The sequence below is a fragment of the Mesoplodon bidens genome (genome assembly GCF_964165515.1).
Source record: "Mesoplodon bidens genome assembly, chromosome: 1".
Classification (NCBI taxonomy): domain Eukaryota; kingdom Metazoa; phylum Chordata; class Mammalia; order Artiodactyla; family Ziphiidae; genus Mesoplodon; species Mesoplodon bidens.
Genome location: NC_138176.1, coordinates 12,526,622 through 12,795,332, shown reverse-complemented (window position 1 = coordinate 12,795,332; position 268,711 = coordinate 12,526,622). Strand labels below are relative to the sequence as shown.

At 50.8% G+C, this 268,711-nt stretch overlaps 2 protein-coding genes across 4 annotated transcripts in view; one reads left to right on the top strand and one right to left on the bottom strand.

Annotated features, from left to right (window-relative positions):
• The window catches only part of PRDX3 (peroxiredoxin 3), a 9,168-nt gene extending 903 nt beyond the window's left edge, over positions 1–8,265 (bottom strand). Inside the window, exons 1-6 of the mRNA XM_081234194.1 lie at positions 8,185–8,265; positions 6,664–6,799; positions 4,760–4,901; positions 3,676–3,811; positions 2,741–2,844; positions 438–603 (exon numbers count right to left, since the gene is read on the bottom strand). Of these exons, the coding sequence (XP_081090320.1) occupies positions 438–603; positions 2,741–2,844; positions 3,676–3,811; positions 4,760–4,901; positions 6,664–6,799; positions 8,185–8,220 (720 nt within the window). The 5' untranslated portion in view covers positions 8,221–8,265. The remainder of the gene's footprint in view (positions 1–437; positions 604–2,740; positions 2,845–3,675; positions 3,812–4,759; positions 4,902–6,663; positions 6,800–8,184) is intronic.
• A 17,185-nt stretch (positions 8,266–25,450) lies between these two features.
• Positions 25,451–253,474, top strand: GRK5 (G protein-coupled receptor kinase 5). Of its 3 annotated transcripts, XM_081231335.1 has the most exons (16): positions 25,451–25,715; positions 135,831–135,926; positions 187,693–187,805; positions 200,007–200,084; positions 223,413–223,513; positions 225,244–225,336; positions 230,950–231,013; positions 232,124–232,264; positions 233,832–234,022; positions 236,754–236,791; positions 238,519–238,608; positions 240,214–240,422; positions 244,846–244,983; positions 245,809–245,946; positions 246,557–246,688; positions 248,947–253,474. In XM_081231335.1, the coding sequence occupies exons 1-16, from the start codon at positions 25,664–25,666 to the stop codon at positions 249,043–249,045; spliced, it is 1,773 nt and encodes a 590-aa protein (XP_081087461.1). In that variant the 5' UTR covers positions 25,451–25,663; the 3' UTR covers positions 249,046–253,474. The 3 variants fall into 3 exon arrangements, with proteins under 3 accessions (XP_081087461.1, XP_081087462.1, XP_081087463.1); XM_081231336.1 differs by lacking the exons at positions 25,451–25,715; positions 135,831–135,926; positions 187,693–187,805; positions 200,007–200,084 and adding an exon at positions 212,720–216,010; XM_081231337.1 differs by lacking the exons at positions 25,451–25,715; positions 135,831–135,926; positions 187,693–187,805; positions 200,007–200,084 and having other exon boundaries at positions 223,484–223,513; positions 225,240–225,336.
• Positions 253,475–268,711: the final 15,237 nt, after the last annotated feature.

The following is a 268,711-nucleotide window of genomic DNA, read 5'->3' as shown; positions in this document are numbered from 1 at the left end:
CACCATCTACACCCTTGCTCCAAGGGTGGGCTTCTTCCGTGGATATTCCAGGCCAGCAGCCCTTGAGGTAGTGAGGACCCGGGACCCTCTGCTGGGGTCCCATTGCTTTTTTTTTATTTATTTATTTATTTATTTATTTATTTATGGCTGTGTTGGGTCTTTGTTTCTGTGCGAGGGCTTTCTCAAGTTGTGGCAAGCGGGGGCCACTCTTCATCGCGGTGCGCGGGCCTCCCACTATCGCGCCCTTTCTTGTTGGGGAGCACAGGCTCCAGACGTGCAGGCTCAGTAATTGTGGCTCACGGGCCCAGTTGCCCCGCGGCATGTGGGATCTTCCCAGACCAGGGCTCAAACCCGTGTCCCCTGCATTGGCAGGCAGATTCTCAACCACTGCGCCACCAGGGAAGCCCGGTCCCATTGCTTTTGGAAAAGAAACCTACTGTAGGAGAATCTGGTGTCCAGTTGGCTGGGCAGACTTCTCCATGGGCTTCTACAAACTGGAATGCCTTCACCAAGCGGAGGGTCTCTTCCACACTTCGGCCCACTGGGAGATCATTGACGCTCAAATGCTTGATGACTCCATTGGGGTCAATTATGAAGAGACCTCTGCATCAGAATTTATCATCATCAGTATTTCAACGTTACCAGAGCTAGAAAGACTCTAACTTCTACCCTTTTTGTCTTTAATTATCCTTGATAGAGCATTTATTAATAAACTCTATCATATGCTTAAAAATGGGGTTTTCCTTGCTATACAAACAGCTTATCATCTCTTATTGATGACAGATGCTTTAACAAAGACAGGACTGGACAAGACCACCATGGCAAACAGGCAGTATGGTCACATTTACAAATGTGACCTATATGTCGCAGAATCTGTAAGTCACTGAACTACAGAGAGCAAAGACTTCTTATCAGTGACGTAGTAAAGCATTCTTTGGGCTGCTGCATCAAATCTGCGCAAGAAACCATAGGCAACTGGGAAGGGACAGAGATGTATTTTATCTGTATTCAGTAAGTACTTATGAAATGAGTGAATTCTTGTGTGTGTGTGTGTGGGGGGGGGGGAAATCCCATGGGACAATTCACTGGCCTTGAGGCTATGCAGAGCAGAAATCTAAAGGAAAAACCAAGCCCATCACTTTTGTTTATTTTGGTTACCCTGAGGTACAGTTTGTACAGGAAAGACAGAATGAGTGCTTAGTACTATTCCATTATTAATAGTTTTCAAAATAATGAATTGGTTCCCTGAAACTCTTCAAATCATCAATTTAAATATATCTGATGTGTTTCAGTCACTTCTAGTTGTTATTTTTATTGTCAGATTGTCCAAGCCCATCACTCTTTATCACTTGTCAGCAATGTAATGAGGTGACCCACCCTGGGCTCTGTGCTCATCTTCCATATGTGTGTTGGTGTTACTATGACATATGCAGATGTCATAAAACTCCTAGGTTTTTAACAGTCCATCTTTAAAAGGGTGTGGCATTCCAAGTGTTAATCACTCAGGAAAAAGGCAAGTTAGAGAAAACTCAGAAGATAAAAAGGTGGTTCTACTTCCCTGGGCCTGGCCTTTGGGGGTCTAGGCTTTGAGGCTAAGGGGTCCTGGTGCATGCCCCAGCAGGGTGGAGCCAAGGTGGAGTCCACTGTTTAGATGCAGACACAGAGCTAGGATAGATCAGGGCCCACAGACTCCAGAAGGAAAGCCTTATCTTACAAGTCAGACTCGACTCCTCTCCCTTTGTCAATCCTGATAGTGAAACCAGTAGGGAGGTAACTGCAAAATTAGCACGACTCTACACGGGGGCGGGGGGGGGGATCCTGGGAGGACAATGCCAGCACTCTTCTCCTTCCCTTGCCACCTCTGTCAAAGCTAGGCTTTAGTTTATTAAAGGAAGACCGTAATCCCCTTGGAGTCAAAAAGGCCCAAGCTCCAAGGTGGCTCCCGGAGCTAAAATTTCAGGTGTAACCCAAGCAGGCCAGACGTCAGCTACGAGAGCAAGCAGGTGAGCGGGTTCAAGCCAGCCCCCAGCAAAGCTGTGAGGCGCATCAAAGTGGGGTTCCCGCTTCCTTCCTGGACGTAAAGTTTTGCCCAATCCCTCCTTCATTCAGCAGCCATCAAGACGCCAGTTCTAAGGCCTAAGTTCTCATCCCTCCCGGCAAGGTTGACAGGCTGGGACAGGTACTAGAACCTGTGCCAAAAACTGTAGCTGCCTCACCTTATTTAATCCTCACAACCAACCTGGGAGGTACATTCTCATTGTAGTTACAGGAAAGATGGGACTCAAAGAGGTTAAATATCTTGCTCAAAGTCATACAGCTATTAAGTAGCTGAGTTTAAATAAATTCAAACTCTGGTCCGGTTCCAGTGCTTGTACAAGATCCTAACCATTCCAGAAAACTGACTCCTACCCTTGCTGGCCGCTCCCCATCTCCGAACAGTCTGATGGCTTCACCACCAGGAGTGGCTCCCAGACAGTCAGGGAGAGTGGAGCAGTATGACCATCAAGACATGATATCCTTCTTCAGAAACAGGCCCAGGGTGATGCAGGGGGCACACATGTCTCAGCATTTCTGAAAGGCTGCCAACCCTTGCAGGAGGCATCCATCAGTGCTTATTAAAAGACAAATTAAGGATTTGGGGTTCTAAAAATTCCCTACCAAGGTGTCTATAAATCCCCTCTGAAGCAGGATGATGCTAAACATGAAAACCAATTTTAAGTTCATAAGAAACGGATCTTACCGTAGCGCAAGGCCGGGACCTTCTAACAGCACACCGTAGTCTCGGGCAATCTGTTTAGTCAAGTCTGACAAGAGTGTGATGTGCATGTGGCCCAAACCGCCATTCTAATAAAAATGCAAACAGGGCTGGTTGTTATACTGTGGCTCCCACAGCATCCTCAGCCAGGCCACACGATGTCTGACTGACAGTGGCAACGGCCAGCAGGAACTGAGCACCAACAATGGGCCGAGCGCGGCTCTAAGCTCTTTCTGTTGTCTCACTTCCTCCTCTGAGCATCCTGCAGTAGCTACTATCATCACCACCACTGTAGAGATGAGGAAACTGAGACACACAAAGGTTAAGTAACTTGCTCCAGGTCGCAGCTAGAAAGGGGCAGAGGCAGGATTTAAACCCAGCCGATACTACAGACCTTTCTTTTTCTAATTCTTATAGTATCCTTCTGGTTGAAGATTAATTTCTGAAGCATAAAAATGGAACAGTTTAAAAAAAAAAAGAATACTTTGAATAATTTGATAGATAGTCCAGCAGCATAGCTAGAAATTATGATTCTCCCAAGCAAGTTTCTAGGCAAGAATACTGATCGTGGAGAGCAGTGCAATCAGAAAACTTAATCACTGTCCCACATGGCTCGCAGGGTCCCGGGGACCTACAGGGTACCGGTGAGAGGGGAATGGACCCCAGCTGTTCCCTTGCCCTGCAGAGTCTGTTCTCTGCTACTGTTTGTACTCTGGAAAATACAAGTGTAGTGGGGGGTAAATACATGCAATGTTAAAGGAGATATGGGTGGAGTTTAACAGAATTTGCCAGTAGGCTAGGCCTGACAAATAGCCCATTTCAGACTAGTCATGCTTTAACAACTTCTACGTTGGTCTTTAATGGGATCATTTGAGTTTTTAAGATCACAAGTGCAGACACAGCGTGAATGATGTTTATACCTTCCTTGGTGTGTTTATCCAGGCCAGGTGGGTGAAGTGGGAATCCACTGACGCTGCAACGACTTCACAGTTCACATCGTGAAATTCATTGGCTTTGTCACTGAAAGCAATAATTTCTGTAGGGCACACAAAGGTGCTAGGGGAAAAAGGGTAGACATTTTCATCAGAGAATTGAAAAACAAGGCTTTAAAATCTGAACAATAGGTGTCTAAAAACTAGTTCAGGGACTTCCCTGGTGGCACAGTGGTTAAGAATCCGCCTGCCAATGCAGGGGACACGGGTTCGAGCCCTGGGCCAGGAAGATCCCATATGCCACAGAGCAACTAAGCCCATGCGCCGCAACTACTGAGCCTGTGCTCTAGAGCCCATGAGCCACAACTACTGAGTCTGTGTGCTGCAACTACTGAAGCCCACGAGCCTAGAGCCCGTGCTCCACAACGAGAAGCCACCGCAGTGAGAAGCCCGCTCGCCGCAACCAGGAAAGCCCGCGCGCAGCTATGAAGATCCAACGCAGCCAAAAATAAAGTAAATAAATGATTAATTTAAAAAAACGAGTTCAGTTTGCTTAAAGGTGAGAAAGGCAAAATGGTTAACCATCCTCACTGGACTCCTGGTCACAGTGATACTCCAGTTAAAAAAAAAAAAGATTTATCACCTTTCTATTTAAGAATCATATTAGAAAAATGGGGGTAGGTGAGGCATATTCCAAGAAGACAAAATTTTATCTAAATAAAGTAGCTTCATGAGAAAATTCATTTTATCCTTACTTTTCTCATTTTCCCCCGAACCAGTGAAAACTTCCTCACAGACTGGCTTACAGGAACCACTACTCCAGGGTCTGTACATAAAACAGAGCCACATTAAACCCCTGCCCCATTAAGAGGAATGCCACTTCACCCCCTATATTTATCACTTGTAAATTAGCTACAGATGGAAACCGTATCAACAAGGCCATCAGTGATGAAGGGTCAGCAGCAACCCTCCCCTTGACAAGAGTAACTAGAGACAGGCAATGTCAGCGGGGAGGCAGGGGTCTCTGCCTGCTCTCAGAATGACATTAAAGCATCACAGAAAATACACTTACAAATCCAAAGGATAGAAGAAGAGTACTAAATATTTCCCCTTAAAGTCATCAAGGCTTATTTCTTTGAACTCTCCGTTGACAACAGCTGTACCCTTGAAATAGGGCGCATGCTGGGTGACGGCAGGGGCATGGCAGGAGGAACCTGAAAACAAAACATAACACACACATACATAGTTCATGTGTTAAGCCAAGCACTTATTTGATTTTATTTAATCCTCTCAGTAATTAATTCATAGTATAATTAAAAGTTCAGTTCAATTGTACATCTTAGGTAATTTTTTCTCTTTTCATAGTTCTAGACTGTACACAAATTCAAAGTGCTGTGGAAACTAAAAAGACAGGAGATAGTAGGGATGGAATGAACATAGAATTAAGGACAACATGAGCCTGGAGGTGGATCCTAAGTATGGTTCGGATTTTGCCAAGACCAGGGCTAATGGCACAAAAGAAAGAACAGGGCAGGTGTGGGGAACAGCCCGTGGCAGAGCTTGATGTAGAGAGCAGGTGTGCATGGAGGGAAGACGTGAGGGAGACAAAGCGAGGCTGGTGAAGGCCATGCTGCAAGGGCGCTTATACATCAGGCCGATGAATCTGTTCTTAAAAGAAGAGCTACAGGAATCACTGGAGGCTTTCGCGTAGGAGACGGATGATGCGTCAGCTGTTCTCGGGAAGATCAGTCTGCAGGGGACAGTGAGAGGAACAGGGATGGGGGAGCCTGATGTTAGGAGGTGACTGCAGGCATCTAAGTGAGAGGTGTGGAGGGAAAGGGTACAGCAGAAGGAACAGAAAGAAAGGAAAGGATGTAAGAGCTGTGCCAGAACTGGAGAGGACACGCTTCTACCTGGGAAGGCAGGACAAAGGAGGCCAAGGGTCAAGATGTCTGGCTTCAGAAACAGGAGGAGCTGTTGGCAGGGGGGTTTGGGACAGGTGACAAGGAAAGTTTTAAACCTGTGGCATCAAATCGCTACCAGAAATTTCTTAAAGCTCCGAGGAAGTAAAATTGTAAAATTTTTCAGAACATTTCACCCACAAACAAAGGGTTTGCTAAACTATATCCCCCCAAACCATTACATGTTAAATACACTCTTTTTTTTTTTTTTCTTGTGGTACGCGGGCCTCTCACTGTTGTGGCCTCTCCCGTTGTGGAGCACAGGCTCCGGACGCGCAGGCTCAGCGGCCATGGCTCACGGGCCCAGCCGCTCCACAGCATGTGGGATCTTCCCGGACCAGGGCACGAACCCGTGTCCCCTGCATGGGCAGGCGGACTCTCAACCACTGCGCCACCAGGGAAGCCCTAAATACACTCTTTTTAAAAGGTGCGATAGATCTAAAGGAGGCATTTTCAAATATCTGAGGCTGTACTTAGCAAACCTCATATTCTAGAGAATGGAGTGTAAATCTCAAGAAATAGCTGTGCGTCACTCAGATCATGGAGCAGTCCATTAGACTGCTAGCCTCCCCCTAGCATGGCCAAGTGGAGCCAGCCCCCAAGTTTGAATCCAAAAGCCTTTAGAGGAGCTGCACTCTCAGTCCCCAGTCAGCTCACAGCCCTTCACACACAGCAGGCCCAGAGGCCTCTGAGTGTTCTCACCCCACTTCAAGTTCCTCAACACGGGATTAAAACCTCTGGAACCAACAAGGAAATGTGACACAAGGGCAGATTGCCTCAGTGATTCTCAGCCCTTGGCTGCACATCAGAATCACTTGGTGAGCTTTTAAAAAATACTGATGTTCTGGTCTCACCCCAGAGACTGACTCATTTCGTTTGGGGTGGGACTGGGGCAGTGGTATGTTTGCAAAAACTCCCCAGGTGAGTCTAATATACCGCCAGGGTTCAGAGCCCCTGTTCAGAGATGACAAATGTTGCCATTTTCTGGTTCAAACCAAAGAATAACAACACTTACTGGTGCTAAAGGCGAATTTTGCTTGAGCGGAACCAGACCACAGTGCATTTGTCAAGCACGTTCTTCGAGAAGCAGCAGGCCTAAGGGCTGCAGAGGCAGAAATGCCCCAAGGAATGGCACTCACGTGTCGGACAAGCTAAAAAGAGAAACACTTTAAATTAGGAAGTATTCCCAGAATGGTGGCTGAATCCCTGCTGAGCAGGCATCAGGCCAGTAGTGGCCTCGGCTGTCCTTATTCCTGTGAACAAAAATACCACACTCCAAACTCTAAGAGCGTGGATTGAGTCTCCATGTTCTTAAAATTCCCTTCTGCTTCCTCATCCTTCAAGACTGTAAAGGGGGTTGGGGAGGAGGAAAGGGAGATGTTGGTCAAAGGGTACAAAGTTGCAGTTATGTAGGATAAGTCTTGAGATCTAATGTACAAGCATATTGACTATACTTAATAATACTGTATTGAAGCTGGCAATATGTTAAGAGTAGATTTCAGGTGTACTCATCACACACAAAAAAGTAACTATGTGAAGAGATATGTCAATTGGTTTGACTGTAGTCATCATTTCATTACGTGTATCAAATCATGATGCACACCTCAAATATATAATTTTTGTTAAAAAAATATATAAATTAATGAATGGGGGAAAAAAAAAGACTGCAAGGCAGAGGAGAATTATAAGAACATAAAGACTCCATGCTTTTAAGAGCAACCCAGAGGATTCAGAAACCGGGAAACTTGGCCAGGCCCTGTGTATTAAGCCCTTTACCAGCAGATCTGCTGAGCATGTTCTACTATGGTCAAGGTTTTCCCTAGGAAAGACAAGGGCCTTCCAGCTCCACAGAGAAGCAAACAGAGCAAAGTTCAGCCTCTGGGAAAGTTTGGACAGGGCTCAAGGGAAACGTTTGCTCAATTTCAGGGTCCAGCATGACTCAGCAAGAAGAAAGAGCCTGAGCTGAACCCCACCACGAGAAAGGGAGGGCGGCTAGCAAGAGGGTACTAGGCTCTGCCTGGAGAAAACAGCAGGGACCGCCCTGGGCGGGGAGGAGAAAAGCGCCTTTTGCACGTAAGCACTTTGGTTACTTTGGCATTTTGGTTTTCATCCAGCATTTAAGTGGCTGCTCACGGAAACATCTTTCTTTGTTAAGGTGAGGAAAGTTAACCGAGGTTCGGAAAGGAGAAGTCACTTGTCCAAGGTCACAGAGTCGGTTACAGAACCGGGACCAGGGGCCAGGTCGCCTGCATCGAGAGCCAGATGCTTAGGTGGAGAGGGGACCGGGGACCCACGACCTGGAGCGCAAGGGACTTGGGCACGGGACCACAAGAGGGCTGGGGTGGGGGAAGGGCGGCTCTGCGCAGGCGCAGGGAGCCTTCCGTAGAGGAGCAGGCCTCTGGCCCGTTACCCTCCGATATCCTCCAAGAAGGGTGAAAGGCCCCAAGGCCGCAGGGAAGCGGGATCCCATCAGGGAAGCACGTTCTCGGAGCCACCACAGTGTCTCCGCGCCTGTGCCCCGCCGCCAGCCACTCACCGAAGCCCGGAGCAACCTTCCCGCCACGGCCGCCATCTTCAGGGTACACGGCACCCACGGGGCAGACGGAGAAGCAGAGAAGGCGGGGTCTATATGGAGGGCGGGGCCAGGGGCGGGGTCTCGGTAGGCGGGGGCGGGGCCCGGCCGGAGCCGCGGCTGGGAAGAGCTGCATCCTCCTAACCTTCTGGGGATCCTCCGCGTGTAAACGTCACAGTGGTCGGGTCCCTTGACCCAGATTCATACGGAGCTAATTTCTGTTAAAGCTTCTAAGTAGCTGCATGCTTGGGAAAGCGACACTTTATTTCTATTTGTCGCCCCAACCTAAAAAGGTCTAATCCAGGTGGGAAGATAGATATTTCCGTATTTGCTACTTTTTGTGAACCTGTGGATTACTGTTTCTGTAAAAGAATCCCTTTCCTGTTTCAGCCAGAGGTGTAGCCTTGTGGCTTCTGGATGAAATGGAATTAATTATTAATGCAGGGACTTCCCTGGCGGTCCAGTGGTTAAGACTCTGAGCTCCCAATGCAAGGGGCGCAGGTTGTGATCCCTGGTCGGAGAACTAACATCTAGCATGCTGCATGGCGTGGCCAAAAAAAAAAAAAAATTACGAATGCAATTTTAGTCCGTTAATAAGATGAGTGGGTCAGACACATAAAGGTTTGTGTTGTCCTCAAAACCTTTAGGATGATGCATGGGCTTCCATTTTGGCTTCTTTTGCCAAAATTGGGAGAATTAGGACATATCTAAAATTTGTTTTCTGTTGATTAGTAAAGCCAATTTCTCAGTGGTGAGCAGCGTACTTTGAAGCAAATTCATCAAACATGATAAAAATCATACAGCGGCCCTACAGTAAGGGTGACAATGTAGATTCTAAGGGAGTATTTTTCAAACACCAGGCCTGTTACCTGAAAAACCAGGTTCGCCTCTTGTTGGGTGTGGAGCCAAAAGACACAACCCAGGCAAAGATACGGAGGAGGAAGGATTTATTACTTGCAGCAAGTAAGGAGAACACCAGGCATCTTTCCCAAAGCAGTATCTCCTCAAACAGGAAAACTGGGGAAGTTTTAAGCTAAGGGTACATGCATATTCACGAAGGGGCTTGGGCGGTAGAAAGAGTCTAAACTTTTTTTTTAAAAATTATTTATTAATTTATTTTTTTAAATATTTATTTTTGGCTGTGTTGGGTCTTTGTTGCTGCACGCAGGCTTTTCTCTAGTTGAGGCGAGCAGGGGCTACTCTTCATTGCGGTGCACAGGCTTCTCATTGCAGTGGCTTCTCTTGTTGAAGAGCATGGGCTCTAAGCATGCAGGCTTCAGTAGTTGTGGCACACGGGCTCAGTAGTTGTGGCTCGCGGGCTCTGGAGCACAGGCTCAGTAGTTGAGGCACATGGGCTTAGGTGCTCTGCGGCATGTGGGATCTTCCTGGACCAAGGATCAAACCTGTGTCTCCTGCATTGGCAGGTGGATTCTTAACCACTGCGCCACCAGGGAAGTCCCCAAGTCCAAGCTTTAGGTTCCAGTTGATCTGGTGGTTGAATGCTTCAGGCCAATCTTAAACATTGAAACAGACCTGGAAGTCTTTACAACTGATGTTTTATCTTTGCTATAGTTTCTTCTCTTGCCTGATAAAGTAATTTGTTTCCGCATTCTTCTGTTCCCTTTAGATCATTAATTACTGAGACCTGTTCAAGGGCAAGTTCTGTGACCAGGCTTAGATCACAAAATAGCTTAGGCCAAAAATGGCTTCTGTTAGGTCAAGAAAGCTATGCCTGGTTCTCTTTCTCCAGGGACCCCCCACCTTATCTGCTTACAGGCCCAAGACAGCAGCCCAATTCCCATATCTTTTGGCCATTGGAGAGGACGTTTCACTGCTTATCACTTCTTTTCTAAACAGAAAGCTGAAGCAATTGCCTGTGGTTCAACAGCTTGCCTCAAGTCACACAGGGATTCATTGGCGAGGGGACAATTAGAACTGAGAACTCTTCATTGGACACATTGGTCTGCTGATATCTGTCTAAAGCTTATCTCCCTTGTCCTAAAAGGAATGAAATAACCTAGAATCTCAGGCCCAGAGGCCCAGGAGGAATTTCATACTAGAGCCTTTCAAGCCTGTTCAGAATTGCAAAGTGAGTGGCCTTCAGCTAAATCTCAGGCTACAGCCAAGAACTTCCCCTGGGAGGATAAGCAGAGTCCTCCACTTGTTCATTCCAAGAAAAGATAATCTTAATGAGTATTGGTGTTTGAGCACTGTTCTGCTAAGCCTTCCCTGACTACCTCCCCCATGGGTCTGGTTAGAGAAACCTTGCAGGTACCTAGAAAGCTTTTCTCATTCTCATTTCTCATGTTTTTCTCATTCTCATTGCTCTTGCCACATCACATGGGAATTTTCTATAGTCTTCTCTAGACCTTAACCATACTGTGAACTTCATGAGGGTAGAGCTCATGTCTTACTCAGCTCCGTGGTCCCCATGGCTAGGCTAGCGCCTGGCTCATAGCAACTGCTCAGAAAAATTTGTCACATGAATGAATAAGCGGTGGCTGACATGGTGGCCAAAACGTTCTTTCCACATTCATTCTGGAAAAGACATCTCTTTATTCAGTTTTCTCTAGCTGCCACAACAAGGACACAGATTGTTCCCCTGAAGGAAAAAGACAAACTGAACTTGTCCTCATTACCGAAAGGGTAGAAAATAACTGAAATTCTTGCTTTTGAGTTTGGGAGAAGAATTTTTGGACCTAGTCGAGGGAAAGGCAAATGAAAAGATATATGCTAATTTTTATGATGATTAGGAAAATACCTCCCTGGAACCACAAGTTAATATTCTGGTAACTAGGGCTACAATTAGAGATGGCAAACATTACTCTGGGTTTTGCTGAGTTCTTCCTCTTTCCACGGCAAAAAGCATTCATTTTTTTTCCCTTCTCTTCCCATTGACGAGGGCCCCTGGGTTCAGGGAAGATGCAGTCTCAACACTGAGCCATGTCTGCTGGCAAAGGCCTCTCTTGAGAACATTGTCCCCCGGATTCCCACTGCATGGCCTCGTGCAGCTCCACGGTGAGCTCCTCAAGGGCAGACAGCGGAGCAGTGGCTGGAGTTAACTTGTCCTCCATTCAAAACCCCATGGGGAATTCCCTGGCGGTCCAGTGGTTAGGACTCTGTGGGTTCGATCCCTGGTCGGGGAACTAAGATCCTGCAAGCCACGTGGTGTAGCCAAAAAAAAAACAAACAAAAAAAAAACCCACGGACCCACAGATTGTTTCACCTTCCCAAGGCTGAGAGTCTCCATGCAGGAACACTCACCTCACAGGCTTCTTGTGAAGCTTCTTGTGAGGCTGGGTTGGGAGGGCCTGCCCACTGTAGGTCCCTGGTCATTTCGTGTTCACTCACAGGGCAGCTCCCTTCCTGCCACCCCGACACACCTCGGCTTCCTTCTGAGCCTTTCCCCTCCTGTCTTTATTGCCTATTCCCCGCCTATTCCCTCTCCCCCGACTCTTTATTCAGCAGGCCATATTTTTTAGAGCAGTTGCAGGTTCACAGCAAAATTGAGTGAAAGTACAGAAGACTTCCCGTTTCCTCCCTGTCCCCAGTGCTGCACGGCCGCTCCCATATCTACATCCCACACCAACGTGGTGCATTTGTTACAATCCATGAACCTACATTGATAATGTCATTGTCACCCTTAGTTTACATTAGGGTTCACTCTGGTGTTGTACATCCTACGAGTCTGGACAAATGTGGTGACAGGTATCCACTACTAGAGCATCATACAGAATAGTCCACTGCCCTAAAGATCCTCTGTGCCCGCCCAGTCATCCCTCCCTCCCCATGCCCTCGGCCACCTGTCCCCTTTTTAGAGCTCTGTCTCCTGTCCAGCCTGCCAACATCTCCACTCAGGTAGCTCTTACTCAGCCCAGACTTACCGAACACAAGACCGAACTCTTGCTTTCTCTCCTCAAACCTGTGCCTCACGGCGCCCCCCGCACCACCATCCCAGCCGACCAGCACCCAAAGGATACACGGTCTTCTCTCCACCTCCACTGCCACCACCTCAGCCCAGGCCACCATCATTTCTCCCCTGGAATTTTCACAGCTTCTTAGGGCCTCTTGGTGATCAAAAAGGCTTAGGTCACTTCCATGATGTGAGGTCTATTTTAAAAGGGAAAGAAAACCCAACACAAAGTCCACACAATTCTGTCCCATGTCTCTGTGTCCCTCCGGCTCTGCAACTTCTTTGGACTCCGGAGATTCCCTACTGCCCTTACCTGCATCTCTGTGTTGAGGCCTTTCAGAACTGGGGAAGGCCGGACCACCCATCCCTGTGGAAAGACAGAAATTTAGGAGAATTCACCCCTGCCCAGCAGCCCTCGCAGTGGCCAGGTGGAGAGAGTTGGTGTAAAAATAGCCCAGCTCCCCTGCTCCTGGGTAGACAAGCTGAGGTGCGTTCCCAGAGCTTCCACAGGGATTAAGCTGGTCACTCATGGAGGTTTCTTAACACACCTTTACTGGCTGCTTTCCTTTATGACTTCCCCCACCTCTCCTGCACTTCCGGCACCTCCCAGACAAGCTCCTTGCATTGAATCCTAGTCTCAAGGTCTAGGAGAACCCAAAGTCAGACACGGCACTACAAAAACTGTAATACAGAATGCTATCCACAGGCTGATTACAGGATTTAGGTAGAAATATTTATTCGTAATTCACTCCATGCTGGGAGAGCTGGTCTTGGGAACCAGGTTGTCAGGTAGAGGATGAATGCCACCCTTCTCAGTCCTGTCAGCCTCTCTGTAGTGGCCCGTAGAACTCTATCTGGAGACGTTGCGAAAGTCCCGGCACGAGGCCCACCCCTTTACCCCTGGTCTGCCTGCTTCCCTCCCCCTCCTGTGATGGGCCCTGCAGCTTCCTACCCAGTCTCTCTGCTTTCTCCTCCTCCTTCTAATTCATCCTCAGCAGCAGCCGTGGCTCTTCTTCAAACCCCAACCAGGTCATTTCATCTCCTACATAAAACTCCTCAATGGCTTCCTGTTTCATTAGAGTAAAACCCCAATTCATAGAGGGCCCTAGACAGTCTGTGCCCCTGCCTCCTCCCAGACCACTCATCTGGGGCCCATCCCACCCGGTTCCTGCTCCAGCCACGCTGGTTTACTGCTCCTTCCCCAACACTCAGCCTGCACCTTGGCACCTGCCGTGCTCTTTGACTGGACGGCTCTCCGCTCAGGTCTGGCTACCTCCTCCTGCTTACTTAGGTCATGGCTTAGCTGTGGTCCTCACCAAGAGGACTTCCCTAATGACCTTGTCTGTTATTACCTGCTTGGCCCTCGTTTGTTTCCTTTGATTGGAAATTACAATTACGTTGTCTGCTTACCGGGTATTTGTTGGGTTCCCTCCCAAGATAAAAGCCCCAATAGGGCAAGGACCATGCCCATCTTGCTCACTGTTACATGCCCAGACCCTAGCACCGTGCCTGGCACATGACAGGCTCCTGGCAAATTTAGATGAATCTGGTGAAGATCTAGCTAAAAACTCACCATATGCAGCCACTTCTGATTACACATCCCCCCATCCCAGCTGACACCTCCTTTCCCTGAATGCCTTTGACAGTTATCATCAACATAATTCGCTTGGCGATCAATCCTCTGTGTTTTATCACAAACCTTCTACTGTTACCTTGAACTGTTACTTGACTAATGTTTCCTCTCTTAATCATTTCTGGTGGCTCTCCTGGTTTTCAGCTTGAATAACTGGCTAATTCACTTTTTAAAAGCCCCTCAAGGGCTTCCCTGGTGGCGCAGTGGTTAAGAATCCGCCTGCCAATGCAGGGGACAGGGGTTCGAGCCCTGGTCCGGGAAGATCCCACATGCCGTGGAGCAACTAAGCCCATGTGCCACAACTACTGAGCCCGTGTGCTGCAACTATTGAAGCCCATGCTCCTAGAGCCCATGCTCCACAGCAAGAGAAGACATCGCAATCAGAAGCCTGCGCACCGCAACAAAGAGTAGCCCCTGCTCGCCGCAACTAGAGAAAGCCCGCGCACAGCAATGAAGACCCAACACAGCCAAAATAAATAAATAAATACAATTAATAAAGAGAAAAAAATTTTTGAAAAAATAAGATAAATAAATAAAAGCCCCTCAATACTTGAGGGTATATTTTCTAATAATAAGGACATTCTCTTATACAATAACCATATTACAACGATCAAACTCAGAGGTGTTGGGCTTCCCTGGTAGAGCAGTTGTTGAGAATCTGCCTGCCGGTGTGGGGGACACGGGTTCGAGCCCTGGTCTGGGGAGATCCCACATGCTGCAGAGCATCTAGGCTCATGCGCCACAACTACTGAGCCTGTGCTCTAGAGCCCGCGAGCCACAACTACTGAGCCCACGTGCCACAACTACTGAAGCCCACTTGCCTAGAGCCCGTGCTCTGCAACGGAAGAGGCCACTGCAATGAGAAGCCCGCACACTGCAATGAGGAGTAACCCCGCTTGCCGCAACTACAGAAGGCCGCGTGCAGCAACGAAGACCCAGAGCAGCCAGAAGTAAAAAAAGAAAAAAAAATCAGGGGTGTTAACATTGACCCACTATTATTGAATCCACTGTCCATATTCAAATGTCATCAACTGTCCCAACAGTGTTCTTTACATCAAGAGCTAGCCCCCCTCACCCCTCCATGACCCAATCCAGAATCACTCATCACATCACAGTTAGTTGTCTTGTTTTTTTAGCCTCCTTTAGGCTGGAATAGTTCCTCAGTCTTTCTTGATCTTCCTTGACCTTCACCGTTTTAAGAGACACTGGCTAGCTCTTTTGTAGAATGTCCCTCAGTTCACTTGTTTGCTATTTCCTCATCACTCAAGTCAGGTTAAACATTTTTGACAGGAAGAAGTGTTGATCCATAATTTACTTAACCAAACTGATATTGTTGGAGATTTGTGTTGTTTCAAAATTTTCTTCATATTATAACTAATACTGTGATCTTTATATATCATCGTAGCCAAATCTTGGCACACATTCTTACTTATTTCTTTAGGGTGTATTTCTGGAAGTGGAACTGCTTTAAGGGTCGTGTGTGTGTTTATAATTTTTGTTACGTGTTGCCAAATTGCCTTCTAGAGGGGCTGTGCCAGTTTACACTCCCTCCACAATGAGTGAAAGTGGCAGTTTCTAGGACGTTTTGCCAACACCGAATCCAAACAGTTTAAAGCGTCCTTTCTGCAGCAGTCTGTACTTCTCACTTTGATCTATCTTCCACTCCAGTTTCTTGCATATGACTGGCTGGTACAAAGCACCTAGAAGCTGTTTAAAGGTAGGACTTGTGTGCCTTACTCATCTTTGTGGTCTTGCTCATCCCATGGTGACTAACTTTGCTTCCTACTTAACAGTGGATCAATAAATGTCAAAGGAAGGAAGTAACAAATGATAATTTTGACACCTTATATGATTGTTAGATTCTGCTCTGACATGTTGGGTTACTAAAAATGTCATTGACATTAGCATCTCAAAGTCCAACAACCAGAGTCCCTACTAGCCTAGATTAGAAAGCAGTCCAGCTTTTTACCAGTCCCTATTCCCAGGACCTCTTGGGGGTCCCAAAGGATCTTTACATCTTGTCCATTTTGATCCCAGGCATGCTCTTCACATCATGTACCAGCACTGCAACAACTGCTCCGGGTTTCTCAGCTCCCCTCTTGCCCTTGCTCCAGAAGCTTCTCTGGGCTGCTGCCGGGCTTCCTGTATATACTTCTGGGTCCCAGGGTGGTCACATGCCTTTTTCTCAATTCCTGGATGCCAGCAGAGATGAGCGATCATTTTAAATTGAAGGCTTGGGGATAGCAGACGGAAATGACAATGCAGACAAGGCAAATATAAAGCAGGGTGTGAGCTATCCTGTTCATACACTCTGTCACCTTCCCCGCTCCACAGGCACTCCTGAGGGACGATCTTCTCCTTTGCAATACCCCTTCTTCCCCCATGTTTCAGGGATCTGTTCACTTGGGAGAATATCGTATGGGGCACCCTTGATCTTGCCTCTTTTTTCACCCCAGCCCTCCCCCACCCTCACCTTGGCTTCTCCCAGAAAGAATCCCCAGTGATCAGCCTCCCCAGATGAAGACATCTTTTTAGAGAATATGCAGCACAGTTCAACTCCTCTGTATTCCCATTCCAGAGTGGGAAGTGGCTTGATTTTCAAAATAACTAAAAGCCGCTGAAAGTGTTTTCCCAAAATAAAAGAGCCTTCTTCCGTTTCAGATGAATTTTCCCTCCACCTCTACCACAACCACAACAAAACACTGTTCACCTAAATAGTCTGTGACTGCCTTTTGTCATTATCATTTCAGAAATATTGGTGCCTCGTCATGAAGCATGGAACATTTACACTCAACCTCACCGGTTTCAAAGCATTATTATGGCCTCCAATTCCCTGCTCTGTTACGGCTACTTAGGGGAGGGGCCCCAAGTCTTGTGCAAGGAGAAGCTGCTTTTAATTTCCCCAAGGGTTTGGGATGCTGGGGGCCGGAGGGGGAGAGGTTGAGTAGAGGTGGGACAAGAGGTTGTGCTGAAAATAAAGATGCTTTTGTTTTCGTCTCGTCTCTGGTCCTTCCCAAATGGGAAACTGACGTCTCAGAGAGGAGGGAGGATGAGAGGGGTAGTGGAGGGGAGCAGGGGGGCAGCCCCTCCAGGCCAGCAGGGCAGTGAAGCTCCTAATCTGCAGTTTCCTAACCGGGAGTGCTTATCATGGCTCAAAGCCTCTTTCCTTCAGAGGAGTCACACTCCACCCCGACGCGAGACAGCCTTCCTGTTGCCCACCACCCCCTTGTAATTTTGTTCAGCACGCCAATGCTCCGGTCCTCTATTTGTGAATTTCTTCCTCCTCTCCTCTGCCGCTCCCTCTGTCCAGTCAACTATTCTCTGGACTCTAGGTCTCCTGCCAATATTCTCTCTTTCCTGCAAGATCAGTGCACATGGTAAAAATGCTGCAACTTTCCTATCATTCTAGAAGATCATGCAGTAGAATGGAAACAACGCTGCACGTAGAACCAGGGACTGGTCTTGGAGTCCCAATCCTACAGCTTTCTGGTTATGCATCCTTTATTTCTCCAGCCTGTTATATCTCTTTAATTTCCTTGTTTATAAAATTGGAATTATAGGGCTTCCCTGGTGGCGCAGTGGTTGAGAGTCCGCCAGCCAATGCAGGGGACACGGGTTCATGCCCTGGTCCGGGAAGATCCCACATGCTGTGGAGCGGCTGGGCCCGTGAGCCATGGCCGCTGAGCCTGTGCGTCCGGAGCCTGTGCTCCGCAATGGGAGAGGCCACAACAGTGAGAGGCCCGCATACTGCAAAAAAAAAAAAAAAAAAAGAAATTATAATACCTACCTACTCGTTAGGTAGGTGAAAGCACTTTGTAAACTGTAATTTGTTGTTTAGCATATTAATATTATTAATCACTAGGTCTAATCCAAGTATTCCTCAACTATTACTTGAATTTAAAAATTATATTTTTATTGAGGTAAAATTAACACAACATAAAATTAACCATTTTAAAGGGAATGGGTCAGTGACATTTAGTACATTCACAGTGTTGGGGAACTACTGCCTTTAGTTCCAGAACATTTTCATCACCCCCAAAATAAACCCCCAGACCCATTAAGCAGTTCCTCCCCCATTCACCCTATCCCAGCCCTTGATAACCAATCTGTGTTCTTGTGTCTATGAATTATGGATATTTCATATAAATGGAATCACAAAACATTTGTCCTTTTATGTCTGGCTCCTTTCACTTAGCAAAATGTTTTCAAGGTTCATCTACTTTGTAACATGTATCAATATTTCATTCCTTTTTGGGGCTGAATAATATTCCATTGTACGGATACACCGCAATTTGCTTATCCATTAATCTGTTGATGGACATCTGAATTGTTTCCACCTTTTTTTTGACTGTGAGGCATGCGAGATCTTAGTTCCCTGACAAGGGGTTGAACCCGTGCCCCCTGCAGTGGAGGCACAGAGTCTTAATCACTGGACTGCCAGGGAAGTCCTCTGTTTCCACCTTTTGACTGTTGTGATAGTGTTGTTATGAATGTTTGTGTACAAGTTTTCAGTTCCTAGGGTATATACCTATGAGTGGAATTGCTGGATCATGTGTTAATTCTGTTTAACTTTTTTAGGAACTCAGTTTTTTTTTTTTAGGAAAGAAAAAAAGAACGTTAAAAAAATCAGGAGTGGGGCTTCCCTGGTGGCGCAGTGGTTGAGAATCCACCTGCCAATGCAGGGGACACGGGTTCGATCCCTGGTCCGGGAAGATCCCACATGCCGCGGAGCAACTGAGCCTGTGTGCCACAACTGCTGAGCCTGTGCTCTAGAGCCCATGAGCCGCAACTACTGAGCCCGCGTGCTGCAACTACTGAAGCCCGTGCGCCTAGAGCCCGTGCTCCACAAGGAGAGGAGCTACCGCAATGAGAAGCCCGCGCACTGCAATGAAGAGTAGCCTCCGCTTGCCGCAACTAGAGAAAGCCCGCGCACAGCAACGAAGACCCAACACAGCCAAAAATAAATAAATAAAATAAATAATAAAAAAATAAATAAAGTTAATCTATGTAATTATGTATGTACCAGTACTTTACTCCTTTAAAAAAAAATCAGGAGTGATGGAAATGTTCTATATTTTGGCTGTGTTGGTGTTACACAAGTATATGCATTTGTCTAAATTCATAGAACTAAACACCAAAAAGAGTGAATTTTATTTTACTGTATGTAAATTTAAAAGGTAGATGACAAAAGGAAAAAAGATACTCATCAACTTTAAAAAAAAATCATCTCCTTGTTATGGCAAAAGATTGGTAATAATAAAAAATGTTCATCAGTGAACAACTAGTTAAAGGAGTTACGGTCCAGCCATTTAACGGAATGAATATCCTGAGTCCTTAATAAAAATAAGCGAACCGTCCCCCCCCCGCCCTGCCCCCCCAAAACACAGAGAGGCCAGATTCAGCCTGGACAGGAGGGAATTCTTTGGAGTCCCAGTTGGATCCTGGAGCACATGAGGGTTGTGGAGCTTGAGATACAAGTAATAGGAACGTTCTATGACCCAATAACCACTTCATGAGCAGAATTCCCTTTGCAGCACGTGGGGACTGTTTGCGTTGCATTGAGTGGCCTAGCACACTCATGGCCTCACTTTAGCCCATAAATGTGGAACCTGAGGCTTACTTTTTCCATGTGGGGGCTGGTTGCAGCTCTCCAGAGTTCATGCTAGATGGCATCCTCTCTCTATGGAGGAGTCGATGACAGCTAAGCGGAATGAGTGCTCCAACCTGTCAGGTTCCCGCACAAGCTCATTTCTATGGCAGGGAACCCACGCCTTTGCTCCTACAGAAGGGGATTAAGCTGCTCCAAATTAGGTACTATATTCTATTTTATGTAATTGTCAAAAAAGTGATCTGGGGACCTCCCTGGTGGTCCAGTGGTTAAGACTCCATGCTCCCAATGCAGGGGGCCTGAGTTCAATCTCTAGTTAGAGAACTAAGATCCCACCTACCGCAACTAAGCCCTCGCACTGCAACTAGAGAAGCCCACTTGCTGCAATGAAGAGCCCGCAACGAAGACTCAATGCAGCCAAAATAATTATTTTTAAAAAGTATATATTAAAAAAAAGAGATCTGCGCAAAGCATTACTTTTTTTTTTTTGTGGTACGCGGGCCTCTCACTGTTGTGGCCTCTCCCATTGTGGAGCACAGGCTCCAGACGCGCAGGCTCAGCGGCCATGGCTCACGGGCCCAGCCGCTCCGCGGCATGTGGGATCTTCCCAGACCGGGGCACGAACCCGTGTCTCCGGCATCAGCAGGCGGACTCTCCACCACTGCGCCACTAGGGAAGCCCGCATTACATTTTTTAAACTTCGAGTGTTTGTTAGATTCCATTTAGCATACAACTGACTAGTTAAGACTTCAAGGAAGGAGCAAGTATGCCCTCCTTTTATTGGGTCAATTAAATATTCACCTACCCACAGTGGCCTATCTTAGGACAGTAAAAGCTTCATATTAAGGTCTCAAAGATAATTAGGCTCAGGGTCTCTGGAGCCAGAGAAAGTTTGTTATTGCAGCATTAATGTCGAAATTGCTGGAGCCCTCTCACCTGTGAGTCATCTTGTTTTAAAGGCTCCTAACATCGCACTTAACTCAGCTCACCTCCTTTTTCTCTTTAAGAAGCAATTCTACCTTTGTTGTCAAGATTTTATCCACATTTTCATTGTAGGCTACCATGCTCAAACAAATGAACCTGGCTTCGGTCATGTAATTGCCTGATAGATGCTAGTCATATGAAGACCATCAGTGATGGCTTGGATTCTTTCATTATCCATATTAACAGAAAATCATTGGCTTTTAAGTAGATTACTAGAAAAGAGTCTGTTTTTCCTCCTCTCACTCTGAATTAATTTTTATGCTTTTGTTGTGTAATTTCCTTACCAATTTGAGCATTTTTCCGCCATCTAAATCTATCTGATTGCTCGGCACTGAACCAAACAAAAATACCCAGCTCTCTATCTGCCATTTTGGGGGTAAATAGCTTGTGTTTTATTCAAGTCTGAAAAGTGAGTTGAAATTTGTCTGCTTAGTTTTCCTTAAAATTGTGTGATTGGCTTAACTACTGGGTTGATTGCAGGAGACAGCTGGATTTGAGGATGGAGGTACAGTCAGACGGATGGAATCATTCCAGGGACTGAGTGTCATGGCTTTCTAAGATGTTGACCTCTGATACCGGGAGGCCAGTCTCCCCTACTTTTCCCTTTTAATCTCTGATCTGGCAGTGATGTAGGAATTTTGATAGTTAACTAGTACAGAATAACTAGCACCCCAGAGGACTAGGTGGGACTGTGTCATGGCATACGTGCTCTGAGTCAGCAAACATTGCCAAATACCGTGCATAAGGTACTTACTAGGTTCTACAGAGAATGGAATCAAAAGATGAAAAAGACACATTTCAGGCCTTTGAGTAGGGAAGGCAGACACCTAAAAAACTAGCCTTGCCATCCACTTATCAACTGACCTAATTCTCCCAGGCTCAGTTTCCTTTCCATGCAGTGGAGGCAACAACTTCGTAACAACTCAGGGCCCAAGTAAATCTACTGTGGGGACCCTCCTAACAGAACGTAGCACCAGGAAAGAGGCCTTTCCTTCTCACTAAAGAAGATCATGTTAAACTGCTATAGTGTCAGGAGCACAGAGGTCACGTGCGGCTGGAATCTTTTTTTCTGAACTTGCAGTTGAGACCCCCGCTGATGACCCTGTAAAGTCTTGTTACCAAGCTGGGCGTTTAGATGTCTATAGATCATAATTATCTGGGTGAAGACTCCCAGCAGTCTTATTACGATCAGCCAGTTTATCTTGAAACCAAAGGCTGCTATGGTCCCATGAGTTGCTTGGAGGTTAGTTTTTTCCAAAGTGTGATATTTCTACTACTACTCACATTTCAAAAATGTTTTGGGTTAGGATAATAAAAAAAATTTTTTTTAAAGCAACTTGACTTTAAAGAAAAATATTAAGTAAAGAGAAGAAGAGTAGGTGGTCTACAGCATTGCAAAGTTTTTAATGTCAAATTTGGTCACCACTGGGTCCATGGATGAAGGGACTTCTCAGACGGGAGGGAACATAACAGGAAACCCCGTGCCTCCAATCCCACTGTCAGCTCTCATTTCTCCTCTCCTAGAATCTTCCTAGGTGCCTGAAATCACTTCCTCTCTGTTTCCAAAGTCCTCTGTGTCTGTGTCCACAGTGGCTCTTATTCCATTTTATCTCAGTGCTTTTCCTCCCAGTTTGCTTGCTTTCCTAGTGTGAGCTCTCCTGGGAAATCAGCTTTGTATTCCCTGCCGTGCTTGGTACATAAAGGTGAACTTTGAAGATGGAGAGAAGAAGTGGGAGAATGAAAGCACTGTCTCTCCGGCTGTTTCCTGATGATTAGAAAGCTGTGAGGCAAGGAAAAGGATGGAAACTCCAGCTCCAGCACTATTGAAAAAGCCAGTTTGATTATTCAAGCAAAGCAATCCATATTTGGGGATAAAGATAGGTTTGTGACTTTCAGAATAGTTGATTTCTATTTACAAGAACTCTGACAGAGCAGCTTTATCCATGCAATACAGGTGCTGACAGAAGAACAAGAAGATACCCTGTTTCTTTGGCATTTCCAGCTCAGCTGGCACTGAGCGGATTGGGAAGTCAGCATTAGTCTATGGCATACTCCCATCCCTCTCAAACTCACCCACCCTCCAATTGGATTTCTCTTCTTCCTCTCAGCCAGCAAGATTCCCAGCTTACCTATTGATATTTAAACTCTTCCTGAATCAAATCCGTTTTTCAAGAGGACTGTGAGTCATTAGTGCAGTTCATGGAAAGGAATGAAGCAATAATGGTGGTGTTATGGACTGGAATGGACCCCCCCCCCACCACCACCAAGTCTTAATCATTTCACCAACTGCTTGCTTTGCCTCTTACAGTACAATTTAAATTCACTCTGGCAGCCAAACAGAACAATTGCAACCCAGCTCTGCCAGCCAGCCTGCTAGCCAGAAATTAAGTGCATAGACTCTGAGTCCGACTGCTAGGTTCAAATCTTAGGTCTTCTGCTTATCAGTTGTGTGACCCTAGGCAAGTTATAAAACCTCTCCTAAGCTGGTGACTTTATTTATAAAATGGAGCTGTGTTCTCTACCTCATCTGGATGTTGTGTTTACTGAAATTAATCATAAAGCACTTAGCACAGCACCTGACCCACAGCTGGTATCCAGTAAAGCTAGTCATTATCGTTTCATTTTTGCATTGGAATGTCCTAATTTCTCCATAGAGGCACAGGTACTTGAAGTACAGCTATTTATTTTGTAGGCAGGACATATTGCCTTGTAGCAGAGAGAGAAGTAGATAGACTTTCACTTGCTGAATGACCATGCTGAACCCACTTAATCTCTAAGGGTGTGTTTTGCAACTGTAAAGTGAGCAGGGGGGAAGGAAAGGCAGGAATTTTCCAGGATTGCAAACTCAGTAGTCTGTAGAGGCCAGATAGGTAAAATCAGTGGTGACTTGGGCTGAGTATAAGACAATAAAGAATGGTGGGGATAACGGTTAATTGTAGAGTTTAGTTACTCAAACTGTGGTCCACGGACCAGCAGGACTGACAGAGCCTTGGAGTTGGTTAGAAATAGCTGACTCGCAGGATCCTCCTCAGCCCAAGCAAAACAGAACCTGTATTTTAACAAGATCCCTTAGGTGATCTGTGTGCACATGAAAGCTTGAGAAGGCTGTTGTGGAGCACAAGCCATCTAAAGGCGTTCAATTTTAGTTAGTTTTTTTTGTTTTTGTCAGTCAAATAAGTAAACTTCGGGCTGCATCAGACCTTAGGCTGCCAGCAAGTGCCAAGGGCCCACCATAGTTGGTGAGCTCTGAGATGCTGCCAGCTCTAGGATTCTCCATCTCTCTAGACTCTTTCATTGTAAGTTAGGGCTCTGGGCAGTTGGATATGCAGCCCAAACCAAGACCGGGATGCTTAGAATAGTAATTCCTGGAGTGGAAGATGCCTAAGAAATCATCTGCTCAGCTCTCTGCCTTCTGACAGGTAAATTGTTATTGTCCTTCTCCACTTTGCAGACAAGATAAGTGAGGCACAGGGAGACCCACTGATCCAAATCCAGACACTAGAAGTGGTGGTGATGGATATACTCCATCAGAAAACGACAGTCCTGTGCTGTTAGAATCGGTGACCATCCTGGTTTCCAAGGCCTGGAAAGTCTATTCATTTCTTTATATTCTCCAATGCATGATAATTGTTCTCCGTTTCTCTCGGCACCTCCCTGCCACTTCCTGGCAGCCCTAGGGATGGAAGGTTTCCTCCTTTCGGGCAGAGAAGGCCCAGAGCCGGCTTCTGAACGGATATCCGGCAAGCAAGATGCCCATGAGGCAAAGGCCTCATTGTTCCTTGGGGTCAGCCCTCTCCTCCCCCAGATCGGAGGACACTTGTCGCAGACCCTGTGTGTCCCAGGGCCCATTTCCCAGGAGTGGAGCCTTCAGAGGAAGCAAGGAAGCAACGCTGAGTGCAGATCTGGGGTCTGATGTTCTGAGGGTACAGTGGGTAGGCACTAAGAGCTTCAAGATAAATAATCCCGGAATTTGAAAACGAATTTCCAACACTGACTGGGTGCTGTTACTTATTAACGTTCCTGACTCCGGCGATTCCGTCTGCATTTTTATTAATCTGAATGAGTTTGGTGGTAATGAGGATCGTTGATTTGCGGGCCCCGCGTGCCCGAAGGCAGGTTATGTGCAAAACCAACCGCTTCCCACGCCCGGATCCCTCGAGTCGCAGCCGGGCGTCCCGGGCGCAGAGAGGGTGGGGGAGTGGGGCCGTCGTCCTCGTGGACCCGCCGCCGCGCCTCCACCCCGCGGCCGCCGGGGGGCGCTCGGACTGCGCGGCCACCGACGCGGCCGCCAGCGCCGGGTCACCGCCGACTGGCAGACCCCTTCGCGCCCTCGGAGGAAACAAAGTACACCTTTGTCAGCCACCGAGCGCGTGTGCGTGTGCTACGGCGCACAGTGGCCGGCCGCCGCGTGCGGGGCCCGCGGGCGCGCCTCGCCGCCTCTGGGCGGCAGCCCCTGCGTGGGCCCGGCGTGCCCCAGAGGAAGCGGGCTGCGGCGCGCGGTCGGGCCGGCCTGACCTCCCACCCCGAGCAGGCCACGAGGGGAGGCCAGAACCCGCACCGACTCCTGCCCGGCCGCGGCGCTTCGCCCGCCGCCGCCGTGGCCTGTGCACTTCGCTTTCTGGGTTTTCGGCAGGGCGGGAAGCGGGCGAGCGGGAGCCCCAGGCGTGGACGTGCGAGTCCGGGCCCCAGGGTTGGAGGCCTCGGCTCAGCCGGGCCGCCTTTGATTTCCCCGCCGCCCCTAGCAGCCCTGGGGCACCCCCGCCTTCACTCCGAGGGCACGTCCCTGGGCGGCTCTTGGACTCTGGTAGCCGCGCGCCAAGCCGGCCCCAGCGCAGGGCGCTGGGAGTACTACAAGTCCCAGCAGGCTCCGCGCCGCGAGCGCCGAAGCGGGAGGCGCGGCCCGGCCTGACGCCTGCGCAGTGCGGTCGCCCGAGCCTGCTAGTACCACACCCCCGGGAGGGACCGAGGGGAGGCAGAAGCATCCGAGGCATTAAAGCATCCGAGGGAGCCCGAGGGGAGGAGAATGGAGTGACAGAGAAACACGGAGGGTGGGGGGTGGGGGGGAGACTGTTGAGGGAGGGGGGAGGGGGGACACAGAGGGAGGAAGAAGCGGCGGCGGCGGCTCCTCTTTGCAGAGGTGGAAACTCCGAGGGATAAGAGCAGGAATAATGCGGTAGGCTAGGCGGGCTGCTCGCTCCCGGCTCCGGCAGCAGCGGCAGCAGCCCGAGCAGCGGCAGCAGCAGCGGCAGCACCTCAGACGCTGACAGCCCCGCCGGCCGGCTCCCTCGCTGACCGCCGACTGTCAATGGAGCTGGAAAACATCGTGGCCAACACGGTCTTGCTGAAAGCCAGGGAAGGTAAGAGGCAGGGCTGGTGCGAGCCTGGCGCATTCGCCGCGGGCCAGGGTGCCGGTGTCGGGCGGCGTGTGGGCTGGGGCTGTGCGTGTGCAGGATGCCCGCAGTGAGTTGGTCGGGAGCAGGACACCTCGGAGAGCTGCTCTGCAAACGTTTCAGGGTTCCTGCCCTTGTGCTCAGGGAATCTGGACTTGGGCAGAGAAGGAGAAACGTCGAGGTTGCAGGGATTAGGATGCTAAAATATCCCCTAGTTTCCAGCCAGCTCTAACCTTACAGATCGTGCCGTCTCGGCAGCTGTTGAAAGGTCAGTTGGAAAGGCTTTCATTCAGGAAGAGATGGGCAAACATGCAAATAAAATAGCTTTTCCGAGTCGGCCCGGGATGGTTCTGTGAGTGAATTCGGGGGGGGGGGCGGGGGATAGGGGGGAATTATTAGAAGCCAGTCTTTGCTTGCGCAGGCTGAGTTGATATAGGCTATTGCTGGAAACCATCCGCTGGGAATGTTTCTTAGGGAAATCCCGTCGTGTGGAAGGAAGCCTTTTAAAGGCAAAGTAAGATGTTGAGGAATTAGCCTGTTCATAGAGTAACGAGAGGATGGCTGTACAACTCATCTAGAAAATAATTCAGGATTTCAGGGGTGGGTCCCCTCCGCTTTGGGGAGGAGGAGAGGTAAGTGAATTTTTTGGCTTTGGGCTCAAGGAAAGAAAGGTAAGTGTGCCAAGTGTTAAGATGCGTTTTGGATGGAAATCATTAGATTTTTCTGCATTAGGCTATCAGGAAATATCGTCTAAATGGAGTGGGTAAGAACCTAAGTCGAGACTATAAACACACTTTCTGACTTTTCCTTGAGATGAAAAAAAAAAAAAAAGAGAAAAGAAAAAGAGAGAGTGTCCCAGAAACTTACATGCTTCCTAAAATGATTGTGTGCGTGTAAACATACATATTTAGGAACACCTGGAATTTATGTAACATCTCTTTTGCCAGGATTTGAGCTCTGGGTGCAGCCTTTTTATGAAAGGGGAAGTGGTTTTCCCTTTCGTGGGAGGAGGCTTTATTTGACACCCAAGGTAGTAGGCAGTCTACGTAAGGTCTTGACTTCAGAAGGGTACTCGGGGAGCAGCCCACAAAAACGCCTTATTTACTTCTTAATATTTTCATTCACCCACTTTAATGAATGAAGGAAGACTTTCTGGCCAACAATAAAATGATTCATGTTTATCCAGACGGTTCCATCACCTTGTGGCACTGTACACGCTGTGTGAGTAGGTGATACACAGCTCAGCAACTCACGTCGTAATTTCGGTGTCACTTGTCTCTAAAGCAGCAGCCTGGAAGATTTGCTTTGAAAACTCCAGCAGAGTTGAAAATGTGCAGGTCTGTCCCTCCCATTGCTCAGCTTTGGTGTGAACAGACTTTTAAGAGAGGCTGTTACTTGGTGACTTCAGGTTCTAAAGCATGAATGTTTTCTGTCTTCCTAACGGGACATTTTAGCAAATTGGATCAAGGTGGGGGGCTGGTGGGCTCTCTCCTGAACGAGGCAGTGAGTCCTGTAGGGGGAAAAGCGGACAAAACAGACCCCCTCCCCCGCTCCCAGCCTTAGCAGCCGCCACCTAGTGGTGGAATATGGTTGTACATCTCAGGGCTCAGGGGCTGGGAAAGTTTTCACCCTCTCTCCATTCTGAAATTTCTTCCTGGGAAATCATTGGATATGATGGTGCTGGAGGCTTCGCAAGTTTCACTGGTTTCTCCTGTTGCCTGGGGAATTGTGCTGCCTAGATTTGCTGCTGTACACATTCGTTTGCCTGGAGCTTGCTTTTTTCTTCTCTCAGCATTTGGTTGCTTCTTTTAAAATGTTTTGCTTGGAGTGGGCAAAGTATTATCAATTTTCTCCCCCAGTTTGGTCTCCCCATTTTTTTTGTTTGTTTGTTTGTTTCACCAAAATGAATTCACCACTTGATAATTTTGTCTGTCAGGTTAACAAATTGGTTTTTTCAGAACCTTAGGAAAGAGGGCTACAGTCTGGAGGCTTATATGGAATGACCGAATTACAGTGATTAAAAGTTCCCAAGAATGTGCCTTTCACTTCCTTTTCCTTTTAAAGTCTTTTCAATTTCTCTTTGAGAGTTTGGTAGTCATCTCATGGTGAGAAAATAGGCTCTCGATGACGCCTTTGAAACGGAGGGAGCCTTGCCTCTAAGGATACGGAGAAACTGACACGTGAATGAGAAAAATTAATCACTTACATGGAAACTTCATTTTGAAATTTGCGTTTCTCCACCTCTTTCTCTCTTGTCTAAAGAGAAACCATGATTTTTTTGCGGTACGCGGGCCTGTCATTGTTGTAGCTTCTCCCGTTGTGGAGCACAGGCTCCGGACGCGCAGGCTCAGCGGCCATGGCTCACGGGCCCAGCCGCTCCGCGGCATGTGGGATCTTCCCGGACCGGGGTCCGAACCCTTGTCCCCTGCATTGGCAGGCAGACTCTCAACCACTGCGCCACCAGGGAAGCCCAAGAATCCATGCTTTTAAGTGCTTCCACTTTCTTCTTGCTGGGTCTTCATTAAAGATTTGAGAAGCTTTTAGAAATAAAAGCAATTTATTTTTCTCTTCTCGATTCTCATGTAGTTGAAGTCATTCTTTTCAATTAAGTAATTTTCCTAATAATCGTATTACCCAAATATTCAGAAATGAAAGTTCTAGTCAGTTTAGAGAAAGATCTAACATACAATTTAGAGTATCTTTAAAAATCTGAGTTGCTTGGAATGTTTAAAATCACTTCCTGAAGATTCTTGTGAATGGTTATAGATGAGAAATATGATTGGTAAATACGAAATTTAATTTAGTTCACTTAACAAAATACACTGTAAACAATTTAAAATGTGGCTTTCAAGTAAAAGTCACATTTGTCCCAAACAATAGAGAAACAGGCCTTGAAGAAAGACAGACATACTTTGCAAATGCTATAAAGGAATTTGTAGTTGTCCATGTTGGTGGGTAATTTTGGGGCCTATCTTTTGTTATTGTTACGCATTCTTAAAGGCAGATGTCTTCTAAATTCATTGTAAGTTCAGATTCTTACCATAATAATACATGTATAAAGTGGAAAAATGAAAATAGCAATAAGATAGAAAATCTATAAGTGAACTAGAGTAAAAATGATTCATCGTTAGTAATTAGAAAACATAGGAAGGCAGATTGCACCTTTGTGACAGTTGTTTTGAAATAAGATGGAGATCTGGGTTCAAAATTTTAAACCGCCCAAATGTATTTCGTTCTGGTCTCATGAGGAAACATCAACTTGATCAGTCTTAGGAACTTCAGCTTATTCTCCTAAAAAGTGGGTGGTTAGGGAAAAAAAGAAAGAAGTTGAGACTGAATTCATGCCAATTTATGGAAATGAGCTAAGTGATTAAGCATTTAATGAAAAGAGACCCAGACTAACTTTATCTGTCTATCTATTTACATTTCAGAATCTCAGAAAATTGGCAAGCGTGCTAGTGCTGAAATAATAGTAGTGAGAAAGAGTGTTTGCAGAGGGCCTTTTGTGTGTTTCCTTTTGGTTTTATTGTTGCAGTAAAGGTTTTTGTGTTTTTGTCATATTCTAGATCTGTTGCCTCACTCCTGAGTGAACGGTGTGGAGCAGAAATTTTGTAAAGGCCTACTTTCCTTTCTTCCCAGGCCAGCAGTAGCCATAGTTGATCAATAAAGATGACAGAGAGGGGGTATTGATCACATTTTCCTGAGCGGTGATACTAGCAGGCACTGAGTACAGGAACTGAGAAGTCAAAAACATAATGACTTTGCCCCTGGTCAGGATGTCAAAAACCAGAATATGCTAGAGCCTTTGACTCAGATATCTCTGTAAATTTGTTGGCCCGGATCCTCCTGATGATTAAGATTGGGGACCTGGGGAAAGGTGATAGCAGAGGCTGGGGAGGGCTGGAGAGGGCTGGAGAGGAGAGGGGACCCGCATGCAGCCGGCGAGGGGCAGGCTCTGCCCAGACAGACTCAGCATTCCACAGCGGGGCTGAAAGCCCTTGTTGCCCCTCTTCCCTCTTCCCCTTGCACCCTAGTTCACGATGACCAAACCGAAACATCAGTGTATTCCGTTATTAGAACATTGGGATGTCTCTGAAGCCCGCAGCCCTCCTACTGCTATGGGCAGGCGTACTTAATCCACCCCGTGGCTTCTCACTTCAATCTTCCCGCACAGAAGAGCGGCAGCTGTGCATCCTGGGTGCAGGCTGCTCAGCGCGTGTAAAAGCTGCTGGGCCTATTAAGTACAAAGCTGTCATTAAATGAAGCTGCCTTTTACTTTTTCTGAGTTTCTTTTCCGTACTGACAACTTGGAGGTGGAGAAACCAAAAGCAATTGTTTTCAGAGAGGCCTTGCTTTCCTACAGAAAGATTTCCACTGATGATTTTACTTAATCTAGCTGCCTGTTTTTAAAACCATCAGATAATGCCCACAAGACTCTCGTCTTTCGGTAGCTTAGCCGCTTCTTGTCAGATTCTACACTCCAAAACGCTTGATTCTTCCAGTCCTCAAACTAATCCTTGTTTAAATTATGTCTTCAGCAGCCATAATTCTTTTTTTGCGGTACGCGGGCCTCTCACTGTTGTGGCCTCTCCCGCTGTGGAGCGCCGGCTCCGGACGCACAGGCTCAGCGGCCATGGCTCACGGGCCCAGCCGCTGCGCAGCAAGTGGGATCCTCCCGGACCGGGGCACGAACCCGTGTCCCCTGCATCGGCAGGTGGACTCTCAACCACTGCACCACCAGGGAAGCCCAGCCGTAATTCTTGTAGTGGCTTGCCAAATGATACCCTTTGGGTGTGGGCCGGAGACTTCGGTAACATCCAAGTGAATTTTAGGAAAGAGCTCAATATAGGACCAAATTCACCTTTACCAAGGGCCATTCAACCCAGACCTGGGAATTTACAGTGTTCTAATGAAATGGTTCCAGGACTGCAGGTAATATTTAACGTTAATATTTGTTGCCAGTATATTTGTAGCTCAAGGTAAAGTATTATAGTATCTAGTCATTTTTGAAGTAAAAAAGGCTTATGGTTACAAAAAGATTTTGCTGCAGTAGATCATGCAATTCAGAGGTGAAATTTGAGAAAACAGTAAAAAGTGACTAAAAACAGGTGACACATAGAAAAGGAAGTCAGGAATTTCTTCAGTCTTACAACGCCTAGCCCCTACACCTCACTTCAAAATAGAATAGTGAAGATAAAGGGTTTTAAGATGTGATTTAAAATGATTTAAATAGATTATGTGGGCTTAAATAATAGGAGTGATTTCTACTTTGAAACACATCCTATTACATTTCAGTGAAAATTTTTATTTAAAAATATCCTAAACATTGAAAAGATTTTAATCCATAAGTAAAACTTAAAATTTTATCTTTTGCGGGTAAAGACAGTATTGTTCCATCTGGTACGATTCAGACACTGGAGGAAGCACCCCATTTGGTATAAGTTGTGCTGCCTTTTAAAGAGAAAGCAGTTACGTCCTGACTAGACCTTGCCCCCTCCCCCAGTTTCTCATTTTGGGTTAACCATTCTTAAATTGTCTTCTGAAGTTCTTACAAGGGTAAAAATCATTCATTCATTCATTCATCCAGCATTTGATTGTTGAAGGATCCTGTTGGAGGTGACATTTTGGATGTTCAGCCTTGATGAGATGCAGCTGGAGGTGGGTGAAGAGATGGATTGGGCATCATCATTATCTTCTTAGGCTTTTAAACTGATAAATCAGATCTGAGTAGAACCCGATTTTCCCCCCAAAGAGCTGAAGCTGTCTGTGGTGTGACCCGCTTAGCTGGGAACTCTCTGTTGACTCTGCTGTGCCTAGAACTTGGACACTAGCCTGAGGGACCAAAACACTATTTAAGGATAACTCAGAGGTCATACTTGAGGGACAAGCCCAAATCTGGAAGACAACTGCTAATTTTCCAAGATACTGTGTTTTTATGACGGTCAGTTCCTACACACGGAAACCACTCAAAACAATAGCACGAGGACCCTTTGGTTGAGGAATGAGAAGATCCAGGAGGAAAGTGGTGTGTAGAGGTGCCTTCCAGGTGGAACCTTGGTGGTCTTCCTGGGACAGCAGCCTGGGCAGGGCTGATGGGCTGCAGTTCAGGGGTAAAGATGGTGGAGGCCGCCTTCCTTTCTGGCTTTTTCTTGGAATTGGTTTGAGCATGTCCTCTGGTGGAGCCTGGAATGACCTGAAAGTGTTAAAGGCGTCTGTCTAGTCCTCTAAAGATGTGCTGTCCAACGTGGTAGCTACTAGCTGCATGGGGCTATTCACATTTAAATTAATTAAAGTGAAACACTCCATTCCGCAAGCGTGCCAACCACGTTTCAAGTGCTCAGCAGTCACATGTGGCTAGTGGCTCCCCTGTTGGATGGTACAGATGTAGAACGTTCCCAGCACTGCAGAAAGTTCACTTGGACAGAGCTTCTCTAGAGTTCTACACCTTGAATTAAATGCATGTGATAACCCCATAACTTCTGACATGAAAACTGGGAGAAGGTTAGTGGGGGGAGAAGTGGGAAATGGGGCCAGAGGAGAAGGAGAGAGGGAGGGGAAGGAGGGGGAGAAAAAGGAGGGGCTGGGGGGCTGGGGGATCAGGGATTAGGACTGAGTCACTTCAGAGAAAAATGCAGTTCAAGGACAATCAGAGATGTTGGTGGTGATAGTAAGCTACCCATATTCCTCCCCCCTCCTTTTTTTTCATATCTTGTTGAGAAATTTGCCTAGATTGAGCAACTGACTGTCCTGATTTAATTTTTTTTTTTTTGCGGTACGCGGGCCCCTCACTGTTGTGGCCTCTCCCGTTGCGGAGCACAGGCTCCGGATGTGCAGGCTCAGCAGCCATGGCTCACGGGCCCAGCCGCTCCGTGGCACGTGGGATCCTCCTGGACCGGGGCACGAACCCGCGTCCCCTGCATCGGCAGGTGGACTCTCAACCACTGCGCCACCAGGGAAGCCCCATGGTTTAAATTAAGTGCATGTTATAGATGCGCACAGGGCCCCATGTTCCTTCTTGAGACTCCTGAGGTGAGGATATTTTAAAACCATCATTTTATTAATAAAAACAAAAAGTCGTGTGTACATTAAATCCACAGAAAGAAGGAAAAGAAAAACCCTCTTTCTCTGGATTTCAAAAAGGCGGTCTAAAATGAGCGGGAAAATAGGTAAAACAATTTTAAGGGTTTCCGTTTTCTTTTGAACACGCCAGATTGAAAGAAGATCATGGAGAAAGATGTCAAGAACACACTATTCCTGCACCCGGTTTAAAATGATTTCTCTTTAAAAACTGTTTCCTGTGAGATTTGAAACCTTTTAACGATAACCCAGTTAGAACACACTTAGAAAGCAACATGATTATTTGAAACAATGAAACAGTGCGCTGCTGTTCTTTGGGGTCGGAAGCACAGAACTCTGTCTGAAGTTGTGCCAGGGAGTCGACTGGTAACCTCCTCCTGGCAGAAGTCAGCAATAAATTAGGCTTATTTCCATAGGGCCTGTTTTGTCTCTAGGAATTTGTGGTCGGTGGAGTATCAGTATTTTTTTAAAAGGCAATGATGAAATAAACCTTAAAGGAGAACTTCTGGGGCCTGTGCAGAAAGTAAAAGAAATGGAGATAAACAGATAAGAACATTCCTAGGTTGAGAAGCGGCAGAGGTCCACGGGCCAGCCAGGGCCTGGGCTGCCCCAAGGCTTCTCAGTGGGTCTACTGATCTGTTCTCCACTTTCCAGAATAGAGGTCACCCCTGCTTTTCAGATGAGGAAAAGCGAGAGGAAAGAAAGGAGTCACTTGTCCAAGGTTACTTGAATTGCAGACTTTTCTGGAGAAGCCCTCCAAAATCCTTTAACGTTCCAAAAGAAATCTTTCCCCTCCCCTGTAATAACATAAGCCCCAAACTCCCACAAAAACCGAAACCCAAAAAACCAAACCCATTTCTCTGGGCGGTATGGTTTCTAAATGTAAATGGCCTGAGGTTGCACTTGTGGAAGAGAAAGAGGGTCTCTGACAGATTTCCTGGGGAAAAGGGGCAAAATGGGAATCTAATTGCCCTCCAGACCCTGACTTCAGCTAAATGCCAGTTTGAGAGCGGTTGGATAAAGTAATTCCTACTAGGCTGTGAATGACTACCACAAGGTGAGTCCTCACAGTGGGTGTTTCCATTTTAAAAGTAGAACTGTTTATCAGCTCGACTGAATCTGTGATTGACGAGGGGGAGACATATACAAACGTGCCTGCACCTGTGCATGTGTGCACACATGGCTGCGATCTGTTCTGAAGCCCCATCACCTGTGTGCTCCTACCTGCGTTCTGCCCTCCCTTACGCATTCCAGCACAGCCAAAGAGCAAGGTCAGCCTCTTGGCATTCTTCTTCTTCCTGGCAGGGCTTGGGGAGAATCTTGTGTAGCCAAAGAATTGCCCCTGAGGGACAGGGGATTAAACAAGATGGGCGGTGGTAGGGACATGTCAGCGGTGGCAGCCCTGCTCCCTTTCCTTGGCAGGGCCAAGACATGGGCACTGGACAGGCCAGTTCCTGCTGATGTTGGCTTGCCACGTGCAGGTCACGTCTGCCCGAGCTCCCCTTCCTTGGGTGCTTGCTACCCCTTGGGAGATCCTTGCCCCCGTGCACCTCTGCCCGATGCACCTTAGGTATGTCTCTGCAGCTTTCTTTTTTTTTTTTGCGGTACGCAGGCCTCTCACTGGTGTGGCCTCTCCCGTTGTGGAGCACAGCCTCCGGACGCGCAGGCTCAGCGGCCATGGCTCACGGGCCCAGCCACTCCGCGGCATGTGGGATCTTCCTGGACCGGGGCATGAACCCGTGTCCCCTGCATCGGCAGGCGGACTCTCAACCACTGCGCCACCAGGGAAGCCCTCTGCAGCTTTCTTTACTAATAAAAAAGTAGGGGGCTGGGATGGGGGATACCTACTGGAGTGGTTTCTGGGCCACATCGCAGGGCACACCCCCTCTTCCTCCCAAAGAGAATGTGTGAAGCAGCCTTTTTCCCCAGAAAAGCTCTCTCAGAGTTAACCCTTTCCATGTCGCAAGGGTATTTGCATTTAGAAACCAGACCATGCATGCATGGGTGCACTTTGCATTAACTGAGCAACTTTACTTTTCAAGGGTCTTTGGGAGCTGAGAGTCTCTTCCTTGGGGGTTGCTGTCAAACTTGAGACATCCTGCTGGAGAGGAGGCAGCAGGAATGAGGGGACAGGGAGTCAAGCCTTTGATCTGCTCCTGCACAGAAGGTGAAGCTCCCAACTTAACTGCTTCAGGAAGGGAAGTGGGGGGTGAAGGATAGAACGACCCGCTACAGGGTGGAGAGAACCCAGCCAGTGTAATTGGTCTGCGTATCTGATAAAAGGTCTTATGAAACCTCATTTGAAAATGGAATTCCATCTTGGCACGGGTCTTAGCACCACTTGTGAAATGGAAACAAGCTGGAGGAGGGTCAACAAATGGGCCATGAAAAACGGCTTTCTGATGGCTGGTGCAGGAATGCACTCTGCTCCGTCCTAACGGTGTCTGGGCGCTCAGGAACAGCTTGTTAGAATGCTTAGATAACATCCCCCGAGAAGGAACCCCAAGCTCTAGGACAAATAGGGGGGTGGGATGGGGACAAAGAATTGGGCTGCAGGCTTGAATGGCAAAGATGTCTCAGAATCCCACTTTTCTCAAGCCGAGTGCTGTTGTGGGTTGATGCCACTAAGCCTACAGTCACAGATTAGGGAGGCTGTCAGTCAGACGCGTGTGTGCCTGGAACGTAGTAGGTGTTCAGCAAACCTGGATTTGGGAATGATTGACTGAAGTATATCTAAGTTTTGTGGAGGAGGGGGAGAACCAAGAAACCAAGGTCTTCAAGAAGTGGCCTCGATGTCGCAGTAGATGGTAAATTAGGAGATGATTCAACACGGTTAAGAAAGACTAACTAAGGGTATAGGGCAAATTGGAAAATGTTTTCCAAATGTTTGTCTTAACTGTGAAAAACGTCTGGCAGACTTCCCACCCCGACCCCCAAATTGGAAGTGGTTTGTTTTTACTTGTTTTGGAAGAAATAAATATTTGCATTAGTCCAAACATTCGGGGCAAACAGTTCTCCCCGATTCTGAGGCTCTGTGCGGGTCGGAGATGTTTCATGCTGATAACACTCATACCTTTTTTGGCTAAATCGAAGGTAGCTTAGGACACAGTCTTCACATGCTTTTCACATCACTGCTAGAACGAGGCTGAGCAAATGGAAAGAAAATAGGAAGCCAAACACGGATCCTTCCAGATCCAGCAATGGCTGATGACCTGGCATTTGAAGGATAGAATCTTTATAGAAAAATTGCCTGCTTGCTCGTGGGCAAAGAGGCTGGATCCAATTAAGACAAGGAAAACGTATGTTAACTCAGAGAAAAAATTTCTAAACAGTCACTCCTGTAATCCTCTCTGAAGAGGAAGGGGTCGACATGATGGGGCTTTGTGGATGATGCCAAGCCCTGTGCTATAGAATAATTAGTAACCACTGTTATTGTGCCTCACACTCATTCCCCAAACCACTAACCATCGCTTGCGGTGGAATGCACCAGGCCTAGATATTTGCCCCAGATGTCTTCCCATGGATAGTATCCAATTAGAGGGCTTTTGAGAATTAAAGCTTAATTCTCTTATAACATAGCAGGATGCAAATTAAAGAAGAACAAACCTGATTTCCTCAAGGGTTCAATGGGTGACTAAGGTGAGGGTTGGTCTTCAGGTTCCCTTCAAGGACACGTCTCAGTTTACGTTTTGGTAACTATCGGGTGGCTAATTGTTTTACGTCCTGGTGCCTGGTGCTTCCGCTAGTCTTTTGGGGCAGCTTACAAACATTTCAGGAGTGCCTGTGAGGGGATCGAGGATTTGAGAGGCCTGTTCAGAGAAGTGGACGTATGTCTGCTTATAATTTCATTCTTCCGCGGTGGGCCTCTGCATTCTAAATGTCTTCCTAAAATATAGAGCTTTGGGGATCCCTGCAAGCAGAATTCCGAGGGCGATAGCCCTAGATTGGCTTCTGCAACTTCCCTAGGGTCGTAAATCCAGTATTTAGTTACGTCTTCTTATGTGCTAGCCACCACGCTAGGCTCTGAATGGAGGACAGGAAGCAATGGAGCTTCCCTTCTCCTTTCTTTTCTTTAATAAAGATATTTTGATTTTTACTTATTTGGCCACGCCTCTCGGCTTGTGGGACTAGCTCCCCGACTAGAGATTGAACCCATGCCCTTGTCATTGAAAGCTCAGTCTTAACCACTGGACCGCCAGGGAATTCCCGCCTTCTTCCTTTTAACAGAATTGTTTAGGAATTATAGAGTCCTTGGTGCCCATGGTTTCATTTGTTCTTTACAGTCCTGTGAGGTATGTTTTGTTCTTCCCCATTTTATAGATGAAGAATCGAAGGCTCTGAGAGGTATTGGGTTGGCCAAAAGGTTCGTTCGGGCTTTTCTGTAACTTCTTACAGAAAAACCAGAACGAACCTTTTGGCCAACCCAATAAATGCCTTGCCCTGGAGCATCCTGCTAGTTCCACAGCCCAGACCCAGTGCCAAGCCCAGTCTCTACTCTGACATTCTTTCTGCTCCATCACAGCTGCTGCTCTCAATAATCTTACCAGCTAGTGGGAACATCAATACTAACGTGCATGAGACATTTACAAAAGAATCAAGTGTGGGCTTCCCTGGTGGCGCAGTGGTTGAGAGGCCACCTGCTGATGCAGGGTACTCAGGTTCATGCCCCGGTCCGGGAGGATCCCACATGCTGCAGAGCGGCTGGGCCCGTGAGCCATGGCCACTGAGCCTGCGCGTCCGGAGCCTGTGCTCCGCAATGGGAGAGGCCACAGCAGTGAGAGGCCCGCGTACCCCGCTCCAAAAAAAAAAAAAAAAAAAGAATCAAGTGTGCCGCTGTGACTCACAATTCAATAGGAGTCATTCTATCTAAACTTGAAGGTTTTCAAACATTTGCACAGACAATACTTGCTTGCTAAAGAAAATGCAAACAACAGCGCACAACATCAAAAAGAAAGTTAAAATGTCCCTCCTCCCATGCCCCTGCTACCCGTTCCATCCCTCAGAGATAGTTACTGTCAGCATTTAGATGGACCTTTTCCCAGATCTCTATGTATATGCACTCGTGAACATACAGATACATTTGACACAAATGGGATCCTAGTATCCACGTACTTCTGCAGCTGTTTTCAGTCCACAGTAAGTTGTAGTGCCTTCCCATATCTCTGTTTATAGTTTCCCATGAAACGAAGGTGTGTTAGGAAAAATTGTGAAAGACTTTGGAAATGGAGCGTTGTTGCAGTGGAATGCTGGGTGTTTTCTAGCAGACCCTGAAGGGCTATCGGGCTGTAAACGGGTCTGTGTCTTTGATTGTTTTGGAGTAGCTACATTATTAATGTATTTAACCAAGCCCCTATAGTGGGCCATTTAGGCTTTCCAGTTTTTAAGTATATTGTAAGCAGTGTGGGAATTGTCTACCCATCCTATAACATCTTTATACACTTATTTAAAGACTTAGTCCCGACTCCCCATGATGGTATCTGCCTAATAGATACCATCCCTCACTCCCCACTTTGGGAAGAAGAGTGATGATTTCTGAAATGGAGTTAAGTGATCCTAGGGATGTACAAAGTACGTTTTCTTATGAGAAAGAAGCATGATACACGTGAGGACATGTGATACGATATTTTTGAAACCTTTGGGGTTTAACACCCACACCTCTGAGTGTTCAGTCATCTTTTCTATGCTATTCAAACCTTGGATTGGGGAAATCAAGTCCAGTCAAAGACTTTCCTTGGCGATGACTTTATAATTGCCCCTGAGTTTTGCATGTGTGAATCTGGCAGGGAGCACAGGCTCAGATAGCAGCCCATATTTCTCTCTCTCTGTCTCTCTCTCTGTTTTGTTTTGTTTTTTTGGCTGCACTGTGTGGCTTGCGGGATCTTAGTTCCCGACCAGGGGTCGAACACACATGCCCCCTGCAGTGGAAGTGTGGAGCCCTAACCACTGGACCACCAGGGAGGTCCCATATATTTCTCTCTTTTGATCATCACCACAAGCCAGACTTGGAAACTATTATTATTGTTATTTCAATTTGAGAAAAAAAAATCAAGCTCAGAGAGGTGATGTGATTTTCCAAGGTCACACAGCAAGGACCCACTTCTCCCCCTTCCTCCTCTGGTGCTAACTCACTGCATCTTTTCCCATCTCTAAGGACTTCCACATTTGTTTGTATGTTGCGTAACTCTAGGGAGGCATCTGAACCTGGAGTTCGGAGTTCATTGTTCAGAGGGAGAAGAGTTATAAATGTATCTTGGGGAAGGGGCACCCTTTCCGAATTCTTTCAAAGGTGCCACGTGTGCTGCTGTTGGTTCCACATAGTGTCCTTTGCCTCCTGTCTCTGAGCTGGTATAGCTTTCTCCTCTGTGGAATTCTGGGGGTTTTTCCATGGGTAACTGCTTTGACTGCAGGTTTGCATGTGATTACCTGGGTGAGGGTTCTGTGAGTCCCACCTTGAGAATCCAGAGCTCAGGTAGAAACAGTACAAAACAAAAAAAACCCTGGCCCTGCCTCCGCACTCTATATCCCTTTGAGATAAGCTTGGCTCCAGGGCATAGTCCAAGGTCCTGGGTCTCCAATATTTTTGTAACAGTTGGAGAAGAGAGTGGCATTTTCTTCCTGTAAGCATTTGTGGGTTATTGGCTCGCCCGGTTGAGACTCACTGTGCCTGGAAGCGCAGGGAAGGAGAAAGGCTGCCCCTTAATTGGATGATGAGTCCGCACACGGCTGTGGGCTCACTGTCACCTCCGAGTGCAGGAAGGAGCTCCACCAACCAGAGCCTGCGCCTTCCTTCCCCAGAAGAGGGGTCTCAGGACCGAAGGAAGCCCACTTGTGCGTGGAGTGCAGGGCCAGAGCAGAAGCAGCCTCCAAAGTAGGACCGGCCCCCCTCTGAGGCAGTTCTGCTCTAATACTGATTCCCAGGCTGCATTAGTGCCCTAGGGCCACTTAGGGCTACAAAGTACCACAAAATGGGCGGCTTAGAACCACAAAAATTTATTGTCTCACAGTTCTGGAGGCCAAAATCAAGTTGTGGGCAGGCCACGCTCCCTCTGAAGGTGCTAGGGGAAGGATCTTTTCCAGACCTCTCTCCTAGCTTCTGGTAGCCTCAGGCGTTCCTTGGCTTGTAGATGGTTGTCTTCTCTTTATTATGTCTGTTCATGTGGTTTTCCCTCTGTATCTGTCTGTCTCAGGGTCCAAACTTCCCCCTTTTTTTTTTTTTTTTTTTTTGCGGTACGCGGGCCTCTCACTGTTGTGGCCTCTCCCGCTGCGGAGCACAGGCTCCGGACGCGCAGGCTCAGCGGCCATGGCTCACGGGCCCAGCCGCTCCGCGGCATGTGGGATCTTCCCGGACCGGGGCACGAACCCGTGTCCCCTGCATCGGCAGGCGGACTCTCAACCGCTGCGCCACCAGGGAAGCCCCAAACTTCCTCCTTTTATAAGGACACCAGTCATATTAGATTGAGGCCCACCCTAGCGACCTCGTTTTAACTTAATTACGTCTATAAAGACCCTGTTTCCAAATAGGTCACATTCTGAGGGTTATGGCTTCAACATCTTTTTTTTTTGGTGGGGCAGGGCACAGTGCAACCTGTAACACAAAGCCCTGCCCCTGAGGTTCTAAATCAGAAGCTCCTGGGGAGCACCTGAGCATTTGTATTTTAAAAACTCCCCAGGCTCAGCCAGGTTGGGGAACCACTGCTCTAAGAGGTTTCTCACTCTCTTCTGAGGTGATCTTGGAGATTCAACTCCAACCTGGCTCCCCAAGCAGTACCCTCTGCAACTTCCCTAGCAGTAGGCTTCTGCCCCCTGCTCCAATCTTTCTAGTGTCGAGGAACTCACAGAGGAACTCATATATATATGAATGATAGGCTTTTTGCTTTACCCACTAAACAGTAAACCCCCCTGAGGGCGGGGACTAGGTTTTTTCTTTCCTGTATCTCCCTGGGCCTCACCAAATGCTAATGGTAAACCCAAGTCTGCAGTCAAGGCCAGGTGTGCCTGGTGCAGTGCTAACCCACCAGGTCCTGGTTCTGCTCTTTAGAGGCATCCAGAATCAATGCACCACCCTTTGCTGAGGAGGCCCTTCTGATGTTAGAAGACAGCTGTGACGCCCACTGTAGAACTGGCGCCAGAACCCCAGCCTCTAGATTCCCAGGTCTGTGCTTTCATTGTACATCACGTTCGAATAACAGACACATTCAACCAAGGGTCAGAATCTGCTAGCAGATGGGGTGTTGCTTACACCTGGCACAGCTCAAGGAAAAGCTGCTTAATAAATTCCTAGAGGCGGGGTCGAGACACCCACTTTTTTGCTTTTCAAGGTAATATGGTGTCTTCTCTTGCTGTTAAGTACACCAAGCCAAGATGCGCAGTTTCCGTTGAAAGCGCTATTAATGCCTCTAGTGGAAAGGCTGAAGGGAAGGGAGAATGTGCCGCCGACACCCTGGCTGTGTGAGCTTAGACACATTGCTTGACCTCTCTGAGCCTTTCCTCAGCTGTGTAAATGTGTACCTCGGCCCAGGTGATTTCCAGAGCTCTTCTTACCCTTTGGATCTTGAGAATTTGCTGGTGTATATTTCACTGATAGGCATTCATCTGTGGGTACTTCATGATAAGATTCGATGTTAATTTCAAGAGCAGGCATTACATATTAAAATGAAAATTACCCCAAGGAGAGAATTGGAGCTGGGAGGGGTTGTGTGTATAATAGAAACAAACAGAAAAAACAAAAAACCCATCACTGCTAATTTAACTGAAGCCTGCAATCTAAGAAAGGCAAATGCATGATTCTAGTATTTTCTTTAGTGGATTATAGAAAGGCAAATTAAATCAAAAGTAAAAGATAAACAGTTTGATTGTTCTGCACTGTATTATCTTAATAAACAGTCTTCCTGGAAAGTTCAAAAAGACACAGTGCTCTGTCTGGCCAAAAAAAACAATAAGTAAATAGTGTTGAGAAAATAAGAATTTTCCATCTAGACATGAGTGATGGAAACATTTTCATGTGGACTTGGTGACATCCCGCAAGGAGTCAGAGATTGATAGGCATTACCTACTTTCCAGGGCTGTGGTTGGGGACATTGTTGTCACCTGCAGGGAAAGAGGTCAGAGGCTCAGATGGGAATGGGCCCTGCCAAGCACTCTTGTGGGTTCCTGGCAAATCCTGACTCACTTCTTCATTCCCCTGCAACGTGCAGTCTAGACGTCTGCCTTATCTCAACTGGTGACACAGATTTCATAGACTAGGGTGATGCTGAGAGGGTTGGTGGTCCTCTTCTGTGTAAGGTTTCTACAGCTGGAATTGGTACAAGGTGGAGACTGGTAATTTGGGTTCTGTCCTTGCTTTGTTGTTAAGTTGTCTGACTACGTCACAAAGCTAGTAACTTAGCCTTTCTGTATCTTTATCATTACATAATGCCCTAATGATTACAGAGACCAAAGAAAGGATATAAATAAAATACAAAGTTCAGATACAGACTCAAGTATATGCAAACATTTAGTATATAATAAAGGAAGCATTCGAATCAATGGGTAAAGAACAGCTTACTCAGGAAACGATGTTGAGGTAACTAGCTCGCTAGTCATTGGGGAAGGCATGTTAGATTCCAGCGAGACTGGTATTTCCCTCCCCAATTCTGATTCAAAAAATCCTAAGGAATGACTCCCATTGGCCTGCCTTCTGTTAGTGGATCACTCTGGAACAATTAACATAGATCTCAGGCATCAATTCTTAGACTCTTAGCTTGCAGGCCATTGGGGTGAAGTTGTAAGACCATGGTAGCTCTGGTTGCAGCCAGAGAGGATGGGTGTTTTAAGTGGGGAGGTCATTTCTAGGGGGGGAAAAGAAAGAGGGTCATGGTCAGGCAGTATGTAGGGATTTGCTATACAAGAAAATATCCTCAATCTCACTAGTAAGCAGAATCTTAAATATATGCATAATCTTACATTGGCAAAAATTTTAAACATTGATAATGCCTCTTTAAGGAAGTGTGGGTAAATAAGTTCTTTCAAACATTGTACTTCCACTGCTGATAGGAGTGTAAATTAATAAGTCTTTCTTAAGGACAGCTTGGCTATATATATATATATATATGTCTCAAAAGGCTTAAAATTGTGTAACCCTTGGTCTTGAAATTCTATTTCTAAAATATTTTTTTAGGAAAAAGGAAAAATCAGTGAATAAGTGCTATGCAGGAGGTTGTTGAGTAGAGGGTGTTTATAATAGAGAGAAATTGGAAACAATTTCAGTGACCTTCAGTAGAGGCTTGATAAAATGAATTTTGGCGTATTCAAAAAATGGACACATATGTAGCCATGAAGAATTATGGAGATCAATTCTTATTGACATGGAGAGATGATCATAACGTAGTGGGTGGAAGTCAGGAAAACCTGGATTTTGTACAGTGAGTGTTCATTATACTTAGAAAAACAAAGACATTTCCATTTGGAGAGGGGGGATGACAATTTGTGCCTTGTAAGGCACAATTTATGTTCTTTGATGGGAACATAAAGAAATAAAATCCATAAAAAACAAAACAAGACTTCCGGGTAAGATGGCGGAAGAGTAAGACGCGGAGATCACCTTCCTCCCCACGGATACACCAGAAATACAGCTACACGTGGAACAACTCCTACAGAACACCTACTGAATGCTGGCAGAAGACCCCAGACCTCCCAAAAGGCAAGAAACTCCCCACATACCTGGGTAGGGCAAAGCGGAGAGATTCCCGCACAGAAGATCGGTGCCGAGCGGCACTCACCCGCCCGAGAGGCTTGTCTGCTCGCCCGCCAGGGCGGGCGGCGCTGGAAGCTGAGGCTCGGGCTTGGGTCAGAGCGCAGGGAAAGGACTGGGGCTGGCGGCGAGAACTCAGCCTGAAGGGGGTTAATGTGCCACAGCTAGCCGGCAGGGAGTCCGGGGAAACTCTGGAGCTGCCGAAGAGGCAAGAGACTTTTTCTTCCCTCTTGGTTTCCTGGTGCGCGAGGAGAGGGGATTAAGAGCGCTGCTTAAAGGGGCTCCACAGACGGGCGCGAGTCACGACTGAAAGCGCGGAGCCCAGTGACGGGCGTGGGACGCTGGGGCTGCTGCTGCCGCCGCCAAGAAGCCTGTGTGCGAGCGCAGGTCACTGTCCACACCGCCCTTCCGGGAGCCTGTGCAGCCCGCCACTGCCGGGGTCCCGGGATCCAGGGGCGGCTTCCCTGGGAGAACGCACGGCGCGCCTCGGGCTGGTACAACGTCACGCCGACCTCTGCCGCTGCAGGCTCGCCCCGCACTCCGTGCCCCTCCCTCCCGCCCGGCCTGAGTGAGCCAGAGTCCCCGAAGAGGCTGCACCTTTAACCCTGTCCTGTCTGAGCGAAAAACAGACGCCCTCCGGCGACCTACACGCAGAGGCGGGGCCAAATCCAAAGCTGAGACCCAGGAGCTGTGAGAACAAAGAAGAGAAAGGGAAACCTCTCCCAGCAGCCTCAGAAGCAGCGGATTAAAGCTCCACAATCAACTTGATGTACCCTGCATCTGTGGAATACATGAATAGACAACACATCATCCCAAATTGAGGAGCCCCGAGTCAGTGCTGTGCCTCTGAGGTGGGAGAGCCAACTTCAGGACACTGGTCCACAAGAGACCTCCCAGCTCCACATAATATCAAACGGCAAAAATCTTCCAGAGATCTCCATCTCAACACCAGCACCCAGCTTCACTCAACGACCAGCAAGCTACAGTGCTGGACACCCTAAGCCAAACAACTAGCAAGACAGGAACACCACCCCACCCATTAGCAGAGAGGTGGCCTAAAATCATAAAAAGTCTGCAGACACCCCAAAACACACCACCAGACGTGGACCTGCCCACCAGAAAGACAAGATCCAGCCTCATCCACCAGAACACAGGCACTAGTCCCCTCCACCAGGAAGCCTACACAACCCACTAAACCAACCTTAGCCACTGGGGACAGACACCAAAAACAACGGGAACTACGAACCTGCAGCCTGCAAAAAGGAGACCCCAAACACAGTAACATAAGCAAAATGAGAAGACAGAAAAACACACAGCAGGAGAAGGAACAAGATAAAAACCCACCAGACATAACAAATGAAGACGTAATAGGCAGTCTACCTGAAAAAGAATTCAGAATAATGATGGTAAAGATGATCCAAGATTCTATTTCCCAGATCCAAAATCTTGGAAATAGAATAGACAAAATGCAAGAAACAGTTAACAAGGACCTAGAAGAACTAAAGATGAATCAAGCATCGATTAAAAACACAATACATGAAATAAAAAATACTCTAGATGGGATCAATAGTAGAATAACTGAGGCAGAAGAACGGATAAGTGAGGTGGAAGATAAAATAGTGGAAATAACTGCTGCAGAGCAAAATAAAGAAAAAAGAATGAAAAGAACAGAGGACAGTCTCAGAGACCTCTGGGACAACATTAAACGCACCAACATTCGAATTATAGGGGTTCCAGAAGAAGAAGAGAAAAAGAAAGGGACTGAGAAAATATTTGAAGAGATTATAGTTGAAAACTTCCCTAATATGGGAAAGGAAATAGTTAATCAAGTCCAGGAAGCACAGAGAGTCCCATACAGAATAAATCCAAGGAGAAATACGCCAAGACACATATTAATCAAACTGTCAAAAATTAAACACAAAGAAATCATATTAAAAGCAGCAAGGGAAAAACAACAAATAACACACAAGGGAATCCCCATCAGGATAACAGCTGATCTATCAGCAGAAACTCTACAAGCCAGAAGGGAGTGGCAGAACATAATTAAAGTGATGAAGGAGAAAAACCTGCAACCAAGATTACTCTACCCAGCAAGGATCTCATTCAGATTTGATGGAGAAATTAAAACGTTTACAGACAAGCAAAAGCTGAGAGAGTTCACCACCAAACCAGCTTTACAACAAATGCTAAAGGAACTTCTCTAGGCAAGAAACACAACAGAAGGAAAAGACCTACAAAAACGAACCCAAAACAATTAAGAAAATGGGAATAGGAACATACATATCGATAATTACCTTAAATGTAAATGGACTAAATGCTCCCACCAAAAGACACAGATTGGCTGAATGGATACAAAAACAAGACCCATATATATGCTGTCTACAAGAGACCCACTTCAGACCTAGAGACACATACAGACTGAAAGTAAGGGGATGGAAAAAGATATTCCATGCAAATGGAAACCAAAAGAAAGCTGGAGTAGCAATTCTCATATCAGACAAAATAGACTTTAAAATAAAGACTACTAGAAGAGACAAAGAAGGACACTACATAATGATCAAGGGATCAATCCAAGAAGAAGATATAACAATTGTAAATATTTATGCACCAAACATAGGAGCACCTCAATACATAAGGCAAATACTAACAGCCATAAAAGGAGAAATCGACAGTAACACAATCATAGTAGGGGACTTTAACACCCCACTTTCACCAATGGACAGATCTTCCAAAATGAAAATAAATAAGGAAACACAAGCTTTAAATGATACATTAAACAAGATGGACTTAATTGATATTTATAGGACATTCCATCCAAAAACAACAGAATACACATTTTTCTCAAGTGCTCATGGAACATTCTCCAGGATAGATCATATCTTGGGTCACAAATCAAGCCTTGGTAAATTTAAGAAAATTGAAATTCTATCAAGTGTCTTTTCTGACCACAATGCTATGAGACTAGATATCAATTACAGGAAAAGAGCTGTAAAAAATACAAACACATGGAGGCTAAACAATACACTACTCAATAACGAAGTGATCACTGAAGAAATCAAAGAGGAAATTAAAAAATACCTAGAAACAAATGACAATGGAGACACGACGACCCAAAACCTATGGGATGCAGCAAAAGCAGTTCTAAGAGGGAAGTTTATAGCAATACAATCCCACCTTAAGAAACAGGAAACATCTCGAATAAACAACCTAACCTTGCACCTAAAGCAATTAGAGAAAGAAGAACAAAAACACCCCAAAGTTAGCAGAAGGAAAGAAATCATAAAAATCAGATCAGAAATAAATGAAAAAGAAATGAAGGAAACGATAGCAAAGATCAATAAAACTAAAAGCTGGTTCTTTGAGAAGATAAACAAAATTGATAAACCATTAGCCAGACTCATCAAGAAAAGAAGGGAGAAGACTCAAATCAATAGAATTAGAAATGAAAAAGGAGAAGTAACAACTGACACTGCAGAAATACAAAAGATCATGAGAGATTACTACAAGCAACTCTATGCCCATAAAATGGACAACCTGGAACAGATGGACAAATTCTTAGAAATGCACAACCTGCCAAGACTGACTCAGGAAGAAATAGAAAATATGAATAGACCAATCACAAGCACTGAAATTGAAACTGTGATTAAAAATCTTCCATCAAACAAAAGCCCAGGACCAGATGGCTTCACAGGCGAATTCTATCAAACATTTAGAGAAGAGCTAACACCCATCCTTCTCAAACTCTTCCAAACAATATCAGAGGAAGGAACACTCCCAAAGTCATTCTACGAGGCCACCATCACCTTGATACCAAAACCAGGCAAGGATGTCACAAAGAAAGAAAACTACAGGCCAATATCACTGATGAACATAGATGCAAAAATCCTCAACAAAATACTAGCAAACAGAATCCAACAGCACATTAAAAGGATCATACACCATGATCAAGTGGGGTTTATTCCAGGAATGCAAGGATTCTTCAATATACGCAAATCAATCAATGTGATACACCATATTAACAAGTTGAAGGAGAAAAACCATATGATCATCTCAATAGATGCAGAGAAAGCTTTCGACAAAATTCAACACCCATTTATGATAAAAACCCTGCAGAAAGTAGGCATAGAGGGAACTTTCCTCAACATCATAAAGGCCATATATGACAAACCCACAGCCAACATTGTCCTCAATGGTGAAAAACTGAAACCATTTCCACTAAGATCAGGAACAAGACAAGGCTGCCCACTCTCACCACTCTTATTCAACATAGTTTTGGAAGTTTTAGCCACAGCAATCAGAGAAGAAAAGGAAATAAAAGGAATCCAAATTGGAAAAGAAGAAGTAAAGCTGTCACTGTTTGCAGATGACATGATACTATACATAGAGAATCCTAAAGATGCTACCGAAAAACTACTAGAACTAATCAATGAATTTGGTAAAGTAGCAGGATACAAAATTAATGTACAGAAATCTCTGGCATTCCTGTACACTAATGATGAAAAATCTGAAAATGAAATCAAGAAAACACTCCCATTTACCATTGCAACAAAAAGAATAAAATATCTAGGTATAAACCTACCTAAGGAGACAAAAGACCTGTATGCAGAAAACTATAAGACACTAATGAAAGAAATTAAAGATGATACAAATAGATGGAGAGATATACCATGCTCCTGGATTGGAAGAATCAATATTGTGAAAATGACTCTACTACCCAAAGCAATCTACAGATTCAATGCAATCCCTATCAAACTACCACTGGCATTTTTCACAGAACTAGAACAAAAAATTTCAAAATTTGTTTGGAAAAACAAAAGACCCCGAATAGCCAAAGCAATCTTGAGAACGAAAAACGGAGCTGGAGGAATCAGGCTCCCTGACTTCAGACTATACTACAAAGCTACAGTAATTAAGGCAGTCTGGTACTGGCATAAAAACAGAAAGATAGATCAGTGGATCAGGATAGAAAGCCCAGAGATAAACCCACGCACATATGGCCAACTTATCTTTGATAAAGGAGGCAGGAATGTACAGTGGAGAAAGGACAGCCTCTTCAATAAGTGGTGCTGGGAAAACTGGACAGGGACATGTAAAAGTTTGAGATTAGATCATTCCCTAACACCATACACAAAAATAAGCTCAAAATGGATTAAAGACTTAAATGTAAGGCCAGAAACTATCCAACTCTTAGAGGAAAACATAGGTAGAACACTCTATGACATAAATCACAGCAAGATCCTTTTGGACCCACCTCCTAGAGAAATGGAAATAAAAACAAAGATAAACAAATGGGACCTAATGAAACTTCAAAGCTTTTGCACAGCAAAGGAAACCATAAAGAAGACCAAAAGACAACCCTCAGAATGGGAGAAAATATTTGCAAATGAAGCAACTGACAAAGGATTAATCTCCAAAATTTATAAACAGCTCATGCAGCTCAATAGCAAAAAAACAAACAACCCAATCCAAAAATGGGCAGAAGACTTAAATAGGCATTTCTCCAAAGAAGATATACAGACTGCCAACAAACACATGAAAGAATGCTCAACATCATTAATCATTAGAGAAATGCAAATCAAAACTACAATGAGATATCATCTCACACCAGTCAGAATGGCCATCATCAAGAAATCTAGAAACAATAAATGCTGGAGAGGGTGTGGAAAAAAGGGAACACTCTTGCACTGCTGGTGGGAATGTGAATTGGTACAGCCACTATGGAGAACAGTATGGAGGTTCCTTAAAAAACTAAAAATAGAACTACCATATGACCCAGCAATCCCACTACTAGGCATATACCCTGAGAAAACCATAATTCCAAAAGAGACATGTACCAAAATGTTCATTGCAGCTCTATTCACAATAGCCCGGAGCTGGAAACAACCGAAGTGTCCATCATCGGATGAATGGATAAAGAAGATGTGGCACATATATACAATGGAATATTACTCAGCCATAAAAAGAAACGAAACTGAGCTATTTGTAATGAGGTGGATAGACCTAGAGTCTGTCATACAGAGTGAAGTAAGTCAGAAAGAGAAAGACAAATACCGTATGCTAACACATATATACGGAATTTAAAAAAAAAAAAAAAGTCATGAAGGACCTAGGGGCAAAACGGGAATAAAGACACAGACCTACTTGAGAATGGACTTGAGGATATGGGGAGGGGGAAGGGTAAGCTGTGACAAAGCAAAAGAGAGACATGGACATATATACACTACCAAACGTAAGGTAGATAGATAGTGGGAAGCAGCCACAGAGCACAGGGAGATCAGCTCGGTGCTTTGTGACCGCCTGGAGGGGTGGGATGGGGAGGGTGGGAGGGAGGGAGATGCATGAGGGAAGGGATGTGGGAACAGATGTATATGTATGACTGATTCACTTTGTTATAAAGCAGAAACTAATTTAAAAAATTAAATAAATAAATAAATAAATAAATAAATAAATAAATAAATAAATAAATTAAAAAAAAAAAAAAAAAAAAAAAACTCCCTGCAAACAAAAGTCCAGGACTGAATGGTTTCACTGGGGAATTTCACAGTATATATAAAAAAAAAAAAAAAAAAAAAACCATGCCAGGCCCTCTGGGTCTCACCAGGGGTTGTCCTTCTTAGCATTTCACCATGGTAAGTCATAAGACTATTCCGGCCATCTTGCTCAATGATTCTAGAAATTTCCCCTTGGGCCCATCAGTTGACTGACTAGCTTGATTGAATCTGTGAATAAATGCCTTAGTGCATCTAGAACACTTTTTTGGGTGGGGAAGCATCTTTGTCTCGCAAATATGAATTTGATTTTTAGGAAAAGCTTACATTCTTACTGTTGGGTTTGGTGCATTAGGGCAAACGGCCCCTCTGGATGGCAATTTTGGAGGTGAGGAGTAGGGGGCAAGAGTGGAGAACGGGACTCTTCCCAGTACCCTGGGCAGGGTTGGGGTTTATCTAAGTCCCCCCCCAGGGTACTTGCTTTGTTAGGCTGGGTTCTTCTGGGTGTGCAGGCACTTTGTGTTTGCCTCAACAGTAAGGCAATTTGCTTATTTTATTGTCACCTGATGGTTGGTGGGAGGTGAGCACCTGAATTCTTGTGTGACAAGCTGGGGAATTGACAAAGAGACACTGTGACTGTCTGGAATCTTGTAACCAGGGATGTGCCCGGGGCACTGGCATCCTGTCAGCTCTTTCTAGTGAACCAATGCCCAGCTAATGAGCGGGAATACTTTGGTATGCACACAACTGGAGTCAGTTTCACTGCTATGATTCAAGCACCTCCCAGGTGTGAAAGGCCAGGTGAGGCGCTTTAGGAATGTCAAGATGAAAGAGACTGCTTTCATCTTCAGGATGTTCCAGTATAGTTGGGGAAGGACAGATACATGGCCAACTACATTACAAGGTAGACCATAAGTACAAAGGCGGTCTCGATGGGGGCGTTCAGTAAACACTTCACAGAGAGTTGGTGTTTGGCTGGACCATGGAGGCTGGTGGCTGATAGTGTGAAGCCACCATTCACAGAGCCCCTACCGGGTGCCAGGCTTTGTGAAGGGGGCTTTATAGAGATGTAGTTTTCAATCCAGTGCGTTAGGTGTCATTGTCATTTGCATATGACAAATCTGACAGAAAGGCTACTGTCCAAAGTCTTGCAGCCGGTAAGCATTATAGCTTGGATCTGACCCTAGAAGCAGTGTTGTGGGAAGAATTCCACCTCATGAGGTTACAGGGTGGAGACGGAGGTTCCTGGCAGTGGGGAGGGCATGGCCAAATGGTGGTGACCGGGGGGAGTAGCACCAGGTGGTTGTTTGCCTGGTGCCTGGACTAGTTGCAAGGTAGCAGGGGCAGGAAGGCTGGAAGAGTGGACAATCACATGGGGAATGAGGAGGTCTCTGAATGCCAGGCTAAGAGGTCTGGAGTTACATTTGGAGTTACTGAGTTTTTGAACAGTTGCACAGTTTTTGAACATTAGCATAGGCTAATGCTGGCTGAGCTGGAAGACCCTGGATCTGGCGGCAGAGGCTGTGAGGCCAAATGCCCAGTAGTTCTGAGAAGTATGTAGGGGCTGACCAGGCTCCTCCCCAAAAGAGGGCATGGGGTGGATAGGCATGGCCTTGAAGGCTGAATCTATAGAACTCGGCACCTGATGGGATATGGAGGTGTGTGGAAGGACAAAACTATTAAGTTTGAACCCAGGCGACATTGCAGAGCAGCTGGGAAGATGTTGCTGGTTCTGGGAAAAGATGCAGGTATGGTTCGGGCCTCACTGAGTGGAGGAATGGCCGGGACGGAGCCTTGAAGTTTGTAGGAGCCTCCAGGCCAGAGGTGAGGTTTGGCGAGGTGCCGGCAAGCAGCAGCTTTGAAGAGACATGGGAGCAGGTGGCTCTGTTGTTTTCCCCTGCCCAGCACCCATTCCCTCTTCTGGTAACTGCTCCTCCCTCATATTCAATTCATGAGGTTGGGTGGTAGTGACTTCTCATTGGCTCTGTTGGTGAGCATGTGACCCAACCCTGGCCAATCAGAGCACTGCTTCTCTCTCTACCTCAGGGACCAGAGATAAGGCTGTGATTCACGGTCCAGAAAGGGCTTCCCTTCTGTCGCTGGGGTTGCCGAGCTGGTGGAAGGGAAGCCTGAAGCTGCTGGTGGCTGTTACCACAGGCTGCTTGAGAATAAAGCCAACCTAAGAGGGAGAGAGAGAGATGGATTCCTCATCACATTTATCTGGTTGGTCTCCAGCCATCCTGGGAGCCAGATGTATACCCTAGGCTTCCTGTTTGGGTGACCCATGACTTGACACTAACAGTCAAAGGGTCCTGACTCACTCCGGGTTAGAAGCCATGTCTTTAGGGGATACCTAACCCTAGAAGGCGTGGCCAGAGGGATGGGGCATGGATCAGGAGGACCCTCTGCGTCAAGGAAGGCTGGGTGAACATTTGTCCCGGGCTTTGCCTGAGCCTAGGGGCAGGTGCAGTTGATGTTTGTCACAAACAATACAGTCTCCCACCTGACTGCCCTTATGGGACTCCAGTTGTAGAAAAAAAAATCAGGAAATAAGTAAACAAACATGCTGGTCACCATGGAAATGTGAACCCAAGGTGTTAGGAACAATAGCTGTGTGTGAGTCCGGAAGTGGATTTGTCTACACAGACATTGGTTTGATCCTAAATCTGTTTCCTTGTGGGAGCCTGGACATGTCCATAAACTCATTATATAGCCAGCTCTTCCCTGGAGAGGGTAACATCTCCGATAAGCCTTTGTTTTATCATCATTAAAATAGGTATAAACTTAATACAGTGCTTATGCCTGCCAGGGCCCTCCCTGGCAACTGCCTTTTGAGGTAGATACTCTTTTTAATCCCAGTTCCACAGGTGTGGCTCACAGAGATTCCTCAACTTGTCCAAGGTCACAGCTATTAATGGAAAAGTTGGGATTTAAACCCAGGTCCCAGGGCCTATTCCCTTTCAATCACCATGTTCCACTATCCCACCTTGGTTTTGAAAAAAATATTAATAAAAGTAGTTAATACTTACTTTGCATGTCTTATTTCCTTGAGTCCCTATCACAAATCTATGAGGTAGGTACTGCTGGTTAATCCCATTTTTTAATGAGGAAACTGAGGCACAGACCATTTAGGAATCCTAGCCAAGTCCCACAGTCAGTAGGAGGCAGAAATATATTTTGAGGTTGATTTTTTCAGATGGATTTGAAATGCTAGTATGCCTTAAATTTAATTTGGAAGCCCAGGATGGGTGATAACTATTTCCTAAATGTGGCTTTCATCGATTGTGATGTTCTTCATTTATTTAAAGAAATAAATCAGGAGAATGAACATTGTGGACAGAAAATAATAGTGACTTGATTTGTCTCTTATCGTTGGAAAACCATATCCTGGGATTCACTAATATGTAACTAGTTGGAAAATGTTAAAGCAAAAGGGTAAGGTTTAAAAACAAAATCACACCATTAAGTCTATGTAAATTAGTTCCTCGGTGAAGAAAAAACCCAATGTACTACTGTTTGTGGGCCAGCTAGACGTGTTACAAATGCTGTGGAGTTTGAATATGTGACCATTTTTTTTTTCACTGAGGGCCCATAAGAAGACACACTTGGGCTGCTTAAACTCCCCCAAACTCGTGAATTGGTTCAATAACAAAATGTATGAATCATTTTAATATGAAGGTGCAAGGACATATGCTTGGGTAATTTCTGACACTTTTTTTTTCTTTTTGAAAATGTGTTATATTTAGGATTTACTGTTAGAAATAAAAGTGGATTTGGGGAGACCAGGGCCTGTGCCTATTTATTGCTCTTTGTTGTATACCGGTATACAGAAGGTACTCAATAAATACTTTGGGGATGAATTATGAACCCAGGAGCGCCAGGAAGCTCCTGAGGCTGGCTGTTGGCCAAAGGCTGATGAGCAGTTTCGGTCCTTCCAGGGCTCCTATTAGGATTGTGCTGTTGTTACCTCCATCTCACAGATGAGGATATTGAGGCTTAAGGAGGATAAATAACTTCCTAGCATCCTGTGTCTTCTCAGTTGTTTAAACCAAGCAAGCAAAGCTGATTCTTACACGTACTTTTCTGCTCTGTTGGGTCTAGGGCCCACTCCCCTGCTTTGAGTTTGGGAAGGAAGGTATAGGCCTTTGTTTTGTAGGACTATTTATTTGAGTTACTGGTTTCTGCTCCATCACAGGGGCCTGCAAGCTAGTTAAGAGCTTTATTCTCAGTGTATCTTGCATATTTTTATTGAGAAAAGGCCGCTGCCCATCATGTTTCTTATAGATCTGTTTCGGCAAAACTGGCTGTAAAGTGAATTTCTGTAGAGTGAACTTGAGTAAAGTGAATTACACAAGAATGAATCCTAGTTCCTGATTGTTTCCTTCCGAAAAAATAAGATCGTTCCCAGAAAGTGTCCCAGAAGGCCGAAGCCTCCAGAGGAGCTGGGCTTTGAGGAGTAGGGGTTTGGGATCTGCCTTTGGCCACATGCCCATCCCCGTGCCAGGCTCTCCTCTACTGTATAGGCCATGGGTGCCGCTCCCGGTATTGTGTTCTTTTGTGCAGATGGTCGCAATGCCCAACAGTGCTGGGGCCCAGGTTGTAGCAGGGGCTATTGATCATTTAGACCAGGGATTGCAAACTGTTCAGCCCCCACACTATTTTAAAAATCAGAATATTTCACAAAACATTCCTGACTTAAGACTTCTCTTAGAAAACTGGAAGTTCTGGCAATATGAAATAAGAGTTTTTACGTAGCAACATCTGTTGAGGGCCTCTTCTACTGGCAGAATTTAAAAGTTCTGTGTTGAGAAGCAAGAAGAACTACAATCCTGCAGCCTGTGGAACAACATTCACAGAAAGATAGACAAGATGAAAAGGCACAGGGCTATGTACCAGATGAAGGAACAAGATAAAACCCCAGAAAAACAGCTAAATGAAGTGGATATAGGCAACCTTCCAGAAAAAGAATTCAGAATAATGTTAGTGAAGATGATCCACGACCTCAGAAAAAGAATGGAGGCAAAGATGGAGAACATGCAAGAAATGTTTAACAAAGACCTAGAAGAATTAAAGAACAAACAAACGGAGATGAACAATACAATAACTGAAATGAAAACTACACTAGAAGGAATCAATAGCAGAATAACTGAGGCAGAAGAACGGATAAGTGACCTGGAAGACAGAATGGTGGAATTCACTGCTGCGGAACAGAATAAAGAAAAAAGAATGAAAAGAAATGAAGACAGCCTAAGAGACCTCTGGGACAACATTAAATGCAACAACATTTGCATGATAGGGGTCCCAGAAGCAGAAGAGAGAGAGAAAGGACCCGAGAAAATATTTGAAGAGATTATAGTGGAAAACTTCCCCAACATGGGAAAGGAAATAGCCACCCAAGTCCAGGAAGCTCAGAGAGTCCCATACAGGATAAACCCAAGGAAAAGCACGCCAAGACACATAGTAATCAAACTGGCAAAAATTAAAGACAGAAAAATTATTGAAAGCAGAAAGGGAAAAAGGACAAATAACATACAAGGGAACTCACATAAGGTAAACAGCTGATTTCTCAGCAGAAACTCTACAAGCCAGAAGGGAGTGGCATGATATACTTAAAGTGATGAAAGGGAAGAACCTACAACCAAGATTACTCTACCTGGCAAGGATCTCATCCAGATTCGATGGAGAAATCAAAAGCTTTACAGACGAGCAAAAGCTAAAAGAATTCAGCACCTCCAAACCAGCTCTACAAAAAATGCTGAAGGAACTTCTCTAAGTGGGAAACACTAGGGAAGAAAAGGACCTACAAAAAGAAACCCAAAACAATTAAGAAAATGGTCATAGGAACATACGTATCGATAATTACCTTAAATGTGAATGGATTAAATGCTCCAACCAAAAGACACAGGCTTGCAGAATGGATACAAAAGCGAGACCCATCTATATGCTCTCTACAAGAGACCCACTTCAGACTTAGGGACACATACAGACTGAAAGTGAGGAGATGGAAAAAGATATTCCATGCCAGTGGAAATCAAAAGAAAACTGGAGTAGCAATACTCATGTCAGATAAAATAGACTTTAAAATAAAGAATGTTACAAGAGATAAGGAAGGACATTACATAATGATCAAGGGATCAATCCAAGAAGAAGATATAACGATTATAAATATATATGCACCCAACATAGGAGCACCTCAATAGATAAGGCAACTGCTAACAGCTCTAAAAGAGGAAATCGACAGTAACACAGTCATAGTGGGGGACTTAAACACCTCACTTACACCCATGGACAGATCATCCAAAGTGAAAATAAATAAGGAGACAGAAGCTTTAAATGACACAATAAACCAGATAGATTTAATTGATATTTATAGGACATTCCACCAGAAACAGCAGACTACACTTTCTTCTCAAGTGCAAATGGAACATTCTCCAGGATAGATCAAATCTTGGGTCACAAATCAAGCCTCAGTAAATTTAAGAAAATTGAAATCATATCAAGCATCTTTTCTGACCACAGCGCTATGAGATTAGAAATGAATGACAGGGAAAGAAACGTAAAAAACACAGACACATGGAGGCTAAACAATACATTACTAAATAACCAAGAGATCACTGAAGAAATCAAAGAAGAAATCAAAAAATACCTAGAGACAAATGACAATGAAAACACGACAATCCAAAACCTATGGGAGGCAGGAAAAGCAGTTCTAAGAGGGAAGTTTATAGCTATACAAGCCTACCTCAAGAAACAAGAAAAATCTCAAATAAACAATCTAACCTTACACCTAAAGGAACTAGAGAAAGAAGAATAAACAAAACCCAAAGTTAGCAGAAGGAAAAAAATCATCAAGATCAGAGCAGAAATAAATGAAATAGAAACAAAGAAAACAGCAAGGATCAATAAAACTAAAAGCTGGTTCTTTGAGAAGATAAACAAAATTGATAAACCATTAGCCAGACTCATCAAGAAAAAGAGGGAGAGGACTCAAATCAATAAAATTAGAAATGAATAAGGAAAAGTTACAACAGACAATGCAAAAATACAAAGCGTCCTAAGAGACTACTTACTACAAGCAACTCTATGCCAATAAAATGGACAACCTGGAAGAAATGGACAAATTCTTAGAAAGGTATAACCTTCCAAGACTGAGCCAGGAAGAAATAGAAAATATGAACAGACCAATCACAAGTAAGGAAATTGAAACAGTGATTAAAAATCTTCCAACAAACAGAAGTCCAGGACCAGATGGCTTCACAGGTGAATTCTATCAAACATTTAGAGAAGAGCTAACACCCATCCTTCTCACACCTTTCCAAAAAATTGCAGAGGAAGGAACACTCCCAAACTCATTCTATGAGGCCACCGTCACCCTGATACCAAAACCGGACAAAGATACTACAAAAAAAGAAAATTACAGACCAATATCACTGATGAATATAGATGCAAAAATCCTCAACAGAATACTAGCAAACAGAATCCAGCAACACATTAGAAGGATCATACACCACGATCAAGTGGGATTTATCCCAGGGATGCAAGGATTCTTCAATATACCGTAAATCAGTCAATGTGATACACCATATTAACAAATTGAAGGATAACAACCATATGATCATCTCAATAGATGCAGAAAAAGCTTTTGACAAAATTCAACACCCATTTATGATAAAAACTCTCCAGAAAGTGGCCATAGAGGGAACCTACCTCAACATAATAAAGGCCATATACAACAAACCCACAGCAAACATCATTCTCAATGGTGAAAAACTGAAAGCATTTCCTCTAAGATCAGGAACAAGACAAGGATGTCCACTCTCACCACTGTTATTCAACATAGTTTTGGAAGTCCTAGCCACGGCAATCAGAGAAGAAAAAGAAATAAAAGGAATACAAATTGGAAAAGAAGAAGTAAAACTGTCACTGTTTGCAGATGACATGATACTATACGTAGAGAATCCTAAAGATGCCAGCAGAAAACTACTAGATCTAATCAATGAATTTGGTAAAGTTGCAGGATACAAAATTAATGCACAGAAATCTCTTGCATTCCTATACACTAATGATGAGAAATCTGAAAGAGAAACTAAGGAAACACTCCCATTTACCATTACAACAAAAAGAATAAAATACCTAGGAATAAACCTACCTAAGGAGACAAAAGACCTGTATGCAGAAAACTGTAAAACACTGATGAAAGAAATTAAAGATGATACCAACAGATGGAGAGATATGCCATATTCTTGGATTGGAAGAATCAATATTGTGCAAATGACTATACTACCCAAAGCAATCTACAGATTCAGCGCAATCCCTATCAAATTACCAATAGCATTTTTTACGGAACTAGAGCAAAAAATCTTAAAATTTGCATGGAGACACAAAAGACCCCGAATAGCCAAAGCAGTCTTGAGGGAAAAGAACGGAGCTGGAGGAATCAGCCTCCCTGACTTCAGACTATACTACAAAGCTACAGTAATCAAGACAATATGGTACTGGCACAAAAACATAAATATAGATCAATGGAACAAGATAGAAAGCCCAGAGATAAACCCACGCACCTATGGTCAACTTATCTATGACAAAGGAAGCAAGGATACGCAATGGAGAAAAGACAGTCTCTTCAATAAGTGGTGCTGGGAAAACTGGACAGCTACATGTAAAAGAATGAAATTAGAACACTCCCTAACACCATACACAAAAATAAACTCAAAATGGATTAGAGACCTAAGTGTAAGACCAGACAGTATAAAACTCTTAGAGGAAAACATAGGAAGAACACTCTTTGACATAAATCACAGCAAGATCTTTTTTGATCCACCTCCTAGAGTAATGGAGATAAAGACGAAAATAAACAAATGGGACCTAATGAAACTTCAAAGCTTTTGCACAGCAAAGGAAACCATAAACAAGACGAAAAGACAACCCTCAGAATGGGAGAAAATATTTGCAAATGAATCAACGGACAAAGGATTAATCTCCAAAATATATAAACAGCTCATGCAGCTCGATATTAAAAAAACAAACAACCCAATCCAAAAACGGGCAGAAGACCTAAATAGACATTTCTCCAAAGAAGACATACAGATGGCGAAGAAGCACATGAAAAGCTGCCCAGCATCACTAATGATTAGAGAAATGCAAATCAAAACTACAATGAGGGATCACCTCACACCAGTTAGAATGGGCATCATCAGAAAATCTACAAACAACAAATGCTGGAGAGGGTGTGGAGAAAAGGGAACCCTCTTGCACTGTTGGTGGGAGTGTAAATTGATACAGCCACTATGGTGAACAGTATGGAGGTTCCTTAAAAAACTAAAAATTGAATTACCATATGATCCAGCAATCCCACTACTGGGCATATACCCAGAGAAAACCATAATTCAAAAAGACACATGCACCCCAGTGTTCATTGCAGCACTATTTACAATAGCCAGGTCATGGAAACAACCTACATGCCCACCGACAGACGAATGGATAAAGAAGATGTGGTACGTATATACAATGGAATATTACTCAGCCATAAAAAGGAACGAAATTGGGTCATTTGTAGAGACGTGGATGCATCTGGAGACTGTCATACAGAGTGAAGTAAGTCAGAAGGAGAAAAACAAATATTGTATGTTAGCGCATACATGGGGAACCTAGAAAAATGGTACAGATGAACCATTTGCAGGGCAGAAATTGAGACACAGAAGTAGAGAACAAATGTATCGACGCCAAGCGGGGAAAGCTGTGGGTGGGTGGGGGTGGGGGTGTGATGAATTGGGCGATTGGGATTGACATGTATACACTGATGTGTATAAAATGGATGACTAATAAGGACCTGCTGTATAAAAAAATAAATAAAATTCAAAAATTAAAAAAAAAGAAAACTGGAAGATTTGGCAATATGAAATAAGAGTTTTTATGTAGCAACATCTGTCTACAGTTGCATATTGGTTGTCTATTTTGGGGCAAGGTTTCAGGCTCTACATTTCACCATAGACCCCACTCTTCCCTCTTGCCTCATACCAAGTCCCCTTTACTCAGTTATGTCACCTGACCAACCCCCAATTTGGGGCCCCTGTCATTTTCCATAGTATATTTGCCTTGAAAACTTTAAGTTATATAATAAAAACAAGTTCTCCTTTTTTTTTTGAAAAAAAAAAGCAGTTTTGCAGGCATAGGGTTCACTTAAAACATAATTTCAGCAGGCACAGATATTGTTCATTTAATGCTGAGAACTGGCGAGAACCCTGTATGAATACTTAGCAGTCAGAATGTGTTGGAGTGAAGGCCATGGCAGGCATTATCTGGAGTGTCCAGTATACTGAATGGAAGGGCTTCCTTCAAGGAAACAAAGAGTAACACACAAAGCTCAGTGACAGGAGCAGTGTTCAAGGGGAAGACCCTTAACCTTCGGGGATACTGAAGGAGGTGGGGAGCTGGGGAAGGCAGGGCGAGGGGGAGAGACCCTCCCATCGGCTTCTCCCACTCCCCATGGGAACATTCCACGACAAAGGAAGTGGAAGCAAGTGAGCTGGGAAATACCCAAGCTGAAGCTCCAAGGATGCTGTTTACAAGTTCTTACAGGAAAGACTATTATGGGCGAGCTCTTAATGGGTTGTCTGTCTGTCAAGGGAAGAGAGGCTGGGGTGGGGGAGGGCTGGAGTTAAGATGGAAATGGCTCAAGCACTGAATCTTACATTTCCTGTCTTTCCATTTGCAATCTGCCTGGGGATTAAAAGGCCAGGAGGGGAGCCTGCTGAGCTGGGGAGGAAGGGGGATGTGTGTGTGTGTGTGTGTGTGTGTCTGTGTGTGTGTGTGTGTGTGTGTGTGTGTGTGTGTGTGTGTTTCTTTTTCATGTCCTGAGTATTTTCTGGGTGCAGAGAGGGCTTTCTGGCCTGCAGAGGAGAGGATACCCCTTATAGTGGATGGAGGCTGCCCAGATGACAGGATGGAAGATCAGATGTTATTGCTTTCCTGGGTGGAGGGTGCAGTGGAAGGAGGGGTGCCTAGCCCTGAAGATCACAGTGAAAATTTGGACTAGCTCACCCTGGGGAGGTGGCACGATTTCCTCTGAAGTTTTAAAATAAAGGGCAGAGGTTCAATTCCATCTGGAACGATGGGTGTGGCCATGCCTGGCGGCTGGGATGGACACAGTGATCTTCCCAGCCCTCTTTGTTCTGGGACCAGACACCTCACTCCTCACCGCCTGAGAAAATTCGGGGACTACAAAGGTTTAGTCTCAGCACATTAGAATTACTGCTAGAAAATAAAGATCCTTAAAGCTGCATCCTTTGGCTTCTTGGGCAGCAAATAGAGACACACCTCCCTTCTGTTAGACACTCAAGCTCCAGTGTCATAGAGCAGAGTGAAGAGAATCTTCTTCTTTATTTAAAAGTGGACTGCATGGCTGTTGACTATTTCAGGGCCCGACATTAAATAACTGAATGCAGTTTGCTGTCTGGAAGTGGTTCGCCACATTCTCCTGGGCCCCGTCGAGAAGTGGTGACCCCCGCAAAGAAGGGTGATAATGTGGCCAGTGTTAGGATTCAGTGTCCCCTTTCATTCTTAAAAGGGTCCCTGTTTGGACAATAAGTTACATAGTCACTTTACTGTGAGAGAGCAGAAGACACTCAGTAGAAAACTTTGTTTTGGGAGGCGGTGTGGAAACCAAGCCATTTGAAAAACATGATTTTCCACTTAAAAATATATATAGGGCTTCCCTGATGGCGCAGTGGTTTAGAATCTGCCTGCCAGTGCAGGGGATATGGGTTCGAGCCCTGGTCCAGGAAGATCCCACATGCCGTGGAGCAACTCAGCCCATGCGCCACAGCTACTGAGCCTGCACTCTAGAGCCTGTGACCCACAACTACTGAGCCCATGTGCCTAGAGCCCATGCTCCGCAACAAGAGAAGCCACCCAATGAGAAGCCTGTGAACTGCAACGAAGAGTAGCCCCGCTCGCTGCAACTAGAGAGAGCCCGTGCCTAGCAACAAAGACCCAATGCGGCACCCCCCCCCAAAAAATATATATGTATGTTTCTTTTTTGTAATCTAAATGACGTCTGCAACCTTCAGAGCCTGACTTCTTGCTCAAAAGAGAGGAAGGAAGTTTTGTTATTGAGAAAGCTCATTGACTAAAACCAAACAGAAAAAGAAACAAACAAACAAAAAAAAACACAAAAAACCCCAAGGAGAATAAAGTAAAAGAACCCGGAGCTTCCTCATCAGAGGCCCGGACCATGCAGGGGCTGCGGGGGCTGAAAGGGGGCTTGTAGCAGCCTTCTGTCCACGTGGGCAGACCCCTCGGAAGCAGGGTTTTGAAAGGAAAGAGGATGCAGAGGTTCATGACTTGATGCTGGCCAGCTGGAACATCCAGGATGCAGATGCCCAGGCCACAGGGCCCTGAGGTCAGAGGGAGCAGGCTGGTGCCAGACTCTCAGTCCTTTGCTGGGCCACTGGTCCATCTGTGACCACGGTTGATTGCAAGAGTGTGGGTTAGAGGTTGAAAAACATCTGGGCTCTAGTCGCTTCTGTTAAAAGATAAACTGAGGGATATTAAAATTTTTAAGCGTTTATTGGAGCAAAAATCAGTTCCCATCGGGCAGTGCCAAACCAAAAGCAGTTAGGAGTGTTCCACTGACTGGGGGCTGGGGGGACTTATATAGAGAAACTGCAAAAGCAAAGAAAGGAAATTATTCAGTTGACTGAAGCTTAAAGCCCAGTTGGTTCTTTGTGATTGGTTGTCCTTAGCCTTTTAATTTCGTAACCTCGAGGCACTTACAGGCTTAGGTTTTGGTTGGTTTATGTAGGCTGCCTCAGCCTAACCACCTCCTTCTTTAATTAATGCAACACCAAAAAAGACAAAAAGGACTTCCCTGGCGGTCCAGTGGTTAGGACTCTGCACTTCGACTGCAGGGGGCACAGGTTCGATCCCTGGTCAGGGAAATAAGATCCTGCATGACGCGCAGCGCGGCTAAAAAAAATAATAATAATAATTAATGCAGCACTTCCTAGGTGGGGTGACCCATAGCAAGTCGTTCTCTTGGTTTCCTCACCTATAAACTAAGGATAGTACCACCACCTATTTCCTGGGCTTCTGTGAGAACAAATGGAGGAGGGCAAAGCTGGACTGGGCCATGCCAACGTGAGGGGTTGGCCTGTGGTCCGTTTGTGGTCACAAGGAGGGCTCTTTCCTGTGGGCAAAAGGGAGTAGTAACCCTCGAGCAACTTTGCGTTAGGGACACGTGACAGATGGCCTACAGTGCACTCTCTTCCCAGCCCTGTCAGCAGCTGACAGGTCCAGTGATTCTTCGCCAAAAGGTAGCTTTTCCTAACACGGGTCTTTCTTCAAATTCTGTCCTACACTGCTGACCACAAACTTCTCTGGGAATGTCTTTTGCCAGAATGAAGCTGGCGTAACTGTAGAAAGAGGCAGTGTTATATACATATGATTGTGAAAAATGGTGTAGTGACTGGCACTTAGGATATATTCATTCATTCATTTAATTTATCTACCAACAAACAGGCACTGAGCCCTGCTCTGGTCCCAGGCACTGGGGCGACTGGGGTAGCCTGGCAGACATGGTCTCTGCCTTGATCTGGAACTTGCCTCCTTGAGGGAAAAGCTTGCAAATAACACAAGTAACTCACACTCTGTTAAAGAAAAAAATAAAGACTAAGAGACCAAAGATTGAGCACTAAGTGGGAAAGTTTAACTGCTTAGTGGGGAATCCGACAGTGTGGAGTCTTGGATGTGGGGGACGAGGTCTAGGCAGGGGAAGGGTTGCTGTTGGGCTTTCATAGCTAAACACCCACAGGCCGTAACTCATTGACACTAGGAAGATAGTCTCGCTAGCATTGGTGCCCAGGCAATACCTGGGCTTGTTGCTTAGGTGAGCACCTGGCTGATTGGAGGTGGTCTCCTGCATGACAAGGGCTGCCCATGGCATCATGGTACTCTGCCGGTTGTGTCTTGTGCCGTGTGCAAGATTTGCCGAGTCTGGATTATGGCACCCAGTGGGGTCTGTGTTGTGGCAGTAGGCTGGGTAGCCAGGTCAGGTTTGTCCCATCTAATGGGTTATATTCCCATTAAAGGTGAAAATTATTAAGATAACGCAGAAACATGGAAAATAATCTGTGAACTCTTAACTGCAAGGAGTAGAACATGAAAAGATCACAACTGCAGTACTCAGAAATCCTTGGGTAGCAAGTGACAGAAATGCAAATCTAGCTGGCTTAAACAAAAATGAGAATTTGTGGCCTCCTGTGTCTGGGAATCTAGGGTATTGTTGGATTTCTGGGTCCAGGATTCAAACAATGTCCCTGGGGTTCTTTCTGTCCCTCGCAGCTCGGCTGGTCTCTCCTCCACTTAATTCTTGGCTGCTCAGGGGGTCCCATAGCAGCCCTCTTATCAACCCCAGTGCAAAGAGAGCATCTTTTCGGAAAACCAGCCGGAAAGTCCTGGAAAATACACTTTTTGGTAGCACGATATCTCTTGCCTGCCTGATGCCTGGAGTGGAGGGAAGGAATGATGGCAGGGGGTCAGGCTGTTGGAGGAGGGGAGGAAGGAGGGCCACAGATTGAAAACCACGACTGTCCACCCAACTGTGTAAGAATAGGCACCTCCTGCTGGTGCCAGAGACTCCTCCGTAACTTATAGTCCTGGGTGGTAGGAGCTTGGGTTTTAAAGTTGTTTCCAGTCACAAAAATCACAGTGTTTAAAGAGAACAGTCTGACTCAGAATTGTCCTTCCTGTTACATTATGATTGGGGCCAAAATAGACATTTGCGTTTAAGCCTTGATCCTGTATACCAGGGTTTAGCACACCTTTTCTGAAAAGGGCAGATAGTAAATAGTTTAGGCTTGTGGCCTGGGTGGCCTCTGTGGTACTACTGAACTTGACCATGGTAGCTTGAAAGCAGCCATAGCCTATACCTAAACAAATGGACGTGGGCCAGATTTGGCCCACAGGCATTATCTTGCTGACTCCTGATATAGATGTCTGAAGATCTTGTATTCAAATAGGTCATAAAACACTGCTCTGAAGTAAACTGTATGTTTGCAAACCACATATCTGATAAGGGATTAATATCCCCCCACAATAAGGGACTCCTAGAACTCAATAGCAAAAAACCAAATAACCCAATTAAAAAAAAGGCAAAGGACTTGAATAGACATTTCTCCAAAGAAGACATACAAATGGCTGACAAGTATATGAAAAGATACTCAACATCTCTAATCATCAGGGGAGTGCAAATCAGAGCCACAGTGAGATAATACTTCACACCCGTTAGGATGGCCGTTATCAAAAAACAAAAAATGAAAAGTGTTGGCAAGGATGTGGAGAAACTGGAACGCCTGTGCCCTGTTGATGGGAATGTAAAACGGTGCAGCTGCTGTGGGAAACAGTATGGAGGGTCCTCAAGAAGTTAAAAATAGAACTACCGTATGATAGCAATTCCACTTCTGGGTATTTATCAAAAAGAATTGAAATCAGGATCTCAAAGAGATGTTTGCACACCATGTTCATTGCAGCATTATTCACGATAGCGAACAGATGGAAACAACCTAAATGTCCTTTGACAGATGAATGGATTAAGAAAATGTGGTGCGTGCGCATGCATGCGCGCACACACACACGCACACACACACAATGGTATATTATTCAGCCTTAAAAAAGAAGGAAATCCTGCCACATGCGACAGACAACGTGGATGAATCTTGAGAACGTTATGCTAAGTGAAATAAGCTCTTCACAGAAGGACAAACACTGTATAATTCCACTTATATGAGGAAGCTGAAATAGTCAAACTGATAGAAGCAGAAAGTAGAATGGAGGGAGGAGGGCAATGCGGAGTTGCTGTTTAATAGGTATAGAGTTTCAGTTATGCAAGAAAAATAATTCTAGAGATCTGCTGTACACATCGTGCCTGTAGTTAACAATACTGTATCGCGCACTTAGAAGTGTAAGAGGGTAGGGACTTCCCTACTGGTCCAGTGGCTAAGACTCTGCGCTCCCTATGCAGGGGGCCCGGATTCGATCCCTGGTCAGGGAACTAGATCCCACATGTGGCAACTAAGAGTTCACATGCCGCAACTAAATATCCCGCACGTGACAACAAAGATCCTGTGTGCCGCGGCTAAGACCTGGCACAGCCAAATTAAAAAAAAAAAAAAAGTGCCACAATGAAGGTTGGGGTGAATGTGTCTTTAAAAAAAAAAGTGTAAGAGGGTAAACATCATAAAAAAAACAACTATATATCTAAAGTAGATTGTATAACAGTTTATTTTCTGTTCCTAATGTGGTGGGAGAACATTTGGAAAACATAAAATTGATCCCATCACAAAAGCAAGGAATTAGAATTGCCCCGTTCAAAGGGGCAAGTGATGATCCATCACAGATCAATGAGCTGAAGAAATCAGTCATGGCCACATCGGAAGAGATGACGTCTGAAGGCTGCAAGATGGCTGGCTGGGTTCAAATGCTGGCTAGGATAGCTTTGTCTTGCCAGTTTTAGCAATTCATACAGCTGTGTCACGGATTTGAGACTAGCATGGCATGCCTAGTTGAGGTTTAACACTCCCTCCTGGACCCTCCAAGCCAGGTGTTGCTCAGGATTAAATCATTCATTGTTTGGTCAACAGAAGGCCCTCACAGCTCTGATGAGAATGTCACCTGCGAAGGACTGGGCTCCTCCCAGGTTTGCATTTTAGCACCATCAGAGTCGGCTTCGGCAGCTGCTGTTTTAATGGGCACAGAGGGACTGGCTGAGGGCCTCATGGGGGTCTGTTCCAGATGAGAAAAGTCTGGAGACCTGGGGTCAGAGTGGGATCTTGGACCTTCTTACGTTCTGCAGACGTGATTGCATGGCACGCAGAGGCAACCTGGAGTGCAGAGTCCATGTGACCGTCCTGGGGTATCCACTCCACGCCTCCTACCCGGGCCAGTGAAAGGCGGAAACTCTGAGAACATTCCACTTGAATAAGATGCGTTTAATAAGAGCAATGGAAAATGGTAAACCTGGCTTGGGGAAAGGGAATGTGCTCTTTCATGTAAAACAAACAAAAAATGTGACTGTGGGAAGCATCCAAAAAATAAGATGACCTGGAGGCTGGATTTAAAAATTGGCACTGGGGGAAATCTCATTTCCCCAGTCGATGACTCCCCCTTTAGCTGTGCTCATGCCAGTGGAGCAAACCAAAATAACTTCATAAATTAAAGTTTATGCAGGGAAGAAAGCTAGGCCTGGACTATCACACACCAGATGAAAACCTTGACGGCTTTGTATACAACCGACATCCTTGGTTTGAAGGTTAATGGTGTCTAGAGAAGGTTAGGTTGTACACATGTGCAATTAAAAAAATCTCTATTGATAGAGAGAGACATAGCTGTGTTTACTTACTATAGTTTATGCCACCTTTGTTGGCTTGTTTGTTTTCCCTTCTGGAAAGAATCTCTTTGTCCTTCAGTAATTAATTATAACCAGCTTTTGTTTAGATTCAAGTACATGGAAACTGCTCAGAGAGCTCAAAGTATGTCAGTAGTAGTGCCTTGTAACTAGGACCTCAAATTTTTTTTTCCTTTTATTATACAAGAAATAGAAGGATGCATTTGGGATGTAAAAGGTTCAAATTATAGAGCAGCATACATTCACAGGAGAGCTCAAAACTCCCCTCACCGCCACCAACCTGCCGCCCTCACTGCCCATGAGGTTTCCTGTTCTTTCTAGACCTGTTTCTTTATGTTCACTGTTTATATGTCCACCAATAAGTGTGTATTTACGTATACATAATATACACGATTACTTTTATTTTTAATACACGTATGGGGTCATGATGTCTATACTGACGGACAACTTGCTTTTTTCACTTCACGTGTCCAGATCTGCTGCTGGGCAGTCCATGTGTGCATGACTTTTAATGCTGCAACACGTCTCATAATATGCATGCGTAACTTACCGAACCATTTCTATATCCTTCCTTTTGCTGTTAAATGAAGTAATGAAGGCATGACATCAGGACTGCCTTCTGGAGCTAGACTGCCTGGCTTTGAAATGGGACTTCACTTGAGGGGTCGGGGGACAGGGCTGTACGACCCAGGGCAGGGTTGGCAAACTGCAGCCCTCTGGCCAAATCTACCCTCCTCATGTTTTTGTATGGCCCATGAGGGAAGAATGATTTTCTTATTTTCAAATGGTTGAAAAAGAAAATCAAAAGATAAATGTTTCCTGATATATGAAAATTATATGAGATTCAAAATTCTGTGTCCATAAATAAAGTTTTGTTGGAACACAGCCACGCTCATCTGTTTACTGTTGTCTGGGGCTGCTCTCATGATGCAGCAGCAGAGTTGAATAGTTGTGACAGCGACCATCTGGTCCACCGAAAATATTTACCATCTGGCCTCTTACTGAAAACATCTGTTGACCCCCGACCTAGGGCAAATTACTAAGCTCTCCACGTCTCCACTTTCTATACCGTAAAGATAATAATAAAACCTACTTTGTTCAAATATAGTTAAAACAAAACAAAAAAAACAAAAAAACAACGAGACCTACTTTGTAGGGTGAAGTTACTTATCTATATCAAATAAATATCACATGTAGATTATACCACATTATAATGTGTCAAATGTATGTGTATAAATTACATGTGAAACATTTAGAACTCTTTAAATGCTTCATAAAGGTGAGCTACTATTATACCATCGTTATTATCATTATCATAACTCTGTGCACGTGTGCAGGGACATTGCAGACACCGGAAGTGGACTTGATGGTGGAGGGATGTTGGTGAGTGCTACCGAATTGCTTTCCAGAACAGCTCTACCACTTTTTGCTCCGAAGGAGTCCCTGCCGTCCCACATTTCTGACCAGCTGGATAGGGACTCACGGAGTAGATTAAAAAAAACCGAGTCCCTGAAGAGTTGGGTCCTTTTGGGCTCCAAACACACTCTTGAGAGGCAGAATTTCCCCTCTGAGTGCCGTGCCCAGATCTCTGGGTCGACCGTGCCTGGAAAGGTGTCCCCTCCAATCAGCATGAACTCACAGTTGTTGAGTGAGGGCCTCCTCTGTGCTGAGCCCTGGGCCTGTACATTCTCATTTTAAGTTTTCACAGCCACCTCTATTTTCCAGATGAAAACTGAGGGGCTCAGAGAAGTTAACTTGCACAAGGTCCACAAAACTTTTGATGCCACTCCCTTACTTCCAGGAAGGGATAAGGAGATGTCAGACTCTCCATCCTCTCCCCTCACTTTCCCAAATCAGCATCTTGATAACTGGGTACGAGCTACGTGGAAAACTGGCAGTGAGCTTCAAAGGGAGTGGCTTAGTCACGGCCGAGTTTATCTCCTCCCGTTCTAAGTAAAGAGAATTTGTCATAGCATACGTTACTATATTTTTCATGCCCCTGTGTCACACTTTGTGCTGCTCAGTCATGCTGGGAATGATGCAGTTCTAATGGATAACCCCCCTTTGGGTAAAATGTCTATTTTTAGGCGTCTCCCGGCGCTCCTGTCAGGGGCCTTTGCAATAGCATTTCTCATGTTCCATCAGCGGTCTGCAAAACGTGAAGCAAATTTACCCAGATATTGTTGACCTTGTACATGAGGGGAAGAATGTTTCTGGTTTTGTGTGTGTTTTCACTGACGAACATTTGCATTCTTTCCTTCTTCACTTTTTTTTTTTCTCACACTGACATTCAGAAACAACAAAACGCCACTTGCCCCACAATTTAAAACTTGGGATCTTAACCTGTACAGACAGTTGTTCTCTATAAGGAATGTGAAACATTTGACAGAATTTCCTGAAGGAATGAAGAGCCACAATCCCCTGATTAAAACCACGTTAAAACAAAAAGCAGGCCATATCCGAAAGCCCCTGTCAGAGGGCTGTTTATTTAATCAAATGAAAAAGGTAGCACAAGTTGGATGTTTATGGCGTCACCAAGGCCCTTCTGTGATGCTTAAACTTTTTAAGAACATACTGAGAACTTCCTCTTAAAGCTGTCTCTGCTCTGAGTTATTTTCGCAAAGGCTGGCCTTCCTTCCTGCATCCCAGTGACTGATAGTCATGGTAGTAGATGAAAAGCCCAAACTTCCATTCTGTGAACGTTTATCTGAAGTTGTAATTGTCAGGCTCCCGTGTTATTTTCTTGCTGTCTTATACAGCGATGATGAAAGGGGCCTGGGGAAAAGTAAAAGAGAAAGCCTTCCAGAAGGTATGTGCCTAAAGCAGGGTTTGTCAGCCTTATCAGGATTGACATTTGGGGCCAGATAATCCTTTATTGTGGGGTTGTCCTGTGCACTGGAGGGTGTTTTTTTTTTTTTTTTTTTAAGTTTAAAAAATATTTATTTATTTATTTTTGGCTGTGTTGGGTCTTCATTTCTGTGCGAGGGCTTTCTCTAGTTGTGGCAAGCGGGGGCCACTCTTCATCGCGGTACGCGGGCCTCTCACTGTCGCGGAGCACAAGCTCCAGACGCGCAGGCTCAGTAGTTGTGGCTCACGGGCCCAGTTGCTTCGCGGCATGTGGGATCTTCCCAGACCAGGGCTCGAACCCGTGTCCCCTGCATTGGCAGGCAGATTCTCAACCACTGCGCCACCAGGGAAGCCCTGGAGGGTGTTTAACAGCATCTCTAGATGCTAGTAACACCCCTGTAGTTACGACAGCCAAAAATGACTCCAGACACTGCCAGGTGTCCCAGTGTTGAGAGCCACTGGCCTTGATCTTGGTGGTTTTGAACTTGCATCCTGCTCCTTTGCCCTGTGCATCTCCCACTTGCAGCTCTCCCATGAACAGGAACCTGTTTTCTTCATCCTACCCTTACTGCCTTGAGATAGTGCTACATCTGGACAGGTGTGCCAAGCTTGCCCAGGCCCGGGAACCTGGAATAAGGCATTTCGCTTGAAGTGCTGCAGCCAGCACTCTCCCTGGCAGGTCCCTGTCGCTGCTTGTGCTGCAAGGTATGCTGTTGGGCGGGTGTGTCAGTAGTAAGAGCGTCTTGGAGACAGGTGTGTGGAAGGGAAACCATCTGGTCGGTGTGGGGTGGAGCCTGGCAGCCCCAGCTTCTGGTCCTGGTTGTGGGGCAACTGATGGATCACCACGCTCTGATCCCTGGCAGCCCAGGCCCGTGATAGACAGAGAGCTGCCCTGCTGTTTCCCCTTTTGGAATCTGAGGGCAGAGATGGTGAAACTCCTGGGAGAGGCTCAGCTGGATCCCAGTGAGCAGGAACACAGCCCTTTCCCAGGGCCGAGGGGTGGGAGGTTCTATGAGTGCCTCTCTCTGGGACATATGGCTCCACCGGCCCCCAGAGCACCCAGACACCTGGGTGCAGTGGCTACACTGGGGCGCTGGAGGAAGAGCACTGGTCCAGGAGTCACGTGGCCTGAGTCTGGTTTCCATTCTACCCCGAGTAGCAGTGTGACCTCAGGCAAATAGAGTCCTCCCTCTGTCCTCATGTTTCCCATCAAGCCACCTTCCTGTGTTCCTGTAGAACATTCTTCACTTCTGTTTGCTCCTGACTTACAGGCAAAATTGTGATTGTTAACAGGTGGAATTGTGGCCTTATTGAATTTGCTTTTGGTTGTGAGTTCCTGACTAGTGGGGTTCAGTGAGGGGCTTGGCGGGGGGGCTCATTCTTTGTTTTTTGCCTCATGTTTATGGGGTCTTAGAGGAGAGCCCAATAAGTAGCATTTCTCTTTCCTGAAGAAATTGAGAGATGAGACCCTGTTTGCAGGTTTGAACTTTGGAACTTGTCCAGATTTATTTATCGAGTAAGTCATCTTCTTCCTCTGGAGCCAGTAAATCAAGTGTCCCAAAGGCCAGGAGTTTTTAGGGAAGGTGATGGACACTGTAGGGCAAGGGTCATGGTCAGTGTGGACTGTGAAGGCCCTGTCCTATGCCCGGTAGGGGATGCTGGCCTGGCTGTCCTTGACCATCTCATTGCTCCAGGCTGGTTTCAGACCCTGGCTGTCCTGACCTGCTGGTGAGGGGCTACTGCTGCCATGTCCTTCCGAGCCTGGACACAGCTCAGTGGTGACAGCCCAGGGATGACGCAGTGGTGTCCACACCACCCAGTGCCCCTCTGAGCTCAGTGGTAGAGCTCAGTAGTGGAGTAGATTACGTTGGCCCTTGGTGGAATTCCCAAATTCCAAGGAAGAGCGTGGGGGATTGGGGCAACCATGAACTATCTCAGGTTCTGGGTTGCATCAGAAAACCTGCCACACCAGGTCGCTAATGTCTGCTTCTCTCGGCGTCATGGTCTCCACAGCCCCCTGGACCCTGCCTTTGGAGGCCTGTGGAAGAGCGGGACAAGCCTGCGCTCTGTGTTCCCCCTTTAACTGGAAGCCTGGAGTCCTCGATGCAGCTGCTCTGTTTTATGTGTCCCATTGACTGAGTCCAAGCTCTGCGTGAGCCTGGTCCCTGATGTGTGATGTGTGGCCTCTCCAAGGCTGGACCAGCATCCCGACTCCGTCCCTGGCACACACCCAGCTTGTTTGGAGGTCATATAGCTCACCATAAAAATGGTGTGAGTGGCCAGCTCTCTCTTCACTGTGGCTCTAGGCAGCCCAACCCAGCTTTAGGGTGGATGCGAGGCCTGAGAGTGAACTTCTTTGTGAATAATGACACAATTCCAGAAAAATGCAGCATCTCCCGGATACAGCTTCTGGAGCTTGGCCTGGGGAGGGGGGCCTGGAGGGTTTTTCGTGTTTGGGCTCTTGGCGGTTCTTTGCCCCAGGGGGGATGTGTGTGTGTGCTTGTGTGCATGCTTTTTCACAGGACACATTATTTTCAGATGCTTGTGTGGACAGTTTTTGGGAGTCCCCTGGGGAAAAGGAAAAAGTACAGAATGCTGTGACACCTGATGGAAAATATTATGCCTTAGTCAATGGAGCTGATGTGTCTCCTCTGACTCTTGCCTTTAGACTAAACCAAACCTCAGCCAGAAAGAATGAGGCACACATGGAGCCTTCTGGGCTGGTGACCGTCCCTCTGCAATGGCACTGTCTTAATTCTAAGCGCCTTGGAAAAATGCTTTCAGAATCATACAGTGCCTGAGTTTGGGGGAGGTGCTGAAAGGTCATCTTGGCCAAATAACTCTTTTTAAAGGAAGAGGAAACTGAAGGCCAGGGAAGACCTAAGACCCACCCAGTGTTGCACAACTAGAGCTTGAATCCTGTCTCTTGAAACCCAGAAGAAGGTTTTGTCTATCCTGTGCTACTTGAGTCTTCAGACATATATTGTGACAAGTTTTAGACAGGATTGTAATTTCCGCTCCGGTCTCATTTATTCAGTCACTCTGAGCATCACACATGCTCCAGGGACTGCGGACATAGAGGTGAGCAAGGCGGACCTGGTCCTTGTGCTCGGGGGGTTCCCAGTCTAACGGGGAAAACGGCTGTGAACAAGACACCACGCGTGGGATGCGAGCAGAAGCAGAGCCCCAGCTCCAGGAATCACCTGTCACCCCCCAGACCCCACCCTCCATCCTCCAGGCCCTCTCTGCTCTTTGCAGAAAGGCTCTCAGTATCAGAGAATTTAGGGAACTTACCTATGGTCGGCATGGCCGGGTCGAGGCCTGCGGGTCTGGGGAGGTGACACCAGGCCACAGCACACCCCTCTCCTCCCCACTCCCACCCCCCGACCTGTTCCCTAGCCTTCTGAGCCACTTTCCTTGGACTCTGGCCTAGTGGCTGGGTCTCTGGTAATGAGTGTTTGGCCTTTGAGCATATTTCTTTTCTTTCCTTTTTTAAAAAGATTGAGATATAATTCACATACCACAAAATTCACCATTTAAAGTGTACGTTTCAGTGAATTTCAGTGTATTCACAATGTTGTACAACCATCAACACTATCTCATTCCAAAACAGTTTCATCCCAAAAAGAAGCCCTACACCTGTGAGGAGTCACTCGCCATTTGCCCCTGTTGCAGCTCCTGGCAATCTGTGTCCTCTCTTGCTGGACATTTCACATAAATCGATCATACAATATGTGGCCTTTTGTGTTGGGCTTCTTTCACTTCGTCTGACATTTTCAAGGTTCATCCATGTGGTAGCAGGCGTCAGGACTGCATTCCTTTTGGTGGCCGAGTAATATTCCGTTGGGTGGATGTATCACATTTCGTTTATGTATCTGTTGATGCCCCTTTCATTTTAACTCTAATCACAGCTTCCGATGTCTGCTTGTGTTCTCTGGTGAGTGTTTGGAAGTTGTTTCTAATTTGTCTAATGGAAACTTTGGTCAGCATTCTCCCCTTGGTAGGCTGGCTGTACTGGCCTAAGGAGAAGCTAAAGTAGTGATTCTGAATTGGGAAGGGGAATGTCCTCTCCCCCAGCTCCCCAAATCTGACATGACTCCCCCGGGGACACTGTTACAGGTGGGAGTACGTCATATCTCGAGAGTGTTGGGGCAGAGTGGCTGAGTTCATGGATGAGGGGATGCTGTAGATGGACTGGGCTGCCTGACCGACTGGCCTGCAAGTCTTTATTTACATCTCACCTGAGCTGCCGTGACGGGTTATGGCACAACCAGTCCAAGAGCATGTTTGGGGCCCTTGCTTAGAGTATTGTCTTTATTATCTTTTATTTTCCCCATTTATTTCATTAAGATATAAAATTCACCTTTTAAAATCGCATGGTTCTGTACATTTTAACAAATACCTATAGTCATACAAGTACTACCGCAATCAACAACATTTTCATCACCCTCTGAAATTCCCCTAGATTCCTTTATAGTCATCTCCTCCCCAGCCCCAGCTTCTGGCAACCTCAGATTTATTTTCTGTCCCTGTCTTGTCGTTACAAGAATATCACAGATGGGGCTTCCTTGGTGGCACAGTGGTTGGGAGTCCGCCTGCCGATGCAGGGGACGCGGGTTCGTACCCCGTTCTGGGAAGATCCCACATGCCGCGGAGCAGTTGGGCCCGTGAGCCGTGGCCGCTGAGCCTGCGTGTCCGGAGCCTGTGCTCCGCAACGGGAGAGGCCGCAACGGGAGAGGCCACAACAGTGAGAGGCCCGCGTACTGTAAAAAGAAAAGAAAAAAAAAATATCACAAATGAAATCACACAGAATGTAGCCTTTTGAGTCAGGCTTCTTTCACTTTGCATAATGTATTTGGATTCACTGTGTTGCCATGTGTATAAGTTCCCTTTTGTTTCTGAGTAGTATTCCATCGTTTGTTTATCTGTTCCCCAGCTGAAGGACATTTGGGTTGTTTCCAATTTTTGGTGACTATGAATAAAGCCACTATAAACATTCATGAACAGCTTTTTGTGTGAACATAAGTTTTCATTTCCCTTGGGTAAATATCTAGGAGTGGGATTGCTGGGTCATATGGTAAGTGTATGTTTAACTTTATGAGAAACTTCCAAGCTGCTTCCCAAAGAGCTGTAGCATTTTGCATTCTCACCAGTGATGTATTAACGTTCATTGTCTTTTATTACATTCTAGTCTCCAAATTGATCAGAGCCAGTATATCCTTGGCTTTTTTCGTTGCAAGGTACAAAGACCTACTCTGTTTACCTTACCTGTTTTAGTTCACATTCTCCCAGAAGTAGCCTCTGAGGCAGTGATTCGAGTATAAGTGGTTTATTTGGGGGATGGTCCCAGGAAACACCAGCAGGGCAGTGGAGAGGTGAGAGGAAAACAAAGGAGTTTGTTTACCATTTGTGGCAGCTCATGCTGTATCCCACTAGGAACTCTGAGAACCAGTACAGAACACACGCCCACACGAGGGGCGAGACAGCTGGGTTCTGCAAACCATCTCCCATGTCACGGGCTGAAGGCTGCTGCTGGGGTCTTGTTCGTGGCACTTGCAGTTGCCCCGTGTGCAGGGACAGCTGGCTTTGGCAGACAGAGTCACAGGTGAAGGGTATTTGGAAGTCAGGCCAACCTGTGACAGTCAAGGTGTGCTCTCCTCAGATAGTAGACATTTTCTTCCAGCTGCTCCCAATCTCCCTCTCTCAGCATGGCTCTCTCCACTGGTGGCTCTCGCCACTGGTAGCTTCCCTCTCTGCTTTGTAATTCTGCTGTTGTGTCTCTTCTTATGTTCCCACTGCAACTCACTGACTCTGTTGAGTTCAGACTCCCCAAAGAGAGAAACTGGTTGGCGAGTTAGTCACTGCCTTTCTACTGGGCAAAGTCCTCAATTTAGATCATCCTATAGACCTTCTGGCCATCCTTCGACTGCCCTTGGGTTAGGTGGCCTGGTCCGGGCCACTCAGCTGTGACCAGGGAGGTGAGTCAGAGAGTTTGGAGAAGCGCTGTCCAATAGAACCTTCCGTGATGATGGAAATGTTCTGTATCTGTGCTACCCAATATGGTAGCCACTAGTCACAGAGGGCTGTTGAGCACTGGAAATGTGGCTGGTGCTACTGAGGAATTGAATTTTTAATTTAGCTTAATTTTAATTAATTAATATTCAACTTCAGATAGCGGCTAGTGTACTGGACAGCACAGTTCTAGACCATGGGCCACGAAGTGGCCTTGACCTTTTTCTCTAGCATATAATGTGATATGTGATATAACCTTTTCTAGAGGTCAGTTTTTTAAAAAGCTAATTAATATCTGATCCAGAATCTGTGTGATTCTGATTCTGAATCTTTTAAACTCTTTTTTCCCTCATCTGCTTCAAGAATGGGACGTACCATCATTTTAGGCAATGAAGTTAAAATTGACCCAGTGGTTTTTTGGGGGGTATGATTCTGTTATGAACCTCCTTTGATATATTTACATTTTATCCTCAGAAGTTCTCTTTAATTCTGTAACTCACTCTGACCTTTGTACTACCCCTATTTTGTGTTGTCAGATGTCTGCGTGTGAGTTACTGATTTCCCCCTTCACACATGGAGACACTTGGCAGGTGGTTGACCCACCAGGGAGTAGGGCTGAAGTTGTCTCTTGGAACTTGGAAGTACAAGTTGAGTTCCTGATGGCAGCTTAAGTGTGCATTTCTAAATCAGAACCAAATTAGGACAAGTGTTCCGTGAAACACCATTACAGGAAATGTTAATAGGTATATCCAAGAAAAAAGGTTCTATGGTCAAATATTTTGGGAAATATTGCTTACTATAGCTTTTTCTTGGATATTCTTTTTTTAAAAAATTCTTTTCCATTATGGTTTATCATAGGATAATGAATATAGTTCTCTGTGTTATACAGCAGGGCCTTGTTGTTTATCCATTATATATATTATAACTTACGCCTGCTAACCTCATCCACCCACTCCATCCCTCCCCCAACCGCCTCCCCCTTGGCAACTACAAGTCTGTTCTCTATGTCCATGAGTCTATTTCTGTTTTGTAGATAGGTTCATTTGTGTCATATTTTAGATTCCACATATAAGTGATATCATATGGTATCTGTCTTTCTCTTTCTGGCTTATTTCACTCAGTATGACAATCTCTAGTTGCACCCATGTTGCTGTAAATGGCATTATTTCGTTCTTTTTTATGGCTGAGTAGTATTCCATTGTATATATGTATCACATCTTCTTTATCCATTCATCTGTCGATGGACACTTACTTAGGTTGTTTCCATGTCTTGGCTACTGTGAATAGTGCTGCTATGAACATAGGGGTGCATGTATCTTTTTGGATTAGAGTTTTGTCTAGCTATATGCCCAGGAGTGGGACTGCTGGATCATATGGTAATTCTATTTTTAGTTTCCTGAGGAGCCTCCATACTGTTTTCCATAGTGGCTGTATCAATTTACATTCCCACCCACAGCGTAGGAGGGTTCCTTGGATATTCCTAATGCACATTCTTATATCAAAGGCTCTGAGAAGTCCTGCAGAGGAATAAAATATTTTTTTCACTGTATAAATCAGGTTTTCCAAAATTATTTGGACGTGGAACCCACCTTTTTTTTTTTTTTAATGGTCCATCTCTTTTTTGGCATTTCCTAGGATACTGGTCTATAGACCCCTTAGTTTAGGAGACAGGAATAGGCAATTCTTAAACTTTTCTAGCTTAAAAGTCTGAGCGCTTGGCTAAGAAGGAAATTCTCTTTTCCATTATGCTCTTAGCTTTTCCTCTACAATCTTTACTTCTTGTCTCCTTCTCTTCCCCTCTGTCCCCCAAGTATTGAAAACCTGATTGATTACTAATTGTGGGACTTTTTCTGTAACACACATTCTGAGAGAGATGGCCGGACACATCAGAGAATCACAGCGTTGCTTTTCTCAAATGCCACGTGCCCCGAGAGGCTCTATGTTTGTTATCAAAATGTGCTGCTCACGTGCTGCCTTGGGTGCTGTCATTGGCATTTTCAACTTGTTCCTGTGTCATTTTGCAGCCTGGTTCTTCTGAATTTCAGCAAAATGACTGTGATTAGGTATGTCTCTTTACATTTCAAGTGACAGAAGCTCAACTCCAACTAGCTTAAGTGAAACAAACAACAAACCAATCAATCCAAGGGAACTTAGTTTAGTTTGGTTTAATTCTGGGCGGGACTCAAATGATGTCATCTGGTGATGGTCCCTCTCTGTTTCCTGTCTCCCCGCCTTCCAAAGCTCTTGGCTGTGCTTCTCTTGATGTGTTGGCCTCTTTCTTTCCTGACACAGCTCATCTCTTTCGCCATCATGGGAAAGATGGCCAGCTGCTCTTTGTCCTTAAGATTTGCCATCCCCCCAAAGAAAGACTTCCTGTGCCAGCACCAATATATCAGATGTCATTAAAACATTCTGATCAGCCTTGCTTGGGTTTTGTGTCCACACTTGTGAACAGGGGTTGGGGTCCTATGAATCATATGCAGGTGGCAGGGCAGTGACTGGCAGCATAGCATAGTCAGTGGGGGCAGGACAATTTTTCAGCAGAGAGAGGGCTCTGGGTGGCCTGAGACGACAGTTATCCACTCACAGTGCCTACTCCCTTTTCCTGGTGGCCAGGGCTACCCTGAGTCGTCATGGTGTGATGTGTCTCTTTGATCTTCAGTTTTCACAGTTGGGTTTTGGAATTCAAAACCTGATCAGACAGAAAGAGCGATTTTAGGTTTGAGGCTACAACTTAAACGGAGGCCTCTTGAGGAAGAGGCCAGACAGAGCTCGACCACCTGTGTAGCTGTGAGGCCAGACGTGCTGGTAAACATTTAACAACCAACTCTTTGGAAAGAAGAATGTCGTGATTTGTAGCATTTGTGTTTCCATGGTGTGAATATTCTCTCCATAGCTGATTTCAAGCTGTCAACCTGACATCACTCAACAGGGAGATGGGAAAAGATGTTTGTAATTGGCATGTGCCCATGTAAGCCAGCTCCACAACATGGTGTGAGGTCTACCAGGAAGACTGGAAGGCTGGGAGAGGTTATCAGATTCATAGCTTGGGCTGTTGAGGGGAAAGAGAGAACAGGACCAAAGAGAGATGAAAACAGAACAATATGCCTTTGGCAGGCGGTTGAGTGGAGGTCAAGAGTGGAGGCTGGGGTCCTTTTTGGAGTCAAATGACCTGGGTTTGAATTTCCACCCACCACTTAAGAGCTGTCTGACCTTGAATAGTTCCCTTCACCACTATGTACTCAGTTTCCTCATCTGCAAAATGGGAAGAATATTGAGGCTCCATTGAGATGATGCATGGGATGTGTTGCACACAGGGCCTAGCCCCTACCAAGCACTTAAATATTAATTGTTGGGACTTCCCTGGTGGCGCAGTGGTTAAGAATCCGCCTGCCAGTGCAGGGGACACAGGTTCGAGCCCTGGTGTGGGAAGATCCCACATGCCGTGGAGCAACTAATAAGCCCGTGCTCCACAACTACTGAGCCTGCACTCTAGAGCCCACAAGCCACAACTACCGAGCCCGCGTGCCACAACTACTGAGGCCCGTGCGCCTAGAGCCCATGCGCCACAACAAGAGAAGCCACCGCAATGAGAAGCCCGCGCACCGCCACGAAGAGTAGCCTCCGCTCGCCGCAACTAAAGAAAGCCGGCGCACAGCGACGAAAACCCAACACAGCCAAAAATAAATAAAAAGATGTTTATTAAAAAAAATTAATTGTTGCTATTACTGACCACAAACAATAATTTGTATAGGATCTTAGGGTCCAAAGAGGAAGGTGCAGACCTGTCCTAGGGCGCTCAGTGTCTAGCTGGGAGGCAGACACCAAGATGCCTTCCATCCTTTTGTGCTACTCTGTGCTGGGCTAGTGGGGGCTCACAGCAACCTCTTGGGGCAAGTGGCAGCCTTTACCCATTTTACCCCCTCTGCTGGGAACCAGGAAGCCTTTCCTCTGTGAATCAAGCACATGTGTCCGGTCTCAAAGTACTCCCCTCCTGCCCATATTTTTTGGGGCCCTGCTCATATGTCGGGCTCTGTCCTCCCTGCTTTCTGTTCCTTAGTTTCCTTAATCTTCTTAACTCCTCTATGAGCCAGGCGTCACCAGCCTTGTTTTACAGATGAGGAAACTGGGGCCCAGGGTAGAGCAGGCCTTTGCCGAGGCTCCTGGGCAGGTGAGTGGAAGAGCAAGGATTTTAATTCCAAGTGGACTGAATGTTTGTGTCCTCCAGAATTCATATGTTGAAGCCCTAACTTCCAGTGCAGTGATATTTAGGAGGTGAGCCTTTGGGAGGGGATTAGCTTTAAATGAGGTCCTGAAGGACTTCCCCGGCGGTCCAGTGGTTAAGACTCCGCACTTCTACTGCAGAGGGTGCGGGTTCGATCCCTGGTCGGGAAGCTAAGATTCCGCATGCCTTGTGCGGGGCCAAAAAAATAAAATAAAAAATCCTGTTATTTGAAAAAAAGAAACAAACAACAAATAACTAAATAAGGTCCTGGGAGTGGGGCCCCATGATGAAACTGTGTCCTTAGCTGAGCCGGGGACCACCTGGAGACAGAGGGCCTTCCTGGCTTCTCCTAGGAGGATGTCCTGAGGTGGAACAGCTGTGCGCACCGTCTTAGGGAGGTTTATTTGAGGCTGCTGCGCGCCTGAGCAATCTGGATTCTTAACCTACTTTTAGAAACAATGCTGGTTGTTTTTACCCAGGAGAGCCCTTCCCAAGTGCTCAGCCACCATCCAATGAGCTTCTCTTTCCCTCTCATAACTTGTGTGTTTTTAAAGGTGAGGAAGTTTAAATGGTAAAGCCGTAGGGTCAGCCAAGGGAACACGCTGTCTAATCCCTGTGGCTGGGATAGGAAACAGGGAAAGTGGGTTCCACCTGGAGCCAAAGAGGCCTAGCTGCTTTTTCCTATTGGGTGGCTGGTTGAGAAACCAGAGGGCCTGTGCTGCTGCTTTCCCATGGGACCTGGATTTGGCCAGTTTGGCGGGGTTGGAGTAGGGAAGGGAGATGTGTTTTATTATCTGGTGCTGGTTTGGATGGCCTCTTCTGCCAGCTTACCAGTCTGGGGCCGGGGCGGGGAGGTTATGATTGTCCTGTAAGCTGGGCCTTGGGCTGCAAGCGTTCTCACCTTGGCCAGACAAGGGATTCCTAGGCTGAGCTGACTGTGTCCTGAGTTAGGAATTGAGGATGGTGGTAAGTTGAGAGGCAAAGTCTTAGACCAGGTGACCTTTGGGTGGCCTTTGTGCCCTCTCCTTGTAGCTGTGGTGTGAAAGAGCTAGGCTGTTCAGGGATCTTCCAGCTGCTGGTGGAGGTGGGGCATGGTGCCAGGTGGCAAAGAAGGAAGTGAGTTGGCTGAAGACTCAGCCCAGGGCCTGGGTGCCTTAGTGAGGAGGTGGGAGGGCTTTAGCACTAGGGAGCCATAGAAGGAGCTGATGCAGGAACAACTAGTGGTTTAGAAAGCTGACTGGTAGTCCCAGGTCATTTCATGGACCGCAAGGGGTTGGACCCACACGCTGCAAACCATGAGGCAGCCTTTTTCTTCCTTTTGGTGGCCTACTGCTCTGATTTCAGCATATCTCAAACTTTTCACCCCCTCTCTAGTACAGGTCTAGGTACAGTGATAGTGCTCCAGACCCTCTTGTTGGCGATTACTTCAGAAGGGGCTGTGCTTGGGATGTGACTCTGACGTACAGGGACTGCATGTGCTCTTTTCAACTTGCCTCTCTGATTTGCTCACTGCGTGGAACTCACCCATAGGTTTTTATGCACCGATGTGGGATAAGTGAGTTCTATTTAGGCTGGTTTGGTCTTAGGGAGAGAAGCCCCATAAAAGCCATTTCCAATAAAGGGGGGTTTATTGTACATACACAGCAGGCATCTCAAGACAGGCCCCATGAGGACTCGAAATGGACCGTAAAATAAGGAATGAAGGCTGTTCTTTCCATATTTCAGGAGCTGCTTGCTGACTTAGCACCGGACCCAACAGGGCAGCCTCATCCCCCAGGCTGTGTGATCTCATTGCTCTCATGTCCCCACAGCTGAATGCCCCAAGTTCTTGGGGGTCCCTGGGACAGAGAGCCCATCTGTCCTCTCCAGGCTACAGGAACCAGCCAGCCAAGGGATGGGAGTCTCTCGGGTCAGGCGTCCATTCCTGTCCAAGTAGGCACATGATTGGCACTTGTAACTGACAAATCAAGATGGGCAGGAGTGGAGGCGAGGGTAAGGCGGGATGGCTCAGGCGCCCCCCTTTCCCATCCAGGAGAAGCTGCTCGTGGCCGTTCAGCTGTTTGCTAGAACCACTTTGAACTCATCCTGCTGCTCTTAGAAGGTGCTTGTGGCAGTACAGGAAAAAAAAAGCCCTTGATCACTCCTGGATTCTACAGCAAGTAGCTCCAGTGCCTGCTGTGAACCTGAGTTTTGTCTTCCATGAAATGAAGGGGTCCAATTAGAGGCTTCTGGGAGTGTTTTCAAAGCTATGGGTTTGATGGAGCTTTGCCTCGGCTCAGCCACACAAACGGCGATGTGGGACTGGGAGGCTGCTCGGGCATCAGAAAATGCATCCTCCCCACTCCTCTGCCCAGCCACGTCCAAACCCCTAGGTGCTACCTCACAGGAAACAGGGTCCCCTGAGGATGGGAATAAAAGCCAGTGGAATTTCTGCAGACGTGAGGAAGAGGACAGGGTGCCCTTGTTTGTGCTGATCCCCAAATGAGTGTCCTTTCGAAAGCCCACCAGGTTTGGTACCTGCAGGGTGTGTCACCAGGTGGCAAAGGATAAGGTAGAAACAACTGGTACCAGTCCCACTCCTGTTCTGTGCACTTGCCTCACCCACACCCGCCTGTCTGCTCCCAGATGGAGAAATTCTTTGTATTTGTCATTTATCTCTTACCTGCTTCTGAAGCAGCAGATGGGAAAATGGAATTAGCAAAGTCAGCTTTGAAACAACCTTTGTGTTAATTAAGTAGAAATAATTAGATTATTTAAAAACAAGATCCAACGCAGCATATTTCTGATTGTTGGATGTACTGTTTTTCCGTGCAAAGAAGCCATTTTATAATTCTATAGGGGAAGTCCCAACGTAGCTTCCTTCCGTCTCTGGGCAGAGCCCGTGTGTGGGCATCAGCAGTTGGTCCTGATGTCTGAGGACCTGCCTCCATTAGTGCGGCCCCATCAATGAGCTAGACGCCCCTGGTGACTTTCGTTGCATACAGGGGGCGTGATTTCGAGGTTGGAATAAGTCGAGTGGCCTAGGCTTGAATCCTAGCTCTTCTACCAACTAGGATGCGACCTAATTTATTTAATTTCCCTGAACCTCTGTATTTTCATCTGTAAAACAGGGATAATAATAGTGTTGTTGACATTTAAATCCTTGACAAATGGCACATGATAAATGCCGTTGTCCTTGTCATCTTGGTCATCATCGTCCTCATCACCTCAGGACGTGGAGTAGGGTAGGGGATGGGTGGGGTGTACTGTCTCTGTAGTCCCTAGAGAATGCTGTCCTGGCCCTGTCTCCAGGCCTGGATGAAGGTGGGGTTCATCAGTCGTCTCCAGAGGCCTGGGCCCCAGCTGGCCTCACTCCTGGGTGATTTGGGAGTGGATGAGAGAGGGGGAGTCCTCACTTGGCAGCTGAGTCCCTGTGGGCCTGGAGGCCCCCTTCCAGAGGGGGAGGACGTTCTGGCCCCTCCTCAGGGTGTAGGTGGGGCTTTGGTCACAGGCGGATCATAACTACCTCATTCCACACTCTTCCGGGCAAGCTTCTGTGTGTTCTTGAATGGAAATGGTAGAAATGAGCCGGCATCGTTTCTAAACAAAGAGGGACTTTTCACAGGAAGCTTGCAGACCTGACACCTTCTTGCTTGCTGTGGCGCGTGGCCTCTTCACTGACAATTGGTGTATGACTTGCTTGAGAACAATAGACAATAGTCGTGGCTGCTTCCTGTGAGAAGCGAAGAATGGGCACAGGTGGGGGTCCGGAGGAAGGGATTTCCTGAGAGCATCCTGTAGCCCCTTAACATGTTGGCCCTGTAATGAGAGCCGTCAGGGCTGACATTACCGAGGGTGCCCGGAGGCGGGCCCTGTTCTGAGACCTCACACACTTGAATGAATGATCCAGAGGGGGGTGATCGGGGCTGACGGAGGTGCCGAATGCCGCTGTCCAGGCCTCTTCCCTGGAACCATCTTGGAAGGGGCTCGCCAGCTCCGTGCCAGGGATGTTGAGCTTCGGGAGAGAGGGGGCTTGGCTTGTCCTGCCCCGCCCGCCCTGCCGGTGGCCCCTCGCACCAATTTCCTTGTCTGGTCTACTTCTGCCGTTTGGCCTCCTGTTAGTTCCTTCAGTGGACCTTCCTGTGTGCCGGTCCCGCTGCCTGGAGCCTCTTCCCTCCTCTCCCTGCCCTTCACCCATTCGATTCTTCACTGACCTTCAGGGTTTGGCATAAACCTCACCTTCTCAGGGAGGCCTTCGTTTGCCGACCTGAGTAGCCGGGCTCCTTGGCGGACCACGCCATCCACGTTGCTCTCAACCACAGCCCCCTGTTCGTTTCTTCCTTTCCCAGTGCTCACCAAAATTTGTAATTGTGCATTGGTTGGTTTTCTTGTGTGTTGTCCCCTCCCCGACTGGACCGTGAGCTGCTTGGTGCAGGTTTGACTTACGCTGCCCACAGTGGAATCAAGTGAGTCCACAGCACGACCAGACCTCTCAGAGACCTTCAGACGCTGGGTGAAGGCAGGGCTTAGTGTGTGTGTGCTGGGGGATCTCGAGGAGATTTTCAGAGGTTTCTTCTGAGAGGTGTGAAAGAGAGAGTTAAGTACAGTTTTTGTAAGTAAGACAATAGGCATTTTCTCTCCAGCAGCACCAACTGCAGAGTACCTGGCATACTCGTTCAAAGGAAAAAAGAAAATCACTTAGTTCTTAAGAAGGCTCTGGAAATTTCATCTGCGTTTGGGCGAATTGGCACGCAAGGCCTCTGGAGCAATACAAATGTGGAATTTGAACTCTACCCTGCCTCAGAGAGCAAGGCTGGAGCGATAGGGCAAAATGCATGTAAATGTCACGCCTTATTATTAGTTGTAATCTTATCTTTGTTAATAATAATAACAGGACCCGCCTAGAAGTTGCTGAATAATAGCAGACAGGCGCTTTCCTAAGCTCACCGTCAGACAGAACTGTGGACTCTGGGGGGGCGGTGGCTCCGCTGACACCACTGGTGGAATGGCGATCTCAGCCGGAAGCTCCACCCTGGTCACAGGTGTTCTGCCACATCCGCCACGCCCTCTGGGGCTCTGGTCCTTCGGAGAGGCGCCGTGGAGGCCTGTGGCCTCTCAGACACTGGCCTTGCCTCTTAGAGGCTTTTCTACTCCCACCTCCCACCACCCCGAGCTACTGGCGCAAATTAGGGGGTCTGCAGGTCTGGGACGTGCAAGGCAGTTTCTCTCTGCAGAGATTCTGCTGTGGCCTTTCCCTTCTATTGTTTGCTGCCCCAGTGACTTGCCGAAACCATGTGTTTCCTACAGATTTTGTTTGACTGCGTTGACTTCTTTGTTTTGCTCTAGTAAACAGCCATTTAGCATATACAGATCTCTGCACTTGACAAAGAGAAACCTGGAGCCCTGGACCGGGTGGCTGCACTGAATCACTGAGTCTTTGAGTCTGAAGACCTTGGCTGGTCCAGAACTCGTAAATGACTCATACTGTCAACGCTGGCCTGTGTGCGGAGGTTCAGTTGCTGGCTGCGGTGGTGGAGGGCAGTATCAGGCCCCTGACTAGTTAGGAGGAAACCTATGTTTGAGAACTAGGTTAGTCAGGGTTGAGTCCCAGCTCCAGCACTTTCAGCAGCTGTGTGACTTTGGGGAAGTTGCTTGCCTGATCTGTGTGTTTCCTCATCTGTGAAAAGAGTACCTACCTTGGTGGGAGGCTTAAAGGAGGTAATATTTGGAAACCATCTGCTGCAGGGCCTGGGGCTAATACATGCTAGCTGCTCTTGTTATTTGTCTGTTGGGCCCCGTTACTGGACCTGCCCCAGAAATCCTGTTGGGAAAGGCTTTCCAGCGGACCCGCTTCACTTAGAAGTGGAATCGGGGCGTTTATCACTGTAGGTTGATGTGACCTCCTGGATGTGGTGGTGATGGTCTGTTCATCAAAAATGGTTCAGAATGTTCTGAACGTCTGCCTTGTACAGGATGCACAGATGCTGAATGGGGACAGCCCTGTGTTTGCACCCCGTGACTGCTCTTACTGCCGTGTGACCTTGGATGTGCTGTGTATCTTCTCTGAGCATTTCTCACCTGTGAAATTGAGCCTGTGAGATCCCTCTTTCAGAGGGCGGCCGTGAGCTTGAACTGCGCCTGTGTTTGTAAGGTGCTTAGGTGGCACAGAGCCAGCACACGGTGGGTCGGGGGTTTGCCCTGACTGACGAGCTGCATCCGAAAAGGCCAGCGTTCGGTGTCCTTAGAAAGGGCATTGGAAATACAAGAGAATCTTGAAGAAAGTGGAGTGGTGGGGAGTGGGGAGCGGAGGAGGTGATCACAGCCTTTAAACTTCTCAAGGCTTTACCCCATCAGATTGTCTGGGTCATTTGTGGCCCAGCTCATAGGACTGGAGTGACAGGAGGCAAGACCGTCGCGGAGGGACCTGAGCCGCCCCAGAGAGAGTGGATTCCCGTTCTCAGAGGGCTTCAGGCAGAAGCTGGATGGTGCCTGGGAGGGACAGGGATGTGGTGGTCCATCTTGATAGCTTTCAAAGTCCTTTCCACCCTGGATATTCTAGGATTCTTGCACAGAACCAGAGATAATGTTCCGCTTCAATACCACGCACATGTCATTCCCCCGCCTCAGAATATGAGGGCAACTAATGGATTAATGGGGGCACCTTTAACCAGTTTTAAAGGCCCAGTCAGAGAGGAGATTACACCAGGTCATGGTTAGACTGTGGATTTCCAGAAGGGGGCCTTGGCAGCTCCACTCCAAGCTCAAAGGAAGTGATTTTGAGATGCATCCACTGGCACCTGTTCTGAGGCCAGTAGTGTTGGAGGCCGTGCTGGACACCATTGGCATGAAGGGGACTTGGATGTGGTCTCTTCCAGGTGGAGCTCCATTGTGGGATTCCGCTGTCTGCCTTGGTACAGCAGGTTGTAAAGATCAGGAGTGGGTGACTTCAAGAGTGTACAGACTCCACATGACCATTTTAAAAAAGATTTTAAGTGTATTTATCCATGAGCAGTCCATGGTGGTCATTACTGGATGTCGGGGGCAGGGTGCCAGCCTCAACACCCTGGCCCCAGGCTTTCTCAAGCCCGTCCAGGGCGCCCTAGACATTGGTACCTCAGACCACAGGTGCAGGTGGACCACTGCTCTGACCCACAGGGCAGGACTTATTTCCCCAGGCTTTGTTCACATTGGCCACCGACTTTTTGACTGTGGTTTTGGGGTTTGTTTGATGGTGGGAAAGTGGCTGAGCCGTATACTTAATCTTTTTTAAAGATCTTATTTTTTTAGAACAGTTTTACCTTCACAACAAAATTAAAAGGAAACTACAGAGAACTCCCATATACCCCCTGCCCCCAAATATGCACAGCCTCCTCCTTTGTCAGCATCCCCCACCAAAGTGGTACCTTTGTGACAATTGATGAACCTACGTGACACCTCATAATTATACAAAGTCCATAGTTTACATTAGGGTTCACTTTTGGTGGTCTGCATTCTGTGGCTTTAGACAAATGTATCCACCACGATCATATCATATAGAAGAGTTTCATTGCCCTAAAAATCCTCCATGGTCTGCCTATTCATCTCTCCCTACCCCAAACCCTTGGCAACCACTGACCTTTTTAGTGTCTCAGTAGTTTTGCTTTTTCTAGAATGTCATATGGTTGGAATCATACAGTAGGTAGCCTTCTCAGGTTGGCCTTTTTCACTTAGTAATATACATTTAAGTTTCCTCCAAGTCTGTGCATGGCTTGGTAGCTCACTTCTTTTTAGCACTAATATTCCATTGTCTGAATGTACACCACAGTTTATATATCCGTTCACCTTCTGAAGGACGTCTTGGTTGCCTCCAAGTTTTGGCAATTATGAATAAAGCTGCTGTAAATATCTGTGTGCAGGTTTCTGTGTGGACAAAAGTTTTCACCTCCTCTGGGTCAATACCAAGGAGTGCAACTAGCTAGATCATACTATAAGTGTATGTTTAGTTTTATAAGAAACTGCCAAGCTGTCTTGCAAAGTGGCTGTACCATTTTGCATTCCCACCAGCAGTGGATGAGAGTTCCCACTGTGCCACATCCTCATCAGCATGTGGTGTTGGCAGTGTTCCAGGTCATGGCCATTCTAATAGGTATGTAGAGGTATCTTGTTGTTTTAATCTGCATTTTCCTAATGACTTAGAATCCGGAACATATTTTCATTGGCTTATTTGCCATCTGTATACCTTCTTTGACAAGGTAACTGTTAGGGTTTTGGGCCTATTTTCTAATCAGGTAGTTTGTTTTCTTACTGTTGAGTTTTAAGAGTTCTTTGTATAATTTTATTTTATTTTTAATTTTTATTTTGGCCTCGCAACATGTGGGATCCCAGTTCCCTGACTAGGTATTGAACCCGCGCCCCCAGCAGTGAAAGCGCAGAGTCTTAACCACTGGACCTCCAGGGAATTCCCAAGAGTTCTTTGTATATTTTAGATTACAGTCCTTCATAAGATGTCTTTTGCATATATTTTCTCCCAGTCCATGGCTTGTCTTCTCATTCTCTTGACATTGTCTTTCGCAGAGCAGAAGTTTTTAATTTTCATGAAGTCCAGTTTATCCTTTCTTTCTTGGATCAAGTCTTTGCTATTGTATCTAAAGTGTCATTGACAAACCTGAAGTCATCTAGATTCTCTCCTATGTTATCTTCTAATGCCTAGGACTTTTCAGTGCTGTCACTGTCATCTCTTGTTGAGATTTTTGGGTAGCCTTCCCTTGATCCTATGTGTTCTCTTTTTCTTTAGCTAGTTAGAGCTGGGTTTATGTCATGAATGAAAGAGCCCTGAGGTGCTTGGTTTATAGCAAAGCTTGGCTGGCCTTTGGCGTGTGATCGGGGACAGATTCCAACCCAGCCATCCCGTTGAGGAGCTGAGAAGCGGGACTGACTGGCCGACAGGAGATTATAACACTGACCCGGAGAGGCCGGGGGTTTCCCCTGGGGCACGGGAGCACACACTACACTTATCTTTGAGATGTCTGACCCTGACAAGGCTGGAAGAGATGAGGCAGCAAGTGGTCAAAGTTCTGGTTGGGGCCGCACACGATGTGGAAGGGAAAGCAGGAGAGCAGGAGACGTTCGGAGAGATCCCTGGGGTAACACTCATTGTGCGGCTTCCTCCTGCACTTACCCACCACGCTGACTTCAGAAGGTGATCAGCCCATGGATTCCGCGTGTCACCCTGGTGTTGTAAGCGGTGTCTGGTTGGTCGGAAACCTGGGAGACTCAGCACAGGTCTCTTTATGTGGCTGTTTTCGGTGGCTCTGTTTCCTTTGGTGTCTCCTAAAGCAAGGCTGGGTGTGTTCCTCTCCAGCCCGCTGTCTGCATCTGGAGACAGGGGGTTGCGTCTTGGCCTGTTGAAGGAAAGTTATAGTTTCGGTTTCTCCATCCCCTTGGCTGATTGTCCCTCGTACCCTTTAACAGAGCTGGTGCCCTCTGGGTGGGCTCTGAGGCCCGGGCTGCAGCCCCAAGAGCGCTGTCAGAAGGGAATCAGCACGCCAGGGTTCCTGCCTCGGATCCAGCTCCTCACTACGTGGCCATAGGCCAATCTCCTGGCTTCTGTGGGCTGCAGGTTCCTACTGTTACATGGGAGTTGCTGTGGAAATGCAAAGACCCCCCCCCTTTTTTTTTTTTTTTTTTCCTCTCCAGTACGCGGGCCTCTCACTGCTGAGGCCTCGCCCGTTGCGGAGCACAGGCTCCGGACGCGCAAGCTCAGCGGCCGTGGCTCACGGGCCCAGCCGCTCCGCGGCACGTGGGATCCTCCCGGACCGGGGCACGAACCCGTGTCCCCTGCATCGGCAGGCGGACTCTCAACCACTGCGCCACCAGGGAAGCCCATGCAAAGACCCTTTTAATGTAAAATTTCTCAGAGAGCAATATTGGAAAGTGGTTCAGAACCTGGGATTTGAATTATGGTTTGGCCACATGCTAGCTTCCTAAGGCTCTCAGTTGCCTCACCTGTAAAATGGGCTAATGATGGTCCCTATCTCGCTGCTTTTGGGGAAGATGAAATGAGATAGACACCGGAGTATAGTCACTGGTACGTTGGTAAGACTCAGTAGGCGGCAGCTAGTACTCCATATCACCGTCATCACGGGTGTGACCCTCACATAGGGTGGGGAGCAAGTTTCCTGACTCTTGCTGGGGTTACAGCCCAGATAAGCACCCAGAGTGAAGTGAGGAGGGCATCTTTGGTTTCTTTTCTCCAAGCAGTGACCTGGACCGGTTGTGTGACTGTGACCTGCACTTGACCTGTTAGACACAGATGAGGGCAACCTGAGGGAGCTTCCTTTACACTGGGCAGGATCGGATCTGTGACCACGGATCGTGTTACCACTTCCTGGAGACAGGCAGTCCTTTCAGTTTTATGTAAACTTTCCTGTGATGGAGACTTGATACAGAGGAAGAAAAACATACGGTGAACCCTTTATTTCCTGTGATAAATGATGACCTTTGGAACTGGGGTCAAGTCTGAATTCTCCAAGGCAGAATTATTTTTTGCTGCTGTGGTTTTATAGTCACGACATGCTGTGCTTTTGGCTGCTGCTGTTTCTGCCTGATGATCTGATCGAGATGCCAATAAATTCGATGGGTGCCTTTGGAAGGCATTCAGATATTACTCATTGGAGTGAAAAAGCAACATTTGTTCAGGGAGGGGGCCGAGCATTATAAAAATGGGCATTCGGTACTTAATATCAACATCAGACAAGAAAAGAAGGGCTGCAGGAGCTGGGGACCGTCTTGCTGGGCAATACTAAAGATGCAGACAGAGATGCAATTGTCCACAGCTGTCCTAGCACCGCAGTGGGTTTCGAGGATTCCCTGCTTGAGGTTTGAAGGAAGTCTGTGTCTTTCCTCCTCTATTTGCCGGATTAACGTTTCCACACATTTAGCCACAGAGGTGGGATATGCTGGGCTTTTGCTGGAGAGATGTGCAGCTGAGATTCTGCTGCAAAGGATGAGGTTTTGAGTGAAATCAGAGGGCGTTTCTGGCTTTCCTGAAGTCGCCTTTGACATTTTAGCAACACAGCTATAGCAGATCAGGGTAGGAGACTCCAATAGGATTTGAGATCCAACAGGATGTGGGAGGAGTCCTAGACCTCAAAGAGAGGAGGGACTTTGGGGAGGATGAAGTGCTCCTTTTACTTATGAGAAAAGGCCCAGAGAGGGTGAGTGGAAGGCCGAACCGCACACAGCTAGTTAGGGCCAAGGTGAGACCTGAACCCACGTTTTAACTTCTAATCTGGGGCTCCTCTATGGTTGGCCCATGCTTGTTGCAGTTCACAAGTCCTGTACAGTGGTCGATTGTGATGATGCTGTTTGTCACTTCTGTACCAATTTACTTTGGCAGATGAAGTTTATATTTTACGATGTGTTCTTTTTTAAAAAGTGATGTGATCATACTGTGGAAAAATTTCTCCAGGGAACAAAGTCCACCAACCATTAATGTTTTGGCATATTTCTTTCCTGTCTTCATTTGTGTCTGAGCATGTGAGTGAGGAGAGAAAGAAAAAGAAAGACCCACAAAGTAAATATACAAGCAGAAGTAATTGTAATAATGTCAGACTTATCATTTAGCCTGACTTTGAAGTTTATTAGAAATTGAGTTGGAGTCCCCTGATGGCCATATTTCCGTCACTTGTCCTTGTGACTTGGGAAAATTTATGGTTCCTTGGCCAAATCTCTGGGTAACATGACCAAGTTTTAGCCTCATCACCTGGGTGAGTAAATTTTTAACCTAAATGTTCTCAAGTGAAGAATTAGGTGGTGATAGTCCAGAAGGTAGCTTGTTTGGAATCCTCTTGCTAGACACTGAGCATGGGTTACTGACACCTGGATCAGTTCAGCCAGACCCACAAGAGAGCTCACAGACCGCCACGCTGGGGCGTAGAGACCACACAACTGGCTGACTATGTGCACTTTTCCCTTCCCAGTGGTTCTCCAAACTAGTTCTGGGGGCCATGAAGGGATTTCTAGATGTCAAAATAGAAATAATAATGTCCACACACTTTCCCTGGAGGGATCATTGATGCTGTTGAGACATGGTCCCTGTATATATCCTGTAAGTGGACAGCGGTGGCAAGTGGAAGATGGCAGCCTGGGGTCCCTGGGGCTGGTCCTCATCGCTCTGCTCTGGGGTGTCAGGGAAGGCCTGCACCATACTCCCTTTTCTCTTCTCTGTAACACCCCCTCCACGACACGGCCGGCCTTCACTCTCCAGACTGGCACCTAGGAACCTATATTCTTTTTAAAGCCACTTCATTGAGGTATAATTGACAGGCAGTAAACTATGTGTATTTATAATACGCACACCATTGGAAAAGTTTGGGCTTATCCCCACACCTGTGAACCCACTGCCACAAACAAGTTAGTGAGCCTGTCTGCCACCCCTGCCCGTTTCCAGATGCCCCTTTATAATCCCTCCCTCTCATCCCTCCCTGCCTTCCCCCCAACCCCAAGCAACCACTCATCCTGCCTTCTGTCACTATGGATGAGTGGACATTTTTTAGAGATTTCTATAAATGGAATCACATATAATTAGCACTCTCTTTTGTCTGGCTTCTTTCACACAGCGTAAGTATTTTGAGATTCATGCACACCGTTGTATGTATCAATAGTTCCTTCCTTGTTTATCTTCTCACCTGTTTGGGCATTTGGATTGTTTCCAGTTTTTTTTGCTATTACAAATAAAGCGGCTGGAAACACTGTGTGTAAGTCTTTCTATGGACATATATTTTTCCTTTTCTCTTGGGTCAACACCTAGAAGTCAACACCTAGCATGGCGTGGCTGGATATGGTGGGTATAGGGTTAACTTTTCTGGAAATTGACAAGCTGTCAGTTCCTAGTACCACCGTACTAGGAATCTATATTTTTAAATAAGCCTCCGCAACGATTCTCCCATAGCCTTTTCCTTCCTGCGATCACCTAATGGCCTGTGGTTGGTCCTGAGTGACAGGCCTCGTGAGCCAGTCACCTCCACTTGTTCTCTCATGGCCGGCTTGGGCTGGGCATCTCTCTGCAAGCCGCCCCTGGGGAGCAGCGGGGAAGCTCAGACTCTTTCCATGCATACATGCCTCCCACCCACCCAAGCCACAGCAGATGCACTGGCTTTCTCTAGGGTCGACAAGCCACGTGGCAAGGAACCGCCTTATCCAGTGCCACAGTGTTCCACCCAGAGGCCTTAAAGAGGTGGACGCTCCCGTGACCCCCTCGTGAATGCTTGGATGCCTCGGGGGTCACTTTGTCGGCTGACCCCTGGATTGACATGAGCCCACTGAAGAGACAGCCTGGAATCTGGCATGACTGAGCAGTGAATCAGAGCTCCTGCCCGCTTTCCCCCCAGCCCTTCTGCCCATCACCCGGCATTTACGGGCCCCCTTAGGTACCAAGCCATGAGCTAGGTGCCCATCACAGAAAGATGAACAGGGTAGTTCTGTCCCTGCTAGGCTCCGCATCCAGGAGAAAGGGCAGGAGGGGCAGATTTTCTGATGCCAGCAGGCCGGGGAGGGGGCAGGCTCACTGCTCCGGGGTGGGCAAGGGGCCGGGGCGTGGTTAAGCCAGACTTCACTCGGATGGCGACAGCAAGGGCCTCGTGTCCCTTCGCAGCACAGATGGCTCCTGAGGGCTCTTGGGGGGTGGGTGGCGATGGCCCGCAGCCCCCCTGGCATTCTGTGGCTAAGGCCTCCTCGAGCCCTGCGGGGTGAGGAGGAGACGAGGTGTTCCAGGCTGCGGGCCAGGGCCCAGGCTCATGCACGTCATAGCTGCTCGGTCGCAGCACGTGCTCTCGCTGGGGGCACTCACACCATTTTCTGGGGGGCAGTGAAGTGGAAGGGAAGCATGTGAAAAATAGAGCAACCTCGGGAGACTGTGAAGTCCTGGTCCTGCTCCTGGAGAGGCTGTGGTCAGTTCGCACACTCCTTGGGCTGGTGGTGAGGGAGGGGCACGAATCCCACCACCTGGCCACGCAGGCTGTTTTGATCCTGTGGCCTCCTTTTCACTTGGATTCCTGCTGTCCTGACCCCATAAGTCCCATGTTTGAGTTACACTGGGGCCAGGGTGGGAAAAGCCCTGAATGCAAGAGCAGTGTTGGGACTTTACCTGTAGGCAGTGGGACACCCCTGCGCTGTGCCCAGGGAGTTGGAGGCCTTAGCACCTTTGACTAGAGGCTTTGCCCTGTCTGTGCAGAGCAACTGTACTTCAGGTGAAGAAGAGTGACTTAAAAATATTGGTGCGGGAACAAGTTATGTTTGGTAATGAAATATCCCAAGTGTGCTTTGTCTGAGTGATGGTAACAGTTCATGCTAGGACGTACACGAAATCAATACTTCAAGCCTGTGGGCCAGCACACTCGTTGCCCCCAGCTTACAAATTTCTTCTTGTTGGCTTTGCTGCCCGCAGGGATGTGAATGTCAGGTTTCTGTGGCCTTGAGGCCGGTGCCCTCCCATCCACCCCTCTGTCATCGTTCAGAAGTGGTTCCAACGGCTCTGGTCTGCTCTCATCCGCCCTCCAGTGCCCTCTGCCTTTGTAGGTTGATACCCGTCTTATTCCTTGTCATTTTAGGGGTCTCAGGAAGGAGAGGGGTAAACGTGTTGTGTTCAGCTCCGCCATGCTTGCCCGGGAGTGAACCAGGTCTCTCCAGGTGTTGGACAAACACAAAGCATAGAATTTACCATTTTAACCATTTACAGGTGTGCAACTGAGTGGTCTTAGTTACAGTCACAATTTCGTGCAACCATTACAGGAACCATTTCCAGAACTCTTTCATCATCCCAAACAGAAACTCTGAACCCATTAAACAATAACTTCCCATTCCTTCTTCCCCGCAGCTCCTGGTCACCTTTGTTCTGCTTTCTCCCTCTATGGATTTGCCTACTCTAGGTGCCTCGTGTTAGTGGAATCATACGGTATTTGTCCTTTTGCATCTGGCTTATTTTACTTAGCATAATCTTTTTAAGGTTCATCCATATTGTGGCATGTATATAATATCCCATCGTACGGATATACCATATTTTGTTTAGCCATTCATCTGTCGATGGACACTTGGGTGGTTTTCACCTGTTGGCTACTGTGAATAGTGCTGCTGTGGACACTGGTGTACAAGCATCTGTCTGAGTCCCTGTTTTCAATTCTCTGGGGTATACACCTAGAAGTGGAATTGCCGGACGGTAACGAAATTCTGTGTTTAATGTTTTGAGGAGCTGCTAAGGCTACTTTCCTCGCAGAATGCTTTGGAGGCAATGATTCCCACTGCCTGCAGGATAAAGCCCAATGCCCGCCTCTTGCATTCAGGACTTTGATCATTCTGCCTCACTACAAGGATCTGCTCTGACCAGACTGATTTGCCGTCATGTCCTGTGTCCACGTCTGGGCTGGATCATTCCTTTCACCTAGGATACCCCTTCACCTCCCTCTCAGCTTTACTACAAATCCTGCCTTCAACACCTCCTTTGGAAAAAAATTCACCCCTCCCTGCTGCTCCCAAGGCAGTTCTTGTGGGTCTGACTCGGTGATCCAGGTCCCAGTTTACAAACTAATTCTGGGTTGGTAGTCTGTGCCCTGAGATTACTCTTTTGCCCCTTTCCTCTGGCTCCTTAGCTCCCGCTAGGTGTCAAGCACACCGAAGGCAACCACAGACTGTTCGTTGTGGCTCGGCCCATGCTTGTATGTCCGGCCTGTGACTGCCAGCCTGCGGGCAAGCTGGTGCTCTTCAACCAAGCTCCACGTGGCATATCCTCTCCACAGGGAGGGGTCTGGCTGGCCCCTGGCATGAGCGTGCTGAGCCCTCCATGCCGGCAGGCTGCCTCAGGTTTCCGGGGTGCTGCCTGGCTGCCTTCCCTCTCGGGTCCCTGCCCATGTGGAAGCATGCCCTCGAGTACTGCCATCCCTGAACCAGGCCATCAGGTCATCCGATCCCCCAGGGGGGCCAGGAAGCCTGGTGAACACTACGACTGTGAGTTAGTGACAGAGAAGCAAGCAGCCACTTACTGAATTTGGTGGGCGGATTTGGTGGAGCCTCTGATTTCTTAGGGGCCGTCTCGTTGCACAGACACACAGCCTGAGTGGCCTGTCACCCAAGCCAGAAACCCGGTGTGGACTCTCAAGCCCGCCCTACTTCTCATTAACTCTGGCGATTCTCCCTCTGAACTCTCTGTCCACGTCTCTGGCTTAGAGGACCGTCTCTGGCTTGGAGGATCGCTGTGGCTTCCCCCACTTCCGGTTTGTCCCGCACTCCAGTCTGCCTGTTTCTGCAGCGCAGCCTTCCTAGAGTTCAAATCGAGCTGCACCCGCCACCCTGGTGAGTGACCAACAGCCCCTCCCCGCATAGATTTCGGGCCCCTGCACTACTTTAGTTCCCTGGGTGTGCACAGGCCCTCCTTCTCACTGTCTTGTCTCACGTGTGCAGTTCCCTGGCCCTGGAGCATTCTCCCAGCTCTTTGCCAGGGCAGGTCCCACTCGTGCTTCAGGCTTCGGCCCTGACGTTGCTCCCTGGGAGGCACTCCTCTGACCCCAGCTCGATCGTCCCCACGGTTTGCACACCCTCTCCCCTCCTCCACCTGTGCTCACCAGCCTTAGCATGGTCTGGTCTCCTTACCTGTCCCCCTCACCAACTCAGCCAGTCTCATGCCTCTGTGTCCGCAGCTCCTTCGACCAGGGCCTGGGCACGGAGGCTGCTGGAGAAATGTGGGTCGTGGGGTAGGACAGACCCCCGGGAGGCTGGACTGAGGCCCTCGGGGGGTCCAGGTTTCTCACCTGGAGCAGAACGTTTGGCCCTGGGGTCTGGGACAGCTTCCTGCTGTCAACGTCCAGTGGTCGGGCCCAGACCTAACTGGAGTAGAGACAAGTGCTCCGGGAGTTGTCGGTAGGGTCCAGCGTTGGTGGAGGCCCTGGAGGCTTTGGGGAGGCTTTTCTAGAAGCAGTTGGGCTGCTGTCTCCTGAGCAAACAAGATTGAGTGTCTAATCTTCAAGGCAAGTTCTTTTAAGAAGGCAGGTCTGTGGGGCCAGGGAAGCCTGCAGTTACTCCACTTGGCAGGGTCTGGTGGGCATGAGCAGCCTGCTGACCGGGGTCCAATCCCTCCTCTAAGCCTGGACAGTCACAGGTGCCCATGGAGACTGGTCCTTCTGCAAAGGTGGATGCATCTCAGGGCCTCTCAAAGGTGGCAAGAGGCTTGGCCTGCTTCTGATTTTTTGTTTCGTTCTGAGGCTACGAGTTCATTAAAAAAAATTTTTTTTTAAAGAATTGGCTTTTTCGGGCTTCCCTGGTGGCGCAGTGGTTGAGAGTCCGCCTGCTGATGCAGGGGACACGGGTTCGTGCCCCGGTCTGGGAAGATCCCACATGCCGCGGAGCGGCTGGGCCCGTGAGCCATGGCCGCTGAGTCTGCGCGTCCAGAGCCTGTGCTCCGCAACGGGAGAGGCCACAACAGTGAGAGGCCCACATACCGCAAAAAAAAAAAAAAAAAAGAATTGGCTTTTTCTTATTTCTTTTTTATTTATTTATTTTTCGCTGTGTTGGGTGTTCGTTGCTGCGCACGTGCTTTCTCTAGTTGCGGTGAGCGGGGGCTACTCTTCGTTGCGGTGCGCGGGCTTCTCATTGCAGTGGCCTCTCGTTGCAGAGCACAGGCTCTAGGCGTGCAGGCTTCAGTAGCTGTGGCTCGTGGGCTCAGTAGTTGTGGCTCGCGGGCTCTAGAGCGCAGGCCCAGTAGTTGTGGTGCACGGGCTTAGTTGCTCTGCGGCATGTGGGATCTTCCTGAACCAGGGCTCAAACCCGAGTCCCCTGCATTGGCAGGTGGATTCTTAACCACTGTACCACCAGGGAAGTCCCCCAGAATTTTTAAATTCCACAAGAAGGTTACAAACATTATGGTCTTTAAAACGATTTACCTTTACTAAGATGGTGCTTTTAAAACAAAAACTGCCAGCAACTCTAGGTACAAAGTAATAGAGGACATAGAAGAAATACTGATTCATAGTGCGCCGCAGGTGGGGTGGAGCTGGGATCAGACAGAAGTGTCCCCTCTCCCTGGGGCTGAGCTTAGTCTCATTTGAAAATGATATACAACATTTGATCCTGAAGCTTCTATGAAAGTGAGGCCAAGCCCCACCTCCCTCCTCCTCCCTACTTTCCCACTGCCACCCCAGGCCCTGCAAGTCCTTCTCCAAGGCTGGGAAATGAGGATATGGGGTGGGGCCTGGGGGAGGGAGCCGCTCACACACATTCCTGGGGCTGTGAGTTACGGGTTTCTGGAATGCCCCATCTCTGGGCTCCCTGGCCAAGTGCCAGTGGGGCCTGGGGCACAAATGCTATTACCCAGGGAGGCTTGTTCCTGGGGTGGAGTAAGCTCTATGCCCGCCCTCTGGGGACGGGCCTGCTCTGTGGCCGCCTGTGCTGGTGGTTTCCGTGAGATCTCAGAGTCATCAAGTGTCTGTCTGAGCTGCACATCCTACCCCTCACTCTGCAGATGGGACCATGAGTCAGTCACCCTCCTTGCAACATACATAACTCAAGGTCACACAGTTAGTAGCAAAGCTGAGAGGTAAACCTGATTCCTTAAGGCCTGACTTGGGGCTGGGGGGTGGGAGGGGGAATGCCTCCAGCTGGAGAATGTTTCAAGGTTCCTCTTTTTGTCCCCAGGGCTTACTATGGAGCCTGGCATGTCAGGAGGTCAGCAAATCTTTGTTGAATGAATAATAGCAGCCGACATTTATTGAATGCCAGGAATTATGGTAACTGCAAATCTATGTGGTTTCATCGAATCCTCCTCCAGCTCTGGGCAGTAGGTACTTTTATCCCCTGTGTGAAGGTGGGAAAGCTGGAATGCAGGTGGGAAAAGAAACATGCCCAACGTCAAATAACTGGTAAATGGAGCTGAGGTTTGGACTCAGGTTGTGGGTCAGAGCCACTGCTGTCCAATAGGAAATTCATGTGAGCCTCCTGTGAAACTGAAAATTTCTAGTCATCCCATTAAAAAAAGTAAAAGAAAAGAAAAAGCAAAAGAGAAACACCTGAAATTACATTTATAATATATTTTATTTAATCCACTATAAGCAAAATATTATAATTTTAACATGTCATCTACATAAATATTATTACTAAGATGTTTTGCAGGTTTAATTCATGCTGAGTGTTCAAAATCCAGTGTGTATTTTAACATCTCACTTTGGGTTGGCCACACCTCGAGTGCTCAGTAGCTATTCGTGTCCAGTGGTTTCTGTGTTGGGCGTTGCTGCTCTGGACCACTCTGCTCGTCAGTGAATGAATATTGGGATTTGTTGCCATTTGGAGCTGAGGAAGCATGAGGAAGTGGTCAAAGGGAATAACAGATAGAGAGGGCATGGCAGGCCTGAGCATGTGTTTTGGGTTCCAGAAAGCACTCGCTGGGTCTCTCCCCAGGTGTGTATGCTGGGTGAAAGTTGTCACCTCGTAAAGGGATATCCCACTAGGGGCTGCCCCTGAGAATGGAGCATCTCACCCACATTCTGGGACGGGGCGTGGGCAGGGTTGTGCAGAGCGCAGACACCCTGCGCTTCCAGCCCTGAGCTGCGGGGAAGCCCTGCTAAGCCTGCGTGGGGATCTGGCTCTGAGCTGTGTTGCTTTTGGCCAAAGGCAGTTGCAAAACTCCCGGAGCTCAGAACAGGTACGATGTGTTCTTCAGGAAAGGTTACGAGGTTTCAGACGTAACAGAGGTTCTGAGTTTACAAATAGAGGATGTCTTCAGTGCAGTGTCAAGAGTGAAGTCATCAGACCCATACATCATGGGGTCGGCGCTGGCTGACGCATTTAGGGCACCTTGGGCTTGGAGGCGGCCTGTAGCAAGGGAGACTAGAAATTACAGACCCGGGGAGTGGGGAAGGGTGTGTACATGGAAGGGGAGACAGTAATGCACTAGTGTTTTCTTAAATGGGTCTTGAATGAAAGGGGTTAAGACTGTCACTGAAAACATTTCCTGGATGGTCCTAAGCTGTAGCGAGAGGAGGGTTGGTGGGAGAAGAGGGCTGCGTGGGCCAGGCTCCCCCGTCTCGATTCCTGGCTCAGGGCAGACGTCAGAGCAATCTGTGGCCAGTCTCCCCGCCAGACAAGGTGGCCATGGCACAGTTCTTAAAATCCTGCCCTGTGATTCAGGAATAGGACTGGGTGGCCTGGGAAAAGGAGTGACGGCAGGCAAAATATTTTAACATTAAAAAAATAACAGTGGGACTTCCCTGGCGGTCCAGTGGTTAAGGCTCCGCGCTTCCAATGCAGGGGGCACGGGTTCGATCCCTGGTCAGGGAACTAAGATTCCCGCACGCCAAGTGGTGCGGCCAAAACAAAGAAGAAGAAGAAGAAGAAAAAGTAACAACAACTGGTCGATAAGTCGACATCCCCCGAGGCAGGAGGGGAGGGGCCGGGAGCCGCTAAGGCTGCGCCAGAGCTGGGCATGAAGTCCAGGCGACAAGTGCTCTCACCTTGCCTACAGCATCTTGGTGGGAAGCCCTCAGGCAAGGCTGTCTCAGTTTCCCCATCTGCGAAATGGGTCTCACAATCCCTACTTTCCCTGCAAGTTCAAGTTAGATGCTGTACACGCAGAAGCAGTTCGCAGAGCCAAGCACGGCAGAAATCCAGAGGTTATTATTTTTATTAACCCTACTGCGGATATTTTATTTTTCTTTATCTTATAGCCTTTAGGTATCGTGTTGTTGTTTCATCTGAAGTTTTTAAACTTTTCATTTTGAAAGATTTCAGGTGTACTCAGACATAGAGAGCGTGGCATACTGAGGCCCCTGTGCCCTGCAGCCCGCTTCAACAGTTCTGAATATTTCATCAGGGCGATTTGGAGCTCACCGAGTAATTTCTTTCATTAATCGAGTTCCCGAAGTGCTTTAAGTCCTTTGAAGTAAAATCTGCCCCGTCGCTTGGGAGAAAGAGTGTGTTTGTGTATGAGGCGTTTTGGCCTAACATGCTTGCCGCAGCAAGTGATTGGCTTTTCAGCAACGTCTAATCAGTGGACCGTGTGGAATCCCACCTGGGGCCTCTGTGGCCCCCTCACCCTTCCTTAAGCCACGAGGGCAAGATCAATTCTTTCAGGAGTTTGCGGGCCTCTGTGGACTCTCCTTTTCAACTTGCTATATAATTTGAAGGGAAAAGGTTGTTCTGGAGTCTAAATGATTATTTACACGAGGAGCTGGGGAGTGGTTGACCGGAGTTTTGAGGGGGCCGGGAAGTCTGTTGTCTCTGCTCATTTCAGCCCGCCACGCACACGGTCATCCATTCCCGTGTGGCGGTTTCATTGGGAAAGGTGGGGACGGGGGGAGTCGGGGGTGAAGGCTGATTGGGCTTCCTTTGATCTGTTTCTGCTCAAAGCTGCTATGTGTAATTCAAGCTTCTTAACTTGGCCAAACCACCTCTGGGTGGTTGTGAGGGTCAAATGTCAGCTCCAGATGTCACGTCTGTCTAGCTCACTAATCTGTCCCTTGTACCTAAAACAGTATATGGCACGTAGTACGTGCTCAGTAAATCTATGTTGACGATCAGGAGGGAGGGAGGGAAGGAAGGGAGGAGGGAAGGAAAAGTTACATCCATCCATCTGTTATTAATAATTCATCGCAAATCTTTCATTTCAGGACAAGGAAATGTCATTAGAAGGCCCCCAGGAAAAAAAAGATGCCTGTTTCCTCTGGGCTTCGAATGCCTTCTCTACTTTTTTTTCTTGTAGAGATTGTATTCTAATCTCAGGCTTAGCTCAGATGACATTTCATCTTTTAAAATGTTTTGGACTTTCTCTGGCAAAATCCATGGCCACCTCTGCTATCACCCACACTGCTGTTCACACCTCTGTTAAAGCCCAGATAGGAGGATGCTTCTACTTGGTCAGGTGCCAGTGGCACGCTGGTCACTGGGAGGTTGGCACTGTCATGTCCACATCACCAGAGAGGACTCAGGTTCAGAGAGGCAAAGGGACTCTCCAGGTAGACACAGCTCGTGAACGGTGAGCCTTACATCCAAACTGAGCCTTGTCTGAGTCCAAAGCTCTGCTCGGACCCCTGCTGCTCCCGGGTGCCTCTGAATCCTTGGCTTTCGGTTCTGCCTTTCTGGGCTGGGTGGTCCTCACAGGTAGGAATGGAGCCTATGCCTGTGTCCCTTGCTCCCAGGGTTAGCTCAGAGCTGGGGACGTGGGAGGTGTGCAGCTCCTTTGGGGGCACATCTCTCTGGCTGGCCACCCTGGGTGCGGGGTCTGTTCTCCCCATCCTGACTGTCTGCAGATCCCCCCCAGGAGTTTGTAAGCCTTGAGGGCAGGGGCGTGGCTCACTCCATCCTTGTTGATGTGGGCTTGCCAGGGTGGGGAATGAGGAGGAGAGAGTGGGGGGGCTCTGAGCACCCGAGTGTAAGCTCCGTGCAGACAAGGGCCTTGGCTGGCTTGCTAGTGGTAGTCGCAGTGTCTGTTGCTCGGTCTAAGCACATAATAGGTGCTTAATAAGTACATATCGAAAGCATGAGTCACCTCCGAGCCCTGCTTCCTGGCCTTCCCCAGGGCTGGCTTTGTTGTGGTTTCTTGAGCTGCTGCTGAGAGTGGGTGGGCCAGGCCGAGGGGGCACCCGGTGTGACCCTGTCCCCTGAGTAGACAGCAACTCTACCACCGCTCACTGGTGTCACTGCTCCTGCCCGCCTGCAGTGCATCCCCACAGCCTGGCCCGGTCAGATGAGGACCCTCCCGCGGCGCCCTTGTTTCCCTGCCTTCTCACCCGCTCACGCAGTGTCTCATCTCCTGGACACTCATATCCCGACTGGCTAGCAGGCTGGTCATCTGGAGAGGGGGACACAGTGTCCAAGCTACTAATCCCTGGCCTCCGGCGTACCCTTGAACTTTCCTTTAAACAGCTCTCCGACCCCCAGCAGCACTTCAGGTCACATTCCCAGAGAGCCTGCAGATGAGGGCTGAGTCTGTTTATTTTCCAAGATTTCAAAAAACATGCCTTTCCCCCCCCCCCCTCTGACCTCAAACAAAACGTTTTCCCCTGAAACACTTGTATTTTTAACTGCATGAGAAAATATGGTAAGGGAGCCTATTTTCTTTTCAGAACTGTCATTTTCAAAGCGTTTTTTAATTTAACAAAAGGGGTTGAAGAATGGGGAGAGTAAGGTGTTTTTTTGTTTTTGGTGCTCTGGAGGCTACTTGGAGCTATTTTCTGCCCAGAACCACGTGTATGTGGCCCCTACTCAAAGATTCGGAGAGGCTTTTGAAAACTGAGCCTGCAGCTATTTTGGTCATTGTTGTGATCAAGGATTTCTGAGCACCTTTTCCTCTCCTTCTGAAGACCTAGGACTGGACCCACTGAGGGCTGTAAACAAGCATCTCCCTCCACAGCAGGAAGTCCTTTAATATGTCTTTGCTTTGAGGAGCTGGTATTCTGGGCAGAGTGTGGGGTAGGATGGGAGGCGGGGCCTGCTCTGCTTGTGGCTTTCTCCCACTGTGGGGGTCAAGGATGGCAGCAGCCTGTGGGCATATCTGTAGCCTCTGAATTTTCACCTGGTGGATGTAGGATCTGAGGCCCAGAGAGGGCTGGTGACTTGGCCATGGTCACACAGCCTCCCGGATAGTGATGAGTGGAGGCCCGGAAGAGAGTGTCTTCCCTGTGTCTTGGTCTTTGTACCAGATGCCCCCCGTGCCCGAGTCTCCCCACGACCCCGCAGCGGTTTGTCGATGGACTTCCTGGAGGCAGTTTCATTAAGCTCCAGCTGAACTGTCTCTGGCCTGATTGGGGATATGGTTCTCTTGTTTCCAGTTTGTACAACCGTGCTCTTTGTTCTGCTCAGATCAGGGTCAGGCATGTCAGATACCTACATTTCAGGGATCCTTCTAGAATTTAAAACTTTTGGTTCAGCAAGTACTTACCGATTGGGAAGCTGCTCTGTGCTCAAGAAAAGTAGAAAAGCTGGGGGCTGCTCAAAAGGAGCACTTGCTTATTTGGCAGGGGAGGTTGAAGCATAAGAAGCCCCAAGTGCTGAGCGGCTTCTGGAAGATGCCTCTGTGCCCTGCTCCTTTCCACCTGTGTCCCTTCTCATCACCTCCGTCCTTTGCTGTCACCTCTACCGCTACTACCCTGGTTCAGAGACTCATTCCTTCTCTTGCCTGGACTTCTGCAGTAGCCCCTGAAATACCTCCTGGTCTTGCCAACATCATGATGACTCTCAAACTTGCATCTGATCGTGGCTTTCCTCCCACAGACTGGCTCTAACTTCTCTCCCCAGACTCCCGTCCTGTCCTAGGCCCCATGATCCAGCCGTTGCCAGGGACCCCTGACCCTCTGGAGCCTCTCTGCCTGGAATGCCCTCTCACCCGCCTCTGCTTGGAGGGCACCTACTTGTCCTTCCAGGGCCTGATGAAACATCCCTCCTCTGGAGGACCTGCTAGAGTCCTTGGGCTTGGTTTTCCCCTTTTGTGCTTCCACAGCCTTCTGTTCACTTGGGTCCTGTAGTCACTGGTGTTGGGCATAGTCATCTGCTTCCTGGCCTGTCTCGTCTTCTGACCTGCGGGTTCCCCTAAGGAGGGGGCTGTCATCCCTGTGTTCCCAGCGGCAAGCCCACTGCAGTACCAGTCAGAGATGGGAGCCTGTTTATTCAGTAAATGCACCCAGGATAGAGTGGGGAGGATCAGGGGAAAGCAAGAGGGACAGCAGAGGCGGTCCTGGGGCGAGTAGTAGGAGAAGCTTTGCCGAGGAGTGAGCCTTGAGTTGGCCCTTGAGGGGTGATCGACATTAGGTTGGGGGTGGATCTAGGGTGGGGGGAGGTCTTAGGCATTGGAAACAATGTGGTGGAGGCCCCCGGAGCCGGCTGTGGGCAGGTGGGCATTGAGGGCTGGGGGTGATCCTATGGCAGGGGGGGGGTGTCTTCCTCTATGACCTTCAAGTTTCTTGTGGCTTACTCTCTTCCACTTTCTGGAAGCTGGCATCAGCGGCAAAGGAGGGTTCCTTGGGTTTCCAAAGTAACACAATTCAGCAGGAAACTCGGTGAAATCTGTGCTGCCCTTTTAGCTACTCGCCGAGGTAGGGGGTTCAGCCTGGTATCCTTGGAGAAGCAGGCGTCTGAGCCCAGGCTCCTCTTGGGGTCATTTGTTGGCGTTGTGGAGGGATGGGTGGACCCAGCAGCATCTGCTGTGGCGGGCGTGACCACGGGGGCGCCGGTGGGTGTAGAGCTGCCTGCCAGAGCCAGGAAGGAGCTGCCTCCTCGGACCTGCTCGTCAGCCTTCACAGCTGCCTGGTGCCTTTGCTCGGTGCTCATCCGCTCATTGTTTCTGGGTTGCTGCCTTAGACGGGTGGCTATTTTGGGGGTCTTCCAGAGAATTCTAAAAAAAAAAGTAAATAAGCCCCAAACTTAGTTCTTACCCTCAGGGAATAAGTACATTGGAAGCTGTACACAAACTTAAGGATGCCTTTTGCCAGCCAAGACGGGGTGGGGCTCTCCAACCATACTGACTTTACAAAGTGCCTTTAATAACTTAATCCTGGTGACACTGAGCACTAGGTCTGGGTCAGGCCCTGAACCAAGTGCCTGGGGGCATCAGCCCACGTCATACTTCCGACAGCCTATGAGCAAGAACTGTCGCGTTTTATAGATAAAGAAACTGAAGCGCTAGAGAAATTAGGTATCACCTGTATAATAGTTTAAGGTCAAGAGGCCGCGTGTGGGGCTTGCTTACACTCTCCTTTGACTCTTACAGCCAACTTGTGAACCAAGGCGGGGGAAGTCTTTTTATCTCCCGTTTAACAGATGAGAAAATAGAGGCCCGGAGAGACATACAGAGGCACATCCAGCCTGAACCCAGGCTCCTGACTTGTGGCCCAGTGCGCTTTCTTCTGGCCATGCTGCTGTATTCTTTATTTAGCGGACAGATGCTGCTCTCCCATGGGGGGGTTGTAAAGCTCCAGTGTGGGGTTGCCTTCAGTGGAGCAGCAGCAGGCTACCCAGAAAATGCTCCGTGCGGTTAAGTGGCTTTGTGCCTGTCCACCCCTCACCGTCCCAGAGCGCCGCCCACGAGGCTGTCACCCCAGTGGCTCTGGACGATGGGTGACACAGCAGATCCGTTCCGTTTATGTCGACCTGCCCAGTGCCAGGCACAAGGCAGGCCTCCTTCGGCCGTGCTGGCTCCTCCCTGCCCCTGGTGATACAGTGGGTGGGAGGAGTGGGTGGTGCCTAGACTCTGTGGCAGCGGTCAGTGCCAGGAGGGGGTGGTGCAGGTGCTGCCCTATCCCCCACTCACTTAACCGCCTCTGCAGGGTGGTACCCAAGTCAGGGAGTGGGAACAAGACTCTATTGTTATGTTAAACCTGCAATAGACACCTTCGGTTGGAGAGGGTGAGATGCATCTATTATGGTTTAGTAGTGGCAAGAGCACTGCCTCTTCAGATGCTTGACAATCACCTGCTAATGCCCTGGGGTCTGGAAGCAGCTGTATCTTCACCCTCCCCTTCACTTTGTAGGGCGGGGGTGGGGAGGGGACGGGACTTGGGCTTCAGGGTTTGAGAAGATGCATTTGTACTTACTCCTCTCCCTTCCCGCGGGGAGAAAAGGGCGCCTGGCTCTGGGAGAGATGCCTGTATGGTGGTGGGGGAACATTGCACAGACCCAAGTTCGAATCCCAGCTGACATTTACTGAGCACTTACTGCATGCATGTGCTCCACTTAGCACTGTACCTGTGACGTCTTGTTCGGTCCTCACAGTGCAGGTCTCTGAGGTCAGTACTGTTTGCTCGTTTGTTCCCTTACTCATTCATCAAGATTACTGAGCTCCTCCTGTGTACCAGGTACGATTCCAGGTGCCAAACAAGGCAGACAAAGTCCTGCTTCCGGGAGCTTACACCCTAGTGAGAGGCATCGGATGTAGCAGAAAGCAGCAGAGAGCTGGGGTTTCTTACACGCTTCTGAACGCCCTGTTCCTTGTCCCCCGCCCTGACCACATCACTCTCCACCTCCAGCCCAGATCTCTCTCTGACACCATTGTCTCTGTCTGGACATCCCAGGCACTGCAAACTTCACATTTCCAATGGGCCTTGTGGTTTTTGGTCTCTCCAAACATGCTCCTCTTGCCTCAACAAATGGGAGCCTGTCCAGACTCCCCTCTCTAAGTACCCAGATCCTGTTATCAAGAACAGTCAGATCGAGCTTCCCTGGTGGCGCAGTGGTTGAGAGTCCGCCTGCCGATGCAGGGGACACGGGTTCATGCCCTGGTCCGGGAAGATGCCACATGCCGCAGAGAGGCTGGGTCCGTGAGGCATGGCCGCTGAGCCTGCGCCTCCGGAGCCTGTGCTCCTCAACGGGAGAGGCCACAATAGTGAGAGGCCCGCGTACAGAAAAAAAAAAAAAAAAAAAAAAAGAACAGTCAGATCAGCTTCTTGTTGTGCTTCCAGGACCCCATACCCACTGCCCCTGCCGTGGTTCAGCCCCACACTGTTTCCAGCTTTGACCTGTTCAGCCTTGCTTTCCTGTTACTGTGCCTTTGCACATGCTGTTCCTGCTGCCAGGAACACCGTTTACCCTCTGGCACACTCCCCGCTCCTGGCAAAGTCCAGTCTTTGCTCAAACACGCCCTTGGTGGAGCCTTCCCTGATTCTCCTGGCAGACTCCTGTGCGCCTGTCCCCATGCCTCCTGCGGTTAGGACATTCCACGGCTCCAGTCTGACCTTCTAAAGGCTGGCCTGTCCACCCCCTACCACCCTGGGGCCTCCTGGGGTGCAGGGAGCAGGCCACATCTCCTTTTTCATCTTCAGTGCCCAGAATGGTAGGTGTTTATTGACCAATGTGCTAAGTAGATGAATATTAGATCTCTGACAGAGATGTCCATCTTGGGGGTATCCTTCATACCATGATAGACAGAATCCTGTTCTCCTTTAAGAAGCCTTAAGCTCATCTAATTCTGTAGTTTCCAAACTTGTTTAGATGTCTTAGAAACCTGTTCAAATGAGATTGCTCCACTCTCATGGTTCCTGAGGAGGTCCCCAGGGCACCCTGCAGGGTCCTAGTGAAACAGTTTGAAAGCCACTGGTCTAGCCAAGCTGTCGTGTATCATTGAGGATTGGAGAAGAGAAGGGGTGGGTTGAAGGCGCTTCCAGTTTCATGGTGGCTAGTGACAGAGCCCTTTCCGGTGTGCCGCCGAGTCCCCCGTTCAAGCAGACGTTCTAAGGGGGAGCAGCCCTTTATCCTCATGATGCAACGTGAGGTCCATTGGTACCGAGCTTTGCAGAAGCTCAGTTGCTAAGATTTTTCTTTAAGCATCAAGTGTTCTCCCTAAAGAAAAATGCTGCTGAAGAGTGGAAAAACATGCATACCCGCTGAGCCTGGGTGCCACTGCACCACAAGTTTCTAGGAGTTGGCAACTGTGTTTTTTGTTTGTTTGTTTGTTTTTTGTGGTACGCAGGCCTCTCACTGTTGTGGCCTCTCCCGTTGCGGAGCACAGGCTCCGGACGCGCAGGCTCAGCGGCCATGGCTCACGGGCCCAGCCGCTCCGCAGCATGTGGGATCTTCCCGGACCGGGGCACGAACCCGTGTTCCCTGCATCGGCAGGCGGACTCTCAACCACTGCGCCACCAGGGAAGCCTGGCAACTGTGTTTTTAAATTGAGAGGTGCACAGGAAGGGAGCCTGCAAGGAAGGAGCCTATAAGTATTCCCTTTTATAGGGTGCAAAATTGACGTTTGGGTTATTCGAAGAGTAGTGTGTTAGCTTCCACAGGATGAGCCACAGCGTTCTGTATATTGTGGGGATGGGAAGAGGGAGGGGTGGGGGCCATCCCGTCTGGAGAAAGATGCCAGCGTGCCGCTGGCCAAGGGCAGAAGTTGTCCCCACTGTCACCTACATAGTGGCCCAATTTAGAAGCTCATTGGCCTGGAAAGAGGACAAGCTTCCCTCAGTTTCCGCCCAGTCACAGGGTGAACCGAGACGTTGGGAAATTGTCTCAACTGCCTTTCATTTCTAGGGGGTGGATAGCATGTGTGTTCTGGAGCACTCTCCCTTATATTGATGCTGTGACCTAGAAGTTTACGAAAGACTTCCAGACATTTTTGGCGGGGGCGGGTAAGCTTTTTATTGAGGTGTACTGTTCACGTAGAAAAGGCAGAAACAATCAACGTCCCGCTGGATGGGATTTTGCAAAGTGCACGCATTGCAGAGCCAACGCCCCAGAAGCCCTCTGGGACCCCGCTCCAGTGTCCACCTGCCCCAAGGTGGTGCTAACAGCAGGGGTTGGTTTTGCCCACCTTCGAACTCTGGATGCGCGGAATCACGTGCTACCTGCTTCTTTTCATCTGGCCTCTCTGACTCACCACCGCGTTCAAGGTTCAGCCACGTGGTTGCAGGCACTTGTAGTCGGCTCCTTCGCACGGTCTTCCACTATCTCCCACACACATTTGACGGTCACGGCAGCCCCGCGAGGTATGCGGGCTGGGGACCGTTCCTCCCGCCTGATGGGGAAGGAAGCCCAGAGTCAGGGAGGGGAGGCGGCCTGCGAGGTCACACAGGTCGGCAGAGGTGGGCCGGGGGTCCCCCGAGAGCTCTGCCCTGGACCCCCACACCCCAGACCCCACAGCACTGCACTGAGCCTCCGCCTCCCAGTTAGTGTAACGTGTTCCGGAATTTTCCCCTCCAGTTTCACGTCAATCCTCTGTGCTGCAACAGAAGTTCCTTCCCGCATCTTCTTTTGTTCTGTAGAAATGGACACTCACTCTCTCCTTTGCTCCTCTGGGAGATAACTCGCATTCCCTGGAAGTCACCCTTGGACGGCCGGCTGAGGGAGGTGGCCTCCTTGAACTCACCCTCTTCCCAACCCTGTAATTATCTGGGTTACTCGCCTATAAGCCGTTCCTTAGCTGTGATTCTCAAACCAGGAACCCAGCTAGCAACCCCCAGTGGGGTTTGGCCCTCCCGGGAAGGTTCCTCAGGCAGTCATGCTGGGAGCCTTTTCCTCTGGCCTCGTGTGGAGGTAGAAACATACAGGCGAAACATACAGGCAGAGGTGCAGGCTTTGTCCTGAAAAAATGCCCACGGTGCTCCGCTAGGTAGGCCTGTGCTTTTCCCCGCTGCTGTAAACCCCACTCCTGCACAGCCCTGCCTGAGGGAAGCCTAGTGATGGAACAGTCTGTGCTCCAGCTCTTTCTTTCCCCTTGTTTTTAAATGGATGCCTGTCATCAGGGAGACACCCCCCCGCCACCCCCACCCCCCTCCACGGAAGCAGCAAACCCTGTTCATAACTTCTGGGTATTTATTTCTGCACCCTAGAGGTCAAACACCCTTCTGCCTTGTGAGAAGGCTGGGATTGACGCTGAGGAGCTGGGAGTAGATCGTGGGTTGACAGCTCAGATGGGGGTGGCTCTGGGACATGTCCCATCTGCATGACAGCTGCTGAGGAAGTGACTGGATCCTTCTGGGAGTGATTTGTTCCTTTGCCCTAGAAATTACCACTGGCTCTCTCTATGGTCCTTCGAAAGCTTCTGGCTCTCCTTTTGAGTTACTTTGACTGTGTTTCCTTACCCGTTGGATCCCCGGTTTTCTGAATTCCCACTGCTGGTTTTGCTTTTTGGCTAAGCCCTAAACTGCAAACATGTAGCATGTATAGCATTATTCCCCCTGCTCGTGCCAGTAGCAGACATTGCTAATCAATTGTTGCACTCCTGTCCACCGAGCCTGAATCCTGTCTTGAGTCCTGGAACTCCAGGCAGCCACTTCCATCTGTTTGAAGCTCACAGGCTTAAAATCTTTTTGCCATTACAGCTCCAGGTGGTACAAGCAGAATCCTGCTTTCTGCCGAGGAAGCTTGATTTCCTATGAAAGGGGCCAGAAATGAAAGAAATCGCCTTTTTGAAGCATTCGTTAGTTGCCTAGACCTTTTCCCTTTGCAGGTGGGGTGGCAGGGAGTAGGTGTGGTGGCATGTCTTGCCCAGTGGATATTTTGAATTCAGGAGTCCACATTCCTTTAGGGTGTCATTTGCTGCTTCCAGAATTACACTTTCAAGGAGACTTGAAGGTTGTAAATAAATAACTGGACTCTCTTCCAGCCTCCTGAGGTCTCACAGTGGTTGGTTGTTGCTAGAGTCCTCAGAGTACATCCAACAGGATAAAAATGTAACTTGTGCAAGTCCCCACTTAGGAATAGACTCACTTCCTGCTTCCTGGGTGAGACACCACCTGGCAGGAGGGAGGCCCCGGCTGGGGGCAGGGCAGCCTGAGGGCCACTCTCCTCACAGCCTAGCTTGGTCAGGGTGCCCCTATTCCTTGCCCTGCGTGTTTATTTCCCAGGCAGGACTTCGGGGCTCCCCAGACTGCTTACCTCTTCTGTTCACAGAGTCGGTGGTGCCCTGTCTCTGGCAGGCAGCTTAGGACAGAGAGTGGGGTTAGGAGGCCCCTGGGAGCAGGGGCAAGTCCTCCCTTGGGCCCACATTTCTTACCTGCCCCCCAGTGTGCTGTTATTACAGCGGGACTGGCTGGGGTGTATCGGCCTCAGGCCAACCTACCTGGCGGTTTAAAACCAGACTTAATCAAAATGTAAATACTTCGTAGGGCCAGAAAGCAGGTCCCTCCAGGTGTTTGAGCAGAGGCTGGAGAGCCAGGTGCCTGAGGACGGGGCGGGGCCTGTCGGGCTCCTTTCACACTGAGGCCGGGGGTTCCCTGGGGCCCCTGCTAAGGGTCTCTGGAGGATCCGCTGTCCCCAGGGTGACAGTGCCCCACCTGCCCCACCGCTGCTTGTAGACGCTGTCAGTGGGGCAAAGGTTCAGGAGGCAAGAGCGTCTGCCTCCTCCTTCCCTGTCCCCCACCCCGGCCCCTGCCTCTACAACCCCTCAGAGTCGGTGGCATTCCCCAGAGGGGGGTCTCTGGCTCTCCCGAGGTTGCTCAGTGAGTAGGAGGACAGTCACATGCATTGATGGAGGGCTGTGTGTCCGGCATTTTTCTGAACTCCACGGGTCAGCAATGGCCAAGGCACATGCCATCCCTGCCCTCAGGTTGGGGTGGTGGCCCGACAGTAAACCAGGAAGCAAACAAGATCATGTCAGATGGAAATAATCTATAAATACGTAAACAGCAGTAATTTCCGATGGTGATGAGAACTGGGAGTCAGTGAGATGAAGCGGGAATTAGATGAGAGAATGAGACAGACTCTGCGGGTGGAAGTGTTACTGTAGAGCGGGGCCCACGGAGCCGCCACGGGGCTCCCGTGACTCAGAGGTGTCAGAAAGGGGCCCGCATGGGATGGTCAGGCAGGGGACACAGCTGGAGCAAAGGCCCAGAGGTGGGAACCAACTGGAAAGTCTCCGTGCGAACTAGAGGAGGTCAGGCTGTCTGGAGGGGAGTGCGGGCCTGGGGCGTGGTGGAGGCCAGCTGTGCGAGGCCCTTGGACATCACTCCAAGCTGACTTTATGTGAGAGAGTTCCAGGACTGGATTTGGGTTGGTATAGCTCTGGCTGCTGGGCCGAGATGGTTTGAAGCAGGTGACAACAGAGGTGGGAGAGCAGGGAGGAGGCTGGTCCAGTCGAGTGACAAGAGCTGATGCTGGCCTGGTCCAAGGTGGCAGCTGTGGAGACAGGGAGGGGACAGGCATGTGTTTTGCTGTAGAAACCACAGATCTGGGGATGGACCCAGTGTGGAATATAAAGTGGGGGAGCGAAAGTGAAGAATCCTGGGTGTCTCCTGGGTTTGGGACCTGGCAGGCCTCCTCTGATCCACTCACCACCTAGGGTTGCATGGTCTGCGGTCCCCTTCCCTGGCAGAGCTGGAGTCCTTGCTTACCTGAAAGTGCCACGCAGTGCCTGGCTCCTGCGGGCGTCCATTACCATGCCTGGAAGGGTGGACTCCACCTGCCTTTCTGGAGCCAGAAGGCTGGACGGTGTGATGTTACTCAGAGTCTGGGGAAGTTGGAAAACTCAGGGTTTAATGCCCGAGAGGCAGCCCTGGGCAGCCCTGGCTGATGTGGCCAGGGGGCTGTGTTTGGTCCCCGGTGACGGCAACTTCAGGACAACAATGAGAGCTACTGTTGATTGCGTGCTTGCCCTGCCGTGTGCCAAGAGCCGTACGTGCATTTCTCTCAGGTATTCCTCACAACCCTGAGCAGCAGAGTAGGCGATCTTATCCCCATTTTGTAGATACAGAGATTGGGGCCCAGAGTGTTTGGTCCAAGGTCACCCGGGTAGTGAGTGGCCCAGCTCACCAACAGGCCCCTGACTCCAGGTATTAAGTCCTTTACCAGCACCCAGCTCTGTTGCCAGTGAGCCACGCCGTCCCCTCGCCAGTTGTGTACCGAGGGCCCGCTCTGTGCCCGTCCCTGTCTAGGCCCGGGGGACGGAGAACCCCTGCTCCTCCGCGCATGCGGGAAAGGACCGCAGGGAGTTTGCGGAAAGAGCAGCCCCCACCCCCACCCCACCGTCTCCCTTTCTCTTTCCTCCCCTTGCTTCCCAAGAGGGCTCTCTGCCGGGGCTCAGGCCAGGTGGGAGCTGCAGGCAGAGCAGCCTTGGGCCCGGGCAGGGGCTGCCTGGGCCCCGCCCGCCTCCGCCCCGGCACCTGCAGGGGCACACCTGACCCGCGTGCACTTGATCTGCCGCCGCCTGGCCCGCCCTGCCAGTGGGTGGGGAGCGAAGCTCCTCCATCAGGTTTGGACGAATCCGAAGGGCTCCCTCGGGGTCTGAGGGTGGAAGTCATGCCAGGACATTATTGTGCCAAGTTTTCTTTAGCAGGGAGCGGGAGGGGCTGTTACTCTGATGTCCAGAAGAAAAGGGTGTGATGTGCCCACATTTCCCAAACCTCACTTCAGATGCCCTGGCCTGGCAGGTGACCATCTGTGTGTGTCCTCATGGGCACAGGGCCTGGGACTCTGGGGACTGAGCCAGTGGGGTGTGGCTTGCCCTGGCTGGCTTCCCTTCTCCATGTCTGCCTGCTCCCCAGTGTAAACCCGTGGGGGTACGGCTTGATTCCTCCTCATTCAAATTGTGTCCTTACCCCTAGCCCCCCGCCTGGCCCACTGTAAGCACGCAGTAAATGTTGGTTGGTAGGTTGAGTGAATGAATGAATGAATGAATGAATGAATGAATGGGTTGCCCCTGGTCTTCAGTGCTTCTCTGTTGCTCTAGACCTGCGCTGTCCAAGCTGGTAGCCACTCGCCACATGTGGCCATGGAGCCCCTGAAATGTGGCCAGTCTGAACTGAGTTGTGCTGTAAGTGTATATAGTATTTCAAAGACTAAGTATGACCAAAAAAAGTGAAATGTCTCATTAATAATTTTTTATACTGATTATGTGTTGAATTGATATTTGATATATTGAGTTAAATATGAAATGTTATTGAAGTTAATTTCACTCATTTCTTTTCCCTCTTTTGATGTGGCTGCCAGATAGTCTGAGTTTGCCTGTGTGGCCCATGTTCTATTCCTCTTGGACGGCGCTGGCCTCGGCTGAGGTATTTGTCTTTGAAAGGCCAAGAGACCTGGGCTGGAATCCGGTGTTACCAGTGCCGGGCTGTGAGTCTCAGTCTCCTCACCTCTGAAATGGGGATGCTGAGTGAACCCTCACGGTCAGAATTAGCCGGAGGAGACGGCAGTGCCTTGTGTATGGGGCCCCGGGTGTTTCTGCTCCCTCCACCTCTCTAGGAGGCGGCTCTGATTTGGGGGTTTGGGGCCAGGCCACGACTGGGCCCTGCTCCTGGGACTCAGGATACAGGCCGTGAGGCTGAGTTGGAGGAGAGGGAAATAAAAGAAAAAGAAAATCACTGTGTCCAGAAAATCACTGTGTCCCGAGGAAGCAGAAATGTCAGAAGGATGGAGAAAGGAAGGCAGGCAGGCTTCCTCTCAGGACCCCTGAGCCCCAGGGCAGGGAGCTCAGGGAGCAGGGGGCAGGCCGTGATTGTCACCCCGACTCCGGGGCCCTGGGGTGCTCTCCACCAGGCAGTCATGGCCTGCACCCTCTGTGGTGCTGGGGTGCACCAGTGCCTTTCAGTAGCCTCTGTGTTCAGAACAAGGCCAGGGTGTGTGTGTGTGTGTGTGTGTGTGTGTGTGTGTGTGTGTGTGTGTGTGTGTTGGTTACTCCTTTCACCCCCATCCCCAGGGTTCGGTGTCCGTCCCTTGAATGGGGTGGGGCAGGTTCAGGACCAGGAGGGAGTTTCCGAGCCCCCCACCCTCACTCCCTTGGCCACCTGGGAAGCTACCAGGATTCATGCGGTGCTGAATGCTTCCCATGCATTTCCTCAGCTGTTCCTCCCAATCCAGCGAGCAGTGGCCCATTTCACAGAGAAGAAAATGGAGGCTGGGAAGGGAAGCAACTCATCAAAGGCCACACACCTGAAAAGAGGTGGGCAGCCAGGAGCTGAATGTGGGTCAGCCCTGGGTGCTTGGAGGGTGGACTTCGGACAGAGCGCCCAGAAATCTGCAGCAGAAGGGGCCGGGATGGACTGGCAGGGAGGCTTGTGCTGCTTGTCTTTGTAGAATATCACCATTCACAGTGTCATGGTCTGTCTGTCTCTCTGTCTCCAGTCTGTTTCACTGGCTGGTCCCTAAGCCTGCTTGGTTAAGGCCCCGGCACCTCCCGAAGCAAGAGGAGAATGCTTCACCATTCCTCAGTTTCCTCATCTGTCACAGCTGGACCTTCCTCACTGAGTGGAGGGGGAGGATTGAGAGAGGTCAGCCTATAGAGGGTGCTGCTCAGTAACAGCAGCTCACGGGGGGTTATTATTACTGTTTCCTTGACCGCAACCCAGTTTTCTATTCCCAGCACTTCCTCTTGAAGCTTTGGAAACAGAGATCCTAAGTGATTGATAGCAAGTGAAGGTGCATTGCCCAGCCCTGCTCCTTGGCCTGACCCAAGGTCAGGTGTGGCCAGCAGGTGGGGGCTGGTCTGTTTCAGCTGCACAGGGAGGCCAGGAATGAGGTGCGGCCCCTGGCCCAGCTATCAGGGTTCCCAGAGCAGCTGCCTCCCACAACTGGGCATGGCCATGGAAGTGTGTTCCCCAGACCTGCCGAGGTGGAGCAGGACCAGGTGCCTGGCTGCGAGGAGCCCTGGGAAAGCCCAGGTGAAGGTCTCCTGAACCTCATGTTGAGCTTGGCACTGAGGGCCTGGCCTAGAGCCTCTGACCCTCCAGCTCCCAGGGCTCCCTGCTTCAGGGCTCAGGGCTCTCAGAAGCTTCAGGAACCCAAGGTCCCCAGGGGATTCTTGGCCCCTTCCCATCCCTTTGAGGGCAGAGCAAGGGGCAGGCAGAAGATGTGCCAGGGTCACCTCTCAGAGTCCCGGGTAGAAAGGAGCACAGCACAGCCTGCTTCTGGGGCGATGCCTCTGCTCTCTCATTCATTCGTTCCCTCACTCATCTGCAGACACTAACTGAGGTCTGCTGTGGGCCTGGAAGCGTGTCCTAGTCCCTGAGTGCTGGTAAGCAAAAGCGACATGGCCTCGGATGGGACCTAATAAAGCCATAAATTATAAGTCTTTGAAGGATGGACTGGGGAGCAGTGAGAGAGAAACATGGAGACATAACTCTTGGATTGATGGGGAAGGAGTTCAGGTAATGATGTGACGCTGAGACCTGAACGCTTGTCTGGGGAAGTGGGGGTGACGTGTGTCAGGGCACTCAGAGCAGCATTATGTGTGATGGTAAAAATCTGGAAATAACCCACGTCTCTCAACAAAGAGTGGGTGAATGAATTATTTTCACAAAACCTGTGGATATCTGTTTAAAATTTTTTTATTCTCTTTAAGCTTGAAATATTTCATTAAAAAAAAAGATACTGGAAGTGTGTATCTGGCAGGGAGAATGACATGTGCAAAGGCCCTGAGGCAGGAACTCTTCCCCAGTGAGGAAGCAAGTGAAGGCCTGGCTTTTGCCCTGGAGGCCACCCCATTACCTCTCTGTTTGAAAGTCTGCTTTCAGCTGCCCCTGAGACCAAGGGAAAGGTGCTTGGAAAGACATTCTGGGAGTCCTGGGTGTCAGCTGGAAGACAGTATGATGGTGGGGGAAATTGGACCATCAGGGGCAGTGCCTGCGTAAGCTAGGTTAGTGGGAGGGGAAACCTTTGGGGTGAGTCAGCCTTCTTTGGTTGGATGCAGCAGAGCCTAGCTGAGCCTCTGCCAAGGGCCCTTGGTGACTCTTCTCTCCTTTTGTGGAGGAACTTGCCTGCTAACCAGGGCATCTGTGTGAGGTGAGTCACTGTTTTCCCCATTTTGTTGGTTGCAGACACCTCCAAACACGTCCGTTTAGTCTGAACTGCACACACTGATGAACTCGGACATCTGGGCGAGCAAGCTGGGCATGTGCTTCAGCTTTATGTCCATGGATGGCTCTTCTAGAACTCTCTGAAATCCATGGAAGCAGGGATTGCAGATTGAGGATCACTAGTCTGGTCCAGGACCTCTCTTTTCTGATGCGGAAACAGAGGCCTGAAGAGGGGAGGTGTCCAATCTGAGGTCATGCCGAGCGGGAAGGAAGCAAGGGGCCCGGCTGACGTTTGCAGTCCAGAGCTTTCCCTTGGCCCAGAACATGGGGCTCGATGTCCCTAGCTGAGATGAGTCCTGCTGACCTCTCCTGGGGAGATGCGTTGTGTCTGACCCTGGTCCCTGAGGCTGGTGGGTAGGGTGGGAACCATGGGTGTGAGATTCTGGCCAGGGCACTGCACCTGCAGGTGCTTCCTGCTGGCGTTCTGCTAGGGAGCGCTTCCCTCCCCCTTCCGTGTGACTCTCTGGCTGCAGCATCCGCCAGCATCTACTGGGTGCAGGGCAGTGTGCTGGGTGCGGGGGCGCCATGGCCTCCGTCCTGCTGGACCCTTCTTCTGGCTAGTCTGTGCCAGGTGGTTGTTAGAGGGTATTGGGGCTTTGCCTGAGGAAATGCTGTGTGCCCTGCATGACTCACTTCTCTCTGGGCCTCTGTATCCCCAGCTCTTCATTGAGGGGCAGGGCTGTGTGATCACCAAGGCCCCTCCCAGATCTGGCATCCATTAGTTCTGAGTCTGGTGGAGAGGAGGGAATAATTACAGCCCTTTCTCACTGAGCTTTCTTCACTGTGCTCAATGCTTTACATGCATCAACTCATGACTCCTGTGTTTGTGAGGTCAGAAAAGAGTCAGTTGAAGCTGAGAGGTTGAGTACTTGCCCAGAGTCAGTCACACAGCTAATAAAGGACACAGCTGGGATGTGAACCCAGGCAGTCTGACCCTGGAACGTGTCATCTTAATCACCACCGTGGCAAACTGAATAAGGGCCCCCAAAGATGTCAACATCCAAATCCCTGCAACTTGTGAATATGTTACCTACCCGGTAAAGGGATTTTTTGGCTTAATTACACTAATTAAAGGATCTTGAGGTGGGGAGGTTTGCCTGGATTATCCTGGTGGGCCCGATGTAATCACAGGGGTCCTTGTAAGAGGGAGGAGGCAGAGGAAGATTTGACTACAGAAAAGGAGGTCAGAGTGATGCAGCTTGAGAAAGACGCAACCAGTGGTGGCTGGCTTTGAAGATGGAGGGAGGGACCCCGAGCCAAGGAATGCGGGCAGCCTCTAGGAGCCGGAAAAGGCATGGGAGCAGATTCTTCCCAAGAATCTCCAGAAGGAATCAGCCCTGCCAGCACCTTGCTTTTAGCCCAGTGAATCTGATTTCGGACTTCTGACTTCCAGAACTGTAAGGTAATAAATTCATGTTATTTTAAGCCACTAAATATGTGGTACTTTGTTATAGAATCAACAGGAAATTAAAACAACCATGTCCTATTCACTTGCAGCTAGCTCTCCTTTCTGTATTCAAGTTTGATTCTGAATTCCTAGGGGTAGAAATCGAATCTGCCAAATAGAGCTCTCCTTGGCCATTTCACAACTTAAGAAGCATTTTAGACAAAGACTTTGTAAGGCCACCCGCCTTGTTCCCATTTTCTCTGCTGTGTAATGGGAATTAGAAGGGGAAGGTACGGAGGGAAAGGGTCATGGGACCCCAGGCTAGACTCTGCCTCTGTGAGTCCCCAGCTGGACGCTCCATCTCTCCAGGCACCGTCCTTGATCCTCTGTGAGTGATCGCCTGCAGTGGGGGCTGCACCAGATGCCCAGCACGTCTTTGTGGGCTGAACAAGCAAGGTCAGGGCCCAGGTCTGTGGCGGCGAGTGGTGGGCTTCTCCCCAGGTCCCTGCAGAGAACACAGGTGCTCTGGTTCATCCTCAGGTACCTGTGCGCATGGTAGAAGTCGCCTGTGGGCTTTACTGGGTCAGGAATTTAGACAGTCCTTAGAGAAAGCAGTTCTTTCTGTAGAGATGCTATTTTGAGCTGATCTTTCAGGACAATGTGCCGACTCTGTAGAACCCAAGGTGAGGCCCTCTGGTCCAGTCCAGTAGCACAAAAAATGGGATTCTTTTTACCTTTCCCAGAGTGTGGCTTAACTGCTCTTGGGTTCATTGCAAGGACCCATGGGCCCTGAGAGCTCATGGGCCCAACTCCTCATCTGAAGAAACTGAGGCCCAGAGAGGGGAAGGGACTCCCCAGGGTCACACAGGAAGTTAGTTAATAGTTTCCTTGTTGGGAATTCCAAGCTCTGCAATGATAGGGATTTTTCCTGGGGTCACATTAAGACAGGGGAGTCATTCACTCATTCATTTAAGAACATTTTATTGTGTACCTGCTTGGTGCCAGGCACTAGGTATAGTCATGATGCCAGCTTTTGAGGAGTAACCTTCTAATGGGTGGGGTGGGTGGGTGACAATAAGCAAGCTTAAAAGATAAATGAATAAAATAATTTAAGGTCATTACAGTTTATAAGGAGAATAAACAAGACATGATGGGGAGTATCTGCTAGACAAGGGAATCAGCGAAGGCCTCTCGGAGGGGGTGATCTCTCAGCTGGAAACCAAAGAAGGAGTCATGGGGAGTGTGTTTCAGGCAGAAGAAACAGCTGGGCACACGGACTCGGAGTCGGGGGGGAGGGGAGGAACTGGTGTATTTGGGAAACCAAAGGCAGCCCAATGCGACTGGCACGGAGTGAACCAGGAGATGAGGTAGGGTGGGGAGGCAGGTGGGCTTCAGCCTGCAGGCCTTGTAGGTCACGGCGAAGCGTTCAGGTTTCATCCCAAGGACCATGGGGAGCTGTTGGAGAGACTGGAAGTGGTTTGCTTTTGTAGAATGACACAGGCTGCAAGATGGACAGTGCATTGGACGGGAACCAGATGGAGGCAGGGAGGCCAGGCAGGAGGCTGCTGCAGCCATCCTGTGAAATGTGATGGTGGCCTGGACCAGGGCGGTGGCCCACTTTGGAGGGGCAGGGAGATGGCAGAGTGAAAATGTCATTTGGAAAGAGAACCTTTAGGACTTGATGGATGGTTGCAGGTGAAAGACTGTTAGTTAGTTGTTGCTGTGTAAGAGGTTACTTAGCAGCTTAGAACAACAATCAACATTTGTTAACTCATGGTTTTTGTGAGTCAGGAATTGGGGAGTGGCTTAGCTGGGTGGTGCTGGCTTACGGTCTCAGGTTGCAGTCACGATGTTAGCCGGAGCTGCCGTCACCTGAAGGCTTGACTGGGGCCGAAGGCCCGCTTCCAGGGTGGCTCCTGCACATGGCTGGCAAATCAGTGCCGGCTGCTTCCCGGAGGTCTCTGCTCTTGCCCACGTGGGCCTCTCCATAGGTGTCCTCAGAGCAAGTGATCCAAGAGAGGGCAGGGCAGAGGCCACAGTGACTTTCACGACCTAGCCTTGGAGTCATACTGTCATTTCCACCACATCCCTTTGGTTACACAGGTTCAGTGTGGGAGGGGACTGCACAGGCTGTGAATCCCAGGAGGCAAGAATCACTGGGCCATCATGGAGGCTGTTTACCACAGGGACCATGAAGAGGGTGAGATCAGGGATGACACTAGGCTTTTGGCCTAAGTGACTGGGTGAACGGTGGTGCCATTTACTGAGAGGTAGAAGCGCATGCTTGGGGGAAGGTACGTGGGAATCAAGAACTCTCTTCTGGACTCCAGTTTGGGAGACTTCGCCTCTGCAATGGAAACTTCTGTCTATAGGTGCTGCTGTGCTGTGCTGGTTTGGGGCTTCCATAGCCTCAGACTTGGGGGGAACTTTCTCAGGGCCTAGTTCTCATCTGTCCCTTGAACTAATCCCATGTCAGCCTCGAGGACCAGGAATTAAGAACCAGGCATTCTTAGGTTCAAATTCCAGCTTAGCCACTTAGTGGCTGTGTGACCCTGGGCCAGATACTTGGCCTCTCTGGGCTTGTTTCCACATCTGCAAAACAAATCCACTTCGCTGTGGTAGCATGAGACTCAGAAATTATGTTGCTGTAGCGCTCAGGCTGGGGCCTGGCTCACCCTGGCCTCTTTACACCTCAGATTCCCAGCCTTTCTGTGTGCACAGTCATAGCTACATCATAACATACCCAGGTCGCTAGGTGGATTTGATTGGGAAGGATTTCTAAAGAGTCTGTTCAGCTTCTTCTAAGTAGATGATGCAAACATCCTGGGGACAGCAGAAGTAATTATTACTCACAGGGAAATGCAAGTATTTTTATGAGTATCTTCTGAAAAATTGAGGCATTTTTTCATGAGCAAACAGTCCTGTTTATTTCTCTAACAAAATAGCCATAATTGTGCTGCAGGGGCCAACTTTCAATGCCAGTGGCTTTTCTCAGGGGTCAGCTCACCTCCCTCCCACTCCCCAATCCCCCCACACTTTCTTTTCTTTAACCTAGAGAAAACATAGTGAAGACAAAAGTGACCAAATTTGGGCTTTGCTGAGAGAAGGGGATTACTCTTGCAGTGAAAAGTTAATTTTTGTGGCCAGACTTTCTCAACTGTGAAAACCAGTGTGGGCAAAAGCATAGTAAGCCTGAAAGTCCATTTGGAAAATGATTTTCCTTGGAAAGGACATTTTAAAGAAGGTCATTAGTGTTTGCAAGAGGACAGGGGCATCTGTTTTCTCCTGAAGGAAATGTTCACTCAACTCGTGAAGAGACAGAGAGGAGGAGAGGGAAACGGGGGAAGCCACGGGCAGGGGATGCTTGGGCAGCCGAGATGGGGAGCAGGACGGCTTAAATCGTGTTCGCACCCACCCGGTGCCTGGTGCTGTGCTAAGCACACTCTCTATCTGACCCTGACAAAGGGCATTTGGTTATTACACCTGTTAGGAAACTGTGGCTCAGAGAGATTGGGAAGGTGTCCTGTGGTCACTCAGCTGGTAGACAGAGGACTCAGAAGTCCAACCCTGCCCGTCTGATAGAGCCCCCTCTCTTTCCATGCTGCCCTAGGAGAAAGGACTCTTGGTCCAGGGTCAGGATAACTGACACGGTAAGATGGGAGGAGACACACCTGAGGGGAAGGGCTGGGGAGGTGGTGTGTGCCCTGTCCCTCCCATAGAAGGTGTTGTGTTCCCATTTTCAGGGAAAAAAATGCAGGCTCGGGAAAGACTACGGTGTGTGATGTGGTTTTATTGTTTTAAAGTCCATTTGGGGGACTTCTCTGGCGGTCCAGCGGTTAAGACTCCGAGCTTCCACTGCAGGGGGCATGGGTTCGATCCCTGGTTGGGGCACTAAGATCCTGCATGCCGTGTGGTGCGGCCAAAACATAAAAAATAAAAAAGTAAAGTTCATTTGGAAACCACCTCTTCCCTTGTGGTCCTGCCTCTCCATCTGTTTATCAACCTACTTGTCAACGAGTTATTGAGCATTTCCTATGTGCCAAGCACTGTTCTGGGTGTTTGGGGGACAGCAGGGAACAACACAAAGATCCCTGCCCTTGTGAAGCCTGCGTTCTAATGGAAGGAGGGGTGGACACAGGCAATAAGCCGTGTGGAATGTTACAAAGTGATATGTGCAGTCGAAATTAAACCTGCAAAGTAAAAGAAGGGTAGAGGGATCCGCAGAGGCAGGCAGTGGGTGGGTACAGCCTGTAGTGTTAGAACAGGTGAGCAGCAGGTGTTGCCTTGGAGGCGTGGAAATGCTCTGGAACTAGGCAGCGGTGGTGGTAGCACAGCGTCGTGAATGTCCTAAATGCCACTGAATTGTTCACTTTAAAGTATCAATAATTAATTTTATTTATTAGGGAAAAATTATGTATTGGGGAAAAAAAGGTGGTCAGGGTCAGCTTCATGGAGAAGGTGATATTTGTGCAAAAGGCTAAAGGAGGGGAAGGTGTTAACACTTGGGGTGTTTTCTCCCAGGGAGAAAGAGGAAGGCTCCGGGCAGAGGGAGTAGCAAGAACAGATGAACTCAGGTGAACTGTGACCCCCGGGCCAACAGCCTGCTGTCTGTTTTTGTAATAAAGTTTTGTTTTTTGGGTTTTTTTGCGGTACGTGGGCCTCTCACCGTTGTGGCCTCTCCCGCTGCGGAGCACAGGCTCCGGACGCACAGGCCCAGCGGCCATGGCTCACGGGCCCAGCCGCTCCGCGGCACGTGGGATCCTCCCGGACCGGGGCACGAACCCGTGTCCCCTGCATCGGCAGGCGGACTCTCAACCACTGCGCCACCAGGGAAGCCCTGTAATAAAGTTCTATTGGAATAAAGGCATGTTCATTTGTTTACGTATTCTGTTGTCTGTGACTCAGGGACTTCACCTGGGTCTTTACAGAGAAAGTTCCTGACTCCTGAGGTAGAGCATACATAGGTCCTCAGGTGGGAAGGTGCATGGGGTATGTGAGGAACAAGAGGAGGAGAGGATGGCTGGAGTGAGTGAAGGACGGAGTAGAAGCAGGTGAGGTCAGAGAAGTCACGGCCACCAAATCCTGTAACCCTCCTGCGTGGCTTTCCTGTGGCACCTCTGGTAAATGTCAGGACAGAGGCTGATATCACGCTGATGGGGAAGTGTGTGTGTGTGTGTGTGTGTGTGTGTGTGTGTGTGTTGGGTGGGGGCAGTGGTAGGGTGGAGAGATGACTGAACTTGGGAGTCCTAACACCTGGGCTTTAGACCTGCTGTCTGTCCCTCGCCAGCTCTGTGTCCTCAGTTATCTCATTTACAAAAGTCGTGATGGTGGTGGTGGTGACGGGTGATGATGATGGTGGTAGTGGTGTTGGTAGGGATGGTGGTGGTGGTGGTGGTGGTGAGGATGATCGTGGTGGTGGGGATGATCTTGGCAGCGGCGATGGTGGTGGGGATGGTGGTGGTGGTGGGGACGATGGGGGGCGGCAGTGATGTTGATGGTGAGGTTGGTGGGGGTGGGAATGGTGGTGATGGGATGGCAGTGGTGATGGTGTTGATAATGGCTACGTTCAGTGAGCCCCTACTCTGTGCTAGGTACTTGCACACTTGACTCTAACTCTTATCAATCGCAGCGGTGCAGATTGGGTAGCAGCATCTTCCTTTGCAAGAGAAAACACTGAGTGACTTGGGGAAGACCATGTGTGTGGCAGGGCTCAGATAACATGCTGTGATACCCACTTATCATACTCCAGTGAAGAGACCCGGAGGCAGTGGGCGTGAGAACCCCTGGTAAACAGTGCAGCCAGCCCTCAAGGGCAGCAGCCTCTGGTCAAGGTGGCCCAGGCTTAGTGCTGCCCTTGGCAGCAAGGGTTTCCTGGGAGGGGCCGTCCCCGGGCCCCTCTGCCCTCCCACTCCCACCGCAAAGCCACACCGGAGGCCTCCGCTCTCTCAGGCTCCGTGTGATGGGGAGGGGCCGCGTCCCCCCAGCCCCATGGCAACCAGTTACCAGGCCTGGTGTTGGTTTGGGTTTTCCTAATTGAGGTGTGGGATCCTTCTGGTTGTGGCTGAGGCTTTTCTGCCCTGGAAACCTGACTGCTGCTGCGGCGTGGCCATAGGGTGGGGCCTGGAGGCGCTGGGACCTGCCCGCAGGCTGCACACACCCTGTGCTTCTCACCACCACCCCCCACCCCGCTGCTTCAGTACCACGCTTCCTTTGAAGAACATACTGGAGGTTTTAGGTTCTTGTAGCTGACAGCTGTGGCACCACAAAACGTGCCGTGGTCAGGATCCCTGTGTGTCTTTGCCTCCCCATGTCTGGTCCCATGGAGGCTACAGCCGGCCTCGAGGCCTGAGGTGTGGGAATGCACTGCTTCTGTTTGCCCACCATGGTTTTTGCCCTCCCTCCTGGTGGGGTCCCTGTGAACAACGGAAGCCCCAACTAAGCCGCAGAGTTCAGCTCCCAGGTGGGTAGACAGGCCCTGGAAAGGCCTCCGGTCCTGTCCCGTCCCCCTTGCTTCGCTGAGTTTGGGCAGGGTGTTCCCCGGCCTGGCTGCGCCTGCACCAGTGTCAGCCTTTTGATTGGAGCTCAGGGCTTCATCCTGAATTCTGATGAATTCAGGTGGTGGTGGTGTGAAGGTGGCAAGCCCCTCTGGGTGGGAAGAGGCTCTGTGTCCCGAGCCCTGCCCTCCTCCCTCTGTTGCCCACCCCTGGGGTCCTATGCCAGCTAGGAAGGCGCTGGACACACTTGAAGACACCAGGGCTACCGGATGCTTCCTGCCCCGAGGAACCGTGGACTCGGCTGCCCCGCATAAATGGCACAGTTCCCATCACAGGAGATTCTGGGCCAGAGGTGCCTTTGGCAGCCCCTCGTGTTGTGTTTTCTTCCAAACATTTCCATGAGCGGGTCGTTCTGGGGGCGTCTCCACTCGGCGCCACCAGATCCTGACCTCCCAGCTCCAGCGCTTTGGGACAGTGGGGTAACGGAGGAGTGGAGGACAGGGGACGATGGAGGGGGGTGTCAACTAGATGCAGGGGGCGTCCAGGAGACGTCACAGAAGAGGGTGTTCTGAGGCAGAGTCCCTGTGAGTACTGGATATTTCTAGAAAGTGAGACCTACAAAAATAGAACGTGGCCCCTGGCCCTGGGTCTGCAAGCTCCATCCCCCTTGCCCCACGCACCCAATCAGCTCCCTTCTTATCTGTACTAATGCGATCTTAAAGAAACACTCCTTTGAAAAAAAGGGTTCTGCTGCCAGGACCTGGCACCACCCTCCCCCTCCCATCCCAGGTGAGGCAACTGAGGCCAGAGGGATGGGCCCGTCTCCCTTTCACGGTGGTTGCCAAGTGCATTGGGTTGAAGAAAGTCCCCTGCAGGCTGAGGTCACCTCAAGTACATTTGGCTGGAGTCACGTCCCTTTTGAAAAGGCTTGAGTCACTCAGTGACGCAGTCCCGAATGGCCCTATAATTGGGATCTTGCCTTGTTTGGGGCTGTATGAAGAGAGACTCTGAACCAGTGAGACGCGACACACCCTCCTCATCAGCTTCAGCTGCGGTGCCACTCTGGCAGTGGCAAAGCGGACAGAGCCCAGGTGGATGGGCAGAAATATTGGTGGCAGGGAGGGCGAGCATAGCAACAAGCAGACACAGGGGTCACCTACCCCACCAGGAAAACTGGCCTCCTCCGCATTGCCGGTGGCCTTTGAGAACACCCACGGCCTCCCCGTGGTGATATTTTCTGGAAAACCCGCCCTGCTGGCAGTGCTGTGGAAACTGAGTCCTGAAAACTCACCTGGTCAGAAAGGAATTGAACAGACTCTTTAGCTCCACAGATGTCACAGGCAAAATTGTCACAGTGCCTTCCACTTGACCGGCTGGAGTGGCTGAGTCATCAGCTTCTGTGTCTGGGAACACAGAGAGCCATCCTTCCCATGTACAGTCACCAGGATGCTTGAGACCCTCCCAGACCTTGATCCAAATGCGCTGAGAGCAGCTCCTCCAGTTTTCATGGTTCTCACCCCCCAGCCCCCCAAGATGTGTATTCTAAAGACCTGCTTTACAACACAATTTGAATTTCTAACAGATTTGGTCCCTGGCATTAGCATGACCTTTCCAAGCCTCCTGGAAGCTTGGTGACCCACAAGCCATTCCGAGAGAGGGGCTCTGAGGTGGCAGGAGGAAGAGGCCCTGCTGGGAATCCTGGGGCCCCTGGAGCCCGGGCCCCCCTCCATCCTGTGTCCTTGTGCCTTTAACCAGCAGTGCCCTAAACCGTTTTGGGAGGGCAGCTGTTTCTGTGGTTTCGCCTGTGCTGCCTCTAGTTACATCTGGCACCACCTGGGGGCCTCTGCACTGAACGGGCAAAGCTCGCTCAGCCCCTCCGTCTCGCCCCATCCACAAGGGCCAGAGCTGACTGGGTAATTTCAGAGCCTAGGCTGGCCCACGACATGTGGCGTGCCTGGAGAGAAATGGTGAGTTGGCCAATCAGATTTGCTCCTTGGGACTCTAGACTCAGGATTCTGGCAGATGGGCAGGGAGGGGGCTTTGGGGCCTGCCGGCTGCAACACCATTCTGAGACTGACTACCCTGAGTGAGCAAAGACTCCGCAGAGGAAGCACAGTCCCCACAAGACCACCCTCACTTCAGACCACAGCCACCAGTTTGAGAGTTCCCAAGCCACACATACTTCTGACTAATTGGCTACAAATTTGGGGATTCCCCCAACCCCTCTCAGGTTTGATGATTCACCAGGACGACTCACAGAGCTCAGGAGAGCGCTATATTTACAATTGTATTAGAGCGAAAGGATACAAATCTGAACCAGCGAAAGGGGGAGATGCATAGGGCAAGGTCTGCTAGGGACACGTCACCCTCCCAGCACCAGTGTATGATCACCAACCAGGAAGTTCATCCAAGCCCAGTGCCCAGAGTTTTTATTGGACTTTTCATTACTTAGGCGTGATTGATTGAATCATAAGCCACGTGTTTGAACCCAGTCTCCAGCCCCCTTCCCCTCCCCGAAGTTTGGGCACCATCGTTTGGCTCAAAGCCCCAACTCTCTAAGCCCATGGTTGGTCATTCTGGCATGGCCAGCCCCAGCTTGAGTTGTCTCCTTAGCATGAGCTTGGGTATGGTTCCGGGGGCCCACCACGAATAAAACCCACACCCCCATCACTCAGAAAATTCCCAGGACTGGGAGGTCACCTACCAGGAACCAGGGACAAAGTCAGTTTCCTCGTCATACAACAACAGCCAATTGGGTTCCATGCAAAGAGGTGAGTAAGCCTGGCGTGGTCTGCAGAGAGGCACATGGCAGAGTGAGAGGCAGAGACACCCCAGCCCCAGGTTCTCCGTGTCTCCACAGCCTTCCTGTTCCCACAAACCCAGCTGCTCTTGGCTGCCTCTCCTTGGATTCCTAGAGGCTCCAGTGACCCTGGTAATAATCCCTGTCTTTGTGGGTCAGCTTAAATGATTCTCTCTTCCTGCTCACCTTGGTTAGAACCGCACTCACCAACACAGTTTTCCAATGTGAGTTGACAAGTCTGTCCTGGAGGATGTGGCCCATGGGAAGACCGGCTTCCACTTCCTCAGGGCCCACAAAACGCATCAGGTCCTCTCCGGATCCCAGTGTGCCTATCTCCAGGGATGATGCTCTTCTCTCTGGGTTCCAGAGAACAATAAAGGTCCAAAGGGAAGAGGTCAGAATGGGAAGAGGTACCCAGGAAGTATAGGGTGTGTGCACTGATGATTTGGGCGGGGTTTGAGGTGGGTCCTGCCCGCTCCGTAGCTCCGTAGCTCCGTAGGGAGCCAGACCTGGGCCTGGTGCCGGGTGTGGTGGGCCCCTGAGGCCATCTCACCAACCTGTTCCCCCATGGCCACTGGTGAGCTTCTCTCCAGTGTCTCCCTCTGGATTTCTGGAAACAGTTGGGTCCGCATCCAGTTTGCCTTCCTACCCTGGCGAGTGGCCGGGTAAGTGGTTTTATGGGCGTTGTGTGAGAAGAATGCTCACGCCAGGCAGGGGACAGGGACCGGGGTTCTTGTCAGAGTCAGACCCCAGGATCACCGAATTGGTCCAAACTGCTGTGAATTTTTTCAGATCTAAAAAAGAAGTAGGCAGGGCAGAAATAAGTCAGAGAGAGAAATTTCCAGAAAGAGTGGTCCCATCGTCGTCCCATTTCCCACGTGATGCTCAAGGGCTTTCTCAAACTTGACTGTGCATCAGAATCAACCTGGAAGGCTCATCAAAACAGACAACTGGGCCCCCTCCCAGACTTTCTGACTCAGTAGATCTAAGGTGGGGCCCAAGATTTTGCATTTCTGACAAATTCCCCAGTGATGTTGGTGCAACTGGTCCAACGACCACATTGGGAACCACTGATTCAAGAGTGTGAAGGAAGGTCTTTCCAACAAATGCAGAGAGTCTTTCTCAGCTTCCCCCAAGGAACCTTTCTGTGACCAGGGAGGAAGAGAACATTAGACTAGGAGTCAGGATGCCTGGGTGTGTGACACAAACCACTTGAGTGATTTGAGGCAAGGTTCTTGCCTTTCTGAGACTCTTATTTCCTCACCTGTCAAATGGGTCCAGTAAGAGGACCTACCTTGTGTGGTTGATGTGAGGATTAAATGAGAGGGTGTCTTAACAAACAGCTCCCTGACTCTGGTGGTACAGGAAATGCCACATTTCTCTAACTTCCAAGTCAAATATACTGTAAGATTGATGAGAAGTTCAAGGTCAATTGTTTTGCAAAGGTCTGTCCCACTCCCTTCCATGGATGGCACGAGAAGCCCCAGGGCTCAAAGGAATCCAGCAGATAAGACCTCACACCAGCAGGGTCACTGCTGTTGCCGATTTTGTCAGTGTCCTTTGGAGGAGAGGTCTCTGTGCATTTCCACTCCCCTGTGTCAGGCTGGTCCTGGGTCCCTCACAGCTCAGAGCCCCTCGTCACTGGGATCCAGCAGGGGCACAGGCCTCCCCACCATACTGTCTCCCCCTTGTTCTCATTTCAGTCCTCAGCCTTTAAAGCACGAACACCTCCCTGGAAAACAGTAAAAGCAACAAGAATAACAGCCAGTTTCTTCCCGCACAGTGACACTTTTCTCCTGGCAGTTTTTTGGCATGATCTCTTCATTCTTCCCTGGGCGCATCCACAGGAGCAAAAGAAATGCCAGTTAGTTTCTCAGTAGCTCACCCTGTTATGAGCACTTGGCCCGTGCTTAAGACACAGTAGCTCTTTATTACTTTGCTTTTTTCCCAAGTCCTGCGCTCCATCCCCGCTAGGACTTGCCCTCCTGCTGGCCACTCTCCCTCCTCCTGCCCTGCCACCCCCTTATCACACTTCCCTGGGCCCATCTGGGGTGTACCTGCAGGAGGCCATTGCTGGCAGCCAAGGGAGACCCTGGGGGCTGGAGAAAGCAGAAGTGATTTGGTAAGCAACTTCCTCTCTGGAGGCTGCATCTTCCTGTCGCCCACCTTTCTCCAGGTGTTGCTTGGACTCTTGCCCACCCAGGAGAGACACCTGCTGCCCTGGTCCTTTGGTGCCTTCCCCAGAGCCATGAGTGGGTGGAGTTCAGCCCACGTCCACAAGCCCGGCATCTTGGTCTCTTCTCACCTCTGATAGGAGCCCTCCTGTCTGGCTCCCGGCCTGTGTTGCCAGCATCCCCTCCCTGGCTGGGTTCCCCTTCCTCCATGCAGCCCCCCACCTGCCTAGCCACGCGCCCAGTGGTCTCACTCAGCTCTGCTCTTTTAAGCATGGAATGAGCTGGATGTCCACGAAGGTAGGCACTCTGTCCTCCTGGCCATCTCGTTTTTAGCATGTGGAAGGTAAACTGTGAGCAACAGTAGGTTGGTTGGTAAAGAAAATAAAGCCCAAGGATGCTCAAGACAGAAAGTGGCTGCCAGTCAGTGTGAGTTGGAGAAGATACATGCTCCTGTTTGCATGTGTGGTTCATTCATTGGCCCCATTAATTCCTCTCCCTGAGCCTCAGGTTTCTCATCTGTGAAATGGGGCTAGTAACTGCCTATTGAGGACCAAGCGTGTAGCATCTAGTTCAGTGCTAAGCAAATATTCACTTAACCAGTCAGTCAGCATAACTTAACAAAAGCTTGCAATTGTCCAGGCCAGTTGTGTTAGCTGCCCCACCCTCTGGAAGGATATGGAGCAGGTCTGGGCTGAGCTGGGAGAGGGTTGTGGGCAGACAAGGGATCTGCCTCTCAAGGGCAGCCCTGGAAGGGGCATAAGGTTGGGGGCTTGAAGAAAGAGCAGGGCTTCAACAGGCAGAGGGGTCAATTCTGGAGGCCAGAAGTCTGACCTGGGTCTCACTGGGTTAAAACTAGGGTGTTGGCAGGGCTCTTTCCTTTCCGGGGGCTCTAGGGGAGAACCTGTGTTCTTGCCTTGTCTAGCTTCTAGCGGTCGCCTGCATTCCTTGGCTTGTGGCCCCTTCCTTCTTCAAAGCCAGCAACAGCTGGTCTAGTCTCTCTCACATCACATCACTCTGAGCTGACTCTCCCGCCTTTGCTTCCACAATTAAGGACTCTGGTTACATCGGGTCCACCCATATCATCCAGGATAATGTCCCTGTCATTATCCTTAATTCAATCTGCAACCTTAATTCCCTTTGCCACATAACCTAACATATTCACAGGTGCCAGGGATTAAGGGATACTTTGGGGAAGCATTACTTTGCCTGCCATAGTCCCTGCCCTGTTCTGGGGGATGAGGAGGTGAGGAGGAGGACAAGGAAGCCCCAGGTGGCCGTGTGGTACCCACCAGCCCTTCATAACTCCAGCCTCTGTGTCACATCCTCCAGCCTTGACTCACCTTTGCCATCTCCCTACTACCACCACCGTTGCCCCATTACTAGCGAGTCTCTCCCAAACCTCGCACGTCTCCTGAGCGTTGGTCATAATGGTCATTAAATAAAGCAACATTTCTCCATTTCAGCACTGTTGACACTTTGAGCACATTGTTCTCTGCTGTGGGGTGCTGTCCTGCTCATTGTACAAGGTTTCACTGTATCTCTGGCCTCTGCCTGCTAGATGCTGGTAGCACCCTCATCCAGTTGTGACAACTCCAAATATCTCTAGACACTGCCGAATGTCCCCTGGAGGACAACTTGCCCAGGGGTTGAGAACCACTAAAATCAAGCCTTTGATGTTTGTCTTCCTTACTAGATCGGGCACCCAAAAAAGGAAGCCCCAAGAGGGTGACACCCCATCTGTCTTGCCCGTCCCCATGTCCCCAGCACCTGCATAGTGCTCGGCATTTACTAGATGCTCTACACATATTGGTTTAATGAATTAATGAATTTTGTTAATTTTCTTTATTTTTAACGTTTTTGGTGTTAATTTTCTTAATGGATAAATTAATCTATAAAAATGTGTGTGTGTGTGTGTGTGTGTGTGTGTGTGTGTGTGTTTCTTAAATAGACTCCTGTTGCCATAGACTGGCTACCTAAGAATCGCCTGGGGAGCCTTTTACGTAGCCCGACTCCTGGGTTCCGATCACAGAGAGTTGGGGCTCAGGCTGATGGGGTGCAGCCTGGGAGTCTGTATTGTCAAGAGGGCTTCACCAGTTCCTCAAAAAAAACAAACGTAGAATTACCATATGATCCAGCAATTCTGCTCCTAGGCATATACCCAAAACAATTGAAAGCAGGGACTCAGATATTCAGAGCAGCAGTATTCACGATAGCCAAAAGGTGGAAACCACCCAAGTATCCATCAACAGACAAATGAGTAAACAAAATGTGTGGTATACACACGACGGAGTATTATTCAGCCTTAAAATGGAGTGAAATCTGACACATGCTACAACATGGATGTACCTTGAAGGCATCATGCTAAGTGAAATCAGCCAGTCACAAAAGGGCACATCTTGTACGATGTCACTCGTGAGGTCCCTAGAGTAGTCAAATCAGAGAGACAGAAAGTAGAAAGGTGGTTGCCAGGGGTAGAGGGGAGTGGAAGCTGGTGTTTGATGGGTACAGAGTTTCCATTTGGGATGATGAAGAAGTTCTGGAGGTGGACGGTCATGACGGTTGCACAGGAATGTGAATGTGCTTAATGCCACTGAATTGCATACCTACAAATGGTTAAAATGGTACATTTTCTGTTATGTATATTTTACCACACACACACAAGTGCTTAATCCCAGCCAGATCTGGGAACAAATAGTGTGGGAATCAATGGGGGCACAGGGGGTGCAGACTGGATGAGTTCTAATGGCCCTTTTAGGCCTCGGAGCCAGAGCTGATGGGGATGGGAGCATCGGACTTGGCTGATTTCTTGAGATGGCGGCCCTTCCCTGGGGGATGCACATAACTAACCTTTACAGGGGCCGGGCCAGCTGCCGACTGGAGGCCGCTTGTCCTGTCCACAGGGGCAGCCGCTGCCCAGCTCTAGCTGATCCCTTGCCATGTGGGGTGTCTGGTTATGGAAGAGAAGTCCCAAATCTGGATTCATATGTAACATCTCCATGTTTAAATCTTGACACCGGGTTCAATGAACAGGCAAACAAACCAACAAGCCTCATGTGGGTCCAACAGAGCGGCACTTCAGGCCTCGGGCCTGGGGTGGCGTCTTTTCTCGGTGGCTTGGGCCTCAGCTGGAGAGATTCGAGTTCTGTTTCCTCCTACCGGATGCCGTATCACTTCTGAGGTCCGATGCCAGCTTCCTCTTTGATACCTGGGAGTTTCCTTTGCTTTCGGTGCTCCCGAAAGGGAGCTTTGTAGACAGAAGGGTGAGCGTGAATGCCTAGAGTCTGGATTCTGCTCAGGCTGGGGTCTTGGCCCTGCCACTTGTGAGCTGTGGCGCTATAGGTGACTTGCTTCTTTCTTCCCCGTGCCTCAGTTTCCTTGTCTGTCAAGTGGGAATAGTAATAGTTCTGCCTGGGAGAGTTAGAAGCGGGGACCAGGGCAGGGCCAGCAGAAGGGCTCTGAGGTGTGTGCGGACGTGTGATGGTGTGTTGGTGCCGGCTGGAGCAAAGAACATAGTGGAGTTGGACAGGCCATCAGCTGGTGAGTTATGCAACATCGGACGCCTGTTTCTACATCTGTGATATGCCCAGTGATTTCCTCCTCCACGAGTCATTCTGAGGATTAAGTAAGATAATGTTCAAACAGTGTCTGGCCACAGCATGAGCCCCATACACGTTTGTTTCGTTCCTTGGAGGCTGGGGCCTTTGACCTGCGTGGAGGCTTGAGCAGAGGGGGCTGGGGCTGGTTGGCTGGGCTGAAGACAGAACAAGCAGAGAGCTGGGAAATGGACCGTGTCCTGCCCCTGTGCCGTCAGCTCCCTCCCCTCCTTCCTGGCCCCCCCGGGTGGGGGTCCTGGTCCCATCCTCAGAAGCCCACCCACTTGCTGTTCAGGAAGGTGGCCTCAGCTTTGCAGGGCGGTTGGATGAGTTAGGAATCTCCCTTTATTGAGACCAGCTCTGTGCCAGCGCCGGCACGTGCTGGGCCAGGGGCGGGCCCAGAGCCGAGCTCCTCCGGGTGTCCCTGGGTTGACTGGCTGAAGAAAGGGGGCTTGCCCTGCCCAGACCCTCCCTGGGGGTCAGAGGCTGGAGGGAGCAGCCCAGGGTGCTGAGGGCCTGGCCAAGATCTGGCATCTCTTTAACTGGCCCCAAACTTGGCGGGTACTTGAGGTGGTGATCACGTGAAGGGGGATAAGAAGCCCTTGAAATTCCGAGACGCTGAGGGGCCTAAAGGACTATGTGACCTTTGGTGAGTCACTGACCAGTGGAATTTAAGGGCCACTCTGGGGGCAGTGGGCAGACGATGGCATCTCAGGTTCTTGGCGGGGTCCTCGCCACGTGACACAGAGGTGCCTCCAGGTCCAAGTTCCAAATGGTGGTGGGCTCAAGGGACACGTAGGCTGGAGCCGGCCCCCCTTGCCGTTTGCACACCTGAGCGTTCTGACATCTGTCCACGGGTAAGGTGTGGCAGGGATGATGGGAACACCTGTGTGTGCACCTTAGGCAGCTCCGTGTGTTCATTGCATGTACGTGTTCATTGTGTTTGTTACATGTGTGTTCATTGTGTTTGTATGTCTATCGTGTGCATATCCATTGCGTGTGTGTCCCTAGCGTGGGCGTGTTCATTACATGTGCGCACTGGGCAGGATGCGAGGCCTGACGGGGTCCTTCAGGGGTCCTTCTAGCCTTGAGAAATGCATCCCCTGAGACCCTGGGGTCCATGAGGTGGGAGAAGAAGGGGGCACCCAGGACAAGTGGGAGTTGAAGTCCTTGTCCCCGACATCTGGCCTCCCGCTGGGGATGGGGCCCCTCCCCAGGAAACAAGAGGATAAAATGAGGTGGTGAGGGGGCCGCAGTCCACCCGCTTGTGAATCCATTTCACCAGGATTTATTTCCCAGGCCGACAGGCCTGGCCCCTGCCGTCGGAAGGTTGCGGTCGAGTCTAGGGCGAATACCAGGCACCCAGCAGGGCTGCACAGCCGTGGGAGACGCCGAGGAAGAACAGGGCGCCCGGTGTGGGTGCAGGCGTGGAGGATGGGAGGGACCGCTGCTGCTGGTGGTGGCGGCAGCCCAGGCCCGAGTGAGCCTGCAGGAAGAACACACAGGCTTGATGCCGGCTGGGGAGGGGGCGTGTCCCTGTCTCCCAGCCAGGAAGCTGTCTGTGCACAGACTCACTGGGCTGGGACACAGGCTCTGGAGCCTTGGACAACACCAGCATCAGCTCCCCATCTTTCTCCCCCATCTCTGCAGGGGGTGGAGGAAAGCGCAAAGGGAAAAGCAAGAAGTGGAAGGAAATCCTGAAGTTCCCTCACATTAGCCAGTGTGAAGACCTCCGAAGGACCACAGGTAAGCTGTCCTGCCTCGAGGGGGCGCGGGGAGGGACGGGGAGGGGAGCAAGGGGCCCGTTAACCGGAACCGTCTGAACGGTGAGTCAGGTACAAATCGATTAATGCAGTAAAGTGATGCCAGGTAGGCGCTCCAAGCTGATGTCTTTGCTAATTGATAGAAAGATGCAACCAACATTCGTCGAGTATTTGGTGTGTGCCGGGCAAGATTATCTCCCAATACCCTTTGAGGCTGTTATTTTACTCCACTTTTCAGCTGGGGAAACCAAGGCACAGAGAGATTCTGTAATTGGACCGAAGTTGCACAGCTTGTGGGAGGGCGGTGGAGGTGGGCCACACCTGGCCCTGAGCCCCCCCTCGTAGCTTTCCGCCCTTCCTTCCTGGGGCCCGTGGGTCCTGCCCTCGGGAAGCAGCCCCAGGCTTTGGGAGCTGAGGCGGGGTGGTGAGCCTCTGGGCTCCCCTTCCCTGCTGCCGGGGATGTGGGTTCTCACCCAGGAGCTGCCCTGCTCAGGACACAGCCCTGCCGTCTTTATTCAGCACCCTCACGGCCAGGCAGCTCCAAGAGCAGAGGGCGCTTGTCTCCCGAGGGGCTGGCACAGCCAAACGCGCGAGGGCGGTCTGTCCCCGGCCCCGCTCCGAACACGGCTGTGGTGAGGAGGCTGGGGGACTGGACGAGGACTCTCTGTGCTGGTGGGAGCCCTGGCCCTCCTCCCCTCTGTGCCCAGGGTGGGGCTCTCCCGCTTGCTGCGTGAAGGCGTCTTACCTGCTCCTGACTGCTCGAGGTCACGGGTGTGCCATACTGTGCTTGTTATACTCAGATCCTTTGAGCGTCCATACAGGATGCTTCTGTCACCCAGAACTCTGCAGGCCCAGCTGCTCTTGAGACTCCTGCCCGGGGCACTGGGTGAACTGCCCTGCGCCTGCTGTGGAACATGAGGCCACTCGTGGCCGTTTAGCTTTTCTGAATGGCTTCTCCGCGTGGCCTGGCCTCCAGCAGGTGGGACTCCCATGCCGTCCCAGGCCTGCTCAGTCCTCTCGCCGGGCGCCCCCCTCCAGGGCCTTCCGCTGTACTGTGACAGCAGGTGACCCGTTCTCTCTGTGCGCCCCACGTGCCCAGCACGGAGGAGGAGCTCCCTTAATTGGTGTTAATGAAGTGGAAGGAAGCCACGTGCATCCCACGAAGGCAGCTGTGAGCAGGGGAGAAGTAGGGTGCTAAGTGGTGGGGAAATGACCTCAGACCCACCTTCCGTCCTTAAAACCTCAGGTCGGAGTCCCCACGGTGTTCTTGGGGCTGAGAGTGCAGTTGGCCTAAGAGATCAGGGCCTCTGGGTCCAGGCAGTCTCGGGTTCAAACCCCACCCGCTCTCCAGCCACCTGACAAGCTACTTAATCTTGCTGAGCCTCAGTTTCCTCAGCTGAAAACAGTGCTCATGAACCCAGTCCAGTGAGACCAGGTGTGTGAAGGGCTTCGCTGGAGCCCGGGACCACGCCCCTTAGCACTTGACTTTCTTCCTGGAATGCACAACAGCTCCCACTCTGCTGGGCCACTCTTGTGTTGGGGGTGCCCACGTTTACCCTTGATCTGGAGGTACGTGGGGCAGCGGGGGGAGAGAAGATGGGCTCTTCTTCTGGGGCTGGGAGGATGTCGGGGAGGGTTTTGCCACTGACAACTCACAAGTAGCCTTCAGAGAGGGGAGAGGAAGGAGAGTCCCTGGAATCTGCCGCCACCCTCCCGGGGCCATCTGGTTCTTTAGGCCTGGAGAGAGTAGGGCCTAGGGGTGGGGAGGGGTGGGGACCTCAGATGCCATGGTCTCCGCACACCCCTGGGGAACCAGACCCTCTTCTCCATCCTCTTCGTCCAGGGCGAGCAAGTTCACCAGCTACCACATGCCTTCCCTGGATACTGAGCCCAGCTTTTTCTCAACAGGCCCAGGAATGGCTCCCAGTCAACCTCGGAGCCATAGGGCTGATCCAAGAGACCCTTCTGAGGTGTTGATTTGGAAGAGAGAACTTGAAATAGGAGGAAAGGACCCTTCAAAGTGGGGAGCTGTGTAGAGAGGCAGGGTAACTGCGTGAGGGCCAGTATTACCTGGGAGGGGCCCAGCAGGTGGAGCCCATTTGCTTCTCTGCCTTTGGGTTAACTGCCTGCAGGTGGTGGTGTCTGGAATGGTCCTCAGGGCCCAGCCAGCTCTGAAGGCCACCTCCTCAGAGAATTTAAATGAGCTCCTGGCCAGGGTCTTTCAAAGCATCCTGCCCTTTCGTCAGGGCACCTCCCACCTCCCCACCTCCCACCCCCAGTTATTATTGGATGTCTGTTTGTCCCTCAAGTGCGAAAGTCTCCTCGAGAAGGATCTTTTCAATTCACCACCATGTGCCTGGTGCCTGCTTGCAGGAGGAGCACAATAGTTGGATGAACGAGTGAAGGAAAGAATGAATGAAGTGGTGTGAAGGAGTGAACACTGAGTTTCTGCAGTGCTTTAAATAAATGGAAGAGTGTTGAGAGTCATATGAGGAACATTCGTGTACCTGCCACCTGGATTAAAGAAATGTTAATATTTTGCTATATTTGCTTCGTGTCTCTTGAAAATGGAAAACACAAACGTCAACTATAGGACTTCCAGTTCCAGACAACATGGAGCAGATGCGTTGTTTCCTATCCCCACCCCCCACCACGGGCAGTCCAGAGCTCTGGACATCACATATGAAAAAATATAAGAAGATTCCTAAAGCGACTTCTCTGGTGGCACAGTGGTTAAGAATCCACCTGCCAATGCAGGGGACACGGGTTCGAGCTCTGGTCCGGGAAGATCACACATGCTGCGGAGCAACTAAGCCCGTGAGCCACAACTACTGAGCCCTCGTGTAACAGCTACTGAAGCCCGCGCGCCTAGAGCCCATGCTCTGCAACAAGGAGAAAGCCACCGCAGTGAGAAGCCGGCGCACCGCAAGGAAGAGTAGCCCCCGCTCGCCGCAACTAGAGAAAAGCCCGTGCACAGCAACGAAGACCCAACACGGCCAAAAATAAATAAATAAATAAATAAATAAAATAAAAACAAAACAAGCATTTTTTTTAAAAAAAAAAAGAAGATTCCTAAAAATGGAGGAAGAGGCAGACTGGCTGGGACCTCAGGATGTGAGGAGTGATGTGCCAGTGAGCTCCTGGCTTTTCTTTTTTGCCTTAAATTCCAGGGACCAGGTGCTGGAGAAACTCCCTATCTGGAGATGCCAATGGGTGCCACAGAAAAGACACCCCCCGCCAAAAAAAAAATCCTGTTCTCTCTAGCCAGCGGCCTGGGAAAAGGACAGCTGAGCTGACCTGGCCCCTCCAGAACGGTCACACTTCGGCCACAGTTCACTTCAGCAACATGGACGCCTCACTGTCTACCTTTCTTTTCACCTATCCTAGTGCCAGACTCAGAGACCCAGGGCTCCCTCCCTCTCCACGTCTCTCCTCTCTGACACACAGAATCTGATACTTGGAGGTGGGCGAGTTCTGCCGAGGTTCAGTCCCCGACACCAACTCTCAGTGCCCCCCACTCTAGCCCTGCTCCCCGTGGGGCCTCCAGGCATTGCCCCAGAAGTGCCCCAAATGCCCCTCACCTTCCAGTTGGCCTGGCTGCACCCTCTTCACTTCCGGTATGGGGGACCCCCCTGGAGCCTAGGATTCGCCTCTGAGCTTTTCTCTGTCTGTGGATTCCACCCCATGGGCCCCATCCCCATCTGTCCATCAAGGTCCATAAACGGGCCTCTTGTCAGGGTCCACTCCCCTGGGAGGGTGAGAGAAACGTGCACGCTGGCGTGTGAAAATGAATTCTTCTGTTCTCCTAGAGGGATTGAAAAGACTCTGTGTATGAGTGCAGTGTGAAGAGAGGCCGGGAAAACAGGAAGGCCGCCATAAACCGAGGGGCTGCAGCTCGCGGCGACCGGCCCCAGGGCTCGGGCCTTCCTGCGTGTTTACAGTCCGTCGCCCTGGTGTTTGCCCAGCCTCTGCTGGGGTCCTGCTGGAAGGCCTTCTTAAATAAAAATCTCATTTCTTTTCTAGACCAATATACAAACCAAACAGTGGCAAATGCCGCATTTATTTTTCTTGTGGACACATGAGCTCACTTTCTGAAGCTCTTTGGGAGGATGTCCCAGAGCAGGCTTTGGGCCAGGGTGATGAGGCCCTTATGGGCCCAGAGGGCCACGTGGGAAGGCTCTCCATCAGAGGGGAGGACGGAGACCACAAGGACCCCGTTGACTGGCCGGAACAGTGGTCTGTTAAAGCCACACCCTCTCTCGCCCCCAGCACTGCCCTGACAACCACAGGCCATCTCCCCCAGCAGCCAGGGGGATTCTGAGAAATGAAAACGGCACCCCTTGGATCCCCTGCTGAAACTGCTGCAGCAGCTGCTCCCACCTATAATAAAAGACAAACTTCTCACCGTGCCTTATGGGCTCTTTGGTCGTTGTGTGAAGCCTAGGGATCCCTTCTCAGAATAACACTTTTACATACAGAAAATAAAATACGCAGGGTTGCAAAGGAAACCAGTTCTTTTCAAATAGTTATTAGATACTTTAAAATTTTATGATCTTGAAGTACATGTGCTTTTTTTTTTTTTTTTTTTTTGCGGTACACGGGCCTCTCACTGTTGTGGCCTCTCCCGTTGCGGAGCACAGGCTCCGGACGCGCAGGCTCAGCGGCCATGGCTCACGGGCCCAGCCGCTCCACGGCATGTGGGATCCTCCCGGACCAGGGCACGAACCCGTGTCCCCTGCATCGGCAGGTGGACTCTCAACCACTGCGCCACCAGGGAAACCCATATGTGCTTTTTTGTTAGTACTTTAATAAGGCCCAGCAGCTGGTCTAATAGCTACTGTAATTTTGAATTAGTGAGGAGTGTAAGTGATATTTCCAGATATCTGCAATGACGGTGATATGAATGGGTCTGAGATTTCTGTCGTTGACAAGTCCCAGGCACTGCTAACATTACTGTGGGTTGTTGTCAACATGTGTGACTCAATGAAGTGTTCGTTTCCAGTTAGAGGCTGGTGAAGAGAGAGATGACATTTTTCTCCGTCCAAGTTCACAGACCCCCCGAATCCTATCCACGGACCTCTTGACAATGCCCTTCCTACCCTGTCCTGTGTGAGCCGGCCCTCGCCTTTGTTTCAGTCACTCCCTCCTCCTCCATTCACTTTGCTGTGCTGGTTGCCCTTTTGTCCCTTGACTACCCCAAGCTTGTCTGTAGCCTGGAGCCTTTGCCCCTGCTGTCCTCTGTCTGGAATGCTCTTCCCCACACTTCTTCTAGGGGGCCTCTAGGTCTCCGTTCAGATATCACCTCCATAGAAAAGCCTTCCCAACCAGCCTTTAGAAAGGAACTGTACTTGTCCTCTAATTGCTGTCTTTCACACTGTGCTGTTTATTAATGTTCTTGGCCTGCGCCCCCAGCTGCAGTCATCCTTTGTTTAGTTGTTGACCTGTATATTTTCTCTCTCCCTTACTGGACTGGCTGTCCCATAACGATACTGACTGTGCCCTGTGTGGGTCACCACTAGAACAGTGCCTGGCACACAATAGGGGTTCACTAGATGTTGGGAGAGTGAATGAAGGAATGAATGAAGTGAAATATTGGAAATGAGGGCTCTGTTTAAAACTTCTGTGACATATGCTTGCCATACCCGCATTTAATTTAGCCAGTGGTTTAAAGTCATAAAAGTTCAGACTTAGGAGGCACCTTGGAAAGCATCTGCTTTAAGTCTCCCTTCCCCCACTCCCTACTAGATAGATGAGCAAGTCAGAGGGGCAGGTGACCTGGTGGCTCCTGGTCCAGGCCCGTTTCCCCTGAGGCTGCAACTGGAGTAATTCTCACAGTGATGTTAGGCTTTTACAGAATTCTCGACTCAAGGAACTAGAGAGCATCTCTCTAGCCACCCATTTCAGACCTGAGTCTGAATTTCAGAGCCTTTTAGGCTCTAAGAGGAGAAGTGACCTGCCCAGGACAGTCCAGGCCCCTGGTCCTGAGCTGCAGCTCTCCACTCCCCAGCATCATATTGACTTCATAAACATTTTGGCATCAGCCCCCAGCCGCTACCCACAGCAGAGAAACTCAGTAGGTACTCAGAGGGATAGACATTTCTATCTGTCTCTTTTTTCTTTCTTTTATTTTCTAAGTAGGGGTAGCATGTTCATTTGCTTATTCAACAAGTGTTTACTGAGCACTTATGATATGCTGTGCACTGGGGAAACCGGCCTGATTCCTGCCCCCTGCCCCCCGAGCTCATTCATGGCTGAACCCAAGAGACTGGCAGAAATAAAGAGGTGATAACAAATTCTGAGAAAGGTCCATGATGGAGGGACAGGTTGCCGAGCTAGAGAATAGTGTGGAGGGTCTTCCACCCGTCAGGAACTTCCCTGGAGGAAGTGACGTCACTCTGCGCCTCCCAGGGCATCTCTTTGTGTGAGCTCCCTGGGGGCATGGACCACGTGCTCTCCATCTTGGGGTCTCCGTCGCTGGCACAGTGAGTAGGTGGATGGGTGGATGGGTGGATGATGGATGGATGAAGTGACTGAATGAATGGATGCTGCCCTCCTCCCGAGCCTGGAAACCGTAACTGGGATTGGCAGTAACGAGTATTAAGACAGAGAGTCCTTGCCACATGTATCTACTTCCAGTGTGAGCCCCAGATATGAGTAACTGATTTTAGACAGTCCTGGAGGGGAGCAGACAGATCGTGAGAGAAGGAGGGTTCTTTGATATCTGCTTGATGAAACATCAAATAATGGCATTCGTTAGTAAGCTAATTGTAAGATAATTAGAGGGTCCAAATCAAAGAAGTTCTCAGAATGACCAAAACTTGGAAGGCTGGAACGTCATTGTGAAGATAAAAGATTGTTGAGGTCTGCAAATATTTCTCAGTGACGCAGAAAATTCTGTTGGGCAAAAAGTGTGGCATTTTTATTTATTTAGCTCAGGCTCATTGCATGCTTTTTTCTTTCATTAAAAAAAAAAGAGTATGAGTGAAAGAGTTGATTATTCCAGTGTTTGGCGGTATTTCTGTAGGAACTGTCCAAAAGCTATATAATAAATCAAGGCCCCTCCCCACCCCCTGGTGAGGCTGACATTTACCAGGAGGCTGTTCGCAGAAAGTAGCCGCCGCGGTGCCCTGTACACTCACCGACGGACGGGACGGGAGAGATTTCGTTTGCCTTCTGGGACAGCGTCTTGCCAAAGTCTTAACTCTTTCCAGGAGCAGAAGCTCTAGGCTGTGGGGGATTCCTGGAAGAAAATGGAGACTTTTAACCTTAAAGAAGAAAAAACAGAATACTGTAATAATGTGAAGATGCCTTGAACTAGCCTAGTTTTGACTATTCACCCAGCATTGCTCATGGTCTTTAAACAAGAAGTCAGCCTACAAATATTTGTTGAGCTCCTGCTGGGTGCTGGGCATTGTTGCAGGCCCAGGAGCTGTACCGTTGGCCACAGAAGCAGGGTCGTCTTGTGGAAAGTCACTGGCATTAAGGTCAAACGGTGGCTCTGCTGCTCCCAGACGTGTGACATGGGGCAGGTTGCTTCATTTCTCTGGGTTGTCGTCTCTTTGTCTATCAAATGGGAGACACTATTACCAACCTGGTAGAACCGTTGGGAGGGCCAGCAGAGTGCCTAGAAGAAGCCATCCTTGTCACCATCGTCATCATGGTGCTAGTGGTACGTGGCAAAGGCTGAAGGCCCTTGGGGGGAGGGCTTTAGAGTTTCCCAAAGAAGCCTAATTGGCTGCAAACGATGAATGCGGTTAGCTGCTTCTGCACTGACATCTCGTGGGTCCAGTGCCCCAGGGACTCCAGCCTTGGGATCCTTTGAATCCTACCCTTCCTTGAGCCCCTGCCTCTGGCCTCCCCTTCCTGGAGGCCACCCTGATATCCCTGCAGCCCTCAGCCCTCCTTCTTCCCCTCAGCCCCACAGCACACCTGTGGAAGCCGATGGCGTCACACTGTGCCCAGATCCCTGGCCTTGTAGGTTTCTTTGCAGGGACATATGGACGGTTGCACCCCAGAGCCCTAATAAAGGTTACCCCTGGGGAAGGCATAGAAGTCAGAGGAGATATTAGCTTTATCTGTAAGGTGATTTTTTTTTTTTTTTTAAGGAGAATGAATTGGCGAGTTATTTGTGTAAGTGAAAGTTGAATGAATAAATACGGGATTTGCTGCCTGGTTCCACAGTGGGGCAGTGGGATTGGTGACACCATTGCCCTCTTTCCTAGTTGATTTTGGGTCCCCTGATGAGTCTGTGGTCTCCAAGAAGATGGTCAGAGTCTCTCCGTCTTTGCAGATCTAGCAGGACTGTGGCTGTGTGGCTCCTGCCCGGTTCTGCTGGGATGCTGGCAGGCAGGAGCCACCCTGTTGCCTTCAGCAGGTAGGGTCTCAGGGCCTTCAATCCTGCAAGGCTTTGGAGGAAACCCAAGCCTGGATCAGCTCAGCCTGGCCCTGGACCCCATCCCTGGAGTCTCCAGCCTCCTCCTGGGCTGCTCAGCTCTGTGCTCTGACTGGCAGGGTCCCCCTCATCCAGCCCACGGTGGTCTCCTGCCTGCACATCGTCGATGTCCACTGAGTGGAATGGGCAGCCGGGGTCCTTTCCCAGAGATGTGACAGGGGCTAGTCCATGCTGTGCTGCAAACAGCCGCCTTTTCTGCTCGTCCCTGTTCAAGGGCTACAGGTTCCCTGGCATTGCCAGGCACGCCTCAGGGTCTGGAAAGGAGTATGGGCTCCTGGGACAGGTCTCACCCCACCCAAGGGTCTGCATGACCCGGTCCCCTTCAGGCCTGCCAGGCTGGCACACAAGCTCTTGGTTTCATCGCCAGGTAAGCCGTCTTTCTACAGACGTCATTCTCGTCCTTGGGGTGATAAGGGCACGTCATGTATGTCGTTCTGACACTTGCCATGCTCCGATAAGGCACAGCATCTGCTTGTCCTTGGAGGGCAAGATAAATTTAGATGTGGCGGATTTAGAACATCAGGTGACCTGTTTGCAGCTGCAGCTCTTACGAGGGAGAGGGTGGCCTGGCTAGTTTGCTGGGTGTTAGTCTCACCTCTACACCAAGATGAACAGCCACTGGAAGGCAAGGGCTGGATCCTTGGTGCCCAGCCTGGGCTTGGGTGCAAGCAAGATGCTCAGTGATCCTAGCTGGTGGGTTTTGTGTTTGGAGATCCTTAGAATGGAGCACTGATAGGGATTTTGCAGATGATCTGAGATTGTGGTTTTCAAAGGCTGCCCTGCAGGGAGCATGAGAGATCCAGAGCAGACTTCTATCTGAACAGGGTTTCTTTTTACCTTCTATATTTGGTAAGATTTTATTCCAGAGTGAAAACCAAGTTTGAAACCCACTGCTTTAGGCCAGGTCTCCCATTTTCCAGGTAAGTAAACTGAGTCGCAGAGAGACAAGTGACATGCCAAGGTCTCCCTGTGACCTGACTCCAAGGCAGGCTTTCCCTCACTGTGTTAGTCGACTCAGGCTGCCAGAGCAAAATGCCACAGACATTTATGGGGGCTTAAGCAACAGAAATTTATTGTCTCACAATTCTAGAAGCTGGAGGTCTAAGGTTAAGGTGTCGACAGTATTGTTTCCTTCTGAGCCCATGAGGCAGAATCTGCTCCAGGGTTTCCTCCTTGCTTCTCATGGTTGTTGGCAATTTTCAACATTCCTTGGCTTGTAGAAGCATCACCCTAATCTCATCTTCACCTTAACATGGCATTCTTGTTCGTGTCTGTGTCTGTGTCTGTCCAGATTTCCCCGTTTTATAAGGGCACCAATTAAATTGGTGTCATACTGGACTAGGATTTACCGTAATGACCTGATTTTAACTCAGTTACCTCTGCAAAGACCCTATTTTCAAATAAGATCACATTCTGAAGTAGTAGGGGTTAGGACTCCAACATGTCTTCTTTGGGGGTCACAATCCAACCCCTAGTACCACCTTCTCACATGGTCTCTGGAGTTCAAGTTCAAGGGGCTAGAGGATCCCAAATCTGACCAAGTCTGAGGGTGGATCCTTCCCTCCTTCCTGACCCCAGCTTGGGGTTAACCCCTGCAGGCTCAGGCTGACTTCTTCCCACAGGCCACAGGAATGTCTACAAGACAATTCACTGCTTTCCAAACCATGCTGCGTGGTGCTTTTTTGTTCCCTCTTTTTTTTATTGTTGCTGTTATTGTTCAAGTAATTGTAATTGGTAAATTACTTTGCTAAAAAACATAAGAAAGGCCACCCATAATTTTACCACTCAGCTATAGCTAGTTAATACTTTCATGTAATTCCTTCTAGCTTTTTTTCCCTGTGTACATACCATGGTTTTGTTTCTTAATCTTTTTCTTAATATAATTTCAAAAATATTTTCCCACGTCATTAAAAACCTCCATAAACGTGATTTATGTTTTTCCACTTGGCGCATATTTATTGAGTGTCAGGCATTGGGGATACATCAGTGAACAAAACACAAAATTCCTGTTCTCCTGGGCCATCCAGAGGGGTGAGTGTCTACACCAGTGGACAGTGGGGAACTAGCCTATTGCCTTCCTCCCAGCATTGGTCCAGGCCCCCGATCTTTCCCCACCTGTGGCTTATTTATTTCCTGAGGGCGGATTCTTCCTTTAAGTTATCTTGAAAATAAGCCCTTTGGGGACTTCCCTGGTGGTCCAGTGGTTAAGACTCCGCTCTCCCAATGCAGGGGGCACAGGTTTGATCCCTGGTGAGGGAACTAGATCCTGCATGCCACAACTAAAAGAGCCTGCATGATGCAACTGAAGATCCCGTATGCCACAATTAAGACCCGCTGAAGCCAAATAAATAAATAAATTTTTAAAAAAAGAAACGAAGAAAAGAAAAGAAGCCCTCTCCCATTAGCCTCCAATGAACCTGGTTTTTCAAGGCTTCCTATCTATCCCATGTATATATTGTACTTTTGGGGTATTTTCCCTCTAGTTTTTGCCATTACAGTTAGCGTTCAGATGAGCATCTTTGTACTTCATTGTGATATTGCTCAGAGGTGAGAAAGCCCACACTGTCTTTTTCTTAATTTATTAATTTATTTTTGGCCGCGTGGGGTCTTTATTGCTGCGCGTGGGCTTTCTCTAGTTGCAACGAGCGGGGGCTACTTTTCGTTGTGGTGTGCGGGCTTCCCATTGCAGTGGCTTCTCTTGTTGTGGAGCACAGGCTCTAGGTGCGCAGGCTTCAGTAGTTGTGGCATGCAGGCTCAGTAGTTGTGGCTCGTGGGCTCTAGAGCACAGGCTCAGTAGTTGTGGCTCTCAGGCTCTAGAGCGCAGGCTCAGTAGTTGTGGCACACGGGCTTAGTTGCTCCGCGGTATGTGGGATCTTCCCGGACCAGGGCTCGAACCCATGTCCCCTGCATTGGCAGGCGGATTCTTAACCACTGCACCACCAGGGAAATCCTCACACTGTCTTTTTTTTAAACCCCACATTTGTTTATTTATTTATTTTTGGCTGTGTTGGGGCTTTGTTTCTGTGTGAGGGCTTTCTCTAGTTGCAGCAAGCGGAGGCCACTCTTCATCGCAGTGCGTGGGCCTCTCACTATCACGGCCTCTCTTGTTGCGGAGCACAGGCTCCAGATGCAGAGGCTCAGTAGTTGTGGCTCACGGGCCCAGTTGCTCCGCGGCATATGGGATCTTCCCAGACCAGGGCTCGAACCCGTGTCCCCTGCATTGGCAGGCGGATCCTCAACCACTGCGCCACCAGGGAAGCCCCCTCACGCTGTCTTTTTGAAAGCAGACGCATGTAGCTAAACCCGAGTAGCCTGTGCCATGACCTCTGCCTCCCTTGCTTCCTCTGGAATGTTCTGTTTCCCGCTTGTGCTTGCGTCCGCAGATGCCATTAACCTGAAATGTGCCTCTGATGGACAAAGCCAGCGAGGTTTGGTGAGCACCTCGGCCCCGCTTGCCAGCCCCAATTCACTGCAGTTGCAGGCATGAGAAGGGCTTTTCTGTCTGTTTTAAGGCCTGTTGCTGAAAACAGGGGAAAAACAAGCTGGTTTATGCAGCAGTGGGGACCTCAGACCAGCACAAGAGGCCAGCCGACCCGCAGCAGGCTGAGCATAACAGTTCTGCCCCATAAAGAGACACTAGGACAACACTCCTGATGGTCTCTGCTCAGACTATTTACAGAATTTATTTCCCAGGCTCTGTCTGTTCAGCAGCACCTTGGCAGTATTGCCCCAGCCTCTGCCTCAGTGTATTAAACACCCCTTGTTCGGAGTACCCCAGAGCTAGCACCCAAGGGAGAGTGAGAAGAAAAAAATGTGGGCGGAGGGATATTTGGGGCCAATATAAACTTTCAAATTAAAAAAAAAGAGAAAAAGAACAACACCAGAAAAATGTATCCCCTAAAGGGCTCCTGTGGGCATGAGCTCCTACTGACTTCTCTCTGCGGCCCCTTCCAGACAGTGTTAGGAAGGAAAATGCAAAATCAAGAAACATGCAAATCGAGTGCGGCTTTTCATTTGTTCGTTTTTTCTGTTTCACGGTTGTGCTGTCCTTGCATTGTCTTTAAAAATGATTATTTTTTAAATTATTATTATTTTTGGCCTCGCAGCTTGCGAGAACTTAGTTCCCTGACCAGGGGATTGAACCCGGGCCCCCTGCATTGGGAGCACGGAGTCTTACCCACTGGACCACCAGGGAGGTCCCCAGCCTTTCCTTCTTGTTTCCTCCCTTCTCCAGGCCTTTGCCCGGCACACATCCCTAACTCTGCCTGGTAATTAACTCAACCTTGGTCTTCTACCTTGCAGGTCACTTCCTCCAGGAAGCTCTCCCTGGTGACCTTACCTAGTCTGGGTTTGGTCCTCACCCTGTGGCAGTCTGATGACTAGCCTCTTCCTCCGCTTGACCACAGGGTAGAGCTTGGATCTGCCTGGCACTGTTTACCCAGCATCCAACACGAGTGTCTACCCTGCACCGTGCCCTTTTAGAATCTTAATTTTCTTTCCTTGCTGGGATACTTTTGCCTTAATCTTCCCAAATCCTGGAATGATTGCTGATGGGTCTAATTTTTCTCTATGAGTTCTTTTAAAAGGCTCTGGAAGTGTGGATAGAGAATGGCTTTCACCTTGTCAGTTCTGAAGTAGCTGCTTTCATCACAAATGGTTCAGGACAGAGGTGTCCAACTATACCCCCAAGGGCAGTGACCCCGCTTTTCTCTCCCTTTCTGACTCAAGGGGCAGCATGGGAGAGTTGGAGGAAGGGGTGGGTGCTGCCAGGCCCGCCGTCACGCCAGCCCCCTCTGGTGGGTGGGCAGAGATGGACACAGAGCGGACGCTGCTCCAGGCCTTGAGCTGAGGCCAGCTTGAGGCAGGGCAAGGTGCCGAGGACGGCTTTTTGCCAAAAGACGCCAGCGTCGGGCTTGGGTGTCAGCAACTCTGCAAGTGCCTGGCAGCTGTAGGCACTGTGCATATGCCTCAGGCAGGTCAACTGGCACAAAGCTTTTGGGGGGCTAACCCAGCTCCGTCAATGTGGTACAGAGACAGCGATGAAGAGTGTGAGGGACCTGGTTTTGAGCCAGGCTCTGTTCCTTACGGGCTATGACGTTGGGCAAGGGATGTAACTTCCCTAATCCTCAGTTTCTCTATCTGCAAAATGGGAATAGGCGTGTTGCGAGGATCACCTGGGGACGGGTGTGGGGAGAGCTCTGCACAGGGCTGGGCTCACAGTGGGTGCCCACGGGCGGCCGCTTCATCCCCTTCCTCTTCCCTATCTCGCTGTTGTCAACAGTTGGTGCAGTTCAGAGCTTCGCCTCTTGATTCCCTGAGTGGTGGTTGCCAGGTCCTGCTGGGTTTAAGTTTATCTGTTCATTCATTCATTCATTCATTCACTCATTCATCTGTTAAGTCTTTACTCTGTGCCAGGGATCTGGGGAGCTGCCAGGTGGTAGGGAGCTGCTTTCCGGAGTGGCTTTTGGTAGCATGGACTGGGCCGTGTATTTCCTTCACGTAACCTGGATATAACCCCTTTCCCTTAGCCCTCAAATCTCTGTTTGCTAACTCTCAGCAGGCCCAGAGGTTCCAGATGGTTGCCCTCCACACCTCCTTCTTTAAACGCCATCTCCTCTCACCCATCCCTCTGACTCCAGGCAGGAGGGGTCTCAACCAGTTCAGCTCTCACATGGAGTGAGAGCCAGTTCATCCGCAAACCCCTGTCCAGCTTTCACTCTGAAGGCCCAGCGGAGGGTCCCCAGGGGGCATGTGAGGCCAGCTCCATCCCTTAAAGAGCTGTCCCTGGTTGGGGACACAGGGCAGAAAGCACACACATGGTGCTGGGTAACAGCCACGTGACTGTGGGCAGCTGTCCGATGTCTGTCCTTAGTACCAGGTGCCCAGAGGTGGGGGGAGAAGGGGGACAGAGACGTCTGTGTGGGACCGGAAGGAGCCAGCTGAGTCGTGGCAGAAAGGGACGACTTCTGGGGTCAGCGGATTCAGCATCATCCAACCAGCAAGCATTTCCTGGGCACTTACTCTGGCCAGGCATCAGGCTGCTTGCCTAACAGACACACACTCATCGAAGTATTACAGAACCCTATGGGCCAGGGGCTGTTTTCCCCGCCCCTATTTTTTTTTTTTTTTGGCCACGCCATGTGGCATGTGGGATCTTAGTTCCCCAACCAGGTATCAAACCCGTGCCCCCTGCAGTGGAAGCGTGGAATCTTAACCACTGGACCACCAGGGAAGTCCTCCTATTTTATGCATGAGGATGCAGAGACCCAGAGAGATTAATAAACTGCTCAAAGCTACAGAGCTCTGGAAGAAGCAGAGCCCACATTCAAACCTGGGCCTGCGTCAAGGCCATGCTGGCTGTGATTTCCACCATGTTGGCCATGGTTTCCCTGTGGGGGTGGGGCAGCATGGGGCACATTTGGAAGGTGGTGGTGCACTGCTCTGGTGAGCTTTGTGCAGAGAAGTCAGGAGTGAGAAGAGGCTAAGAGAGGCTGGGTGGAGCCAGAGACACCATCCATGCCTCCAGCATGGAAGGTTAGGTCTTTGTCCTGCAGGTAGTAGGGAGGCATTGAATGTCCATCTCTGACAGCCCCTGCAGCCATTCCCAGTGAGAGCAGAGAGCAAAGGGAAGCAGGCAGGGCTTCCTGGGTGACATGAGATTCATTCACTCCTCCAGGTATTTATCCTTTACCTACTGTGTGCCAGGGAGAAATGAGACAGTGTTTCTCAAGTACCCGGCCCGGGACCTGGAACGTCCCAGAAATGGCCACCACTTCTGATGGCAATACGCCGTGGCTCAGGTGATGCCACAGGGGGCAGGAGTGGCTGGGGCTTCCTCACCCGCAGCGTCAGTCTGGGAGCAGGTTTCTCTTTGTGATGCTGGGAAACGGGATGCCTTTCACATCCCCTGTGAGGTCTCCAAGCCGGCAGCTGTTCCCGCTGCCCACCTGTCTTTCCCCTTCTTTTCGGGGGTGATTTCTCGTTCCCCTGCTGTCTGTCCTCTCTCCCTCCTCCCCCGCTGGACCTTTTAGAAGGTGGCAGATGGGCAGGAATGTCACACTGGCCGTCTTTGACCAGGATGTGCCTGGGGTCCGGCTGGGAGATCACCTCGGGCATGGTCCAGGTGCGGCTTGCAGACCTGAGTCGACTGGGCGTCAGAATGTGGGTTTGGGTGCAGAGGGAGCTCTCCGCCCTTGGCAGTCCTCTGGCCTCCTCCCCTGGCCAGTCAGCCAAGAGATTCATTCCCTTGGGGCTTTTGCCGCCCTCTGTCCGTGTTTGGCTTTAACGTGAAAGGAATAGTTCTCAGCTGTGTTTGCCTGCTGCTGTGTTAACTTCCCACTCATGCCCAGCCTGCACCCCTCCTGGATTCCTGTTTCCTGCAATGACTTTACTGGGTAGAAACCTCGGAATTTCTGTCCCCAGTTGGTTGGATCTACCCCCCTCTTCTCCATCTCTTTGCTTTGACGCTCAGTCCTGAGGGCTGAGGTACAGCTGGCACCTGGCTCATCTGAGGGGAGACCAGGCTTGTGCTGCCTGTTGCCCTCCAGCTTTCTGGAAGAGTCTGCGGGGGTTCCCCCTTGTTGAGGGGCTTGTCCTCGGCCTGGCCTTTGTGACCCAGCGCTGTACTATGTGCGTGCGTGTGCGTGTGTGTCCATCACCAGACCACGTGCCCTGAAGGCAAGCTGTTGGCTGTCTTTTATCCCTTTTGCCTGAACCAGATGTCAGGCGGAGTGACTCTGACCTGGAGACAACACCGGCAAGGGAAGGCAGTGGAGAGAGTTCTGGGCCAGGAGACAGAAGTTCCAAATTCTGCATGGTTCCCACTTACCAGCCCTGTGCCTTAAGCCAATCACCCACCTCTCCAAGCCTCGGTTTTTGTTTTGTTTTCAATGAACAGGCTTTATATTTTAGAGCAGTTTTAGTCTGGTGGAAATATTGAGCAGAAAGTACAGAAGTTCCCATAGAGCCCCTGTCTAAGCCTCAGTTTTCTCACCTGTCAAATGGGGATGGACACTCACCTTGTTCTTACTGTGCTGGGCCGTTGTATAGAAACCACCCCTCCCCTTGCCCCCATTTTATGGATGACGCGGCTGAGGCTCAGAGACAATGGGCCTGTTCAGGACCACTGGCTGGGGAGTGTGAGAGCCTAACTGCAGGGGTCCAAGCAGGCAGTGAGTGAGCAGGGGAGGGACGAGCTGAGTGGGTCCTTCGGCTTGTAAGGCCTTTTCAGGGGGGTGGAGAGTCTCCCCAGGAGCAGCTCTGATCTCCGCCGGCTTGGTTTGCAGCAGGGAGGAAAGCGCAGTGCCTCCCAGTGGCTACCGAGCTCACACGTCCCTCCTGGGGCCCCTTCATTAATTTGTTCAGTGAGTCCTTGAGTGCTGACCAGGTGCGGTGCCAGTGCCAGGTGCTGGAGATCCGAGCTGTAGTCGTTTTCGAGCTAACAAGACTCCTCCTGGAATATCAGAGCTGGAAGACCTCAGTCCCATTCTAGCCACACCCCTCACTCTGCAGGTGGGGAAACTGAGGCCCCACAGAGGGACGGACGGGCAGACAGAAGGCTGAGGACGGCAGGAAACGAGGAGGAGCCTGGGTCTGCTGGCTCGATGGCCAGGCACCATGGGCCCAGGAGGTCCCTTAGTTGAGGAGCCTGGCAAGCCCAGCCGTGGCATCTTGTGCGGGGAGGGGTGGGGTCTGAGCCGGGGAGGAGCAGTTCTGGGTCTGTGGCAACAAGGGACCCGTCCTTGGCTCCTGGTCTCGTCCCATCCTGCCGTAGGGCTGAGTAATCACTTGCTGGGCAGGTCGTGGGGCTGCCACGCTCAAGGGCAGCCTCCGAATTAGGAAAGGGCTTCCTCCCAGAATCCCGGCCCTTCCCTAGGAGACAGGGACAGCTTGGCAAGCAAAGAGGGCAGCCTCACCGGTACCCATGGGTACAGCCAGGTGGTGCCAGGTGGCGCTGTCTGTCCCGTTGTGTTCCAGCATCCACCCTTCTCTTCTCCATGAGGGAGGGCAGAGTGACACCCCACGGGGGAGCTCTTCTCTCACCCACCCAACCCCTGGACAGGGGCTGTACCTCAGTTCCCTGTGCCCCCCGGTCGTGTAGCACAGCGCCGGCACCCAGTAGGTGCTTGTTGTGTGTTTGATTAACGAGGGGTCCTGAGGCCTGGTTTTCGTTTATGCTCTGCCACGACCCACCCACCTGCATCCCTCTTCGTTCAAACTGCTGGGAGGCCCACAGCCCAGTTTTGTGCCAGAAGCATAGCTCTCCTTTGTCAGATGCCCTGGGGGGAGAGTGTTTTCTTCCCCCTCCCCCTTTGCTGATTATTTCCTCTTCTTTGTCTTTCATTGAACGATTGAACTTGTGCTTTTATTGGAAAATGGTGTGGATCCTTCTGAGACGTGCGCAAGCAACAAATAACACCAGTCATCAGAAGTAAAAAGGAGAAAAGCCCCCCCGCCGCTCCACCTGGGAAGTAGGTGCGTCTGAGCTCTGTTCCGCCTCTCTGGAGAGAGGGCAGACGAGCACCTGCCCTGCTGACTTCGAGGAATGTATGGGCAGAATGTTTTTTTTTTTTTTTTTTTTTTTTTTTTGCGGTACGCGGGCCTCTCACTGCTGTGGCCTCTTCCATTGCGGAGCACAGGCTCCGGACGCGCAGGCTCAGCGGCCATGGCTCACAGACCCAGCCGCTCCACGGCATGTGGGATCTTCCCAGACCAGGGCACGAACCCGTGTCCGCTGCATCGGCAGGCGGACTCTCAACCACTGTGCCACCAGGGAAGCCCCAGAATGTATTTTGACAGGCCAGGGTGCTGGGCAGTGCCAGGCCCGTGCCTGCCCCGGGGCTCTAGAAGATGAGGCCACTTGGGCAGGAAGATGCCACGGGCCTCCGTGGAATTGGCTGTGGAACAACCGGCCTGGAGGGGCCAGGGCTTGCCCGGCTGGGCGCAGCTGGCCAGCTCCCTATTTCGAACAAACTGGCTGAGACCTTGGCTAGACCGGCCATCGGAAAGTGCCCCGGAGGGGAATTAGACATCCCAAGTTATAGCACTGGTGGCAGGCCAGCTTCGTGTGCTGCTTTGCTTTGCACCTCTGTCCCTGGTAAAGAGGTACAGTGACAGGGCGTCCACAGTGAGCAAAGACGGTGACATTGTCCAAAAAAGGAAAGAGCTCGACGGAGAGGTGTCAATAGGAGTGCGGGGCTGGGGGGTGGCCGGATGACAGGGCGGCTCTGCTCAGCCCCTCCACCACCACCGGAGGGCTGGTCCTGAGGTCCTGCCACCGGCAGGAGACAGATTGTTTGAGATGTTGGCGAGAGATGAGGGTTGAGTAATCTCCCCTCATCCTGCACCCTCTTCCCTCGCCACACCCTGGCCATCACATCATAAGAGAGAGTTTGGGAGAATGAGCTCTAGGTGGCCCATTTGCTGTGTTCAGAAAAGAACTTGTGGCTTTGAGACCAGAGGGAGGAGAGGAGGGAGGGCGGAGGGTGCTTGTGGTCTGTGCTGGAAGGAGGTGGGGCCGGTGAGGAGCTGATGGGGCTGGACTAGCCGTGGGCCAAGCCTGGTCCTCACTGGGCTTCAAGGTTACAGAGATGCAGACAAAAGGCAGGACAGCAGCTCAGGGGGGCGGCATGGCTCTGGGAGGTGGGCCAAGGTGATGCCGCGTCAGACTATATTTCCGATGGTTCTGGAAGGAAAGCAGTATCTTTAAAAGGCAAACAGGTTCAGTTCTTTTTTTTTTTTTGCGGTACGCGGGCCTCTCACTGTTGTGGCCTCTCCCGTTGTGGAGCACAGGCTCCGGACGCACAGGCTCAGCGGCCATGGCTCACGGGCCCAGCCGCTCTGCGGCATGTGGGATCTTCCCGGACTGGGGCACGAACCCGCGTCCCCTGCATCGGCAGTCAGACTCTCAACCACTGTGCCGCCAGGGAAGCCCCAGGCTCAGTTCTTTGCTCTTCCATTTACTCGCTGGATAGTCTTGGGCAAGCCTCTCACCTTCAGGAAGCAGTTCTTCACCCGGACCATGGGGTAAATACAGGCCGCCTCCCGGGGTCTCCACGCACAGCGACGGAGACACGAGTGGGAGGGCCCTGTACTCAGCCCTGGCACCTGCCGGCGTGGATCAGTTCTCACTGGGGCCGAGATGGCCCTTGGGGGTCGGTGTGTGGCCTGTCTCTCTGCAGTCCTGGAGACAGCCTTTCTGGGGTCATTGGCCAGCAGCCGAGTTATTTTCAGCGAGGCCTGAATGGTGAAAGCCAGCTCTCCTGTCTGGCACTGATTCACCTCCTAGTCCTCTGAGTTTCAGGGATTCTTATGATCCTCAAAACCGCCACATGCCGCTGACTGTTGCTCTAAACGTGCCTGTCTTCACTCTCCGTGGAGGCTGTGGGGCTGCCATGCAGCTTGCAAAGCTCTTTTCACACTCGCTGAGCTCATGTAATCCCCCAGCAATCCTGCGGGTAAGTGGTATTTGCATTCTCCTTTTACAGACCAGGCTCCTAGAAGTTGCCTCCATTGCCCAGCAAGGCCTGGCCTGTGGCTGCTCTCTGCTGCTTCTCGGGGCTTAATCATGGTTGTGCCACACAGCTTGCCCCAGGATGGGGTGAGGACACCGTGCAGATGGGCCTGGAGGGTCAAGCGCATTCCTGCTAGATAAGCTTTCCACCAGCGGCAGCCGCCTCTTTGACGGGGACCCTCCAGCTCAAGAGCCTTTTGCATCTAGGTCTTTGGCTCTGTGGTCCCAAGCAGGCTGCTGCCTACACCTGTCTCATTTTCTCAGTACTCCCATTTGGCCACAGAAAGGTGAGGTGGTGGGAGAAGTATTATCTTTCAGTCTGAGTTGGTATGAATTTGCCAACTAAAACATTTACGTACGCCAAAAGTCATTTCACGTGGTTACTTCTTAACAGGCCTAGTGCACTATTTTCCATCAAAACATTTCCATCGTTCAGAAAGTGTCTCTGACACAGAAGCTGGGTCCTGCTGCATCCTTGTCACAGCTCACATTTTATTTGGGATCCAGTGTTTTCAGAATGTCACCACCTCTTGCTTTGCGTAAGGACTGAACTCCCTGATGGAAATATTTTGCAAGAATGTTTTTCATTGTCAAGGTGGCATAAAACTCCTTCAGAAGGTTTTCTTTGTCCAGCTCAGAGAAGAATCCCTTTTCTGTAGAGCTCCTGCCACGTTTCACTGGCCAGGATGGGTCTTGCCAGGGCACCACGAAATGGATCAAGTCCCCTTACAGCCAAAGCCATGGAAGGTTCATGGAAATGTTTGTGAAAACAATTGCAGACTCCTCTGCTGACAGCCCACTCCTTTTGTGTAATTTTTGATAGAACATGCACCCAGCACAGCAGAAGAATTTGGCCAGCCCTTGGAATGTGCTGGAATGGAATTTAGCTGTGCTCTCTGTCCAGGTCTCTGATATGGCTGTGAGAGAATATTCGCCTGCTCATGAAGCAAATATTCAATGAGCTCCTTCTATGTCCCAGATTCTGGGCTAATCAGAGATAAGTGCCACCTGGGCCCCATCCTCAAGGAGCCTGGTTGATGGGGACTAAAAGATTCAGGTACATTTCATTCCTAAATACTTCAGGACCATATTAGGAAGGTGAGCAGGCACGTCTCTTAGTGTTGTGAGGTGATTTCAGGTGAGACATGGATGAACTGGGGTTATGCATTTATTTTGATGTATGCCATTTAAAAGAAAAAAACAATAACTACTACAGTAATTTCCCATATGTTATTGATTAGGGAAAAAAGTTGAAAAAAGGTAGGAGGGAGAGTTAATTAAAACCCAAGTTAAAGAAAAGTACCAAGTAAATACTCGAACGGTAGTAACTATTACAGGTGGTAGATTATGGTAAAAGTTATCGTTAAAAAAATCTTGACAGTGGCTCACGAATGGCTGATGTCTGGAAAAGTTCAGTGCAGGTTTGTTGCATGCTGATGGGATGCCAGGGGCTTTACTTGTACCATCATCCAAGCTTCAGGAAGCTCTGGGAGATGGTAGTGTTACCATCCCAACTGACAGCTGATGAAACTGAGGGTCAAAGAGGGGAAGTGATTTGCCCAAGGCCACATGACTAGTAAGTGGAAGAACTTGAACTGAGCCCTGGTCTGACGCCTGATCATGAACTCTTCGTCACTATGCTATCTGACAAAGTACTGCAGTTGGTCAAATGAAGAAGTGATTATTTCCTCCCTAGGGTATAATCCAAGAAATTTCCTAGAGAAGGATGCCTTGACTGAGGGGCAGGATTTAGCAAGGGAAGTTTGGGTGGCAAGGCAGAGTATCCCATCAATCAGATACGTATGCTCATTGGCTGGATGGTTTGAACAACATGTATTTTCCCTCATATAAATGAAGCCTCGAGGTTAGGCTATGGGTTGGCTCTTCTGTGCCATTAGGGACCCAGGCTCCTTCCATCTCTCATCTCCACCAGGTATCTCATGGTCCAAAATGGCTAATGCAGCTCCAGCCATCACATCCTTGTTCCAGGCATTAGAAAAAAGAAAGGGAGGAAAAGGGTAAATATACATTCCTTTCAATGAGTCATCCACCTTTAAGGAGTTTTCCGGAAGCTGAACCTAACCCAGCTTCTCCTCATGTCGTTGGCCAGCCCTGGTTATAGGGGAGGCTGTGTGCTAGGCATACGTGCATAGAAAACAAAAGTCCTGTCCTCAACGTGCTTCCAGTAGAGTGAACTGCTTTTGGTTGAAGGTGTGGAGAGGACAGCAGTTGAGTGGAGAGAAAAAAGCCTCCTCTGAACTGGGACCTGCTTCTGGAGTGGGGTCCCAATAAGCCTGGTCTCTTTTGCACTGTTCTGCGTGTTAGTTTGTTGTTTAATTGGAGTGTAGGGTTGCAGCAATTAGGCTGCCCCAGGCAGCCCCTGCTCACCATCCCATCAGTCCCTCTGAGAAGACAAGAGCCACTCTTTTTTTTTTTTTTTGGCGGTACGCGGGCCTCTCACTGTTGTGGCCTCTCCCGTTGCGGAGCACAGGCTCCGGACGCGCAGGCTCAGCGGCCATGGCTCACGGGCCCAGCCGCTCCGCGGCATGTGGGATCTTCCCGGACCGGGGCACGAACCCGTGTGCCCTGCATCGGCAGGCGGACTCTCAACCACTGCGCCACCAGGGAAGCCCAAGAGCCACTCTTGAGCGCAAAACGAACCAGCTTCCCAACCTTCCGTCCTCCAGCGCAATTAGAGCAGGAGCTGCAGAGCCAGCTTTTCACTGCAGCCTGGAACGGAACCCTGGGCTGTCATTTAGAGCCCTGCATGGGGCGCAGAGCCCCGAGGTGAGGGTGGGGTTCTGTGCAGCTCGCGGGAAACTGCTCACCACCTGGTCTCCATCCTCCCTGTTGCCCTGCCTCCCGGCCGTGGGGACGTAAGCGTGCTTTGCACGTCTCAACCCTCAGGGGGTGTATGTCGCTAGTGGCCAGGAATGTCAAGTTTGGAGAGTTCTTTAATATCAGTGATTTTTTTCTGAGTTGCAGAAGTTGTCCTGGGGACCCATTCATAGAAGATCAATCCTTGTTTGGGTGAAGCCCCCTCTGCAGGGATTTGGGTTCTTTGGGGTCTGAAATGCTCCCCTTTTACTTTGGAGGAAACGTTCATTTTTTTTCAGATGGTGGAAAGAATGTTAGAGCTGAAATGGGCACAAGAGGTGGGATTAGCCCCCATGCCTCTGTTTTCGTGACCAGGAGACTTTGCTGCAGCCAGTATGAGGCAGAAGTGGGGAGAGCAAGTTCTGCACGCCAGTGCTGTGTCTTTGCTCTGTAATTACCTCCAGGCAAATAGTTCTATAAAGAGACTGGAGAGATGCTTTCATATGGCGTTAGAAATCAAACCACTATTAATATGCTAATTACAACGGTTTTATATTTACCATTTAAGCGAGTCCTGGAGAGCTTCTCCTTGGCAACACTGTTAGACATTCTGTTCTTGAAATAGAAAGTCCATATTACTGTTTAATGAAAGCTCTAAATCCAGGCTTTCCCTATGTTCAGCCAGCCCTTTTTCTTGGATTTAATAGGTCCAGCCCTGGCTTCCCAAAATGAAGGCTTGGTGGGGTTGGGTGAGAAGGAATTGACGCAGTTCGGAAAGCAGGCAGCTCCTCAGAGATGTCATGTCGGTGGATGCTGGGGCCCGCAGGTCCTAGGCCAGTTACCCGCCAATGTCGTTATACATCTAAGCATTTTTAGCAGTGACATCGCTCACTCCTAAACCAATTCTACTGACTTTATTTTTAGACTGGATGATGCAGGTGCTGTTTGGAAATGTCTTTTTCTCCCTACATCACTTTTGTCCTGGAAGTACCTGGTTTATGAGAAAAACAAAATGGCAGCCACTCAGCCAAGGGCAATATAAATATTTATCTGGGAAACTAGGGGGATGAGTGCCTTATTTGCTTTGAGGGTGGATCCCAGGGAATCCACACCCCTTAGCTTTCTGAGGAACTGGGTAAGGCAGGAGCCCTCTCTGAGCTGGGTGCTTTCATTCACTGGCAAACAGGAGAGTGAGCCTTTGTTCCGATCAGGGATCAGAGATACCCGATGAAGGGCATAGGACTTTTCTGAAGAGTAGGCTGTAGGTTCTAGAAGAGTAATAATACGTTAGCTAATGTGTTATAAACCTAACACATATTTAAGCACCCACTATGTGCCAGATCTAAACTAGGCACTGGAAATACATTGGAGAATGCTCCAGTTACCATGGCTGAGTGATGTAGTGACACAAAACCACCATTTACTATGCTCACGGATCTGTGGGTCTGGAATTCAGAGGGTAAAGCGGGGGTGGCTTATTTCTGCCCCACGTTGTTCAAGGCCTCAGTGTAGGACTTGCAGTTTGGATAACTAATCCACTTACATGTCTGGCAGTTGATTTGGCTGTTGATGGGTCCTCTGTTCCTCTCCATGTGGCTTCACCATGTGGCCTGGGCTTCCTCACAATGTGATGGCTGGTTCCAAGGATGAGCATCTCAGAGATGGAGAGCTGCACAGAAGCTACGTCTTTTTTTTTTTTTTTGGCGATACGCGGGCCTCTCACTGTTGTGGCCTCTCCCGCTGCGGAGCACAGGCTCCGGACGCGCAGGCTCAGCGGCCATGGCTCACAGGCCCAGCCGCTCTGCGGCATGTGGGATCTTCCTGGACCAGGGCACGAACCCATGTCCCCTGCATCGGCAGGCGGACTCTCAACCACTGCACCACCAGGGAAGCCCCGCTACGTCCTTTTTGTGACCTAGTGCCAGAAGTCACAAAGCATCACCCTCACCGTGTTCTGTTGGTTGAGGTAGTAACAAGTCCATACATGGATTCAAGGGGAAGGAACAAAGACCCCACCTGTTAGTGCGAGGGATGTCAGTCACATTGCCTGAAGAGCATATGGGATGAATGTATATTTCAAGAAGTATAAGAGTTTCAAAAATATGAGCAAGGAAGAAGAGGCTATTTAAAAAAGCAAAATGAAAAGAAAGAACTTTTAAAAATGAAAATTTAATAAATGAAAGTTAAAACTCAAGGGACACATTAAATAGCAGATTAGACTTAGTGGATAAAAGAAAAATTAGAAAAGTGGAAGATATATTCAAATAAGTAAACTAGAATGCAGCCCAGAGACATACGGAATGGAAATAATAAAAGACAGTAAGAGACGTACAGGATAGAGTGAGAATACACACCCAACTGGGTTTTCAGAAGGCACTAATACAGAAAATGGGAAAAGGCAATATTTTAAGAGACAATGACTGAGAATTTTGTAGTCTTTGACAGATATGAAACCGCAAATCTAGGAAATTCAGTGAATCCCGAACATGAGAAATAAAGCATGATAAATGAAAATAAGCCTTCTCCTTTGACACATCAGTGTAAACCTGTGTCCACCTAAGACAAAGAGATGATTTTAAAAGCAACCAGAGAGAAGAGCAAGATTTCCTGTCTAGGAACAGTGATCAGTCTGTCAGGTGACTTCTCAACAACAGTTTATGGGAGCCAGAAAACGGTAAAATAACTTCAATGTGCTGAGGAAAAGTCATTGTTAGCCTATAATTCTATACCCAGTGAAAGAATAAGAGCAAAATTAGAGATAGAGGACAAGGCTTGGATAATTCCCCACAGCTTTATTTCATAATAGGACGTTCTGAAGAATGTATTCCAGGCAAAAGAATATACCAGGTGGAAGGTCTAAGGTGCAAGATGGAATGATGTGCAAAAATTCTGGTAAATATTTGGCTATATTTAAACGAATGCTGGTTGTATAAAATAATGTCTCAATTGAGAGATCAAAACAAAACAAAACAAAATAGAACTAAAATACTGGGCAACCAGAACATGTAAGCTGGGAGGGGATGATCAGAATCAAAGCATTCAAACTTCTCATATCTTTTTCAGAAGGAAATTTTAGATGTTCATTTACTTCAGATTTGTTAAGACCAAACAGTATAACTTCAAAACTAGTAGAGCAACAGTTTCTAAATGTGAACTGGGACCTCAGGTGTCCCTGAGAGCCTTTCAGCAAGGTCAAAACTATTTCCATAATGATACATAATCCATGATAATGTTATTCGTCCTTTTTACTCTTATTCTTTTGTGAGTGTAGAGTTTTCTAGAGCCTATCATCACTCTGTTAATGAAATGTATGCCTGTATATTCTTGCGTTTTAAATTTTTCTCAATTTTATTTTCTAATATGGAAACTATGAATAGTTATAACCCACATAAACAAAAGCTGTTTGGGGTCCTCAACATTTTTAGAGGTGTAACAGTGTTCTGAGTCTATAAAACTTGAGAACCACTGTGGTAGAGGGGGAAAAAAGGAAGACAGAAACAGTGAAACATAGAAGACAATTCTTGTGTAACACTGACATATATATACTACCAAATGTAAAATGGATGGCCAGTGGGAAGCTACTGCATAGCACAGGGAGATCAGCTCAGTGCTTTGTGATGACCTGGGGGGAGGGGGGGATAGGGAGGGTGGGAGGGAGGCTTAAGAGGGAGGGGATATGGGGATATACGTATACATATAGCTGATTCACTTTGTTGTACAGCAGAAACTAACACAACAGTGTAAAGCAATTATACTCCAATATGGATATATATATATTGTTTTTTTTAAAAAGACAATTCTTGTGAAATAGCATTTCCTGAGCCCTGAGAAACAATTGGTGCTATATAGTTATCCTTCATTCTAAGATAACTCAAGATAGAAGTTTTTAAATCGAGAGAACTGATAAAGTAAGGTACTAATATATTCTGCAGGACTTGAAAACATTGATCTGGAAGAATTTCAAGACTGGGTTATGCGCATCCTCTGTTACAGCGACACCTACTGAACAATGGGGGCGTTACAACCCAGCTCTATGGGACCAAGAACCAGCAAGAGTAAATGCTGTATTCAGACTGAAAAGGACCTAGAAAAGAGCAAATTCTGTCAGGCAGGGTATGACATTATAATCGGCTTAGACAAAACAGAAATTCTCACGATGCAGAGGGCAACTCAGAAAGGACATAATGACAGTTGCTTTGCCTACACACCCTCTTCCACAATTAGATGGAAAATCAGGGAGCCTAGGGCAGAGGCTAACATCACAATCACCTTGGAGCTTTTAAGAAATAAACAGTTCCAAGGCTTTATAGAATCAGAGTGTCTGGGCCCAGAATTTTATATTTTGAAAAAGTTCTCCAGGGAACATGGTCATTTTAGACAATATCTGGTCAAAAATGCCCCTGCTAGGGAGGTTTCTGCCTTATAGGAACCATATAGGGCTGGAAAGCTGAGCTTTGAGTCTCATCTATGCCAGTGCTGGCCCCCAGCTCTTCCACTGGTCGGTGCCCTGTTCCTTCCACTGCTGTCAACGCCCAGGTTTGAGGCTCTGAGCCCTGGACTTTAGACCATGTTCACGGCTCATGCTTTCTTGAGTTCTGGGGTCCTGTCTGATTTCCGAGGTTGGGCTAGCTAGAGCCCTGTGTGCCTACCTTCCTGATGCCCTGCAGATCAGCCTCTTAACCATGCCTGGATTTCTACTCCCCGCGTTGCCTGAATCCAACCTCAGACAGCCTTTGGGCTCTTCCAGCTCCATCTTGCTTCTTTGATCACAGGATTATTTCCATCTGTGTCTCAGGACCATCAAAAGAAAAGAGCCGGGCTTCCCAAGAAAAGAGCCGGGCTTCCCTGGTGGCGCAGTGGTTGAGAGTCCGCCTGCCGGTGCAGGGGACACGGGTTCGTGCCCCGGTCTGGGAAGATCCCACATGCCGCGGAGCAGCTGGGCCCATGAGCCATGGCCGCTGAGCCTGCGCGTCCAGAGCCTGTGCTCCGCAATGGGAGAGGCCACAACAGTGAGAGGCCCGCGTACCACACACACACAAAAAAAAAAAGAGAAAAGAGCCAAGAATAGAGAAAACTATCAAAAATAAAAAGCAAACAACAAAGCATAGCCACAACCCTCTATATGCTTCAGCATCCGGCAGACCCAGCCCAGCCACCGTTGGTCCCTTTTCTCACAAGTTTTCAACACAGTCTATGGGAGGACTTGTCTTCTCGTGTGGGAATGCTGCTCACAATTGACAAAAGGAGAAAGGCTTTGCTTGACCGAAACTTGCTGTGCCACCAGCTCTCCCTTTTGCAACGTACCAGTGCTGGGCTGTCTCATGGCACCTCTAAGGCACTGTCAGAGAAGACCCAGCCCGGGACAGGGAGCTTCCACCCCCGCCCAAGAACAGCTTGTGAGGGAGGCCAGGCCAGGGGAGGAAACATTCTTAACAACGAGTGAGGTGTGAAAGGGGCCAAACAGAGCCTGGAGCCCAGGCGGAGCAGTGTGATGTGAGATGCCTTGCCATGTCTAAGGCAATGAAAGTGATCTATGAGTGATTTTTTTTTTCCCTTTTAACTGACAGAGCAGGGCTGGGTAAGGAATAGTGATTTGGCCATTTTGACCATAAATGCAGGTGAAGCGTATTTATGCTCCAAAGAGAAAGCAACTAATGGGATACAGGGTGGGCTGTGGCCTTCTGCTTACTCTGGGCAAATTCCCTGGAGCCCAGCTGGAGATCATCTCAGCACAACAAAGAGGTGCCTTCAAAGGGACCTGTGTGGAGTCCGCATATCTGTCCCCTGGGAGATAGAGGCTGAGGTGGGACCTGGGAGCGTCCCACTGTGCCGGTTCGTGCTTGGGGTCAGAGGGATGTTTGGAAAGGCCATGGCTGCAAATGGGGAATGGCGGGGGGAATGTTCCATGCTTCTGCACAGCTTGACCACCGCCTCCTGGATTCCTGCCCCTTGGGGGACAGCATCAGAGTCTGGATTGACGTTGGCTTGGCAGCTCTCCAGAGACCTGCGTCCCCATGTGCCGTGGAAATTCTGACTAAAGTTCATTCATTCAGAGCTAGCAATCCCCGTGCAAACTCAGCCCCCGCGCTGGCCCCCACCATTTACTGCTCTGCAGGCGTTTCTTTCCACCCCTCTCCCCCCTGCAGCCCTCACGGCCCTGTGATGGCCCTTGCTCCTCCTTTGTATATCAGGCCTTCTCCATGGTTCGTAACCATGCCCTCAGCAGAGTGATGGGCTGGTGGGGGCCACACTTCTTAACTCGGCTACCTCGGTCCCACGGGGACTGGATTTTGGATAAGGTGTTGAGGCAGCCTCCTGAGCGGCTGGGCAGCGTCTGCTGAGCAGATTCTCGTCCTCTTGGGGTGACTGCGTCAGTCAACACCCCAAGGGCTGAGGCCTCAGTGTGGAAAGTATGCAAGCCTTGGACGATGCCACGGATGGTCTGGAATGGCTTGGCCTCTCCTTCTCAAGGCTCCAGCTGATTTCCCCATCGTGTGGAGGAGAGGGAGCAAAGGGCCAGCGCATCCCAGTTCCTGGAGCATCAGTGAGTGTCGCCAGGCCAGGGGTGTGGCAAGGGCTGGGAGCATTCTGGGGTGGCCGCCCAGGGGGCATGGCTGGCCCTGGCCAGGATGCTGCGCCCACCTTAGCATCTGGCCGTCACTCCCACACGCAGCAGGAACCTTGTCCCCATTGCTCAGCTGGGAAAACTGACTAATGGTGCCGGGCCCGGGCCCGTAGCAGATGCTCTGTGGACAGTAGCTGCTCTGATCATGTGGTCTGTCTGGGGTCACCCAGGTGGCGAGTGGCGGGGCCAGGACTGAACTCGTGTCCATCTCCCACCCCAGCCCAGCCCTCCTGCCCTGTAGCCTGGCCGTCTTCTCCTGGCCTCTCAGTGAGCCAGACAGGGCAGAGAGAGTTAGTACCCCATTTTACAGACCAGGAAACTGAGGCCAGGTGAGTCGTCAGAGATCACTGAGCCTGGCATTGGCAGAACTGAGCTTCAATCCTCGCTCTTTTGCTCGTGCACCTTGTATTAGTCCACTCGGACCATGACAAAATGCCACTGAGTGCCACGACAAAATAAGGCTGAGTGGCTTAAACAACAGAAATGTATTTTCTCACAGTTCTTGTGGCTAGACGTCCGAGGTCAGGGTCGTGACAGGGTTGATTTCTGGTGAGGGCTTCCTTCCTGGCTTGTAGACGGCTGCCTTCTCGCTGTGTCCTCACATGGCCTTTCCTCTGTGCAGAGAGAGAGAGAGCGCCCTCAGTCTCTGGTGTCTCTTCATCTTCTTCTGGGGACACCAGTTCTCGGATTAGGGCCTCACGCTTATAACTGCATTTAACTTTAATTACCCCACTAAAGGCCCTGTCTCTAAAACAGCCACATTGAAGGTTAGGGCTTCAACATATGAATTTGAGGGGTGGGCACAGTTCAGTCTGTAACATACCCTGAGCCCCTTCCACTCTTTTGGGGCCCCCAGATCACACCAGGAAATGGCTGCTACTGCACATCAAAGGAGTCATTTGGAGCGACTGACTGTGCAGGAGCCCCGGGAGAGGACAGGGGCAATCTGAGAAGGCTTCCTGAAGTGTGTGTGTGTCTCTGGGTGTGTTTTTGTGTGTGATTACACTGGGCTTGAGTAGCTGGCCCATTTGGGAACCTGCGTCATTTCAGGGCAACCCCACAGGGAGTCCGCCCCTACCCCCCCCCCCCCCCCCGTGATTCAGACGAGCTTGGCTATTTTCCAGGAGCAACTTTCTCTCCATGGATGTGGCAAGAGGGGAACCATCTGGTCCTTGCTTGGTCCAGCAAGGCAGCTGTAGCTTGATGCAGCCCATCAGGTAGCATTTCCAGGTCTTTAATGTGGAAGGGGATGGAATTCCAGGTGGGCAAAGAAAGGCAGAAGTCGAGCTGAGAACCTGGGAAGCCCTCCTTCAGCAGACAGAGACATCTGCAGATTGGCTGCTGCATGTGGCAGCCAGCCCCAGCTGCTGTGGTCCCAGCTGCTGGGGAGTGTGATCTTCCTATAAAGAGGAGCCTTGTTAGGATGTCATCACCTGCAGGAGCCCCTGCTGTACATTCTCTTGCCTTCCTCACCCAGTGTCTGCCCTCCCTTCTCTTCTTAGACTCAGGCCAGATGTGGCTGGTGAAGGCAATCCTCGCTGCCAGGTTGAGAAATGTTAACTTTCTGCAGTGTCTGTGTTTCTGGAATGAGGGCGGGGCTCCCAGGACAGAGGCTTGGGTTCATGCACCAGGTCCTGTGTGGAGTCCGGAGCAGATATGGGTTCTGTGTGGGGTTGTAGTAGGTACTCAGGAGGCTGGTAAGAGTGCTGAGGAGGCCGAGGGACCCTGCTCTTTCAGTGGAACTTCCTGTTTCTCACGTTTCCTCTATAAAGACCACAGTGCCAGCCCTGCCCCAAAGCAGAGGGTGAGCCTGTCCATTTTGGGTGTCTTTGGCTTCTCTTATGTCTGTGCTTCGGCTTAGCTCACCTTGGCCCTTGCTGGGCTCTGAAGGTGTTGAGTTGCTTCTTGGAGCTTAAGCCACAGCCCGTGTGAGAGGGAAGAGGCCCCTCTTGCAGCTCCATGTGAAAGTGCTTGAAGCTTTCGCAACCCCGTTAATTAAGAAGACGGAGCATCTGCCCTCCCCTGTCTCCCACCCCTTCTCTCCTTCCTCTGCACCTGGCCCAGGGCCCTTTGCTTGGGTGACGCTCCCCTCCCTTCCTCCCTGAGTGAGGCCCGTCGCTTCTCCGGTGGGAAGTGGGGGCTTCCTCTTGAGGGTGGAGCAAGTTGCTGTTCTCCCTTCTTCCGATTCCCAAGGGTGAGTCTCTCTGGGACAGCAGAGGGGCCTCCTGGGAAGCCTTCCCCCCAGTGCTCGCTGGGAGCATAGGGCCTTAGGAACCAAAAAGACCTGGACTCAGGCCCCAGTTCCCCCACTGGCGCTGTATAACCTCAGCGAGTTCCTTAGACCAGCGTTGTGTGGTTTTCTGTTCAGTGCTGGGGGAGAAGTCTCCATCCCCCAGGGTGGCATTAAGAGCGAGAATGGAGTCTTCAAGCCTGGGGCTCTGTGGGTGCTGAGCACATGTGCAAGAGCTCCCGTGTGAGTGGTCTCTGCCCAGGTGGGGGATGTGAGCTGGTTCCCCTCTCCCATTTATCACTCTGGCCTTGGCTGCTCTCTGACTGCCTAGGTGGGGAGGCCTCATCATCATGATTAAAACCATTCCCTTGGGGACTTCCCTGGTGGCGCAGTGGGTGAGACTCCATGCTCCCAATGCAGGGGGCCTGGGTTTGATCCGTGGTCAGGGAACTAGATCCCACGTGCATGCCGCAATTAAGAGTTCGTATGCCACAATTAGGAGCCAGCGAGCCACAACTAAGGAGCCCGCCTGCCGCAACTAAGACCTGGTGCAACCAAATTAAAAAAAAAAAAAAAAATCCCTTATTTAGCAAGCCCCAGCCCTCGTCCGTTCATTCATTCATCCATTCTCCTGTTTCTGAGAACCTGCCCTGTACCAGGCCTTGCTCTGAGTACTGGGGGGCACAACCAGAAATAAGATAGCAGGGCTGGCTCCTTATTTCCAGACTGAAGCTGGGGAGGGACACTAACCAAGCAACCACCCAAGCAGATTTTTTTTTTTTTTTTTGGCTGCGCCGTGGGGCATATGGGATCTTAGTTCCCTGACCAGGGATCGAACCCGCACCCCCTGAATTGGGAGTGAGGAGTCTTAACCACTGGACAGCCAGGGAAGTCCCCCAAGCAGATTTTAAAGGTCACCTGTATTGAGTGCCAGAGAGGAGAGGTGACAGGGGCCCAGCTCTGGGTGAGGCTTGAGGGGATTCAGAGTTGCAAGGCAGCCCTTGCCTTTAGGAAGTGTGGGCACCAGCTGTAGGCTGTTCCCACTCTGGGCTCTGTGACCCTCAGAGGGAATCAGACTGCAAGGTCAAAGTCAATATTTTAAAAAAAAAGGAACGTCAGTTCTTAGGAAGCTCTTAGTAGCCCTGTATACAATCTTGTGTTTAGCCACTTACTTATAGCCAGGGGCCAGAGGCCACCTGGATGTCTGCCCCTTGAGTGCACGAATATCACCCACCTTCCTGGCCCTTGTAAGAGAGGCGGTGCCATCCCAGGTGCTGGCATGGCCGTCTGGGGGTTGCTTCTTGCCCATGCCCTTCAGGAACCCCAGAGACACTTGAGCCTGATGTGGCCGGGACGAGGCAGTTCACACAGCGCCTGTATCTTGGGAAAACAAATGTGGTTCCCAGCGTGCTGCCTTGAGTTCCTGGAACCAGAGTGTTTGTTTTATGTAATATACAGCAAAAACAGTTCTATTGACTTCAGAACCTTGCAGCCTCCAAACTATAACTTATTAAAATACTGGATTTTTTATCCAGTGGATAAAATGTGGATTACCCAGGATATCACAGGGGCAGAAAGCTAAATTGTATTTGACAGGGAGAGAAAATGCTCTCCATTTCAGGTCACCATTTCTTTTTTTAAATTTTATTTATTTTTTTATACAGCAGGTTCTTATTAGTCATCCATTTTATACACATCAGTGTATACATGTCAATCCCAATCTCCCAATTCATCACACCACCACCACCACCACCACCACCCCCGCCGCTTTCCCCCCTTGGTGTCCATATGTTTTTTCTCTACTTCTGTGTCTCGATTTCTGCTCTGCGAACTGGTTCATCTGTACGATTTTCCAGGTTCCACATATATGCATTAATATACGATATTTGTTTTTCTCTTTCTGACTTACTTCACTCTGTATGACAGTCTCTAGATGCACCCACGTCTCTACAAATGACCCAATTTCGTTCCTTTTTATGGCTGAGTAATATTCCATTGTATATATGTACCACATCTTCTTTATCCATTCATCTGTCAATGGACATTTAGGTTGCTTCCATGTCCTGGCTATTGTAAATAGTGCTGCAATGAACATTGGGGTGCATGTGTCTTTTTGAATTATGGTTTTCTCTGGGTATATGCCCAGTAGTGGGATTGCTGGATCATATGGTAATTCTGTTTTTAGTTTTTTAAGGAACCTCCATACTGTTCTCCATAGTGGCTATATCAATTTACATTCCCACCAACAGTGCAAGGGGGTTCCCTTTTCTCCACATCCTCTCCAGCCTTTGTTGTTTATAGATTTTCTGATGATACCCGTTGTACAAGTCACCATTTTTAAGGGGATTTTTTTTTAATCTATTTATTTATTTTTGGCTGTGTTGGGTCTTCGTTGCTGCGCACAGGCTTTCTTTAGTTGTGGCGAGCAGGGGCTACTCTTCGTTGTGGTGCACGGGCTTCTTATTGCAGTGGCTTCTCTTGTTGAGGAGCACGGGCTCTAGGCGCGTGGGTTTCAGTAGTTGTGGCACACAGGCTCAGTAGTTGTGGTACACGGGCTTAGTTGCTCCATGGCATGTGGAATCTTCCTGGACCAGGGCTTTGAACCCATGTCCCCTGCATTGGCAGGCGGATTCTTAACCACTGTGCCGCCAGGGAAGCCCCCAGGTCACCATTTTTAGAACTGAACACATGCTTTTTGAGATTGGGGTACCTTAATTCCACCAGGGAAACAGTTCTCTATTTGCTTAAGTCCAAGGGCTGCTAGAGGACCATGGGACCCTTGGAGCCTTATTACAGCACCGTGGGTCATGCCAAGGGAGGTCAGGTGGGTGCACTGCATTTGAAGGGACACCTCGGTCTCCCTCTCAGTGGCAAAGGAGCATCTGAAACTGCCTGATTTAGTAGATGAGGTTCAGGTGGGTGAACATCAGTTCCACAATTAATCCCTCATTGGCTGTGTGCGCTCAGCTCTCCCCTGGTTGGGCAGTGAAGGGGGTGGGTTTGGGGAATTGGCAGGAACCTCCAGTGACTGCTCCTTATAATAATGATGGATAGACAGTATTGATACTTACTGAGGGCCTCCCACCTGACAGGCACTGTGCTAATAAGCACCTTGATTGATCCGTACCTATGAGGTAGGTCGTATTGTTATTATCTCTATTTTAGGTCCAAGAAAGTGAGTCTCAGAAAAGCTCATACAGCTAGTACGTGGTTGGATCAAGCAGAGTATAAGTTCGGCTGCTGTAACAAAGACCCACCCGAACACTGGTTTAAACAAGGTAGAAGCTTATTTCTCTCTCATGGAACAGTGCTTGGGTAGGGGTTTGGGGCTGCTGTGGAAGTTCTATCTTTGTGGCTATTTAGTTCCCAGTCTCTTCTGTCCTTAGGATGTTGCCTGCGTCTACATGGTCCAAGATGGCACCCCACATGTCTGCATTCTAGTCTACGGGAAGGGGGACATGCCCTTTCTCCTAAGGACATAACCCAGATAATTTGGACCTTTCTGCTCATGTTCTATTGGCCAAAACTTGGTCATATAGCCACACCTAGCTGCAAATGTTGTTGGGAAATGTAGTTTTTCTTTTGGGTGGCCATGTGCCTGGCTAAAAGTGGGAGATCTATTACAACAGAAAACACGATGAATGGACATTTGATGACTGGGATGAGTCTAGGTGGTGTACAGAGTTCATATCCCTTACCTGTCCACCACCTCTCATCCCCGAGGAGTTCAAGGTCAGCTCCAAGGAAAGGAGCCCAGAGCTGGACCGTCAGCTCCTTGGGTGCTTACGGTGGTGGGTGTTTCTGCTGATCCCTTGATCCTCTGGGCGAGCACAGCGCAGGGCAACAAGTAGGTGCTCAGTAAATCAATCTTAAAGGGAGAGCAGTAGAGAGGGACCTGACCTACCAGATCCAGCCCCAGCTAAATATGATGAGCACATCTGGATGTGAATTATAAGGGGGCTGGAAACTACAGTGACCAACTGCCAGTAGGCAGCTGGGCCTAGAAGGATTTCCTTGCAGGGTGGAGCTCCCAGCTGCTTTGGTTGGGACCACAGAGAGTTTCAGGGTATCCTGTTGGCTGCCATGGCTTAACCCCAACTTTGAAGACATCTATGAGCTGTGCTTCCAGACTGGAAATTCGACTCCATGCCCGCTTTGGGAGGAACTGGCCGCTTTGAGTGGCTTCTCCCCTAGCGGTGGTCTCTTGGGCTGTGCCCTGTACATTCCTGATTCTTTTCTGGCCACATGGAGGTCTGGGTTTGTCAGCTGCTGGCCCCTGGTTTGCGAGGAAGGGCCTCTGCCTCTCTCCCTCTGTGCTCCAGCTGCCTGCTCGAACTGGCCCTAACTCAACTAGAACAACCTCTCAGAACCCAGGCCCTGTTCCGAAGTCCTTGGAGGGCTTTCTGAGACGACACACTGAATGTGGGGAGCTGAGAGCTCTCCGGTCCCTGTTATTAGTGACACCTTCTGAACAGAGCTTCTCTCCATGCAGGTGCTCAGAAGGGAAAATCAGTGAGCATCCGAGGTTCCAGTGTGGAATTTTTCAATCATTTGAACATTGTTCTTGGCAAGGAATGATTGAAAACGAACAGCCATTATAGGTTACGTTTTTAGACCATTTAGAAACAGGGGTTTCACCACAATGGTATTCTTTGATCATCCCAATGGTTTTTTGGTCTTTTTCGCAGTTCTTTCTTGTGCTGAGTAACTGAAGAGGATACCGATTAGGCTCGGCATCAGTTAAATATCTGTCAAAACGTCTGTCGGAGCCCGGCAGTCAGAGGGAAGAGAAAAAGTGTTCCCAGAGAGTGGTGTTCAGACTGAGACAGAACTTAGGAGGTCTAGACAGTTATAAGGTATGTGGAACTCTTAAAAAAGAAAGAAGGGAAGAAAGAAAAACATGAGGGTTGGGTTCTGCGTGCTTCTATTCTGTATTTGTATAGCTGAGAAGGCTTTAGTTTAAAATAAGTGGTATTTGGCAAGAAGTGTTACTGCCTGCTGGCAAATTGATTGTGCTCTTTTACTGAGATGAAAATGCAGGAGGCATTTTGCTTTTTTTTTTCCCTCTTGATGATTAAAAGCGTCTACTTGGCTCCACGCAGAGATGACCCCTGAAGATTTATATGAGACACCTATGTGGCATCCGTCACCAGCCTTCAGGCTGACAGAAGCAGCTACCCTGCACGGTGTTCAAAATGCCAGGTCCCGGGAGGGAGTTTTGACAGGCTTGACCGGGGAGTCTCTGTGCCAGACCTGGGTGGGACCCTAGGGTGAGGGTCTTTGAATTTTAATCAAGAACTTCCCCTCTCTGTTCACGCTGAGCCAGGGCCTTAGAGCAGCTGAGTGGCTACGCAAGCCCTGCGGTGATGAACAAAACCAGACCTTCCCCTACCCGGGCCTCAGTCTCCCCGTCTGGGCAATGAGGGCATCGCACTGGCTTTCCTTCGGGTTTTCTTCAGGGTCTGTGTCCCCGCTCCCTCCAGCACGCCCTCGCTCTGCTCTGTGGTTGCGTTATAAAGAACGAGCCAGTGTTGGGAAGAGGCTCCCTTTCCCATGCGGCAGATCCATTCATTAACTTGACCCCGCCCAGGGACAAATTAGAATGTAGCCAACAGCCAGCAAATTGATGAGATAGGTCGTTAATCCATTCATTCATTCATACTTGTGCACTCAAATATTACTGTGCCAGCTCTATGCCAGGCTCTGAATGGGGAGCTGGGCGTGCAGGGAACAAGGCAGCCTGGGCCCTGTCTGCTCCAGGTGGGGTCCAGTCCCGTTTGGATTCCCCTCCTGTTGGCTTAAGGATTTGCCTCTATGTCGGTCCTAGCACAGTAATGTGATGTGAAGTGCAGTTCTAACAGCCTTTTTTTTTTTTTTAATTAGTTAATTAATTAATTTATGGCCGTGTTGGGTCTTCGTTTCTGTGCGAGGGCTTTCTCTAGTTGCGGCAAGCGGGGGCCACTCTTCATCGCGGTGCACGGGCCTCTCACTGTCGTGGCCTCTCTTGTTGCGGAGCACAGGCTTCAGATGCGCAGGCTCAGTAGTTGTGGCTCACGGGCCCAGTTGCTCCGCGGCATGTGGGATCCTCCCAGACCAGGGCTCGAACCCGTGTCCGCTGCATTGGCAGGCAGATTCTCAACCACTGCGCCACCAGGGAAGCCCCTCTAACAGCCTATTTAAAGCCAAGCATTTACTTTTGGACACCCAGGACTTTTAAGATTTCTGCCTTCAAAGAGCAAGGGATTTGTTTTGACAAAGGAAGTGTAAACAGGATTCTAGTGAATAATATTTCTCATAGCTGCTCCTGCTTTAATCAATTGTATATTTATTGGTGATCTCTTAAGTGTCCAGACTGTCCTAGGCTCTGCCGGGGATGCAGAGAATTTACAGCTCAGCTGGGGATGGGTGTGTGTGTGTGTGTGTGTGTGTGTGTGTGTGTGTGTGTGTGTGTGAGTGTGAAGGCCAACTCTGAGGACAGTGGCCGAAGGAATGAGACAGCACGAACGTTACTTGATCACAGGGGTGGTGCTGGCCGCAGAGCTGAAGGAGCTCCAGGGAGGGGGCGTTCCGGAGGAGAAGGGGAGAGAAGGGTATTCTACGTCATTCTCCTTTGCTGGCCCGGCTGGTGGGGCATAGCTGTCCAGCTAGTAGCCAGCCCCTGAGCTGCCATGGTTTTCCCAGGCCTTAGTCTCTGGAGGCTGAGCCCTGGACTCCGTATGCAGAGCAGTCCTAGGCCCGTGAGAATGGAATGACAGGTCATGGGTGCGTCCAGGTTACCAGGGTGACTCTCTCCCCTGTGGACTCCCGGAGTCTGCCAAATGATGCCACTGGTGTGACGCCATCCACCTTTCAGGTTTCCAGTTCCTCGCCTGCTGCTGCGGCGGATTCCCTAGAAGCTAAGGAATGCAGAAGAGCTGTTCTGTTTTCAGGAAGAGCTGAGTTCAGATCTCATCTCCACCTCTTGCTAGCTCTGGGACCTTATGCTAATTCCTTCTCAGTGCCTCATTTTTTGACATCTGAAAAATAGGCTGATAATAGCATCTGTTTCGTAGATGCAAGAGAAAAGCACATGAAGTGTGTCACGTGGTGCCTGGTATACAGCAGGTGCCCCATTCATGTTAACTGCTATCGTTCAGTTATTATTATGACACATCAGGTGGCGAAGTCGGAAGGTCACCGTCTGATCCAAAAGTCATGTCTTTCTGAAAACTAGCTTAGCTGAACTCTGTGAAAATTCATGTCTAAAATCCCGACCCACCCTGGGCTGTAACTCAGCTAAGTGAGTCTGAATTGAGGCTCCACCTCTCTCTGTTGGTTTCTGCTGAAGCAACACGCCTCTCCCCCGTTTCTCATCTGCAGCATGGGTACCGGGTGAACTGTGCGCCTGGGAATATGTTCGTCTCTTCCCGACTCCAGCCCCTCTTGGGTCTGGGGCTAAGCTAAGCAAAGGTGGCTTGAAGGAAGGAGTTGACATGGTGTCATATTTAATTACCAGAGACCTGGATCGGGTACCAGTGGGCCAAGCCCTCTGTACGCTGTTCCCTGAGGAAGCAGAGTGCAGGTGTATCACACGGCCAGTCTTGTAGGAGCCGTGATGAGGCAGCTGGCGGAACTGGACGTGTATCTGAGAGAGGCCTCCAGGAGCACAGAAGGAATGCCACCAAATATTTGCCCTCCCTATCTCAGGAATAAGGACTAAGGGGCGAGTATTACAGAAAGACAGGTTTGGTCTCAAAATAAGAATGACTTTTAACATGGTGCTGATAAAGAGTACTGGACACCTTGTAGGTGAAGTGCTTACTGTCCCCGGAAGGGCACAAGTTAAGGTTGGCTCAGCCACTAATGGGGATCATATCCAGAGGATGGGGGCGTGGGGGGCGTCTTTGGAACCTGAGACATCAGGACTTTGGGGAGACCATCAGTTGCTTCCACCTTCCCAGGCATTCACTTCTTAAGCCGCTTTTGGCCAGCACAACCGTGAGCCTCGCTAGGCCCTGGCCACTGGCCCAGGAAGGAGCAGGACTGCCTCTGCATGGAGGTTGCTGTTTGCCTTGGCCCCTGCTTGCCCAGCCACTTCCTGGCCCTGCCCTCCTGTGGCTTTTGCTTCATTAGCTCAGAGCTCCAGGTAAAGCCAGGCCCCAGGGCCCTGGATGGCACAGTGCGCACAGCCTCCGAGGCTGCAGAGCCTGCACGCCTCCCTGCTCTCCTCCCGGGCAGGCTAGGGCAGCCCACAGTAAGGGTGCGTCAGGCGCTGTCCTCCAGGCTTAAACTGGAAAAACACTCGAGAAAGACTGACGATGCATAGAGAGCGGGGGTCACGGCCCCGGGGTCCCGCAGCAAACCGGCAGGGCCGCAGTGGAAGCCGGGGACCCGGCCCACGGAGCAGCGTGCTTCCCCGGCCCTGGGGAAATGCTGCTGTTAAGCTGCTGCTTGCTTTGCTCCCGCTCTGGCCACAGTGCCGGTGCAGGAGGGGCCGCAGCCGGGCGGCCTGAAAGACCCCAACAGTCGTGAACTCTGCTTGGGGCTCTGATGCTGGAGAAAGGCTGTGCCCTCTGGGATCTCCATCCCCGCCAGGCTCCTGCTTGTGGACGCACCCAACTGGGAGGCGGGGACATTTACGCTCCCCTAAGTTCATCAGCTTCATTTTGTAAAAGGGGAAACCGAGGTCCAGAGAGCAGAATGATGGGTCTGAAGTCACACCGGGGTCAGAGGAGAAGCTGGAGTTAGAGTCCAGTCCCCTGGCCCCAGCCCCATGGCCCTGGCTGAGCTTTGAAGACAGTGAGTCAGGCAGGGCCTGTGTTCAGGCCCGCCTCGCTTCTGGAGGCGAGGCCCACCACAGCTGCAGCAGACGGCCTGGCCCAGCCTCGCCTCGGCCTGGGTACCCAGAGCCCTGCAAGCCTCACGGGTTCTTTTGTTAACCTAAGATGGAAGCCCTGCTCGGGACAACTCTTCATCATCTAGTTTTTTCGGGGAGACCTTCATTTCTGGCAGATTAATCACTCGGCGGCGGTGGGGGAGGTGTCGAGGGGGTGTGGGCCTGGGATTTCTACTCCCCAACTTGGAGGCTTATGGCCTCCACTTCACACTGATTTGTTCATTTGTTTTGTTTTATCTTCATTTGTTTTACGTATACACCTGCGCTCTTGCTTGGCCAGGCACTGTTCCAGATGCTGGGGATAAAATGATGATGAACTAGACCTTGGAATCTCCCGGGGAGCTTTAAACACTACTGACGCCATCTCCAGAAATTCGATACAGTTGGCCTGGGTGTGGCCTGCGTGTTTCAATTTCTAAAATTGCCTGTATCCACATGGAAATTTCTTTCCAAGGGGGAAGAAAGCTTGTAGAAAGGATGTGGCTCTAAGCGGATGGTTGTGAGCAGAGCCCGAGTGAAGGGAGGCCCCGGGTCATTCACCGTCCACCAGGCTTTCCCAGGTGCCGGCACCACAGTGGGCCCAGTCCCAGCTCCCGGAAGGCTCTGGTGCAGGCCCAGCAGGGAGAAACGGGGTTCGGAGCACCCGCCTGTGACCCAGGCCCTGCACCCCAAGGGGGACATGTCTGGCGGCCACAGCTCCTTTGCTTGCCAGGGCCTTCTTAATCTCAGTAATCCTACAGCCAGTTTTTTAGAATAGTTGTTTTCCCCTCATCTGTGAAGATTTAAAATCTTAAGAAATAGAAACCACCACAGGTCACACACATCAGTCGTCTCCTTTTTGCCTGGCATTTTCAAGAGCCTCCACTGCTGATGAACGAGGTGCCTTTTCTACTGATGCCTCGTGGCTGTCATGCTCCTTCCGTGCTCGCGTGGAGGGAATGCTTACAGTCACAGAGTGGGGACTTTCAGCCCGGGAGAGGGCTGAGAGCCCAGTGGTCTGGGCCTCTCACGTAGAGATGGCCGGTAAAAGAGCCAGGCCTGGAACCCAGGTCCCAGTTCTGTCCCCAGCTCTTCCACCGTGCCGGGCATCCCAACCACTGCCCCACAGTGTCCGTGCCTCCCTGGCCATTCCCTGGGTCCACCTCCGTCACCCCACCCCTCCATTTACCCACCCGATTCTTCGTCCCATTCTCACTGCAAGGGCATATCTAAATTCTTCGCTTTTCTTGGCTGCGAGGATAAGAGAGAGGTCACTGCCTGACTCCGGGGCCCCACCACTGCCCAGAGGGCCCCGTGGTGACAGCAGAGGCTTGACATCCTTTCCAGCTCAGCCCCCAGGCCGTTCCTAGGCTCCAGGTATCTCCTGGGCTTTGACTGCACCCAGTGGATTCAGGGCAGAGACCTGAACCCTCACAAAGAGGTGGGGCTCGTTCGGGCGGCTGCATGGGCCCCCCCACAAGTACACTTCCACCCACCCCTCTTCCTTTCACAGATCCACAGACCAGACCCTCCTTTCCTCCCCCTCCCCCAGCCCCGTCCCCACTTCCCCCACCTGGCAGCCCAGGCCCAAACACCCTACGGCTCAGTGGTTTTTACATGTGACTTGTCCAGGTGTCACTAACCTTTGTAAGACTCGGGCTTAATAGTTTTGATCCTACAGACTCGTGACAAGTACAAGACATTCAGTAAAACCCGAGACCAGCAGGAGGGCAACAGAAAGCACAGGAAGATGGGGCTCGGTTTGGGTGTGTTTGTGTAATGTGCCATATGTCATTTTTATTCACATAAAAACATCTTTCTTGAAGCAATAGGAACCCACTCGGCTGTTGCGAACCAAATACCAAATGTTTCCTTTTTCCTCTCCTGCTCCTTCCAAGAGGCGGGCTATCAGGAATTGCCGTTATCTGTGATGCTATCTTGCCTTTCAGAGAGCCTTTTCCTCAGAGCAAACGCCCGGATGTTTCTTCCAGCTTTGGCAGGAATTTTCGAGAGAAAGCTGTTTTCAAATCCCTTTTCTGTCTCTGTCTTAGACCTGGAGTACAGCAAAGGGAGGGGCTCCAGGCCTCAGTCTAATCCAGTCTCCTCCAATCTGTTTTCCTCAGTTGCCTCAGGACCTATAAGCACCCCTGCCCCCAACAAGAAAAAAACAACAAAACCTGGTATTTTGGTGAAATGGTGTTAAATAAGATAAAATGAAAGAAAAGAAAAGAAAGCTCCAGTTGGTAGAGAGATGGCTCCAGGAATCAGGAATCACTTTTGGATTAGCTCTCCCACCCCCGCTCCGTGTACAATAAACAAGGGCTCCAGCGTTAGCATTTCCATTTCCTCAGGAAGCTGCCTTTCTTGCTCCTACTTCTGAAATGGAATGTGCATTTTCATTGGCCCAAGTTCAAGGAGTGCCTAGGGGCAACAATGAAAAACCGGTCCCAAGCAGGTCTCGGTGGTAGGTGGTCGACACCCCCTCCCCCAGAGCCGTGACTTCTTGCTCCCCATCCTCTGGGGATTGATGCCAGATGGGGAGGGGAGGGGAGGGAGGGAGGGGTGGCGACCTCCCTCACTTGGGTTTGTAGCCATGAGGGGAGCCATGCTGTACCCGCTGCCTGAGTTCTGGCTTTCAGTTGGGAAAGTCTGGTGACCCTCCAAGCATCCGCATACCAAAGGCTCTTAATTAAGAAAGTATGTTCCCATTTCATGTCACTCGAAAAGAATGAAAACAGTGACAGCATTTATTTATCTTCACTATCAATATCATTCCTGTTTTTAATTCCACTGGGGGTTATGAGTCTTGAAGGAATTGACTGTGGGTTGTGAGATTTTAACCCCAGCCATGTGCTGTGGGGATACATGTGTCTTCTCTCTGAGAGGGAGGCTCAGAGAGAGGGGGAGAAGGGCCGCAGAGCCCTGGCCTCTGCCCTCCTGGAGCTCAGAGTCAATGGCTCTCGCCGGGAGGAGTGGCCTTTGCTTTGCCTTCTTTGGTGCTGATACAGAGTTGTCCCCCTTTCACCGGCTACATCCCATTTCCTTTCTGAATCTTCAGAGAAGTAAAAGCCACCACTTCTTGAGTCTTATAGAGGAGAGGTGATGTCCGAATAGCTACCATTTGTGTAGGACCCACTATGTGCTGACACTGGCCTGGGCACTCACGTGTGTTGCTGATCCTCTGATTGCCCGTGTGATGCGTGAGGACCTGGGCCTCAGGTTAAGGGATGTGCCCAAGACTAGATAACACGTTAGTCCATTTGGGCTGCTGCAAGAGAATACCACAGCCTGGGTGGATTTATAAATAACAGAAACTGGGGCTTCCCTGGTGGCACAGTGGTTACGAATCCACCTACCAATGCAGGGGACACAGGTTCAAGCCCTGGTCTGGGAAGATCCCACATGCCGTGGAGCAACTAAGCCCGTGCACCACAACTACTGAGCCTGCAGTCTAGAGCCTGCGAGCAACAACTACTGAGCCCGTGTGCCACAACTACTGAAGCCCACACGCCTAGGGCCCGTGCTCTGCAGCAAGAGAAGCCACCGCAATGAGAAGCCCCCCACTCACCACAACTAGAGAAAGCCCACGCGCAGCAACAAAGACCCAACGCAGCCAAAAATAAATAAATTTATTTAAAAAAAAATAACAGAAATTTATTTCTAACAGTTCTGGAGGCTGGAAGTCCAGGTGCCACTTCATAAATGACCATCTTTTCTCTGTGTTCTCACATAGCAGAAAGGGCAAGGGAGTTCTCTGGGGCCTCTTTTAAAAGGGCACTAATCCCATACATAAGGGCTCCACCCTCATGACCTAATCACCTCCCAGGCCTCACCTCCTAATACCATCACAATGGGCATTAGGTTTCTACGTATGAATTTGGGGGGGGGACACATTTAGTGTATAGCAGGTGTCCTTCACAATGGTCCAGAGGTGTGGGTACTGTCAATAGCTTATTACAAGAACAGGCTAGGAGACAAGAGGAAGCTCTTGGCAAACACCCAAACATCACAAGGTGGTGGTAAGAACAGGACTCCTTGTCTTGTTGTGCCCTCTGTTGGTTGACAACTTGTTAAGTGTCACACCCGACCTTTAAGGTAGGCTTGGCTGTGCCTAAAAACTTCAGAACATGTGTGTTGCAAAAATGTATATGTTGGCATGCTTTGCACATGTATTCTCAGGCAGTTACCTTCATTACCAAGTAAATTTACTTGCCAACCCCTCAGATAACACTGTGCTGATTCGTGTTCCTTTGTGCCTCACCTCCTATCTCCAAGCAAGCTATCAGTTTCTTTCCATTTTCTTTAAGCCATTCTCTCTCGCTCTTTTTCTTTTAATTGAAGTATAACAGATTTACAATATTATGTTAGTTTCAGGTATACAGCAAAGTGATTCAGTTACATATATTTTTTCAGATTATATTCCATTATAGGTTATTAGAAGCTATTGAATATAATTCCCTGTGCTCTACAGTACATCCTTGTTGCTGATCTATTTTATGTGTAGTAGTTTGTATCTGTTAATCCCATACTCCTAATTTGTCCCTCCCTCTCTCCCTCTCCCCTTTGGTAACCATAAATTTGTTTCCTATTGTTAACGAGTCCAAGCTCTCTGTGCGCACCGCATGACAGGCCAATGAATCAGAGACAAGGTGTTGAGACCATGACAGGCCAATGAATCAGAGACAAGGTGTTGAGACTAGGAATACCACTTTCTTCGGAGACAGGCCGAGAAGATGGCAGACTAGGGTCTCCGATAAACCATCTTCTCGGGGTTTGCATGCCACTTTCTTTTATAGCACAGAGATGGGGAGGAGATGGGGTAGGAAAGTAAAAAGGCCATAAGTTTTGCAAATATCCCCTGGAACGGCCAGCCTGGGGGTGGGGGTGGGGGTGGGGTAGGGTGGGGGGAGGGGTGTGTTAATTTCTTCTTTCTTGCAGCCATCCGCAGGTGGGCGGAGTCAGATTGTCTCCCTGAGAGCTGAACAGAGGCACTTTGGTTTAACATTTCAGGCAGAGGGGCAGGGTTCCCTGAGGCAGGCCATTATGTATCATTATAATAACAAAAGCAATGGAAAGCAAAGGTTAAATTCAAAGAAACAGATCAAACATGGAGTCCGATTTAGCTCTTCCCTGTTACACTATGTCTGTGAATCTGTTTCTGTTTTGTATATAGATTCATTTGTATTATTTTTTAGAGTCCACATGTAAGTGATATCATACAGTATTTGTCTTTCTGTCTGATTTACTTCACTACGTATAATATTCTCTAGGTCCATCCACGTTGCTGCAAGTGGCAATATTTCATTGTGTTTTATAAGCCATTCTCTTTTTTAAAAATTACTGTGGTAAGAACATTTAACATGAGATCTACCCTCTTAATAAATTTTTAAGTGCACAGTACAGTGTTGTTAACTGCAGACACAGTGTTGTACAGCAGATGTCTAGAACTTAATCATCTTGCATAACTGCAACTCTATATCCATTGGACAGTAGCTCCCAATTTCCCCCTCCCCCAATCCCTGGCAACCACTGTTTTACTGTTTCTATGAGTTTGACTATTTTATTTAAAAATTTTTTTCTTTTTCTTTTTTTGGCCACAACATGCGGCTTGTGGGATATTCCCTGACCAGGGATTAAACCCATGCCACTGCAGTGAAAGCCCAGAATCCTGACCACTAGGCTACCAGGGAAGTCCAAGTTTGACTCTTTTAGATACCTCATACAGGTGGCATCATGCAGAATTTGCCCTTCTGTGACAGGCTTATTTCAATTAGCATAGTGTCATCAAGACTAACCCATGTTGTCACGTGACATGATTTCCTTCCTTTTTAAGACTGAATAATATTCCACTGTATGTATATACCACATTTTAAAAATCCATTCATTGGTCGATGGACATTTACGTTTGTTTCCACATCTTGGCTGTTATGAATAGTGTCGCAGTGAACATGGGAGTACAAATACCTCTTTGAAATACTGATTTTAATTCTTTTGGATAAATACCCAGCAGTGGAATTGCTGGATCGTATTAATTTTTTGAGGAAGCTCCATACACTTGAAGCCGTTCTTGAAGCCGCCCTGCAGTGGTCGCAGATCTAGCCCTGAATTCTTGCCCTAACACACTTGTCCCAGGCTTGTCCCTGCCCTGTGGCTTCTCCCTGCCCCTCCCCCCAGCCTCTGGCCCTGTTTCTCTGGCTTTGACCTTCTCCTGCTTCCCCAGCACTCAGCCTCTCCCCTGCTGACAATTTGCATTGCCTTTGGCGAGCCCATCACTCCCATTCCCATGCGCCAGCGAGCCCTCCCCTGGGCGCCTCCCCTGAAACCCATCCAAACCTGGAGAGCAGTGTGTGTGCCCCTGCAGCTGGGGCATTTCTGGCAGCCCTGCTTGTGCAGCTTTGTTTGTGGCTGCCCTGCCCAGCCCTGTCTGTGAATGTGCCTCCCTCCTGCCTGGGCTGGTAAGCAAACTGCTGGGACAAAAACAAAGTCTGCGAGCCTGTCTTCTTTAAGGGGTGCCCCCACCCACCTGCGACAGGGCCTGGAATGAAGTGCCCAGAAGGGGCTCAGCCAGTGTCTGTGAACTTGCTAAGGGAACGTTGGTTCTGTCTGAGGCATGGCAGGAGTTCGGTGTGCTGCGGGAAGGAGTGGCAGTCCTGTCTTCCTGGGCCAGCCGTGGGTGTGCTTGGGAGGCGTCAAGCCCTCGAAGAAGCAAACGACATGTGGTTTCCTTAAAGCCAATTCAGTTCGGCTTCTCACCAAAGCAGGATCCCAACCACAGGGGCTGCACCCTCCCTGCCCAAAGGCCAGGGCTTGAACCACAGGTGGCAATGGCTCCCAAACCAGTGACCTCCTCCGTAAATGTCTCAGGCTCGAGGCTCCCACCCCATTTTTGTCCACCTTCCCATGCACTGCACTTGAATCATTTGTGCTCTGAAATCACTGATGCCCCAGTGGGACAGTGAATCCATTCCAGTCTCCTTGGCCTTGGAGTCCAGCCCTTTCCTGTCTGAGCCCAGCTACCTTTCCAGCACATCTGCCCCCCATCCTCCTGGGTGCTGGTGGGCCCTAGCCCTCCCTGGGGCAGTCTGCCCCTTGATCCAGGGCACTATAAGTTCAGAGCTTATAATGGGCTTTCTGGACCCCCTTTTCCATCACCTTCCTCTGGACATGCTTCAGTTTTGTGTCCACCAGACCAACGTTACTGCAGCCGAGGTCAAATGTCACATCACAAAGACCACACCCCTATTCTTGGTCTCAGCTGGCGGCCAGCTGTTAACTCCAAGCCTGTTTCTGGATCATTAACCTGCCAATGGGTATGAGGTGTGTCTCCTCCCACCCACTCATCCACACTCCCCCCCAGGTATTAAATTCAATAAGAGAGTCTGAAAATTGAAGGAAGCTTCTAGTATCAAAAAGCAAGAGACCTTGGAACAGAGTTTGTTGAATGAATGAAGGATCCAAAAGAATAAGGCTAGAATGATTTGATGATGGGTGAATACTTTGGGGGCAGGGAGCCTGATGCCCCTCATATCTTATATAACGACAGACTCTTTCTGGCTTGGAAGGAAAGATCAGTGAAGGATGTGGCCAGAAGCAGGATTTTCACATTCAGAAGAGCTGGTGTGTATGTCTGTGTGTAGACCGTGCATGTGTGCCTGTGTACACAGCATCCCAGGGGCCTCCCAGCCTGAGAGAGAGATTCAGAGACAGGGAGAACCCTGCCCCTCTGTGCTGGGTACCCCTCCCCACTAACCCAAACAGGACACCCTTGGGAGAAGGGCTGTGGGCAGGGCACTTCCAAGCTGTATTTCTACAGCATGGCTGGCTTCCGTAGAAACAGACTAGAAAGGATCTGCTCTGAAGATGTATTACAGAGCAACTTGTGCTTTCAACTTCAGTGTCCTCTGACTTTTCCGAAGTGACCTGCCCCTCGGACTTGCCCTTGATGCATTAAGAACTTTGATCTGCGCCTTTTCCTGTCACCTTGATCAAATCCCAAATTCACATTCTTCCTTCTGTGGCCTTGTTCTCCATTTCTAAAGGAATTGCAGACTTTGCACTTTGATTGTAGTGGTGGTGGTGCTTCCTCAGAGGATAAGCCCATTTACCTTTATTTAAAGCTGAGAAAACATCCAAATAGATGATTACTGATCCTCTTCTTTCTTCCTGGGCTTCCAGCGCATGCCTTTCTTGCCTGGGATCCTCTGTACAGCTGGGAGAGGCACGGAACTGAGGTGCTGACAGCTTGTGTTGGAATCACATGGTGTTTACTGTGCTGTGAGTTTATAACGGCTTTGTTTCCATACTGACAGCACACGCCATATGGAGAGAAAAAATCCTGTCAGATGAACCCTTGAGGAATCACAATATGGTACATGAAATCTCATAATTGCTTTTGGAAATGGGGGAGGGCCCCTTGCTCAAATCACATAAGCAATGTGGCGCTCTCTGCCATAATTGAATAAAACGGGAGTTTCACACAAGGTAATTTCCTTTGTTCTGTGTTTGTGCTGGGGAAGCTCAGCTGACTGGGCAAGGACAGGGAAGTTTGTTTTCCTCTCCTTGGGGGATCAGGCTGAGTGGGAGGTGGTGAGAACGCAGGCTGTGTCTGTAGGGCATGGTGCTAACAGGTGCAGACTCCAGACCTGTCACCCTCCTGGCTCCCTCCAACCCAGACCCCCTCCTGTGGCTGATGATAACTTGACATTTTATTACTGTCACTTGGGATCTTGTCTGCTCACCCCCCCCACACACACCCCGCCTTTCCAACAGAATCCAAGATCGCTGAGGGCTGGGACCATGTCCCATTCCCCCCACTCCCGACCCCCACCAATCCTGGCACACGATGAGGTGAGTTAAATGTTTGTTGGAGTGGCTATTCCCGAACCATCTGTGCATGGAAAGGTAAGCTGAGTTAAGGCAATAGTTCAAGGCTCGTTTCAGCCCCCAAACCAGTTGAGGAGGGGGCCAAGGGGAGACTTGCAAGGTGGCTCATCCACTTGACCAAAGTATCCTCTCAAGAGAGAATGAGAAATTTGTGAGTGCCTTCTGATACAAGGTGTACTTAGAACTGGTGGATTCCTACAAAAACCATTCTTGCCCTCAGGCAGTTTACCCATGAAAGGAGAAATGGGCTATAAAACTCTCCAGCCCCAGTCAGTTGTTCTTTCAGTTGCAAGAGACAAAAACCCAACACCGACTGGCTTAAGCAAAGACAGATGGCTAAAGGTGCAGGTGCTGGCCAGGCCTCAGTAGGCTGCCTTTTGGGGACTCCTGTGATATTCACAGCTCCAGGCTTCTCTTCCTCACTCAGCTGTCCTTCCCTTGCACTGGCTTCATTCTCCATGGGCTCTCACTGGTGGGAAAGACAGTTGTGGCAACTCTTGGCTGACCAGTCCTAAGGCCTTGTCATCCCAGAGAGGAACAAGTGTCTTTTCTGGAAGTTCTACCAAAAACCCTGGAAGGACTCCAAGGCCCCCTGGGTCACATGCCCTGAACCGATCACTGTGGCCATGGAACAGAGGGCTCTGATTGGCCAGGACTGAGTCACATGCCCATCCCTGAGGCTTGGGAGGAGTTGCTCCCTTAGGACCCTATGATGGTATTTTACAGACTCACAGAGAGGAGGTTCCCCAAAGGAAGGGAGATGGAACAGACCAAAACCTCCACTTCCACGATGATAACAGATGGTGTTTATTAAGCAATTCCTTTGTGCCAGACTCTCACTGCTCCTAAGAGATAGTACGATGACTGTTCCCAGTTTACAGATGAGGAAACTGAGGGATAATGTGTCAGGTCAGTTGCCCTGGGGCACACAGGCAGTGAGTAGTGAGGCTGGGATCTGAACCTGGGTTTAGCTCCAGAGCCCTTGCTCACAGCCACCACCCTCCCTAGAAGTAATGGCTGTACCTCTGTGGATAAACTCTTTGGGTATGAAAATGAGTGGGTGTGATGGTTCTGTTCCTGTCTCCTTGTTGCTTTCCATATCTCCAGGGGGCGGTTCCTGGCTCCTCCTCTACAAGTTGGCAAGGATACAGTCATTCCACCCTCCCAGGTAGCTCTTCTAACCGAGGTCTACCTCACCCTCTTCCTGGTTTCCCCACGAAGTCACCTGAGTTTTCCTGGTGCAGCCACAAAATCAAAGGGCTAATTTTCAGTACTCTGGAGGGTGTGAGGCAACAAGTCTCAGCCAGACCTTTGAGCATCTTTTCTGCCCAGAGAAAGCCTCTTGCAGAGTCATTGCAGGAAGAACCAGAAGGGACCCTCCCATCTTACCTCCAACATGCATCTTCATTTTCGAGAGGAAGACTAAGGCCCAGAGAGGGCAAGTGTGTTGCTTGAAGTCACACAGCAAGTCATTGTCTAGAACCCTGGTCTCTAGGCCTCTGTGCTTTGAGTCTTGCACTGTTATTTCCTCTTCAGAACTCTCTTGGCTACTGAGTGGTTGAGGTCTGGTCACATCCTGTCTCTGTGCCTCTAGCCCCTCAGCTGGAAAATACAGGGTTTTCATAGTTTGAAGCATTCTCAGACGGGGCTTTGCTCCAATTGGGCAAATATGAAATTTTGTTTACTGTATTCATTAGAATATTTGAATTACAAGTCATTTTAAAGTTTTTTCAAATCGCCCTAAATAATGCTTATAATTATAATAAGCTTTTCAGATGTGGTTTGGGCTGCAGGCATAGTGTGATCCAGAGATTCATAACTTCACCAGAGCACCTACTCATAATTTTCCCAGCTCTGACTTCCTCTGTATGTCAACCTTATCCTCACAGCAGCTTGTTGTGCAGTATCAAGAACACTGCAGCAGACCCTGGCCTCACACCCATGCACCCCAGTACCAGAGGAAGAGGGAGCACCTTGGCTTAGGGTGCCCAGGCGACGTCTGTGGTTCATGTTGATTTTACTGGCTTGGGTTACATGCCCACCACCCTTATCCAGTCACTGTAACCAAAGAACGTGACATGCTGATCAGGCAGTCAGGGGCAGAGTCACAGTCCCCAGAACTGCCAGCATTGCCGTACAGAAATCAGGACGTTGGAAAGGGAGTGGGCTGGGGAGTAGAGGCAAGGTCACAACTGGCGCCTCTTTCCACACTGACCTTGACTCTTCTGAGTCTGCAGAGCGGGGAGGTGGATAAAGGGTCCTGAGAGTTTGCCGGTCACCTTGCTCCATCTGTCTGAGGCAAGAACCCAGGTGTGGGCTGATGGCTCTGTCTGGCCCTTTCTGGGTCTCACCATATTCTTCTTTTCTTATCTCTAGACAGAGATTACTGCAGTTTGTGTGACAAGCAGCCAATTGGGAGGCTGCTTTTCCGGCAGTTCTGCGAAACCAGACCTGGGCTGGAGTCTTACATTCAGTTCCTGGACTCAGTGGTAAGTCCCTTCACTGGGGGGAAGAGCCCTTTGGTCCTTTGTGATCAGCGATCGGTTTTTGTCCAAAGGAAAAGATAAACCACCTGGCTTATGTGGATAAAGAATAGACTTGCTGGGCTTCCCTGGTGGCGCAGTGGTTGAGAGTCCGCCTGCCGATGCAGGGGACACGGGTTCGTGCCCCGGTCCGGGAAGATCCCACTTGCTGCGGAGCGGCTGGGCCCGTGAGCCATGGCCGCTGAGCCTGCGCGTCCGGAGCCTGTGCTCCGCAACGGGAGAGGCCACAACAGTGAGAGGCCCGCGTACCGCAAAAAAAAAAAAAGAATGAACTTGTTGCTTAAGAAACTGCCAGTGCAGACTTTGAGAGTGCAGACTTGTCTCCAGGTCATCACCTGCTGCATGACAGTGGGGGGCCACCTCCCACTCTGGGCCTCGGTTGCTGCTGCTTTAACCCGAGGTTCTGTCAGTTCTCTGATTCTGGGAGCCTGGGTTAGTGTGCAGTAGTACCTAGGAAGTTGGGTGGTTTTCCCAGCACCCCAAGGTGTTGGATTCCCAGGCCCCTTCTTCCAGCTGAGAACCCATTTTCTAAAATTCCAAAGCTTGTGTTTCTTTGTGTGCTTGTTTACTGTCTGCTTCCCCACTAGAATGCAAGCTCCCTGAGGCCAGGGCCCTGGGCTTCCAGTTAACCTCTGCCTGGCATTGGGCCCAGCTCATACAGGCATTCAGTAAACGTTTGTGGGAGGAACATGTGTTGGCCATTTCAAGGCACTCTGACAGCTGCTGGCTGCGCTGGCTGCTGGCATACACAGCTGTGACTGACACCACGGGGACTTCCTTCAGATGTACTGGTCATTCATTTGTTTAACAACTGCTATATTACTCACCCATAAAAAAGAATGAAATAATGCCATTTGCAGCAACATGGATGGACCTAGAGATGATCATACTAAGTAAAGTAGGTCAGAGAAAGATAAATATCATATGATATCACTTATATGTGGAATGTAAAAAAATAATACAAATGAACTTATTTACAAAACAAAAATAGACTTGCAGACATAGAAAACAAACTTAAGGTTACTGAAGGGGAAAGGGAGGGGAAGGGATAAATTGGGAATTTCGGATTAACAGATACACAGTACTATATATAAAACAGATAAACAACAAGGACCTACTGTATAGCACAGGGAACTATATTTAATATCTTGTAATAACCTATAATGGATAAGAATCTGAAAAAGAATATATATGTGTGCATATATATAACTGAATCGTTTTGCTATATACCTGAAACGTAAATTGCCTATACTTCAGTTTAAAAAAACAACAAAAAACAAATGCTGATTGATCTGTGTGGGCTTTTAGGACAGGATGTAGGAACACACAGGAATTCCTCAACACTTGCTTGGGAGGACAGGGCACCTCAGCCTGGCCTACTGCCCTTTGGGTGTCTATCCAAGGAAGGTGGACAAGGAGTGGGGAGGTGAAAGATGAATCATGGTCAGTCATGAAAGGAATGGGGTCATTAGGGCCCCCCCTTTCCAAGGCAGGGGGCCAAGGTGCTGTTGTTTCCTAGAGGCCCTAATGCCATCATTGGCTGCAGCCATCCTGACCTCTGGCTTGGTGTGGGGGACAGCCCTATGGGGCCCAACTTTCTGTGTCTGCTTCAGGGTCTCAAGGTGGATCTCTAGACCCACTGTCCAAACTGTCCCCTGAACTTCTCCACCGGAAGTCACATGGGCCCCTTGAAGTCAACACATCCTTAACAAGCTCAGCACCTTCCCCCAGCTCCCCACGGCTACCAGCCCTGACATGTTCCCTATTCCAGTGACCAGCACCCCTCCATCACCCACCCATGAAATCTTTGCATTGTTCTTGACCCTTCCCTCTCGTCATTCCTCACCCAGCCCGATCAAGGACCATGTGCCTGGCTCCTTGACTTCTCCTAGCCCGGTTCCCTTCCCTCTACAGCCGCTCTCCTGGTCTCCATGCAGGCTCTCGCATGACGCATACAAGTGATTACCATAGTTCTCAACCTCAGCTGAGCAGTAGAAACACCTGGGGAGCCTTAGAAAAAATACCAATGCCTGAGCTGAAGCCCAGACTCATTCATTTCAATCTCTGGGGATGGGGCCTGGTATTTTCATAACTTTTTATTATGGAAAATTTCAAACTATAAAAAGTAAAAGTCTACAGAATAGCATAATGAACCCTCATGCACCCTGCTTCAACAATTATGGATTCAAGGCCAACCTTGTTTCACCCACATCCTCCCCTCTGGCGCATTTTGCAGCTGATCTCATTTGTGTCATTTTATCTGTGAACATGTCAGCATGTATATCTAAATGATGAGGGCTCTTCAGCCAAAAAACCACCATACCATTATCACAGCTAAAAAGAATAATTCATTACTATCATCACATAATCAGTGTTAATAATCAAATATCATCAGTGTTCAAATTTCCGATTTTCTCATGCTTTTTGTAAATGCGTGTCTTAACAGTTTATAACCATCTCCAAGAGTGTCCCATAGTCTGAATGTTGTGTTCTCACCCCCATGTGTCATTTAATAAGTTCCTCTGTATTTCTTGTAAATTGCTCATTGAATCTAGAAACTTGGTCAGATTCAGTGTCAATCTGGTGGTGGTAGGGGACTGACTTCATAAGTGGTTTCAGGCTCTTCTGCTAGGGGACTTTTTAAAAAATATATTAATTTATTTTATTTTTTGGCTGTGTCGGGTCTTAGCTGCGGCACACAGGATCCTTCATTGTGGCGTGTGGGCTCCTCGTTGCAGTGCACTGGCTTCTCTCTAGTTGTGGCACGCGGGCTTAGTTGCCCTGCTGCCTGTGGGATCTTAGTTCCCAGACCAGGGATCCAACCCATGTCCCCTGCATTGGAAGATAGATTCTTAACCACTGTGCCACCAGGGAAGTCCCTGCTAGGAGACTTATAGTATTTGGTGTCTGTCTTTTTGAGATGGCAGCAGCCATTGATATTCAATACCCAAATCTATTGATTAATTAGGGGTTGTGACATGGCGACATTCTGTCATTCCTTCTTCATTTGCTAACTGGGAAACACTTCCTTTCAATTACTGTTTGGTTACCCAATGGTAAAGTTCATATAGGAATTGCTTGATTCTTTCCCCATGTTTATGTTTTCAAAGTACCAAATTGGTTCACTAGCATCCTCCAATGATAAACATGGGGCATTTTGATGCATTGGTGCTCCATGGTTTCATTGTTGGTCTGTGGGAGCCCTTCAGGTTGACTTTTGGGCCCTTGAGAGGACCCCAGTGGTCATTGGCAGCCTCCTTGCTGTCTGGTGTGATGCAGTGTTCCGGGCTCATCTTGTATGTTTCCTGCCCTCCACCTAGAGTTCGTCATTTCTCCAAGAAGCCCTGGTTCCTTTTACTGGGCAAGGGTACTTAGAGACTACAGTTTGGCACGAGGGGTGCTCATTACCTCCCACTGGATTGGCCACTGTTTGTAGCAGACATTGGCAGTTTTCACATCTCTCAGGACTGTACTGTGTGTATGTCCAGTGTTGGGAAACACTGACATCCAGAACAAAGTCCAAGTTCTGAGGCTGACCTACTAGACCTTCCACCAGCAGGCCCCTGCCCACCCTTTCATCCTTGGCCTTCACGGGGTCTTTCTTGAGCTCTGCATTCTGGTCCCCATCTGCTTCTGGTGGCTTTGACTGGCCAGGCTGGTTAAAGCCTCTCAGCCCTGACTCCCTCTCTCTCACTACTCGAAATGCCAACCGGGCCCCCTCTGCCTGGTGAATGCCAGCTCATCCCCCTGCACTCTGCTCTCAGAAGTCTTCCCCATCCGCCCCCTCTCCCCATGTGCCTTCTGCTCCAGGCCTCGACACACACCCGAGCCTCACACACCTGAGCCTCATTACTGCGCGGTGCTGGCAGAATGGCGCATCGGTGGGGTGCAGGCCCCTGAGACAGACCTTGAGGCAATGCTGGCACCACCTCAGCTGCCAGGGAGACCACGGGCAGGTGCTTGACGCCTCTGTGCCCCATATCTCATCTGTAAGCGGGGCCGTAGTTGCACCTGATGGTGGTGGACGTGTTGAGGAGAGACTGAATGAGTTCACGCCACTCAGGGCAGTGTCCGGCATGTCACAGACGCCTGATGAATGTAGCCAGTAGGGCTCTATCTGTGTGCCTTTCTCCTCCACTAACTGCAAGTCTCTGGGTGGCACAGACATAGCTCATCATCTCTGAATCCTCACAACACTGAACCTGACAGGTGATCAATGCTCAGGACTCACTGGGAGCTGGTGTCCATGGCTGGAGCGGAGGGAGCTAGGGCAGAGGGGTCTAGGAGAGGTGACAACCATCCAAGACCTTGTGCCATTAGAGAACTCTGACTTTGAGTGAAGCAGGGGAGCCACTGGAGGGTTTTGAGCAGAGCAATGCCATGGTCTGATTTAGGTTTTTAAAGGATCCCTCTGGCTCCTGTGTTGGGAAAAGGCTATGGGGGGGCAAGGGTCAGAGTGGGGAGCACTGATGGGTGAGAGCGGGTAGTTGCTCAAGCCAGGGTGGAAGAAGCGGGCCATGGTGACAAGTGGTAGGATTGGGGGCATGTTTTGAACCAGAGCTCACAGTATTTTCTGAGGCCCTGGGGGGTGAGAGACAAGAGTTGGTGATGACTTCAAAGTGTTAACCTGAACCAGTGGAAAGATGGAATGAGGGTAAGGCTGTGGGAGGTTTGTTTGGGGGGAGGTCAGGGTCTTCACCGGGGGCACACTCAGCTTCCGATGTCTACCAGACGGCCCAGTGGAGATGTCCGTGCGGAGGTGGGTGTCAGAATCCGGAGTTTGTGAGAATGATCGGGGCTGGAAATAGCAGATTGGGATCTGTCCACATGTAGCTGATACTTAGAGCCACGGGCTGGATGAGCTCACCGAGGAGATGAACGTGGATGGAGGAGCCGAGGATCAAAGTCTGAGCCCTGGACAAAGGCTCCTCCCCATTTGGAAAAGATGAGGCATCGGCAGCTTTGGGACCTGTCTGGAGAGTTGATGAGGGAGAGCAGGGCAAGGCTAAACCCAGGAGCCAGTGGAATTTTCCAGCCACGTGGCTTATTAGACGTTTATAGTCAGTTTGAGAAGAAGAAGGAAAAAAAATCCAGTGGATGCCTATTTTCATTCTGGTCGTGCAGACGTTCTCTTTTGCTGGGCCTGTCCCAAGATCTCTCTTTTGGAAAGGAAATGTGAGTCTGGCTCCCTGTGTTGACGCGTCAAATGCTCCTTACATATGCCTTAACGCCGCCGCCCCTCACGAGAGGCTCACCCCATCCCCTCGTGTTTTTGTCTGCATCTCTGGGAATTAGCAAGGCCTTTCATTGCCCATCCTGACGTGTCCAATGAACAGCCTTTGGAACACCTCTTTGACGCATGAAGACTTTACTGAGTTTTCCAGGGCTGGCGCAATGCTCGTCTGAAATACCTTTTTTCTTCCATCCTGACTGGAACTCCGAGGAGGGAGGAGGTGGCGGCGTCCTTGGTGTTGCACGCCGCTCCAGTGCCCCTGGCTCAGTCACAGCCATACACACTGTTCCCACCTCTATGCTGAATTTCTACCAAGTGAAGTTTTTTAAAACTAACCCGTCTTCATCGGCTCTGACGTAGCCCCCAGGAAAGGCTGCTCCCCTGCACAGTCCTAACGACTGAGTTTCTCGCGTCAAGCAGAAGACATCGGCTGTTTTAAAATGGGGCCTGGGTGATATGGGGGCAGCAGAACTGTTTGTGCATCATTCATCAGACTGCAGGGGCAATTCGGCCCTTAGTCTTGGTTGTCGAGCAGCTTCTGGGAGCCTGAGAAGGACTCCCCCATTGCCCTCCCCTCCAGGGAAATGGAGTCAGTGACCCAAGTCAAGGCCTTAAGTAGATTTGGCTTCTGGAGGGCCAAGAAGATTTGCCTAGCTGGTCAGGGGATTGGAAGGGCTTCCAGGCTCATGTCAACCTCCACAGGCCAATAGGCTCTGGCCATGGACCTCTTAAAGACTGATGTACTTCTTCTCTAAAATGTTTTCTGGGAGCCTTGATGGCATCTCAGCTCATTTGAAACCCTCCTGTCCCCAAGCATGGGTGCAACTTAAAGTTTTCAGGTCTCTTCTCTTTGGGATTAGGGGAGGTTTGGCAGATACTCAACCAGATTTACTCAACACACATTTATGAGATGTCTCCAATGTGTCACACTCTGTTCTAGCAGTTGGAAACTACAGAGTGAGCAGGAGAAGTAAGTTCCTGCCCTCGTGGAGCTTTGCTTTCTGATTAAATGCAAGATTGAAAAAGAAAGAGCATTTTTTAATGAACTAAGAGATACTAGCTATAAGTTCAGACACCTGTCAAGTATTCATTATCTATTGCTGGGTAAGAAATTACCTAAAACTTAACAGCTTGAAGCAACAATAAACATTTATCATCTCATAGTTTCTATGGGTCAAGGATTTGGAAGTGGTTAACTGAGGTGCTGCTGGCTTATGGTCTCTCTAAAGGTTACATCAAGGTATTGACTGGGGCTGCAGTCATCTGAAGGCTTGATCTGTTTCCAGGCTTGCACACATGGCTGGCAGGTTGGTGCTGGATGTTGGCTGGAGGCCTCAGCTGTCTTCCATGTGAGCCTCTCCATGGACTGCTTGAGTGTCCTCACACATGGCTGGCTTTCCCCAGAGCAAGTGATCCAAGAGAGCATGGTAGAAGCTGCAATGTCTTTTATAACCTGGTCTCAGAGGTTCCATACTGCCATATCCCTGATACTGTAGTGGTTACGCGGGTTAGCCCTGTTTAGTATGGAAAGAGCCTTCTCGAGAACATGAATAGCAGGATGTGAGGATTATTAAAGTGTGCATTTTGGAGACTGGCGACTACAAATATGACTACAAATGGAATCTCATATCAGGAAATGCTAAAAGTCACTCTAGCCCAGAACTATGGCACGTGAAATTACTGGGCTATCACCTGGTTTCAGATATGTCTGGTTATCCTGGAATTTTATTGTAAAATGAATTGAAATGCCTCACCAGCGGAACTAAATATTCTGCTTCTCTTTTTTTTTTTTTTTTGCGGTACGCGGGCCTCTCACTGTTGTGGCCTCTCCCGTTGCGGAGCACAGGCTCCGGACGCGCAGGCTCAGCGGCCATGGCTCACGGGCCCAGCCGCTCCGCGGCATGTGGGATCTTCCCGGACCGGGGCACGAACCCGTGTCCCCTGCATCGGCAGGCGGACTCTCAACCACTGCGCCACCAGGGAAGCCCTGCTTCTCTTATTTTTGAATCATACCCAGTATTTATTTTTGTCTTTCTATCACTGCTGTGATCTCCCAAAAGAGAGAGGGTGGAGGGTGGTAATCATTCTTCAGGTGGACATAAAGACCCTCAGAGCAGCTGGTAAAGCCTGGGAGCAGGGTCATCTTGAAAAAGTACCACTTGTAAAAAAGTAGGTTCATATACTGGACATCTGTGGGATTGTCCAATCTCCTGGGTGTCCCACCTGTACTCCCAGGCAGCATGGCTCTCGTAGAAGCTGCCATGTTCTTAATGATATCACCTGAAAACCACAGCTGATTGGAGCAGGGATGAGTCTGTGAGCCAGTGCAGATGAATGAGTCCTTTCTCTGGGGTTTATAGACTTGAGGGGAAGTCCTTCTCTGGTAGAGGAGGCTTAGAAGAAAAAACCTGGCTGCCAGCTTTCGTACCACTGGAGCAAGCCAGGCAGCACTGAGGGAGAATGAGAGAGAGAGAGAGAGAGAGAGAGAGAGAGAGAGAGACACACACACACACACACACACACACACACACACACACACACACACACACACACACACACACACACACACACACACACACACACACACACACACACACACACACACACACACACACACACACACACACACACACACACACACACACACACACACACACACACACACACACACACACACACGGTTCCAGAAGTGCTCATGTCCCTGGTTCCTGGCGCTCTGGGCCAGGCTGCATGTCCATCTTCCCCACAGTTTGGTTGTTCAACCCGTCCTTGGATTCCAGGAACCCAGAGATTCCGGTTTTGCCTGAATTAGGCTAGGTTGGGATTCTTTTCACCTGGAATTGAAAGAATAACTGGGAGAGTCAAAGACCTTTGCACGGTGGCCTTATGAGCGCGGGAGGGTGTGAGGAGAGAGAAGTAACTCCAGGGGCTGCAGGAGGAGGACCAGCTGGGCGGCGCGGGGCTGGCAGAGCGCCGCTCAGGGCGGAGGCTCTCTGAATGACAGGCTGACGGCAGGTGAGAGCACAGCCCCTCTGCGCTCTCTGACAGCGGCTGGTAAATCTGTCACCTTCCCCCGACCCCTGCCCCGAGAGAGGGTCAGCACCCTTTCCTCCTAACTTCTTTTCTGAGTTTGCCTCCGCCGAGATGTGTCTCTCAAGCTGGTGGCCGTGGTACCGCCACCTTGGGGTCACTCCTACCATCCTGTCTGTTCCCTGCGTGGCCAGGGGTCCTCTCCTCCCTCCCTTCTTTCTCTGGGCCCATCCCATTGAAACCTGGGCCATGGAATCCCTTCCTGACCCAGGCCCGAGGGCTCCTCACATGGCGGCCAGAGACCAGAGAACACTCTGTCTGCCCAGGTGGGCACAGGCTGTGGAACTGACCAGGCCCGTCTGATGCTGGGGCCCCAGGGGGACACCCCCATCTGCAGTGCTTCTTCATTCTAGCTGGTGGGCTGGGAGGGGGCAGGCGATGCCAGCCATCTGAAGGATCGTTCAGGCATCAGTGAGGGGCCTGGCGGGAGATGGATGGCTCGCTCACGTGTGAATGAAGTAGAGTTTAATAGAGGCCAGTTGACAGAGTGCTGGGCAGAGCAGGGAAAGCAGTACAGGCCAATGTGCACACCTGCAGCTCTGCAGGGACAGGGGAGGGGCCGATACAGGAAGGAGTGGGAGAAGGCAGCTGCAGGAGCTGGGTCTTCAGAAGGGGGTCCAGGAACCCGGGTGCCCAGGTGGGGAGGGAGCCCGCAGGGTGGGGAGTGCCTCCAGAGGGGCAAACGGGGACCCCCACCCCCATGGTCGGGCACCAGCAAGACGCTGAGGCCAAGGTGGGAGGAGCCGGGTGTTTCTCCAGAAAGAGCCACGGGGAGCAGCCCTGCCAGCCGGGCGTGTCACTTGTCCCTGCCGCGAGGACTCTGGAAAAGCTGACCACATCGGTAATTACAGAAGCCGGAGGTGGCGAGACCTCAGAGCCTCTCTGACTTCATCTTCCTGCCAGGGCAGGAGAAGGGCTCCTGGGAAGAGGAGGTGACATCTCAAGTTGGTCAGAGGCCGAGAGGAATTCAGCTCAGACTCTGCTCTGTAAACCAGTGCCGGCTTCTGTGAAAACGTGGCAGGGCCCCTTGTACCGGTTTGCAGTCTTCATGTTTTTAAAAACTCATCTGAGGGAAATGTGTTTTAATAGAGGACGCATTTTTATTAGCATTTTCTGAGATGGATGATGCAATTAGAGCCAGCCAAGAGAATGAAATATTAGGTTTATAAACTAGGATGTACACAGATGTTTATACTCTTTGGCAAGTACAGATACATAAATAATTCTTTTCGCCTTCAACTCAATGTAGTATTCTGCTCTTTGTGTTACAGCATCTCCTCCCCAAAGGCCATCCCTGTGTTTGGTGTAAATCACCGTGCAAAGAGAAGGCTCATTAAATGCCTCCCTCCGTTGGCACCATGGATGTATCTGGGGAAGAGAAATACCCTCCGCGTGGACTGGCACAGGAGCTCTTTGGCGCTCTGGATGTTAGGGTTGAGCTCTGGGCAGGAGAAGGTTTCAAATGGGCGACACAGCAGGGAGGACAGTGTGTGTCCCCTCTGTTGGGAGGAGGGGACAAGCCCACCACCCTCCCTGGCCGGAGGGAATTCGTACAGATGGAGGTCACGGGGGCATCCTGGCATGTGGTTTACCTCTCTGTTCGTTGAAGTCATCGTCTGGCTGCCATTTCCAGAGCCTACTCTACTAGTAAAATTCTAGGCTGTTAGCCCAGCCCACCCTCTTATTTGCTGTCTATATTTTCTGGTTGAAGCTGATTTCAGCAGCTTTGGCCCACTACCTGGGCAAGGGTGTTCCCGTAGCAGCGGGTTCCCGGGTGGTCCCCCGCCTCTGGTTGTGTGATCGGCCTGAGCTCTGCCCAGCCGAGCTGCCATGGTGCTTTTTCTCTGTAGGTGGCCTCTCAGGACGGGTCCCCCATGAGCCCCTCTTGGGGGTCACCGTGGAGACTTGGCCTGTCACTCCAGGTGACTTAATCGGTGTGGAAAGCCCAGCTGGAAGCCTTCTGTTGGTTTTCTGCCTCCCAACACAAATGCTCTTCAAGTGGTGGCGACCTGACATGGACTCTCAAAGAAAGGCCTTTTGATGCCGGGCTGGGGATGCCTGTCCCCGCGTGCTCCCGGCTGCCGCCCTGTGGAACTGTGGCGCCCAGCTGCCCAGCTGGGCCTCTGCTGGGAGGGAGCTGACCTGAAAGGGATGTTATTTTTTTAACGTGGGTTTTAGTACCCAGAGCAATAATATTTTCAGCTGGTTATTGAGGCTGATTAGTGAGCCTTAGGCCTCCATTTGGTTAAATAGAGCCTCCTTCATAGATATGTTTTGGGACAGTGCAAATCCAGGGTTCTGCGTGGGATTGAGTTACCCCCAAAAGGTAGTCGGGCATTTGCCTATGGCCTGGGCCCTGCAAAGTAGTCTGGGTAAATTCCCATAGCGCCAGACCACCAGGAGGGGTTTCCAGGGTGGCTGGACACTGGGAGCTTCTCTTCTCCCCACTGGAAAATAGGTGGGGGGCAGTTGTACTCTAGAACCCTCAGCCCCTTTAGAGTTGCAGCTCCAGCCTGGGAGGGTCTTCCGGGCTGGCCTGGGGAGAAATTGGACCCTAGACACTTGGTTGAGAGGTTGCTTCGAACCAGGCCAGGGGATGGGGGGCGGAGGTTGGGGTCTGACTTCACAGCGAGGTGGCTGGGGAAGGAGTTTCAGTCCCTCTGTGCTGATGTCATTTCCTGTCTCTTTTGAAATAGCTGTACTTTCGGACGGAGGCTGACAAGTCCTTGGGTGGTGGATTTTGAAATGGTTATAAACAATTTGCAATTCGTTCCCTTGTTTAAATGAGAAAGGCAAGCTCACCCAAGCTCTTCCTTAACTCGAGGAGGCCTTTTACCCACTTAGCAAGTGGGTCAGGTGCCAGTGAAGGAGCCTCTCTTGGGTCAAGGAAGATAACACAGTTTGTCTTCTGAGGCCTCACTTCTTTCTTTAGAGCCCGGGTCCCACTGGCTTGGCCAGCCATCAGGGTCCTAAATTCCTTGGTGTTCTTGAGAAAGAGGTCTGGGCTGGGAGGTCCAAGGCCCAGCCGTGCCGCCTCGCTGCAGCCCCCTGCCCACCTCCCAGTGGCCCTGGGCAACGCTGCTCTACCTTCTGCTCTTTGTTTGCAGACGAAGGGCTACGACAGCAGCCCCTGCCCTCCTGTGGCACTACCTGGGCTCTTTTTAGGTTCATATAAGAGCATCTGAAATACCTCTGTATGTTCCCTTTGTAAACTGAAACGCCGTAAAAGGTACGGAATGCATATTATTGTCTTCCCTTGCAAGGTGTAGTCATTACGATGAGTATGTATTATGTGCCCGTCTTTGTCACATTCTCTCTGTACCATCACCCTACATGTAGGTGCTTTTTCCATCTGCACTTTATAGAGGTTGAGGAAACTGTCCAAGGTCACATGGCTTGTAAAGTGTGTGACCTCAGGCAGCCTCTCTCGAGGACCTTCCAGGTTGGTGGCTCCAGTTATTTTCCAGCAGCTTCCTTTGATTTTCCTAAGCCGGTGGTTCTCAACCCCAGCTGCCTGGGTGCCCAGCCTCCATCACCAGAGGGTCTGACTCCATGGGCGTGGGGCGGGGCCCGAGCACCATCGTTGGCTCCCCCGTGATTCTTATGTGCCGCCCCGGTTCTGAGCATGTGGCCACGGTGGAGCAGGGTAGGCTGAACTGGACGTCAGGGCTCCTCCCCTCTCTGGGCCTCACTCCCTGCCCTGTAGAAGGAGGGGATTGATCATGTGACCTCCAGGGTGTCCTCTCCAGGGGCCTCTAAGGTTCTACAACTATGAGAAGCTTGTGAACAAATCTATTATTGTTCTTTTCCTTCTTCTGTTTTAGGCAGAATATGAAGTTACTCCAGATGAAAAACTGGGAGAAAAAGGGAAGGAAATTATGACCAAGTACCTCACCCCAAAGGTAAGAGGCTGCCCAAACCCCAAAGCAGGAGGAATATGGGCCCCCGGGTCTGTGCCAGGCCATGTGAGGAGTGCCCAGCTGGTGGTGCCACTGGTCTCCAGATCCAGAATTCTCATCCTCCTCCAGAGGCACCCAAGCCTGGCCAGGCCAAGTCAGTGGTCCAGGCCACACCAGGCCTGGGGTGGGGAGGCCTGCTTCTTGGGGACCCAGTCCCCTCCAAGGGCCCTTATACTTCCCACTGTTCACACCCAGGCGTTTGTGGCAGGACAGGTGGAGGCTCGGCTGAGGCAGGGGTCAGTGTGACCAGAAGAAAGGGCACAGCAGGGGTGGCTCTGAGAGGTCAGTGTGACGGGAAGGGGCCAGGGCTGATGGGAAGGAAAGGGGCTGGCTGAAGCTGTGCCGGCAGAGGCAAAGTCAGCCGAACACACAGCAGAGTGCAGCGTATTCTGAAGTGTTCTGGAGTACGCTCAAGGGCCTCAGGACTGGGGTCACCCCCGTGGCCTGTGTGCACCCATGGTGGCACGGGTGCTCGATGCAGTTAAACATGGATGTTGCAGCCACTCAGCTTGAGTTCCACTCAGGAGTCAGAGGCGGGACTGTGGACACAAGACGTCCAGCTCACACACACCAGCTCCTCCAGCAACAGGTGGGCTGCTGAAGGCATCCAGGGTGACACGAGGGGATTAAACCCACAGTAGCTCCTTCCGAGTTTACAACCAGGCCTCCTCCTCTCCCTGTACGTATGGATGGTTTCTGCACAGTTTTTTTTGCTGTAGTTTTTGTTTTTTAAAGCTTCATTTTAATTAGCTTCTTTTTTAAAAATATTTATTTATTTGTGGCTGTGTTGCATCTTCGTTTCTGTGCGAGGGCTTTCTCTGGTTGCGGCGAGCGGAGGCCACTCTTCATCGCGGTGTGCAGGCCTCTCACTGTCGCGGCCTTTCTTGTTGCGGAGCATGGGCTCCAGACACACAGGCTCAGCGGCCATGGCTCACGGGCCCAGTTGCTCCGCGGCATGTGGGATCTTCCCGGACCAGGGCTCGAACCTGTGTCCCCTGCATCGGCAGGCGGATTCTCAACCACTGCGCCAGCAGGGAAGCCCCTCTGCACGGTCTTATATGCTTTATTCACACGGCACGGAAGTCCCTTGCGTCACCTTGTCGTTCTCAGCAGGGGTCACAGGTCCTTGGCAGCTCTGCTCTCACCTCACACCCCCGCTGCCCCCTGGGATGTTAGGGGGGTCCCTGGGGCCTGAGTGCGTGACGAGGACCGCCCATGCCACACTGAGCCTTGCTCCAGAGCAGGTGTGCTCGCCTCCAGCGCCTGCCGGCGGCCAGCCCAGCCTCACCCCACAGGCGTCTCCGTGTCCCTTTCCCCTGCTCCTGCTGAGACACCACCCCCAGTTGCTTCCCTTTTCTGCTTCTGCTGCCATCGTAATCATACACACCTCTTAATGGAATGGCAGGCAACCCCAGGGCCTTTGCACTTTCAGAAGCGAGTGGATTCATGTTCATAAACTCCTCCAGACGCTGGACAGGGCTGGCTCGCTCTGCACAAGGCGTGGCCCTGGGCACAGCTAGCTGCCCTCTCCATCTGCAGGGCCACCAGGCTGCGTGGGCTTGCTTTGTTCCAGGTACGGGCCTGAAAGTTTTGAGGTTGAAAATGGTCAAGGAGGAGACATGTCTGAGCAGGGTCCCCCTTTGCCCGCAGTCGCAGCCGCTGACCTGTTGAGAGGCTGCAGGTGGATGTTTTCGGTCTCCTGGCCACCATTTGACACAGGGAGTCCACTCCGGGCATAACAGCCCTGAGGGGCGTAAACATCCCCCGGGGAAGAGAACAGCTCAGTGCTGAGCACCTAAAACAAGCCAGACACCAACTAGACACTATCTGTGACGGTTCCGGCCTTCATGAGATGAGAGGCGGATAGACAGCCCCGTTTACAGGCGGCTGCCAGGGCCCAGAGCAGGGAGTGACCTGCTACGGCCACGCAGCTGATAGACTCTTGCTGCCCTCGGCCAAGGTGGTTTCCACAGTGGCTCAGCTTTGTCCGTCCAGCTCTCCATCTGCGCCCCCCTTTCGGGCTGCCCACCTGCTTGGGCTCCCCCTCAAACAGTGGCAACTAACATATACTGAGGACCCAGTGTGTGCAGGCGCAGTCTCACCTAGTCTTGCTGTCACCATGTGATGTGATTCTATTGGCTCCATCTTACGAGGACAGGGGGGCTCAGGAGGTGCTGTCACTGTCCCAGGCGACAGCTGGGAGTTGAGCCCAGGTCGCGGTGATCCCAGAGCCTCTGGCTTTGCCCCTGTGCTGCACTGTGTCCACCGCACGCCCGCCCGCCCCCGCGCATCTGCTGGCCTGGCCATGATCCATGGTGAGGATGAGGTTGTTCCTTTGCCTGGCCTTGCTGGTTCGCTTGGCCTATCCAAGGGCTGCTGCAGGGGCCACTTCCCTCTCCCCCCCACTGGCCGACTTTGACCAGAAGCCTCTTCTCACGGACCCCAGTCGGGGCCCTCCAGACCTCCCTACCCCTGCTCAGCACTGCCTCTATCTCCTGGAGGGGTGGGGCCCAGCCTCCCCATCAGCTCAGACCGTTTCACAAGTGCCTCAGAGCTTGCCAGCATTTTTTCCTTAAGTACTCCTCAATTAAAAAAATTTAAACCACAGCATATGTTATGGCCCAGGGGCCTGGGGAAGGTGGTCGAAGCGGTCCCGTGGGTTGACTGTTTTCCGATAATAAGTTTTGCGCTGCCTTCCCAGTCCTTCCTGCAGTCACTCTCCTAGGATCCTGTGTTACTTCTCAGCGCTGCAGTTGCCCCGGGTGCTGGGGAGCGAGCTCTGGGAGAGGAGCCACGTGGCTGAGGCCCCAGCACTGGCTCTGAGGCCTTCGAACGACCCCCAGGACCCCTGTCCCCAAACCCAGGTAGTCCTCACCTTGTACCCCCTCCTCAAGGTGCAGCTCATGTGTCTCAGCTCCAGGCAGCATTTTCCAAAGGGTAGACTGTGGGACACTGACCATTTGAGAGGCTCTGGGGAAAAAACACCTCTGGACAATTGCTTGAGGGCAGCACTGCTCGCCGTTTCTCTCCCTCGTAAAGATTCACCCGCGTATTAAAGGCTCTGAGAAGTCCCTCAGTAAAGAAACCTGTTTAACTGCTAATAAAGCATTTCCCAAACTTTTTTTTTTTTTTTTTTTCAATTTCACATCCTGCTGAATACATCTTGGGCTGCAGAACACATGCAGGGGTCTTCACGACCTGGCCTCCAGTTTCCTCTCCCAAAGGCCCCACGCTGGGCTCCAGCCACGCCACCTCCCAGCCTCATCTTGATGTCCCCACCTTGCCGCCCTTGTCCGTCTGTTCCCTGCAAGGCCCCGCACCCGGAAGGAGCTGCCCCTCCCCCGTCTTTCTGCCCCCCCACCCCCCCACCCCCCATCTTTCTCCCGCTGTGTCTCTGCTCCTCCGCACAGAGCCTCTTCTGCCTCTGGTCAGGAGCCATCGCTCCCACCTGGGTGGTCTCCCAGCTCGCCGCTCTGTTGTGCTTCTGCAGGTCCGTGGGGTCAGTGCTTCCACGCCCCGGAGAAGGTGGCTCCTGAGGAGCCCGCCTTCCAGAGGGGGTGACAGCGCGTCAACAGATCGGTGGAATGCAGTGGGGTGGGAGCAGTGGTGGACGGTGCACAGGGAGGTGTGAGGGTGGGAAGGTCTGCGGAGGCTGTCCTAGACCGGCCTCGCCCAGGGAGCCTTCTGGGAGTGGATGCAGCTGAATCGAATTTCAATGTGATGATGAGGGGAAGCCAGGTGCGAATGAAAGGACAGGAGAAGGGCCTTTCATGCGCCAAGGTCTAGAGCAGGGGATCTCACCCGGGGACGTTTTGCCCTCCCCTGCGCCCCGCCCTGGGGACATTGGCAGTGTCTGGGGATAATTCTGATGGACACAACTGGGGGTATGTGCTCCTGGCATCTAACGCACGTGGGCAGGGGTACAGCTGAGCATCCTGCGATGCACAGGATGGCTCCCACCACGAAGAGTTATCTGGCCCCAAATGTCAGGAGCACTGAGGGTGAGAGGCCTTGGTGCAGAGGTGGGAAGGGGTGTGTGTGCGGGGGAGAGGTCAGTGTTACAGGGGCCCTCTGGGTGGCAGGAGCTGGAAAACCATGGTGGGGAGTCTGACACCATCCTAAGGGCCGTGGGGACCCCCTAGGGCTCTGAATGCCATTTGCAGTTTAGGATGGTCTCTCCCCCAACGCAGAGGAGAAAGGGGAGGGGGAGGGCTGGAGGCAGGAGGCCATCCCGGGAGCTGCTGCCGCAGCTGGAACAGGAGGGGTGGGGGACGGGAGGTGGGAAGACACAAGGGCCTTGGGAAATGTTGGGGGAAGGAGCTCTTGCGGGGTGGCAGGTGTGGGGCATGAGGAAAGGGAACAAGAGGAATCCCAAGTGACTCTCTGGTTTCCATCTCAAGTCACTGAACGGGTGCAGGGGCCCCCAGGAAAGGCAGGGTACCCAGGATGAGGGCCGTTGCTGTAGGTGGCCAGGCTAGTAGCTCACTGGGCAGATATGATGGCATCTGTTCTCTGTGTCCCCTGCCCCGTGCACAGTGTTGGACACATGGCTCTCATTCATTGTGCGTTAGTTTGAATGAGACAATGAGGGGCCCTGGGAATCTTCCCTCTATGGGCCCCTTCCCTCTCCCGCCTCAAGTCTCTTTCTGGCGAGCTGACACTTGGCTGGCCTGTGTCCCCCAGTGTCTGACAGAGTGTGTTTGCTGAGAGTCTGGCTGAAAATCCCTGCTCAAAGTCAAAGCTCATGCCCAGAGCCGGCTTCTCGCTCCCCGTGCGATGATGCTCTCCAAACCCTGGCTTGAAGGCATCCATCTCAGAGGCCAAGTCCTCTCTTTGGATGCTGCCCAGAATCCTGCATCAGTTGCCCGTACACGGCCGGCCTTGCTCTGGGGGCAGTTAGAGGACAGCAGCCTGGGGTGGGCTTTGGGATGGGCTGAAAGCTGTTGAGATCTGACACAAAGGCAGCGGAATGCTGTGAGGACGTGAGTTTTAGGACCTGATAGACCTGGGTTGGAAGCCAGGCTTGGCCTCTTTTAGCTGAGTGGCCTTGGGAAAGTTACTTCACCTCCCGGAACCTCAGGCTGCTCCTCTGTCCAGTGGGCGAGGGTCATAAATACCAGCAGGACAGAGCCCAGGAGCTGGTACGAATAAGACTCTCCCTAAGCAGGGGCTCTCATCTGACTTTCCCCCTTCCTAGTCTGTGTTTTCAAATTCAGGACATTGAATGAGGAAATTATTCAGACATGAACTCCAGCTGTGGAGTTGTGAGAGGCCAAGGAGGGGTCCGCAGGGTCCTCAGCCTCAGAGGGCTGGCCAGAGAGACTGGCCAACGGGAATGCATTGGTCAGGATGATTAATGCTAGCTGCCACAACAAACAAACCCCAAATCTCAGGGGCTTCACACACCAGAAATTTCTTTCTTTCTCATGCATGCTCTGCCTGGGTCTCTTCTGGATGAAGATCAGGGGTCCTGGCTGCTTTGGTGTCTCCACCACCAAAGGGGAAGAGAGGAGTGAAAGACGCACATGAGCTTTAACTGCCTTGGTCCCGATGTGACACATCACTTTCTTTCTCAGTCCACCGACCAGCAAGGAAGGCTGGGGGATTCAGGGGAGCATATGGAAAATTGCTTCCTGCCTACGTTTCCCCAACCCCCAAGCTGAAAACATTGTCTGTTTGGCAGGCTAATTTCTAGTGCTGGTGAGACAGCTCAGAGAAGCTGCCCAGAAGCTGGTCGAATCAGACATGTGTGCTGGGCTCTGTAGAGATCTGGGCAGCTCACTTCCCAGGTACCTACAGATCAGAGGTGATACAGGTGGCAGGTATTCAGGTGCAGGATTGCTCTGAGCTGGAGATGGACCAGGAAATATTCCTAATTATAATAATAATAATGGATGATCCTGAAAACAGTATTATATATCATTTATCACTACGGACATCATTTTTAAAATACTCGCTCATGGGGACTTCCCTGGTGGTCCAGTGGTTGAGAATCCATCTTGCAATGCAGGGGACGCCAGTTCGATCCCTGGTCGGGGAACTAAGATCCCACATACCGTGGGGCAACTAAGCCCACGCACCGCAGCTAGAGAGAAGTACGAGCACTGCGACGAAGAGCCCGCGCACCGCAACTAAGACCCAATGCAGTCAACAAATTTAAAAAATAAAGTTTAAAAAAAATAAAATATTAGCTTATGGAGATATAATTCACATATCGTAAAATTGACTCTTTTAAAGTCCACAGTTCAATGGTTTTTAAAATAGTCACAGAATTGTGCAACTATCACCACTATCTGATTCCAGGACATTTTATCTCCCTGAGTAGAAACCCCGTACTCATCACCATTACTCCCTATTTCCTTTTCTTCCCACCCCAGGCAACTGCTAATCTACTTTCTGTCTCTATGGATTTGCCTGTTCTGGGCATTTCATATAAGTAGAATCATACAGTATGTGGACTTTTGTGACTGACTTCTTTCACTTAGCATGTTTTCAAGGTTCATCCATGTTGTAGCAGGTATCAGTATTTCATTCCTTTTTATGACTGGATAATACTCCATTTTAATGGATAAACCACATTTTATTTACTTCTCATCAATTGATAGACACTTGGATGTTTCTGCTTTTGGGCTATTATGAATAATGCTGCAATGAACATCCATGCACAAGTTTTTGCATGGGCATATTTTTAAATTTCTCTTGGGTATATACTTAGGAGTGGAATTGCTGGGTCACATGGTAACTTGATATTTAATCAGTTGAGGAATGGCCAGGCTTTTTTCAAAGTGGCGGCACCATTTGACATTCCCACCAGCAGTGTATGAAGGTTCCAATCTCTCCACATCCTCTCCAACGCTTGGCATATTCCGTCTTCTTTTTTCATCCTGGTGGGTGTGAAGTGGTATCTCATTGTGGTTTTGATTTGCATTTCCCTAATGACTGATGATGTTGAGCACCTTTTCATGTGCTTATTGGCCATTTGTATATCATCTTTGGAGAAAAGTCTATTCAAATCCTTTGCCCATTTTTAAATTGGGTCGTTTTTCTCATTAATGTTGAATCCTAAGGGTTCTTTTTTTTTTTTTTTTTTTTGGCTGTGTTGGGTCTTTGTTGCTGCGTGTGGGCTTTCTCTAGTTGCGGCGAGCGGGGGCTACTCTTCGTTGCGGTGCGCGGGCTTCTCATTGCGGTGGCTTCTCTTGTTACAGAGCACGGGCTGTAGGCATAGGAGCTTCAGTAGTTGTGGCTCGCGGGCTCTAGAGCGCAGGCTCAGTAGTTGTGGCTCACGGGCTTAGTTGCTCTGCGTCATGTGGGATCTTCCCGGACCAGGGATCGAACCTGTGTCCCCTTCATTGGCAGGCAGATTCTTATCCACTGCGCCACTAGGGAAGCCCCTAAGCGTTCTTTATATGTTCTAGGTACAAGTCCTTTATCAGATATGTGATTTGCAGATACTTTCTCTCAGTCTGTGGGTTGTCTTTTTACTTTCTTGATGGTGTCCTTTGAAACTTCATTTTGATGACATTCGGATTCATTTTTGTTACTTGCTTTTTTTTTTTTTTTGCGGTATGCAGGCCTCTCACTGTTGTGGCCTCTCCCGTTGCGGAGCACAGGCTCCGGACACGCAGGCTCAGCGGCCATGGCTCACGGGCCCAGCCGCTCCGCAGCATGTGGGATCTTCCCGGAACGGGGCATGAACCCGTGTCCCCTGCATCGGCAGGCGGACTCTCAACCACTGCACCACCAGGGAAGCCCTTGTTACTTGCTTTTAAATGACTTGTTTTCATGTTGTCTTATCTGTCCCTGTAAGAAGGCCTCAGTTTTTTGAGGAACAGGGTGTATGTATATGGAGAAACATTAGGCCCATAAATCTCTCTTCCTCTGCAAAACCAAAGCCCCATCGCCTGCTGTAAAGAGCAGGGCCAGGTCTGGCCCTTCACCAGTATTCCACACCTTCTCCTGGCTGACATGGCCGTATTCTTTAGGCCGTCTGCGTCTAGCACTGCAGTGACCTGCTCTTGGATCTTCCTAGCAACTCCCCAAGATGGGTATTAGTGCGTCTGTTTTACAGATCAGGCACCTGAGGTTTGGGAAGGGAAGAGGCTGGCTTAGAATAGCGGAGGCAGGGCTTTAAAGGAGCTTCTTAGTGTCCTGCTTCGGCAGGACATCCTGCTCTGTTCATTTTAATTGCCCATCAGCAACTATGCCAGGTCTCTACTCCAATCACTAAGACCTGGCAGGTGGCACCCAGTTTCAATGTGGTTTTGCTAGGAAGTGTGACTGGATGCCAGGCAGAAGCTCAGACCTGGCAGAGGGTCCTGTTGAAAGGGCCTGCGTGGGCTTCTTCCGACAATGAGGTGGGCGGGTGGGTTGGGACAGGCTTCTGACGTGAACCCGCTTGGCGTCCTCTGTGGGATCCTGGGAATGCCCCAGAGCAGGCAGCTCTTGGAGGGCATTTCTCTCAGGAGGGCCACTGGCAGGATGGCGCTCTCTGGGCCCTCCAGAGATGCGGGCCTCTTTGTTTCTGAAAACAATGGTAGGCTAAGGCAGGGAAGTTTGTTCTTGTTAAGGGGGAAACTACCCATCAGCCTGAGTTTCTGCACAAAAGAAATCTATTCCTAGTGCTTGTTTGGCTCTCCGGAAAACATCTACTTTTCAAAAAGTAAGGAGCTTGAATGAAAGGAAATAATAATTATTCCAAGTTCCTCTTTCTCTGGCCCCCGGTCGCAGCCTCACTTCATTGGCGCCTCCCCCTACCCCACCCAGGCAGTAGCATAGGATCTGAGCTAGACCAAACAGCTGCCTTCTCGAAAGGGGACAGTTCCTCGGCCTCTGGGGCAGTCAGAGGCTTCAATCTTTGTCTTCAGGGGCACATGGAACCCAGTTCTGCCACTTTCCAGTGGGGCATGTTTGGAGCCTCAGTTTCCCCATCTGAGTATGGGGATGATAACAGTGGTGCTCAAATGGGCTCATTCTTCTTTAAATCAACTCATCTTTTAACTTGAAATAAATGAGTTTCAAAAGGAAACTTTGTTATCAGGAATTACCTGGAAAGCCAGTATTGATTTGCTGTACATAAAGATAACTGGAAAAGTTATCCTAGCTGGGTACTCTTTTGCTTACCTAACGCTCGGAGCCTCCTTTCTCTTTGTTTCTGAAGGGCAAGTAGCGAGTATTAGAGACAGGTTAGCAAGATGGTAGGTAGCATCACACTGAGGCTTTCTTCTTGAGGATGGGAGACTTGAAAGAAAATTGAAAAGGGAATACTTTTTTCACTGAGTGGTTCAGTATTATTTAATTGTGTCCCTGTACCTCGAGGCTAAGACCACTTCATCATCTTTAGAAAATGCTGGGCTGTCCACTTCCCAGCTATGATGCATTTTAGAAATGCTGGCTTATTGTTGGAAGAGACAGCATGACCTAAAGCAAAGGGCACTAGGACTGGGGCTCGCTCCTGGATCTCCCTTCCTGGGATCTGGTGCCTTGAGGAGCTAGCTTAGCATCCATCTAACCATCTAACCAACACTTGGTCTCCAGGGACCCAAGGCCATGGAATACGGGTGGCTCGGGTAAATGCCTCCCTTCCATGTGCCTGGCCTGCCCTCCAGGGGTTTGAGCTCCCTGCTTCTGGCCCCAGAGCCAGCTGTTCATCTCTGCCAAGATCACCTGGCCCTTGTCTGCCTCCCTGCAGCCCGAACGGCATCTCCATCCTGTTGTCAGTGAATCTGGTGAGCTCAGAATCCACCTTTGCTTGAACCCCTCCTGGGCAGGGTCTGGCTGGAAGGGTCCAGCTGGAAGGACCTGTGGGGCATGCACCCCAGGTTTTCCCACTTCCTGCCACAGCACTGCAAGAAGTCTCAAGGCTGGAAGAGGGTTGAAAAGAAAACTTGAGAAAGGAACTTCCTGGGAACAGCTCTTACTGTGTGCCAAACACTGTTCTCAGGGCTTTAAATAACTCACTTAATCCTCATATCTACCCCACAGATTATTGTCTCCATTTTAAAGATGAGGAGGTGAAGACACAGAGAGGTTAAGTAACTTGCTCAAGGTCACACAGCTGGGATGGAGGAAGCTGAGACTTCGGAGTCTGTGCTCCTGACCCTTCCCCATCCTGCTCTCCTAAGATAACCTAACCTGGCTCCCTGCCTTGAGCTCCACTCACATCTCTTCTTGATTGAAGGACTGTTAATGACCAGTCCTTTGGAGACTGGCAAACCAGTGCCGTTTGGAGAGCAGCAGGGCTCCTGGGTCATTTCAGGTTTTCCCCAGCACCCAGCACTGCATGGCTCCCCATGGAGTGCCCCTGCTGCTTGAGCCAGCAATCCTGGTACATTGGGAGATGACTCCATAGCCCATCCTCAGGGACTGTTCCTCTAGTTCATCCCAAGGGGAAAGAGGACACCACCTAGAGTAGGCTACAGCACCCAGGGGATCTCAGGGGCCGCCCGGTCCAAGGCTTTGCATGCAGTTTTAGCTGTAGATTTCCAGATGCAAAGACACGCGGATCTGCTGTGGTTGACTAGCTTAGGGCAGGGCCCCCTTTTGCTCCCTTCCCTGTCCTGGGCCCTGGCTTTTAGAAGAACACCTGTGGCTCCTTGGAACCCAGTTTTAAAACTACTGGGCTAAGCCAAACTCCTCATTTCCTAGATGAGGGAACTGAGGCTCAAAGAGGAGCTGGAGGGCTTCCCTGGTGGCGCGGTGGTTGAGAGTCCGCCTGCCGATGCAGGGGATGTGGGTTCGTGCCCCGGTCCAGGAAGATCCCACATGCCGCGGAGCGGCTGGGCCCATGAGCCATGGCCGCTGAGCCTGCGTGTCCGGAGCCTGTGCTCCGCAACAGGAGAGACCACAACAGTGAGAGGCCCGCGTACCGAAAAAAAAAAAAAAAAAAGAGGAGCTGGACCCCTGAAGGGTCATACAGCTGGAGGAGGAGAATGGAACATGCCTCACTGGGCTTTCCACACACCTGTGCTGCAAGTATGGTGCAAAGGCACGAAAAGGAATGCTTCCTGACTTCATTTACCACCTCCCACCCTGGTTGGCCTGCAACTGGGCCTGAATTCCCCTGAGACTCTTATTCTTTGCGTCAGTATTTGTCTAAATGCTGAGACATTTGTAGTGTGCCAACAAAGCAGAGAAGGCTGCTGGTGCTGAAAGTTCTACCATTTAAGTATCCACACTTTTTTAAATGGAGATGCCCTTGAGGGGCATCACTGAATCTAACCCTCTCACTCTCCTTTACTAAGGGTGGGTGTTAAAGGAGGAGGTGGGGCAAAGTGACATTATTTTAGCACCTACTGTATGCTGTGTGCTTTACATCTTTATCGCATCCTGTCTTCATGACGTTCATTTGTTGTAGACACATTTGTCCCTGTTCTACCTTGGGTAAAGACCTTTAGCTATTAAGAGTGAAAGCTGGGAGAATTGAAAACAGGGACTGACACAGATACTTGTATGCAAATATCCATAGCAGCATTATTCACAATAGCCAAACAGTAGAAACAACTCAAGTGTCCATTGACGGATGAAAGGATAAGCAAAATGTGGTGTAACCACACCGTGGAATATTATTCAGCCATAAATAGGAATAAGTCTTGACACATGCTACGGCGTGTGTGTGAATGAATCTTGAAAACATTATGCTAAGTGAAAGAAGCCAGACATAAAAGGCCATGTATTGTGTGATTCCACTTATATGAAAGGTCTAGAATAGGCAAATTCATTGAGACAGAAAGTAAATTAGAGCTTACCAGGGACTTGTTGGAGGGAGGGATGGGGAGTTATTGCTTAATGGGTATAGAGTTTCTGTTTGGGATGATGGAAAAGATGGTGGTGATAGTCGACATTATGAATGTAATTAATGCTGTGGAATCGTCTGCTTACAAGTGGTTAAAATGGCCATCTTTCTGTTATGTCTATTTTACCACAATAAAAGAAAACGAACAACAACCGAAGAAAGGTGATGATGAGATGTAACCCCGGTCTGTCTGACTCTAGAACCTGGGATCTTTCTCTTCCACTGTGTCATCTTCTCAGAGGTTAACCAAAGACAAAATGCCCCCAAATCAGCTTCCCGGCTGCTGCACGAAGGAGCAAGTCCGGGAGGGCAGGTGGATTGGAGGACGTGCACACTGGCTGGTCCCTCCTGCGCCGGGTCCACCTTCTGGCTCCGAACCTTTGCTCTGTGTCATTAGCTTTTTCTCATGTCACAATCTCCCTGCACAACATTTTTAAAGACCGTGTAATTGTCCTTCAAATAGATACATTTATTTCTCTCCCCCAACCTTTCCTGGAAAACACATCCCCTTTGCCTGATGTCTTTGGGCTCCTCTTGCATCCTTGAGGCTGCCCTGCCAGCCGGGGCTCCTCAGAGCAGGCCGGAGCATGCGCATCGGGGTCCCTCTTCCTTTCTTGTGACCTTCCAGGTCGGAAAGTTGGATGTTCCTTCGATGCCAGTGGAGCCGGCGCTACCTCTGACCCCCATTCCTGTGTGTGTGTGTGTAGTGTTTCCTGACCAGAATTCCTCTTTTTAGCGTGTCTGGAGACAGAGAAACCAGCCACAGGCTTCCTGAGGACAACCTCCCCTCAGCCTTGCCCTGGGTAGGCAGCGACGCTGGTCTCTGTGGTGCCTGTGCTCGGCCGAATCCGTGTGGCCTGACAGGCCCTCCCTGACCATGGGCCTTGGGCAGAGAAATGACATCATGGGGGTTTCAGTCGAATTCCCTGGATCTTAGGAGATTCCTGCCCCTCCTTCATTCCCAAGCCGCATGGAATGAAATCTTGACTGGAGAAAAATCTTCCCGGGCCAAGGTATTTCCAACACAGCTTCAAATTGAAGCCTGTCTGGAGGCTGTGGACCCGGAGGGTGTTCTGGAAGGTGGAGAGTCAGCTTGCTGTGCCCTCACCTCTCATGCACGAGGAACGAGAGACACTCCCGGCCGTGAGCGTTCTGCACCTCAGCCCGTTAGGACCCAAGTTCTACCCGTGAATTACCTGCACGTGGCCGCCCTGACCCAGAGCAGAGCTGGCCGAATTCAAACCGCTTGCCAGGAAAAACCCCGCTTCTCTGGGTCCTGAGAGCCGGGACCGCCTGTGTAAACAGCGAGTCTTCTCCCATTGCACACTCTGGGCCCACAGGTCTTGACCGGAGATTATCAAGTTGACAGAGCCCGGCTGGCCTCTCACTCTACGTCCAGGCAGATTTCGTTTTGTTAATTATCCGTTTTTGCTTTTGACGTAAAAAGTCATGGTCTGGGTCAGGGCCACTTGTATGTTTTCCTTTCTTTCTCATTCAAGTTGCCCAGCTCTCAGGGCCTCTGGCTAAATTCTGCTAGTGTTTAAAAATGTTCTCTCTCACTTCCTGACCCCTAAAAGTCCTTCATCCTGATTTCTGCGAAGCCACTTGAACAGCAAAGGAAGTAAGGGACAAGACCCTTTCAGTCCCTATCTGCTTTTCCCTTCTTGGAGGGTCGTGGCTATGTCTCAAGGGCTGTGCTTCTCCACTTTGCTGACCCAGGGAATGTGATACCTTGTGACCTGGGGTGGCCCAGTCAGCAGGGGCACCCTCAGAAAGGGCTGGAACCCCCTGCAGAGCAGGCTTGCTCAGAACACTGCCTGGCCCCGTGGCCCCTTGCACAGTTGATGGTCTCTGTGAACCTGCTCTCTGCCATCATAAATTTGTCCAGACAAGTGTCGATTTTGCCATAGGATAAAGTTGATTCTTTCAGAGCCCTGGTCTTCCCAGGGTACAGATGCCTGGAGGGTCCTCCTCATGGCCTAGCCAAACGGCCTTCGTCCTCTGAGGCTTGATCAGACCTCACCTCAGCCATGAGGCCACCTCTCTGAGCTCGCCCTTCTAGGGGCTGAAAGGCTGCTCCACACTCTGCCACCCTCAGTCCCCACCAGCCTTGAACTCCTGCCATTGGCCAAGTGAGTCGGTTTATGGGGTCATTGGGTCAGAGCTCATGACCTGGGCACAGAGTGGACACTCAGGGACGCTGTTGTAGCTGACAGACTGAATCAGCTCGGACCCCAGCGGGAGAAGCAGCGGGCTCCTTGCTTTCCAACTGGTCACAGCAGTGGCGCCACCTCTGGGTCTGCTCACAAAAGCAGCTCTGTGCTGTGTGGTGTCTTCCTGGACTGGCAGAGTAACCCGCTATCCCCAGGGTCACCCCCGAATTGGTGTAAGAGATCGTTGCCCAAAGACTTAAGGAGATCATTAGGGTGGCCGTGTGTGTCTGTGTCATAATGGAACCATGGGCCTTACGTAGGACACCGGGCTGCTTCCCAGCACAGTGTCAGGGCAATGGCCTTCCTCACCTTCTCCTACGATGAGAAGCCCCAGAGAGCCCTGGGAGCCCCTTGGACTCTGGGTCTTTGGCTGTTCATCACTAAAAGATAAAGGTGCAGAGTGGCATTCGGGCAGGAGGTGGACCCCTGGATGACCCCCTAGAGAAGGCCCCTTCAAGACCGAGTGCTGTCTGTCAGAGACAAGGGAAGATCCAGGTTTTGTAGGGGCTGAAGCTTAAGTAGCATGAGAAGTATGCTCTTTAAGAAGAACGAACAGGGGCTTCCCTGGTGGCTCAGTGGTTGAGAGTCCGCCTGCCGATGCGGGGGACACGGGTTCGTGCCCCGATCCAGGAGGATCCCACATGCCGCGGAGCGGCTGGGCCCGTGAGCCATGGCCGCTGAGCCTGCGCGTCTGGAGCCTGTGCTCCGCAACGGGAGAGGCCACGACAGTGAGAGGCCCACGTACCGCCAAAAAAAAAAAAAAAAAAAAAAAAGAACAAACAGAACATTAGGTACAAAAGTGTTTCCTGAGAATGAGAAAAGAAACCACAACCAATGCCTGGAGCCTTGGAGATTGGTCCTTTTCACCTGAGATCTCAATTTACCGGAAGTGCTTATGCAGAAATGCTTCCTCTCTCACCTAGAAAACTCTGTAGCTCCTAGGACTGCAAGTAAAGGGCCCCAAAGCTTCAGCTTCCTCTGCTTCAGGGTGAATTGCTTCTGATTGGAGACCCTGCCCACCTGATGGCCAGCGGTGAGCACCACATTTCCTTAGAGCTTGAGAGAGGTGCCATGAGACTTGTCGTTTTCCCAGCTTCTACCCTACCCCAAGGACCTCCAGCAACCAGCTGCCTGTCCAGCATGTGTCTCTGCCCAAGGGGGCTGCGTCTGGCACTGTGCTCAGGCCATGCAGTCCAGCAGCCTTGCTGACCACGTGGACACCCAGGGAGGAGTTGGTGTTTGGGCCGAGAGCTGCAGGACACAGACATCAGGCCCAGCGTAGCAGGAGCCAGAGCCCCTTTGCTCGTGAGCGCTTGGCTTGGCTGATTGACTTTTCCCCAGTGACCAAGATAACAAAACGCTGCTTTTTCCTCTGTTTCTGTTCTTGTCTGGGGCTCGTGGATTGTGCCTGTTGCCTGGCTGATGTGGAAGACGAGCTACTCCAGATGGACCCAGGCTGCGTGGCCGTGGCTTTTCCACATGGCACTGAAGGTTTTGATTAAAAGGTGGAAGAATGGCTCTTTTTCTTCCTGTCAGCCAGACCTTAAATCAACCCTGGAGTGAGGAAATGCCGTCCAAAGCTGCCGTTCAGTAAACGCTCTCCTATGTCTGCCAGTTGTGATTGTACAAGCAGGTTTAATTTCAAGCCAGGATTTGGGGTTGGAATGAGCACCCTCCTCTGCCCACCTCCTGCCTGTCCTGCTTTCTGCACCCAGTTCCTGTTCCTAGAGTCCAGCGGGCTGGGCTGAGTTAGTTTACAGAACTCGGAACCAGCCAACTTGAGCCGGGGGAGAGAAAAGCGAGTGGAGGGGAAGCCTTTAGAAGGTCCTCCTCACCACCTGGCCCAACTCCTGAGTTTACAGATGGTGAATTTGTCTGGATTCTTGGCATCAAGTGGCAGATACTTAACTCACAGTTGCTCAAACAAAGGAGGAATGTATTGGAGGGGTGGGGGATACGATTAAATGAAACCATGAGAGAGACACGGCTGTACGTGGGCTCAGGAACCCCTGGCACCAGGACGCTTTACCCAAGGCAGCTCCAGGTCCTCCCCCAGCCACCCCCAAGCCTCCAGCCCACAGTTTCTGCCCCAGACAAGCACTCCAACTAGTTGTAACTAAGAAAATCCCAAAGAACTGATTGGCCCAGATGTCCCAAAGGCAGGGGGTAGACCAGATGACCTCATGAAGGCACTTCTGCTATGAACAGGCATGTGCACACACATTTGTTCAACAAATATATTGAGCACCTGCTACATGCAGGGCACATTGTAAGTTCATATCAGCCAAGCAGAGTAGAGAGATTACAGATTTTGGGGCCGGGCAGGCCTGGATTTGAATCTCAGGTCCTCTGTTTACTAATTATTGTGTCTAGGGGCATGTACGGAGTACTAGCTGCTTACCAAGCGCTGCACTCAGTTCTGATGAGACAGGAATGAACAACATTCCTGCCCCTCAAAGAGCTCTCTAAGGCTCAGCGTCTACATTTGTGACCTTGGAACAAGGCCCACCTATGGCATCGTTCCAGGGAGCAACAGAAGTATGAATTTGTAGGAAAACTCACATGGAGGGGCCAGTGACTATCAGCCAGCCCCTCTCCCAGGGTCCCACGATGCCTCTGGCCCTGGATCCTGCTGGAGGCCGATTCCCACCCCTGCCCCTGCCCGCGGCCAGGCCTTGGCAGCCCCGTGTGCAGAGCTTCCCGCAGCTGACACAGATCCCCTCACCAAGGGTCAAAGGGCGGCCAGGGTACAGCTGTGGGAGTGCCCCTCCCAGTTCCTGTCCTGGAGGAGAAATGGGGTGGCCCCCCAAGAAACAGCCGCCTCCACCCTGGTATGGGTGGGACAGGCAAACCCCCAGGAAGCCCCTTGTTTGGAAGGAAGGAGACCCCCCCAGAACCCCTGTCTTCCAGAGCGTCTTGCTTCTCTCCTGCTCAGCTTTTCCTGAAGGCCTAGTCGGTCCACACTGAGAAATTGCAAATAGTTTACACGGGGAATGTCAACTGCCCACGTATGAAAATATACACATCATTAAGTCCTAAGTGCTTGCGTCTGGAGATAGAGCGGACAGTCTCCTGGGCTGACCTTTTGTTCACTGATGGAGCTGCTACTAATGAGTGCGGAGCTCCTCGGAGGGATGTTTTCATATGTTGAAGTGAAGCATAAGCTGGCCATTAGCCTGTGTGTGTGTGTGTGTGTGTGTGTGTGTGTGAGATACGTATGACAGCGCTATACAAACAGCACTTGCCAAAACACGCAGAGTCCACTGAACCTCATTATCCAGCCTCCAAAGAGGGCTTGCTCTGCAAGGCCAAAGTCACATCCCCTTCACTATTCGAGAAAGACTATGGCATCCTTGGAGGACCTGATGGTGCTTAGGGATAAGGCTCTCTGACCAGATTGCCTGGGTTTGAATCCTGTCTCTGCTCCCACGCTTGCTGTGTGATCTTGGGCAAGTTACTTAACTTCTCGGGGCCTACTTCTGCATCTATAAGATGGAGATAATAAAACCTACTTTGAGGGGCTTCCCTGGTGGCGCAGTGGTTGAGAGTCCGCCTGCCGATGCAGGGGACACGGGTTTGTGCCCTGGTCCGGGAGGATCCCACATGCCGCAGAGCGGCTGGGCCCGTGAGCCATGGCCGCTGAGCCTGCGCGTCCGGAGCCTATGCTCCACAACAGAAGAGGCCACAACAGTGAAAGGCCTGCGTATTGCAAAAAAAAAAAAAACTACTTTGAGAGGATTAAAAACGATAACCCCATGTAAAGCTTCTAGGACTTAACCTATATTAGGTGCTCAAGAAGTAGCAATGGTGACCACTATTGTCACTGGGAGGTGGGATTGGGTGGGAGGCCCTGCCTGCTCAAAGAATCCTCTTGGATGAGGTTGTATTGGAAGCAGGTCCTGAAGGGGGGTAGGGTTCAGACAACGTGCCGTGAGGGGCCAAAAGGGCTCCTTCCAGTAGCAAAGGCTCGGCAGCTGGAAAGCCGGAGCTCGCCCAGGAAATAACAAGTATGGGGTGAGAGCCCTGGCGAGCAGAGGGCATGATGGGGAAGCGGGTCGAGAAGGGCATTCGGAACCAAGGCTGAGAAGGCACTGGATTTTGGTCCTCTGGCCGTGGAGATCATTTCCGCTGTGTGCTATCGGAAAACTCCCTTGGCGGCCGTTGTGTCAACATAAGAGCAAGTGGTTGCAGAGATTCGTGAAGGGCCTACTGGCTAGTCCAGGCGATAGAAGAGAATTCTCGAAACCAGGGCAGTGGGATGGAGAGGGGTTGGGTGGGTGACATACCAGGGCTAAGATTGCCGCGTGTGCCTGTCCCCGTCTGTGAAGTGGGGAAAAGCAGGTTTCGAGTGGGGCCAGGGAGGCCAAGGCTGTGTCCTTTCCCTAGAGCTGGCTCAGGACACCTGGTTAGAGCCCATGCAGCTCGGATCCACTCCCCGAACTCTGCCCGCTACGGAGCCCCTCTGGTGTCGGTCCGGCTTGACCCTGGCCAGCACTGTGACTCGGAGGGGTCTGTTCTCTCGGTTGCCCGTCGGTGCCAGGAGTGCGTTGGATCAGTGAGGTCCTGGACGTGTTCCCAGAAGAGCTCTCTGTGTTCTCCTGCTTCCTCTCGGTCCTGAACCTCTGAGCAAGTGTAGGGCGTGTGTTTCCAGGAGGCTCCAAGGGCGACAGCAGAGGCGCTTGCTTCAGGAGTCTTGGCCACTGAGGAGGTGTGGAGGGTTGTTACGTGGCCCAACCGTGCCTCTATCCCTGGGCGCTGCCAGGGGCGCTGGCCACATACAGTGGATCCCATTTCCACTCTGACATCTTGAAACAAGGGACTTGGAAGCCAGGAGATGCTTCGGGAATAAGGTCCTCAGACACGTGGAGTTTCTCTCCGATGCAGGAAATGAGGTCCCTTCGTCCTGCTGGTCACCTCGGAGCAGCAGCGCCAGGGAGAGCAAGGCAGCCACCCTCATCCTCACGATGCCACCATCGGGCTGGTGACTCAGCAGCCAGTGAGAACCAGCCTGGCAAGACCTGATCCTGTCGGCCGCCCCGCTCATTTAACCGTACCTGGATGAGTCCTCCGCACTCGGGGCAGTACCCCGACTGCTCGCTGCTGGCTCCAGCCTCCAGGCCCTTTGCCCGTGCGGTCCCCCTCCCCTGGTGTACATCCCACCTCTCCCTCAAGGTCCAGTTCCAGTCTTCCTTCCCCAGGGCTCCCTCCCAACCTGCTTTCTCATCTCCCCCCGAAATTCTTATTGCAAAGGCCGCCCTCCTCGGGTCTGAGATGCAGCACTTGGTAATCAATCGCTCCCCACTCTAGAGGCTGGGGAGGCTGGTCCTCTGTGGGGTGTCTGCAGCAAGGGGCTCCATAGTGCCACCTGGTGGACCAACGGCTGGCCCGGCCCAGGCTGGATGACCTGTGGAGGCCGCGCTGGGCTTGGGCTGTCAGCCTGCCTCTGGGGCTCCGTCCCTCTCGCTGGAGTTCTCTGGGGCAGGCAGAGCCTGGGCGTGGTGGATAATCAGCACAGGCTGCCTGGGTTGAGTGCTGAGTTAAGCACCCACGGAAGGCTTCATGCCCAGACCAGGCCCATGCCTTCCCCACCACCGTCCCTGGCTCCCCAGCCTTAGTCCCTGAAGCACCCTGGTGATCTCTGTTAGCCTGTACGTCACCCCAGACCCAGCACGTGCTCCCTCTTAACCCATTGCCGTGCAGATACAGCTTCGGGACAAGTCCTAGTAGCTCTTCTAACTAAGCAGACGCCCTCCCACCCCCAATCCTCCCCCCAGCTCTCTCCTCTTTAGAAACCCCAGTGCACTGAATCATTGCTGGCCATCAATGCCGTCCACGCCTGAATATTGCAGAGGTCTCCGTGTTGACAGAGCAGAGGATGAGAGGTCTGGCCTAGGCCACATGTTGAAGTTTAGGGTCATAGGCAGTGAGGCAGCATGAGGGCACTGAGACTTAACAGGGGACTGGGGACAAAAGGGAGGAGAGGGCTTAGGCAGGTGTGGAGGTGCGGAGCCCACTGGGCCCCTACAGCCACTGCACTGGCCGGCCTCCTTCACATTGAAAGCAACACAAAGGGCTCTTCTCAATGTGCTCTGCTGCCCAGAAAGACACCCACGCAGCCTTCACCTCTCGCAGCCTAAAATGTGCATTCTGGCTAACACGTAGCAGGATGCCTAGAACCTGTGGCGCACGCCTCAGGAACGGCAGAGAGTGAGTCTGGGCCATAGCGTGGCTGGAGGTACAAAGGGGCAAGTGTGCTGAGTCTGTCCTGCCATCTGGGCCTGCTGGCCGCCTGGCCCCATCCAAGTGCAGCCCCAAGTTCTTCTGGTACCAGATTCAAGGTCAATTTCACATTCCACAGGGAGGGTTGGAGCCCGTTCTTTTCCCTCTGGTGACAAGGGCTTTTATCCAGAGGCACAGACCCACAGAGAGTGGATAAAGCACACCCGAGCTTTAATGCCATGTCTGTTCCCACTGCCAGCCTCAAGGGAGAAGAAATGGGGAGGAGTCTTAGCCAAAGAGGAGGGGGAGTTTTATTCCCTTGCTCCATGTGTGATTTCGGGGGCAGGACAGGTGGCCCTGAGCCTACAGTTCCTCAAGGAACCAAGTCCCGTCTCATCAGACTGGAGGGGAGAGAGCTCTGTGGTTAGCGGCCCAGGGCATACATAGCCGTGTCCCAGAGGCACGTCTTGCTGTTTTAAGCTCTCCTGGAGTTGGCCGTAGAACCCTCCTTAAGGGCAGTTGGGGCTCATCCCGACTGCCAGCAGAGTGGACTTCTTGGCGGGGCCAGGCAGACTGGTCACATGGAGGTCGACCAGCCATTGGCTTCAGCTAATCTAGACCATCAGGAGGCCAAGTGTTCCCAGTGGAGCCTCCAGCAGAGAAACCCTGTCCCCAGTCCTCGAAGCAACACATTTCAAAGGAAACTTGGTGCCTAAATTCACACTCTTGTGTTAAAGTCTGGGCCTGCAGGCTGGAGCTACTTGAAGAGACCACCTGGTGACCAAAGAAATTGTCACTTCAAACCACAGCTGGCCTGAGGGGTTCCCAGGCCCCAGGGGGAATCTTACCAGCGACCTCCACCGACACCCCTTCTCCAGGCTGCTTTCAGTCCTGCAAATATCTGAGGGCCTTGAGGTCCTTTCTGTTTGGTTAGAAATTAGGGGAACATCTTTGACATGGAGGAGAATGACCCCAATCCTTCCTCCCCATGCTGACCCTCAGCTTCATCCCAGAGGGACAGTCCCTGCTACAAAGAGCCACAGCGCTGCCCACCGTAGCTCTCCTGGCGTTTCTGAGGCTTCAGTGCAGCGAGGGTGACATTCCTGGCCAGAGCCCACCTGGCCTGTAGGATACACCCCTCTCCCTTCCCCAGCTGGCCTCACAGGCCTCCTGGGACCAGAAGGGATTAGCTTCCTGGAAAGAGATCTGAAACTGTGGAATTCTTCTGCCTTCAAGCCACAGAGGATGGACTGTGGTTACCGGGACCCCAGAGCCTTCTCAGTGTCTGAGGGCCCTTTTTCTTACGTGACGCATCAGACCCTACCTATGGACTGGGGAGAGCCTTCTCTGGGGGTCTGCCTTTCTTTTTTTTTTTTGCGGTACGTGGGCCTCTCACTGTTGTGGCCTCTCCCGTTGCGGAGCACAGGCTCCGGACGCGCAGGCTCAGCGACCATGGCTCACGGTCCCAGCCGCTCTGTGGCATGTGGGATCTTCCCGGACCAGGGCACGAACCCGTGTCCCCTGCATCGGCAGGCAGACTCTCACTCACTGCGCCACCAGGGAAGCCCTCGTTCATTGAGTTTTTAGTGTGGGGAGGGGGGGATGGTCCAGGGCAAAGTGGGATGGAAGGTGGGGCGAAGGTGCCGCCACCCAGGATTAGCGACAACAGCCCTGGGGAGATGCGCTCTGAGTCTGCGGGGTCATGTGACGGGCTTTGCCTGTGCTTGGGTGTGCAGGCGGCATGTACTGGCACAGCGGCCACCTCCAACACACACACCTGAGGCCTCCCCCGCGCAGGGGCTAGGGGAAAGCCTGCAGAGAGAACCAGAGAGGAGAGGACCAGGCTAGGGGAGAAAGGAAGAAGGAAAGAACTCAGGAATGGGGGCATTCAGAACACTGGGGAGATTTCATTCACCAGGGCCATGCCAGGCTGCTGCGGGCACCCCCTCCAGCCCCAGGATCAAACCCCCCAGAGACACCACCCGGTGGGCTTAATCAGCCACCAAGTTATAGTTCAATAGCTGGGAAGAGAAAGCAAGCCTTTCAGATTTCAGCATCTTTGCGGGGAGAAAGATGTGTCTACATCCTATGCTTTGGAGCCCACTCCTGGCAGTTTTCTCTTTTATCCCTGTAGTTGATTAAAGACCCACCTGGTGAGTAAAGAGCCGGCAGAGGGTGAATGAAGCGGGGAGGGGAAGGGGTCCAGAGGCAGCCGGGCTGCCTCTGGCTGTCTCCGCACCTTCCCAAGGGGGCTGCTGCTCCTGGGTATGACCAGAACCTCTTGGAACCGTCCCTTCAAACTTGAAATATTCAGGCCAGGTAGCTTACCTGGAAGGAGAACGAAATGACAGTGCTGACATTTATTGCACGCTTTCTGCTACCTGCCAGGATCCAGGCCAGATGCTTGACCCAAAGGCTTCATTGATTCATTCCTGGAGGAACAATTATTACTGGCCATCCTCCTGATAACAGCCAGGCTGTACCAAGACCAGGGTCCCAGAGCTACAGCGGCAGATGTGGGAGTGGCACGCAGACCTGCCAACGCTGAGGCCGTGCCCGTGTCACACCCCTCCCCTCGCCGCTGAACCGTCCGTCCACCTGCCCCTTTGCCTAGTCCAGACCCTTTCACACACGGCCTCGAGGCCGGGCAGGGGGCCGTCTCACGTCTGCCCACTGGGGACGCAGCCCCCCACCCCAGTGGCTAAGGGACCGGGGCAGCTCCGAGGGGCTCCCTACACTGTGAGGCTCACACCTCCCACTCGGTTCTGACCGCAGTCCAGGACGCGGGGATGTCGTGATCCATGTTCTGCAGAGCGGGGCTCAGAGGAGCCAGGTAGCCTTACGAGGTCACGCGTGGTGTCCGTGGCAGAGCCCAAAACCTGACCCTGACTCCCGGCTGGTTCACCACCTTCCAGCCCAGCTGCCTTGCCAGACCGCCTACCACGGTGCAGGGGCCCAGGACCAGGTGCGGGTAGGAGGGGCCCCCGAGGCCGCCCGGCGCCCTGTCCCCTCCCTCACTGATACCTCCTCTCCTCTTCCTCCCTGCAGTCCCCAATTTTCATCGCCCAAGTTGGCCGGGACCTGGTCTCCCAGACGGAGGAGAAGCTCCTTCAGAAACCCTGCAAAGAACTCTTTTCTGCCTGTGTGCAGTAAGTGCTCCGGCCGCCGGCCTCCCTCCCTGCTTCCCGGCCCGGGGCGTCAGGCCCCTCCACCTCCCCTCGGGCTGCCACACAGTCACCCGGCAAGGGGCTGCCTCTAGACTCCACCTGAGCGCTGGGCACCTGGGGCAGGTCTTCAGTGCCTGAGGACCCAGCCAAGCCACCCAGCGCTTGTACACTTCTCATGAGGGGAAAAGATACCAGGGTGCCAAGTCCAAAGAGAACATCTGCTTCAGATGGTGTCGAAAGCAAGTAGCTCTCCAGGCTGTGGAGACAGAGGAATGTGCACGATCTGACCCAGTCTGGGTGGTTTGGAAATCCTTCCCAGGTCCCCCCCCCCGCCCACTCCTGCCCCCATCACTGCCACCCACCAGCGCTGCTGCAGGAGCTGGGCTGCAGGCTGCCCTCTCAGCCACACCCCATCACCTCGTTGCAGGCTGTACGGCAACCATAATGGGACGTGAGACAAGTCAGTGGGTGTGGGGCGAGCCGTGCACCAATTAAGCACCATCATCGCGCACACATGTGCCGTGAAGGCTTAAGCAGCTAGGCTCACACCCGTTCCTGCGCCCACACACACACCCTCCCTGTAAGCTGACATGCAGCCACACGAACCTACATATGTGCCAAGATCACAGCTGGCGCGACGGCACCCGTGTTCAGACTCTGCACCCCAGACATTCGTTGAGCGCCAGCTGTGTGCCTGGCACGATGCTGCGTGGGGGAGGCCTTGTGAGCAAGAACCCAGTCCTGCTTCCACGGCTTATTGCCAGTGCCCCATGCGCTCACCATGGGAAGAGCTGGGACATTCAGGGGCACCAACTTGGGGCCCAGCCCTGTGGCAGGTGCTGGAGAGAGCCCACCGTGAGCAGAAACAAGCCTGGTTGCTGCCGTCCTGGAGACGGCCGAGGGTCAGCTCTGACGGCGGGGGAGGTCCCTGGGCTGCCCCCTGACCTTGAGGGAGTGGCCGTCCTGGCCCCCGACGCCAGCCCCTGTTCTCAGGTTTGGCAGGATGCAGCCTCCAAGGAGCCCCAACTCTGCGTGTCGCCTCCCTTCCCCAGGTCCCAAGCGTCTGGGCTCGATTGGTCAGCGTGGCCGCTTTTTAAAGGGAAGAAGCCCAGCCCTGCCTGCAGCCAAGTTCAGGGCCCTCCAGGGCCGGGCCTAGAGCCTGGCCCACAGCAGGTGACCAGTACATTCTGCTGCAGGGTTGAAAACCTCCCAGAAGCTCCACTGGTCCCAACCAAATCCAGGGCCTGCGCCTCTCAGCCCCTTCCCAAGACACCCAGTCCCTCCGTCGCCCATAGTTAAATATCCCTCTGTTCTTGTCTCAGCTCCTGTCCTTTCTTCAGAGAGATCTCCCTGACACCCCCCGGGACCTCGCTTACCCCAATTCACGATAACATGCCCCTGGGGTCGTTTATTTGTTTGTTATTTGCCGTGTGTGTCCCCCATCATGCTCCCTGCTGTATCCCAGAACTAGAGCAACCCCCCAAGGCAACTACTTACTAAGTGTTTGCCGGGTCAGTCAACCTCAGACAACCTTTGTAGAATGGTGGAGCCTCTCTCCACTCCTGCTGCATCTGTTGGAGACCCCTGTGTATTTGCATTTCCAAAGTCTGGGAGTGGATGAGGCCGGGCTATAATCTGCTGGTTATGGCTCTGCCCACCTGCTCCAAGGTCAGGCTTGTAAGACGTTCATCTGTTTGTTCCCTCTGAGCTAGGTCTGTCCACGACTACCTGAGGGGAGAACCCTTCCATGAGTACCTGGACGGCATGTATTTTGATCGGTTTCTCCAGTGGAAGTGGTTGGAAAGGTGAGTGCTCCCTGGGCACAGCCCACACACACGAGTGTGTGCCTGTGTGTGTGTGTGTGCACGAGCGCGCACGCAGTGTATTGGTTTTTCACCTAAGTCGTATAGAAGTCTGTTACCTCCCATGGGCCCGTGGTTCAGATAAAGTTCAGCATTCTCTGCCTGTTAATTAAGTTCTTGTGTATTCTAGAAATGCTCTATGCTTATTAACATTACACACACACACACTCATGCAGACGCACGCATACACTCAGCCTCTTGTTCTTACTTTTTGGGGTCGCCGTCTTCGGGAATTCTTTCTCTGCCAGCAAATAAAGAGCTGCTGTATTCTTAGAAAGATGTGCACATCCCTCATGTAACCCAGCCCCCTACTGATGGACATGGAGGTTTCCCTCAATTTTGTGTGCAGCTTTCGCGAAGTAGTGAATAACTTTGTACATACATCTTTATGTATTTTTGCAAATACATCCATAGAAATTCCTAGCACATGGGAATTCCCTGGCGGTCCAGTGGTTAGGACTCGGTGCTTTCACTGCCGGGGTCTGGGTTCAAGCTCTGGTTGGGGAGCTAAGATCCCGCAAGCCACTCAGCGTGGCCACAAAAGAAAAAAAAAAGAAATTCCTGGGCTTCCCTGGTGGCGCAGTGGTTGAGAGTCCACCTGCCAATGCAGGGGACACGGGTTCGTGCCCCGGTCCGGGAAGATCCCACGTGCCGCGGAGCGGCTGGGCCCGTGAGCCATGGCCACTGAGCCCGCGCATCCGGAGCCTGTGCTCCGCAACGGGAGAGGCCACAGCAGTAAGAGGCCCGCGTACCATAAAAAAAAAAAAAGAAAGAAATTCCTAGCACAGGAATTCCAGGGGCAAGGTTTTCCACTGCGAGGAACTGCTGGATTGCCCTCCCAAACTGCTGCCCGATTCCCAGTCCTGCCAGTGCCCGGGTGCTCGCTTGTCCTCAGATTCAGCAGCACTCTTCTTGGTGCGTGAGAGCTGGGTTTCCTTCTTGTTTATCTTTTCATCTCTAATCATGGGTGAGACCGAGCATCTTTGTATGTGTTTCATTTGCCGCCTTATTCTCTGCAAAGTGCTCTCACGCACACGGTGATGACTTGGCCGGGCAGAGGTGACCTCCGTGTGACTGACAAGGAAGGAGAGGCAGGGAGGATGTGGCTTGCTGGGTCACCCGGCAGGGATGAGTGCAGCCAAGGAGGGGACCCTGGCCCAGGACCCCCAGAGCGGCGCTCTGCCCACCACAGCGTCCCAGGATTTGCAGGATAGGGCAATGCTTACATTAAATCCATGCTGGGTTAGCTGGTAGGTGAGGGTGGGGGTTTCCCCTCCCACCGCCCAAGGTTCCTGTACCCCGGGGGCCTGGCACTCACTGCCATCTGGGTATCTGGGCTGTGGTCAGAAAGCAAAGAGCCCTTCTGCTCCTGCATGTATATCGGCATCTGTGCTGGCCAAGTCTCCTGCAGACGCTTAGGACACACACCTGCGGGACATGAACCCCCCGAAAAGCCGAATTCACGGCACTCCCTGCCCACTTCAGGAAGCCCTGAGGAAACACCCTGCCCTGTAGCCTCTGGGGGATGTCTCTCTCCACCCTGACGCCTGGGGGTGACGGAGCAGCAGTGGACGGTCTTCTCTGTTGGTGCACTGCCTGCCACTGGCCGCCTCGCCCGTGCACGTCGTGCCTCCAGGAGATGGAAACGCCAAGCGTGGGCCGCCAGGGGCCCACAGCCTGGGTCTGAGTCCCAGTTCTGCCTCCTCCCTAGGGGCTGGGGGAGGGATGCTCTCCACATCTTGGTTTCCTCACCTGGAACGTGGGGATAACAACACTGCCTGCCTTATAGGCATGGGGTGAGGGTGAGGTGAGATAGCACAGCACACATCAACAAAGCCAGCCTTTGGGCCTTGGGAAGTAAACTGCTGAATGTAACTGTTGGGATGAGTCTTCACTGAGCACATCGGCATCACCACGGCCGTCACCTCCCCCTTCTGATATTGGAGGGAGCAGCTGACCCTTGCGGAGGACAGTCTGGTGGGGAGGTATTCATCTTGCCCCACCTGCCACTCTGGAGCCCTGGGCTGTGGAACACAACCCCACCTTCCTGGGGTGGCAGAGTCAGGACCCCGAAAGTGGGCCCTGCAGCAGGCTTCCTGGACTCCACTTCCAACCCAGCTACTTACCAGCCGTGACCTTGGGCATCTCGTTTCACCTCTCAAAGCCTAAGCGTTCTCATCTGCAGAATGAGGACAGTAATAGTCTCACCTCCTGAGGTTGGTGTGAGGATTACATGAGTCTGTGTATGAGCTGCTTCGAGCAATGGGGATTGTTACCATAGAGACCCCCAGAAGGGGCTGTGTCCTTTATCCCAAGAGTTCTAATAATGGCATCTGACACTCAGCAGCTTACAAAAAGCCTTCAGATGCATATACCATTTTACTGAAGATGCAAGGCTCAGAGAGATTGATGGGTTGGCCCTGGGTCACACAGCAATGGCCTGGCAAGGGTGGAACCTGAAGCCCAGGTCCCTCACTCAAGTCCTTCACTCTTAGTCCACCCAGCAGCACTTCTGTTCCAATGGAAGTCTTTAGCTGTGGCCACTGGCTTTCACTTTACTTGTCAGTACCAAACACATGAGATGGAGAAATGGACTTTTAAAATCTGCGTGCTGACTTCAAAGGAGTTATGCCCTTTTGAGGGCGTTAAGCTGTTGAAGCCAGCAGGGCAGGACCCTGGCCTAGAAATGCCCTAAATGACTGACAGCACCCCGCCTTCCCTCCGCTCCCTTTTTTTTCTTGCTAAAAAGATCATGGCCTGTTGGTGCTGTACTGTTGAAATATTAAAGGGATTTTTTTCCCTCCCAAGGTTAACCAAGAAATTCCTCGGAAATTGTATTACACTCATTTCCCCCAGCAGAGGAGCTCTGCGGTAATGTCGACCGACTGTTTGTTCTCCACGTATCGTAAACTGTTAGGCCTGGACGCCTTCATGTGGTTTCGAGGGCAGCTGGAAGAAACGCTTCCCAGGGCCACATGGCAGATGCAGGCGCATGGCAGGTTTGCTCTAGGCCGGCCACTCGTGTAAGATGCAGAGCAAGGGGGAGTCCTGCCCAGGAGCAGCCTGGGCCCCGCTTCCTAAAGAAACACCGGAGAAGAGAGAGTGAGTCACAGCACATGAATTCGAGACAGGCGTGCCAGGGAGTGCTCCGGAGGTTTCAGGGCTGTCCTAAGAGAACAGCGTGGTGCCGAAGCTGTGATTTCCGGTGAACCCCAAATCCTCTTCAGGACCCATCAGCGAGAAGAGTTTCCACAGAAGATTCATTCAACAGCTGCTGGGCGACCGGAGGCTCACTGCTCTATCTCGAGAGAAACCAGTTCTCTGGCCCAATTCAGTCTCACATCAATCCCCGCCCTGGTTAAGACTCTTGGGGTGGGGTTGGGGGATGCTCAAAAATAGTCCTAGAGAGCCAAGAACCAATTTTAACATCATAAAAGCTGCTTGTTCTTATCCATGAATCAACTGATGGACATTTAGGTTGTTTCCATGTCTTGGCTATTGTGAATAATTCTGCAGTGAATGTACGAGTAAAATATTTAATGTTTATAAATGGACCATTCCTCAGCCTAAATAAGAAGAAGGAAGTCCAGCCATTTATGACAACGTGGATGGACCTGGAGGTCGTTGTGCTAAAGTGAAATAAGCCAGACAAAAAAACGAGTACTGCATGACCTCAGTTACATGTGGGATCTAAGATATTCAGACTCATAGAAGTAGAGAGTAGAATGGTGGCTGTCAGGGGTGGGGAGGGCTTGGAGAAATGGGAGATGTTGGTCCAGGGCACAAGGTTTCAGTTATGCAAGATGAATAAGTTCTGCGGATCTCCTTTACAACGTTGGGACAGTAGTTAACGGTACTGTATTATTTACTTAAAATTTGCTAAGTGGGGGCTTCCCTGGTGGTGCAGTGGCTGAGAGTCCACCTGCCGATGCAGGGGACACGGGTTCGTGCCCCGGTCCAGGAAGATCCCACATGCCGCGGAGCGGCTGGGCCCGTGAGCCATGGCCGCTGAGCCTGCGTGTCCGGAGCCTGTGCTCCGCAACGGGAGAGGCCACGACAGTGAGAGGCCCGCGTACCGCAAAAAAAAAAAAAAAAAAAAAAAAAAAAAAAAAAGTTTGCCAAGTGGGTAGATCTTAAGTGTTTTTGGAAGAAAGGAAGAAAGGACGGAGGAAAGGGAGGGGGGAATGTTAATTTTGTGAGGTGACAGAATGTTAATTAGCTTGATTGGGTAATCATTTCACCATGTATACATATATCAAAACATCACGTTGTACACTCTTTGTCAATTATACCTCACTAAAGCCAAAAAGAAGAGGGAGGAAACCTGATTTTCCTTAGCCAAACAGGCCAGCGATGAAAAAGCACACGCTGTCTGCAAAGTGGAGTCCTTTGCTGCAACTAAATGGCCATTTATTTATTTACTCCACAAGTCCCATCCTTGGCTCCTGAACAGAGAGTCTTGTCTCATTAGACCTCATAAATGGCTTTGGTGGGACTTCCCTGGTGGCGCAGTGGTTGAGAATCTGCCTGCCAATGCAGGGGACACGGGTTCGAGCCCTGGTCGGGAAAGATCCCACATGCCGCGGAGCAACTAAGCCCATACGCCCTAACTACTGAGCCTGCGCTCTAGAGCCCGCGAACCACAACTACTGAGCCTGTGTGCCACAACTACTGAAGCCCACGTGCCTAGAGCCCGTGCTCTGCAACGAGAGAAGCCCGCACACCGCAACGAAGAGTAGCCCCCCCGCTCGCCGCCACTAGAGAAAGCCCGTGCGCAGCAATGAAGACCCAACGCAGCCAAAAATAAATAAATAAATAATTTTTAAAAAATGGCTTTGGCTAATTAAAACAGGGAATCGGGAGACACAAAAAGATTAGTCATAAATACGGCTTTTGGCAGACAGGATCTTCTCGTGTTCTGGGGCTCAGGGGCGTTACACAGAACACAGCGCCCTCGGTGGTGGGAAGCCTGGGAACCGCCGTGAGAGAGTAACCAGACTGGACCTGGGGACCAGCAGTCTCTGCCCACAGGAGGCCGGGTCTTCCCGGGGCAAGTCTGCAGGAACGAATAGCTCGGGCGCCCTGGGACGGGAGGTGCAGCCGTCCTGTCCTCCTGCCGTCCTGCCGGCAGGCAGGTGTGGGAGGGAGGGCTGCGGTTTCCTTTGTGGCCTCCGTGGGACACCAAGCCTCTGTGGCTCCTGGCCCCCTCCCCTCTCCCTGCACTGAGGGCACAGCTTCCTCCTGAGTTTAGCCGCATGATTTGCATTTGGGAGAGAGAGCAGAACCACAGGGAAGGTGTGGTGAAACAGCCTCCGCTGGGCTCTTCCCTCCCAGTGCAGGCCTGAGGGCGGCAGCCTGGGATTTGAACACCCAGCCCCAGCCCCAGAGCAAGTCCTCGAGGGTCCCATCTGCAGCGATGGTTCCAGGGGGTCCCCGGGGCCTGGTCTGGCAGTTTGTGCCTGGCACTGGCTCTTTTCAATGCTGCCCTTGTCTATTTCTTCTGGATTCTGCATCTTAATACTACAAGTCCCATGTTGGATTTTTGCTTTTTTCCAGGCAACCGGTAACCAAAAACACTTTCAGGCAGTACCGAGTACTAGGAAAAGGGGGCTTTGGGGAGGTAAGTGAACATCCACGTGTTCATGAAAAGTTTCTGGACTCTTGTCACCTTTTCTGTCCCTTCGGGCTTGGCCTGAAGTGTTCTAAGCATGGCTTCCGAGCGAATGGCTTGGTCATGTGCCCCCGATGGAGAAGGTGGGTGAGGCCCGGGCCTTGGGAAGGTCTGCTGTGCCTGAGGGGAGGAAGGAAGGTGTCTGCGGCAGGGCAGCTGAGCTGGAGCCAGCCTCAGGCAGGAGTCAAGCCTGGAGAGGAGAAATGGGCACTCTTGATTGTGTCTGGAGGGAGAAGCGAGGGCGCGAGGGGCTTAAGCATCCCGGCCACACCGTGCTGTTCGTATGTGCTGTTGTACTTAATCTGAGCTTCCCAAGACTTGTTATTCCCATTTTAGAGATGAGGAAGGCTGAAGTTCACAATGGTTAGGTGACTCAGGCAAGGTCACGCAGCTGCATAGGGGCAGAACTAAGACCAGACCCAAAGGCCCTGGTTTCCATTCCTCTGAATTACACAGTCAGGGTTCGCAGGGGTCTCCCATCACTCCCCCCCGAAACAAGCCTCTCCTACCAGCAGCTGGTGCTTGAAAGTCCCCAGTTATCAATGGCTGCATCTGGCTGGAAGCTTGGGACAGAGAAAATCTAGTTGCCGGGCTTCCCTGGTGGCGCAGTGTTTGAGAGTCCGCCTGCCGATGCAGGGGACACGGGTTCATGCCCCGGTCTGGGAAGATCCCACATGCCGTGGAGCGGCTGGGCCTGTGAGCCATGGCCGCTGAGCCTGCGCGTGCGGAGCCTGTGCTCCGGACCGGGAGAGGCCACAACAGTGAGAGGCCCGCATACCGAAAAAAAAAAAATCTAGTTGCCCCTGAGAGAGGAACGGTTCTTTAGGCCTTAGCCAGCCATCTAAACGTTGGTGTAAATGGCTGATTCTGCACCTCCAAGGGCTAGGATTTGCCTAAGGTGCCACCAAAGCCAGATCTCAAGGGCAGGGCCCTGGGAGCAGTGGGTCCACGGCCAGGTATCATCCAAGCCCCAGAGACACAGCATCCTGGCCTTGAGGGAGCTTCACACTGGCCTTGTTTCACGTGCCGTGTGCCCTTGGCTTCTTTCTTGCCCCTCAGGTCTGTGCCTGCCAGGTTCGGGCCACGGGTAAAATGTACGCCTGCAAGCGCTTGGAGAAGAAGAGGATCAAAAAGAGGAAAGGCGAGTCCATGGCGCTGAATGAGAAGCAGATCCTAGAGAAGGTCAACAGTCAGTTTGTGGTGAGTGTCAGGGCCCCAGGGACAGGTCCCCTCCTGGTGACTGGGACTTCTGTCCCTTAAGAGTGACAGGGCCTCATCCCCCAGGGCATGGGATGCCGTGAGGGGAGTGGGCTGCCGAAAGGAGCCCGACACTCCCTCCATCACGAGGCAGCTGGGGGTCAGTTGGGGCTGACATTGGTCACCGAGCTAGCCTGGCTCCCCTCTGGGTGTGAGACCAGGCTTCTCTGAACGCCTCCGTGGACAAAAGAGGCCCACGCGGGGCCCAACCAAGGAGCTTTGTTTCCACAGACCCCTGTAGGCTGGTTTCATCCCAGGAGACGGAAGTGTCAGGATCCTAGAGAGGCCCGTCTGGTTTATATTCGTGTGTTACTGCATCCAGGCTAGGCTCTGCTGTGGTAACAAATCAACCCCAACTTGAAGTAGCTGAAAATGGCAAAGGCTGTCCTTTTTCTCACCCAAAATCCCATCACATCAGGCCACCTTCCTTTATCTTCCAGCCTCGCACCCCTCCCTTCCCGGGAGTGTGGAGAGTGAGTGCCTGGGGCTCTGCACTGCCTCGGCTGCAGTGACACCCCTCACTTCCACCCACAGTCCTCGGCCAGAACCGGTCATGGCCAGGGACCAGCCAACCGCAGGGGAGGCTGGGAAATGTGGAGGAGGACCTGGGTATTTGGCCAGCTCTCAGTGTCACTGCCACTTGTTATTATAAAAAATAATATATGCTCCGGTAAAAAGTCAAACAGCACAGATGGGCGCAAAGTAAACATAAAAGCCTCCCTCCCTGAGTAACCATTCCAGACGTGTTTGATTCATGTAGGGATTTTATTACTTTTAGCCAACGGGATCTTACTACAAATCTTAGGCTGCAGTGTTTTTCCCCTTAAATTGTAGAGCTTTTTCTACAACCGGACCAACAGCTGCACCTCTTTTTTAAAGCTGTGCACCATTCCGCAGATGCACAGGGAAGAGCTAGGCCACGACCTGTGCAGCCAGTCCCCACGATAGAAGTTGTTTCTGGTTTTGAAGCCACCGCAACAACTAAGGCCACCGTGTCCATCCTTCAGCATCCCTCTGGCATATTTCTGTGAGGGTGTCCGTGGGATGGGCTCCTGGTGGAGGAATTGCTGTGTCAGAGGGTGTGTGCCCGGCCCCCAGTCTCACTCCCGCCAGCTGTGCGTGAGGGCGGGCCACGCCCCCCACGTGGTGCTTCTGTCATTCCCCAGAGTGGGCCGGGCTTTACAAGGTGGTACCCAAAGGGGGCAGACGTTTTAACCCCCCGATGCACACACATGCTTCTGTGATGTGGAAACGCAGACACTGTCCTGTCGGGACCCCTGAAAGGTGCTGGCCTGCCCCCTCCGGCTTTGCCCCCTCACCTAGAACCACCGAGTCTGATGGAGGGGCAGCGGCAGGGGCACCAGGAGGCTGTCAGGGCGCAGGGGGTGGCGTGAAGCTGCTGCAGCTCCCGCACCCTAGCCCTGCCGCCCAGCTTCAAGGCCCGGGAGGAGGAGTGGATGTGGTCAGGGGGTCCCCGGAACCCCATTGCAGGGCTGTCTTGTGCTCCCAGGTCAACCTGGCCTACGCCTACGAGACCAAGGATGCACTGTGCTTGGTCCTGACCATCATGAACGGGGGGGACCTGAAGTTCCACATCTACAACATGGGGAACCCGGGCTTCGAGGAGGAGCGTGCCCTGTTCTATGCGGCAGAGATCCTGTGCGGCCTGGAAGACCTCCACCGTGAGAACATCGTCTACAGGTGAGCGGGCTCCCCTCCCACCGCCCCCCAGCCCCCGTCCCCCCATCTGAGTCTGAGCAGGTGAGGCTGACCCTTCCATGCCCTGGACTGGACGCTCAACCCCACCCTGGGAGTCGAGGCCCGGGCATTGCCCTTGGGTCAGACAGGCTCCCACCCAGGAACCGAGTAAGGGAGGGAGGCCAAGTGTTCCCTCAGAGTTGATGAGGTTGGGCCGCTGTTCCCTTCCCAACCAGCGCCTGCGAAGCTCAGTGGAGCCTGGTGGCCTGATCCGGAACAAACCCCAGGAAGACTTTAGTAGGATCACCACTGCAGCAGACATCGAAATGGACCCCGTTCCCTCCCACACCATCCAGCTTTTTAGGACCAGGTGTCCAGATTCTGTGAGCAGTGACCTTCAGACTCTTCTCACAGGCCTCCTCACAGAATTTTGAAAATCTGTGTGCCTTCATACATTTTAAGTAGACATCTGAAATTGTCCATCATATGTTAAAAGAGTGGCTAATATTGATATTTTGAAATGGAACTAAAGTGACATCACATTTCTAAAGGTATCCAGTGGAATCTAATTGCTGTAGCAAGTTGATTTCCACCATCATGCAGCTAAAGAAATGCACGAAAACTCCTTAACGATGAGGAGTTTTCTATCATTTTCTTCCCTACTCCCCAACACCCCGACAGAATAGTTATTATAATGTAATATTTTTTGCATAAAAGTTATTGATTAGCATTCCACTCTGAAATATGTGGATGTATGTAAGATTTTTTAAAAATTTCCTTTGACCATAAGGCTCTAAGTGTTAAGATAATATCTTCTGTTGAGTTGACCTTATAATTATTATTACTAGATCCCACCTCTAATTGGGACTCTGGAGCCAGTCACCATAGTCACATTTAGGAGTGGGGAGGAACCTGGTCTTCTTCTGTCAACTGAAGCCACCAGCATGTGGGGGACCCCACTCCCAGCCGCTGGAGACACACCCCCCAGTTTGAAGACTTTTACCATGGGGCTCTTGTCGGAGATTATCTTGGGAGCCCGAGAAGGTTTTGAAAGCAAGAGGAATGGTCTTGATGACATGCCCTTCCCCCCACACCATCTCCCAATTTATGCTTTTGTTTTGTTTTCATTCAAGTGGGAAGGGAGTCAGAAAATTTTCCCTGAGGGTTGAAAAAAGAATCCTCCACTTGATTGCTTTTCTCTTAAAAAAAGAAAAAAGGCACCCCTCCAAATTCTAGCCCTTCGTCTATGGAGGAAGGGAACCATGGTGCCTCCCCGGCCCTGACCACTTGCCAGAGCCTCTCTGGGGGCATGGGTTTGTGCCCACTAGCCAGCTGTCTTTCCAACCCGGTGGTCGGTGGGGGCTGATTAATTGCAGTGATGACTCCTGCCCCTGTTTGGAATGGTTAACACACCAAAAGCATGCAAGTTAACAACAGCAACAAAAGTATGTCGTAATAAATAACTACATGCTAACACCAGTTATCACTTTGCGGGGCTGCACCACTGGATTTGGGCACAGGAACTGCTCCCCGTGAGGAGAGCTGCCCTCCGTTTGATGAGCAAAGCCAGTTGGTTGAGAACTGAATCCTCAATCTAGATGCCATGTATCGTCTGCCCGATGGCTTAATTGAGTTGCACACACTATCCTATTATTCTTTAACTCGTGGAGAAAACCTTTTATTAATAAAACCAGGGCTTCCCTGGTGGCGCAGTGGTTAAGAATCCGCCTGCCAATGCAGGGGACTCGGGTTCCAGCCCTGGTCCGGGAAGATCCCACATGCCGCAGAACAACTAAGCCCGTGCGCCACAACTACTGAGCCTGCGCTCTAGAGCCCACGAGCCATAACTACTGAGCCCACGTGCCACAACTACGGAAGACTGTGCACCTACAGCGCGTGCTCCACAACAAGAGAAGCCACTGCAATGAGTGGCCCGCGCACCGCAACGAAGAGTAGCCCCCGCTCGGCGCAACTAGAGAAAGCCCGCGCGCGGCAACGAAGACCCAATGCAGCCAAAAATCAATTAATTAAAATAAAAACAGACACTTCTGCTGCCTCCCCCCCGCCGTGGGAGTGGAGAGGTTACCTTTCTCATGAGCATGGTCATTTCATCAAAGAGAGGAGAGACCTACAGAAGGAGGTGGCTGCATCTACAGCCGTGCCTTCTGGCTGTGCTTTCTCCCAGGCTGTGGGTCAGCTGGAGGTGGGAGGTGTGCAGGCTCCTGGGGGCACCCCTCCCAGAGGGGGTCTTTGTCCTGGAGGTTACCGTTCTCTCCCTTACAATCTTCTGCCCCAATTCTGCGGCTGGTTCTTTGTCCTCAATAACTTCTCTTCTTTCATTCCCAGACCCTGCTCTGCCTTCAAGGCATCCTGAGACCTCAGAGTCTTCTCAACCCTGGAGGAGTCTGTCACCACTCCAGCCAGAAGTATTCTTAGCCCTGGGGCCATCAGTGTGTGGACAGGTGCCAGGACTAGCCTTTGCCTAACTTCCTTTTCAGTCACTCTCTAGGGTCGGGAAGCACCTATGGCAAAAAGCAGCATTTGTCTGAAATTACTGGAGGGAGAGAAGTTAGCACAGGATTGCCTTGACCCAGAGAGAGACCAGACCTCCTGAGCCCAGAGTCGGGAAGGAAACACTCAGGCCGGGTTGGCCCAAGGGGGTCCACCCAGATGCTGGTGTGCCCTTGCCTCCCGGAACAGCCACACTCACATGCTGGTGATCTTTCCCTTTCAGAGATTTGAAACCTGAAAATATCCTGTTAGACGATTACGGTAAGTCAGGCAGCGGCCCGGGGATCCTTCTCCTGCTCTGCAGCTGAGGTGAGCGTCACAACCCAAAGGGAGCAGGGGTCCCCCCAGCGGAGACTCAGAGACACTGACCCGGGGTCCGCGGGAGGGCAGAGGGCATGGACAAAGCTCCTGCCCGGCAAAGAAGCAGTGTGGCTCAGCCGAGAGGGAGGAGAGGGAGAGAGAGAGCGAGCAGTGAACGGGGAGTCGAGAATTCCAGAGACGCTGGGCCAGTACTTAACTCTCACACAGCTTCCCTGCGCCTCATCTTCCTTGTTTGTGAAATAGAAACAGTGGGTCCTGCCCTGCCTGCTTCAGATGGAGGAGGGTGGTGGTGAGGTTCTGAGAAGATAGCTTGAGGAGAAGTTGTCTTATCAACTATAGCCAGCTATAAATGTGTTAGGCGTTATTACTTGTCTATCACCATTGTTATTTTCTCGTGTGTTTGTGCACACACGCACGGGTAACAGGAGCCACCACAGTAGCCCCTCGTGCCTGGGAAGGGGTTGTCACATCTTCTATCTAACTAGATCTTCTCGTCTCTACAGAGGGGGCAGGGCCGGCACCCCTGTGCCCATTTTACAGATGATAAGACTGAGGCTCAGAGGAGCCAACCTGCCAAGGTCACTCACCCAGCAATATCAGTGGGGAGTTGAGACCAGAAACCAGGTCTCCCTGCCAGCGTGCTCCAGACGTCAGGCAGCCCCAGGCTGACGGGAGAGAGAGAGGGAGGGAGGGAGGGAGGGAGGTCGTTTGTGACCAAGAGAAGAGGTTTGATTGTGATACTGTCGTGTGGCGGAGCAGGCAGAGGGCTCGGGGCCCACTGCCCCTCTCTGGGTGCGCCCAGCGCCCGCAGGGGTTCTTGTTCCCTGCTGGTTCCAGAACTGTACCCACCACTGATTTGTCGCCCAATGGCTGGAATCTGTGTGCTCTCTCCCCCGCACCCTCCCCCCACACCGTTCCTGCCTTTGTCAGGGGCCACTGAGCCAGGGGAATCCACTCAGCTGCAGCCTAGCGGGGTCTCTGGCGTTGGGCCTTGCTGAAGTCCAGGCTGGGAAGGAGGGTAGTGTTCCTCCCTGCAGGGTCAGATGAGGCCACGACCCTGCCAGCTGGGCCACTAGGAGAGACAGCACTGAGGCGAGCTCTCAGCACCACGTCGTCTCTGCCTTTGGGGGTCGGTCCTGGTCCAGGAGCTCCAGTGCCTCCTCCCAGTCTCTGCTAAGCCTGGGTGGCAGTGTCTCCAAAGGGAGAAAACAACCCCCAAAGACCAACAAGGCAGAACAGGGAGTTGCTTCCCAAATTGCTTTATGATTTTTCCCCTTAAGCAAATTGTTGCAAAATGTCAGGAGAATCTTACATTTTCCCATGAAGCAATCCCAGAATCAGGCCAAAGCATTTTAAACTTTGTGACATCAGCCTTCCAAGAAGCCCATTAGGGCATTTTATGAGGCAGGTCTGTGATCGTCCAACGAAATCCAGGCATCCTTTTCATCGTTAAGTTTTTCTCCTAAAAAGTAATACTTTACCCTGTCCTCTGACACCTGGACTCTCCCAAGGGTCTGCAGCCACCCTGCCATGGCAGGTTCAGTACCACTCTTTCTAGGACAGATGAAATGCCAGGGGCCCATGGCAAGTCTGGGGCCCTGCCCAGGGTAGACCAGATGTCCAAATGACCATCCCAGGGACCTGTTGACTCTGTTGTCCTCCCTCAGGCCACATTAGGATCTCGGACCTGGGCCTAGCCGTGAAGATCCCGGAGGGAGACCTGATCCGCGGCCGGGTGGGCACTGTCGGCTACATGGGTAAGTGTAGGCGTGCCCTCTCACCAAGCCCCACCCTCAGAGCCACTGGCCTCTTTGTGCAACTAGAAGTAGTCATGCTGGGAGGTGGGAGGTCTTAGCCAGGGTTGGGGGAGCATTGGGGCCCCAGGGTGCAACTTGACTTCACTGAGCTCTGCAGCTCCCACCCCTAGCCCCAGCTACATCTCAAGGGCAAGCCCCTCCCCAGGTCAGTGGCAGAGCTGACAGACAGCGCTGCCTGGGGGTGGGTGGAGTAGGGGTCTGCTGAGTTGGCAGACAGCCTTTCAGGGTGACCACGAGAGCAGGGAGATCATTAGGAAGGGCCCAGAAAGGAGAGGAGCGCACCACCTACTGTGTCACAAAGTACCATTCTAAGGAGAGACCAGCCTCGGGCTCCCCGCGCTGCATCCCCTGAGCCTTCTCTGAGACCATCATCCCGGGAGCTACGGGGAAGAGCCCCAGAGCTACACCGACTCCTGGAATGCTCCTTACAATAAGGGATATTCCCTGGGCTTCCTTCTGCACACCTCCCACTCACAAGCCCACTCACGCCAGGAGGTAGAGGATTCCTGAAAGCTCTGGGGGCGTGGGGACCTTGTTTTCCTCGACCGGGCTTTTGCCAGCAACACATGCTTAGGGTTCTAGACTTGGTCTCTGGTGCTCGAGGGTCCTTTTCAGGTTGCACGACATTGGAGGACCTCTGGGGTGTGTATCTGTGTGTATGTTGGGGGTATGTATACCCATGTGAATGCTGAGGGATGGATGGACAGATGATAGGTAGATAGATAGATAGATAGATAGATAGATGACAGATGGATGGATGATGGATGGATGGGTTAATAAATGGGTGGATAGATGGATGGATGGGTGGATAGATAAATGGGTGGATGCATGATAGATGGGTGTTGGATAGATAGATCCATCTGTGCACCTTTGGGTGTGTCTGCCTGTGCATCTGTGTCTTCTCCTCTTGCACAGAGTGTCTGCACAGCACGTTGTGTTGTGTGCATACCAGCACATGTGTGTGTGGATGCATTTGCCTCCCTGGATGTATGTGGCCTGCCTGATGACCTGAAACTATCTTTTTTGCATTTCTATGGTGAATCTATAATTCATTTTATCAAAATGTTAGAGAAGCTATTTGAATTCCAGCTAAATTTAAAATCGTTTTACTTTGGGTGGACACACCATTCATTGAAACAAATATGTGTGCAGCACCTACTGTGTGTCAGGCATCGTACCTGTTACCGGGCACAGCAGGGAATAAGGTGGCTCACAGTCTAGTGGGGGAGACATCAAGGGAACAGGTTGTTTCCATCCACTGTGGTCAGGCTTCTGAAGCCAGTCAGAGTCCTGGGAGCACAGCAAAGAGCAGCCAGGGCAGGCTCCCAGGAAGAGGTGGTATTTACAGCAGTTGGTGGGCCAGAGTTGGCAGAGGGAAGAGGTCTCAGCCACCAAGCTCCAGGCCTTCTGTGAGCAGCACCGTCACTCCTGGCTGCAGGACGTCCTGAGGCCCCGTGGACATCACAGTCCTGGCCCCGTCTGCCCGGGCTCTGACCTGCCACCAGCTGTCTCTCACCTCTCCTCGCTTCCCTGCTGTGCCCCCAGCTCCAGAGGTCCTGAACAACCAGAGGTACGGCCTGAGCCCCGACTACTGGGGTCTGGGCTGCCTCATCTACGAGATGATCGAGGGCCAGTCGCCCTTCCGCGGCCGCAAGGAGAAGGTGAAAAGGGAGGAGGTGGACCGCCGCGTCCTGGAGACCGAGGAGGTGTATTCGCACAAGTTCTCCGAGGAGGCCAAGTCCATCTGCAAAATGGTGAGAGCTCCCGGCGAGCCAGGCGCTGCCCCGGGGCTGGCGTCCAGCGCTGGCTCCCCTCCCGGCCCTTAGCCGAGAACAGCAAACGGGCTGAAGGGGACAGGGGCGGGGCACGCTAGGGTGTGGGCGATGAAGCCACCAGGCCGGAGGAGCAGGCTGTGGACTGGGGCGGGCGGTGAAGGCTTCCAGGAGGGAGCCTGGGGTGGAACAGGGTGGCTCTGTGACAAGGGAGGGGGGCTGCGTGACAAGGGGAGACACCCTCACGTCCAGCTCTGTGGGGGAAGCCAGCATGGGGAGAAAGGGGATGATCCTGGCTCGTCCCCAAGACGCAGAGGGATCCAGGCAGCCCCTACCCTTGACCTTGGGCCTCCTGCTCTCTCTCCAGCTCTGGACCCCTGGGTGCTGGCTTGAGGCCAGGGGCTGCAGGTGGTGGGTGGGGATAGTTTCAGTCTTCGAACATCTTATACTCGAGTTTTCCACCCACTCTGTGGAATGTTGGTCACACCTGCTGGGGCCCTGCGTGACAGCACCCGTGGACAGTGCACTTGACCCGGCCACAGGCAGGGCGCACTCGGGGAACGACCTTCAGACAGGCTGGGTGGGCGGGGCCAGACTGGGGGGCTGGAAGCCAGATAGAGGAAGGAGTGACAGGAGCCATCAAAAGTGGAGCTGGGGGACGTCCCTGGCGGTCCAGTGGTTAAGACTTTGCCTGCCGATGCAGGGGGTGCAGGTTCGATCCCTGGTCAGGGAGCTAGGATCCCACATGCCTCGCGGCCAGAAAACCAAAACATGAAACAGAAACAGTGTTGTAACAAATTCAATGAAGACTTCAGAAATGGTCCACATCAAAAAAATGTTCTTAAAAAAAAAAAAGTGGAGCTGGAGGGAGTCCGCCCCTGGACCGCGGCCCTTCCTCTCGGCCCAGGTGGGCCTGCTTCCTTTCCTGCTTGGATCTTAGGCTCCCAAGGCCCACCTGTGCCCCCCAGGGCCCTCCTCCCTCTGGTGCTAGCCCAGCTGTGCTATAGCACCTCCACTGCAGGCAGCTGCCCTCTTATTCCAGCCACTCGGGGACAGGAGGGGCCTGAGCGCTTGGCTCTGGGCACCAGGGATCCACAGATCCCTTTCCTCTCCCTGGAGCACGCTGCACCTGGAGCAGCGGACAGGCCGGCTGACCCTCGGGATCTGAATCATGAGCGTAAACCAGGCTAGCGTGCAGAGAAGGGCAGGCCCGGAGAGCTGATGAAAAGTAGCAGAGTTTCTGCTTCTAGAAAACCTGAGGCTGCACTGCTAGGGGCCCAGAAACCATCTGGCGTAGTTCCCACCCCCAGAAGGCCACCCTCCTGGAGCCGTCCGCCTGCTGCCTGACCGCTTCCTCTTACCAGCCTCGGTCGGACGTCACCGAGGCATGGGAAGGAGGATTTGGGCTAGAGCTGCCAGCTGACCACTTCCAAAGGAAGAGGAACCGTAGATCTGCCACGGGCGTGTGTGCGAGACAGTGAGGGAAGTGTGGTGTGTACACAAGCAAACACACGCCCGGACCACATGCCTGGGCCAGCCTGTAGCTGGGGGACCGCCGAGAAAATGGGTAGTCACGGCAGCCAGAGCTGGGGTCGGGGGACAAGAGGAGCAAGGCAGCAAAAGGCAGGTACGTGGAAATGTGGGGTCCTAGGGATGCTTGACAACCGGGGGCTGGGGGGGTGGTGCCAAGAATACTTGGTTATGTCACAGTCAGGTGTCTGTCCAGAGCTAACTGAACAAGGGAAGGAGGTCAGAGCATCACCAGATGTCCCAGGTCAGGGAATCCCGAGAAGCAGGTCTTGAGAAACGCCCAGCAGCAGCATGGGGTGTGCCGAGAAGACAGAGAGGCACAGAGCGCACCACCCCCCACCCCCCACCCCGCCCACAGTCATCGGCTTTGGGGCCCCAGGACCGGGGGCACTGCTGTTCCTCTGCTGTCCCCTGGTGGCCACTGAAGGAAAGGTGGCATCTGAGCCTGGGGCTCCAGGCAGACCTGGGTCCCTAGGTGTACGTGTCTTTCTCAGCTAGAAGAACCTTTGGAGCGCTCTGGCCTTCCTCTGCCTCCTTACCCTGGGGTCTTGGAATTCTGGTCTTGGGCTCCTTCTGCGCCCTTAACCACAGCCCATCTGGTCTGGCAGCCAGGCTGTCACCACCAAGGGACACCAGCTCAGGACACAGCAGGGCCTGACCGTAAGGAGACCATGGAGGCCCAGGGCAGCTCCAGCCCCACCTGCCGAGGAAGGTCTCTCTACAAACAGCAAGGAAGCTGGTCCCTGGCCCCCAGATTCTGTCCCTCATTCCATCTTGGCAGCCACAAGACCCTCTCCACTGCCCCTGGTGTCCAGAAATGCATGCATCTCATTGCCTTGTCCCCTGGGTCCAGTCGTCCCTAGGCCCAGACCTCAGCCCCCACCTTTCTCAGGCCCCTGCTGAGTCCCAGCACTGGTTCTTCCCCACTGGCCCTGTAGCCCTCTCATTCTCACCGGTCCTTCCAGCCCATCTCTAGTCTTCCTCCTCCAGGAAGTCCTCTCTGCCTGCCCCATCCACCTCAGCTCACACCATCTCTCCCTCTCACGTCTCCTGGTTTATACTGATATTACATGTGTAAACTCTTTACCTGATGGCCAGGTTGCAGACGGGCAGCATGTAGGTGGGTGTTTATTTCAGCCTGCACAGTGTCTTAGAGAGAGGTGAATAGTGGGTTACTTGCCAAGATTTTTACATGGGGCAAATTCACATAAAAACCTGGATTTTCTGGCTTCTCGAAAAAAGCAGAAGCCCTGGACACTGGCCAGCATCCCTGCCTGGCAGGAGCTGACGGGCATCCTGGCACGGCCCGCCCAGCCCGGCCCACCCCTCACCTTGTTGCTCTCATTTGTGCCCTCTGTCTGGCTTTGGGGTCTGCAGCCTCTTGGGATGACTCAGAGCAGAGCACAGCCCCAGGAGGAGAGCAGCTGCGGCTCCGAGCCACCGGCCCGCTGGGCAAAACACCCTTGGGCGGTCGGTGGACCCAAGGGTGACGTTGTGAGTGGCTCTCTCATGGCTTAGTCCCTTCAAGGCTGTGACCTGGTGCTTGGCCCACTGCCGCCTTTCATTCCTTAGTTTTTGGGGCGGGGGGCAGTCCCAGCAAGCCTCCCCTCCAGACTCTGGGCCCCAGGAGGCGCCCTGCCCACTGGCTCTCAGGGCAGCCGTAAATGTGTATTAAATGAGCACATGCAGAGGGCGCCAGGGTACTGGTAAAGGACAGGGCTGGACTCCCTCCAAGGTGCAGACCACCCACTTTGATTTTAGTCTCAAAGCGCACACTTAGTGGATTCCAGCTGCGTACACGGTGCAGTGCTCAGTGGGGCGGGGACGAGAGAGAAGCACAGCCAGGGACACTGGGACTGCAGGGAGGGACTGATGCCCTGCGGTCACGTGGCGGCCCTGCCCCATCTGCAGCCGGGGCGTCCCCCCCCTTCCCCGCTTCCTCTCTTGCACTCACACCTTCCTCCCGTCCAGCTGTCTCTGCCCCCTCCCTCTCTCCTGGTAACCATCCTGCCTTTTGTTTGCGATGAGGACAGTCCTGTACCCCACCCATCCTTGTCTCCCCACTACATCTGTATTAAAATCCTACCTCCGGACCTGGCCTTCAGGACCCCCCATCACTGTCCCCAACCAGTCCCCTTCCCCCTGACCCATCTCCCTCATCCTTCACTCAGACTCAAAGACACGTGTTCCCCAGACACGCCCTGAGTGTCCCTGCCGCCCTGCGCATGATGCCACAGGCCCCTCCGATGCCTGCTCCCCCCTTTGAAAGCCTGTCTCAGAAGCCCCTTCCCCAGGACACCTCCCGATGCCTCAGCTGGCGGCCAGTTCTTGTTCCTCGGCCACCATGGTGTCATATCTGCATTGCCTTGATGGGTCCTCTGAACGTGAATTTTCTGAGGCCAGACCCTTAGCGTCCTCTCTCGGCACCTACTGGGTACACGTCTACAACGTACTTACGAACTGAGTAAATGAATGAAAGAACCTACCGACCAGTGCTTGCCCTTTGTAGCTTACCTGGAGCAGAAGAGATAACACCGATTCAGCAAACATGAGTGCATGCTGGGTTGGAGAAACAGACGGGATTCCTGCTCTCCTGGGGGTTCCAGGCATCTGCGCATGCTGGGAACATGGGACCACAAAGCACACTGTGGCTCAGGAGGCCACCCTGAATCGAGGCCTGAGCAGGCAGTGTCCGCTGGGTACCTGGGGTGGCGCAGGCACTGCGGAGGAGAGAGGAGGGACGTTCGGGAGGGCTCAGGGACACTCGTGTGAAAGGGAGGTGACCACAAGCTCTCCGAAGCCCCTCTGCCCCTCGGGCCTCTGGGCAGGAGGAAAGGCCCCCCAGGCAGGTCCTCATGGGGCTCTCGTGTCACAGCTGCTCACCAAAGATGCACAGCAGAGGCTGGGCTGCCAGGAGGCAGGGGCAGCGGAGGTCAAGAGACACCGCTTCTTCAGGAACATGAATTTCAAGCGCTTAGAAGCCGGGATGATGGACCCTCCCTTTATTCCAGATGTAAGTAGCCTCCCTGGCCTAGACTGAGCCTGTGCATTGATTTATGACCTTCGACTTCGCTAAACATCTGTGCTGGGCCCCCGGTCAGAGGCTGAGACCTGTGGGCAAGGGGTGGCCCCCGTCTTCCAGTAGCAGGGTGTCGCCCAGTCTGGGGGTCTCTCTGTACCCACCCTGGCATCGTCACCTCTATGAAGTCCTCATCTCCAGAATCCCAGGCTCCCAGAGCCCCTGGGAGGCCTCCCACTGACCTCGAATCCCCAGAGGGCAGGGCCCGGGTTTGTCTCTGTGAGTCCCCGCACGGCTGCCCCCAGAGCATGTTTGGTGGATGAGTGAGATGAAAGAGATCCCTGTGGTTACGGCGCCAGGGCCATAGCAGCACTGACGACAGCGCCATGGCCTGGTGCCTCGACTGCCCCATTTTGCAGGTGAGGAAACTGAGGCCTCCAGGGGATATGTAACTTTAACAAAGCACCTAAGCACTACAGCTGGGACCCCAGCCCAGGTCTGTGTGGCTGCCGAGCCTGTGTGCTGACCTACCACCCCTGACTGGCCTCCGAAGCGAGAAGGGCCAGGGAGGTCCTCCTGGGACACACACCCCCCCCGTTGCATCCTGTGTGGGGCAGTGATGGCAGGAAGGGGCCCTGAGCTCTCGTCACCCCAGCTGGGGGCCCCCTCGGCCCCTCTGAGCAAAGGGCAGCCCGGGCTCCCGGGGCGGGAGTGGCCCTGGGAGACCCCCGCTGCTCCCCATCAAAACCCTCCGGGCCTGGCTGGGGGCCACCAGAGCCACAGGCAGGGCTCCTGGTGACCAGCACCCTGCCCTCCCAGCCCCGGGCCGTGTACTGCAAGGATGTGCTGGACATCGAGCAGTTCTCCACCGTGAAGGGTGTCAACCTGGACCACACAGACGACGACTTCTACTCCAAGTTCTCCACGGGCTCCGTACCCATCCCTTGGCAAAGCGAGGTGAGCACGGCGGGGCCCTCAGCGTCACACTGAGGGGAGGGTGCAACGAGGGCAGAAGAGGGACGGCTGGGCGGGCGTCCCTGTGGGCAGACCGGGGCGTGGTGTGATGCTGGGTCAGGAGCTGGCTGGGCGGGAAGAGGGGGCCTGTCTCGATGGCCCTATGGAGAAGCGTGGCGGGGAAACAAGAGAAACGGGGGAGCAGCGGGAGGCACAAGGGGGCTGGAGGTGGGGCAAGTTCAAGCTGGTTCGAGTGAGATGGCAGTGATGGGGCAGTGGGCCTGCAGCCCTGGAAGGGGGAGGGCCCGGAGCGCTGGGGTAGAGGGGGAGCTGGGGGTGAGTCCCGTGGCTGGAAGATGCGCGCTTCCCTGCCGCTGCCCGCCATGGCCGGCTACTGGCTTCTCGGAGAGGGCGGCTTGCAGGGCCGTCAGGGAGAGGCGGTGGGCGGGCCTTGCTGCCTGGCTCTCAGCCCTGTGAGGTGGAGAGCGGGCGGAGAGCCTGGCAGGACCGGGCTCGGGGCAGTGTCGCCCAGGGCTGGGCTGCTGGGATTCCTGTCCACCCAAGATGACCAGCGCAGCCCCTGACACCACCCGTGTTTTGACCGCTTCTCCAGATGATCGAAACAGAGTGCTTTAAGGAACTGAATGTGTTTGGACCTAACGGTACCCTCTCGCCGGACCTGAACAGAAGCCACCCTCCGGAACCGCCAAAGAAAGGGCTGCTCCAGAGGCTCTTCAAGCGTCAGGTGAGACCCTCACTCCCACCTCAACCCTGCTGTCCTGGCCTCAGCTCTGGGAACCCCCAGGTCTGAGCCTTCCAGACAACTGAGACCGACTTGCAGGCTGGGGAGACTGGGGGCAGCAGCAGGCTGGCAGGGACAGGCAGCCTGTCAGAAGTGCCTTGAGACCCACTGGCTGACGGCGTCCCCAGAGCACAAGGGGCAGGGCCAGCGCAGAGTTAACCGGTCATCAGGGCTCCTCAGCCTCGGCGCTGTTGATGCTTTGGGTTAATTCATTGTCACGGGGACTTAGCGTTGAGGGCACTTAGCAGCATCCCTAGCCTCCACGCAGTAGATGGTAGTAGCACCCACCGCCGTGTGTCCATCAAAACTGTCTCCGGTCGCTGCCTAATGGCCCTGGGGACAAAACGCCCCTGGTCGAGAGCCGCTGTAAAGACGACGCAAGTTATGTAGGTAAAGATTTGACAAAGAACAGGGGGAGCCGGTGCTGGAGGGGTGATCCCCGAAGAACCTCATGGCTCCCGAGGTGGGGCTCCCGTAGTTTGATGCTGTGCCCTGCAGCTGGCAGCCAGAGGAGACTTCGGCCCTCAGGAAAAGGTATTCTTCCCTCAGAGCCTGTCCCTGGATCAAGGGTTGCTGTGGGCCACATGGGAGAAGTGTCCCAGGAAGGACCTGGCAGGCTTTCTAGAGTGAGAGACCCCTAACCTCATCCCTGCCACCAAGAAGATGGCCACAATAACGCCACCTCCTGGCCTGGCCCTTCAAGAAGGCAGGGCCCCATCCTGAGGCCTGGAAGGCCCCTGGTTCCTTACGTTCCTCCTCCCCCCAAAGGAGCAGCAGCAGCTCTGTACCCAGGCCCCGGGCATCCCAGCTCCCTCCTGCTTAGATAACAGGGAAGAGGTGGCTGTTCGTGGCACTCCACTGTGGGCCAGGCGCTGTGCTGGGTGCTTTTTGAAGGCGTCTCTTATTTAATCTTCACAAAACCCCAGGCCTTCATTCAACTATTCATTCCACCAATATGTATTGAGCACCTACTCCATGCTAGACTGTTACCTGAGGACTTAAGATGCATCAGCAAGCAAAACTGCATCCCTCCTTTGGGGCATCTTAGTGAAGTGTGAGCGCAGGATGTGCTCCCATTAGCCCATTTCACAGATGAGGAAACTGAGGCTGAGAGGAGTTAAGGAACTTGCTCAAGGTCACACAGCCAGTGAGCCCTTGCGGAGGATCTGGGATAACAGGGTGGGCAGCACAGATCAGGCACACTGAGAGAAAATGCAGACTGAGGCCTGAATTTGCAGTTTTATCTAAAAACTTCATGTGAGTTTCACCTCCTATTCCATAATATACTCATATCCATCTACTATAAAAATATAATTTTCAAATGCTTCCATCAAGTAAAATTGAAGTTCCAGAAAGAAATGACCCCCACCCCCGAAGTGGCCAAGCCCCCCAGGACAGCCCGTGATCCTGGGACAAGCGTTTGCTGTGGAAGCTCACGGCCCAGGTTCAAATCCAGCCCTGACCCTTCTCGGTTGGGTGGTAGCGTATTGAACCCAACCCCCCACCCCCACCCCAGCCTCTGTTTACCCACCTGAAAAATCAGGATGGAAATGCCGGCTGCCCAGGCTGAGTGAGGTGGAGGACGGTGACCTCAGCACAGCGCCTGGCACCACAACTGCCACCAGGGGAGCAGACACGCCGGCTCTCTTCTGCAACGTGAGGGGCCCGTACCCACGGGGGTGCCAAGAGGGTGCCAGGGATACTGAGGGCGAGCAGCTTGTGGTTCCCAAGCCGGGCACCTGCTAGAGCCCTTTGCACACACAGCCTTGTTTCCTTCTCCCAACAGCCCTGCACAGAAGTGGCTCCTAACCCACATCACAGGCCAGGCAACCGAGGGAGTCAGACACTTTCTCAAGGTCACTCAGCTAAGAAGTGGCGGATTTAGGATTCGAACCCGGCAGCCTAACTCTGGGCCTGCAGGCCTAACCATGTAGGTAGATATTATAGGAGGGACCACCTCCTCTCTGCCTTGGGCGTCTGTTAATCAGGTAAAGCCCTCCGCCCCAAGGGGTGGCCTCCGGACCTGGGTCTGCAGGGGGAGAACAGAAGGCAGCAGAAAGCAAGACAGGGAGCTGGTCAGCTGAGCTCCTCTCCAGTTCAGATTCAGAGGCCCCTGTGATGCAGGGTCTCCAGGGCTCGACTCTGCGATGACTGACCTTCTCTCTCCCTCTTTCTCTCCTCCCTGCTCACCCCCCTCCCAGCATCAGAACAATTCCAAGAGTTCAGCCAGTTCCAAGACCAGTTTTAACCATCACATAAATTCAAACCATGTCAGTTCAAACTCCACCGGAAGCAGCTAGCTGCAGCTCTGGCCTGAAGTCCACGGTGGGACCAGCCTAGACCCTTCTCCTTAGAAGCGGACATGTGACCGGTGGAGCTTCCGCCCTCCAGGAGCCGGGGAAGGAGGCCGTCCAGCCCCGAGATGGGGAGCCTCCAGGTTCCTCAAAGAGATTTCCACTCAGGTCTGTGTTCGGAGGCGGCCCGCAAGCCAAGGTGGATTGGCTGTGTCTCTGTCGAACATTGCAATAGAAATCCAATTGGATACAACTTGCACGTATTTTAACAGCGTCATAACTAGAACTGAATTTTGTCTTTATTATTTTTAAAGAAAAGTTTTGTAAATTTCTCTATTGTTTCAGTTTACATTTTGTATATTTGTATTTAAATGAAAGTCAGACTTTGAGGGTGTATATTTTCTGTGCAGCCACTGTTAAGCCATGTGTTTTAAGACATTTTAGAGGGGTGGCGGGCGGGGAAGGGTGTAAAAAAAAAAAATGTGACTCAAGACTTCCAGAGCCTCAAATGAGAAAATGTTTTTATTAAATGTAGAAAAATGATTCCCATTTCACCTTTAAAGGATTGATTGTATCCATCTCTATAACCTTTCCCTCTCTCGCATTGGTATCACTGTTCTGTTGGCTTGTAACAATCTGAATTAAATACTCAAAGACCCACTGGGACTTCACCCCCAGCCAGGATGTCTTCCATTGGGGTCCATGGAGTTGCCTGGGCCCAGCTCCGTCAAGATGTGCACTTTTCCTTTGGGGGCACACGATGCCACTGTTGCTTTGGCCTTGGCCTCCTCTTCCTTCTGGAAGGCGGCCGGTACGTGGAGCTGAGGGTCTTCAGCACAAGGGTGTCTAGGCCTCTTTCTTTCTGAGTAGGTTCTGACTGCTAAAGCCAGTATGTTTTCAAGAGGCTTGCATTTGGGGATTGTTTTATTCTACTTTTAAGGGACGCATAGCAACGATAAGGAGTAGTCATGGAACCCCAAGAGTCCCAAATGCTTACGGCCCATAGAAGCATCAGGGAGCGGAGGTCTTGGGCTTGTAGAGAAGGTGGCTCTCCCAGGATCTCTGGGCATGTCCCTTGAGTGTTTACGGAGTCATAGGGCCTTGAGAGCTTCCTGGGGCCCCGCAGATTCATTGGCTCAGGTGGCATGGATGCATGAGGTTGGCTCTCCAAGCAAATGGGAGAGGCCGGGCCACCCACAGAAACTCAAGAAGAACTCACTGTCCCTTCCGGGAGAGGTGAAGCAGAGGCCAGCTCTCATCGGGCATCTCAAAGCTCCAGGCACAAGTAGCCCCAGGAGAACTTGGTGGCTTTGCCAGACCAGGGTCTCTAAAGGCAGCCCCCCAGGCCCTTTGAGCAGGGCTGTCCAGCCCCAGGGAGCGGCCAGCCTCCCCCCTGCTGCCTTCACAAGGTGACAGGGAGCAAATCTGTCTTTGCCTCCCCTCTGGGACAGGGTGAACGATTGAATTCCCTGCTCTCCTGCCTGCCAGGTCACCCTCAGTCAGACCTGGTCTCAGCCACCGGGCAGCTGCCAGGGTTTCTCCCGGCGTGGGCCCTGTACTTCCTGCAGCAGCATCTCCTGTTAAAATAGAGATCCTGGGCTCCACCCCAAACCTACGGAATGGGATTCCCTGGGAGTGGGGCCCAGGAATCTGTATATTTAAAAAGCTCGCCAGGTCATTCTGATGCACCCTGGAGTGTGAGAACCACTGCCTTAGGCCATCGGTGGGGTCTTTGATGTGATCCTCCCAAACTTATTTCTCTAGGTGACCAGGCAACTTTGGAGCCTGAGCTTTTAGGGAGGAGAGAGAAGCCAGCGTGTCAGCCTGTGTCCCAATTTCCATGCTCCTTCCCCAAACTTTGCCATTGGGTCCTGAGGCTAGACAGGGACCTGACCATTGCAACTGACCATTTTGAGGTCATTTTACAAGCAAAGAGAAGAAAAGAAGCAGTTCGGCCTCCTTAGATCCCTTTAATGTGCAGTATTATTTTCTTCAAGACCAGCTCTTGCCTCCGAGGATGCTTCTGTTACCTTTCTGGAGCTGAGTACAAGATTAATACAAACAGCCGTATTCAGTTTTTGCTGAGGAAGTGGAAAGCTCTTTGACCAGTATTGTAAGATCCTCAAGCTCTTACTGACCCTTCTCAATGAAAAGAAGGACAGTCATCTCCCTGGGACAGTCAGTAGTCCATGCCACCACCCTCCTGTCCAGAAATTTCATTCATTTTGCCCGGTACACAGCAACTCAAACCTTTCCAAATGGACTGCTGTGGAGCAGCCAGTCTCTTTACACCCCAAAGCCAACGCACTGTCCGTTTGCGGTAGAGAATCCTCAAGAAGCAAGAAAGAAACATAAATCTGCTCAGTGTGTTTCTACATCGTGAGAGCACGGAGGCTAAAGCACAGAACTTTGCGTGGCTCTTAGAATAACGGGAGTCTTCCTTCACCCTCGCCACCTGTCCCCTGAGCGCCCCAAAGTGTACAGGGTCAGAGTCACTGGCCTTTGCAATCCTCCTCTTCCTTTCGGTCCATTGCTTTGTACAGAGAGGGGGCATCTTCACTTAGAACAGTGCCTGAAAGCCAGCCCTCTCCCCTCTGGGTCCCCAGTTGCCACAGGTCCTGTCCCTGGACCCCCTGCCCCGCCGCCAACCTCTACTCCAGCTTGTTTTCTATGGCTGCATTTTTAAAAAGATTTTTTAACTAAAAAAAAAAAAACCTTCCCACCATCTACCTGTCCAGGAGGAGGCATATTTGGGCAGCCAGTGGATTTAAATCTTTTTACTGCATTTGAGCTCTTCACGGAAGAGACTTTCTTCCTCCAAGCATGACGTTTTTCTCACCGGACCTATCTGACTTCGTGCCTTTGAGGTGAGACGCAGGGTCTTGCAGAAGCACCTCTGCTTCCCCTTTTCAGGAGCCAAGCCGCTGTCCCCAGTGGGACGGGGGTGGTCTCTGCAGTGATCACCATGACCTGTGTTTCTCAAGCTCCCTGGGCGGCTCCCATGATTATCACCCACAAGATCACAAAGACCCAGCCCCACCTTCACGGAGGATGGCACCACCTCCCACATCAACTCACCCTCTGATCTTTCTAGGCCGGGAACATCACTCTTTAAACCACGAGGCTTCTTGCAAGGGCGGCTGACTTGCACAGTAGCTAAGGGTTGCTCTGTCTTGAGCTGCCCCAGGAGGGCTTGTTTCCCGAAATGCACTGCTCTGAACAAAGGGAGCGCTCAGTCTTGGAGGCCACGCTGCACGGAAGCCAGCGGTGTGGCCTGGGGTATGCACGCTTCTCAGGCAGCCCACGGGGGCAAATGGCAGTGAGTTCTGGGGACACGTATGTGGACGTGGCCTTGGCACTGAAAGCACAAGTGAGATGCGGCTGCCTGCCCTTGAACCCAGCAATCTTTGGTGATGCTGAGGGCCTGGCCTCCGAAAGGCCAGGGGTCAAGGAGCCCAGCCCTCCGTGGAAGCCTCTCCCTATCCTTCTACACCCCTGTCCTTTCCCCCAAAGTTTTCCCACCAACTTTCTCATGCGAGCTGCTGACCCAGACCTCAATACAGAGGGAGCATTGCAGCCTCCTTGAGCCTGGTAGCCCAGGCCTTGCCAAAGGGAACAGCGGCCTTGCGGACCACCAAGTCCCCCGAGATGAAGAGGAAACGCCAGTCGGGGTGACACCCAGCTCTCCTCTGGGGCTGCTGTGTGCTTGCGTATCCGGGGGCAACCCCTCTGGTTGTCTCCTGTTCTCTAGCTCCACGCTCTGAGGTAGGACCTCCTAACTTTTTAGCCTTTGTATGGAAAGAGTGTGAAATCTTGGTGCATTTCCAAGCGCAGAGCTGTGAGTCATGAACGTCAGAGAGCGCGCTTTCTGATCACAACAGACCACGAGGGTGACACCTCGTCCCCCTAGGCACCTTCTGTACCTACTTTTAGGACCATCCAGCCCAGCTTTTGAAGCTCCAATGTGTAGGGGTCAGACCTTGCTCAGGTGGAGGTACCTCGTCTGGTCTAACTTTAAAGGCTTGTGCTGTGGACAGTGGCTAAAACCTTTGAAACACTAGCTCTCCTTAGGAGGAAAAGACACTCCCCAAAAGAAGAATCTAGATGTCTTTCCCTGGTCCATCACTAAGTCATTTTTGTAATAGATCAAAAGTAAATGTTCTCAATTAGAAGAGCTTAGTGGCTGTTCAAATAATTAGTGTTAAAATAATAATCCTTCTAGTATCCAAAGGTTTCTATTTTTTTTTTCAGGGAAATTTTAATATTCATGAGTAAAAATAGTTCCATTTTGGAGGTCATTCCTGAAGATAACGGCTTTTGTTCTCCTGCTGCTCTTGAATCTTTGTATGTTCCCTCGAATATGTCACAGTGCTGCTGTATCTAGATCGAACCACTGTTGTTGTTTTTTTAAGAGAAATAAATTCCTTAATGAAAATACGGCTGCATTTCTGCCCCTCTGCCGAGCTGTTCTATTTCTTCTGCCAACACCAGCTGCCCCCAAGATGCCAGGACGTGCCGCTTCAGTTCTTGAGCTAACCTTTCCTCAGGTGGACGGTTCAGCCCCACCCAATGCTGGCCCCCATGCTGACCACCCGACCTGCCCTGGCCCAGCTCCAGGGGGCAGGGTCTAAGGAGACCACCTGAGCCTTTTCCAGGTTGGTTGGCTTCTGACCCCAGACCCAGCAGATGACTCCAGAAGTGTTCCTGCAACATGGTACCATGCAGGAGTGGGGTGAGAGGGCCTGAGTGGGTGCTGGCACCCAGATCAGAGGGGGCACCTCCACCTGGCAGGTTTTACCTGACAGGGGCCATAACTCGGATGTGGGCTCCACAGAGAGGGCCTCTTCTGGCTCTCCAGGCTTCACGGAGCCACACGTTAGAACGGCCCACCAGCACAGCAGGATGGCCTCAAGACCTGGAGTCCCAGTCTAGGACCCGAGACCCCGCCAGTCCCCCTTCACCTGCTTGGCTTAGTGGGACAGAGACCAGGGCTTTGGGCTCAAACAACCCCTTACTGACAGTCTGTATGAGTTTGAGCGGCCACTTAACCCTGAGCCTCAGTGGCTTCGTGTGTACAATGGGGTAACACCTGCTGGGGTGCGGGTTCTCCTGGAAGATTCAGGGGGACACGTGTGGTGCCCAGCACAGAGGCCTTTGCCATGAAGGACACTGTTGCCCTGGCTGTCTTTGGACCCCTTTTGAGCTTGACCTCAGGACAGGGCAGGGGTCCTAGATCCACACACATCAGCCCGTGGGCCCAGCCCGGGGGCTGGTGGCAGTCCCAGTCCCTGGCGAGGGAGGCCCTGAGCTGGGAGTCGAGGCTCGAGCCGCCCGCCTCACAGGGAAGGTAGGAACTGGAATCGTGCCGCCCCATGGCTCCCGGAGCAGGTGTCTTTCCTCATGATGGAGGGGGACTGAGGCGGATTCTGCTTACTGAGGGGCTCGAGAAGGGGACCTGGTTGGCTGAGGCTCCGAGGGGGACTTCTCCTGGAGAAAAAGGAGGGGTGGGAGGAGTGCTCTGAGCCTCTGGACAGGGGTCTCATCACAGGGGCGGGGAGCACCCTCCTCACAGGGACTGTTATCTCGGTGGCCCCAGCGCTTTCTCTGGGACCTTCTCCCACCGTCCCGGGAACCTCACCTGCCTGAGCCGGCACCCCAGGCAGACAGAGCCTCCGCCCTCCTGGGACAGAGGGGCCGAGGGAGAAACTCCAGCCCCGCACACCGGCCACCCGCCCCTGATACAGCTGGGCCCCTTCCCAGGCAGAAGGGGCGGGCTGGGGGCAGACGTCCCCTCCCTGACCTCCTCCCACTCCGGACAGCCGTAGACATGGTAAGTGGGGGCCGAAATGGCCTCCAACTGGTTTATTTTCAGCGAGGCTCAGAGTGGGCACCCCCAGGGCACCAAGGAGCCTCAGGCCGCTATCCCTCTGGGAGGGGGCCTATCGGGGTGGCTTGATCTACCTGCCACCCCTGGAGACTGTGAAGAGGAAGGAAACAAGGGACCCTCGGGGACGGGCACTCAAGCTGCAGCAGGTCAGGGCTCCTGGCACCACTTTGGCCAGCTGTCCCTCAAGCCAAGCACTGCCAGGCCGGGTTGGCTGTCGGGGGAGACGGGGCGGGGGGAACCATAGGAAGGAGGCCGTTCACTCGGCTCGAGGGTGAGCGCTCCCCCCTCTCCGCCATAAATCAGATAAAGCCCCTGCCTCTCCAGCTTGTATTCCAGGGGGCATCAGTCCCCCACCCCCGTAGATAAACCAGGGGATATGGAGACTCAGGCCAGTGCCTCTCACACTTAAGGAGCATAGCCTCACCTGAGCTTTGTAAACTACAGATTCTGATTCACCAGGTCTGGGTCAGGGTCTGCATTCCTAACAAGCTCCCTGGAACGGCTGCTGGTCCACGGGCTATCTTTTTTTTTTTTTTTTTTGCGGTACGCGGGCCTCTCACTGTTGTGGCCTCTCCCGTTGCGGAGCACAGGCTCCGGACGCGCAGGCTCAGCGGCCATGGCTCACGGGCCCAGCCGCTCCACGGCACGTGGGATCCTCCCGGACCGGGGCACGAACCCGTGTCCCCTGCATCGGCAGGCGGACTCTCAACCACTGCGCCACCAGAGAAGCCCCCACGGGCTATCTTTGAGGAGAGAACCTCAAACTGGGAAGTCAGGCCAAGGTCTGTGGCCAAGCCAGGGCCTACATTCCCACTGCTGTCCCCTTCAGGCCCTGCATTCAGAGGTATAGATGTCTTAAGAATACTTGGGTATGTCTGCCCTGCCCTCAGAGGGGCTCAAGCTAGTGGTTCTCAATGTCTGGTCCCCGGCCCAGCAGCAGGAGCCTCCCTGGGAGCTCGTGCAAATCCTCACCCCAAGCCCAGGCCCACTGAATCAGAAGCTCTGGGTGGGACCTGGTAACAGGCCCTCCAGGTGATTCGGGGGCACGCTCAAGTTTGCGGGACACTGATTTACAAGATGCTTTCATCCCCTTAAAATCTCGTGGAAGCCCACGGTCTCCCTGTGGACGGCTTGTTAAGCTGAGACGGTGGAGGGTTCACGTGGGGGGAGAAGGCGAGTGTGGTTGGCTGCCCTCGTTCCCCAAAAACGAGCGCGAGGATGTAACACGTGGTCGTGTTGCCTTCTATTTTGAAAAATGAAAGGATAAGCCAAACACTAAAAGAGAAAAAATTACCTAGAGGGAGAAGTAGCCAACAGGGAAGTGAGGTGGGGGAACATATGAAAGCCAGACTTCTCTGAATGTGCCTGTCTTGTAGATTTGACTTTGAAAGCTACGGGTCAAACACAAAATAAATCTGAACTTAGGGGAGATTTTTATTCAAAAGGATTCTTGCAAAGGAGGAAAGAAGGGGTTATTGCCAACGCGGGGATGGAGAATATCGCAGAAGAGAGGCCGCTTTGACCCTAAGATCTACAAGGGCTCAGGGGTTTTCGTTCTGGAGGCGAGTAAACAAGCCGCCTCTCATCCCACTCCCCCACCCTCGTTGTTTCCAGAAGAGAACGCTTTAGAGGCCAGCGTGTTGTCCAAGGGGCTGTGTGCTGGCTCAGGCTGAGGGTGGGACAGAGTTGAGGGTCTGGAGGAAGGAGAGAAACGTAACCAAAGCTGGGTTGACAAGCATTTTGTTCCGATGGGCCAGTGAGGACCGACAGTTCAGCTATTCATTTAGGAGGCAAAGCGTGGGAATTTGGAGGGTCTGTATCTGGCCTTGTCCTAGGTAAACGAGGGGGGGACATCCATGGGTCTTATCCAGGTCATATGGAAAGGGAGGTTCTTTGCAGTGAGCTGTTGTTTTTTTTTTTTTTTTTCGGAACTCAAAAGGGTGAGGGGTTATTTCTTTAAAGTCTCTGTTTTGCAAGAGCCCAGGGGCTCAGGTAAAATTCAACACTGTCACCTGTAAACGCTTTAGATGATTATAAAACAAAACGAATATCTTTAAAAGCATTCCCTAAAAATCAAAAGACAAAACAAACTTATCTGGGTACGCAGTTGGTGGTGTAATCACACAGAGAACGCTCCTACGTGACTCTGAAACCGATCAGGACCCTGTGGGGCCCTCCCAGCTACAAAAGCCCCTCCATGTCCCGTTTGCAGAAAAAAGGCTTTAGTCGCCTAGGCCTTCCCCAAGTTCCAGAGAGCAGCTCAGGCAGTTAATAGGACAGAGTCACAGGACTGTGGGTTCCCCTGAAGGGATGTAGATAACAATCTAGAACATATTTGAGTTTTTCTGCAGAAACTAAGACACCCACCCAGGGGGAGGATGGTGACTACACCTGACCACAAGCAGCAGACCCCAGACTGGCTGGAACCAGAAGGCTGAGATTCCGGGGACATCACCCTGTTACCACCAACCAATCAGAAGAAAGTCACACACCCTGCAGCCCCACCCCAAATTTTGCCTTTAAAGAGTCTTCCCTAAAAGCCATCGGGAATTTGGGTTTTTTGAGCACCAGCCGCCTGTTCTCTTTGCTTGGCCCCGAAGTAAACCTTTCTGTTCCAGACTCTGACTTTTTGGTTGTTTGGCCTCACTGTGAGTCAGGCACACAAACTTGGGTTTGACCACAGCAGGGAGTCCTGTGGGACCCAGACTGTGGCCTCCAAATACCACTTCCCACTAAAAGGACCCAAGGCTCCTGGTGAAATGGCCGACTCCAAGGCTGGGGGAGAAAATGCCCAAGAGAAACCTGGAGTATCTTGTTGTCCCAGAAAACAGGGAATTTATCAAAGACTGCTAGGGTTGTGTCCAAAGTACTCAGGGGCAACTTGAAGGAGTTCCCAGTGGCCAAATAGGGGACAACTGGAATATTAGTAAGAACGATAGATTAAAACAATCAAACATGTTGAAATCCAGGAGTTTATAATAATATTCGATAATTTTTTTTTTAAAGAAAAACGTCATCAGTCTTTTTTTTTTTTAGCTGTGCGGCTTGTGGGATGTTAGTTCCCCAACCAGGGATTGACCCCACGGCCTCAGCAGTGAAAGTGTGGAGTCCTAACTACTGGACCGCCAGGGAATTCCCCATTAGTCACCTTTGGAGGATTCTAGAGAACTAATACATTTTTTGGAAAACTAGTAAATAATGGAAAAGAATCAAGTCCCATTTATCGTCCAATAGAGTTTATGCCAGGAATGCATTGATATAGACTTTATGTGAATTATCTCACATTATCTCTCTCAGCCTCCTAGAAAGGGTTGAATACTCTTATGATGCCCATTTACAAATTAGGAAACCGAGGCCTTGAGAGAGTAATTTAACCAAGCTCTCCCAGCTACATAAATAGAGGTTCTGGGACTTCACCCAGGCCACTGGGCTCCAGAACTTATATGCTTGGCTACTGGGTTATACAACTGCTATAATGAAGACACTCTTTGCTTTGCCCAGCCAAAGGCAAAGACTTCAGAGAGACAAAAGCTCAGACAGGAAATGCCAGAGCCTGAGGCCCATTGAGTCTTCGATGTCTAGTCCATGTTACTTTACAAAAAAACCTCATACCACTTCAAGCATGAGAATGTTCTTACTCACCTGACAATGGGCCTGGCATCCAGGAGACTTTTTTTTTTTTTTGGCGGTACGCGGGCCTCTCACTGTTGTGGTCTCTCCCATTGCGGAGCACAGGCTCCGGATGCGTAGGCTCAGCGGCCAAGGCTCACGGGCCCAGCTGCTCCGCAGCAAGTGGGATCCTCCCGAACCGGGGCACGAACCCGTGTTCCCTGCATCGGCAGGCGGACTCTCAACACTGCACCACCAGGGAAGCCCTGTGTGGGTAATTTCTATTGACCAATCTTCAACTGCACTGATACTTTTCTCAACTGTGTTGGACCTAGTGGCGAGGCATGCTTCACCTGTTACCAAGTTTGATTTCTTGCATTTCCATTTAATTCATTATCATTTCTATCTCTCTGCTGAAATAACCTACCTGATCTCCCATTCTCCATTAAAGTTGTTCATATATTAATCAGTTATTTTAAATTCCCTGATAGTTCCAACATCTGTGTCATATCATCATATTGGATCATTGGTCTCTTCAGATTGCAATTCCTTTTGCCTTTTTGTATGCCTCAGTTTGAAAGCTGGATACATTGTATAGGATGGCAGATTCTGAGGAAACTGTTTTAATGCTTAGAGATGAGCGTGCTAATCCCTTCAGTGTGCCTTTAGCGTGTGGGCTGTGTTCATCCAGTCAGTAGTTGGGCTGGGGTGCGGAGTGTATTACCTTCAGTTGCTAAGGCTTCACATTACTCTGGTGAAACATTGCATTTAGCGAGTGGGCCAGTCTACCAGAGGGGTTCTCTCAGGGTCTGCTCCTGGCTTGGATTCTGGGTCTCTCTTTGTACTGCCCTCCAAGGAAAACCTGTCTCAGCATTCTGAGCTGTATGCACTGTTTGGTTCTTTCAACTCTGTGCTTGAGTCCTATGGTGGTAGAATGAATGGGGGTGGGGAGCAAGGTTGCATTCTCTGATCTTCTCATCAACCTTCAGTCTTGGCAGGCCCCGGGGGAGCCTGGATCTTGAGAGTAGGGCTCTCAGGTGGTCCACCTCGCCTCCAACTTGAAAGCCAGGTGGGGCTCTATCCTGCATCTCCCCTGGGCAATGGGGGGGGGTCAAGCTTTTTTTTTTTTCCTATTCCCTCCCCCAGCTGCAAAGGGTCTTTGAGTGCCTTACAGCTACAGTTTTTATGACCCTTCCCCTTGCAGTTGAAGGTTTTCGTTTCTTAGGGAGACTGGAGAGCTGGGTCTCAAAGGAGTTTCCACAGTGGGAGCCATTCCCCTTCCCCCTGTGGCCCCTTGCAGAAGCTTTCTCAGGCTTCTCCCCGTCTTCCCAGTGACTGTCTGGTGGGATCCTGTAGGAAAAGCCTGCAGGAAGGCACAAATCCCTCTGTGTTTGCAGCCCCAGTGGCTTCATACTCTCAGCCCATTGCAGCAAGTTAAAATTTTCTAGCTACATTTTTCTACCAGCATATATATGGCCAGAGGCGCCTGCCCCCCCAGATAAGCAAACGCTTAGGTCCTGTCTCTCCCCAGATTTCAGGTTCGTTGCTTGCCCTGCATCCTCCGTTCTCTGATGGGTTTAAGAAAAGTTGTCGTTTGTAGTTGGCCAAGCTCCTCTCGTGTTGCAGGTGGGAACTATACTCTGTCTAGCTCTCTACAGCTCCGCACTGAGGCCAGAGGCTGGAAAACACTTTGAAGGCTCTAATGTGTGTCAAATCCTGACCATGAGCCATGCTCCCCTGCAGGAATGCAGGCTGGGTTCCTTTTCCCAGCCTCTGCAGTCAGGAGTGGTTCAAACAGTGACAACTGACCCCGCTGAGACCTTGACCAAGGAAGAGCAGAGGGCAGCTGGGGCACAGAGGTGGCTCTGAAGTGCCTCTGGGTGCTGGAAGATTCCTGGGCCAGGGAGGGGGTGCTGGGTGTGCCAGACCGAGGAGGAGCGGGGCCCCTTCCACTAGTGAGCCACAGGGCGGGAGAAGGGAGAAGGGTCTTCCTGCCCCAGGCCCGCCTCCTTCTAATTCATTCTCAAAAAGGCAGCCAGAGACAGCGTTAAACTTACTGTTCTAGCAGGCTTTTCCCCTTATAATTGTGACATGAGGAATAAGCCATTCTTCCCCCACATCAAGGGTTTGCCCCAAAGTGGAGACTCATACATCCTTTCATAGTCTCCATATAGAAACGGGGTGGGAGGGAGGCGGGGACGCCATGGTCAAATTAACCCAGCTGCGAGTAGAGAAAAAGCTCTCATTTCCAAATTCCTGCCAGAGTCTGTGTATCCAGCAGGGGTCCCCCAGCGTGAGGGCTGCTGTGGGCCTCCGTCCTGCTCTCTGCACCTGTGGCTCTCTGCCCATGGGCTGGCAGCTGGAGCAAGAAGCAGAGGCTGCTGGGCATCATTGTGTCAGCACCGAGTCAAGCGCAGAGGAGTCCGGGCAGTTGACGTTGTATCACAAAGGTCCCCTTCCTGGTTATGGATTCCGGTTGCCTGGCTCTGAGGATCAGTCTCTGGGAGACGGAGCGGGGTGTGAGGGGTGAGGGGTGGCGGTGGTGTAACGACAGATCACTAGTTGTATGATCAGGCCATTTAAGATGGGTGCTCCGTTGCTCTCTGTACATCCCCTGCTCGACCAGGCCCTGCTTCACTCACAGGACTATCCAAATTCTCTTAATTATACGGCCTGGTAACTGAGCCCACCTGACGTCAATTCCCCCATAAATGGTAGCCTCCTCCTCTCTGGAGTAGCAAAGACCGCTGTCATGTTTGCTACACACAGTGGGGTCTCACTTCAGGACCCTTTGTGTAAGATTCCCCCATCCAATAAGCCACTGATGTCTCTGTCCCTGTCTCTGGGCTCTTCGGTCTTGAGGCCGGGCAACTGCTAGGCTTGCAGGCCAGCGGGGTGCAGCCCAACACTAGTTAACGCACCTGAAGGCAGGGAGAAGCGTCTGGAGGAGGCATATTTGCCAAAGGGCTTGCATGGGGGACTTGGTGGGCACCATCTAGGGAGATCAAAAACCCACCGGGGCAGTCATGCTAAAGTACCCCCAGGCGGGAGAATGTTCTAAGAAACTCAGATCCTTCTGATGGTGCCAGGTCTTGGATTGCCCTAGTGGGTGAAGGTGACTAGGTTGGAAAATAAGACCAATCTTCCGTTGTGGCTGGATGTTTGAAAAGTGCGGGGAAGGGAGGTGGATTGGCTCTGGGGCCGCTGCCAGGGAAGGGTGAACTTGAGACGAGACTTGGGCCTGGGATATGTCCCTGGGGAACCCTCTGGGGAGAGCTTTGTGGCTCTCTGGGTGATGGGGACTTTTTTTTGGCTGCACCGCGAGGTTTGTGGGATCTTAGTTCCCCGACCAGAGATTGAACCCAGGCCCTTGGCAGTGAGAGGTGGAGTCCTAACCACTGGACCACGAGGGAATTTCCTGATGGGGACATAGTTTAGGTCAGTTAAAAGCTGTGTCCTCCCACCCTGTGATGTAATTCCCTCTGTGTCCCACCTTCAGAAAAGTCTGTTCCAGATGCAGGGCCTCGTGCTGGGGTGGAGAGGAGACTAAGGGACCTGGGGCCTTCCTCACAGCACCCCTCTGCCGAGGCTGCCTGGTGGAAGTGGCAGCATTCAGGCGGTTCTGGAGATGAGGGAGGAGCCGGTGGCAGAGGGGCAGGGGCCCAGGACAAGGACCCGTGAGCCTGGGAGGGGCCCTTGGCACGAGGCAGCTGCCCAGTGGATGACCCCACCCCAGCCCTTTCTTTAACAGACTGAAAGAAGTGAGCCTTAAAGAGGGGCGGGAAGGGATGCAGACAGAACACTCATTCCAGAGAGAAAACTGATTACGTGGTTCCCTGTGTCAGACCCTCTGTGGCTTCCCCATCCCCTGCCGCCTCTCCCCTCACACTTCCAGGCTTTGCACATGCTGCACCCCTCCCTGCACCACCCTCCACCCCTCTTTCTTATTTTTTAAATTTATTTTTTAAATTTTTATTATTTTTTTTGGCCGCACCTTGTAGCGTGCGGGATCTTAGTTCCCTGACCAGGGATCGAACCCACGCCCCCTGCGGTGGAAGCGCAGAGTCCTCACCACTGGACAGCCCGGGAAGTCCTCTTTTTTAAATTATTATTATTAATAGACTTTCTCTTTTACTAGACTTTATTGTTTTAGAGCAGTTTTAAGTTTACAGAAAAACTGGGCAGAAGGTACAAAGAATTACCGTATGCAACTTCTGCCCCCTCCCCCAGCTCCAGGACACAGTTTCCTCTGTGATCAACATCCTGCTTCAGTGTGGTACGTTTGTTACAATGGCTGAACCATTACTGACACTTTATCATTAAAGTCCACAATTTACCCAGGGGCTCTCTCTCTCCATGGGTTTTGACAAATACACACTGTCATGCTTCCACCAGTAGAGTATTGAACGGGAGAGTTTCTCTGCCTCCGAAATCCCTGTGCTCCACCTATTCATCCCCCTTTCCTCCCCCAGAACAAGTGACATTCTTTTTTTTTTTTTTTGCGGTACGCGGGCCTCTCACTGCTGTGGCCTCTCCCGTTGCGGAGCACAGGCTCCAGACGTGCAGGCTCAGCGGCCATGGCTCATGGGCCCAGCCGCTCCACAGCATGTGGGATCCTCCCGGACCGGGGCACGAACCCGTGTCCCCTGCATCGGCAGGCGGACTCTCAACCACTGCGCCACCAGGGAAGCCCTAAATGACTATTAATACCCACTTTACTCTTTGACCTAGTTTACTTTCTTTCTGATTCCCTCATTGAGTTTATAAATCTTTGACATAGGTAGGTTCTATATTTGCATGAAGTGATTTATTTAACTTTTTGAAAACGATTCTTTGACAATGGAAGAACACAGGGAAAATGACAACAGATAGTGTGTACTTTCCCTTTTATAAAGGGAGTAGGAGCCCAAGAAAGGCTGAATGCTGCTACTGTTCTCTCAAGTGACTGGTACAACTACCCAGCAAGGCAGGAGCTCTTACCCCATTACAGAGATGAGCAAACCGTGGTTTGGTTACTTACTCACTCACCCAAGGTCACACACAAGGTCACGCAGCTGGGAAGTGGCAGGGCTGGACTTGAACCCTGCACCGTCTGGCCACAGAGCCTGTTCTCTTTCAAGCATAACCAGAGTTGAGCATCTGTAATGTCACCTTCTATCCGTGAGCTGTTTTTCTTCCACAGCCTCGCCAGGCCTGACACTTACCTTGACACAGCTGGCCAGAGCAGGCTCTGCAGGCCTACCCACCCTCACTGCCTTCCTGGGCTCTTTGCCAGGATAACCATTGCTTCTGGTGGCTTCACTCGTGCTGGGGACTGAAGAGCCTATGTGGCCACAAGAAAGACAGGAATCTTGTGGGACTCCAAAACCAGAATATAAGAGGGACTTCCGGACATCTGGACCAGGCTCCACGGTGGCCCCAGACCCCTGCCCTCACACCAGCGGGGGCCTCCCCTGGTGGGTGGCACACTTCCTCCTCTCTAGGCAGTCAGCTTCTCTTCCTGTTCTCACCTGTCCACCTCAACCTGGACCTCAAACGGCTGCTCCTCAAACCCCCAGAGCCTCAGTTGACTCCTGGCTGGTGTCTCCTGCCCCCATACAGCCTCTCTAGACCATGGGCTCTAGATAACCCTCCACTTCTGCTGCCCGCTGCCTGGCTCTCCACATGTCCTGCTTCAAATCCCGGAGAGAGTGCTCGATGGGGAATGACAGGAGACAGCACGGAGTGGCTCTGTTTGGAAGAAATTTGTCCCCAAAGCCAACTCATAATTCTGGTAACCTGCCCCTTGACTGCCTGTTCTCGGTCAGTCCCTGCAGCCCCACAGTGAGAAGAGCGGCCAGAGAAAGTGGGCTGGCATCACAGGATGTCAAATATGTTTGCCCAGGGGCATCCCCTCCCCCCAGGGCTGTGGGCGGGTTCCGACCCTGGCACCTGGATACCCCTCCTGCCCCCTCCCCACATTCCTGCCTGCTGTCTGGAAGCTGGGGGGATGGACGAGTCACAGGCAAGACAAAGGACTGGAGTCCAGTGGGGTCTCAATACGAAGCTTATCTTCATTATTTTACAATGTTTTATCAAGGCACTACAGGCCAACACAAGACAGGCCACAGAGTACAAAACGTTAACAGTTTTCAACTCACCTTGCCCTACCTGCCTGTCCCACCCTACAGCCCTGTGAGCCCGGTTTAGATTTCTGACCTCTAGAATAGATTTGTGTTGTTTTAAGCCACTAAGTTTGTGGTAAGTTGTTACAGCAGAAATAGGAAATGAACGCAATCATTGATATTCATATATTAATAGTGTCTTACACTCATTGTGCTTTACTATTTTTTTAAAATTTATTTTATTTATTTATTTTTGGCTGCATTGGGTCTTCGTTGCTGCGCGCAGGCTTTCTCTAGTTGCGGCGAGCAGGGGCTGCTCTTTGTCCCGGTGCGTGGGCTTCTCACTGCGGTGGCTTCTCTTGTTGCAGAGCACGGGCTCTAGGCGCGCGGGCTTCAGTAGTTGTGGCTCACGGGCTCAGTAGTTGTTGCTCGTGGGCGCTAGAGCCCAGGCTCTGTAGTTGTGGCTCTCAGGTGCTAGAGCACAGGTTCGGTAAGCGCACGGGCTTCATTGCTCCGCGGCATGTGGGAATCTTCCCGGACCAGGGCTCGAACCCGTGTCCCCTGCATTGGCAGGCCGATTCTTAACCACTGCGCCACCAGGGAAACCCCTGTGCTTTACTATGTACCAAGCATTTTAGATCCTTGTCTCCCTAACTAGATTATAAATTCCTTAAGGATACGAACTGTCTTTTCTACTTCTCTTGCACCCCAGTACTGGGTGGATGAGGTGGATGGGGTTCCACACCCTTGGATACCAAGGGCCGACTGTGGTGTCTAGTATCTAATGGCTCTAGGAACTCGGTAAAGGAGGAGGAAAGAAGGAAGGAAGGGAAAAAGTGATGCTTATTCCGCATACATTCCGTCCCAGCCACTATCCTAGGCATTTTACGTGCTTCACCTCATTAAATCTTCACACTCCTTAAAGAAAGGGGGGGGGGATGGAAAGAAAAAGAGAATCTCTCTATTTCATAAGTTCAGCGTTTCATAAGTCCTCATGTTTCCCGTGTTTATTTCCCTTTGGGCTTCACGGGTTGTCAGGAAAGTTCCATTTGAAAACCTCTCTCCTTTAAGCCAAGGGAAACACAGAAATGTGACCGCTTTGCCCACGCTTGGCCAGAGAGAAGAAAGAGCTGGGTCCAGAAGTGGGTTGAGAGTGAGGCTTTGAACCAAGAGAGTTGGGTGCAAGACCAGCTCTGCAACCCACTGGCTCCATGAACTTGGGCAGCTTCCTTACGTTCCCCAAATCTAAATCTCTTCTGCTAAAAGACTCATGCAATGTTCACTACACAAATGTGTAGTGAGCTCTTACTATGTGCCAGGCGCTATCCCTGGTCCTAGAGAGATGAACAAATGAACACAAAAGGCACAAATCCTGCTCTCATGGGGCGTACTTTCTAGAGGGGTGGAGAAAATAAATAGGACACATAAATATGTAGTATGTTTGTCAACAGTGCTAACGGGAAACAAATGTCCTTCATAGGTGAGTGGTTAAATAAAGGGCAGTACCTCCAATATCATGGAATATTCTAAGCAATAAGAAAAGGAAGAAACTATTGATACACACAAGAACTCTCATGGATCTCAAGGGCATTCTGCTGAGTGAAAAGAGTCCATCTCAAAAGGTCACATGTTGCATGATGGCATTTGTATGTCATTCTCAGAATGCCAACATTGTAGAGATGGGGAACAGATTAGAGGTTGCCCAGGGTTAGGGGTGGTGGGTGTTTGGGTTTGACTACAGAAAGCAGCATGAGAGAGATCTTTGTGGTAATGGAGTATTCTGTACCTTGGTTGCAGTGGTGGTTACACAAATCCACACATGTATTTAAAATGGCCTAAAACTACACACATTGGACCAATGTCAGTTTCCCGGCTTTGATGTTGTACCATAGTGACGTAAGATGCCACCATTGGGGGAAACTGGGTAAAGGGTGCATGGGACCTCTCTGTACTGTCTCTCCAACTTGCTGTGAACCTATCATTATTTCAAAATTAAAAGTGTTTTTAAAAATATGTAAGAAAATATAAACTACAGTAGGGAGGAAGGGTAGTCACTATGTGGGCAGCGGGTGTTGAAATTTTGGATAGGGCATAACAACCTCAGAGGGTCGAAGCGTGGTTTAAATGCAATGTGACACAAACCTAGACATACTGCAGACACTCAGTAAATGCCAGCTTATTATTGTTTTTATTAGAGAGCTTAGGGTTCTGTTTAAATAACTCCTTTTTTATTGGATAATATTGCTGTGGTTATTTTTTTCTAAGTCCATAACTTTTGAAGATGCACACTGAAATATTTACAGATGACATGATATGAGGTCTGGGATTTCAAGATAAAACACAAGGCAGAGAAGCGGAAGAATGTGGATGGTCAAGATTGGCGAGGGTTTCAGCTGTGATGGTGGCAGGGGTCCCTTGAATTCCGTCTCTAGGAAACAGCAACCTCTCATCCCAGAGGGACCCCAAGCACAGCAGGAGCCAGTTCTTTCTCCTGCGGGTCCCTGAGGTCAAGACCACGCCCACATCATCGGCTTTTGGTGTTGCAGAGAAGAGGATGTGCCCTGCCAACCCGGTAGAGCCACATCTTTGGCTGGGGGTCTGTAGGAGTCCATCTGAAAGGGCTTCTCTTTCTGCTTTTTGAGTTGAGACCATCTCCTGGTTTGCTGTTTAGAGCTGGTTTTAGGGTTTGTCCCTGTGTTGTTTCTTTTTTTTTTTTCTTTTTTGCAGTACGCGGGCCTCTCACTGTTGTGGCCTCTCCCGTTGCGGAGCACAGGCTCCGGACACGCAGGCTCAACGGCCATGGCTCACGGGCCCAGCCACTCTGCAGCATGTGGGATCTTCCCGGATCGGGGCACGAACCCGTGTCCCCTGCATTAGCAGGCAGATGCTCAACCACTGCGCCACCAGGGAAGCCTGGCCTTGTCACTTTTTATCTGCTCAGTATTCTGTACGTATGGCCATATCGATTTTTTCTTCTATAAATGATCACTCAGGTGGGTTCCAGAGATTTCTCACCCTTAGCACTGCCAGTGCCGATGCCCACACTCAGCCAACACTCCTGACTGCCTCTTGTCAAGCAACGTGGCCACGACCCCTCTCTGGGCTAAGATTCCTTCCAGTCCTAACCACAGTCTCTGATCCTTCAGTTGGAGAAGGGCCGGAGCAGGTGTTCTCAATACCTCCTGCCATGGGTCAAAGGCCCTGCAGGAGGGTAGGAGGGCCGGTGAAGGGTCACCTGGTCCATTTGCATCCTCCAGGCTCAACCGAGTACAGACCTCCCAGAGGAGACCCACCCACCTGGCACGCTCCTCCCTTAAAAGAAGAACCACATGGGAATACGCTGGGGTCCAGTGTTTAGGACTCTGCGCTTTCACTGCCAAGGGCCGGGGTTCAATCCCTGGTCAGGGAACTAAGATCCCACAAGCTGCGTGGTGTGGCCAAAAAAAAAGAAAAAGAAACACGTGGCACGTGCAGGTGGCCCTCACACCCCATCACTGCTTCCTGCCCTTCCCACTTGGGTACCAGCTTCTAACCCTGTTATCTATCTTGTCCCCTCAGGCCAACTTTTCTTCCTCACGTTCTCTCTGTGGAGGGTGGAGCAGATGGCGACCTTGTTCTCCAGGGTCAGTGCTGCCTCTCCTGGGAGGTGGCCTCAGATGACCCAGGGACTCTGCATTGAGGAGGGGGCCCTGGTAGGCAGCAAGCCTGGAGCCTGTGACAGGAGCCGCTTGGACACGAAGCCAAAGCAGGACGATGGGGCCATGGGCAGACTGGAAAGTCAAACCCAGAGTGCCCTCAGTGCCCCAACCAAGTCAAATGAAGCACTGACTGAACCACGACAAAGCTTCAGTAGTTTTCTTTCTATTCCTACAAAGCTTAAGAGAAGCAGGGGGCTTCCCTGGTGGCGCAGTGGTTGAGAGTCCGCCTGCACAGACTCCAGATGTGCAGGCTCAGTAGTTGTGGCTCATGGGCCTAGTTGCTCCACGATGCAGGGGCCACGGGTTCGTGCCCCAGTCTGGGAAGATCCCACATGCCGCGGAGCGGCTGGGCCCATGAGCCATGGCCGCTGAGC

Bases quoted from the DNA above. Each gene is read 5' to 3' on its own strand.
- GRK5 (XM_081231335.1), top strand. From the start codon at position 25,664: ATGGAGCTGGAAAACATCGTGGCCAACACGGTCTTGCTGAAAGCCAGG. The intron at 231,014-232,123 runs GTAAGTGAACAT...CTTGCCCCTCAG, and splicing joins GAAAAGGGGGCTTTGGGGAG to GTCTGTGCCTGCCAGGTTCG. The intron at 244,984-245,808 runs GTAAGTAGCCTC...CTGCCCTCCCAG, and splicing joins ACCCTCCCTTTATTCCAGAT to CCCCGGGCCGTGTACTGCAA.